This window comes from Cupressus sempervirens, chromosome 2 (assembly GCF_028749045.1).
Source record: "Cupressus sempervirens isolate cs-2001-9-10 chromosome 2, ASM2874904v1, whole genome shotgun sequence".
Classification (NCBI taxonomy): Eukaryota; Viridiplantae; Streptophyta; class Pinopsida; order Cupressales; family Cupressaceae; genus Cupressus; species Cupressus sempervirens.
Genome location: NC_143119.1, coordinates 84,457,282 through 84,745,639, shown reverse-complemented (window position 1 = coordinate 84,745,639; position 288,358 = coordinate 84,457,282). Strand labels below are relative to the sequence as shown.

At 34.9% G+C, this 288,358-nt stretch overlaps 2 protein-coding genes and 1 pseudogene across 2 annotated transcripts; all 3 read right to left on the bottom strand.

Moving 5' to 3' along the window:
* Positions 1 to 102,698: 102,698 nt before the first annotated feature.
* On the bottom strand, positions 102,699 to 104,634 carry LOC149571155 (xyloglucan endotransglucosylase protein 1-like). Its single transcript, XM_089812724.1, has 4 exons — positions 104,276 to 104,634; positions 103,991 to 104,091; positions 103,312 to 103,505; positions 102,699 to 103,165 (listed from the first exon to the last, which is right to left on the bottom strand). Exons 1-4 carry the CDS (start codon positions 104,433 to 104,435, stop codon positions 102,784 to 102,786), a joined length of 837 nt encoding a protein of 278 aa, XP_089668850.1. The 5' UTR covers positions 104,436 to 104,634; the 3' UTR covers positions 102,699 to 102,783.
* Positions 104,635 to 124,332: 19,698 nt separating this feature from the next.
* CRY3 (cryptochrome 3) lies at positions 124,333 to 246,093 on the bottom strand. The gene is made up of 13 exons (XM_089812723.1): positions 245,526 to 246,093; positions 198,797 to 198,936; positions 198,388 to 198,603; positions 197,952 to 198,095; positions 173,346 to 173,423; positions 167,706 to 167,822; positions 167,549 to 167,595; positions 167,134 to 167,210; positions 126,108 to 126,186; positions 125,887 to 125,956; positions 125,598 to 125,721; positions 125,136 to 125,185; positions 124,333 to 125,016 (listed from the first exon to the last, which is right to left on the bottom strand). The coding sequence occupies exons 1-13, from the start codon at positions 245,968 to 245,970 to the stop codon at positions 124,771 to 124,773; spliced, it is 1,833 nt and encodes a 610-aa protein (XP_089668849.1). The 5' UTR covers positions 245,971 to 246,093; the 3' UTR covers positions 124,333 to 124,770.
* LOC149571154 (uncharacterized) lies at positions 137,837 to 139,504 on the bottom strand (annotated as a pseudogene).
* Positions 246,094 to 288,358: the final 42,265 nt, after the last annotated feature.

Genomic DNA, 288,358 nt, shown 5'->3' with positions numbered 1-288,358 from the left:
AATCCATAGATGCTAGAAGAAGAGTGATGAAAGATTTGATGATGAAGGAAATATGAACTTAGGACTAGGAGCAAGTTTGGACTTTGTGTTGACTTGATTTGAATTTGATGGGACTTGATATTGATTTGATTGAATTTGATTGGATTTGATTTGATATTGAATTTGATTTGATATGATATGGATAAGGATTTGATTTGATTTGATAAAAAAACCCTAACCAAGTGAATGTAAGATTTGAATGAAAGTCCAATGTTAATGACAATGCTCCTATGACCAAAGTAGAACATGTGATGAAAAGTTGAATTAGAGGAAGATGAATGAAATTAAGAAGATTGATTATGGAGGAATATGTAAATGGATTGAATTAGAAATTGATTAGAAATGCATGAATTTGACAAGGGGTTCAATTAGAAGAATGATGATGTGGAGGATTGAATTAAGAATGCATTATGAGATTGGTAGAGGAAATTGGATGTGGATGATGATGAAGCATGACTAGGATGAAGATTAGGAAGTAGATTGAATGACGAGGAAATGATTTGGATGAATAGAGATGATGAAGGCATCAAGTAATGATTTGAATGATGAAGACAAGAGATGGATGAGGGTGATGACTTGGATGGAAAGAAGACGTGATGTGGAAGTGATGTGGACAACTTGACTAATAAGACCTAGACCAAGACGTGTTTTTGTTGTTTTTGAAATTTGTTTTGATTTTTGAAGTTTTATGATTTTTTTGGGTTTTTAGGTTTAAGATGCAAAATATATACAATGAAATATGTACAAGGCAAGTGTGTTTCAAACACTCAAGAATGTCAAACACACCAACAATCCTATAGGGTTTTGACTAGGATGTACAAGGATCAACTAGAGGGCATCCTTGATATATGCAAGGTACGTGAGGCCCAAATCTGTAGATGAAAGAAAATACTGCCACATAGTCGGGGGGAGATGGTAACCCAAATCTCCTCCTTCACTTCCCAAAGGTATAAAGTTCTTTGGGGCTTAGCCAAGAGTGACAATATTTTACTTCCAAGAGAGGTGTCTTTCGATTCACCTCCTAATTTTTATACTCTGCTAGAACACTGGATTTGAGGTTGTCCCAAGAGGTGATGAAATCCCCAAGCAAGCCTCCTAAAAAGAAAAACAAGACCACTTATTTCTTGTGCACCCAAAATCACTCGAAGGCGCGAGGGGAGAGAATATGTAAGTGGCCTTGGGGTTCAAAAAGACAAGCGTTCATTCCCAATGAAACTTTAGGTTATGTAATCTACTTGAAGACACACGTGTTTATAACATACAATGTTCTTTCCAACTTGAAATAGTGCCAATGTAAATGAAAATGCAAATTCGTCAACAAGAAAGTAAATCGAGCGCGTGCATAAGCAAAATTGTTGAAAATGAAATTAATTTCTCTTAAGGCATTCAAGATTTTGTGGGTTCGTTTTAAGCACCAATTCTAAATGTTTGCTAGCCTAAGCATACATGTCCGATCCGTTAAGGCATTCAAGATTGAATTTGATTGTTTGAGCATTTAACCATGCATTCAAAGACAAATGTTTAAGCATACAAGTTTATTTCCAAAATAAAATTAAGGCAAAATCTAAAAGAAATATGATTAGTGATAAAATATCCCTGCAAAACAACAAGTTAGGGCAGTGAAAATGTAGGACAAATGCAAAACAACCCTGCAATGAAAAGGTTAGCACAAACTTTGGTCTTTGATAGGAAAAATAGAGATATAAACAACATCAAAATCTCATGAAACTAGAACCATGATGATGGGCTCGGAATCAGCTTTTTGGCAATATTTTGTTTTTTGAAAACGGAGTTCGTATACTCAAGTTATGAGCAAAAAATGAAAGACTACACCTTATGGCTTAGAAAGGCATGTGGACTGCTGATGCAGTGCTGACATCAGTGACCTGCGAGCAAAAAATTGATTCTTAGGTGCATGTCAAGCAATTTTTTTTTTGTTTTTTCTTTTTTTTGACATTAAAAAGAAGAAGAAAGAAATATGATTTATTAAAGAAAGGATAAATACTATGCTGAAAAAAAAGGAAAAAAAAAGGGACCATGACTGTTCTAGTTAGTTTGGCGCTTTTTAAAATGAAAATAATATTAAAGTTATGCTTTGCATTTTTTTAAATTTTTATGCTTTGTGGGTGGAGAGATTGGGTTTTGGTGATGACAGTGGTGGTGTAGGGTTTGAATGACTAGCAGGGAGCCACGTGGAGGAAGAGAGTGTGGAAGAGGGGAGAGCCGCGGCCGTGGCGGTTGCAGAGCCTCAGGTTAAAGGGGAGCGGGGGAGCGTCGATTTTCTTGCGGGAGCAGTGGCGCAAGGGTTTGCAGTGTGGGAGAGGGGTTATGTTGGGTTAGTAGTGTAGCAGGGGATGGAGAAAGGGTTTTTGGAGGTGGTGACAGTGGGTTGAGGTGGAGGTAGACCGAGGGAGGAGCAAAGCTGTGGACGGGGGTTGCAGGAAGTGGTGGGTGGAGATGGCGAGCGATGGGAGCGACACAGGGCAGTCACAAAAGTGGTGGCAGTAGCGGCCGCGAGGAGTGGCAGACACAGTGGGAGGAGTGGGGTTGTGGCCGCAAGCGGAGGCTTCCAAAGGAGGTAGTGGCAGCGTGACCGTGCACGAGTTTCAACATTGGCAGCACGTGGTGGAACAGCGGGCGGTGATAACAAGTGGGGTTGTGCGGGAGTGTCGGGTAGTGGAGGCGGCTCAAACATAGGCCGAAATTGCAGGGGGAGATATGGAAGGGTCGCTACGGGTGAGGGGTTTAGTGGACGAGCGGAGGAGTGTTTTAAACAGGCCGCGACGACGGGATCGACAGTCGGAGTGGGAAGAAAGGGAGGAGCGGGGGCTGCTAGGAGAAGGAGGAGCGGCGGGGGTATGGTGGCAGCTGTGGCAGATGTTGGAGGAACTGTCAGGGAGTTGGGAGAAGGGAAGGGGAATGGGGGCCGCCGCCGCGGTGGCACTGCTCGCCGGAGCCACCTCGAGTGGTGTCGTGGGTGGCACCGTGGCGGTGGCTGCCCTGCGCTAAAATAAAAATAATAGTTGTTAAAAACGATTTTTTTTTTTGGATTTTGATTTTTTTTAAATTTTTTTTTTTTGTATTATTTTATTTTTAGATTATTATTATTATTATTTTTATTATTTTTTAAAAATTTATTTTAGATTTTAGAGTTAAACTAAACTCTCTTTTTTCTTTTTCTTTTTTTTATAGATTATAGATTTTAGATTTTTAAATTAAACTAAACCCCTATTTTTTTTTTTTTGAAAAACAATCTATATAAAAGCAAAGTATTAATAAAATAAAGCAACCCCTTCTTTTTCTTTTTTTAGCTTTTAACCTATTTATCTATGAACAAAGAAGGAGTAAATTTTTTTTTTCTTTTAATTTTTTTCCTAATAACGAATATTTAATGCATATGTACGCTAGTACTTGAAAATAAAGCTATAAGCAAAATATAAAGTGTTTTATGTTAAAAAACTTCCCTTAGGTCCTCCAAATGCAATGATGGGCTTTATGGCTTGATTAGACGCTCCTCATGAAACTTGACCTCCAAATGCAAGTCTTCAACCTACAAGTTTGAACACTCACAAAACACTCAAAAAAACATTAGATCATTAGTTTGAACCCGTGAAGTGGGTCCCACCAAGCGTGCCAAAAATGTGTTGAATAAAAATGTAACCAAGGAATAAATATCAAGCAACTAATGCACATTCCTACATTATCATGCAAAACCTCAAAATATGAAATAAGACATGTAAAGCAACATGAAACAAAAAAGAGAGCATGAAAGCATTCAAAATATCACTATGCAAAACTCATGAAACCATCAAGTGGAGAGATTTCATCACTCATGGGATGTGGTTGCTCACAAATCTAGCAACATAACAATGAGGTAGATAGTGCTTCATGGAAATGAGGAGAGGGATCTCCATTTATAAAAAAATGGATACAACGGACGGTTGAGATTGAATGCAAGATGGAGGGCTAGGATCTCTCAGGATTAATGAGGTGTCCATGAGGTGGAGGCCAAGTAGACTCCAAGTGGATTAGGGTTTTGACCATTCAAAGGGGGCAACATGCTCACACATGTGAGAAACCTTTGATGGTGACATGATCAATAAGGTGTGAGAAGCATGGCTTCTCACACACGTGTGAGACAACTTGATTCTCATGCAAGAGGACAAGTGTGCAAGAGGTGTGAGAAGGATGGCTTCTCACACATGTGAGAGACACCTTGACTCTCATGCAAGAGGACAAGTGTGCAAGAGACATGCAAGACATGAGGGATAAGGAAAGTGTGAACATCTCTCACACATGTGTGAGAACACACTTAGGATTAAGAGGTGATTAGCTAGGATGATTAGGAAAAGAAAGCATGATTAGGAAGTGGGTAGGTTTAACATGATGGGTTAGATAGGATAGTGAGGTTAGGTGAGGGTTAAATGTAGGAGCCATGTGCTCAAATAGGATTAAATGCAATATTTAATTCCTAGTGGGATTAGGAGAGAATTAATTAAGTAAATGACATACTTAATTAAAGTGAAAGGGGTTAGATGCAAGTGGGAATTGGTTAGGATTTAAATAAACCTTAGTTTATTTAAATCAAGGTAAGGAAAACATAATTAAATAAATGTAAAATTTATTTAATTAAGGTAGGAGAATTGAATAAATAATAAATATTTATTTAATTGGTCATGAAATGGGTTTTGGACAAATTTAGGTGTCTACAAAAACTATGGTAACAACTAGTGCTATGTTTACATCTAGCACTTCAACACAACCAACATTTCAATTGAGTGCAGAACATATTCAACAAATCATTAGTGCTATGCCCAATGCTACCACACATGCTAGTATTCCACAATCCACCTCGACAGGTCCAATTATGGGATGCTTAAACATTGGGCAAGTGCCTACTCAACCAATGACAATTCCAACACAACCAATGTACTCATCTTATTTGCAAATGCCAACAAGTATGGTAAAGACATTTGGGCCAATTCCAACAACTGCATATCAATACATTGGCCAAAGTGAAGTACTTCCACCACCTCACACTTCATTTGGAACTTCCTACAATTTAAGAGGTGGATTTATGAACTCCCAACAATCACAAGTGCAACCAAACCAAGATTTAGCCCAACTATTCCAAGAATTGCGAAATTTGGTCCTTAACATGAACAACAAAGGGGTGAAAGATTTCTATTTTGAGGAAGTTTGTCCCTTTCCATTTGATAGATCTATTAGCATGGTACCATTCCCACCAAACTTTGAGATTCCTAAATTTGACAAATATATAGGAGAAACATGTCCTATCACACATCTCAAGGAGTTCTCTGTGTTGTGTCAAAAAGTAGCCTATAATGAATATTATCTTAAGAGGCTCTTCACATGAAGTCTTGGAGGCCTTAATCTAGAATGGCTCATGAACTTACCCAAGAGTTCCATTAATTATTTTAATGACTTAACAAAAAAATTTGTAGCACAATACTTCTACAAAATTGAACACCATGCCTCATTAAGTGATTTGTGCACAAAACAACAAAACAGTGAAACATTTTCCAACTTTCTATAATGTTGGAGGCATCTTGCTAACTGCATGCCTTACAAAATTGAGGATTCCCACCTTGTGGATATATTTATCAAAAACTTGATACTAGAGATGTCTTTTCACATGAAGATGGCTAGTCCTGAAGATTTTGCTACATTAGTCAAGAGGGGCAAGAGCATTGAAAATGGGCTTTTAGACAAAGGTACTATAAAAAATTATAGCTCATCATCCTCAAAAAATGACACATACAACAATAGCAAACCTAAATTTTGGTCCAAGAATAAAGGTGTCACACATGATGGTGTCATTGATGTTAAAAATGTGCAAAACCTTCAAGGAGGAAACAACAACAACTATCGTAACCAAAACAACAATTCAAACAATGACAATCAGCAATCTCGCAATCAAACACAATTTTCCCTCGCAACAACAAGTACAACCATGACTATGATCATAATAGAATGTTCACTAAATTTCATGAACCTTTGGAAGCCATATTTCAAAAACTAGTGAATCACAATTTGATGGTATTTCCTAACACATGACCCTTTGATGAGAACCAACCCAAATCAAAATGGTATAGCGAAAATGAATATTGAAAATACCATCACATCAAAGGAAATGACACAAACAAGTGTATAAAACTAAAAGTCTTCATATAAAATCTTGTCGATGATGGAAAAATTGAGGTAGAAGGAGGACCATCCTCTAAAAATGCTAAGCTAAAGATATTTCAAAAACCATTTCTTGATCACAAAAATGACAATAACAACAATGGAAACAACAATATGAACAATGCAAATCAAGCTTCCACATCAAATGCATTACCTTATGACTATTATACTAACCACATATCAAGGTTTGACTCCTTGTGTGGTAAAATAGAAACCAATGATATATGTGGATTTGACTCCATGTGTGGTTGCATTGAAGAGGTAGACACTCATGTGAATACCCTGGTCCTACAAGTAGCCGATTTTGATGCAACCACTCAATGGGGAAGACTTACTTTGCAAGATTCCACTCCTAATCACACTAATCCATCAATACCACATGCACCTATTGCATCATCCACTTCACAAAGGCCTGCTTCTCACTATGATGTGTTATCCCAGTTAGGTAAGACTGCTACACAAATATCCACTCTTGAGCTCCTAACTACATCACCCATCCACAAAGAAATCTTGGAGAAGGCTCTTTTAGAGTCTCATTTTCTTGAAAACATTAATGCCTCCCAATTCACGGCAATGATTGGAAACCTTGCTGCCCAACAACACCTTGTCTTCATAGATAAAGATTTCCAACATCCTAATCCCCACTATAATTTGTTACTCCACATTGAAGTCCTTATACAAAGACATAAGATTAAAAGAGTCCTAATAGATAATGGATCCAGTTTGAACCTATGTACATTGAAGATGATTCATTTCTTGGGACTTCTAGAAGACCTCCTAGATGTCAATAAAAGGATAACAATTAAAGCCTATGATGAGAGGGAAAGAGAATCAAAAGGAGTTATCATGTTACTACTAGAGGTTGGACCAGTCATCATAAATACTGAATGCCATGTCCTAGACTTGGATTTTCCATATAACATTTTTCTTGGCCAACCCTGGATACACACACTAATGGTTGTCCCATCTACCTATCATCAATGCTTGAAATTCCCCCACCAAGGAAGAGAGGTCACAATTCCAGGAGATCCCACACCTTTTTCCTTTTGTAAAAGATTGGGAGGTGCACCAAATTTTTTTTTTCCAACCAATGAGTTTGCCAAAGTTATACCTAAGTCTCTCACCATAATAGAATCACCTTCCACAACACTGCTAGAGTTAGCCAATGAGGATTCCAATTCCCACAAAGGAAAAGAAAAGGTGGAAGATGCTAAGGTCAATACTATAGGTAAGAAGGTTACTTTTACTAATTTAGGAATGGGAGAGTATAAGTTTGAAAATGCCTTATGTGTTGGACAACTACCACTCTCCCCTCATTCCTTTAGAAAACCTTCACAATTACCACCTCTTGCCAACAAAGAGATTGTGCATATCAAAAAGACCACATTTGAGCATTGGAGTTCACTTAGTGATGAGCATATGGAATCTAATATTCTAGATTGGCTATATTATGATGGAAAAGATGAACCTGTAGAGTTCCCCAAGAATAAGTATGTTAAGGCCCCTCCCATTATCAAAAACATGGGATATCATGGTACTAGCCTTGGACCTAAAGAAGATGGAATGAGACAACCCTTAGAAACTAATAGCTATCCTAAAGGATGCGATTTGGGCTCCATTAAACCTAAGGTATCCTTTGCTAAAAACTATTGTACAGTTGAATCAAATTATGAGACTAACGAGGAGGAATTATTTGAAATACCCTTCCAATATATTTAGGATGACCTAGACACCTATGTTCATGCCATTACCATAGATGAGCTTTCATCCACTGACCTTCCTCTCACCAACCTTGACATGATAGACTGGGACCTTTAGGACACACCACCATCTCTTGATATTTGTAAGTCTAATGAGGCAGTGATGGCACTCATTGGCCTTAAGAATCTCCAAGATTATGAACATGAGATCCAATACAATGAGGAAGCCTACTTTGGTAGCCAAGTTAGCTCTCTTAGTTGCAAAAGTGAAAAAGAAAATAAAAATGGAAAAATAAAAGAAACATCCTCTAGTGAAAACTCTTCTAGGGCACTTTTGGATGAAGAAAAAGATAAAATAAAGGACACATCTTCTGGTGAAAACCTCTTAGAGGTGCCATAAGAGGGAGAAATTGATTTTCCATTCAGATCTTTACCACCATAAAATTCATCTATTTTGAATGAGGACACGATTCCAGTCAACTTGGGTACAGAGGATAATCCACAAATCACCTACATTGCAGCCACCCTAAGTCTTGAAGAGAAAAAGGCAATGAATAAATTCTTGAGAAAGGGTAAGATCAATTTTGCATGGACCTATAGTGATATGCCTTGTTTAGACATAGATTTCATTGTGCATCACTTGATAATAGATCCCAAGATTAAACTAGTGAAGAAAAAGTTGCACAAGATGCCTCCTAAGGTAGCACTTTTAGTCAAAGTAGAACTGTAGAAAATGTTAGAAGCAAAGTTCATCCACCCTATTGACTATCTTGAGTGGGTCTCTAACATTTTTCCTATAGGGAAAGCATCTGGGGGCATCTGTGTTTGTTCAAATTTTTGAGATTTAAACCTTGCATGTCCGAAGGATGATTTTCCACTTCTGGATTTGACTGTTGGACATGAGATGTTGTCTTTGATGGATGGTTTCTTTGGTTATAATCAAATCAAAATTATAGAAGAAGATCAACATAAAATGGCATTTACCACCCCATGGGGAACCTTTTGTTATCAAGTCATGCCTTTTGGCTTGAAAAATGTTGGTGCCACTTATCGATGTGCAATGACTGCCATATTCCATGATCTTCTACATGTCATAATGGAGGACTATGTTGATGACATCCTAGGAAAATCAAAGACATGTGAGTCCCACATTGATGTACTGACCACCATTTTTGAGATATTGGAGAAATATAAAGTGCACCTAAATCCTAAGAAATGTGTTTTTGGGGTCAAATCTGGCAAGTTGTTAGGCTACATTGTATCAAGAAGAGGTATTGAGGTAGATCCTGCTAAAGTAAAAGCCATCATGGACATGCCTCCACCCACCACATTAAAACAACTTCGCAGACTTCAAGGAAAGTTATAGTCTATCAGATGATTTGTGGCCTAACTAGCAGATAAGGTTCATCCACTTCAACATTTGCTTCACAAGAACACTAAGTTTCAGTGGGATTGTCTATGTCAGAAAGCATTTGAACAAATTAAGGCATACTTGGCTAATCCTCCAGTTCTAGGATGACCTTTGATCCTATACATTTCAGCCACTTTAGTTTCCTTAGGTGCTCTTTTGGCACAACTAGATGACAATGGGAATGAGCAAGCTATATACTATCTCAGTCAAACATTAGTTGGTTATGAGTTGAACTACACCGCTATTGAGAGAGCTTGTTTGGTAGTAGTCTTTTGCACATAGAAGCTATGCCATTACATGCTTAATCATACTACACATCTCATCGCCAAGATAGATCCACTCAAATATTTACTATCAAAAGCCTCCCTTACTGGTCAAGCTACAAAGTGGGTTTTGATTTTGAGTGAGTTCGTCATTGTTTATAAAGAACTCAAAGCCATTAAGGGACAAGTAATTGCAGATCAACTTGTTGAAGCTCCTCTTCGAGGAGACTGTCCCATAGTAGAAAATTTTCCAGATTACACCATTATGACTATTACCCACACTACACCATGGAAATTATTTTTTGATGGATCATTCACACAAAAGGGATCGGGGGTAGGAGTTTTTTTTGTGACACCACAAGGAGATCTCATTCCTAAGTCTTATAAGATATCATTCCCTTGCACAAACAATATAGATGAGTATGAAGGATTAGTCACAGGGTTGAGTCAAGCTATTAGATGGAATATCAAAAGCCTTTTTGTCTTTGGAGACTCACAATTGGTCATTAAATAAGTTATAGATGAATACCACACTAAAGATGAGAAATTGTTGCCATACCAAAGGATAGTTGAGGATCTTAAACAAAATTTCATAGAGCTAGTTATTCAGTAGATCCCAAGGGCTCATAACAAAGTAGTAGATGCCATGGCTACTATTGCCTCCATGATAGCCATGCCAGAATATAGTCCTAAATGTGAGTTTCTTGTTGAGAATATTTTTACTCCTACTTATGAGAAACTTGATTCAGAGTTGGTGTGTGAGATTGTTGGTCTTGAGTCTCCCTGGTGCACTGAGATTTTTGCCTATTTATGTGACAAAATCATTCCCATAACCTTCACCCCAAATCAAAGCAAAACCTTCATCCATCACATAGCCTGATATACCATCCTAGGTGACACACTTTTTTGAAAACATTTTTATGGAACCCTCCTTCGATGTCTCAATTTAGATGAAGCTAGAACAACATTAGAAGAGGTCCATCGAGGGATTTTTGGTGCCCACTCTAGTGGCCTTACGTTAGCAAAAAAGATTCTTAGGACAAGTTATTATTGGCCCACTATGGAAACAAATGCATATCATTTTGTGAAGAGATGTGTTCCTTTTCAACAACATGGCAATTTGATACATGCTCCCACCCAAGACCTCCAACCCTCCATCACTCCATGGCCCTTTTCCCACTAGGGATTTGATCTTGTTGGTCAAGTATACCCAAATTCCCCAAATGGCCATGAGTATATTATTGCCACCACTAAATACTTTAAAAAGTGGGTCGAGGCTATTCCATTAACCTACATCATTGGAAAATAGATTTTGAAGTTCATCTTGAACTACACTATTTATTATTTTAGTATACCTCAAGATATTATGACTAATAATGGAACCCCTTTCAAAAATCAAGAAGTTGCCACGTTGTGTAGAAAATTTGGAATCACCCAACATTTTTCCACCAAATACCACCCCCAAGGCAATGGCCAAGCTAAAGCTACTAATAAAACCATTTTGAAAATCCTAAAGAAAATCATTGATGTAGCTAGCCGTGATTGGCACCTCCATCTTGCTCTCACCCTTTGGGCCTATCATACCTTTATCTGTACCTACATAGGAGCCATCCATTTTCCCTTGTTTATGGTTCTAAGGCTGTCTTACCCATCAAAATTGAGCTCCCTTCCCTCAGAATCTCTCTCAAGAATCTGATGTCTGAAGAAGAATATAGAGTTGCTCACTTACAAGAGCTGCAACTCCTTGATGAGAGATGCCTCAATGCCCTAAATCACCTCTACATGTATCAAAATTGCCTACAGCTTCAGTATCATAAGAAAGTCAAGCCACGAGAGTTTGAGGTGGGTGACTTAGTTTTGCAGCATAACATGAGGAATCTCCAAAACCATGAAAAGAAAGGAAAGTTTGAGGCTAATTAGCTAGGTCTGTTTATCATTATAGCCAAATATGGTTCTGGGGCATATCAAATTGCTACTCTAGAGGGAGATCTACTCCCTAAGCCTATAAATATCTAGCATCTCAAGTGGTTCTATGCTTGAGCCTTGTAGTTCCTATACAATGTTTATTTAGTCCCACAGAAATCTTTAAAAAAAAGAAAAATAATAAAAATCCAAAAAAATTCATAAAATGTTCCTGAAAAAGCCTAAAAAGAAGAAAAAGTTCTTTAAAAAACTTATTTTGGTCCATTATCTATAAGGCTTGTTTCCCTTCACTCCATTCCAAAATTCCATTTCCATTTTACAAAGTATTGTCTAGCTTTTTTCTTTTCATGCATCCAATAAAAGACCTCTGGTCTCCGAGGCAATTTTCTATCAAGTGTTTGTTCCAATCCCATCAAACTGAGCTTTTTCACAATAGTGACCACATAGGATTTGAACAAAATCACCATTTGCGATTTAACGATTCAAGAAACTTGTTCTTTTCACAATATTTGCCAAAACAAACAAACAATTTACAATACTTGATGTCACACAAAACAAACTGTCACAAGATGAATCCTTCCTATAAGTGGCATTACAAAATTCACTTCTAGACCTAAGGTTCTTAGCAGGAACTGTGGACTAAATGACCACTTGGTCATGAGGTCTCTTTTTGGTTGATTTCATTTTGTGTGTTAGTGGAAGCCTTTATGGTGCGCTTTGATCTTCCATATTTTGGTTGTACCTGAATGGCTCTCATTGACTACATGTGTTGTTTGTGGTATGATCTATTTGTGAGGCTTTACTACCTATGAGTTAGTTTCATGTTATGTTAATGCATTGCACACTGGGGGCAACAGGTTGGTACACATTCCACCAAAGATCTCTAAAAAGACTTTGGGTGTACCTAGACCTCTCTAGCAAGTATATAACATTTGGTCCATCATAACTATGTAAACTACATCTATTGTTCTAAAGTCTCTAATCTATGCAATAGAGTCATGTTATTTATGCTTCTATAGCATATAATGCATAAAGTCATTTGCAAAATTAATTTAAGGTGTTCTCTTTCATATAAACACAACTAAATCTCTTGATATCATGTAGTATAGGGTGTCATTTAGTCATGCTTGAGACAAGGGTTCTTTTTATTTACCATCCCTCCTATGCTACACTACTTGGTTTCTATGAGTGACAAGTTTTGACAGATCATTATTCATTAGGTTCATTCATTTTACATTTTCATTTTAGGTTGCATTCATTAGTGTCGTTAGGCATTTTGTTCATTTAGTTAGTTTACATCATTAATTCATTTATATACATCCATGTTAACACATGCATCTAGGGGCATATACATCATAAAACATCTCATAAAATGCATCCATACATGTAAAATCAAACAATGCATACATCGCCAACAAACCTGCATCATCCACATGTTAGGCATCATATACATATACATATATGTCATAGAAAACATCACATCACACACATCCTACATCACAAGCATAAGTATCCACATCATAGATATCATATGCATCACATAATCCATATACACATAGGGCCATTGAATCATCTCATGTATATATCAAAAAGTAATGTCTGTACAATCTGTATACAAAATCATGTAGTATCATGTATTACAAATGCATCATCAAAAACTTGATGCATTTGCATATATCTATCAAAAACTAATTGCTGTAAAAAATTAAGCTGCTGGTTGTGAGGGCCCAACCCCCCCTGTATCCCCCCCTTGGGGAGGTCTCTGATGTCCTATGGACTACTTTGATCTGGCTCTATCCCCTAAGATCCTTGAGCTGGCACCTCTCTCAAAATTTGGTTGTCTCTGATTGGCAGACATGACCTCATGATATAATGATCTATAGTACATCACCTCTCATATGACTCGTACCTTTACTCGACTGGTTGAGATATGCTCCTGCATAACTATGATGGCTGCCCCAAGCTGTAGCATCTATCTCGCTATGTCCCTCTACTTGCGGTATCCATCTAGCTGTGCTTGATGGGTAGCCTACTCTACTGATAATGAGGCCACCTCCCCTTGGAGTCTCTCTAGCTCTGCCAGCTCCTCGACATCTACATGGATCTCCATACCTATGAACTCCCCTACATCTACCCATGCCTATAGGGATGCTAGCACCTCTTGTGCACTATCTGCCCTAGCCCTTTGTATCTGTAGCTCTGCATGTATGGCCATCAAGGCTTGTTGTATGCTCTCTGATCAAGCGTACATTGTCTGGGCTACACCCTAGAGGTGGGCTACCTCTATGCGCAGACTGTCCCTCTCGACCCTGACCATGTTTAGGTCCTTTGTCAGTGCCTATCCCTATACTTTTGCTTGCACCTGTGGTAGTGTTTATGGTGCTACCCATGGTGGTGCCTATACTGGCACTAGCCCTATACACCTCCTCGCACTAGCTCTACACTTGTGCGATCCCTATTGTGCCCCTTATGCTAGAGGTGGCATCATAGCTGCTTGTCCCCCATCCCTTGTACCATCTCCATCCCCCTGTGCCTACTCTGTCAGTGGAGGTACCCTAGGCACTGTGAGCCTGACCTGCTAGTGTGCTGCCCACCATTATGTGTATGCCACTATCACGCTTGTGTCCCCATGATCCTGCTCGTGTACCCAGGGCACTAGATGCATCAGTAACCATGAGCTTTGTGCTAACCATAGTGTGGTCCTATGACCCTAGAGTCTGTTGTACTTTTGTGATACAACAGGGTACAAAAACCTGTCTGGAACAACATCTTGCACTCTCTCAAACTACCATCATACCCTTGAAGGCATATAATACATTACCAGGTGAACAAAGTATCCAATGATCCAACACCCAGTCTGTGTAAAATGGAGATACATCTGATCCTTTGACTCATCCTCTCCGCCTGTAGCCAAAGTTGTACCCCACCACTCTACCCCATCATATGGAGTCCAATCAAACATAATAATCTCATTGAGACATTTTTGCCAAAATCCCATAGACTCTGCGGAGGTGTAGTGGATGGGAGGTTGGTATCTGTAGGTGAATGGCTCGTTGGGACATCTCATCTCTTGCCTAGTAATCAGCCATGTGACTCTGATGTGCTCCCATGACCAAATTATCAGTAGCGTCAGTCTAAGTTCAACAGTCTGCTATGTTTGACATGTACACATGTGAAAATTGTGGTATAGCTCTACTAGGATAGTTTGATCCTAGTAGTAGAGCTCCTCGTCATCTTGTAAAAGTGTGCTTAGCACTCGCACCCAACTAATAGGCCAACCATGCCATGCATGGTCTGGTACCACCCTCCCTATCAGTGATGCTAGATATATCACTAGCCTCAATAGTCTCTGCACTAAGGCTCCTCTCTATGATAACCATGATCGCTGGATGGGTAGCCTCTACTACGATCTACCAAAGCACTCCCTTAGGAACAGAGCTGACCCCTCTAGTACATACTTAGGATATGCACCCTAGATCAGAACTTGTAGGATACGCCACACATCTAGCAGTGTGACTTTAGCCTCTCCTTTAGGTAGGTGGAAACTCCCTATGGGTGTGTTCCATCACTTGATGAGCACTAATATCTATGTTGAGTGTGCCCTCAAGTCAGGCGACTCATGCACGTGCTCCAGTCCACATAGTTGCACATGCCTCCAGTCTAAGTCTATAAGTCTCTCTTGTATTGCCATGGTCAACAGATCATGCTCCCTTGACCTAAATACCACCGTGTCCTCTTGTAGCATAGACATGCAGAGAGTCAATCCTTTTCACCCATATCATTCCCAAAAGAGGGCATCTTCCCTTGTCTTCTACCAACTTGTCCCAATCGGTGGAGCCACTAATTGGTGCAAATACCGATATGCAGAGATGCAGATCGGTGCAGACGTCAATCAATGTTGACAATATGTCCTTTGTCATCTTTGGAGATGAAAACTCGAAGATCATTATCTTCACTGTCATTATCCTACCTATGCCATCTATGAAGATGATAGGTTGAACCTTGTCATCTTCATATAGCCCCTTTCCCTTTTTTGGCATCTACACAGATGACAGGATCGATCCTATTGTCTCCACAGTCACTGTGGTTGCCACTTTTTCGTCTATGCAAATGACAGGGTGGAGATTATCGTCTTCACCCCGATCATGTTTTTGCCACATTTATTGCCTAATAAATGCACCTAGCCTAATCTAACCTACCAAATGATGAAGAGGATTAGATAACTTACCAGTGGGCCCATCTTAGCTGACTGTTGGTACTCTCAAATGCGCTCACCAAGCTGCAAATGATCAATGAGGTCCATGTTTGCTCTGGATACTCTACTTTTGAGGTGTGAAAATGACCTTCTTTGAGCCCCTTGGAGGCTTATATAGGCCCCTTAAGGACCCTATTTGAGCCTGTGTCTTTCCTAAGCCATGTCTATCCCTTGTTTGCCTACAAGTCATGCAAAATCTTCATTTCTTCCCTTTTTCTTCTATTTTTCTTCCCTCCAAAGACCTTTTTTGCAAAAATTTCTCAAAATTTATTTTTGCGCCATTTTCACGAGGCGGCAGCTCCTCCTCTATCATCGCTGTAGGACTCTTACCTTTTCTAGGGAAACCTATATTTTTCTTTTCTTTGATATGATGTCATCTTGACATTACATCAAAGAGGTGTAAAATGTAGATGCTTAAAATTATCCCAAAAGACTATATTAATTTATTTAATATTTCCCTTTACATTATAATTGGTTATTTATTAATTAATTATATTTGTCATATTGTTCTACTTATTTAATTAAGTAGGTTTACTTTTATAAGTTACTTAAATTTAATTTAAATACCTCCAACCTTAATGTGTTAAATTTATTTAATACATGATCCTCCATTAATCCCCCTTTTAAATAAATTATATTTGTTCAAATCCCACCATCTCATTAATTCCTCTAAACCTATGATTAAATTAAATCTTGTTTAATTTAATCTTAAACCTAGCCTAAAACCTAGTCTACACCTATCCCTTTCATCCTCCTAAGCCTATCCACCCTTTAATCCCACTTAATTACCTTAATCATCTTGCTAAACCCTTCTTAAGACTAAAAAGTGTGTGCTCACACATGTGTGAGACAACCCCCTCTTGCAAGCTTTGTCCCCCACTCTTCTCTCAAGGTTTGCTCACACATGTGTGAGAAAACTTTGAAATGTTGAACACTTGCATGGTTTTCTTATGTGTCTCCTTGTGGCACTATGTGATGCCACATAGATGCCACCTCACCCAAGGTCTCCCTCAAACCTATAAATAGGACCCTTGTCTCAAGCATTTTCATCTCCCATAATTGCATTGTTATCATGTCATTTTGAGTTTTGAGTTTTCATGCTAGAGCTTTCATAGTGATTTCTAGATTGCGTACTAACTCTTGGTAGCTAGTTTTTAGATTGTAGTTGCATTATTAGTCTAGTTTGCTTATGCATTTGCATCCCCATTTCATTTGCATGTTAGTGTGGCTTGCATATTAGTGTAGTTTCTTTTGTTACATTTCACATCCTCACCTTGAATGCCTTTGAAGATGGCCTTCTCCATAGCCATTATTTGAGGTATTCTCCATTTCATATAGCTTTGGTTTCATACTTTCATTATCACTCACATTTTCACTTCGACATTCAAGATATTTAAACTTTAGTTGTGTTTGAGAGAGCACACCAAACATACCTCCAATATTAACACACCAACACGGCCTTACATTGGTGCCTTTATTGAGTTGTTTCAGGTTGCTTGAGGATTTGGTTTTTTGGCTGCTATTAGTTGCAAAACTCAAGCAAGCATTAGTTAAGTTTCTTTCATTTTGATGAGTATTTGATACATGTTTGATTTAAAACTAATGTTTTCTTGTTGATTCATGCTCCTAACAGGTCACTTCTTCTAGCATACAATTACATTTGAGATGTAGTAAGAAGATGCACACTTAATTGTAATTGTAATTAATTATCTTATTATAATTAATTGGGAAATCCTCAAGGCCGACTCAAGGAATTATTATGAAGATATGGTATAAATGAAATATGTTTTCCTTGATTGTAAAGTGTTGTGATCATTTTATGAAGTGCAAAGTGTGAAAAGAAGTGGAGTGCTCACTGAATGTGTGTTAGCGATCCAAGGGATTATTAAATGTGAGATTTTTGATTTGGTTACAAGATCAGAAGGAGCAGAAGTTTGGTTGACATGACAGACAAAGAGGAAAGAATAACACAATACAATTCTATTATTCTACAAGGAATAATACAAAGATCATTTGGACAATGGGTTCATTAGTCTTTCTCTTAAATTTGTTTGAGTAGTGGGTTTAGCTATCTTCCACAACTATTATTAGGGTTAGAATCTCCTAACAAGGATTTAAAGTCTCCTAATAGGGACTCATATGTACTAAATATATTCTGAAACTCTTAATAGGGTCCATCCTCTAACAAGGAACATTAATATTAGTACATCATCTTGTGGGTACCATCCCCACCAAAGTTTTCCCTTTGATCAAGGGCTTCCCTAGTTAACATATCTAGTGTTATTGTGTATGAGTATCTAGTTGTGGTTTCAATTTATATTACTCATACGGTTAAGTTTGTTTAAGGTTGATAATTGTGATAATAGTTAGATAATTAATTCACCCCCCCTCTGAGCTATATCAGTGGACTATATATTCTAACATAACTAGTATGGTGGCTCTCTATCTCTTGAGGATAAAGATACCCCCACTATTTGTTGAAAAAATCTGCAAAGAAGAGCCTCAGTCACATGGAAAAGGAAGAAAAATTACCTAGAAAAATATGTCCTTAGACTTTGTGAATTTGGGGATCACAAGAGAAACAATAAACTAAAAGGTTGGAGAAATGGATCCAGGTAAGGTGTACCTCCAAACTCCAATTGATCCATCTTTGGTCATCCTTAGTGACAACAACAAAGAGGAAGACATGGAACTCCTCAATAATGTGAGGAACAACCTACTTGATAAATTTAGATCAATAAAATGGACATTCCATTAGATCCTACATCTGAAGGACAACATGTCTATAGTTGAGGAGAAGGTTGGTGAAAACAAGGTGCAAGATGGAGACAACAGTGACAATCTCCCATTGGGTCCCTAATTGACTTGGCCACATTCTACATGCTAGAAACCCAAGTGATGGAGCTAGAAAACAAGGTCAAAGGTATTGAGAACACCCTCCATAGTATAGCTGGACATAGCTATAATATCCTTAGAGCCTCCAATGAATACATCAAGATTCTAATTAATAAGTTGGAGGAAAGTATTGTAATACCCCGCCTAGAGATCCTTGGAACAAGGATGAAATACAAGCCAAGATAAAAAAAATTCAACAAGTATGAGTGCACAAGACAACACCATACATGGATCACATAGATCAAAATGAAATACTAAACCACCATCCTAGCAACCAACAAATCTCCAAACACCACTACTTGAATTGACACATACACAACAGGAAATGGAAACCCAAAATAACAACAACACCTAGAATCTAAGATCTATTAGAGTATGGAAAATTTAGTAAACCCAAAGGGTACTAAAATCACCAAAAAATGATCCCTAAAAACTAGTGGACATTCCCCCTATTTTTTGTGCGAGGACCAATAATAGACAAATTTTCACGCGAAGATGTGCAACATGCCCTATGAAGAAATACCTTTTTGCATGAGGATGTGCACCAAATGGCATGAGAAGGCACTTGTCCCAAATAGCCAAGACCCTAAAACTAGTGTTGGGTTTCATGCAATAAGGTGCCAAAGGCCATGTGAGGAAACTCAATACACCATGCAAGTTCTTGCATTCTTGCATGAGAAAGCATGATTTCACATGAGATCCCAAGATGACATGCTAGAAAACAAAAAGGTAAAATGGTAAGTATAAAAGTTCCTCCACATCGGGGAGTGCTAGATCCACATCTTGAGGCAAGGACACTCAAACATTAACTGAAGGATAGAAAGCTTGAAATGGAATCTAAAAAGTTAACATAGTAGTGAAGGGGAAAGTACAAAAGGTAACATCGCAGTGTGCTAAAACAACATCACAATAAACAAAAATAACATTGCAGTGAATGGTATAACCAAACTAAGTATGTGGTTCCTTCCAACCATAATAGAATCATAAGACCATTGTGGGCCCTATCCATCAACCATGCATAAAATCTCAAGCTATTGAATAGATCCTCGGTACTACCATATAAGCTACAACATAAGCATAAGGAAATCTAACATGCTAGAAGCAAAACATAAGATAATCCTACAAATACAAGTAACATCAACTATCATATGCTAATCATCATAATAAGGAACTTTGATAGTAACTAACATCATCTAACATGATATACAAGCATTCCAATGAAGCATAAATCACAAGAAAGCATACTTTAGAACTTGAAGTACCAAGTGAAAACATCTAGCAAGAGTCGCAATAGAACAATAGACCATCTTTGTACACCGTCCCCAATAGTGGTATAGGTAGCTATGCCTCCCAACTACATGGAACCTGTAGGCCCACTCCCCCCATGTTGATGGAGACAATGATCCAACCACAAACACACATAAAGCACAACATCCATGGCTAACACTCATGCTAGACAGGAAGATGACTAAAACTAAGAACATAAACAATGCATAAACTATAGGTCATAGTGAAACACTCAATGGGCTATGAAGTAGGGGCTGACATCATGAAGATTCACTTGGCATCGACAAGCCCAAGCTAGTTTGTTAGCTACACTCCCCAAAGGAAGGAACACAATCTGGGTGGTAACTCTTCCCAACATAAGGTACACTTCCCAACATTTTAATTATCTTATATTTTATTATCACTCACACATTTTTCTTTAGTTATCACTTGTATTAAACTTCCTCTGCCAACCAATAAGAAATAGTCACCAGGTTGCAAGATAGAAGCCCCTCCATGTGCTACCCTACCCTACCCATGCTCATCCAATGATGAGTGCTCGTACACATGCAAATTTCCAACCCATCCCCAATGATCATAACTTTTAGAAGTATCATAAAAGATCAAGCCTCACAGGTCACCCAAAAAATGTATGCGCATGTACTCGTGTATGGCACACCGCCATCACAAAGATCATAACACAAGGATTGGATGAGAACACAATGCAAAATATCACTTAACCAAAAGAAACTTGGGAAGATGGATTCTACACAAATCCCAAAGGCAATAAAACCATACATCATGAAATCACTCAACTAGCCTCAATCTGGGAGTATGGATTCTACATGAATCCCAATGATGCAATAAGACCAAACATCATGAAGTCACTCAACTGGCCTCAATCTAGGAGTATGGATTGTACACGAATCCTAGTGTCCACGAAACCATAGCAAAGGTCCAAATGAAACAATAACACTAGATATAAAATCACTCAACCAAACATGTACAACATCAAGAGTACAGATATGACACACATCTCAATACAAACATAAAAGTGCAACATTGGTTGAAATGACATCGAAAAAGATGATCCAGGTCTATGACCAAAATCATGCCAAGAAAACCTGAGAGAATAAGGTGGTACATGAAACGAGGTAAGAATCCCAAAAACTAGAAAACTTTGAAATTAAAACCCATTTTGTCTTTGGGCACAAAAACCCTAAAAATCTAATAAAATTTGGGTTTGAACATCGTATGCAAAAATGGCTAGCATAATGGTGCAAAACCCCAAACCCTCATCTTGAAAATAGGGAAAATGTTCATACCTAGCCAACCGGGCAGAACCAACAAATGAAAACAAAGGGGAACACTTTTCTTAGCCTCCTAACAAATAACTACCAAAAATAGAAGCTAAAATAGAGCAGAAACAATAAAACAAGAGAGCCCTACCTCACAGCCAAAAGGGCAAAACAAAAATCTAAACCATAAAATAAAAATCTTACAAAAGTAGCTGAAAATCATGGCAATCCTAGGTCTCCCTGAGTTGGATCCAATGAGACCACCCTTATGACAATCCCATGCTTGTAGCTCCCATAATGAACAAAACAAAGTCAATCCTCATGAAGAGGATCTTTGGTTTTACTCTCAAACTTTCTAATTCAAAAGTGAGAAGCGAGGAATTAAATTACTTTCTCAATACTTATTCACTTTTTGAGTGAATAATTGATTAGGGAAAATAACCAGCCAACCTAGTTAAACCCCAAATCAACTCAAACAAAAATAGGCTATTCCTAGAAATAGGAATTCACCTATGGAAAAACTGCCAAAAATTAAATTCAATAAAAATAAAAGCCCAAAAACCCAAAAATGAAAAAACTTCCTTAACAACTTTTGCAACAATGCGAACCTCTAAATGCACAAACACGCTCACTAGTCAAATCACATAATGCAAATGAGTTTGGATTTAATAATCACTAAAATTTATGATAATTAGTTTTTTATTTAATGTGGTAGCTAAATGTTTCACTTTCCCGCCCAGTTTTGAGTTCCAAATCTAGTGCCCTTTGAATGCTTTTTTTATATCTTGTAAATGCATAATGTAAGAGATGGAATGAGAAGCAATATAGATAATATTCTTTGCCTATGAGTTCCTATTGTGCTCTATTTGTTCTAAAAATATCTAATATGGTATCAGAGCTGATGGTTGGATGTTGATTGTTGAAAGGTAATGGGTGAAATATAATGGTTGAGAGATAACAATTTGAAGCTGGGGAAGATCAAGAGAAAGCTTTAGGTGAACTAGTCATGTTCTTACCCTCCAAAGATAGAAGTTAAACTAGTTGTGTTTAACCTGTAGAGATAGAAGCATCTACAAAAAAAATGTCCAAGCACATACAATCTCTCTCAAGAGAAGAACAGATCAAGGTAACAGTGTCTTACTATTTGTCGGAAAATAAATCTTGTCATTTAACTCAAGAAAAAGGGAAAATAAATTGAAGTAGTCATGGTTTCCACAAGTAATCCTAGCACACAAGGACCAATATTGAATGAAAAAAATAATTCTATATGGGCCATCAAAATGAAGAGTTACTTGAAGAATTTAGACTGTTGGGAGGCTGCAAAAACTAAGTATGAAGAGCCCAATGCAAAAAAACTAGCTCAAATGAAAAATGCACAAAGGAATGCTAATGTAGAGAACAAAAGGAAATATTCAAGAGCTTTGTGGAACATACTTAATGGAGTTGAAGAATCCATCTTTCCCAAAATTTCAATAGAAACTAATGCATATCAAGCATGGGAAATACTTGCAACAACATATCAAGGAGTAGAAAAGGTGAAGAATGCTAAGCTACAGATTTTGAGAAAAAGGTTTGAAAGCTTGCAAATGAAGGATACTAAAACTGTAGATTAGTTTATGTCTCAAGCTATAGATGTAGTAAATAAGCTAAGAGCTTATGGTGAAGATATCACAAATAGAAAAGTTGTGGAGAAAATACTTAGAAGTCTTCCATAGCAATATGACACTTTAGTAACTCCAATTGAAGAATGTAAAGATCTTTCTACTTGGAAAAACAAAAAATTGAACCATAAATTAAAAATCTCATAGAAATAGCCAAAAATCATGCAATCCTAGGTCTCCCTAACTTGGATCCAACGAGACCACCCTTGCGATGATCCCATGCCTGTAGCTTCCACAATGAACAAAATAGTCAATCCTCATGAAGAGGATCTTTGGTTTTACTCTCAAAATTTCTAATTCAGAAGTGAGAAGTGAGGAATTAAATTCCTTTCTCAATGCTTATTCACTTTTTGAGTGAATAATTGATTAGGAAAAATAACTAGCCAACCTAGTTAAACCCCGAATCAACCCAAACAAAAATAGGCTATTCCTAGAAATAGGAATTCATCTATGGAAAAGCTACCATAAAGTAAATTCAATAAAAATTAAATCCTAAAAACTCAAAAATAAAAAAGTTTCCTTAACAACTTTTGAGACGATGCGAACCCCTAAATGCACAGACACACTTACTGGTTAAATCACATAATGCAAATGAGTTTGGATTCAATAATCACTAAAAGGTTTAATTAAAAAATTAAAATAAGGATACGTCAACCATACAAGGATGACATTGGTGAAATATGAATAACTGAATCACTAACTCCGTGTGCCATTGCCAGGGATATAAATCCTACATACTAAAACACATGATCAAGTGTAATTTGTATATAATAATATAGCCGAGGCAATAAATGCATTAAATCACCTAATTTAACCATTTATTCAATTATACTAAAAGAGTCCATTTACATCACTCACGTTCACATATAGCATAATGAAGCAAGAATGAAGTAAATAACCATAGCATTAAATCCATCACATAACATAATCAAGGATATGTCCAAATACCAAATAACCAGATATCATCATAAAACACACTATCATCTCAAAATGGCATCATCATGCACTATGATCAACTGAACAACATAGTAGTCTAACATTTATGACATTCAACCCTCAATACATCTCAAAAGTACACATAACATGAGTAACAAATATCTCTCAGATCAAAATATAACAAGGTAAATATCCGCAACACATAACCAATGAATCCAACATGGACAATTCATTTCTAATAATTTAAGCATTTAATAATAGATGTATAAACAATATAAAAAGACACTTAAAACACATAAGCAAACATAGTCATAAACATGACTAACCACTGCTACAAGAACCTAGTCCAGTGTAGTAGTGTAATAGTACATAGTGTAATCTCTGTACACATCTTAGGGTAATTACGAAACATCAACATGATACTACATTGATCTTGGTAACCACTAGCACAAAAATTAGTGAACCATAAATCACATCATAATCTCATATATTAGTTGTAAGCATAATTAAAGTAACTAATATAGTAACATAAATCAAACCACCTCAGGGTGTAGACCACTCATGGTCCCAATAACAATCCCTTCTCAAGGAGAGATCAACAAGGTAGCATCCGTTAGGATGACTTACAAAAGTCAAATGGGAGAGGCACTATGATTATGAGGGAGAAAGTTATTATTTCTATCACTGAAGATGTTGGAACAATTGCTGACAACAAGGAAGGAATGGGTAGAAGGACCAAGGCTACTACTAAGAAGATGACGATTGGGGCTTCCTCTGAGATCAAACAAATCAAAGCTATCACTAAGAAGATGTATGTGCTTCAAGAACAAGTAGTGGAAATGATGAAAATAATAGGTTAATGCCTTGTTGGCTCCTTGCTCTTTCTATGAATTTTGTGTCGTCTTTTGTCTACTAGTATTTTTTTGTTGGCTCTGTTGTTTATGGGTTGTAGTTTTTTGGGCTATAATGTTTAATCTCTAGAAAAATTTTGTACATGGTTTCAAGGACCCTTCAAAACTTGTTTTCTTTAAAAAAAATTCCTATTTTGGCCGATTACAAGCTTCACCAAACCAATCACTAGATAAAACATAACATCTTAAATCACATTAAAACAAGTGTAGTTTACAATCATTTTAGTCTACAATAATGTTTCATCAATTTGAGTTGCATTAAAGTTCAAGTGTTTTTGTAAACATTTTCTAGTAGATATTTTTCCTAATTTAGTTTGGTCATAGTATAAGTTTGAAACTCATAGTTTTAGTGCCCTAGTTTTCCCCATTGAACTATGAATTTATTAGAAGTTGATAATAATTATTGATATTAAAGTTTATAATTACATTAAAAAGAAAATAAATTTATTTTACTAATATTTCAAATTTGATTATCGTCATGTTAAAAAAAGAAATCATAATATATTAAACTCCATTTAATACAACTAAATTAAACACTATTAAATTTTAATTAAAGTTAAATCATAACTAAACTAAATTTAGATTATATTAATATACAATTTTAAATAATAATAAAAACATTAATAAATTCATTTAATAATAATATAGTTTTTTTTTTTTTTTAATTTAAATTTTAAAAGATTTTTAAAAAAGAAAAAGTTTTAACAGTCCCAAATAGGGACTAGTTGCTTAGGGTAGCCTTAACGATGCCAGTGACAACCATTAAAGTTGTTGTGACAAGCCCAACACTGCTCGCGGTAGCCTCTGGCTATTGTGGCAACTTCTAAGGCCGTCGTCAAGGGGTGGGGTTTGGTGGCCCACCTCCCAATATATATATATTTTCATATAAAAAGCGAGTATTTTTTACTAGTAAAAATTCATTGTTACTGCAATAATAGATTTTATTACTATCATAAATTCATTTTTTTTTTTAAATGACAGATTTCTAAATAATAATATGTTGCAACAATCATTTCCAAGCAATCAAATTTACTCCATCAAAATTTGGGCTTGTTTTTTCAAACCTTAGCTACCAATTAGTTTTCTACATTTGAACTTTTCAATTAAGGGTTTCAATTTCATTTCTCACAAATGTTTTAATAATGAAGAATGATCTTCTCCAAACAAGGGTTTCCAATTCTTCCACCAAATTTATGAATAGTAAAAACAATGTAAATTTTCATAGACCAATCACGGTAGATTTCTATTTCTTGTAGGTGTTAAGAAGACAAAAGTTCTTGAGGAACTTTTAAAAACATGGATTTGTTCAAATCTCTACCTCAATTTGATGCTAATTGAAATCGGTGAATTCTCATGCCCACAAAGTTCCCATCTCCAATAGATCATAGAGAAATTTTCGCCTGCCAATTCTCAAGTTCCTCCTCCAAACCTATGTGTGGAGAAATGAGCTCCAATTCCCAATTAAAGAACTCAAACCCTAGTTACACTTTCTGTTTTCCAAATGACCTCACTTTATTAATTTTCTTTTTATTTTATTTTAATTAAATCTTTCATGCATAGTTTGTGCCTTTTATTAGTTTTTTATAATTCTCACTTGACTTTAGTTTAGCAAGATGCTTTGAGGGAAAAATATTATTTATTTTAATTCCAAATAATATTTAATTCTTGTTATTTAAAAATAACTTCTAAATTTGTAAAGGCTAGATTAAATAATTATTATTTTTCCAACTAGCCAAATTTAATTATTATTAATTCCAAAGATTGACATTTTAACTAAGTGTTTTAATCCAATACTTATATTTAATTAATTCTCATTTAATAAAATAAAATATAGTAATGATTTCTTCCTAAATTTTTCTATTTAAATTATTGATTTAATTAATTCCTTTGGTTGACTAATTACACTCAAAGTCACAAACTAAACCACGTACTCAAAAGAAACTCAAAAACTAGATAAAACATTAAAAAATCATACTCAAGGCCTAAGTCATCGAATTCATGCCACCTTGATGAATTCACAAGGGTAGAGATATCATATACTTGTCCTTTACCAAAAGACAAATTGGCTTAGGGTTGGGTTTTGGACTTGAAAACTATCTTCCCTCTTTTACCATTAAAATATTGCAATAGGGCATGCTCTTCCTAGGAATTCAGGAAAGTCGATCCCTAGTACTTACAACTTGCATAAAAAGTTGAACATGTAGATATGAGTATATATATATAAAATACATGGTCAATGATAGGGAACGATACATCATGTAGATCCTAACTAGAAGGTGACTATGAATCCCTCCCTCAACCACATCAATCATGACAAACATAAAAGTAAAACAAACACATGCACCATATGCATGAAAATATGGGCTAAGTATCCATAGTCAATATAAAACAACATCATAATCGTAACTGTAACCATTATATAAAAGCGTCTAAACATCATCACATGGATAACTATGAATCATAATTTAATACAAGAAATATCCCAAGTATGAAGTAACTCCTTAAATATATAAGCAAATGACAAAGACAATATCAACTCCTCTAGGTAACCAAGTACCACTACATCAAATAACATTACATAAAAACTGGCCTGAAAGTATTCAACAATATAACTGAAAGAAAAAAAGGGTAGGCACTATAGTGCAAATAGTCCATAAGATGCCAATTCTATGGCTTGAAATTTTAGATAAGAAAAGTGCTCATAAGATGTCTTTGCCTTCAAGCAACCATCAAGTTGTTTTTGTACTAGGTCAATCTTCAAGTAAAAATGTTCTCTCAATAAATATAATCTTTGTCTTGTATTCTCCTTACTGACCTCCAACATTTGGATCTTATCCTTTTCTCTAAGTCACTAACTTGAGCATCTGCATTTTTTAGCTTACTAATCACACTTTTCTGCTCATCTTCCTTACTCTTGATTTGCATGGTGAAGGTGTGCAAGTAATTATGTGACAAGGCACATTTATTATATAATTCCTTACCTTCATGAATGCATCTTCTCAACTCTTTAATGTATGTGTCCAAGTTTTCCGAATCATCTTTCACATTATTGCATACTTTGTTGAAAAGATTTGCATCATGTTTAGCTTGGGATTTAATAATAACAACTTCCACCAATGTCTTGAAGTGGTTGTCAAAATCTTCCATTACTTTGTTCACTTTATTTTTTGGATCACTTTCACTAATCTGGATTGGAAGTAAATTATGCCTTTTAATTGTCATCTTTTCAAGAGTTTATTGAGTACTCTTGGTGGCCTTGCTCTTCTCAATTATTATACTAATAGAGTACATAGAAATTAGTCCCAATTTCTCAATATCTATTACCTCTATGCTTATAGAGCTCCTCATATGGCTAAGTCTTCATGCTTCTTTTCTTCTTCTTCTTCTTCTTTCTTTTCCCCTTTTCTTCTTTCCTCTTGTCATCATCTGAACTTGGATAATCAACCAAATTGTCAACAATGGTAGCTTGATCCATAAAAGATCCTCTATCTCATAAGCAATAATAAGAGTAATGCTAATGCTCATTATATTATCATAAATTATAATTTTAGATGTCTCTATGGTTGTACCTTAATAGTCTTTCTAGCCTCTGCATCTTTCATTACTGTATCTGCATTTTTCTCTATTGTGGTAGGACTCTACATTTTTGCTTCTCCTAAAACTTTTTATCCGAATAACTTTAAATGTTGGAATAAAAAATTATGGACAGGAACACAATAACACAAGATTTGTGTGGAAACCCAATGTGGGAGAAAACCATGACAATAAATGTTTTTATACAAACTTTTCTCTTTTACAATATATTGTAGGCTTCAACCTAAAAAAGGCTTCGACCCCTATGTTTATGAGCATTGACTCATTGGAAGCTCCAAGTCCCACACTTTCTAGGCTCCAACTCCCTTTGCTATCTCTATGAGCACCAACCCATTGAATTTGAACTTCTTTTCCACCTTGCTAATGTTGCTTACCCAACCGATGATGGATACTTTTTATTGCAAAATTTTTGATTCTACTATTCACACTTCTCCTTTCTTCAAAATCAACAAATCTTCTTTTCAAAAGGTTTTCAAATCTCTTTACAAATTGACTATATAAATCTATTGTTACCGGGTCATAAATATCTTCCTTGTAATCTTTTATAACTTTGTATACTCTTATATTTTATTCATAATGCACTCTCTTTGGTGGATGATCTTTGAAATATCTTCTTTATACCCTCTAGTATTTCAAATATACATATATTCTTTTTAGTAATCTTTTCTTCACAACACTTACATATCCTTTATTTATTTTTCGCCGCTTACTTCTCCTCTCATACTACTTTCTTCTAATATGTCTACTCATTATGTCTTTATGCTAACTTTCCATCTCCAATATATAACTTAAAATCTTCTTAGAATTATCTCTTTTCACAAATAGTCATGACTTTTCCTTAAGATAAATCATCACTCTTCACTTATAAATCAACCTCCTTTATTTACAGCCATCGTTTATTCCTTTTGTCAAATTCCAAATTATAACTCAGCTAAACTAATTTAATCTACTTTATAAGTCATAATTTCTTTACATAAGAAAAAATCATTGAAGATTATTAATCTCTTATAATTATTTCTCTTGGCACTACTATTGATTATCTCACATCTTCAAACATACAATTGAACAACATCTTAATTCTACAACTCAATGACCACCTTATCTATGACATTATCGACATGTATTGGTTGTTGCATATGTTTGTTCATTGAAGTCTATGATACTCATTAGAGGAACACTATATGGGTTGCTTATAACATCACTAGGAATTTATCACCATTATTTGAAGAAAACACTGCCACTTATCATTAACATCTACACTACTTGTATACTACCATATACAACTTCCACCATTGTACCTCTAACTTTTGGATTGTCTGGTCTATATTAAATTTGTATCATCTTCCTTACACTTTATATATGCAAAATTATATTAGGCTCATATGTTTGGTACCTTCAATCATTCCATATTTGGTGTGTTTTACATGAGTGTGGACCAGTCGATTGTTGAAGTGAAACATATTATTTTATACTAAGCTCTCTTTTAATCACAATTATTATTGCCATATATTTAGTCCCTTGACATCATCGAGTATTTCTTAATTTATTCAAATAATCATGTTAACCTCATGTCCCCTTCTTCGTATACAGTTGATTGTGCATAGTCTATTGCATATACAATGATTTGATGGGTCTGATGTGGAATCCTTTCTTGACATGAAATCCTTAATGCAAATTTGTAATGTGTATATGCACAAACCAATTAAATGTAGTTATTGGTGTTATCATTGTTGACTCCGTCGGTTAACTCACCCATATTTTGAAATTTCTAATAATTAGTTTTGCATTTAATGTGGTAGGTAAATGTTTCACTTTCCCACCCATTTTTGAGTTCCAAATCTGGTGCCTTTTGAATGCTTTATTTTATATCTTGTAAATGCATAATGTAAGAGATGGAATGAGAAGTAATATAGATAATATTCTCTACCTGTGAGTTCCTGTTGTGCTCTATTTTCCTTTGTTCTAAAAATATCTAATATGGGATTAGAGTTGATGGTTGGATGTTGATGGTTGAAAGGTAATGGGTGAAAGATAATGGTTGAGAGATAACAATTGGAAGCTAGGAAAGATCAAGAGAAAGCTTTGGGTGAACTAGTCATGTTCTTACTCTGCAAAGATAGAAGTTAAACTAGTCGTGTTTAACTTATAGAGATAGAAGCACCTGCAACAAAAATGTCCAAGGGCATACAATCTCTCTTAGAAGAAGAGTTGATCAAGGTAATAGTGTGTCTTACTATTTAATGGAAAATAAATCTTGTCATTCAACTCAAGAGAATGGGAAAATAGATTGAAGTAGTCATGGTTTCCACAAGTAATCCTAGCACACAAGGACCAATATTGAATGAAAAAAATTATTCTATATGGGCCATCAAAATGAAGAGTTACTTAAAGAATTTAGACTATTGGGAGGCTGCAAAAACTAAGTATGAAAAGCCTAGTACAAAAGAACTAGCTCAAATGAAAAATGCACAAAGGAATGCTAATGTAGAGAATAAAAGGAAAGATTCAAGAGCTTTGTGGAACATAATTAATGGAGTTGAAGAATCCATCTTTCCCAAAATTTCAGCAAAAAATAATGCATATGAAGCATGGGAAATACTTGCAACAACATATCAAGGAGTAGAAAAGGTGAAGAATGCTAAGCTACAAATTTTGAGAAAAAGGTTTGAAAGCTTGCAAATGAAGGATACTGAAACTATAGATCAGTTTATGTCTCAAGCTATGGATTTAGTAAATCAGCTAAGAGCTTATGGTGAAGATGTCACAAATAGAAAAGTTGTGGAGAAAATCCTTAGAAGTCTTCCAAAACAATATGACACTTTGGTAACTACAATTGAAGAATGTAAAGATCTTTCTACTTATTCCATTGAAGAGTTTCATGGTTAAATGTTGAACCATGAATCTAGAATTCACAAGAGAAATGAATCTTTGGAGATTTCTCTACAAACACAAGTCACAATTAGAAAAGGCAGAGTTAGAGGAAATATAGGCATAGGAAGGAGAGGAAGAAGTTCATTTTAATTTGATAGTGTACATGGTGATAAAAATCAAGAAGAACAATCTTTATCACAATCATAATACCAAAAAGGAAGAGGAAGAGGTGGATTTGATAAATCAAACATACAATGTTATTATTGCAAAAAATATGGGCATTTTGAGACTAAGTGCAGGAAGAAACAAGTAGACTAGAAAAAAGGAAGAGCTAATGTTTCCAACATGGAAGAGGGAACTCATTCAATGTTTCTATCATGCTAAGTAGTAGAAGATAACAACAAAGAAGACACATGGTTATTGGACAACGTTTGCAACAATCACGTGATAGGTAACAAAAATCTTTTTACTAGTTTTGATGAAACAATGAAGACCAAGATAAAATTAGGACATGATCACTTGGTTCATGCTCTAGGAAGAGGTATTGTCACAGTTGTAAATAAGAAGAATCAAAAGAAAGATATCCATAATCTTTATTATGTTGAGAATTTGAAGCATAATCTATTGAGTGTAGGCCAAATGAGTAAGAATGGGTTTGAAGTCAATTTCAAAGTACCTACTTGCATTATCCTAGACAAACCTCCAAGTAAAATGGTCATAGCTAGAGTCCAAATGAAAAGAAATAGATTATATCCTCTAAATTTGAGAAGTGTCAAACAACCTATTGCTTATGCACAATATGTAACAAATTCTTATAAAACTTGGTAATGGCATCTTAGATATGGCCACTTAGCATTTAACAATCTAGACATGTTGTAAAAAAGGCCAATGGTTGTAGATCTGCCAAAAATAGATGTTCATCACAATCCTTGTGAGAGTTGCATAATTTCCAAGCATAAGAGGAATGCCTTTCCAAATGCTATAACTTATAGAGCCCAAGATCTTTTAGAGTTGGTGCATACCAATCTTTGTGGCCCCATGCAAAAAGAGTCTATAGGAGGGAGCTATTATTTCTTGACATTTTATTAATGATTGTAGTCAAATGACATGGGTATATTTCATCAAGAACAAATCAAACACCTTTGAGAGATTTAAACAATTTAAGGCAATGACAGAAAATCAAAGTGGTAGGCACATTAAAGTCTTAAGATCTGATGGAGGAGGTGAATATGATTCCAAAGGATTTGCTACATATTATAGAGAACAAGGAATTCATAGACAATTTACTGCATAGTATACTCCACAACAAAATGGAGTAGTAGAGAGGAAAAACCAAACAATCATGAACATGGCAAGAAGCATGCTGAAAGCTAAAAATTTACCAAATGAATATTGGACTGAGGCAGTTGCATGTTTAATCTACATCTTGAATAGGTCACCTAAAAAAAGTGTGAAGGATAAAACACCTCTAGAAGCATGGAGCAGAGTAAAACCAAATGTAACAAATTTGAGAGTTTTTGGAAGTGTAGCTTATACACATGTTCCTAAGGAGCTAAGGAAAAAGCTTGATGATAGAAGTGAGAAATGTATATTCATCGGATATAGTGATGCACCAAAAGCATACAAATTGTATAACCCAATCACTAAAAAGACAATAGTATCTAGAGATGTCAAATTTCCTGAAGATAAGTCATGCTATGAACAAAATAATGGAAAAACTCAAGGTTAGCCCACTCCACATAGTTTTGAACCAGAAAATGTTGATCAACCAAGAGAAAGATTTCCTAGATTAAAGGTTCCAATAGCAGTAGGAGAAAACTAAGGACAACAAGTACATAGTCCTTCTTCTAGTATTGATTTAGACCCTACACTAGCACAATTAGGAGGCCAAAAGACTAGAACAATTAGAGAAATATATGAATAGCGAGACAAAAATGAACAAATATTATTTGCTTTGATGTCTAGTCAACCTATATGCTTTGAAGAAGCAATTGAGAAGAAAGAGTGGGTAGAAGCAATGAACAATGAAATTTCAACCATAGAGAAGAAAGACACATGGGAGTTAGTAGACTTGCCACAAGAAAAAACAAGAATAGGGGTTAAGTGGGTTTATAAGACAAAGCTTAATGAAAAAGGTCAAATTGAGAAGCACAAGGCAAGGTTGGTAGCCAAAGGTTATGTACAGTAGCCTGGCATAGACTATGAAGAAACATTTGCACCGGTAGCAAGATTAGACACAATTAGAACTATATTAGCAGTAGTAACAAGAAACCAATGGTCAGTTTATCAGTTAGATGTAGAATCAACATTTTTAAATGAAACTTTAAATAAAGAAGTATATGTTGATCAACCACCTAGATTTGAGATCAAAGGACAAGCGAAATTTTTTTATAAACTAAAAAAGGCTTTATATGGATTGAAACAAGCACCAAGGGCTTGGTATAGCAGAATAGATTTTTATCTACTCAACAAAGGGTTCAAGCATAGCAATAATGAGCCAACATTGTACACCAAAACAAACTTGCAAGGTAAAATTTTGATTGTATGTATTTATGTTGATGATTTACTATATATTGATAATTTGCATCTTGAAGAATATAGACTTGACATGGAAAGAGAATTTGAAATGACAAATCTTGGTCACATGAAATACTTTCTTGGTTTAGAGATTGAACAATTAGAACAAGGCACTTGCATTAGTCAAAAGAAGTATGCAAAAGACGTCTTGAAAAACTTCAAAATGAATAATTGCAAGTCAATCAACATGACTATTGTTCCAAGTAAAAAATTGAGCAAAAATGATGAGGGTGCAATAGTGAATTCCACTTTATAGAAGTAATTAGTAGGTAGCCTAATGTACTTGACATGAACAAGGCTAGACATTATGTTTGCAGTTAGCCTTCTCTCTCAGTTCATGGAATCACCAAAGACATCACATTGAAAGGTAGGAAAAAGAATACTAAGGTATATTGTAAGAACAATGCAACATGGTATTTTGTATGCAGGTAATGAAGACAATCAACTAATTGGATTCACAAATAGAGACTTTGCTAGAAGTGTCGATGATAAAAGGAGCACATTAAGTTATGGATTTTGTTTGGGTACAGGTATTGTTTCATGGGCATCCAAGAAGAAATCAATTGTCACCATTTCATGAACAGAAGAAAAGTACATAGCAACCACATCAATAGCTTGCCAAGCAATATGGATGAAAATATTGATAAGTGATCTTGAACCAACATCAAAGAAGGAACAAATCACCATTTTTTGTGACAAAAATTCAGCAATTGCACTTTCTAGAAATCTAGTCTTTTATTAGAAGAGCAAGCACATTGACACTTGATATCATTTCATCAGAGAGCTGGTTAGTAATGGAGAAATCAATCTACAACATTACAAATCAAAGGATCAATTAGCAGACATATTCATGAAGTCATTAGCAAGAGCAAGTTTTGAATTTCAAAAGCAACAATTAGGAATTGTTAGTGTTGAAAATGTATTAATGTAGATAGAGTCAAAATTAAGGGGGTGTGTTAAATGTAATTATTGACTTTACCGTTTGCTGATGTTTACTCTGTCATTTAACCCTTGTGTTAACCCACCCGCATTTTGAAATTTTTGAGAATTAGTTTTGTATTTAATGTGGTAGGTAAATGTTTCACTTTCACGCCCAGTTTTGAGTTCCAAATCTGGCATCCATTGAATGCTTTATTTTATATGTTGTAAATGCATAATTTAAGAGATGGAATGAGAAGCAATACATATAATAGTCTCTTCCTATGAGTTCCTATTGTGCTTTATTTTCCTCTATTCTGAAAATATCTAATAAAACCAACATAGTCATTGTTGCCTTCGGAAGAATTCATTGCATATAGTGTGGCCCATCCTAAACTCTGATAGGGTGAGTTCAAATGTCTCATTTTCCAAATTGTTTATGTTGTAGTTGTTCAAATATTTCCTCAGAATTATGCTTGACTTGTTTATTCCTCAGAATTATGCTTGTCTTGTTTATATTTGTCTTCATTCCATTGGGGGAGTTGTGTTGTACATTCACTAATTTTCTTGTCTTATTGGACTTATTAACTTTATCACACCACTCTGTATGCATAGGTATATGGGCTTCATGTTATATAGTGCTTTGTCTTGTTGTTTCCATAAATTTCCAAAGTCATATATTTCATGTGTGTCTATGATGCTACATATGAATCATTGAGGATGTATTTAATCGACTTTTAACTCATAAATTTTATGTCTATATAGGTTGGCTGATTGGGATTCTCAGTTGTCAATTGTAGTTTGTTCCTTCTAATATTTTGATAAATAATTGTAATTTTCAGATTTCATTTGTCTTGGATGACTCTCTCATTTATTGTAAATACACAATCACTTGGTCATATTTGTAATACTATATAAATTATTGTTGTCCCTATGTCTCACATATGTTTGTAGTTTGTTCCTTCTAATATTTTGATAAATCATTGTAATTTTCAGATTTCACTTGTCTTGGACGACTCTCTCAGTTATTGTAAATACGCAATCACTTGGTCATATTTTTAATACTATATAAATGATTTGTTGTCCCTATGTCTCACATATGTTCTGTAGGTGCTTCTTTCTAATGTTTGATATATACTCTCTTTAATTATTCATGTCCTTCTTATGGTGTGCTGATATGAATTGGTCTCTACTTCTATCTATACACCTTTGTGTTTTTGTCATGGTCAACTCCTTCTATGTTTATCAATCTTATTTATATGGTCTTTATGAGTCTAGCATTTAACTCAATTTTATGCCTTTCTTTGTCCCTTTGACATTGATGATGCTAACATTAGTAATTTTTTACATGCTTATGAAATCCTTTGACATCGATTACAATTCTTCAATCAAGGGGCAAAAGGCACCATAGGAGCAGGAGGAGGAGAAGAGACATCGACCACAATAGAATCAACTGATAAACTTTTAGCAGGGGCATCATTTGCACCTTTAATATTGATGTTAGATGGAGCATCAACAATATTCAAAGAATAAGTACCTTGATGGAGTCAGGAGGAGAGTCACCATTCATTCGAGGAGGGTCCTTGAGAACTGTGTAATGAGTATCAGAAGCACCCTTCCACCAAGAGGAATATTTTTTGGTTTAGCTTTCACAATCCCACAATTAACTGCAATGTATCTAGTTTTGAAATACTTTCTGCACCTAAAAGTAAGATCCTCATAGTCTACATGATGGACCCAAATACCATAATCTAGAAGCTGTAAATATCAAACTATTGTTATTGTAATACCCCTCCTATGCTATCATTGCAAAATTAGTTGTTAAAGTGCTATATGACTCTTCTATGGAAGTGTTAGCTTTTATTTGATATTTAAAATGCAATACTTCAATATGTTGAGTAATTGATTGTGTCAGGTTCTAATAATTTCCTACTTGCAATGATGATGTTTTAATTTCTCTTAGTTAATGAAACTACTCTTATGATGATGCAATATGGTGTGTCTTAGAAAGATGTCTTCACGATGATGAGATATTATGTTAGAATATGATGTTATTTATATTTAGAATTTACTATTATACTTATCTCATACGTGTGTGTGTGTTATATTTATATTTGACATGTTTGATATGGTTGAGGGAGGGAGTCATAGTCACTTGCTACTTGAGATCTACATGACGTACCATTCACTATCATTGTCTTTTTAGCTTAGATATATATGCACATGTACATGCTCATCTTTTACACAAATTTGCAAGTATTAAACATTGACTTACTTAAATTGTCAGGATGAGCATGTCCTATCACAATAACTCAATGGTAAGAATGAGGAGATAATGTTCAGGTCCAATCTTAAAGTGGATTTGGTGATGTGATTTATTTGGTAAATGATTTAATTATATATTTGGGTTAATCATACAATATTGAGAATGATTAATATTATTTGATTAAAGAGAAAATATTAAACTACACGAATATTTAATTATTTAAAAAGTAATTAAATATGTTCTTTAATTTAAAAGACTTAATTTGGAAGTCTAATTTAAAATTTTGGTTAAAGAGAAATCAGAATATGATAATATTTATTTAATCAAATATGTGCTTCAATTTAAAAGATTTAATTTAAAAGTCTAATTTAAAAAATTGGGTAAAAAGAAAATTAAAAGATTAAAAGATTAAAGATTTAATATTTCTTTATTATTAGGCAAGAGCCTACAATGCATCGGTAAATTGCGGGCCTCTCATCAGGGAGGTCTTGGGTTTGAATCTACTTACAATTAACACATAATAATAATTATTCCAAATAATAATAATAAATAACCTAGGCTTCGGTCATTTACCTATCCAAGAAATAAAAATCTTTCTTATTAATATTTAATTAATAATAATTAAATCAGAGTTACATTTAAATAATAAACTTTAATTATTATTATTAATTTCAATAATAAATTATGCTTTAAATAGCGCTTGCACTAATTAATAAAGTGGAAGAAAATAAAATAAAAGAATATTTTAATTAAAAAGTTCTTTAAGTGTGCATGAAATGATTAAACAATTAAAATATTTATATTTTTAATAAAGTTAGTGGCTTTTGAAATATGGGGGAATAGAAACCCTAGTTAGGGTTATGGTTCTTTATTAGAAGGTTTGTAGTTCATTTTGAGGCACACACAAGTTTTGGGGAGCAAAATTTGGAATTGCATAAAAAAAATTCTTAAAAGTTTTGAGGGGTTGGATTTGCATGCGTACATAGACTGACTCAAATTTTAGTTGTGATTTTGAGGTAGGGTTTGAAAACCCATTGTAGAATTTTATATAAAAATCTGTCTACTTCGTGTCTTCTTGAGTGCTTGCATTATACTTATCAATTTATTGTATTGATTTTTGGATAAAGAATTATGTTATAGAATTTGAAAAGGAAAACTTATTAATTAATAAAACTTGAGTGGGGAATTTTGTAGAAAAAAATTTTAAAATATTATAATTGTATTATTTTAAAACCCTTTCTAATATAGGGAAAAATGATTAAAGAAAAATGGAAGAAAACAACAAATTGAACAACTATGGTTTCAACTTTAAATTTTTCATTAGAACCATGTGATTATCATGAATTTTCTAAATAAAGATAAATATTCTTTTTATATCTAAAATAATTTGGTTGCAAAATTTATTGGATAAACAAAAGATCAATTGAGAAGCATGTAGTAACTAAACTTATACATGTATGTGAAAACAAATATACTAAAGATAGAAAACTAAGTATATTATGCTTGCATGATTTGAGATATCAAACACGTATAAAAATATAATTAATTTTCAGATTTATTATTTTTAAAAAGGAAAAAGAAATTTTTTTTAATGATTAATTATTAATTTCAGAAAAAAAATAAAGTTATTTATAAATAAATACTATTTATTTTCTTATAAGTGAATTTTTAATATCAAATACTTTTAAAACTCTTAGTGAGATATAACTTATTATATATCTTTTAATGCAAGTGGAGTTACAAATTAATAAATATATAATTGTGATTTAGTTATATTTTAAGAGAAGTTATAGTGGAGTTCACTATATAATCATCTAGTTATGAATATTAAATATTATGAGAGAAATTATAAATAACTTAATTATAACTATAATTTCAAATTTGACTTATCTCTAATTGCATTATAAATTTAAGGAAAAGTAAATATTAATATTGAACTTAAATAGAAATCAAATTAATATTTTAGAAATGAAATTGATATTAATATTTAATCTAATAGTATACATTTATGTTACTAATTAAGTGATTTATGATTTAACATTATTTAAAGTAATAACATGATAATATTACATGATATTTTATATGCACAAGAAATTTGACATTTAAATACTTATTGATTTAAATAAGTATATTAGCATAACAATTTATATTAACATGTATATTCGTACTATATTTTTAAACGCATCCTTATGACCCAAACTAATTAGGAAAAATTAATGGAATTAAATCATATGGTTGAAAACTATGTGTTTTCATATATATATTTATAGTATTGTGATGTTTATTATTGTAATGGTTGTCTTTGTGAGTTGTTTAGTTGGCCAAGTTAGTATGTGCATCAAAGGCATTTTTGAGATTTCTTTTGTAATTATTTGACTATATGTCATAATGTATTTTATGATATATCTTTTGATGACTAGCATTTATGAGAACTTGTATTTTGAGAACCAATATTATTTGTGGGTTGCCTATTAAGGAACCAAATTTGATTAATATTACTTTTGTGGTATAAGACACAATTGTGGCTTGTGAGTTTTTGGAAGGTAGTCTAGGTGCATGTCTATGGGAGTCAAAGCTCAAAGTGGCTGTTAGGGTAACTCATTCTAAGTCATGTAATAAGTGATAATCTAGTAATTAATATTTGAAAAACACACTAAAAAGATAAGTTAGAGACATTTCTTCGCCCATGCCTTGAGTGCTTGTATAAGCTAAGGATGGAAATGAGATGATACCTGGTGAGAGGTAAGATTGGTTGGTTCTCATCTTCATGAGAGGATATTTTGGTTTCTCATGGGTCATGTTGAGGGTCTGGGGTCTAGAGTGACTAGTCTAGGGTAACTTAACGCTAAAGGGTTTGGAGTCTAATGAGAGACCATTCTAGGGTAACTCATGCAGTTTGACCATGTGATGAAACTTCTTAGTATGTAGCTTGAGTCTCCTCTTGTAGATTTTGTTTTGTCTTTGGTGGTGTAGTTATTGGTGGTCTACTTATTGTTGGATGTATTTAATGTTGGTGTTTACTTTCATTTATGGTGATTGGTGATTCGTGGTTGATGTACTTTTGACATGTGGCATTTTTTGGTTGGTAATATATTTTTATATTATTAAAATATCATTTTTACAATATTACATTTAAGATTTTGAATTATAGCCTTTCTTTGCACATTCAAGCTTCATCTCAAGAAACCATCTTTCTAAACATATTAAAACTTCTATCATCCTCCTAAGTCCTACACCTTGATAAATAAAAACACCTATATAACTTGGCATTTCTTAATTGGTTTTCAACAAAAACATCCAAAATGAGTAGAGTGTCTGCCACCTGTCCTGCTATACTTTTCCCCATTTTCCACTTTCCACTTTGTTGCTTGGCCTTTGCTTCTGATGGGGACAAAACCCAAGACAAAAATGAATGCAATAGGAAAAGGGGAATATTATTATCAGAAGTGATATGTTATTACATCCAGTACAACAAAAATAGACTCCATGACATGCCCTATGGGCTTACAATGTTATCAGATTCTGGAGAAAACCCTTCTCATAGTACCTTCTCCCAAACTCCACAAAAAAAATCCTTTACGATGCCAGAAATGTCCTTAAATAAACCAAATTAGGTTTAGGGTTAAAAAAACATTTTATAATGTGTCATTTGGCATCCACGGCTAAAATAGAAGGTTCTAGAAAACACGTCAAAAGTCAGTTTAAAATTAGAAGAATCCAAAAATGGTAGTCCAACTTTTGGGAGGCATAACTTTTGATCTAGGACTTTGATTGACAAACCATTTACATTTATGGAAAGCTTTCCAAGTGCTCTATAGCCCTATGGACTAGATTTTCTCATCCCCCATTTTTTAGACTTTTACAAGGCCATTTAGTGACTTAAATCTACTTTGAAGTGCTCTTAGGAGGTCTCCAGGCAACTTAAAACTACAATAACTTTCAAACCATAAAGCCTTTTAACCTGATTCTTTTTCTAGAGTGCTTTAAATTACAAGTATAATCATCCATCCAACTTAGACCCTCTAAATCATTATAATTATGGCTCAATTACAAAATAACCTATTTTCTACATTGGCACGTATCCCAAGGTGCTCAAAAACTCTAACCCAAAAAACCAATAGTGAAACTATGAGAATTGGAATATTTATTTGACCTAAATGGGTATTCCAAAATGAAAACACTTAAACATAAATTGTCACTAAGCATATTTTTGGGTGATACAGGATTGTCCTTACACCACTAGATGCTCTTGCATCAGACACCTAGGATAGATTGAAAAGTGACCTTATCACTTTATAGCTGGTAGAGGAAAACCCAAATGGGCAACCTTCATTGTGGATATCCAAGTTGAGTGTTCTGTTGGTCATCCTTTCCACTTCACTAGGTATTCTTTATACTACCTATTTTTGGTACTCCGGCCCACACAACTATCCCAAATTTCTTCAATCTCTTCCTTCGTAGAAGTAGGAATTAGACATGGTTCCAGCATCAATTCCTCATCTGCACCATCATCATGATATTCTATTAAGTCTAAAATATTGAAAATAGGATAAATGTGAATCCCCTCTGGCAACTTCACCTCATATGCATTCCTTGAATCATGTTTCTTCAAAATTTGGAGGGCCCAATTTTCTTCATCTTCAACTTGTTGTATGTACCCACTAGAAATTGTTTCTTTCTCAAATATATCATAACTTGATATCCAACTTGGAACTCCTTATGTCTTCTCTTTTGATTTGCCCTAGCCTTATACTATAGGTTCATCTTTGTAATATGTGCTCGTACCTTGTTATGTTGGTTCTTGACATGTTCGGCAAAGTCTTCTACCTTAGCACTTGTCCTCTCCCCTTGCTCCACCTTACTCAGCTCTAGAATAGTCCTTGGACTACTCCATACACAATTTGGAATGGTGATCTACCAGTACTCCTATTTACAAGATTATTGTAAGCAATTTCTACTTGTGGTAGAATCAAATCCCATCCCTTGGGCTTATCTTCTACTAAACACCTTAGTAAATTAGCTAGACTTATATTCACTACTTATCTTTTTCCATCAGTCTATGGATGATGTGTAGAACTAAACTTCAATTATGTCTTCAACTTCTTCCACAAAGTCCTTGAGAATTACCGAACAAATTTAGTATCTTTGTCAGAAATAATACTTTTTGGGAGACCATGTAGGCTCACCACCTCTTTGAAAAACAAATCTACAATATGCACTGCATCATGAGTCTTGTGGCATGGAATGAAATGTGCCATCTTGGAGAACCTATCAACCACCACAAATACTAAGTCATTACCCCTTTGTGTCCTTGGCAATCCAAGAACAAAATCCATACTTATGTCCTCCCAAGGCTTCGATGGAACAGGAAATGGCTGATAAAGTCCAATATTTTGACTAAATCCTTTGGCTATTTGACATACTTGACAACTCTACACAAACTTCTTCACATCCTGTGATAATTGAGGCCAAAAATAATGTTCTCTAATAATGGCAATTGTCTTATCTTGACCAAAGTGTCCTACCATCCCTCCACTATGTTTCTTCTTGATCAAGTTCTCCCTCATGGAACTCCTTGGAATACACAATTGACTTGAACAACATACCATCCTAAATCATGTAATCTAGCCACCTAGTCCTATCTAGAGTAATAGGTTCTTTACAAGCCTTCCAAGCCTCTGCAAAGTCAGGATCCTCAGGGTACAGATTCTTGAGTTCATCAAACTCAACCACTTCAACTTGCCTTACTATCAATAACAACTTCTCCTACTTAATGCATCTACAACCCTATTAGACCTTCCACTTCTATGTTTCAATACAAATATATAGCTTTACATGAACTCTACCCATTTCAAATGTCTTTGATTCAATTTTCCTTGGCTATTTAGGTACTGCAATGCTTGGTGATCAGTATACAAAACAAATTCTTTTGGAAACAAATAATGCCTCCATTCCTTTAAGGCCTGAACTATTACATAGAACTCCTAATCATAAACAAAATACTTCTTTGCATCATTCAATTTTTCACTGAAATAGGCAATAGGTTTACCTTCTTGGCTCAATATAGCCCTAATAGCACTACCACTAGCATCACAATCCACCTGGAACACTTTGTTAAAATTAGGAAGTGCTAGCACAGGTTGCTTTATGAACTTCTTCTTCAGCAATTCAAAACTTATGGTAGCTCCTATAGTTCACTTGAACTCTTTTCTATTTCCCCTCATTATTTCAGTTAGGGGTGCACATATACTACTGAAATTCCTAATGAAATTCCTATAAAAACTAGCCAGACCATGGAATAATCTCACCTCAGTGGCAGACCTTGGAGTAGGCCATTCCAAGATGACCTTCACCTTCTTTGGGTCCATTTTGAGACCCTCAATTGATACAACAAACCCCAAATAGACTAACTCCCTTTTGACAAAGCTACACTTCTTCAAATTAATCAACAATTTCTTTTCCCTCAACCTTTCAAGGACACTATGAATGTGCAATAAATGTTCATCCAAAGACTTACTAAAAATCAAAATATCATCTAGATAGACAATAACAAATTTTCCCAAAATTTTCTTTAGTACCTCAATCATAAGCCGCATGAAGGTGCATGGCGCATTGGTTAGTCCAAAGGGCATGACTAACCACTCATTTAGACCCTCCTTGATCTTGAATACAATCTTCCACTCATCACCCTCTCATATCCATATCTGGTGATAACCACTCTTGAGATCTATCTTTTTGAAGTATTGAACTCCACTCAAACAATCCATAAGATCATCCATTCTTGGAAAAGGAAACCAATACTTGATGGTTATTCTATTTATAGCCCGAGAGTCTGTACACATTCTCCACTCTCCATCCTTCTTTGGAGCTAGCATTGCAGGCACTACACATGGACTAAGGCTCTCTCAAATCAAACCTTTCCTCAACAACTCCTAAACTTGTCTATTTAGCTCCTTAGTCTCATTAGGATTCATCCTATGAGTAGCCTTGTTAGGAAAACTAGCTCTAGGGACTAAATCTATTTGATGACTGATTTCCCTTACAGGTGACAAACCTTCTAGAACATTATTGGAGATGACATCTCCATACTCACTTAATAGACCTAAAACTTCAAATGGAATTTCATTACTAACTTCCTTATCTTTTCTAAGAATTAAAACATAACACATATGCTGATGTTTCATGCCATCCAAAAAATTTCTTCCATCAACAAGACATATCCTAGCATTACTACATACCTTTTCACCCTCCTTTATCAAGGGCTTCAATTTGTGGTGAACTCCATCTTTTGTTAGAGAGTATGTATTTGCATGACCATCATTTATAGCATGCCTATCAAACTGCCATGACCTTCCCAACAATAAATGCCATACATCCATTGGAATGATGTCACAGAGAGCCTTGTCATGGTAACTCCCCATCTTGAACCTTACCAAATATTGCTCACTAACTAGGACCTTATGATCATCTTGCACCCAAGCAATTCAATAAGGTTGGGGGTGTTTCTCCCTCTTAAGCTTTAGCTTTCAGACCATCTCCTCTAACACCAAGTTTTCAGTGCTTCCACCATCTACAATCACATCACAACATTTACCCTCACACTTGCACCTCATATGAAACAAACTCCTCCTTTGTCTAGGTTCGGTCTCACTGCTTAGTAAGACCCTTTCATTAACTAGAACCTCTCCTCTTTCTACATCCTCTAAATGTGATGATTGTGCATCATCGTCCACATGAGCAACCCTTGCTTGAATATCCATCCTCCTATCTATCCTTCCTTGGCATTAAGGGAATTCGAAGGCTCGATGACCTTCTTCATAACAATCAAAATAGGTACCACAGAAGCCTCCTCTTCCTAAATATTGTCCACATCCTCTACCTCTTCCTCTCTAATCTCCAAATTTTTGCTCACAGGAACAGTTGAAACCCTCGTTCCTCTGATTTCATCTAGTACCCACATCTTTATTTTTATTCTGGTTCTCATTTTGGCCTCCAAATGACCTGCCACCGCCCCTTCCTCCTTGACTGCACCCTCTTTTCCTTTCATTAAACTTTTTGTTTAGCTTCTCCTCAACTTGCAAGGAAAACTAGTATGCCTCTTCAATGCTAGTCATTCTAACCAGACTTAACTCCTCCTAAATGCTAGATCTTAACCCACTAAGGTAATGAACAACCTTCTCCTTGTTTGTTTCTACATGCCCCACCCTAATAAGGACTCGGTAAAACTCTTCTGTGTATTCTTGGATATAGTTTCCTTCTTCCTTTAACCCTTGCATCTTCTTGAATAAATCAAGCTCATAATCAACAGGATGAACTGCTTCTTTAGTTTGTCCACCATGCGATCCCATCTTGTGATTTTCTCCTTTCCTCTTCTATTTCTTTCCAACTAAATCTCTTGCTAACAGATTTTGTCATAGCCTTTCATTTTGGCCTTGGAAAACTTAACCCTATCAGGGTCCCCAATATCCTCATGCTCAAAATATTCCTCCAGCTCATTAATCCAGTCAATCAACTCATCTGAGTTTAGATTTCTTGAAAACTTTCATTGCCTATGGTAACATTCATCCCTGTCATGTCCCCTTTTCAAATAATTAAAAAATAATAATCTTTGCTAAGGCAGGCAGGCCCAAGAAAGTGAAGTTTCGGAAAAAGGGGGTTAATCTTTGGAAACCGTTGGACTAATAAATGAAAATTATTATTAAAATATGTTTCATTAACCTCTCTTGGACATGAGTTATGGTTATGCCCTCTTTTAAGGGGTTTGGAGGCATTTTGGGTGGATTCTAGAACTTGATTTTGCTCATTTTTTGTTATTCTTTAGAGGCTGCCAAACCTGTGGAGAAGGAGACCCAAGAACGGGAGTTTGCAGGTTTCTAGGGAGACCCAAGAACGAGATTTTGTAGGTTTCTAGGAAGGCTAAGGATGGGAGTTTGAAGCCATTCCATGTGCATGCTCATACAGAGTTCGCCTTTGTGCTGAACAGTGCAGATTTGTGGGTTTTCGGGTGTGTTTTTTGTATGAGTTTGGTGTTTTCAGTTGAGTATTTCATACCAGTTTGGGTTGATGTTATATTTCAAACTTTAAGGTGTTAAAATAGAGCTGAATATATGTATTGGGATGTGATTAAACTTTTGAGATAGATTATTAGTGTTTTTGTGGTGTTTCTGGGCATTTTTGTGTTAATTTCGGGAGCCCGATGAGCATAGTTTTTGTCCTACATTTGAGAACTGTTGTGTAAAGGCTATATGGATCTTGAAATGTCATTTTTTAGGCTGTTGTGCTACTGAAATTTCTGTAAAAATTTCCACTTTCAGAATTATTAATAATAGGTGAAGCTATGAAGCTTTTGGCACAATTTCTGGCATACCCAATTTAGGGTTTCTTGAGAAATTTGGTGGATCTTTGTGATATTAGTTGTTTGATCTTGAAAATCTGATTAGAGGTATGAAATATCATATAAAATAAGAAAAGGGACATTTCAGTGGTATCAGAGCCATGATCTTGCCAGCCTGAGGGTTTGTAGAAGTTTTCATGTCAGTTTTGACAACTACCCAGATCTTGCATGTCAGTTTTGACAACTACCCAGATCTTGCATGTCATAATTTATGGTTGCATGTTTCTTCTAATCAGTTGCATGTCAAAATTTATGGTTTCATTCTACTTCTAATCATTTGCATGTTAGTTCTTGGTGAATTTGGTGGTTTTAGAAGTTTGCATGTCAGTTTTGACAACTACCCAGATCTTGCATGTCAATTTTGATAACTACCCAAATCTTGCATGTCAAAATTTATGGTTGCATTCTACTTCTAATAATTTGCATGTTATTTCTTGGTGAATTTGGTGGTTGCATGTTGCTTCTAATCAGCTACATGTCAAAATTTATGGTTGCATCCAACTAAGTGAAAGAGAAAAAGATATTTGCAGCGAGAAAAGAATAAAGAAATTTTGATCAAACCTCCAGTTGAAAGTAAAAGTAGAAAATCCAAGGAAGGGAAAAGTATGGCTGATCCAAATGAGATGGCAAAGAAATTCTTCCAAGACATCCAAAATACTCAGAAGCAAACAGTGGATAGTTTGGCAGAAACTAGAGAGGCTTTGCGAATATTGACAGAAAAACTACAAGGAGTTGCATCTATTAATGAGAAAGGGAGCACTTCAGAGGAGCCAAGAAATCTAAAATCCACACCATCTAAATCAACCAAAACTATTTTCTTGCCTACAGATGAGCCACCAATACCAAATCCAGCCATTAATCCTATGGAAGAGGTTACAGGTAACTTGATTACATTAAGAGCTACTTATAATGGCTTAGATGATGACTTTCGTAGTTTGGTTCCTTTTAGAGAATATGTGGATATGATGAACACTTTGATGCCCAAGAAAGAGTACAGAAGGGAGCATGACATAAGTGGAAGAGAGCTCAAAAATAAAATAAGCAAGTTTATAGCACTTACTTTTGATGGAACAAATAAAATTTCAGCTAGAGCATGGCTACAAAAATTACAGACCTTCTTCACACTTAACCCCATGAAGGAGAGTGATGTTGTTCAAATTGCAAGTCTACACTTGGAAGATGCAGCCTATGATTGGTGGTATCATGGAATGACTACTCAAGGTCATGATCAGGTAACTACATTTGATGATTTTAGTCAAAGAGTGATAGATAGATTTGACCTCGAGGATGATGATTATGAGGATGTTGTTGTGCATGATGGTGAGATACCTGGTGGAGATGAGCAGACATTGAGCATTCATGACTTTTCTGAGAGAGAGTACCAGGCACAGTTAGATGCTTCGTCACATGAGGTTGAGGCTAGTAGTACTTCACATGATTTATCTCACCAGCTGAAGGTGAGTGAAGACAGTATTGTGACTACATTATCTCATCATGACAGGTATGTGGAGTTAGTTGGTGTTGGTCATATTACTCAAGTGAGGATTTTGCTTGAGTTGCCAGTTGATTCTAGTTTACAGATATGGACTTGAGATTGTTATATTGGCATTTGGGGTTCAGTTGACTGTAAATCTTTAACACTTTTTGGTAGCAGTGATTGTTTGGGTGCTATCATGGATTCGATTAGCAGATTGCACGGTGTTGTCTTTTCTTGTGCCATGAGCTTATCCAATGTTGGTATTAGTTTTTATACACCGGTGTTGGGATTTGTTCATATATCCAGTCGACCATACTTGCTGGAATGTGTTGATGATATTTCATATTTGGCAGTGTGTACAGATGAGTCCCAGGATCATATTGGCATTGATGACATCCAGGAGGATGTAGTGGGCAGTTTTGAAGACTTAGTTTCCTTGGGTACAGAGAAGTTGGACAGCAGTGCTAATGTTTTTGATACTCTGTATGTTGATATGAGCTTTAGATTTGATTCACAGGGTATGGATTGTAATACTCTAGAGACTAGTGACTTTGACGATACTCCTTTGGACAGTGCATCAGAGGAGGTTTGTAGGAGATAGTCAAGCCAGTGTCATCATGTGTCTAATCAGTTAAGAGTTAGTGATTGAGACATTGCTATCACTTGCCAGCATTTTGATATTTCTCGTCAGTTGTTAGTAGTTTATGGATGGGGTTCTCCTACTAGTGATGAGCAGGAAGGCAGTTATCTTTCCTTGACAGAGATCCACTCTTTATGGGAGGCTATTCGGATTTTGAGATAGAATTATATGTAGTTGGTAGCTGACAAAGATTATCTTATGGAGTGGGGCAGTACAGCATATGATGCATTGTTTTCCAAGGAAGATGAGGTGAGTGAGCTTACTGAGAAACTTGAGGTGACTTTTGAGATTCTTGAGAGTACACAGTTGGCTTTCAAGGAGTCATAGTTTCATTTGGCTAAGGTGACCATGGAGTTAGAGCAGCTACAGTCTTTACCTGATTCTATATAGTCACAAGCTATGGTGTTTGGTGATCTGAGGATGTCCATGGCTGAGATTTTCAGAGATAGTGGAGATGGGGATGCATCCATCCTTGATACTAACATTGGCATATCAAGTTCATTCCCACTAGAGTCAGGTTCAGTTGAGTTGGGTGTTGTAGTAGATTGTTGTATGCCTGACATGGTGGTGGCCTCTAGTACTGATGGCATAGAGACTAGAGATGTATCAAAGATCATGTGTGATGTTGGTGAGTCGACAGTTGGCATGGTTCCTACTAGTAATACTACTCCCTTGGTGATATCTTCAGAGTTAGTAGTCAATTCCAACATGGTTAATGATCAATTGCAATTAGTTTCATCTGGATTACAGTCTGAGCCACTGACTGAGATTGGTGCATTCTATCGGCATTACACTGTGAGGTACGCTCATCAATTTACCTTTGATGACCATGTTGATGAAAATATGATACAGAGATGTACTTTGGTTCCTAGTGCTTATCATCAGTTATGGAATAGTTTGATGCCTCGGGATGAGAGTTGTGATGGGCACGACATGGCGATAGGTCCTACAGTTGATAGCTTGATAATACATGACTTAGAGCAGGAGTTTTGGAGTGATGCTTCAGCAGGTGTTGTTATTGATTCTACTCCTTTGGCGATGACATCTCCTGACTTAGCTAGTGATCAGTCACAGTGGGTTGTATCACTTGTTCATGGTGAGCTGTTGACTGAGGTTGGTTTTTTTAATCAACATTATATTGCAGGGTATGTACATCAGTTAGCAAATGATCCTTGTGTTGAGGAGTTGATGGCAAGAAAATTTGGTTTGGGTTCCATTTCTTGTTGTTTATCTTGTGATGGCTTTTCACCATCAGGGGTGCATGGGAGTTATGGTTATGAGACAGTGGCCGATGATCTACAGAGTTGTGTTGACTGCAAGAGTTGTACAATTTGTGGATTCTCCATACTTGGTATAGTTTCATTTGAGAGCATTCACCATTGTTGCAGAGTTGGATTGTACATTCTGTATAGGCCAGTGGGATGCGTTGATGGTATTTATTGTGTTGGCAATTTGATTTGTCCACTTTACTTGGGTTCTAATGTTCTAAGAGTTTGTGTCTCGTGGGTTTCTGATTGTGGTAGTGGTGATTTTGGAGTTTGGTTGAGCTGTAATTGTTAGTTTGATTATGGATTCCTCTTGGTCATATTGCAGAGGATATTGCAGGAGCCTATGTTATTTGGCAGTAGTATAGTTCATGACTACATTTGGGACCCAGGTGGATTGATTGGTTTATTGTTCATCCATTGCTTGAGGATAAGCAATGTTTGGGAGGGGAGGACTTGTCATGTCCCCTTTTCAAATAATTAAAAAATAATAATCTTTGCTAAGGCAGGCAGGCCCAAGAAAGTGAAGTTTCAAAAAAAGGGCGTTAATCTTTGGAAACCGTTGGACTAATAAATGAAAATTATTATTAAAATATGTTTCATTAACCTCTCTTTGATGTGAGTTATGGTTATGCCCTCTTTTAAGGGGTTTGGAGGCATTTTGGGTGGATTCCAAAACTTGATTTTTCTCATTCTTTGTTATTCTTCAGAGGCTGCCAAACCTATGGAGAAGGAGACCCAAGAACGGGAGTTTGCAGGTTTCCAGGGAGACCCAAGAATGGGATTTTGTAGGTTTTTAGGAAGGCTAAGGATGGGAGTTTGAAGCCATTCCATGTGCATGCTCATACAGAGTTTGCCTTTGTGCTGAACAGTGCAGATTTGTGGGTTTTCAGGTGTGTTTTTTGTATGAGTTTGGTGTTTTCAGTTGAGTATTTCATACTAGTTTGGGTTGCTGATGTATTTCAGACTTTAAGGTTTTAAAATAGAGCTGAATATATGTATTGGGATGTGATTAAACTTCTGAGATAGATTATTAGTTTTTTTGTGGTGTTTCTGGGCATTTTTGTGTTAATTTTGGGAGCCCGATGAGCATAGTTTTTGTCCTACATTTGAGAACTGTTGTGTAAAGGCTATAAGGATCTGGAAATGTCATTTTTGTAGGCTGTTGTGCTGCTGAAATTTTTGTAAAAATGTCCACTTTCAGAATTATTAATAATAGGTGAAGCTGTGAAGCTTTTGGCACAATTTCTGGCATACCCGATTTGGGGTTTCTTGAGAAATTTGGTGGATCTTTGTGATATTAGTTGTTTGATCTTGAAAATCTGATTAGAGGCATGAAATATCATATAAAATCAGAAAAGGGACATTTCAATCCCTCTACGAATCTCCTCCTTTAATGCCTGGACTTTTCTCTTTAGGGTTCTAACCTCAAGAGTAACAATTCTGGCCTCTCCACCACGCTCCCTTTGTGGAGGCATCTTCTTATATCAAAACCCACAACCACATAGTCCTGGTGCAAACTACCTCACAATCAACGCTCTATCTACACACTCAGGAAAACCAGCTCTGATACCACTTGATGGGTACACAACCCAAGAAAAAAATGAACACAATAAGAAAAAGGCAATATTATTATTAAAATTGATATGCTATTACATCAAGTACAAAAAAATAAACTCCACGACATGCCCTATGGGCTTACAATGTTATCAGATTTTGGAGAAAACCCTTCTCACAGTACCTTCTCCCAAACTCCACAAAAAAGCTACCTTTATAATGCCAAAAAAGTCCTTAAGTAAAAAAAAAATTAGGTTTAGGGTTAGGAATACATTTTAGAAGATTTCATTTTGCATCCACTGCCAAAATAGAAGGTTCTAGAAAACATGTCAAAAGTCGGTGTAAAATTAGAAGTATCTAGAAATGGTAGTCCAACTTTCAGGAGGCATAACTTTTGATCTAGTACTTTGATTGATGAACTATTTACATTTATGGAAATTCTCCAAGCACTCTATAGCCCTATGGACCAAATTTTCTTGTCCCCTATTTTTCAGACCTGTACGAAGCCATTTAGTGCCTCAAATCTGACTTTGAAGTGCTCTTAGGAGGTCTCCAGAGAACTTAAAATTGCAATAACTTTCAAACCGTAAAGCCTTTTGACCTTATTATTTTTCTAGAGTCCTTTAAATTATAAGTATAATCATCCATCCAACTTACACCCTCTAAATTATTATAATTATGGCTTGATTACAAAATAACCTATTTTCTACATTAGCACATATCCCAAGGAGCTCAAAAAATCTAACCCAGAAAGCCATTAGTGGAACTATGAGAGTTGAAATCTTTATTTGACTAAAATGGGTATCTAAAAATGAAAACACTTTAAACAAAAATTGACACTAAGCATATTTTTGGGTGATACAGGATTGCCCTTCTACCACTGGATGCTCCTGCATCAACTTCTCCCTAACCTTTTTTCATCCTTGCACCTATCTACATCCTTCTCCTTGGTCTTCCAAAAACTACCCTCAAAACCTGCCTTTTTTATCCCTGCATTGATCTATATCAAAGCTTTCATTCCACTATCCATCCTCAAAATTTCTTTCATCACTTTTATTCTTCATCGCCCATCAAAATTCAAAGAAAAATGGCCTATTTACTTTCCTCCTCCTTCGTCACTCTTCCACCCTCATTGGGAATTTGACCCTGACCACCCTCCTAATCCTTCTTCCTCCCACACTTCTCTGCTTCCTTGGGTGGGCAATGAAAAAGCCCATAACCTTTTGACCGCTCCACTCTAGAAAGACCCTTATTTCCTCCACCAACTTAGCTCATGCCACCTTTATCTTGGCTTTGTAATCATCCTTTTCCACCCCTTTTGGCCACCATAGAAAACCCACCCTTCCAATTTTCATGCCTTTTTCATAAATTTCATAACATTCACTATAGTCAAAGCCTTTCTCCCACCATGCCCATTGTAATAGGGATTCCATTCCCGTAGTTAAATTTTCCAAAAAAAAAATTCATTACCCACTCCACTTCTTCCATCAGACTTGCTATCTCTAGCCCCCATGCCATTATTATCGCTGTTATATCCACATTTATCATCTAATAATGGTAGGAGTTTTGAAACAACTCCCCAACTGTCTCCTTAACAACTTCTATCACACCCACGTTGGGTATTTGAGTAGCAATTTCAACATCTTGTCCTACACCGATCCAAACAAATCCTTCTATTGTCTATTAGTTTTAAAGGTAAATTTTGCCTCAATTCTTCCTTTTAATTTAGTCACTATCACTTCTATAGATTCACTGTTTAGATTGTTAGAATAGCCTTTCAACCATTACTATATATTGTCTTCAGACATTTTTACACCCAAGGAAATGTCCCACCAACCTTCTACACAAATCAAGCTAACCCTTTTTCTCACATCTTGTCATGATGAAACCATTTATTGCCAATTTTCCATATCTACCCATCAGTTTTTTGACAGTCCTTTATGATGCCAGTCATCTTTCCATCATCCCTAAAAAGCATCGACCAGTCTTTAAAAGAACGCCAATTAATAAATGCAAAAACCCTCTTCATCAATTACTTCCCAATGGCTACAAGTTTCAAAAATTGGCCTTCCATCTTCCATTAAACCTACTGAACATTTTTAGAGAACATCCATATCTCTATTTTCTTCTTTGAAAACATGACAAATTTGAAAATCCTCAAATCTATTTAACTCTTCCATAATAGACACTAGAAAATTTCCTAAGTGCCATGCATGAATTGACTTATTACTCATGGCCTACACAACCACCATCGAATCACCTTCTAAAATATTTTTTTTTCCCTCCACATCATTTTACACATTTTAAAGCTAACAATGTTGCTTGGAAATCTACTTCATTATTTTTCCCTTCCTATAACCTTAACGCTCCATATGCTACAATCTCCCCTAAATTGTTCTTTATAATGCATCTCACTCCTACTTTCTCGGGGTTTTCTTTAGAAGCCCCATCAAAATTCACTTTTAATCGGCCTTCTTTAGGAGCTATTCACTTCGCTTCCTCCCTTTTATTGATTTTAGAATTTGATTTTCCTTTTGCTCCTGCCTTTCCTATTTTAATCCCTGGCCACATTTTTTGAATTTCCCTATCATAGTTTGTAAACACACATTTTGATATATTTTTCCTAAACACTGCAGCATTCATCACTTCTTCAATAGAATGATCAATCTGTTTTAGAAGCTGATCAATTGTCTCTAATCTTTCCTAAAAAAATCCTCCTATTCCTTTCCTTCCATACTTCCCATATAAAAATTGAGGGATGTACTTTCCAAATGCATTCAAATAAGTTTCGTCTTCCTACGCTCAGCCATTGTAAGGAAACTTAGGTGTGGAAATAGCTTCCTACACTAATCTCTTAAGAGAAGTATGGTGCAAATCCTATTAAAATCTTTTACACTTACAGATTCAATATCATGTAAACAACAATATTACAGCAAACCAAGCATAAAGAAAATAGACAAAGAAAGAAACACATAACAAAAAGATTTTTCGGTGGGGAAAAACCTTTCGGTAAAACAACCCCACCCCTCCAAAACCTGCACAATGTATTATCTTCAACACAAGGTTACAATACACTTGCAATGCAAGTTCAACAGTGACAACAGAAGACTCCAGTAGCAAATCACAGTACCAAAAATACACTTTCTTGCATACTACCTCTTCGCAACCCTAAAAAAGCTTATAACATGCAGTTCACTTTTAGGCCTACTCCTAAGGTAACCATATTAGGGTTTTACCATTCTCCGAGAAAATAGGAACCCTAAAAAAAAATTTAGGGCAATGCCCCAAACCCCACTATTAGGGTAGAGTGAACAGTACTCAAAATTATCAATTGCTACATGTCTTCACCTGTCATTGAATCTTCCTGACATAGTTCTTACGTGTCATAGGAATCTGTCATAACCATTTTAGCTATGATCTCCTTATACACAATTCAAGATGTCGACACATCAACATTATTTGCAAGAAATACATTTTACAAAACAAATAATAAGAATATAAATTATACAAGGTTGAGACACCTTATTCCTAACAGCCATGAAATAAGGAAAGCCTTAAGAGATGGGCTCCATTGTGTAGACCACCCCAATTTTCCTTGAAGGCATCTCCAACACTCTACTACTATATCACAATTTAACAATAAATAATCAATACTCTCCTCTTCTTTTCCACACAAATCTTCTTCTTCTATCCCCTATTAGGATTCTACCTTGTATTACTAACCATGCAAAGGTCTCAGCCTTTGGGAGAATTTATTTATTCCAACATAGATCCCCGGCTTCAAAACACTCTTCCTCCTTAGTGTCTCAAATTTCATAACCAAGCTTGACTGAAAACTTACTCGAGCTTGTTGCACACTGGCTAATCCTGTCTTCCTTATTAATTATGCATATCTTTCTTCTAATAAAGATATCCCTTAGGGATTGTTTCTATCCTTCAAAAAGGCCCTCCACTCTCCAATCTTTCCACATCCATTTTTTCCCAAATACTCCTTCAATTTCCTCCATATAATTTCTCACATTCCTACCCCACAGATCACATAATATATGTTTCATATCTCTATCTCTTATTTCCTCATCTAAATATTTGTTTCCATTCTATGAGTCATCCCAAAAATTTTCCCTATTACCATTACCTATGACCCATGAAACATGGTCTATTATGACATGTCTGCATGAAAGAATGAAGTTCCATATTACAGAGCCTCTAATCAAATTTTGAATAGTTAAAATCCTTATATTCTCATTAGAATCCAAATGTTTAGCTTTAAGAATCCTAATCCATATTTTCTTTGCATCATTTTCTATCTGCCACACCAACTTAACCCCTAGAGTTGTATTCATTGTGTTCTAGTCTCTAATTCCTACACCTCCAAACCTCTTGGGTCTACAATTTTTTTCCCATTTAAGTAATGGCCATTTTTTCTCCACTCCTGCCCCCTCCAAAAGAATTTTCTCATCTACCTTTCCACTAAATTAATCACCTTCTTTAGGATTTTCAAACACATCATTGAGAAAATAGGCACTCTTGAAACCACAAATTTTAGGATCAAAAACCTTCCTGCAGAAGTCAACTACTTACATTTCCATCATTCCATCTTTCTCAGACATTTTTCTGCCAATCCCTTCCAAACTTCACTTTTATTTTGGCCTTGAAATAAAGGAATGCCCAAATACTTTCTCGGAAGATTTCCCTACTTTATATTTAGAATTCTTTCAATAGCTCTTCTCCTATAAAGAGGGGTGTTAAAAAAGAAAATTTCAGACTTTGTCCAGTTTATCTTTTGTCTTGACACTTTCCCATAGATTTCCAAAGTTTTTTTCATCATTTTAGCTTCCTGCTCTAAAGCTTCACCCGTAAGAAAAGTGTCATCCACAAACTATAGATGTGAAATTGGGTCCACTCCCCTTGCCACCTTTACCCCTTTCCATAGATTTTTAACCCTTTTTTCTTTAATCAGCCTCCCTAACACTTCTGCCAAAATTATAAATAGGAGAGGAGATAAAGGGTCACCTTGCCTAATCCCATTTTCTAACTCAAAAAAACCTTGAGGACTGCCAGTAACCAGCACTGAGAACCTTACAAAGGTTAAACAACCCTTCACCCAGCTAATCCATTCCTTCTTAAAACCAAATTTTTGTAGAACTTTGAACAAAAAAAACTCTATTTACCTCATCATAAGCTCATTTAATATCCAACTTTACCATCAATTTTATGAGTTTGTTTGTTCTGATCGAGTGGATCATTTCATGAGCAATAATCACCCCTTCAAAAATAGATCTTCCTGGAGCAAATCCACTTTGTTCCTCTAAAATTAAATCATTCAATACCCCTTTAAGCCTATTAGAAACTACCTTTGAGATGATTTAATACACAGTATTACATAAAGAGATTGGTCTAAAATCATCAAAGGATTTACATTCATCCCTTTTTGGAACTAATGCAATAAAGGTATTATCCAATTTTAGAACAAACCCTCCTCTTCTAGATTCCTCCACCATCCAACAAATTTCCTCTTCTATACACTCCCAAATGAGTCTTACAAAACTACCTATAAAGCCATCAGGCCTTGCACTTTTGTCTTTTCCCAAACCTCATAACGCTTTTTTCACTTCATCTTTGGAGACTTCATCATTTAGCCTTGCATTTTGTTCATCTATAATACATCTCTCAATGCATTCAAAAGCTTCTTCATCCAAAGCCTCTGCCTCTTCCTCAACTCTTCCTCTATCTTTGAAAAATTCTACTATCTCTTTCTTTATCAATTTTGGATCATTAATCACGTCACCCTCTCCATTCTTGATTGAATACATTTTATTGTGGTCTCTTCTTATTTTGACTAAGTTATGAAAGAACTTTGCATTCCTATCCCCTTCTTTCAACCATGTTTCTCTAGATTTCTGCCTCTAGAACACCTCTTCTCTTAACAAACTTTCATCATACTCTTTTTTTAGCCCTTTTTTCTTCTTTGAAATCATCCTCATTCATCCCCTCTTGAATTATTCTTTCATTCAAAGTTTTAAGTGTTGCTTCTAGTTCCCCTTTTCTTTTAAATATGTTTTGAAAAGATTCTCTATTCCACACCTTAAGTTTTCCATTTATAAACCAAAGCTTCTTAAAAAATTTAAAGGCCTTGTTCCCTTCCCACTCAGGTGCCTCCTTCCACCAATTTTCTACCATCTCCTTAAATCCATCCACTCTCAGCCACGTAGCTTCAAATTTGAAAGGACATCGATAAGGAGTAAGTTCTTCCTAAATTCTTAGACTAATAGGGAAGTGATTTGATCCATGAATAGGCAGAATTTTAGCATCAACAGACCAATCAACTCTAGTGCAATCTCCCCCTAAAAGGAAACTATCCAATTTTTCAGCAATATTTACAAACCCTTGCCTCCTATTGTTCCATGTAAAATCCCCCTATTTAAAGGGAATATTGATAAGGCCATTTTCTATAACAAAGGTCAAGAAGTCCTTCTATGTAGATGACTTCCATCCCTTACCTCTTTTTTTTTTCTTTTGGGTATAGGATAGCATTGAAATCCCCCCCTAAAATTTATGATTTCATCTTGTAAGATTTCCAGCATTTACGTTAGTGTTTTCCAAAGTTCACTTTCTCTCCACTTTGAGTTGGGCCATAAACATTAAGAACATTGAATTCATAGCCTAATTGTTTTGAAGAAACTTTTAACCACTGCCAATTCCTACCCATCTGCATTATTGTTCCATTTACAGTTTCCTTATTCCATAAGATACACATTCCTCCTGAGGCTCCCTCTACATCCACCCACTCACTTTCCCATCGAAACAACTTTCTCCTTATGCCTTCCATATCATCCAGCTTTATTTTTGTTTCTTGCATTAACACTATATCCAATTTTTCTTGATCCAAGCCCCTCCTGATCAAGCACATTTTCTCAAAGGCTTTGCAACCCTTGACATTCCATGAAAGGATCTTCTTCCCTTATGAGAGTGGTTCTTTCACCTTCATGTTTTCAATTTACTTTGACCTCTGGCACTTCCTACTATCTAGATCAATGCATTGATGGTTCTTCTACCCCTTTTTTGGCTCTCCCCAATATTTACTTTATGTTTTTTACTTTTTGACATGTGGCTTTTGACTTAATTGGATATATTTCATTGAATTTATCTTGATTTGATATGGTAGTTCATTTGGTATCTGTATTTTGACTTGGGGTGTGATGTTGGTATTGGAATGAGTATCTTTTCAACATTGTCATCTTTTCTTTGGTATTTTGATACCCTTGAGGTAGATTTGGTTATTGGGATTCCTTGCCTAGGAATATTTTATGATTTATTATCCATAAATGGATTATTCATTATCTTCCCTGCATGGTGGGATCGGAAGCCTAACTAGGGCACCATGTAGTCAAAAGCTAGTGTCTTCTTACCAATTGGGTTCCCTCATATTGATAGATGTTGGATGTCTATGGATGCACTTGTACTATTATCATTCTTATTCTTATCTCAAATAATTCTATTCAATTGGCATATATTTATATATATACTATCATGTATCTTGTATTATGGTGTACTTCTGTCTAGTTTTCACATACCTTGTGACATTTGCAGTGAATGCATTTTCTTATGAGATAATGCATCTATTATTTCCTTATGATCATGACATTCACTTAAGACATAAACTGATTAATATACACTTCTTAATGTGACTCAACATGAAGGAACCCTTGAGGAATGGAAAATAATATTTGTATTTCTTATGTGTACTTGATGTGTATGTGTATGTGTATGTTACTTCCACATTGTTATATTTTATTGTTTATCTTATAAGCTAGAGTTGTCATTGCACCAAAAGATCGACCTATTAATGCCTGATACAACCACTAGGCTTATAGAACATAGGAGGTGGTTAAACCATGTCACAAATCCTAAAGGGGAAGGCTGGTGGTTAGTCCAAAATTTCCCTCCTCAGCATTACTCGAGGAGATTTGAACCTGTGACCAAGCTCTAATACCACTTGTTACAAGCTAGAGTTGTTGTTGCACCAAAAGATTGACCTATTAATGCCCAATACAACCACTAGGCTTATAGAACATAGGAGGTGGTTAAACCATGTCACAAATCTTGAAGGGGAAGGCTGGTGGTTAGTCCAATAGTTTAAACTTTAAAAAAATTAGTTCAGTAAAAATTGAATTATGTTAGATTATTTCTCTTGGGTTCTTGAGCGAGGTGTTCCATTTGGTATAAGAGCCCAAGTTTCAACATTGGAAACTTTGGGCATATTGTGTGTCATCATTTAACAAGTAGTTAAACTTGCAACAAGATTAAACAACAAGACTTATCAACACAAAATATAAACAAAAAAAATTGGAAAACTAGAACTATGAAAAATAAAACTTGGATTCATAAAACTTGGTGTTTCAAATGTTTTTTTTTACTTTATATTTCATCTTTTTTATCTTAGTAGTGATAGTCGACTTCCAAGAGTAATCCTATTTTAAGGGGAGGAGGATGTAGTACCCCTCATTTGCTATAATTGTAGACTTAGTTGTTAAAGTTCTATATGACTCTTCTATAGATGTGTCATTCCTTATTTGATATTTGAAATGCAATACTTTGATATGTTCAGTAATTGATTATGTCAGGTTGTAAAAATTTCCTACTTGCAATGATGATGCTTTAATTTCTCTTAGTTAGTTAATGAAATTACTTTTATGATGATGTCATATGGTGTGTCTTAGAAAGATTTTTATTATGTACTCACAATAATGATATATTTATGTTAGAATTGTTAGCATGAATGTTGATAATATTTTTTTTGGGGAGTATCTTAAGCACTAGAGAATTGGTTAGCATGATTGACATGTTACATTCATGATTGTGTTTGTCATTGATGTCAACATAATATTGATTCTAGAAACACTGGCAAAGTAGCAGATAAGGAATGAGGTCATATTGACTATATATTGATGATGAGATCAAGCACACTTTTGGATATGTTCTAAAATGTGTCCTGATGTTGTGGACAAGTGTGTGTGCATAGAGTTGAAGATATGTGAGAGTTATTCAAGAATTACAGAGGACATTTTACAAATAGAGTGCCTAAGAAGTCATTTCTAATATTTGGATTGTATCTCTTAACAAGGATATAATTGTGATGAGAGAAGTTAGATAGTGACAATAGACATCCTGATGATGACATTAGCAAATGTGTAAGGTCAAAGGTCGCAAGAGTGAAGAATTGTATTTACTGTGAGCTGACAATATTTTGTAATTAAAAAAAAGGTGTAATGAATTGGAATAACTAAATGATGTTATATTATAATTAATTGGGAAAGCCTCAAGGCCAACTTAGTGAATTATTTTGAGGATATGGTACAAAGGAAAGTAATTTTCCTTATGATGAAGTGTAGTTTCCATTGTATTGAGAAATTGATATGTGAAGTTGGTAAATGTGTGTAAGCACTCTAAGGGATTATTGGATGCAAAGCTAATGATCTAATATTGAGATTAGAAGAGGTTTGGTTTGGTCAAGAGGAAAGATAAGGAGTTTGAGTTATTTCATTTCTATTATTCTGAGTGGGTCCTTCTGCCCTCTACAACTCCTAACATGATTGGAATCTCGTAAGAAGGATTCAAAGTCTCCTTCTCCTAACATAGACTGATATGTACTTAATGTATTTCATTGGCTCCTAATAAAATCCATCCTCCTACAAGGAACTTTTATATTAGTACATCATTTTTTGGGTACCATCCCCACTAGAGTTTTCCCTCTAACATATTTGGTGTTATTGTGTATGTGTATCTTCTTATCATTGTTCGTTATATTGCTTACATGGTTAAGGATTAATAAGGTTTATAAATATTTTAATAGTTGGATAAGTAATTCAGGCCCCCCTCCCCCTACCTCTTAGTTATCTTGGTGGACTTTAATTTCTAACAATTGGTATCAAAGCATCAAGTCCTTGATGGAAAAGATGAACACCTTAGGAGATAAATGGCAGGTCATTTCAAAAAGGATAGTTGTAAATTTGATGGAGTTAACTATGACAACCACAAAGAGAAGATGAAGACTCATTTGCTATGTATGGGTCCAGGATGTTGGTTGATGAAAAAGAATGGAAAGAAGATTGTGGAAGAAAAAAACTTGAGGAATGCAGTGAAGTTGAAAGAGATCTATTTATGTATAATATGCTTTTTAGAGAAGCATTATTATCAACTCTTCCTAAAAACTATCCAGTCAGTTAAATTCCTTAGAGAAATCTCATGAAATTTGGAAAGCTTTAGAATCTACTTTTGAAGGTGATGTTCATGCTAAGAGAATCAGATTACAAAGTTGGATACATTTATTTCAAGATGCTAAGATGATAGAAGATGAATATGTAAGAAGCTATATTAGTAGAATATCAAAAAAATTTACAGGAATTAAGTCTTGTAATGGATCTAAAGATGAAGATGAGATTATATAGAATATCTTGAAAACCTTCACGTAGACAATACAGATGATTGAGCAAGTGAAGCCTTGCACTGAGAAGTTTACCAAAGAGAATCTACTTAGAAGATTGGAAGCAATAGAAGTGAGCTTAAAGCAATCTAGAGATTTTCCAAGAGTGTAAATAGCTTTTAGTGCATTAAGTGTTCACCCTTCCTTGTCAAGAAGTACAAGTACTAGTGGAGACTATGCTAGCAACAACAAATCTAGATTTGAGGAGGATAGAAGAATTGAATAAGGAATTGCCCTCTTTTAAGGAGAGAACCACATGGTAAGAGAATATTTAAATGTTGGACTTGCAAAGAATTTTTTCATTATGCTTCTACGTGTCCTAAAAGAGAGAAAAAAAATATAAGAAAAATTTAAAGTCTAGAAGACTTAGGGATTGTTTGTATGCAAATGAAGATGATGAATCTGATGAAAGAGTTCAAAGTGAAAGTGATGATGAGCTATGATTTCTAGCTATTAAAGAAGAAGTCGAAGAAGAAAAAGCCTTAGTTTCATAGGTTGAAAAGAAAGATGATTGGGTTATAGATAGTAGTTTTTTGCATCATATGACTAGTGACATGAATAAATTTGTAAAGTTTAGTAGTCATGATCGAGGGATTGTCAAAGTTGGTAACAATGCAACTTGTCATATCAAGGGAATAGGATCTATTTTTATTTATTGTTAACATTATTATTTATTGAAAGTGGGATCACATATGGGGAATCCCATCCCCTTGGTAGAACATTACATTTCTATAATCCATTGAGAGACACTAATACCTTAATACAATGATAAACCACACCAAACACCACAACATACCGAGATAATTTTTGAAGTTAGTCAACAATCCCTTATCACTCCATAGCTCCTTCCTTCCTTATCCCTCCAACCATTATCTCTCCATAAAAACTCCTTATCCCTCCAAGGTAATTAACTACCACCCCCTTATATATACAATGTCGACAACAACATAACCCTCCTCAACAATGTGTGAATGAAATTTGTAGGTGTGTGTATGACAGAATAGGTTGGCAATGATTAGTTGGAGGTCGAAACAATAGTTGGCTACACCTCCATGAGACACCATAGGTGGACAAGCCAGTAACAGGTCCACCATATATCAACATCAACTCAAGCATGTTCACAAGGCACTAAACACATACAATGAGGAATGTGGATGAGTAAAGCACATGGGCCTCAACACCCTCGAGAATGCAAGAAATGAGTGCACTGCCAAATTTGAACCAAAGAACTCATACTACCAAGGCTTGTGAAATTACCATCATGTTGTAAGGTCATCCCAAGGGAATAAGATCTATTACTCTTGATGGAAAGACTAACATTGATGATGTCTATTTTTTTGATGGATTAAAGCATAACCTATTGAGTATTGGATAGTTGGTTGATAAAGGATATTGGTTACAATTCAATAAGAAGACATGTATTATCAAGGATAAAGATGGTAAGTTGATTGTTAGTAGTACATGATCCAGAGGTAATGTTTTTCAATTAAATCCTACAAAGATGCTATGTTTTCTTGCAAAGGTGGATCTAACAATTGGTTATGACATAGAAGATTTTTCCATATAAACTTTGATAATATTGTGAAGGCTAGTAGTACATTTACTGTCAAAGATTTACCTAAAATTGTGAATCCTACTAATGTTGTGTGCAAAGAATCTGTTATGGCAAAATAGAAGAAAGTTTCCTTTCCTAGCAAGAAGTTCTCTACCACAACAAAATCAGATATTTTTCATACATATTTGAGTGGTCCTACTAGAACAAGAGGATTCTATGGTGAAAGGTACTTCATGACTTTTGTTTATGATTTTTCTAGGATGATGTGGGTAGCATTCCTTAAAGAAAATTATGAGGCATTTGAAAATTTTAAGTTGTTTAAGAATAGAGTTGAGAATGAATATGGAGTGAAGATTAAGTTTTTAAGATCATATAGAGGTAGAGAGTTTACCTCAAATTAGTTTAACACATTTTGTGAAGTGAATGACATAAAGAGACAGTTATCAACACCTAACACCCTTGAGAAAAATAGGAATGTTGAAAGAAGAAATAGGTCTGTAATAGAAGCATCAAAAACCATGATGATTGAGAATGATGTATCAAAGATATTTGGGAGAGAAGAATTCAATACAAAAATATACACAATGAACAGAGTGTAGATAAAAAAAGGTACAAGCAAGACTCCCTATGAATTGTGGTTTGGACATGCACCCTTAGTGAAGTATTTCTAAATTTTTGGAAGTGTTACATAAAGAGAGATGATGGTATTGGTAATTTTGATGCAAGAAGAGATGATAGTATGTTCCTTGGTTACTCATTGAAGAGAAAAACTTATAGATGTTTTAATCAAAGAACTAAGACTATTGTAGAGTGCACAAATGTAAAAGTGGATGAAAAGTTTGGAGCCAAAGAAATAATGTTAGATTATAATTTTGATGGTGAAGAAGAAGCTAATCCTAAACCTATTACTAAAAATGTTGAATTTTTTTTTCAGACTAAAAATAATTTGCAAATTGATGTTCAAATTGTTGAACAAAGAGAAGAACCAAGATCTAAACCTAGAGTAGAAGTAATCTAGTTGAGACATTAACACCTACACCTAACAAGATTTTGAAAAAGAATCACCTTGTTAGTTAGATTATTAGAAGAAAAGAAAAAGGAGTTATGATAAGAAACATAGTACATGAAGAATTGTATTTGATTTCTTAGGTGGAACCAAAGAGTGTAGATGAGGCATGTAAGGATGATCATTGGATTCAATTAATGAAGGAAGAACTAGATCAGATTGTGAAGAATGAGACATGAGGATTGGGTCCTAGACCTAAAGATAAGAATGTTATAGGAACTAAATGGATTTTCAGAAATAAGATGAATGAACAAGGTGAGGTTGTAATCTAAATAAAGCAAGATTAGTATGCAAAGGATATTCACAACAAGAAGGTATAGACTATGAAGAGACATTTTCCCCTGTTGCCAAAATTGAGGCAGTAAGAATTTTCTTGGATTATGTAGCAAGTAAGAAGTTCAAAGTATATCAGATGGATGTAAAGTCAACATTTTTGAATGGAGAACTTGAAGAAGAATTATACATTGAGAAACCTGAAGGATTTTCTTTGACAAAAGAAAAGGATATGGTATGTAGATTGAAGAAATCATTGTATGATCTAAAGCAAGCACATAGAACCCGGTATGCAAGATCAAACAAGTATTTGACAATGTTGGGATTTGATAAAGGTACGATAGATAGTAATTTGTATTTGAAAGAAATTGAGAATGAATTTTCGATTATTGTGATATTCTTAAACAACATAATATTTGGAGGTAATGATGAAGCAAGTGACAAATTTATTGTTGAAATGAAGAATGAATTTGAGATGAGTATGACTGGTGAGATGAAATATTTCTTAGGTCTGCAGATTGTGTAGAATAGTAATGGTATCTATTATCATAGACTAAGTATTTGAAAGACTTGTTGAAAATATTTGACCTGGAAAGTTGTAAGCATGTTGGTACACCTACGATAATTGATCACAAGTTATCTAGCAAAGATGAGACACCTACAATTGAGCAAAAAAAATTCAAATCCATGATTGAAGGTTTGCAATATCTGGTTCATACCAGACTAGATATAGAAAATGTAGTTGGTATAGTAGCAAGATTTCAAGTAGATCCTATTAGGATTAAACCACAGATAGAAATAATGATTACATGCAAATATAACCAATAATAAAAAATAAGAGAACACACGAGAACACAAGACACCAAGATTTAACATGGTTCACCCAATCCCTCGGCTACGTCCACCAAACAGCAAGTCTAGTATTATTACGATCCAATGATTACAACCTAATTAAAATTTGTAATCCCTTATAGCTCAATATCACCACAAAAACCAATTTTGCATCACCACTTAATGAAAATACCTAGTTCCCTAAGCCCTTTTATACAAGTAATTTTATGTCGCTTTAGGGTTACAACATGTTAACCATATGTCAGCTACAATGTTGGCCACAAGCCAAAAAAAAAATATGTACAGTACTTTCTTGATCAGTCACCACAAACTAACAAATTCTAGAGAAGCACATTATGCAATAGTAAAGAGAATATTTAGATATTTGAAGGGTACACCCAATTTTGGACTGTGGTATGACAAATCAAGTGAGTTAACTTTGTGTGCATATATTGATACGGATTGGGCAGGCAATATAGATAATAGAAAGAGTACAAGTGGTGGAGCATTTTCTTTTGGAGGAAGATTGGTTTCCCTTGTTAAAATTTATAGTGTTATTATGTATGTGTATCTTCTTATGGTTGTTGCTTATATTGCTCACATGGTTAAGGATTAATAAGGTTGACAAATGTTTTAATAGTTGGATAACTGATTCACACCCCCTCCCTCTCAATTTTTTTGGTGGACTTTACTTTCTAACAAGAATATAATGTTATTTATATTTAGAATTTACTATTATACTTACCTCATACTTGTGTGTGTGTGTGTGTGTGTGTGTGTGTGTGTGTGTGTGCGCCTATTTTTATATTTATACTTGGTGTGCCCAATATGGTTGAAGGAGGTAGTCGTAGTCACCTACTAGTCGAGATCTACACGATGTACCACTTCTCACTATTGTATGTTTAAATATATATGCACATGTACATGTTCATCTATTATGTATAAAAATTTTGGTATCACACATTGAATTCCCTGAATTGCAAGGATGAGCATGCCCTATCACAATAACTCAATAATAAGAATGGGGAGATAATGTTCAAGTCCAATCCCAACCATAGCCTAATTACTTGTCCTAAGGAGGACATGTATCTGACTTTCCACCATTTTTAAACCCACAAGTTTATCTTTGCCTTCATTGTTTAATTTTGAGTTTTGGTAATGTTGCTTGTATGTGAATTTGGCTATGTAATTTATTTGGTAAATGATTTAATTATAATATTTGGGTTAATCAAATAATATTGAGAATGATTAAATATTACTTGATTAAAAAGAAAATATTAAAATATTAAAATTTTAATTATTTAAAAACTAATTAAATATGAGCTTTAATTTAGAAGACTTAATTTGGAAGTCTATTTGGAAAATTGGTTACAGAGAAATTAAAATATAATTAAATATGTGTTTGAGTTAAAAGATTTAATTTAAAATTCCAATTTAAGAAGTTGGATAAAAAGAGAATTAAAATATTAAAAGATTAAAGATTTAATATTGTTTTATTAAAAAAATTAATTAATAATAATTAAATTAGAGTTACATTTAAATAATGAGCTTTAATTATTATTATTAATTTAAATAATAAACTACACTTTAAATAGTGCTTGCACTAATTAATAAAGTGGAAAATGTTAAAGATATGATCCATTAATATGTTATGTAACTTGTAATAGCACTTGTGAATATTTTATGTGTTTTCCAAGTTACTATATGAATGAAAATATATGTGATATAAAGAGGCATGCCTCTTGAAGAGACATGTCTCTTTAATATATTAACTTACATTAGTTAAAGTTATAAAATAAGTAATATACCCTCAATATCTCTGCCATAATTATAACATTAATACTCCCTCTTAATGAAGAAGGATAAAAACACATAAATTTTACCATAGGAAATCTTTGATGAGAAGATTTCTAGAATATGATATCATATAAGTATTGGCCTATCAGAATATCAATACATGACATTCACCAATTATTATTTGATATCATATTAGGTAAAATGAGCATTGGCCTATCATAACATCAATCAAATAATATTCACTAAGTACTCTGAGTAATGGCCTATCGGAAATCAACTAAATGATATTCACCAATTATTCAATGTGGTAATAGCCTATGAGAATATCAAGGCAAGATATTCACCAGGTACCTAAAATATATTTATACAAACAACTTGTAGATATTCAAATTAATGACATCTAACACCTAGTTGTTGATTTATAAGATAAAACCTTTCATGATTTATTTCAACATTTATACAAAATGTATATCATGATACAAGTTATTTTAAGGTCATCACCTTTCAATAACTTCTCCAAATACAAGTGACATCATTTGAAAGTCGTCACTTTCTCATGATGTACATAGGGGGCAAGCCCATAAACACATGACAAGGAAAGTTCACATGAAGTTAACATAGATATTGTCATGTTGTGTTATAACATCCACCATGTAACATATCAGAGAATAAGGTTTTCACCTCAAACTTATTTCTCATAGATAAGAATGTATTATAGGGGATTGCACATGACAATTCTTCTTCATGAATAAATATTAGCCTTATGACCTTTGATATCAACTATTCAGACTCCCTTTGAATATGTTATCATCCTTTTAACTGCCTAGCAACAGGTCATGTCATGCTTCCCTAGTTCAAGAGGTATCGTGATAGCATAAGGTCTTCTAACTGAATCATATATTCTATCTGCTCCCTCTCTTTGTCCAAGATTGCCTCTAATGAACTATCAGACTCCCTCTCATAATCTCAATCATCAAGGATATTTTCTTGAAGAGCCTCACATTAGCCAACATAATCATCAAATGATTAATGAATCCTAAATCATAGCTTCTTTGGAGCTACTATCATAAGGTTGAGCTTGTACAATATCTGGTAGCATGCCTAATGTTCCAATCTTCTTTCCTGCAAGGACATCCTTAGAGACAAAGGAAAATATTAAGGTAAATGACTCTTTATAGCACATATAGAAGTACAAATAAGAGAGAGAGATTGCAATGAGTAGATAAGTGTAATACTGAAAGATGAGAAATACTTATCTGGACATGAAGGTCCATAGACATAAAATCAAAAAATATCGTTTTGATTTTATTTTAGAATGAAAAATCTCCCCTCTAAAGTTGGTCCAGTGGGAATGAAACATTTTTTATTATCTCCACCACAATGTAAAATTCTTAATATTTTATCATTTAAACAATTTTCCATCTCATAATATATGATAGACTTCATCTTTGACATTGATGGTAGTAGATGGCCAGAATATACCACGAGTTTATAATCCTCTATGATCACTCGTCCTTGACTATTTTGTTCTCAGATTTGTTCATCTCCTATGTCATAGTTGATAAGAATGCATATCTCCTTAGTATTTTATTTACCTGTTTCCTCTTGTATGTTGTATGCAGTCTTTCAATTTAGCTACATGTGAAAACTATCGATAAATTGTGATAGCTTCAACCTTCCCATGATACCATGTTAAAGATGTGATCCATTAATCTATTATGTAACTTGTAATAGCACTTGTGGATATTTTATGTGTTTTCCAAGTTACTATATGAATGAAAATATATGTGATATAAAAAGGCATGTCTCTTGAAGAGACATGCCTCTTTAATATATTAACTTACATTAGTTATAGTTATAACATAAGTAATATACCCTCAATATATTATAATTATTATATAACAAGATATATATATATGTATGTATGTATGTATGTATGTATGTATGTATGTATGTATATGGAATTATTAACTTATGTTAAGAATATATATAATTTATCCGACATAATTATAACATTAATAGAGGAAAAGAAAATAAAAGAATATTTTAATTAAAAAATTTTAAAGTGTGCATGAAAGGATTAAACAATTAAAATATTTTTAAAAATAACAAAGTTAGTGGCTTTTGAAATATTGAGGAATAGAAATCCTAGTTAGGATTATGGTTCTTTATTAGAGGGTTTGTAGTTCATTTTGAGGGACACACAAGTTTTGGGGAGCAAAATTTGAAATTGAATCAAAAGAGTTGTTAAAAATTTCGGAGGGTTTGGATTTGCATGCATTCACAGATTGTCTCAAATTTTAGCTGTGGTTTTGAGGTAGGGTTTGAAAACCCACTATAGAATTTTATATAAAAATCTGTCTACTTTGTATCTTCTTGGGTGCTTGCGTAATGCTTATTAATTTATTGTATTGATTTTTGGATAAAGAATTATGTTCTAAAATTTGAAAAGGAAAACTTATCAATCAATCAAATTTGATGGGGAAAATTGTAGAAGAAAATAGTAAATTATTATGATTGTATTATTTTTAAGCCCTTTCTAATATAGAAAATATTAAATTATAGAAAATTGGAAGAAAACAATAAATTGAACAGCTAAGGTTTCAACTTTAAATTTGCCATTAGAACCACGTGATTATCATGAATTTTATAAATAAAAATAGATATTCTTCTTATATCTAAAATAATTTGGTTGCAAAATTGATTAGATAAACAAAAGATTAATTGAGAGGAAAGCATTTTGTAACTAATATTATATATGCATGTGAAAACAAATATACTAAAGATAGAAAATTAAGTATATTATGCTTGCATGATTTGAGATATCAAAGACATATGAAAATACTAATTGCATGTTAATTTTATTTTATAAAAATATAATTAATTTTTAGATTTATTTAAAAAGAAAAAGAAAAACTTGTTCTTTTACAATTAATTATTAGTTCCAAAATTATTTATTTGTTTTTTATTTGTTTTAAAAATTAAATAAATAAATACTATTTATTTTCTTATAAGTGGATTTTAAAAATCAAATACTTTTAAAACTCTTAGTGGGATATAACTTATTATATAGTTATTAATGCAAGTGGAGTTACAAAATAATAAATATATAATTGTGATTTAGTTATATATTAAAAGAAGTTGCAGTGGAGTTCACTATATAATCACCTAGTCATGAATATTTAATATTATGAGATTATGTTTTGATACTGTACGATTCCTTTTTGTAATTTTGAACTCCTTATATTTAATATAAAAAAATATTTAATATTATGAGACATATTGTAAATAACTGAATTATAATTATAATTTCAAATTTGAGTTATCTTTAGTTGCATTATGAATTAAAGAAAAAGTAAATATTAATATTGGACTTAAAAAGATGTCAAAATAATTCTTTAGAAATGAAATTGACGTTAATGTTTAATCTAATACTATACATTTACGTTATTAATATTGTTTAAATTAATAGCATGCTAATATTGCATGATATTTTATATTCACAAGAAATTTGACATTTAAATACTTATTGATTTAAATAAGTATATTAGAATAACATTTATATTAACATGTATATTCTTATTGGTGTTTCTGGTGAGATTGTGTGGAAGTTTTCAACATCAACATTTTGGATCATACTCCATGATCCATCATCAAGATGAGAAAGCTAAGAAAAAACATAATGGGTTGCAGACCCAGACTGAATAGAAAGAGAAAGAGAAAGAGAGGGGGCTAAGGAGGATAGCATGCAAGTCAAGGAAGCACAAGATTGAAAAGAAAGGCACCAAAGAGGTCAAAAGAGAGGGAAGAAAAGACCACACAAAAAACTCAAACTATCTAAAAGAACTTAAAAAAGGAATACAAAAAAGGCTAGTTCTAACTAAATAAGATAAATAGTGTATATATATATATATATATATATATATATATATATATATATATATATATATATATATATATATATATATATATATATGAATGTAAAGAAAACTAAGAAGAAATAAAGAACAAGAACATCAAAGAAAAGTAATAGTCAAAAAAGGCAAGATAATGGTTTCTAATTAAAGAACAAAAAACAAGAAGGTTGGGGGGAGGCCCCAAGGGTCAAAAATTGAAAGAGAGCCTAAACAAATTAAACACAATTAACAATAAAAAGTAATAATAACAAAAACTAGAATAATGATAATAATAATGGTTAAAAATAATAAAATAAAATATAAACAAAAACAATAAATAGATTTACTGAATTAAATAATACTAATACTAATATATAAGCATATATGCAAAAAATTGAATGTATGTATATATGAGTTTATATATACATACATCCCTATATATATACACATCTACTAAAACGTATCAAATAAAATAATAAAAATATAACAATACAAAAATAAAAATAATGAAAAAAATGATAATAATGACAATAAAAGTGACAAATTAATGATTAAATAAGGAGGTAAAATGAAAATTAAGGAAAAACAAAGATATAAATAAAAGAATAATTGAAAAAATGCAAAGATTAACTAAATTAAAAAGGATAAAGATAAATATGAGTATATGTATATAAATGTCTATAAGAATATATATGTATATCCACCTATATAAATAAAGGTAAAAAAACTAAAACTCAATAAATAATTAAATAAATAAGTGTGTGTGTGTGTGTGTGTGTGTACACACACACTCTTACTAAAACAAACCAAATAAAATAAAAATATAACAAGACAAAATATAAATAATAATGAGAATAAAAATAAAAATAAAAAGAATAAAATTGAAAACAAAAATAATAAGAATGAAAAAAATGCTAAAATAATGAGATTAAAAAGAATTAGGGAAAACACAAACAAAACAAAAAAGAATAAATGAAAATAATGCAATGATTGACGAAATTAGAAAATAATGATAATGATATATATATATATATATATATATATACAAACCCATACACACCCAAGTATATATATGGGGAAAAATTAATGCCAATGAAATAAAAAGCGAAAAAAACCTGTAAGCATGCAAATGTGCACCTAAACCTACAACTATATCTATATAAAAATAACTATAAATAAACTTACTTCAAAAATCGAAAAAAAGATTTAAAAATAGAAAATAATAATATATAAATAAAAATTGATAATAAAACAAACAATGAAAGTGCAAATAATAATAGTAATAATAATAAAATAAAGGAAAAGCAAAAACATAAAAATCGAAAGGAAGAAGAAGTGAAAAGATTGACTAAATCGAAAAATAATAATTTGATGATATATATGAAGGTATGCATATGTATGTATGTATGTAAATGTGTACACTCACACCTAAACACATGTATACATGTGTGTGTGTGTGTGTGTGTGTGTGTGTGTGTGTGTGTGTGTGTGTGTGTGTGTGTGTATACAACCCTATATATATCCAAGATTAAACCTCAAGAGGTTGGGAGGGAGCGGAGCGGGGGGGGCGCGAGGGCAGGGGTGGGGGTTAGAGAGAGAGGGAGGGTGAGGGGAAGAAACAAGAGAGCAAAGACTAGGGAAAAAAGAGGTGCAAAGACAAAAGGAGAGTTGAGCTGAGAAGAGGGCTGCGAAGGTCAACTAGGTGGATGGTGGGGTCTCTTGATGGAGAATAAAAGTGGATGCCAAGCCAAGATGATGGTCCAACCTTCATCTCGATTGAGATTGGTAGGGTGATTAAATTGAGAATCGCCTCCCTTTCCTTGACATGTTGCTTTCAAGGAAACCTGATGGCTCCCTGGGTCGTCAAGTGTTCTGCAAAACCACCCACATTGATTTGTATCTCCATTCGTCATCCCATCATCACCCTCACCAAAAAGCAAGGGTATTAAGAACCCTCTCTTAAGGGCCCTTTGCATTTGTGATGATGACAGCATTGACAAGGAGTTTTCTCACCTCCGCCATGTCTTCAAACTCAATGGGTATTCTAACAAGCATATATCCAGAGCCTTTCGACAAGCGAGAGCTTTTCACTCATCCGTTAGACCTATCCCTTCTCAAGGAAAGATAACCCCCTCCATCGTCCTCCCTTTTATTGAAGGCATATCCCACAAAATATCCAAAATTCTGATAAAAAGAGGAATTTTTTGTGCCTCCAAACCCCTTTCCACCATTAGAAAGCACTTGCCCCCACTTAAAGACTCTAGAGACACTTTCTCAGAATCTGGAGTCTACAAAGTGTTGTGTTCTTGTGATACGCCTTACATTGGTGAAACAGGCATATCTTTTACGATAAGAATCAAGGAGCATAGTGCTGACATCAAGCATGATAGGGTGATTAAATCTTCCTTAGCCAAGCATTCAACTTCAACCAAATGTAGTGCCTGCCCTCGTTCACATCTTTTTCAGACATTGTTGCTATTATTATCAGACTATGTTGGACTAGTTTTATGTTGACGGATTAGTAGTATTGTTTTGAGACTATCAGACATTATGTTATGGATTTAGTGGTTATATGATGAGATCATTTAGACTTTACATTTCATGTATGCATGATGATCATTATATTGCTTTCAGTTATTGTTGATGATTAGTTAGATGGTTTATTATCTCATGTGTTTTATTATGAATACTTACCCCATACTTGCATGTGTATGGTGTGCGTATTTTTATATTGTATGGCATTTCTGATATGGTTAAGGAAGGGAGTCGTAGTCACCTGCTTAGTCAGGATCTACAGAATGCACCACTTCCTACCATTGTCTATTTAGCTTAGCATTATATATATTGTATGTACATGCATGGTTTTTCTGAAGGTTGTAGGTACTTGGTATCGACTTCCCTGAATTGCCAGGATGAGCGTACCCTATTATACTATCTCAATGATAAGAGAAGGGAGATAAATTCTCAAGTCCAAATCCCAAACCCTTAAGCCAATTGTCCTAGTGAGGTAGGACAAGTATCTGGATATTTTACCTACCGAATGTGTCAAATGACATAATTCCTGATTTTTAACCCTTTAGACTGATTTTGTGTGAATTGCTCTATGATGGGTTTTCATATATTATCTTGGAGGTCTATGGTGAATTTTTTATTAATTAAGTCTTAATAAATAGATTTAATTAATTAATTATTTGAAAAAATTAATATAAAATATCATGATATTTGATATTTTGTTTATAATTAATTAAATGAGAATTAATTGAGGAAAAAGGAATTAAATAAAAGAAAATTAGAAATTAAAATTAATAATAATAATAAAATAATAATAAAGTAATAAATAAATAATAATAAAAGTTATAAAAATTAAAATGAAAGTTATAAATATTTAAATAGAAATTAAATAAAAAGTAAATTGGAGTTATAAGCTTGCATGGGAGTTAACGCACATTTTCATTTCTTATATGTCAACAACACGGGGGTTAGTGCATCAATTAAGCACATGGTGTCTACAACCCTATGACTCATCTAGAAGGTTGGAAAAGACCCATGCTTAGTTGGTGACACCATCTAATTGTTTCTAGAAGCATTCTAGAGGTTTCCTGAGAGCTCTTTATATTCAGGCATTCTTAGAAGCTTAGACATAGCGTTGGAGAGCAATTGGAGCATTGGAGGACTCGAAAACTCTAAAGGAGGGAGGAGCTTGCTCTGTCGATTTTCTGAGGAAGAGTGAATTAGCATCAGAATCCCAATAGATTCTTGTGATTTTACTTATGTTATTTTCGCATCTTGCATTCCCTGTCTTCTTCGTGTCTTCCATATGTCTTCTGAGGATTTTCTTATTTTTATTGTATGCATTCTCAATATGGGTAGTTAAATTTATTTAAAAATCTTATATGCATAGAAAAGAACACGGGGCTAGGGATTAAATTGTAGCCAAGCCATTAGATAAACTATTGAGTAAATTTTGAGATCAAAAGTTTATAAGAAAATTCTGAGAATTGGAATTTATATATTGTGTATATATATGTTTATATTTTTAAATCTGAACACACACACACACACACACAGATATGTGTGTGTGTGTGTGTGTGTGTGTGTGTGTGTGTGTGTGTGTGCTATGATATTTGATTAAACTCTATATATATATATATATATATATATATATATATATATATATATATATATATATATACACACACACACACACATATATATAGATATACATATATACTTATATATATATATATACATACATATGTATATATATACATACATATTTAATTAAAAGTCGAATGACATATATTTCACAGCGAACGAATGTTAAAAAAAATGCATCACGATTTACATTGGAGGGAAGCATTTTTTTTTTAAATGCAATATATAAATAATAATAAGAAAATTTTGGTATGGGTGGGAGGGACTTATTTCCCCGCCCCCGCCGACGGCAATGCCTATGCAGACTGCGGTACCCCAGATTACCTGCGGTCTTCAGTGAACCTGCGCTCGCAGTGTACCTTGCGATCCGCAAGTCATATATATATATATATGTTGTGACCGGCGGTTATTAAACTCACCGTGTGTAATGTGCGGTTATCATATGTTTTATTAATTTGATTTTTTATATAATTTGTTTTGTAAAATAATAATTATATATGTATATGTATTTATAGATATATGTATAAATATATATATATATAGGTATATATATGTATATACATTATCAATAATAAATAATTAATATATTGATAGATGATTGGAATTTAAAGAGTAATTCTTTAATAAAAAATTATTTTATAATGTTGAGCAATATAGGATCAATTTAATCTTTTAATTTGGAAAGAGGAATATGAAAAGAATTTCAATTATTATTTTGAAAATGATGGGGGTCATTATCAGCAAAATGTGTATACAAAAGACATTTAGAACATTTAGAAAATTGAGTCTAACGGTTTTTGGGGAGAAACTTTTATCTGTCAATACAATACATGGGTTAAGTAAAACGTGAAACTTCTCCACTTGATATTTAAATTGGAAAACGTAAACTGAGACCTTTACATTTAAATTCAAGTTTGTAAATTTAGCAAAACCAAAACATGTGTTTGCATTGTGTATTCTTTATGCTATTGTTTTGAGTTTTTGGGTTGACTAGTGTTGACCAGCTATAGGACATCTACCAGAGGCTTAGGGGTTATTCGATTATGATGTCATGATGATGTTTAATCTCGATCTTTATAAACCCAACCATGGTTATGTGATGGAATGCTCTATGTATTGGTTGTAGTTATTGATTGTTATAGTTGAGATTCTTATGTATGAGACACTTGACTTAACCATTTTTGGTCATCAATCAGTTATCCTTGGTTATTTTCTAGTCGCCATGATGGGACTAAAATATGGATTTATTCTTGATGATGTCATGTTGTGACATGCTTGACTCAACCATTTTGGAGTCTTCGATCAGTATGATTGAGATATATTTTGGTTATTGAGAACCAATGGATACTTTTTTATTATCAGTGATACTTTAGTTGCCAATAAAGAGTTGTTGTGATCATGATTTCCTATGGATGCTTGCTCATGGAGATTTGATGCTTTTATGCATATTTGATGATTTTATTATGGATTATCTTTTGTGATTTTGAGATTTATGATTCCATGAGCTTAGGGTAGGATATTTGCATGTAGTGTCGGGAAGTGGCTTGCAATGGGGGCCAGGGCCCTAAGAGGCTGCCAAGGTAACTCATTGTAAGTTGGATTAATAAGTGATAACATTCACACCTAATACTAACTGAATGAACCTAAAAAGATAAGTGTTTTGGTTCTCGCTCATGCCTTGAGTGCTTGTATAGACTAGGATGGGAGTAGTGAGAATGCATGGTTGCGACTTTGCATTCCATAGTATGCCTTGTCAGTATGAGAGGATACTAGTGGCCGCATGAGATCAGTATGGACCCGTGGAGTTTAGCTAACTGCCAGGATAACTTGTACATGATAAATGTGATGACACTTTTCCGCTTGCATAGTAGGTTCCTACATTTCATTGTGTGCCTCTGGGATTAGATGTCGGATTTTGTGTCTAGAACCTTTGAGTTAGTATACTTTTAGGATTCTCGGACTTACAGAGATTTATGCTATGTGGTTTTCGATAGCCTATTTGGGACTTGAGATTATCTCCTCAGCACGGTGGGAGTGGACCACTTAGGTACCACGCAGTCAGGTGGTAGTGTTTTTCCACTCTTATCATTTGAGATTCATTGAGACATCATGGTTGATGCGTCTGTAGTGCCTGCCCCTAGATCGCATTTATGTTATCATTGTCAAATTCTTTTAGGCTGATTTTATGCTTTGATTAGTTTTAGAGATACTAGATTTGTAATATTATGATATTATTTCATGACTTTGATTACAAATGTATCAGTTATTATTGCTTAGTTGATTTCATTCATGTGTTGTTAATGATATGTTGATGATCCTAGTTAGTAAATGTGGTTTCTTTCATAAAAATGTTAACGTGATGTCTTTAATGATGATTATGTTGTATTGATAGAGATGCATTATTATATGTGTGCATTTGATATTAGACTTGTGATTTTTACGATACTTACCCCATACTTGCATGTGTATGGTGCGCGTGTTTATTTTATCTTTCTGTCTGAAGTGTTTGATGTGGTTAAGGGAGGGAGTCGTAGTCACCTACTAGTCGGGATCTACACGATGAACCACTCCCCGCCATTGTCTGTTTAGTTTAGATATATTATATACATGTACATGCTCGTCTTTTATACAGGATGCAGGTACCGGGCATCGACTTCCCTGAATTGCCAGGATGAGCATGCCCTATTACAAATACTCAAATGGTGAGAATGGGAAGATAATGATCAGGTTCAATCCTAGCCATAGCCTAAAATACTTGTCCTGCAAGGAGGACTCGTAACAGACTGTCTACCCTTTTTAAACTCGTGAGTATTTTGTGCGTATGTTGTTTTGTGAGTCTTTGATGAATTTCTATTAATTAAGTCTAATTAATAGATTAAATTAATAATTTAATTTAATGGAGAATTATTATGACTTTTTGAATATTTAATTATATTTAATTAATTGAGAAATTAATTAAATATAAAGAATTGAATTGGAAGATAAAAGCTATAAGATTAAATTTAGAACATGATAATATTTATTTAATTTAATAATAATATATTTAGAGTTCATTTTTAAATAAATGCTAAATATTATTGTTATTTAAGTTCATAAATATTTATCAATTTAAACGTTCAAAAATATATTAAAAAGGAAAAAGATATGAATTTATGGAAAAGATTTAAGTTCACATGAATGAGTTTTAAATATAAGAGATTAATTTAAAAGATAAAATATGTGAACTTGATTAAGATATTTTACTATAGTGCGCATGAGATTAAAGTTATAAATTTATTAAAGTAAAGTAAAGTAAAGTGGAAAGTTAAATAAAGTAATTTAACAATTCACTTAAAGTGCATGAAAGAATAATAAAAGAATATTTTAATTTAAAAAGGAAATTAATTGTGCATGAATGAATTAATTAAATAAGAGAGAATTAAATATTGGAGATAAAAGTTAAAATTTAAATTTAGAACGTGATTGATTATATTTATTTAATTTAATAATAATATAGTTAGAGTGCATTTTTAAATAAATGCTAAATATTATTGTTATTTAAGTTAATAAATATTTTATCAATTAAGTTTCTAAAAATGAAATTAAAAGTGAAAAGATATTTAATTATCATAAAGATTATAGTTCGCATGATTTATGCATGAGTTGAAAATAAAAGAAATTAATTTAAAAGATAAAAACATGTGAACTCGAATAAAGATATTTTAATAATGTGCACATGAGATTTAAAAAGTTATAAATTGATTTAAAATAGAAGTTGAGTGGAAGTTAAATAAAGTAATTTAATAATTCACTTAAAGTGCATGAAGGAATAATAAAAGAATATTTTAATTAAAAGAAAATTAATTGTGCATGAATGAATTAATTAAATAAAGTAATTATTATTTTAGAGTTGTGGAGATAGAAACCCTAAAGGGTAATTAGATTATATATTAGAGGGTTTTGGGGTCATTATTTGGGGGAAGTTTTTCAGACACAGGTTTCAGGGAACACACTTTTGGAAGGGGAACAAAGAAATCTTTGAAAGCTTTGAAGGGTTTGGATTAGCAAAGGTTTCAACAAGTTGTTAGCATCAGATCAAGGTAGGGTTTGTGAACCATTGTAGAAATATTTTCGAATCTCTGTCTTCTTTGTGCTTGTTGAAAATTGATTTCTCAAATTTTGTTGTATGAATCTTGCCACCCTTCGTTCTACATCTTTTGCTTTTCGATTCCATCTGTGAATTCGGATTGAAAAACTATTTAAATAACCTCGTTCTGCAATTGAAAGAAATTGGTAATAAATCGGGATCTGGGCTTTTGAATTAAATTGGAATTTAGAAATTAAAGTTTAGAAAGGGTTTGTTTGTGGAAATGAAAATCTTAGGATTGAAAATTCAAAGGGTTCGATTTATTTTTCCTATTAGACTAAAATCATGGATTAAAAATAGATATATATTTTAAAATGAACTAGAACAAGTATTGTAAAAAAATGATATATATATATGAGATAAAAAGAAAGTTATATAATTATTTTATAAAATATACAAATATTTTAATTATAATAATAACAATAATAAAACGTTTTATGAAATATTATTATAATTTTAAATTTAAAAATAAAAATAAAAATAAAAAAATTATAACCATCCTACCTCTCGAATCGCAGTACCTGCGATGCGCAGAGTACTGCAGATCGCAGTACCTGCGATAGCCTTTATATATAAAAAGAGGCCGCACGGCTAGAATGCCGTCGGCCAATTATAATTTGTTTTATTTTTTGGAATTAGATTGCTATTTATATTAAATTTAATATATGTAAATTATTAATAATTATGAACAAGTTTCATTTTATTAATAAATTTTAATATTAAATCTAATCTTATTTAATAATATTTTATTAGTAATTAAATAAATTATTGGTTCTTAATTAAATTTGTTTTAATTAAGAATGATTAATAATAAAAGCTATTTAACGAAGATGTGAATTTATTTATTTAATTTATAATATTAATTCTAATAAAATTGGAGGGTTTCTTTTACAATTAGTAGAGTGTTAATTTTTTTATAACTTAAATAAATAAATGGGGTAATTTTGTAGAGTTGACTTGTGGAATAAACTGAGAATCTTATACACTTAAACATTCATTTAAATGCAAATTGAAAACGTTATTTTTGACTCTATTATGTCTTTTCAAATCAAACCCAAACTATGAAACTGTGATGTTACTTGTACTATCTATGCTTTTGAATTTTGATGTTGATTAGATGTCGACCAGTCTAGAGAGTACACCAGAGGTCTTTGTGAGATTTATTGTATACTATTTATATGGTTGGTTGTCACGATGTGTTATGTGATTCAAATTGGAGATTATATTTATGAGATTTATCTTGTGGAGCAGTTATGTGTACTCGAATGGGAGAACCATCTTGTTATCAGGTTGCCTATTAAGGAACCGAGTTTGATTTTTATGGGTGTTGTGGTATGGGACACAACTGTGTTTTTATGTGCTTAGGAGAGGTTGTCTAGGTACGTGACTTGGGAGTGGCTTGCATAGGGGTCTGGGACCCAAAGTGGTCAGTGCCAGGGTAACCTAATGCAAGTTATGTAATAAGTGATAATCTAGTAATTAAAATTTATGGGGGGAAAACACACTAAAAAGATAAGATAGAGATATTTGATCTACCCATGCCTTTAGTGCTTGTATAGACTAAGGATGGGAATGAGATGAGTGCCTCGTCTTCTTGAGAGGGCTTTCTAGTTTTTCATATGTGTGATGTTGAGGGTCCGGGGTTCATAGTAATCAGTCCAAGGTAACTCAACGCTTGAGGGTCCGAGATCTATTAAGAGATCAGTCTAGGGTAACTCAAGCAGCCATGTGATGACACTCCCTAGTATGTAGCCTGAGTCTCCTCTGTAGATTTTGTGTATCTCTGGTGGTGTACTTATTGATTGTGTTTATTGTGGTTATTTACTTTCATTGATGATGATTGGTGATTCATGGATGTTGTACTTTTGACATGTGGCTTTTGACTTGAGATGATTTTATCTTTTGTTGACTTTATCTTATGATATTGGTATTTGGTTTATACTTGGTTCATGTATGATGTTTGGTTATGTGGTGTCAGTATTGGATTGAGTGTTCTTACTTTTGGATTATTTTATCTTCTTGAGTAGCATGTGTTACCTTTGAGGTAGTTTTGGTTATTAGGGGTACCTTGCCTAGGAATGTTTTATGGTTGATTAGCCATATGTGGATTGTTCATTATCTTCCCTACACGGTGGGAGTGGAAGCCTGACTAGGTAACCACGCGGTCGGGAGGTAGTGCCTTCTTATCATTTGGGTTCCCCTTCACATTGATAGCTGTTGGATGTTCGTTGCAGAAGATGTACCTTTATCATTCTTATTTCTTATCTCGGAGACTTCTTTTCAGATGATGTATATATATGTTATCATGTATTCTGTTGTACAGTATCTATTTTCACATACCCTGCGACATGTGCAGTGGATGTTATTGATTGGATGTACTTTCATTGTATTGTTTATACTTATGCATTTGCTTATGTGATTTATGTATCTATTATTTCTTTATGATCTTGAGACATTGTACTAGGAACTTAAACTAATTAATTTAAAATTATTAAATGTGACTCAACGTAAAAGAATCCTTGAGGAATTGAAACGGTATCTGTAATTGCAAATGTGTATGTTCTTATTGCTTCCGCATTAATGTTATCTTGATGTTGTTTAAACTTTTTTTTAAAAAAAATAGTTCAGTAAACATTGTAACATGTTAGGTTTAATTCTCTTGGGTTCCCGAGCGGGGCGTTACAGTGTCCTTCATGATGGTGGATATGTATCCTTTCATTGATGATTAGCATATGTTAGATGATGTTATCTTATGCTTATATTTGCATTACTTTCTACATATGATATAGTATATGTTAGGAGTGACATTCCTACTATGTTAATACCGATGATCTCTTCGGTGATTTGGAATGTTACGCACGAAGGGATGGCTAGGGCCCACGATGGTCTAATGATGCTATTAACGATTGGGAGGAACCGTGCACTTAGTTTATTATGTTTGATCTTTATGATGGATGTATATATTCTATGATGATGTATCATGTGTATCATGTGATTATCTTTACTTTGATGTATCATGGATTAGAATAGGATGATGTATCTTATTTCACATATGTATATTCTTTTGAGTTTTTTCATACCCTGTGACATGTACAGTGGATGATTGAGCATTTGAAATATAATGTATGAACATTGGACTTATCATTATTATTTCATGTGGATCTTGTACTAGATGGATTCATTAATGTTAGTAGTTTAGATGTAATTCAACGTTAAGGGATCTTAAACAATGTAATCTGTTATGTATGTTATGTTTAATTTTAGATGGACATCGCTATTGCTTCCGTTATTATGCATAAGTTATATGTGGTATTTACTTTCATGTTTTACAAAAAAAATGCTACCAATCTTAGTGAAATTCTAGGTTAATTCTTTGTATCCCTTGATGGGGTATTACATTTGGTATCAGAGCCCAAGTTTCTACATTGGGAGCTCTAGGTATATTTTGGAACAACTAAAACTTTGAACTATTAAGTGTATTTTTTTTTAAACTTGAAACTAGGTGAACCGAAATAGAACTTGAACTGTTACTTGTATATTTTTCATACTTCAACACTTAGTTTCAAAACTGGAAAATCTTACTTAAACCTAAACATAGTAACTGAACTTAGTCTATTGCAACGTGTGATTGTAATAGTACTTTGTACTATTGCGAGATGGTATCTGGGACTAGGTCTTCTGTTAGAGGTCATGGTAGATGTCGTAGAAGAGGTCGTGGTCATGGCAGAGCTATTAGTGTCCATGAGTCTACCGACAAGGGATTGGCTCATGTAGAGAGAAAGGAAGAGCACACTAGTAGGCAACAGGAAGAGAGCCATAGAGAGGACCAAGCTGAGTTTGAAGAGGTTGGTTTGAGACAGATGATGCAGACTATTCTAGAACGTCTACCTCCTGTTCAAGAATAGCCCAAAGTGCATCAGACTAAACAAGAGCATAGACCCAGGTCTAGGAGTCCTCGGAAGGATCGTCAGAGGTCCATTGTGTCCACTTAGATGAAGGATCTTTCAAGATCCAAGGTCAAGCCTTTCAATGGGCAAGGTTCTGGTTATGTGGCCAAGCAGTGGCTTATTTGCCTCGATGGGATTTTTTCCATGCAAGATTTTGACAGCAATGTTAAGGCAAGATTTGCGATCACAAATTTAGAGAATTTTGGGGCCACTTGGTGGACAATTGAGGAGAAGAAGCTGGGAATCGATATGAGCAGTGTCACGTGGGAACTATTCTTAGAGAGTTTTCGTGAACGATTCCTACCAGAGGAATGGAAATAGAAAAGGGCAGATGAATTTCATAATCTCAAACAGTACACTATGCCAGTGACTGAGTATGAGCTTAAGTTTTATGAGCTTATGTCTTTTTCAGGATTCAGTGAAAATTTAGCTCAGTTGACATAACACTTTATTAGGGGTTTGAACAACCGTATAATTGGAGGTGTCAAGGTATTTGAGCCAAAAACCCTTAAGGATGCGGTACGTCGAGCTATCCTTGTTGAGCAAAGTGTCAACCTTGGTCAAGGAGGTTTTGTAGGAGCGCCAGCAGCTTCAGGATCTAAAGGCAATTACAATTCAGGTGGTAATAAGAAGCCTTCTTTTTCTAAGGGGAAACAGTATCAGCAACAGTCTCAGCAGACACAGCAACAGAAGGGATTGAATTCTCAGACTCAAGGTGGTGGCAAAGGTTCTAATTCCAAGAACAACCGCAATGCTCAATGCAATAAACAAAATCAGCCCAATCAACCAGCTCAGAGTAGGCAGTCTTTTGCTAGCAGGAACAATCGTCAGCAATCAAATATACCACCTATGGGTAGAGGATCTGGCAGGAATATAGAATTTTTTTCATGTGGTCAGATTGGACATTATGCAGCTCAGTGTCCACAACGAGCACCTCAATTTTCAGGAGCTAGGCCTATAGTTTTAGAGCCTACAGTGGGTGATGCAGGTAGAGCCCATAGATTTTTTGCAGCAGTTGATCACCATCTAGAAGATCATCAGGGAATAGTGGTTAAGACCATAGGTACTATTCGAGGTATATCTCTTTTAGTATTGTTTGATTTAGGCAACATGTGGTATCATCGATGACTCTTAGTGTGGACTTGAGGAGTCAGATTCTTCAGGCACTTCCTATGGATTCTTGGTATCAAGAAGTGTGCAGAGAGATTGATTCAGGAAGACCTTTGGAAGGTAGGTTTGCAAGTTACGTTCGAGAATCAGATGGTCTTTTAAGACATTTGGGGAGGATTTATGTGCCATTACTGGATGAGCTTCGCACTTTGATTCTAGCAGAAGCTCATCGTACACCTTACTCAGCACATCCAGGTGTCAAGAAGATGCATGCTAATTTGAGACATTTGTTGTTTTGGTCTGGGATGAAGTGAGATATTGCTGATTTTGTGGCCAAGTGTCTTGAGTGTCAGAGAGTTAAGGTAGAACATCAGCACTCGGCTAGACTTTTGCAACCAAATCTCATTCCTTCTTGGAAGTGGGATATCATCTCCATGGACTTCATAGTAGGATTACCTATGACTGTTCGATGTCATGATGCTATCATAGTCACTGTTGATTGGTTGACTAAGGTGGTGCATTTCTCACCGATCAGGTCTTCCTACACAGCAGCTTTTGTAGCTAATGTCTTCATGCGTGACATTGTGAGATTACATGGTATTCCTAGAAAGATTATTTTTGACAGGGATCCTGAATTCACATCTGCATTTTGGACATCGTTGCAGCATGAGCTTGGAGTGCAGTTAAACTTCAGTTTGGAATATCATCCGGAGACTGATGGTCAGACAGAGAGGGTGAATCGGGTTTTGGAGGATATGTTACAGATGTATGTGATGGATAGGCAGACACATTGGGAGGACTATCTCTACCTAGTGGAGTTTGCTTACAACAGGTATCATAGTTCTATTGGCATGGCACCATTTTAGGCATTATATGGTTATCCTTGTCATACACCATTGAGTTGGGACAGCCTTGAGGATCGCATCATGTTAGGTCCTGAGATGCTTCGTGATATGGAGCAACAGGTAGTGTGTATCTGTGAGCACTTGACTACGGCACATGATAGACAGAAGAAGTATGATGATGCTCATAGGAATGATAAGCAGTTTGCTGTGGGTGATAAGGTTTTCTTGAGAGTGCATCTACGAAAGAGTCTGATCCGATATGGAAAGCGTTCTAAGTTAGCACCTTGCTTTGTGAGACCATTCGAGATTCTAGAGAGGATTGGCCCGGTTGCTTACCGCCTTGCTCTACTGCCCAGCCTAGCTCACATTTATGATGTTTTCCACGTTTCAGTGCTTCGATGGTATATTCTTGATATTGTACATGTTCTTGATTGGAATGTGTTGCAGGTAGAGGACGGGCAGCTGGCTTTGGAGCCGGTTCGTATTCTGGAGCAGCGAGAGTTGAGCCTTAGGGGTCGAACCATCGAGTAGGTAAGGGTCCAATGGGACCCTACTGATGATTCTTCAGCTACATGGGAGGATGCAGCTAAATTGCGGGAGTTATATCCCTACTTGTTTGTAGGCTTCCAGAAGTAAGCCTAACCCAAGGGGGGGTGGATGTAGTGCCTGCCCTCGTTCACATCTTTTTCGGACATTGTTGCTATTATTATTAGACTATGTTGGACTAGTTTTATGTTGATGGATTAGTAGTATTGTTTTGAGACTATCAGACATTATGTTATGGATTTAGTGGTTAGATGATGAGATCATTTAGACTTTACATTTCATGTATGCATGATGATCATTATATTGCTTTCAGTTATTGTTGATGATTAGTTAGATGGTTTATTATCTCATGTGTTTTATTATGGATACTTACCCCATACTTGCATGTGTCTGGTGTGTGTGTTTTCATATTGTATGGCATTTCTGATATGGTTAAGGAAGGGAGTCATAGTCACCTGCTTAGTCGAGATCTACACAATGCACCACTTCATGCCATTGTCTGTTTAGCTTAGCATTATATATATTGTATGTACATGCATGATTTTTTTGCAAGTTGCAGGTACCTGGTATCGACTTCCCTAAATTGCCAGGATGAGCATACCCTATTATACTATCTCAATGATAAGAGAAGGGAGATAAATTCTCAAGTCCAAATCCCAAACCCTTAAGCCAATTGTCCTAGTGAGGTAGGACAAGTATCTGGATATTTTACCTATCGAATGTGTCGGATGACATAATTCATGATTTTTAACCCTTTAGACTGATTTTGTGTGAATTGCTCTGTGATGGGTTTTCATATATTATCTTGAAAGTCTATGGTGAATTTTTTATTAATTAAGTGTTAATAAATAGATTTAATTAATTAATTATTTGAGAAAATTAATATAAAATATCATGATATTTGATATTTTGTTTATAATTAATTAAATGAGAATTAATTGAGGAAAAAGGAATTAAATAAAAGAAAATTAGAAATTAAAATTAATAATAATAATAAAATAATAATAAAGTAATAAATAAATAATAATAATAAAAGTTATAAAAATTAAAATGAAAGTTATAAATATTTAAATAGAAATTAAATAAAAAGTAAATTGGAGTTATAAGCTTGCATGGGAGTTAACGCACCTTTTCATTTCTTATATGTCAACAACACGGGAGTTAGTGCATCAATTAAGCACATGGTGTCTACAACCCTATGACTCATCTAGAAGGTTGGAAAAGACCCATGCTTAGTTGGTGACACCTTCTAGCTGTTTCTAAAAGCATTCTAGAGGTTTCCTGAGAGCTCTTTATATTTAGGCATTCCTAGAAGCTTAGACATAGTGTTGGAGAGAAATTGGAGCATTGGAGGACTTGAGAACTCTGAAGGAGGGAGGAGCTTGCTCTGCGGGTTTTCTGAGGAAGAGTGAATTAGCATCAAAATTCGGGTAGATTCTTGTAATTTTACTTATGCTATTTTCGCATCTTGCATTCCCTGTCTTCTTCGTGTCTTCCATATGTCTTCTGAGGATTTTCTTATTTTTATTGTATGCATTCTCAATATGGGTAGTTAAATTTATTTGAAAATCTTATATGCATAGAAAAGAACACGGGGCTAGGGATTAAATTGTAGCCAAGCCATTAGATAAACTATTGAGTAAATTTTGAGATCAAAAGTTCATAGGAAAATTTTGAGAATTGGAATTTATATATTGTGTGTATATATGTTTATATTTTTAAATCTGAATACATATATATATACAATTTTTTATGTGTGTGTGTGTGTGTGTGTGTGTTGTGATATTTGATTAACCTCTATACACACACACACACACACACACACATACATATGTATATATATACATATATATTTAATTAAAAGTTGAATGACATATATTTCGCAGCGAGTGAATGTTATAAAAAAAATGCATCATGATTTACATTGGAGGGAAGTGTTTTTAAAAAAAATGCAATATAAAAAATAATAATAAGTAAATTTTGGTATGGGTGGGAGGGACTTATCTCCCCACCCCCGCTGACGGCAATGCCTATGCGGTTTGCGGTACCGCAGAGTACCTGCGGTCTGCAGTGTACCTGCGATCGCAGTGTACCCTGCGATCCGCAAGTCATATATATATGTTGTGACTGGTAGTTATTAAACTCACCGTGTGTAATATGCAGTTATCATATGTTTTATTAATTTGATTTTTTTTTATAATTCGTTTTGTAAAATAATAATTATATATGTATATGTATAAATATATATATATAGGTATATATGTATATACATTATTAATAATAAATAATTAATATATTGATAGATGATTGGAATTTAAAGAGTAATTCTTTAATAACAAATTATTTTATAATGTTGAGCAATATAGGATCAATTTAATCTTTTAATTTGGAAAGAGGAATATGAAAAGAATTTCAATTATTATTTTGAAAATGATGGGGGTCATTATCAGCAAAATGTGTATACAAAAGACATTTAGAACATTTAGAAAATTGAGTCTAACGGTTTTTTGGGAGAAACTTTTATCTATCAATACAATACATGGGTTAAGTAAAACGTGAAACTTCTCCACTTGATATTTAAATTGAAAAACGCAAACTGAGACCTTTACATTTAAATTCAAGTTTGTAAATTTCGCAAAACCAAAACATGTGTTTGCATTGTGTATTCTTTATGCTATTGTTTTGAGTTTTTGGGTTGACTAGTGTTGACCAGCTATAGGACGTCTACCAGAGGCTTAGGGGTTATTCGATTATGATGTCATGATGATGTTTAATCTCGATCTTTATAAACCCAACCATGGTTATGTGATGGAATGCTCTATGTATTGGTTGTAATTATTGATTGTTATAGTTGAGATTCTTATGTATGAGACACTTGACTTAACCATTTTTGGTCATCAATCAGTTATCCTTGGTTATTTTCTAGTCGCCATGATGGGACTAAAATATGGATTTATTCTTGATGATGTCATGTTGTGACATGCTTGACTCAACCATTTTGGAGTCTTCGATTAGTATGATTGAGATATATTTTGGTTATTGAGAACCAATGGATACTTTTTGATTATCAGTGATACTTCAGTTGCCAATAGAGAGCTAGTGTGATCATGATTTTCTATGGATGCTTGCTCATGGAGATTTGATGCTTTTATGCATATTTGATGATTTTATTATCGATTATCTTTTGTGATTTTGAGATTTATGATTCCATGAGCTTAGGGTAGGATATCTGCATGTAGTGTCGGAAAGTGGCTTGCAATGGAGGTCGGGGCCCTAAGAGGCTGCCAAGGTAACTCATTGTAAGTTGGATTAATAAGTGATAACATTCACACCTAATACTACTGAATGAACCTAAAAAGATAAGTGTTTTGGTTCTCGCCCATGCCTTGAGTGCTTGTATAGACTAGGATGGGAGTAGTGAGAATGCATGGTTGCGACCTTGCATTCCATAGTATGCCTTGTCAGTATGAGAGGATACTAGTGGCCGCATGAGATCAGTATGGACCCGTGGAGTTTAGCTAACTGCCAGGATAACTTGTACATGATAAATGTGATGACACTTTTCCGCTTGCATAGTAGGTTCCTACATGTCATTGTGTGCCTCTGGGATTAGATGTCGGATTTTGTGTCTAGAACCTTTGAGTTAGTATACTTTTAGGATTCTTGGACTTACAGAGATTTATGCTATGTGGTTTTCGATAGCCTATTTGGGAATTGAGATTATCTCCTCAGCACGGTGGGAGTGGACCACTTAGGTACCACGCAGTTAGGTGGTAGTGTTTTTCCACTCTTATCATTTGAGATTCATTGAGACATCGTGGCTGATGCGTCCTTCATGATGGTGGATATGTATCCTTTCATTGATGATTAGCATATGTTAGATGATGCTATCTTATGCTTATATTTGCATTACTTTCTACATATGATATATTATATGTTAGGAGTGACATTCCTACTATGTTAATACCGATGATCTCTTCGATGATTTGGAATGTTACCACGGAGGGATGGCTAGGGCCCACGATGGTCTAATGATGCTATTAACGGTTGGGAGGAACCGTGCACTTAGTTTATTATGTTTGATCTTTATGATGGATGTATATCTTCTATGATGATGTATCATGTGTATCATGTGATTATCTTTACTTTGATGTATCATGGATTAGAATAGGATGGTGTATCTTATTTCACATGTGTATATTCTTTTGAGTTTTTTCATACCCTGTGACATGTATAGTGGATGATTGAGCATTTGAAATGTAATGTATGAACATTGGACTTATCATTATTATTTCATGTGGATGTTGTACTAGATGGATTCATTAATATTAGTTGTTTAGATGTAATTCAACGTTAAGGGATCTTAAAGAATGTAATCTGTTATGTATGTTATGTTTAATTTCAGATGGACATTGCTATTGCTTCCGTTATTATGCATAAGTTATATGTGGTATTTAATTTCATGTTTAAAAAAAAATGCTATCAATCTTAGTGAAATTCTAGGTTAATTCTTTGGATCCCTTGGCGGGGCATTACACCAAACATCATATTTTTTTGGAAAACACCCAAATCCTCGTTAAAGAGGACAATTATTACAAGAGAAAGATGAAGGAGGTGATTGAAATATTTAATCACCCTACCAATCTCAATTGAGATGAAGGTTGGACCATCAGCCTAGCTTGGCATCCACTTTTATCTTCCATCAAGAGACCCCACCATCCACCTGGTTGATCTTCACAAGCCTCTTCTCAGTTCAACTCTCCTTTTGTCTTTGCACCTCTTTTTTCCCTAGTCTTTGCTCTCTTGTTTCTTCCCCCCACCCTCCCTCCCTCTCCAAACCCCACCCCCCCCCCCCCCCCCCCCCCCACCTCTTGAGGTTTAATCTTGGATATATATAGGGTTGTATATATATACGTATATATGTATGTAAGTGTGAGTGTACACATTTACATACATACATATGTACATAGCTTCATATATATCATCAAATTATTATTTTTCGATTTAGTCAATCTTTTCACTTCTTCTTCCTTTTGGTTTTTATGTTTTTGCTTTTCCTTTATCTTATTATTATTTGCACTTTCATTGTTTGTTTTATTATCAATTTTTATTTATATATTATTATTTTCTATTTTTTAGTCTTTTTTTTAATTTTTGCAGTAAGTTTATTTATAGTTATTTTTATATAGATATAGTTGTAGGTTTAGGTGCACATTTGCATGCTTACGGGTTTTTTTCGCTTTTATTTTCATTGGCATTAATTTTTCCCCATATATATACTTGGGCGTGTATGGGTTTATATATATATATATATATATCATTATCATTATTTTCTAATTTCGTCAATTATTGCATTATTTTTATTTATTCTTTTATTTTTTGTTTGTGTTTTCCCTAATTCTTTTTAATCTCATTATTTTAGCATTTTTTTGTTCGTATTATTTTTATTTTTCAATATTTATTCTTTTAATTTTTATTTTTATTCTCATTATTATATATATTTTGTCTTGTTATATTTTTATTTTATTTGGTTTGTTTTAGTATGTGTGTGTGTGTGTGTGTGTGTGTGTGTGTGTGTGTGTGTGTGTGTGTGTGTGTGTGTGTGTGTGTGTGTGTGTGTGTGTGTGTGTGTGTGTATGTGTGTGTGTGTGTGTACATATATATATAGACATTTATTTATTTAATTATTTATTAAGTTTTTTTTCTATTAGATATAAGAGTTACAAAAATGAGGAGAACCAAAAAGGTCACCACGAGAGAAAACAACGAGGCCAGGCCTCACCACAGAGAATCAAAAACTGTTGTACATTAAGTCAGAAGAATAACATAGGAGTAGAGGAACAATCTAGCCAAGAATATCATAGGGCATATCCACCCATGCTGTCCACCCTAAGGGGCCCTCCATCCAAACAATTCTTTTGTGCTCTTGAATGTGCATCAGCATGAATAATTCCTCGTTTATGGCATGCCCTTTCTCTTTGATCTCCTTGGTCAGCCTATTACAAGCATGCGCAAAAACTTGCAAGTCATCCAAAGTTCTATGCCATTGGTACCCATCATGCAGGAACCTTCTCAATTTCTCCCGCTCAATCAACATGGTAGCCTGAACCTGCAAGTAGATTTTAAAACAAGTGAGTTTTCGAAAAAAACTCTGTAAGACCCCTTTTCTTACCTTGGTACCTTTCCTCGTTCCTACATTTCCAAATCTGCCAAAGAATGTTAGATGACAAAATATTCCAAAATAAATTGGTATCTTTAGGAAGACCATCAATATGCCCAGAAATAATATCAAGAATAGTAACATCAGTAGGATAGACGATGCCAAACATATTCCATAATTCTTTAGCAAAAATACAGTCAAGAAGGATATGTCTACCAATTTCAAGAACTCTACAAAAATTACAAGTATCAAAATTAGAAAGATCTCTCTTAATAGGCAGCTTATCCAAAAAGACTAACCATCTGAAGCATCTAATTTTAGGTTCAACAGAATTCTTCCATAAAATTTCAAAATACTTTTTCCAATCATTAGCATCAAAAGAAGAGTACCAAACGGTATTGACATGATCAATGATATCAGTGTTACAAGCAAGAATTTTATAAATGTTCTTAGCCTTAAGAAGGTTAGTGACAACACCATCGGGCCATTTACACTTTAAATACCTGTGAGAATCAACATTCCAAATAACAGGAAGACCAATAGCAACTCGCACAATCATGTTATAAGTTCTTGTATGAGAGTCTGGGATACCAGAGAGTCTGGGATACCATATTTATTCTTAAGCTCATTCCAAGGCAGAATATGATTTTTCTCATAAAGGTCCATGAATTGCTTAATACCTTTCTTAGCCCAAAGTCTGGAAAAACACCCTTGAGTAAGGACCAAAGGTTTACCATTTAGGTAAAGATTCCACCAAATGGACCTTTCACCATGGAGTTGATTGCTAGAGTGAAACTCTTTGTGAGTGATGAATTTCCTGACATGATCCCAAGCCTTCCAGATAGACCTGAAAACCATGGAGCCTTGGACCATAACAGGAAAGTTGCCAAGCAGGAGATCACAAAAGGGGAGGTTAGTCCAGGATTTAGCTTTCTTAGGAACACCCCTCGCAATGTTGTTTCTAACCAGCACTTTCCAAGGAGAATCACCCTCCATGGACTAAAAAATCCACTTGGCAGACAGGGCTATGCCCTGAGTTCTTAAATCTTTCAGCCCAAGCCCCCCAAGGGTTTTTCAGTGTTGCACCAAGCCCACTTAACAGAATGAATTTTATTATTTCCTTTTCCATCAGACCAAAGAAAGTTTCGAATGGACTTCTGAATTTTAGCAATCTGATAGTTATTAAATAACCAGGCGGAAGAGTAATAAATGGTGTAAGAGGACAACATTTTCTGGCAAACCTGAATTCTACCTGCCAAAGAAAGGGCCCTGTTATGCCATTTTCCAAGCTTCTTATCAATCTTCTCTTTAACCCAGGACCACATGTCTTTGAGGGTAGGCTCCACCGAAAAGGGGATCCCAAGATATCTGGTGATCTTATTAGGACCACCCCATTGAAGGTTGAATTGGGAAAGCCAATCCGGGGGTTGCTCCTCCCACCCTAAGCAGATAGATTTAGCTTGGGAGATCTTAGCCCCAGATATAGTACAGAAGAGACTAACTTTATCCAGCAAAGCATTAAAGTTACTTTCTAATAGCTCAAAGAATAGTGCGGTATCATCTACAAATTGACAATTGATGAGCTCTTCATTATTAGGTAGGTAAATACCTTTGACCTTAGGAGAAATGGAATTATCTCTGAGGATATAGAAGAGAGCCTCTAAGGCAATCACAAAAAGAGAAGGTGCTAGAGGGCACCCCTTTCTAATGGATCTACCAAGAGGAAAAGGAGCAGAGAGAGCACCATTGACTTCAACCTGAGCAGAGGCATCATTAAGAAGCATCTGCACAATTTTACAAAAGAAGGTAGGGAATCTGAAGGCATCTAACATCATGAGAAGAAATCTCCACTCAACCCTGTCATATGCCTTCTCAAAGTCGAGAAGAAGCATGGCAGAGCATTGATGTGAGCATTTAGACCAATCCATGGCTTCCCAGCTAGTTATGAGATTCTCCAGAATGTACCTACCCTTGATGAAACCAGTTTGGGTGGGATTAATAAACTTAGGAAGAATATTGACCAACCTAAGAGCCATGATTTTAGCCAAAATCTTATAAGAAACATTAAGAAGGTGGATATAGGTGGATATAGGTGGATATACATATATATTCTTATAGACATTTATATACATATACTCATATTTATCTTTATCCTTTTTAATTTAGTTAATCTTTGCATTTTTTCAATTATTCTTTTATTTATATCTTTGTTTTTCCTTAATTTTCTTTTTACCTCCTTATTTTATCATTAATTTTTCACTTTTATTGTCATCATTATCAATTTTTTCATGATTTTCTTATTAATTTCATTTTTGTATTGTTATATTTTTATTATTTTATTTGATAGGTTTTAGTAGATGTGTGTGTGTGTGTGTGTGTGTGTGTGTATAGGGATGTATGTATATATAGACTCATATATGCATACATTCAGATTTTTGCATATATGCTTATATATTAGTATTAGTATTATTTAATTCAGTAAATCTATTTCTTGTTTTTGTTTATATTTTATCTTATTATTTTTAACCATTATTATTATCATTATTCTAGTTTTTATTATTATTACCTTTTTATTGTTAATTGTGTTTAATTTGTTTAGACTCTCCTTCAATTTTTGACCCTTGGCCTCTCCCCCCAACCTTCTCGTTTTTTATTCTTTAATTAGAAACCATTATCTTTCCTTTTTTGACTATTACTTTTCTCTAATGTTCTTGTTCTTTATTTCTTCTTAGTTTTCTTTACATTCATATCTTATTTAGTTAGAACTAGCCTTTTTTGTATTCCCTTTTTTAGTTCTTTTAGATAGTTTGAGTTTTTTGTGTGGTCTTTTCTTCCCTCTCTTTTGACCTCTTTGGTGCCTTTCTTTTCAATCTTGTGCTTCCTTGACTTGCGTGCTATCCTCCTTAGCCCCCTCTCTTTCTCTTTTTATTCAGTCTGGGTCTACAACCCATTATGTCTTTTCTTAGTTCTCTCATCCTGATGATGGATCATGGAGTATGATCCGAAACGTTGATGCTGAAAAACCTACACACAATCTCACCAGAAACACCAATAAGAATAGCATGGATTGTGGAAATCTGTTACAATTGATGTATATTCTTGATAAGTAGGAGATAATTTACACAACAAGTCAAATTGTGATAATGCTATCAGGATTTAACTGTGTAATTTTTGAGTCAAGCTCATTGACCCATGTTTCATGAGTAGTGATTCAACATGAATACATCTCTCATGAGAATAAATGGAACACTTAGCACTTATTGAATCTAGGTGATGCTCATAGGGGTGAAGCACCAGGACTTCCTGAGAGTTCACCTATCCCAGTACTACTCCGGCTTGAGTGCGCTTAACTATGGAGTTTCCTCCATGGTTAAACCCAAAGCTTGCAACCTCATTTACTCCATGTATATTCTTACTTTATTTCTAAACATGTCCTTATGACCCAAACTAAATAAGAGAAATTGATGGAATTAAATCATATGACTGAAAACTATGTGTTTTCTTATATTCTATTTATAGTGTTGTGATGTTTATTCTTTTGATAATTTTATTTGTGGGTTGTTTAGTTGGCCAAGTTAGGATGTGCACTAGAGGCATTTTTTAGATTTCTTTTATAATTATTTGATTGGATGTCATGATGCATTTTATGATTCGAATTGAGATTTATTTTATGAGATGTATTTTGATGAGCATTTATGAGAACTTGGGTTTTGAGAACCAATGTTATTTTTTGGGTTGCCTATTAAGGAATCAAATTTGATCAATATTACTTTTGTGGTATGGGACACAAAATTGTGGTTTGTGAGTTTTGGGATGGTAGTCTAGGTGCATTTATATGGGAGTGGCTTGCAATGCGGGTTGGAGCCCAAAGTGTTTGTGAGGGTAACTCATTGTGAGTTATATAATAAGTGATAATCTAGTAAGTAATATTTGGGAAACACATTAAAAAGATAAGTTAAAGATATTGCATCGTTCATACCTTGAGCACTTGTATAGGCTAAGGGTGGAAATGGGATGATAGCTACTGAGAGGTATGACCAGTTGGTCCTTGTCTTCATGAGAGGATATTTTGGTTTTGCATGGGTTACATTGAGGGTCTAGGGTCCAGTGTGACCAGTCTAGGGTAACTCAACGTTTGAGGTTCAAAAGTCTAATGAGAGACCAGTCTAGGGTAACTCAAGTAGTTTGACCATGTGATGACACTACTAATATGTAGCTTGAGTCTCCTTCGTAGATTTGTTTTGCCTCTGGTGGTGTAGTTATTGGTGGTCTACTCATTTTTAGATGTATTTATTGTTGGTGTTTACTTTCATTGATGGTGATTGTTGATTTGTGGTTGATGTACTTTTGACATGTGGCTTTTTACTTAAGGTGGATATCTTTCATTGACTTTATCTTGATCTGATACGGTATTGCATTTGGTATCTAGATTTTGACTTGGTGTGTGATGTTGGTATTGAAATGGGTGACTTTTTGGCGTTGTCATATTTTCTTTGGTAGTTTTATACCCTTGAGGAAGATTTGGCTATTAGGATTCCTTGCTTAGGAATGTTTCATGATTGATTATCCGTATGTGGATTGTTCATTATCTTCCCTGCTTGGTGGGAGTAGAATCTTGACTATGTGACTCTGTGGTCGGGAGGTAGCATCTTATAACCAATTACGTCCCCCTCAGATTGATAGATATTGGATGTACATGGATGCAATTGTACCATTATCATTCTTTTTCTTATCGAGCAGACAATTCTATTTAGATGATGTATATATGTTATCATGTATCTTGTGACATGTGCATTGGATGTATTTTTATTTTATTAGTTGTACTTATGCATTTTATTATGAGATAATGTATCTGTTATTTCCTTCTGTGTACTTGATGTGTATGTGTAGTTTTCACATACCTTGTGACATGTGCATTGGATGTTATTTATTGGATGTATTTTTATTTTATTAGTTGTACTTATGCATTTTATTATGAGATAATCTATCTGTTATTTCCTTATGATCATGAATGTGCACTTAAGACTTAAACTAATTAATATACACTTCTTAACATGGCTGAGCAACATGAAGGAACCCTTGAGGAATGGAAAACTGTATTTTTAATTTATTGTGTGTACTTGATGTGTATGTGTATGTTGCTTCCGCATTGTTATCTTGTATTGTTCAATCTTAAAAATAATATAGTCTAGTAAACATTGAATAATGTTAGATTATTTCTCTAGGGTTCTTGAGTGGGATGTTACAATTATTTACTTAAATTTTTCAGAAAATATATTATGCATACACTATCTTTACATTAGTGTCAATCTATTTTATGAAATAATTCCAATGTTGACTACTATTTAAGTATTCACATATTCTAGTAAACTGAAAAATAATAGAGGTTTAGAAGGAAACATATACATATGTCTTTTAATCAAGCAATATAGTAGACTCAATGGATAGGTATGTTGATGTTAGTGCAATTTGGCTTGATTTTCACAAACAATACATCCATAAGGTTTGAAAAAGTTTTCATTAGAAGGATAGTGTAGAATACATGGTCCCACATAAGATAAAGACTTGCATCATTTGATATTTTTTTAGAGGGTGGAGTTAGCATTACAAAGTAGAATTTCTTTTCTAGATGTGCATAAGCCATCAAAAAATCCATCTATGACATCTCCCACTAGACAACAAGAGATAAGAGCAATAGAGATTTCAAGAGCATGTCCCACTAGGCATTTTTCTCAAGCTTGTGAATTGTCACTAGTCACTCTCACCTCAAAAAATGAAGATGAACATCAATGAGAGAAGGAACAACTTACCCATTTGCTGCAAGAGGACAACAAGCAAACAAGGGTAATCTTTTTTTGTCTTAATTTTATGAAGGCATTCCAATATGTTGGATACCTTTCACGCTTTCTCTTCTAGCTAGTGACCCAAAAACCTATAAAATACCATAAGCTAGTTAGGAAGGGAAGCTACATCAACAAGTTAGTTAATGGTTTTGTTTAACATTATTGCAATGTAACTATATGTACATAGTACTTATTAGAAATTTTATTTTCCAAGAAGTGTTTTTACATATGCTGCATTCGCCTTAACAAAATGCATTTTTTAGTTTCTACTTTTCCTCCAAGTGCATGATTGCATAGTTGTTGTGTCTCTTCTTATTTTTAGGAAACTCTATGTTTGTCGCTCCCTTTTTTTACTATGGTCCTTAATGGATAATGCATTCTAGTCTACGCAACTAGATATTACGAGGTTCTTTCTTAGCAGAATGAGGTCCCATGTGAGTTGCCAAAATGTAGATGGTATCTACTACAACCTTCATCTAGGGAATTCTAAAGGCATTTTTGGTGATAAGAAAGTGCAGAAGTAGCAGATTGAGCAAAATTGAGAAAAATAAAAAATCCAATTTTTAAATATTTTTCTATTGTAAAAAAGTGCATTTTTAAAGTCCCCTAGAGTGGAATTAGAGGTTCAATCTTGTGTGTGTTGAAAGCCCTTTCTTGAAATTGGATCTCTTGAAGGCCTTTCCAATGAGGCATGCCATTACAAAATCCAAGCTACAAGCTAAAAGTTATGACCTTGTGAAGTTGGAGCAATAAAATGCCAAAACAACATAATTTGTTCCAAGTATGCAAAGCTCTTTTTCTTCAAACTCCTCCTCTTTCCAAGTGTGCTCACTTCAAAGAGCACCAAGCATTAAAACATTATGGAGTCTTTTGAAGGTCAGAAGGAAAAGAAAATAGAATAAGACCCACAAGAGTTCCACACATCAATACGAGAAAGTCTCAAAAGCCTCTTAGTAAGGATTCCCCTCTTCAAGTCCTGCTCTGATGACAAATATCCAACTCATGGTCGCATTATTTAAAAGTGGTAGGGTCCACCTTCTTGAAGGAAAAATATTACATTTTTAGTTAGTGGAAAAGCGCAAGGTATATTTGATTCAAAAAGGCACAAAAAATGATGAACTACTTGAGTGGAGTTGATAATTTATTCCCTCATAATGGAGAGGTCATTTGAAAAGGCACAAGTGGTGCCCATGTTGTGTGTGTGAAAGGACAACAATGATGCAAAAATTGGCACACCTAAGGTGATTGTAACAACCACCCCGAGGGGATTTTCCACATGGCACAATTTCATAACCCTTTATGGTTTCATTTTGAGATTTAGTTTTGGGATCTTTTCTATAAAATCCTACGGACACATTGTAATAATGGAGCTTGGTTAGATCTAGAATTTCTATTCTAGAGTATTTTGTTCACTATATAGTAGAGCACTTACAAACTAGTTGTACTTTTAAAAAAAAATCATAGCCTTGCAATTGTTTCCATAATCAATAAAGGACATATGTACTAAACTATGCCCAACCCAATTTTCCTTTTACTACGTGTTTCTTCTATTTTTTAGGTTCTTTGAGGTTCTATGTCAATCATGAATGAGTATAGCTATCATTTGTTTCTTTCAGGCTCTTACAATTCATTATTGATTTAATAAGTTATTAGATCACGTTTGGTTACTTCTAATGCTTGTGGACTAGGGTTATATCATGTCACTTTGAAAAATGACATTCTTGCAAAATAGCTATTTTAGCGGGATAGTAGGAAGATTTCCTACAAGCCTTCACATGTTCTTCTTACTGGAAGATATAAATTTTTTACCTATGTCAACGATCTTTCCATCATGTTCTCTTTCCAACGATGAAGAGTCTGTGGTGTTTTTGGCTTATTTCTAGGACGTTTTGTTCTTATTATTGTTAATGAGAATTCTAAAGGCTTTTGAAATCTCTAATGTATCACCTAAGTTTTTGATTAATTTTTCTACTCCTTTCCTAAACCACAAAAGAGAAGAGTTGGCTTCCATAAAACCATTGAGGTTTCCTTACAAGACACATCCCTTGTCCTTCCTTGCAAAGCTTTTGGATTGTCCTCATCTAGGGAAGAGCGTAGACTTAAGATTTTTAAAAAAATATTGGAACAATCTTAGACTTTTGTTATACTATTAATCTGATTTTATGTACAAATGGTATGCTTTACTAAGTGAGTGTGAGTGTGAATTTCATCTTATATTGTATTCTTTCATTTTATTTAGACTAAAATTTTCATACTTCAAAATAAAACCTAAAATACGTACATCCTAGAAAACTCACATGATTGAAGAGTTCCATGATTATAAGATTGACTTATCAAGAGCATTAACCTATAAAAAAATTAGCTTGTGTCTAAGAGTTTCTCCAAGGTATATTTAAATACCACCAGTCCTTAATAATATTTATAAAAAAACAATAACCATAATAAAGTATTTTACATTTTCTAATTTTAATAATTTTAGTTATATATTTTAAAAGTTATATTTGCATAGAAGTTCAAATCCATGATAGTTAAGGTTGATTGAATAACACATGAGATCAAGTTGTCAAGTTTAAGCCCAAACTCATTCAAATTTTGTTGAGCTCTACACCTAATGCATATAATAAGTTCAATTATAAAGTCATATTGAAAGCATCAAACATCTACCTACTAGCTACCAATATCATTTATATGTATTTATTTTAATTATTGATGTAGGAGCATCTTGCATGGGAAAAAAATTTTTTTTTTTAAATAATAATAATAATAATTTTGGAAGAGAGAGAAAGTGACATAAATTAGAAGAAAAATAAATAAATAAAAAGGGAAAAAGGAGAAAAAGAAAAAAGGGAGAAATTTCTATTTTCAAGGTGCATAGGTGACATAAAATAGAAAAGTAAAAAAAAATGGTTGTCATTCCATTTATCGAGGTGTGTTGGTGGAATTCTAGAAAGTTATGGATATTGTAGAAAGTTGTGGATATTGTAGAAGGTTATGGAATTTGTAGAAGGTTGTGGATATTGTGTAGGAGGAATTCTAGAAGGTTGTGGATTAAGTCATGCATTGGGTGGTAAGTGCCTATTTAAGCAAGGCATATGAGCATTTCTAATCAAGCTTGGAAAGGTGAAAGCTTTGGAAGGAAAGCTTGGGAAGGTGAAGCTCGAGAAGTAGAAGCTTTGGAAGGTGAAAGCTTCAAGGTGTGAAAACTGTGGAAGGTGAAGCTTGGAAAGATGAAAGCTTTGGAAGGAAAGCTTCAAGGTATGAAAGTTGGAAGGTGTGAAGGCTTCAAGGTGCGAAAGAGAAGGAGGAAGTGAGGAGTGAGTTTTCTTGAGTCTGTGGACAGAGCGCCGAATGTGAGGCAGTTACAGAAGGATTGTGGTGGAGTTGTGAGTGTGTAGACAGAGCGCTGAATGTGAGGTAGTTTACACTTGGATCTTGGATAAAGTTGGAGAAGAGCTAGTGACTGCGGTTTAGAAACAAAGAGTTTGCTTGATGGCTTGCGAGCACAAGTTGAGATCTCAAAGGTTTCTACTAGAGTGTGGATCGATCTAGACTAGCTTGGGCTTGGATTGGATCTTGAGGGATCTTGTAGAAATGTGATTGTAATTAATATTGAATTTTCAAGTATAATAAAAATTGTTTGAAGCATTTTTTCATCTCTTGTCATCATATTGTTGCATTTTTGGTTGTGAGTTGGTAGGGTGGTGTGGCCCTTCATCAAGTGGTATCAAAGCGTACCTTCATCAATTATTTTGAAACTTTTGTTGTATACTTTGTCTAGACATTCAATTAAATTTGTTAGTTTTTATATTCATTAAATTACAATCATCTATATAGATTAACTATTAATATTAATAATGAGATTCAATTTATAATATTAAATGAATAAATTTATAAAATGCTTCAAACTAGTTTTTAATACTAAAATGAGCTTATTAAGAAGTCAAATGTAAAAGTTAATTCAAATGTAAAAGTTGAATTTTAATAATGTCTACTTAAAATAGTATAACATAAAATAGAATAGAATAGAATAGAAAACATCTAATGTCTACAAGACTAAAAATAGTCTATGAGATGGAATCTTTTAAAAATATCTTAATTTAATCTTTAATATTAATATGACCCTATTAAGAAACTACTAGTTAATTTTGTTGAATCTATTGTAATTAATTCAAATGTAAAAGTTAGATTTTAATATTGTCCACTTAAAATAACATAACATAGAATAGAATAAAATAGAATAGAAAACTTCTAAAGTCTACAAGACTCTAACTAGTCTATGAGATGGAATCTTTCAAAAATATTTCAATTTAATCTTTAATACTAATATGACTCCATTAAGAAACTACTTGTTAATTCTATTGAATCCATTGTAATAATTCAAATGTAAAAGTTGAATTTTAATAATGTCCATTAAAATAACATAACATAGAATAAAGAACTTCTAATGTCTACAAGATTAAAAATAACCTATGAAATGAAATCTTTTAAAAATATTTCTATTTAATCTCTAATACTAATATGACCCTATTTAGAAACCACTAATTAATTCAAATGTAAAAGTTGAAACTTTAATAATGTTCATATTAAAAGACTTTTAAACTCCTATAAAAACCAAGATGACCTATAAAATAAAGATGTTGAGAATAGCAAAAGCTTAGAAATGGATGCTAAGTTTAGCAATTCACAATATCTAAAATAAGATTATGTTAAAATAAAATAAAAAATAAAACAACTATAAATATTTTTATTGTCAATCTATCTAATTTAAATTAAAAAATAAACGCAAAAATAATTTAGTATGAAAACAGCCACAAGTAGGGCAAATCTTAGGGTGCATTGCACTCATGGGGAAGACCTAGAGGGAATCTGCTAGTATCAGCACAGTAATTGTAAATCATATAATTCTGCTGCACCCATTTCAGCCTTTCTTGTTGGGTGTCCTGGTTCCACCATTTGTGCTCAGAAGCAACACTGCAAGATGGAGGGGATGCATTCTTTTTCAGCTTGCAAACTTCTGCCTTAAACTTGCTGAAACATGCAATGAAGGGAGCACTATTCCAGTCTGTCTTCACAAGCCCTCCCCTTGTTGCCCACTCCTCTCCATTCCAAAGGCTTGAATACACTCTCATTGCCTCTTTCTTTGGATATGCCACACCAACATCTTCATTGTTATGGAACACTCTAATTGGACTTCCATCTACTAAGAATCTGGAACAATACAGATCAATAATGTCATTGTTACACTCTACATATTAGGAACATAGATAAGGATTTCATATGTTTTTATTTCAACTTGGTCTACTTAACTTGCTATCTCATTTATACAGTTGTAGAACTTAACATATATTACTTACACTATTTGTCTTGGACTCCAAAGTACAGAATAGGTGTGAAAGGCTTTTGTAGGGTCGAACCAGAGATAGAATTGTTGCTCACGATTTCCTTGCCCCTGTGTGAAGATGTTGGTGTGTACAATATAGGGATCTCCAGATACATTCCCCAGAAATTCATAGTCTATCTCGTCATGGTTAGGACCTTGTGAAGAAAGCTGCAAAATAGCAATGTGTATAATGAGGAGTAAAATTGTTATTGATTGTTTGAAAGTTAATTGTTTGGTATGTAATAGTGGTTTGTACAAACTCCTAGTTCATGAGAATGAATGGTCTAATTAGTACTCATTGTATCTAGTTAATACTCACATCCTACATGAGTGTTCGTGAGAATAAACAGTCTACTGAACACTCATTTCATCTAAGTGATACCAACATAAAGATTTCCCGAGAAGTCACCTCTTCTAATATTATTTTGACTTAGAACATTTAGCCATAGAATCTCCCCCCAACCAAACCCACTGAAGTTCCTATCCTCTTCCCAAATATTCATAAATACTATGCCAAATAAATCATTTATAAAACTAAAGTGACTATATATATGTTCATATCTAAGAAAGGTATAAATGAACTGTTTGATGATTAAATATGACTGATGCTAAGTACAATAATAATGCCCAATACTATCCAGATAACAACTTACATAATAAGCAGTAACAGTGCCTGCAGAGTTTCCAGGAACCAGTTTGATTTGCATATCAAATTTTCCAAAGAGATACTCTTTTTTGGATTGACAGCCAGCACCTGCACGAACAGACAGAAATACAACACCAGCCATTGAATAACATAGCTTTCCTGGGACATATTCACTGTAAGATAGAAGATTGTATCATACATATTATGGTATAGATTGTAAATACATTCAGAAAATTCTACAAAGACTCTACAGTGCAATAAGAAGCTTAAAACTCAAATCTCTTGATCTTACCAGACGTGTTGTCAAGGAGAAGGTGCAAACTTTTTCCATTGTCAAGTATGTTGGCATGTTCATAACCTCCCCAAGTGATATCAAAATCAGTGGAGAAATTGGCGCTAGCAGAGGCAGAGACAAAGCATAAAAATAAAACGAGAACAAGTGCAAAGGCCATGACTGCACTTCCAAATAAAACTAATATTGATATATACTTGGTTGGCTGTGGCGAGCATAAACTTATAGCTAAGTATGGAGTATGAAGATACCAAATACTAATAATGATATAGACAGCTCAGAGACTTATTTGGTTGGTGGTATTGGAGTTGAAAAGCGGAAGCACTGGAGATCACTACCACTTTCCATTGTAGTGGATTACACCTCAGTTTCATGACACAAGGCGACCCTTTTTAGGGTCGCCTAAACTTATTTAAACGACTTGCCTTGTCAGAACTCATGTACCTGCCATTAAGTCAATTAAAATTTTCATGGATTCCAAAATCTACAAGGGAGTTCAGGAGAGATAGTGTAAATCCTTAAGTCCATTTGGTTCATCGAATTTAAAAAATCGGAATTTTTACAAGATTTGGTTTAGTCAAATCAAGGTTTTGCAAATCTTCATTTCAATTTTTGGGATTTTACTTGAACCTGTTTTTCACTCAAAAGATGCCTGTGAAGACACATGCGTAAGCTTGGAGTTGAATGCAAATTTCAAAAAGTAGTCCAATCTATTGTTTTTACACTCTTTATAAAACATAACCAGGTTTTGATTTTCAATTCCTACTTGCTAGTAGGAAGTTGGAAAACCTAGTTTTGAGGTAAAATTGGAAGTCTGGTATGCTAATTCCATTTTACCAATTTTGAAACAAACACAAAAAAATTTCAAATCCGGATTCTGAAAAAGCCAATTCCTGTCATCTTCCAAAAACCAAACGAACCCTAAATTAACATGACTATCATCAAGTGAGAACAAAATTGTAACAACACTGTATAAGAATATACACGTACTAAAACGAGAAAATGCACTTGTCATATCCCCATTTTAAGATAGAATTTTAATAATTATTAAATAATACAATGTTATTAAATAAATTATAAAGTTATATTAAGACTAATACTAAAATATTAAAATAATAATAATAATAATTTAATCTATATTATTATTAAAATAATATTTAGTATGATATTTTAAATAATTAAAAATAATAATAAAATTTCAATGAGTAAAGAAATAAATAAAATTAAATATAGGAGACAATATTGTAGAAAGAATATTAAATTTCTAAATAGAATCTCATAATAAAGAATAATAAACACAAGTAAATTAATAATAACTAAATCTAATGAAAAGTCAAGAGAGATTTAACAAATAGACATGACTCCTTCACATTAAGATATAAAAGGGAGGAGAGTTTATTTTAGAGAGAGAAAAAAAGGAAAGGGAGAGGAGAGGAGTTCAAAAAGGAAAAATGGAAGAGGAAAGTAATATCATGAAGAAAATAAAGAAGTGACTTTTTGAAAATGTACGAATGACATTGAAAGGATGTGAACCTTTGAAAAGTTAATAATTATGAATGGTTGTGACTCTTCAAAAATATTGTGATTATAAAGTATTGAAATTTTTTCAAAAGATTTTAGTTATGAAGTGTTGTGACTTTTTGAAAGGATTATAACTATGAAGTGTTGTGACTTTTCAAAAGATTTGTATAATGAAAGGTTGTGACTCTTGGAAAAGAAAAATGGTAATAAGGTAAACATTTATTATTTTAAATGTTGTTTAATATTAATTATGATAATAATAAAGTAACATAATTATATAGAAATACCAAATTAATAAGATGAACATTTTCTTTCATTTGACATAATTAAATAAATGAAATAAACATCTAATCGATGTTATTGATTAAGAGATGATAATAACTTGAAAACAATCCCAAAAATTACATTAATCAGTAAGAACTAGGTGGATAAGAGGGTAGGGTTGAGTCCTAAGGCAAGAGGAAAATATACCAACTCTTGGGCTTAGGTTTATCAAGCTATAGGACCCCATCACAATGTTCGAGAACTGAGGTATAGTATAGCATCTAGGCATGGCGAGGGATGGAAAGCACTCATTTGAAAGGCAAGAACCAAGGTCTTATGAAGCCTTTAATGTAGTCTCTTTGTCCAATCCCCTAGTCACCTAGCCTATACGTACAACTGAATAGATTGGGTAGGAATATATACATATATAAAGAATCATTAATAATACAATAATAACCTTTAAATTGATTATTTGAAAAAAAAAAACAGGACAATATTATAAGCCCTTGCAAGTAGGGACATTACACACCCTTAAGTTCTTTTTTTAATATTTAATATATTTTTTGTTTTATGTTTAAAGTGTACTGTTTTAAATATATAATTTGATTATTATGATATATTTATTGGTCTAAGATTCAATCTACCTATCAAGAGTTTGTTTGATATCAATTTATTTATTTTCGGCAAATTATGTTTAATTCTAGTAGATATGATCTCCATAACCATCACATTGTCTAAATATGATCATTGGTGCAATCATATCCACAATTTTTCAAATTAAAAATTTCACATTCCAAAGCCAAAAATCTTGCAAATAAGTTGTTGTTAGAAATGGGTATCAAATTTAGAACGAATCTAATCAAATTACGAATCTCAAAACATTATTGTCAGGCATTTGCGAATCATCAACTAGTACATCAATCATCAATAATTATTCATCATTTGTCAAATAGTACTTTTGAATTTTGTTTTATAGTTTTTGTTTTGATGTTTAGAATGTATGATTTTCTACAATATAATTTGATTTCTTTGATATATTTCTTGGTCCAAGATTAAATAAATTAATCGAATAGACCACATCATTCTATTTACAATTTGTTTGATCTCCTTGTCATTAATCTACTCGTTTTGTGCACTGTCGAAAATGCGAACATTTATCATAGAAAAATCTCCTCAAATGCCATCACATCTCCTAAACATGATCATCGGTACAATCATGCCCATGACTTTACACATCTAAAAACTCATGCATTCAAAAGTATCATCCTAAGCATCATCAAATAATCACCGGTTACAGAGATCACAAAAGTCCAAAAGCAGTTTTGGTGAGTAAAAGTATATCAATTATCAATCAAGACACTCATTGTCAAATCACATTTCCACTACACTTTTGAACATGATAATTTTTTTAGCTTGCATCATTCTTTTAGCAATCAAATAATGATTGACTCACATTCATTGTCACCCTTCATTGACATTGTTGTCATCACTTTATCGCTTTTAGTCTTACTGTTAATATAGATTGCACATATACGGAAGCTCCCTAAATTCATTGCTTTAGTGCAAGCCCCATGATACTACTTAACATTGTAATGTTAAATGATACCTAATTTGCAATCTCTTTTGTATGCTTCTAATCTTCTTTTAGCGCTCATCACCTATTTCTAAGCCCAAACTTGCTCATCTCATAATCCTCTTTCCTGCCAAATAGCTTGTCTAAAATATTAAATTACATATTAATTTGAATTAGTTAAATCTCCTGAGGCACAAAAATAACAAAATGAAAATATTTTTTTTTTTAATATCCATCACCTAGGTTAAATGTTACCTATTTAGCAATCTCTTTTACATGTTTCTACTTATATTTTAATATGTTTGTTACATCCCAATTTTTTACCTAGCTTGAAATATAGCCGTTGAAGTTCACATGACCTGTTTAATTTGATATAATTTGGTGAAATGGTAAGATAGTTAGTCGTTATGATTTCAAGTGAAGATGACGTGTTAGTTGATCGTTAATCGCAAATTCATGAAATTAAAATGAAAGATTAACTGTTATGATTATTTATGATTAAATAATTTAATAATTTAATTACGGAGAAATTCCTTGTAGGGAGCATGTCGAAGGGATGGAAGCATTGCCAAAAAAGAATTAGACAAAGCATCACTATCACTAGGCAGATGGGTAGAGGACCTAGCAATTTGAAATAGGATACACATGTGGAACCGCATAAGTTATTTAAATAATTAATTTAATTAAAATAATTAGATTAAAATATATAAACATATCTCAAAAAAATTTAATATATCTTTCATCAAATTATTTTAATTAATATTTGTAAATGTGTATGATTTGGCACCACTAAAATTAATTAATTTAGTAAAGTGATGTTTATAAGTACATATAAGATTTTAATAATGTTCGACTTTTAATAACATTTCAATTATCATAATTCTCAAATTATAACTTTTCAACTCTATTCTTTCGATTTAATATTCTCTATTTATTTATTTTAACAGTAACAATTGATCGATTTAATTTTTGACAATGGAATTGTATAATTATTTTCAACTATATTTTTCTTTTAAAATCGATTTGAGTGAAATTTGAATGGGTTCTTGTAACTGTAGGAAGCCGTAGAGACAAGCTCCTTCTATAATATAGATTTTCTTAAGTCGAATATGGCATTCCGATTGCTTTTAGCTCCTTGCTAGAAACCATTCTGTCTAAACTAAATCAATATCCATCTTACTATGGATCACAGAGCCAAATTAGTAGATTTCCATCAACACCGGACCTTCTTCAGTTATTTCATGGTAGAGTCACATAAGACTTTTAACCTGAATATTTGGATACTGAAATCGTTCTTTTGCCAACAGTTATGGTCGTAACCTTTATTAGTATCAGCAAGTGATAAAAGACATTGTTAAATGTATAAGCCTGTCGTTATTCATTTGCAAGGTTTGTCATTTCCTTAGCAATAATATGAGAATGATTAATATTTCAAGCATGTCGTCTTTCTTGTAAGTTTATCGTTTTCCTTTTAAAGTTTTTCATCTTCTTTGAAAATTCTGTCGACTACCATATATGATAATACTACAATGATTTATACTCAAGTTTGACGTTTTCTGTCATATATCTAAATATGTAATTTCTCTAAATTATTTAAGAAATTTATCATCTCAGATTAAATCAATTACATGCTGATATAAATTTAAATAACTAAGATTGAGATTTTGAACCTAAAACACCAAGGAATTCACTAGACGAAGATGCCAATATGTGGTGAAGAAGGTGTAAAGTATCATTGTGATCTTTAATTTGAAGCACCAAGGAATCACTGGCTTGACGGCCTAAAATTGGTGATGAGGTTTAGAGAAATCTGCAAAACAAGAATGGTATCAGGATAAATAAATAACATGATAAATATTGCATTAGCTCATGCATGTTCCACTCATGAAGTATGTTGTCAAGAATGTTGTCAATTTTGAGATCTTTAAAGAACATAATCATAGAATGTGAAATGATGGTTGTATGTAATCTTCTTGAATAATTGATTGAGTTGTCTGCTCTGAGAATACCAAATACCTGGGACTCACCCGGTTGTGTAGCCAAGAAGTTGGGTGATGAGGTGTGAGAAAGGAATCATTAGTAATATGAATCAATATCAATTATGACATTTCATTTAATATGAATTAATTAATAGTTCATGTATATTCCTGTTACTATGATCTCTTGCTGCCAAGTCGTATAGTGAATTAATTACCAGGAAGCCCAATGGATGGCAAGATGTCCCCTGTTTATTTCGGGTAGGGAGGGCCTTTCTAGTTAGAGATCGTGTGGGGATAAGATTTGGTCCAAGGTTAGGTGGTTAAGCCCCTAACAATGTTTTACCTCTCCCCAAGATGTCAGTCAAGAGTTAGACAAAGTTAAGCTATGCAGTCAATTGTTTAACAGAAATAGGTAATATCACTTTTATTTATGAGGAGGTAAGATTAAATTGAGTTATTTCATTGTTACCATCATTTTATTCTCATATATATGAATAACGAATATAAATATATTTTCTAATCTTGAGTTACTATCACAGTTTAGTAATCGGAAGGAAAGGAATCTAAAGCCCTAATTAATTGAGTGACAGCTAGAACCCTACATGATACAGCGATATCAGAAGCCCTAATTGAATCTGTAGTAGTGGAAGCCCTAATTTGAATCCGTAGTAGCAGAAGCCCTAATTTGAATCTGTCGTAGCAGAAGCCCTATTTGAATCAGCAGTATTAGAAACCCTATTTGAATCGGTGGTATTGGAAGCTCTATTTATATTAGCAGTATAAAAAGCCCTAAATGAACCGATGGAAAATGATGCCCTAATTGATACAGTGGTATGCGATGCCCTAATTATTAATTTGGTGGTATTTAATTGTAATTATCATTTGATTTTGAGATAGCGATTTTTAGATGATAATCGTCATGTGATATTGTTAAATTAGTATTGTGGACTAACCTGAGTGGTTGCAGAAGCATTCATAGTTTTGATTTCAATTTCAATTTTTCGAGGTGTGTGGTTTTAATTTCTATAGTAATTTCATTTGATAGTGTTTTTAAGTTTTTAGCTAAGCAATTTTGTTTAACTGATTTTAATGGTAAATCTTATTCACATGAACCTGAATGATATAATTGTTTTCCCATAAAACAAAGTAGTAACTATATTCTTTGAGTATGTTGGATGTTAATTTAGACCCGAGAAATTTGGATGTTACATATGGTATCAGAGCGCTAGGTTCAACACTAAAACCTTGGGTCCAGCATTGTTTTTGAAAAACTGAAAATGCAATGTTGAAAAAGATTTATTTTTGCATTACTGGAAATTGCAATCAAAACTGGAAAACACACACTAGAAAATCATTCAGAATAGCCAGGAAGGTTGAAATGATATAAAGTGGAAAAATGTATAAACTATTAAAAAGATAAAAAGGATTGGCATGTTGAGTGGTGGAGATTGGGTTTGTCAACCCACATTTTGAAATCCTTGGCCAAGGTGGAATTAGGCAGATTTGTCAAAACAATTGATCTTTATTGATTGTCCAGACGCTTCAGTTATTTTGTCAAATAACTATTGGGACTTCAACTCACCTGAATACTAAGATGACAGGACCAAAATGATACATATGCCTTATCCCTAGAGGAAGGGCCATTCTTTGTCAAGAATGAAAAGGTTTAAATGGGTCCAAATGCCGAGGCTTGCGCAATCCAAACACAGTGTATATAATTTTGATAAAATGTTATCTAAATCCATCATGATTAGGTTTGTCGACCCAAATTAATGACAAAAATAAATTGTTACCTATTTGAACTTGAACTGAATGAAAACAAAACTGTGAAACATGATCCTTTCTGATGTTGGTTAAACGACAAGATCATTATGTGCTCCAGTAAGGAGTAAACACACTTGCATAATTGGAACTATCAATGCTTGTTTATAGATGTAAACTTGAACGAAATGGGCATGGGAGCCTAAATCATAGAAATGGAAAAGATGAATTTCCAAATATTTGTAGATAAATGATGAGTTACTTGTGAGAATCTTATGTATGATGATCTTGCATAGTATATCATGTTTTTACCCTTTGACACAGTGCTATAATACACATGCATGTTGACTTTACATATTCAGTTGTTGTATATTGCTTTGGAGATGAAGTGTATATTCTATCATGAAATGATTGTTCTAATGAAATGCTTTTGCAATAAGATAGGCAAAGAGGCCGAAGTTACATAAATGGAAAAATCTGGATCTAATAATCTTTTTCAGGTGATCCGTAAGTTTACCAGGATGATCTACCCATTAATAAGTGCCTTATGCCAAGTGGTATGTATAAGTGATTTAAGAACTTGCTGGCTAAAGAAATTCAATTTTGAATATTTATCTTACTTTCAGTCATTGAACCCTCAAAATCTTCTTAAATGAAGATATCAATATGGAATCAAACTAATGATATGGTGAGTGTCTAGATAAATATGACAGGAATATGAAATAGAATCAACTCAACTGATGCTAAGATGACCACCATTATGGTAAAGTGAACTCAGGTGAGTACGTGTTCAATTTTATGTTACCATCTTTTTGGAAACTTTAAAGTAAAAATGGATCATAACTTTCAATTATGATTTTCATTCTGACCCAATAGAGAAAAGAAATGATATCACAATGTTATATATATCTTGTATGTGAAATATTCTTTTAGTGTCTTAATTGTAGAGGTCATCGAGGATGATGAACCACAAGGGGAATGGTACGTTACATTCCAATTTTAAAATACTCCTTTATAATATTCATTGCAATTTCAAGTTCATTGAGGACGATGAACCACAAGGGGAATGGTATGTTACATCCCAATTTTTGACCTAGCTTGAAGTATAGCCGTTGAGGTTCGCATGAAGTCAGTTGGCAATTTAATTTGATATAATCTGGCGAAATGGTAAGATAGTTGGTCGTTATGATTTCAAGTGAAGATGACATGTTAGTTGATCATTAATCGTGAATTCATGGAATTAAGATGAAAGATTAATTATTATAATTATTTATGATTAAATAATTTAATAATTTAATTACGGGAAAATTCCTTGCAAGGAGTATGTCGAAGGGGTGGAAGCATTGTTAGAAAAGAATTAGACAAGGCATCACTATCACTGGGCAAACGGGTAGAGGACGTAGCGATTTGAAATAGGATACACTTGTGGAACCGCATGAGTTATTTAAATAATTAATTTAATTAAAATAATTGGGTTAAAATATATTAAACATATCTCAAAGGATTTTAATATATCTTTCATCATATTATTTTAATTAATATTTCTAAACATGCATATAATATAAAATGATTTGACACCATTAAAATTAAATAATTTAATAAAGTGATATTTATAAGTACATATAAGATTTTAATAATGTTCGAATTTTAATAACATTTCAATTATTATAATTCTCAAATTATAACTTTCCAACTCTATTCTTTTTTATTTAATATTCTTTATTTATTTTTTCAACAATAACACTTTGGCATGGAGATCGATTTAATTTTTGACAATTGAATTGTATAATTATTTTCAACTTTATTTTTCTTTTTAAAATTGATTTTGAGTGAAATTTGAATGGGTTCTTGTAACTGTAGGAAGTCGTAGAGGCAAGCTCCTTCTATAATATAGATTTTCTTAAGTTGAATATGGCATTCTAATTGCTTTTAGCTCCTTGCTGGAAACCATTCCATCTAAATTAAATCAATATCCATCTTACTGGGGATCACAAAGTCGGATTAGCGGATTTGCATCAACGCCAAACCTTCTTTAGTTATTTCATGGTAGAGTCACATAAGACTTTTGACTTGAATATTTGGATACCAAAATCATTATTTTGCCAACAGTTCTGGTCATAACCTTTATTAGTACCAGCATGTGATAAAAGACATTGTTAAATGCATAAGCCTGTCGTTATTCATTTGCAAGGTTTTTCGTTTCCTTAGAAATAATATGAGAATGATTAATGTTTCAAGCATGTCGTCTTTCTTGTAAGCCTGTCATTTTTCTTTTAAAATTTGTGTAAGAATTTGGCTTAGGCCAGAATTCACCCAAGAACTAAAGAACTCAACACAAGCACACAGTAGACCAAAATAGACAGAGTATGATCAGAATGATGATATTCATTCAATAACTTGATTTCAGAGTACACTAGGAGCGCCTGAATATAAAGGCCTCAGGAGAGCTTCTAGAATGCATAGAAGTTAGCATCATGATATGTCATACAACCAGGCACATGTCCACCAGATATGGGTTATCCTCCATTGAGCACGGTATTAAGTGTGATGATGTGAGGATAAGCCTACAATGGTGTAGCACGCAAATCAGTGGCATAGACAACATGTGCTAAATGAGGAGTGCTGATAACTGTGTTGTCAACATGACAACTCAGTGACTGATGCATACTCCTGTGTTGTAGACACCATGTGCATAATTAGAGTTGCATAACTCAATGAGAGTTCACAAACTCCTAAGTGTCTCACCTAAAAATAATAAAATAATGCAAAATAATTAAATAATGCATTAACCTAAGTAAAACTGAAGTAGGTGTAATAAGTAAATACTTATTTACACCAACAGTTTGTCATCTTCTTTGAAAAGTATGTCGACTGCCATATAGATAATATTGCAATGATTTATACTCAAGTCTAACATTTTCTTTCATATATTCGAATATGTAATTTCTCTGAATTATTTAAGAAAGTTATCATCTCAGATAAAATCAATTACATCCTAATATAAATTTAAATAACTGAGATTGAGATTTTGAACCCAGAACACCAAGGAATTCACTAGGAGAAGATGCCAGTATGTGGTGAAGAAGGTGTAAAGTATCATTTTGATCTTTAATCTGAAGCACCAAGGAATCACTGGCTTGATGGCCTGAAATTGGTGATGAGGTGTAGAGAAATCTGCAAAACAAGAATGGCATCAGGATAAATAAATAACATGATAAATAGTGCATTAGCTCATGCATGTTCTACTCATGAAGTATGTTGTCAAGAATGTTATCAATTTTGAGATCTTTAAAGAAAGTAATCATAGAATGTGAAATGATGGTTGTATGTAATCTTCTTGAATAATTGATAGAGTCGTCTCCTCTAAGAATACCGAATACCTAGGACTCACCCGGCTGTGTAGTCAAGAAGATGGGTGATGAGGTGTGAGAAAGGAATCATCAGTATCAGTATCAATTATGACATTTCATTTAATATGAATTAATTAATAGTTCATGTATATTCTTGTTACTATGATCTCCTGTAGCCAAGTCGTATAGTGAGTTAATTATCAGGAAGCCCAGCGGATGGCAAGATGTCGCCTGTCTATTCCGGGTAGGGAGGGCCTTTCTAGTTAGAAATCGTGTGGGGATAAGATTTGGTCTGAGGTTGGGTGGTTAAGCCCCTAACAATGTTTCACCTCTCCCCAAGATGTCAATCGAGAGCCAGACAGAGTTAAGCTATGCAATCAATTGTTTAACAGAAATAGGTAATATCACTTTTATTTATGAGGTAAGATTAAATTGAGTTATTTCATTGCTACCGTCATTTTATTTTCATATACATGAATAAAAAATATAAGTATATTTTCTAATCTTGAGTTAATGTAACAATTAAGTAATCGAAAGGAAAGGAATTTGAAGCCTTAATTAATTGAGTGACAGCTAGAACCCTACATGATACAGCGGTATCAGAAGGCCTGATTTAATCCATGATAGTTGAAGACCTAATTTGAATCTGTGGTAGTGGAAGCCCTAATTTGAATCAGCGGTATTGGAAACCCTATTTGAATCAGTGGTATTGGAAGCCATATTTGTATTAGCAGTATCAAAAGCCCTAAATGAACCGATGGAAAATGATGCCCTAATTGATACAGTGGTATGTGATGCAATAATTATTAATTTGGTGGTATTTAATTATAATTATCATTTGATTTTGAGATAGCGCTTTTTAGATGGTAGTCATCATGTGATATTATTAAATTGGTATTGTGGACTAACCCAGGTGGTTGCAGAAGCATCCGTAGTTTTGATTTTGATTTCAATTTTTCGAGGTATGTGGTTTTAATTTCTGTAGTAATTTTATTTGATGATGTTTTTATGTTTTTAGTTAAGCAATTTTGTTTAACTGATTTTAACAGTAAATCTTATTCACATGAACCTAAATGATATAACTGTCTTCCCATGAAACAAAGTAGTAACTGTATTCTTTGAGTATGTAGGATGTTAATTTAGACCCAAGAAATCTGAGTGTTACAGTGTATCCACAAATATAATTTTCAAGATTCATTTTCCTGTATTTCTTAATATAAACCTAACATTCATGTGTTTGTGCTGCCTCTAAACCTATTTCTATGTTTAGAATTATCCCAAAAGTTTTAGGTCAAAATTACACTAGATATGATAAAGTTAAAGAAAACCTAGATACTATAGTCCAAATTAATTCCAATTAGTGCAAGCTCTTAAGTATTGAAAACTATAATCTAGTATTTCCCTAATTCCATATCAAACAATCATTTCAAATAAAGCCTAACATAAAAGCCAATCTTCATAGTTCTTGATCATTAAGAGACTTGTTGTGTGTACTACTACCATATTAGATTTTCTTTTTGCAAGTATATTATATTTCAATAGTATTCCATTATCCTCTAAGGCCTTCTATTCTCAAAATATTTCTCATAATTTCCTTCAATCGTCGAATACCTTCTCTCATACATATATATATATATATATATATATATATATATATATATATATATATATATATATATATATATATAATTGCATAAAAAATATATATACAAAAATAACAAAATTAAACTAATTCAAATGCAAATGAGATAAACATAATTTTCTTTTTTAATATCATGTAAAATATTGATTTATTTATTTCTGCCATATATGTTATAGTAGGTTGATAATTGCTTAATTGGCATAAGTAGTTTTATTAACTAATTTTAAAACAGATTTTGAAGGGACCCAAAACCCTTTGCAACTTTAGAGTGTAAAGATATTCAACAAAAGCCCCAAGATAAAATGTTACCAAAAGACACTGAGTAGCAACCCAAGACAAAACCAGAGGGGTAGTGCAAAGGACAACACTATTCAAGACCAAATGAACCGACAAGGTAGAAAATTTAACAGAAAGCTCAAACTATCCAATGGGTTTAAAAAACAAGAACTCACAACCTGCATGAAACAAGTAAAAACTAGTATTTTCCTTTGCCTCCATTTTTTTGGGAGTGGAGTGTCATGTCAAAATGAGGAGGGGACTTCCTATGATGTTTCTCAATAACTAGGATCTATCCCTCCTCCACCATAGAAGCCTTATCCTACCAATCTTGAAAAACCAAAGCTCGAGACCCCAAGATAGAAATAGGACAAGGACTAACAACAACAAAACCTGCAAAAGAGTTTTGGACAAAAACAACAATTGGGCTCTTTGTTGGAGAAATGTCATTATCATTTTGTTGGACAGAACCAACAATAGCAATCACAACAACATCATGCTTGACAGTGCTAACAATAGCAATTTTCTTAGCACAACTAAGGCCCACATCCTCTGGCAAAGGAGAAACACGAGACCCAACTTCACCATCTAAAGTAGAGATCCCATCAAGTTTAGTACCCCTAACCTGCAAAGAAGAATCTGAAAATGCATTGACCAACGCAGAGCTAGCTGGAGCAGTAGTAGCAGAACTACCAGGAGCTTTACCAATAGACACAACAGGAACAAGTCTAGCAGAAAAGACACATGCAAAACTATCTCTAGGAAACACAATATTGCCATAGCTAGCAAAAACAACACTAGCAACAACATGGGATCACTCCAACAGTAGACTCCTGCGCAACAATTTGGAAAACATCTTAAAAATAGTGCCATGTTCAGAAGAGGCATCATTCCATCAAGAAGTATTTTTTGTCTTAGCCCTCTCTAATCCGCATTGGCCCCCAAATTACTCATTTTAAAGCACTTCCTATTTACCACATAGGGTAAAAGAATACTTATCACATGTAGTATAGCAAGATATAACAAAGAATGGATACTTTATTCATATACACAATATGCACTTCAATGCTTACAATATGATTATGCTCATTACAATGATTACAATTCTCATCCAAAGTTCCTTCTGGACGGTGTACATATACTTTCTCGAAGGGGTGACTCAACTATCATGCGCCCTTTCGGATACAATTTTACTTGTCGGCTACAACCTAGAATTTATCGACAACATCGTCCCCCCAAAAAAGTAAAGTCGTCTCCGAACAACAATTACAAAATATCTGAGATAGATTAATAAAATGGAATACATTAATTGACTAACTATAACAAGATAGATCTGTTTCCATCACATCACATTCACATTCCTGTTGTGCCTGCACCAAAATGGTCTCCAAAAACACATCACATTTGTAGCCTCTACTAACACAATATTGTCTCCCTAGCCAAGCTGACCTTGATAGCCACCTGTGCCGCCTTCTCTACTTCCAACTCCTAGGTATGTTGAGCCAAGTGTCACTCTATTGCCTCCAACTAGATGGTCTGCTCCTCTTGAGCTCTCTATGCATCCACCAAGACATCCTCAAGTCCAACACCTACTCTGAGTGTCTCAAAGCGTAGCACCCCTCTTGAAAGGCTTGTTGCAATGCTCTCTTCACCTTTGGCAAATAGACACTCCATGCCTACAGCGGCTCCAGGTCTCATCAACTGGTCACACTTCCCATGATTGATAACTGAATTGACCCTCAAACCCACACAAAAGTCCATGGAACACACCATTTTTGTGATTTTCCTCCGATTCCATACTCTTTCTACCAACCACTTATGTTTTCCTCACCACCTGTTTATGTCTTTCCCTTCGATACCATACATTATTCATTGCGAAAAAATTTTATTTGTCGTTTTTTTAATTTTTGGACCTCTAGCACTCTTCTTCTATGTCACCTTGTCTCCATACGGTATCCACTTTGCACTTTTCTTGATGTTGTTTCCTATTTGTTGGAGGGTTGTACGGCACTCCGTACAGTGCACTTCCACCTAAGTTTTGTCATCCCTTACGGACATGTGTTCCCTTCTCAAGCTTGGTCATACAACACTTCCTGTCCCCTCTATAAATGGTCGTACGATGATGTCTCTACTTTTTGTATGCTTCCTCATTATCGTACAACACTTATTTCTACTCTCTGGCAGTCGTACTTTCCTTGGGCCATACGATCACCTCAACTAGACGTACAATAAATTTTAACAGCTCCTTCCAAGGCCGTATGGTCTGCTAAACTATCTATACGATGATCTTTTTACACTCCCCAAATCCTTACGCACGTACGGTACATATATTTTATGTTTCCTAATTGTCCGTACAAAATCTCTAGCCATACTAGTTTGATTTTCTTCATGTCTGTAGGGTCGTACATTGTTTGCTATGTAGGTCGTATGCTTAGTGAATCACTAAGCCATACGATCATCTCCTTTAGACCATAGAATAGTGTCCCCTTGATCATACGCTGCCCTCCTTGCTTGTACAGGTCGTATGATGGTCTATTCCTTCCAATTCATAGTTGTACGGTGTGATCTTCTCTTGCACTCAATACATGTGGTTTATTGAAGTCATAGGGTACTATTATCTCCTGCAGACAAGTCTTTTCACTGTACAGTGCATTATATGGCCTTCAATCTACTCTTTTATTATTGCTCTACTAACATATTACAATTTCACATTCTTTATTATTATTTACATTTACTTTACATATATACATTATTTATCTATTATTTATATTCTCTCTGAGATGTTTGTCTGTGGAGGCGGAGGCACATTATTTCTTTCATGGTAGATTTTCAATTTCAATCCATTCACTGCATCGGCCACTTCCTTCCCGTCAAGTGTCCATAATTTGATTGCTCCATTACTGTTGACTTCGCGGATTTTATACGGTCCTACCCACTTCACTTTGAACTTTCCTCATCTAATCTCGTTCCACCCATTATACTTTAAAACTCACTGGCACGATTGAAATTTATTTAATTTCAAATGCTTGTCATACCTTACCTTTCACCTATTTTCTATAACTTTCATGGCCCATTGTGCCTAGAATGGTTGCTCATCAAGTTTATTTAAGTTATACACTCTCTCCCTCAAGCTTTCCATATCTCCCAATTTGTTCTCGATCGTGATCCTTAAACTTGATACCATGAACTTTGCGATTGCCACTCCTTGTCGTCAATAATTGTATTCTTGATTCTAGAACTTTCACTTTGTACTACTGCAGTTTTTATTAAGCCCTTCCTCTTTGTTATGATGTGTTTTCCTTGTTGCCGACACCTTTCTACTAATTTTGTGGTGCGGTATAACCTTTTCTTTCTGCACGGTCCATTCACTGTGTACCATACGGTGGAATCTTTCATTTTCTTGGGTTTGTACAGTATGTTCTTCCTCTTGTATCGATCATATGATATGTTCTTTCCTTGAGCTTCAGTCATAACCACCTTGCCTTTTTTTGCTTCTCTATATTCCTTCGAACATTCATTTTCCTCCCCTTTATTACCTTCATCGACTCTCAACATATTACAGCTCTGAAAGAGCTCGTAGTCCTCCATTTACCAATGGAGTAGGTCGTTCATTGAGTCCAAGTCATTATCGTTAGACCCTCCTTCCAATCTCAATACTCCCTCTTCATCAAGTTTCATTCTCTTCTTTGCCTCGTCATCTCCTCCACCTTTGCCTTCGAAATCCAACAACGTTGCTTCCCCACCTATCATCTGTGTGTATAGGTCAATTATAAATCTTCGACCTCCGGGTTCCATGGATAGGGTATTTTGTTTCCAATCATGTTTCACTTTTGCTTGCACCAACCAACCCCATCCAAGGATAGTGTCATAGCCTTTTCTTTTTAGTGGAATAACCATGAAATCTAATAGAAATGATTGCGTTCCAATAGTTACCAACTGCGCCATCAGGGTTCCCAACAGCTTGATTCTGTGTTTGATCCGACGTGAGTGACTGAAATATAGGTGGCCGCAATGTAGGTTGTCTGAACTTTTTCCATATATCCTTTGTTAACATGTTTATGCCTAACCCTCCGTCCATGATTGTGTCCATAAGTACGCTTCCTAGGATACCCATCTCTACTACTATCAAATGTCTTCCTGTCGTGAATAGAATTGTGTCTACTGCAGTCGTTCTACTACCATCCTTTCCTATTTCCTTCGTTGCTTTTAGAAGTGGTGTCATATTCAAAATCTTCATCCATAACTAAGGCATTGTAAGGTCATTTAATTTTATAGGAACTTCTATTTGCATCACCTGCCTTATCATGTTTTGTTCAGCCAAGTTCCTCTTCAAGGTCTCAGCAATGTCTTGCTTGCAACTTTCTCGTTTCCATTTGTTTTTCCAACTCCGTTCGTGCTTGCTACAACCTCTTCTTTTCTTCCTCTGCATCAGGGTACTTTGCCTTCTTAACTTGCTCACGCGTAATGGCTAGTGTTTCCTCATCACATGTTTCGACGTTTAACATATTCACCCCCTGTTCAAGCATTTCGAATCTTCATGGTCTCCCAAACCACACCATCTACATAACAGTTGCGTCATCTCCTTCATGGTACAATCTCTAGCGAAGTGCCCCAAGTTGCACGCATGGCATTGTATCATCGGTTGTCCACTCGATTCATACTATATCCGACTTCGGCCTCTATTGTTATTATTGTTATTATTATTATCACCCCTTCCACGTCAGTTATTGTTGTGATATCCTCCTGAGGTCGTGTCGTTATTGTTTGTGCTCGTTCCTGCTCCGGCGGATACTTCCTGTGTTAGTAGCACCTACTGATGTCCCTTTGTCTTCATATTGAACGGGCATTCCTTTGTAGAATGTCCTGCAATCTGGCAGATATCACAATTGTTTTTCGAGCAGGAGCCCTTGTGTGGCCCTCCTCCTTACAGTTCGTACACCACAATTCCCCCTTCACTAAGTCAGCATTCTTCATCCTCGTCAATTACACCATTTGTCGTCCATATTGTTTCATATGTCTTGTAGTGTCTGAACGGATCTGTCGTCCCATCACCATTAAACTTCGACAATTTCTACTTTGGTCCTACCATTACAACTTTCTTCTAAAGTGGTGGTGCTTGTTGCACACCCGCGTTGTTCTAAGTACCCACATTGTTCTACACAACCGCGTTGCTTCAGACAACTGTCCTACTTTCAACAACCACGTTACCTAGTGAGAAAAGATCTTCCTCAAGTGAAGTTGTTTAATTCTCTGCCTGTATCCATTTGTCAGGTGTATCGGGAACGAAGAGTTCACTGCACGCTCGTGCTCCTTTGGCACTTTGAGCCGTGCGAGTTACTTCCCTTCCATTCGGATGCTCTACCTTTGGCATATACAAGTTAAAGAACTCCTCCATTGTCTCTTCCACCAAATTCAATCAATGTCAAGTCTCTTCTAGCAATTCCTTGGTACTACTCGATCTGCTAGGTGAATGCACTCCCTCTGTCTATGCTCCTTCACCCCCTCGGTGTTTGTTGGTAATCTGTTGAAGCTTCTGTCTGTACTCTACTTGTTGTGCTAAAATTAAAACTCTTTGTGTTGTGCATATATCATCCTTATTGTTTATCTTATTCCTATCCTTGTTAAGTAGATTCAACATTAATCTTCATAACATTTCCTTCGTTCTAGGTTCAACTGGCAACAACTCCAAATGTTTATCACACAGGGTAAAAGAATACTTATCGCATGTAGTATAGCAAGATATAACACAAAATGGATACTTTATTCATATACACAATATGCACTTCAATGCTTACAATATGATTATGCTCATTACAATTATTACAATTCTAATCCAAGGTCCCTTCCAGACAGTGTACATATACTTTCCCAAAGGGGTGACTCAACTGTCACGCGCCCTTTTGGATACAATTCTACTCGTCGGCTACAATATAGAATTTACCGAAAACACTTCCTACATTTGAAGGAGGGGCCTTCATAGTCCAAAGTTTGAATTCAAAAACCCTTAGAATGCTCCAACTTAATCTTGTACGACAACCCCTTAGAGATGTCCATCTCTACCAAGATTTGCGTATAACTAGATTGAATAATGTCGAACGACTCATCATCCACCATCAAGAAATCTCCAAGAGCCTTTCCCACCTCTTCCAAAAGGGAGTCAACCCAAAGATGAAGAGGAAGATAGGGGAGCCTCACCCATAATAGAAATCCGTTAAAGATTCCAAAAGAGGGAAAAATCGTGATACAAGGTTTGACCATCAACACAAAACGATCTTCCCAAGTGAAAGAATGATTGCACAAAATCAACTTTCTATCATCAGCATTATCAAATTTAGCAATAAAAAATCCCTTGGCATTAGGGAAGATATGAAATACCAGATATAAAAGGTTCTCAATGAGAAGAGATCCACTTGTGCTAATTGGGAAGACTCAAAAAGCCCTTGAAACAATAGATCACACCATAGTCAAACAAATAAAAGGAGGCAATCTCAATGTCTTTCAAAACAACCTCATCCAAAGAGATTTGGATAGACTATGAAACAAGAAAAAGTCCCTTCACTTTGAAGCCCAAGCCACCACCATTCTCAATCCCACCAGAAAGGGCGGTTGAAGACCCAACCAAGACCTTACTAGTAGACAAGAAGGTCCCAGTAGACAAAGATGCTCCAATAGATGGCAAGGATCCAGTTGACCGTGAAGTTCCAGTGGGTAAAACCCTAGTTGAAGCCAAACCAACAAATAATAAGGATCCAAAACTCGCGAATGACGACCAAAATCCAACAGACAGCAAAACTCCCGCAGATGACAAAACCCTAGCCGAACCTCTATCAGATGGCAACACTCCAACTGAAAGTCACTATGGCCTAGCGGATGGCAAAACCTCCTCCACAGAGGGCAAAACCCTAGCCGAAGCCAGCAACACCCCAACAGACGGAGCAAAACCGTAGCCGAAGCTAACAATGCCCCAGTATTGCAATTAGGAGATTTCCACAATCCATGAATTATGCAGCTATTTTTCTAGGCTAGATTGTGTAGAAAGTATTTAATCACCAAAAAGAGTTGCATAATGCCCTAGTAGACAACGAAGCTCTTGGGGACGGCAAAACCCCATCTATACAAGACAAAACTTCAGGAGAAGACAACAACATCCTAGCAGATGAAAAAACCCTAACTGAAGCTCCAACAGACATCACAGGATCCATAATATATTATTTGTACCTAAACTCAATCTTCTTTCGTAATTGTCGTATGTAGTTGTCTCTCACCTCTCGAGCCTTCTCACATCTTTGACATTTTGGTGTCACTCTTGTGGGACTAAAATTGACTTCACATGTGGTTATTTAATGCTTCCCCAAAACAGCTAAAAATGGTCGCATAAATGGTGTGGACATTGTGAAAACTAAAAGTTGATCCTAAGCATGCAGCATCAAGTTTTTCCGCAAGGGGAATGCTCCTATATCAGTAACAAATGGGCAGTGATAGACCTATTCAAAAGTTTACTACCAAAACGATGTCAGCTAATTGCACAATGCCATGCAGGCAGCCTGAGGCTGCATGCAGACAACTCCAATGTGTAAAACTTAGCTGCATTGCCCTGCAAAGACCAGTTAAATTTTTCTACCATACATAAAGATAAATCTGGCAATTTAAATTCATTAGCAGATTAATAAACATACCCCATTAATGAATAAAATGAATAAGATCTTAAAATACATTAATTGTTGAATTGTTGTGTCCTATTTACTTCATAAACGGATTCATTGAGCTTCAATACAAGAGGCCAAAGCTCTGTGGGTGTATTATCCCAACTGACTTTCATACTGAAAAGAAACTGACTGAAGGTGGTGTGTACAAAAGAACACTCCAGAAGAATCCATTACAACTTTTGAACCATGGCAATTGCTTCAATGCCAAAAGCTATTGGTGCAGGAAGCCCAACCCAATGAATAAAAAAGAGATACCCTATGCAACATATCGTACATGAATTTTAAGGTCCATCCGATCCTCAAGATTGACCGTTACAATTTGATACTTCTCTCCTCTGTCACAAATAATTCATGGTTTGCAAGTGTAAGATAAAAGAAAAATAAACCCAGCAACAAAGATTACTTCAACTATAGACCAGTTTGTCATCTTCTGGTGTCTCGTCTGCTTGACTGTCCAGTTTTCCCAGTCACATGTCTGCTAAAATCATGCCTGTTATTCTCCAAATGTCCTTTTCCATGACCGTAGCTTTTCCCAGAACTAGGAAACTTCAGAGGCACTACTTGTGCAGTGTACGCATTTCCAGGAAAATGGCGCATTGCTTTTGGTAATTTTGCAATCTCTGGTATCCAGTGTGCAACGTACTCACCATCAGGATCATAATTTTGTGCCTTTAAAGAGAAAGCATTTTCTTAGAATAACTAGTTTCATTAAAACTTCATGGGCTACGTAAATGAAAGGAGTATGTTCAAATACTGAATTCAGTGAAAATGAATATATGCTTTTCAACCTGCTTTGGGATGCTAAAATATCTGTCCTCCCTTGGATCATTTCCAACGCCTGTTTCAAAAAAGGGAGTTGTAAGCATTAACATCAGCAGAAGATAATATTCATTCCTCAAGTAGATGGCTGGCATCCTACGAAGAGCTCATGTACACATCACCTCATTAACCTTTTCGCCAAGCTAGAATATGTAATCAAGATTTGCCACAACAACAATTTATTGAATTGCAAAGAGAGCATGTCACCAAGACTAGATATTAGAGACCAATGATAAGTTATTCAGTACTAAGATTATCTAAGTAAACAAAGGGGAACACGGAGAGCAAACATGAGAAAGAACATGTCATATAGAACATCAATAAAGTTTAGTTTGTAATCCTAGTTTTTTCCCCTGCTGTGTGAAGTGGAGACAAAATTACGACATAATGTAAGACCAAGCATCAAATTTCTAACAAAAAAATGATCTTGCCTGCACCATATGTCCAGTTGCCATAATTGGAGCATGGATCATAATCGAGCAGACACGTCTCAAACCACTCTGCTCCCATTCGCCAGTCCAGACCCATATCCCTCACCAGAAATGAACACACAATCTGTTTTTTTAAATGTCAGAATGAAACCTGCTTAAATAAACATGCTATTTCAAATCTTTTTATCAGTTTTTCATTTCTTATATGAGATTATACATTTAAATCTAGTAGAAACAAATGCCTACTCAACGTAAAATATAATGACATTCAACACTAAGTTCTATGTACTTGACGGCCCCTGTTTGACATAAAACCAGTGGCTGCTAGTTCCTTCATACTAGCATCAACAAGTGGGTACCTGAGAGCAGTATAGCGGTCATTAATCAAAGTAATGACAATTCCAATGCTTTTCATTAAAAAAAAAATCTAAAAGATCACAAATACAATACAAACACGAGTTAACAAGATTTCACAATTCTAAAATATAGTAAATGGGAAAGAGTACACACCCAGTAAACCCATCTCGCCAACATTGGAATAAAGTTGAATCCTGACTCCACTTCACTTCCTTGACCTTACGTGGACCCCCTGATATGGTATTTTTCCAATCGTCAGTTTTTTCCATTTTTTAAAGTGATATGAAATTTCAAATGAATACTGACTCTCATTTTTTAACACTCATCTATTCCAACCTATACAGCTTGCAATTAATATTGTTGGCCAAAGGCTCTTGGAACTTGCAATAAATATCGATCTAGAGGACGGAAGGCTTGATTTTCTCTCTCCCACCTCAGTAAAGTTTCCTCTAGGTCGACAATATTGATGCTGCTTGAGAAAATGAGCACGTCAGAAGCATGCATTCTGCAGTATGCAAATTCATGTAATCACGTGTTCTGTGGCATGAATTTTACAGACCATAATTTTTCTATGGATTTATTACGAATGAAAACAACCTCCAAACTGAAGACAACATACTAAACTTCCATTTAGGGCACAGCTATTTCCAAATGAGGAAAAATATTAGGCCAATATAGTAAAATGATGCTGTCTCAAAATTCTTAATAATATGGATTCAAAAGTGGCAGCAAGTTGTGGTTACAATAATTAGTGTATTAGTCTGTTTGAAGGGATAAATTATATCGATAGTCATTTGTATGTCAAGAAGATGAGTGTGAAACGTTCCACGACACAATTACTTGGAGATGTTAGGTTACAAGTACAGCCGCATTATATATAATCGTAGTCACCAGAAATCAAATATATAGTGATGAGGATAAGATCCATGTTCCTATGATGGACTTTCTTGTTTGCTACACACCAAAAATAATGAGTGTTATGGAGTCTTATATCAAATAATTTCCAAATCATGTCATCACTGAGTACAAGTCCTAATCCTATTGTCATGAAAAAAAAAGTCAAACTGGGTTAGGAAACCTATGAAAGCAAAAGCATTCACATAGCAATAAAAGCGGGAAAAAAAAAATGTATTATGTCATGCTTGTGAGGTTTGAAATATCATACAAGCATATCGAGAGTCAAAACAAGCATACACTTTTTGATCTATTTGATGTATCTTACAAGTGCGTTCTTGTTTGAGCATTAAAATCTTATAATTTTGCAATTATATTAAGCCATCAATTTGGGTTTTTCTGATTCATCATATTCAAGGAGGTTCTTCTCAACATTGATCACACAGACAAAATTTGCATTTTTTAGCTTGCTTATTGTACCATCTTAAAAAGTAATCATTCTTTAATTTGGTGCTCATTTTAGCTCTATTTTAGTATGTATAGACTCCCACATTGATTTCACACTCTCCTAACACTCATTGGACCTTCAAATTCATATTATAAGTCTTGTATTGATTCGATTTCTTCACAACTGAGGTTAGCCATCATTTTTAAGTGTGCACCTCTATTTTTCTTCCAATCAAATAATTAATTTCATCACCTATGCCCTGTATCCTTATTTGTGGCCTTTGTGATGTGCCCTGACTTAGGAATGAGTTGTACCTAAAACTCTTGCATCTTTTCAACTATCTCGACACCCTGCCCAAATTTTGGCTCATTCTCCAGGGTACAGAACACCAATGGCATTCTATCCCCAAGAATTGTGGCCCAAATTTGGCCCAGGGCCATATGTGTAATGTCCCCTCTTTAGTTCGACATGGCATTGATCATGGATTTGCCTATTCCAGACTCTCATAGGCAAATGGTGTGGAAAGAGAGTCAATTCTGCGGATCAGATAGTCATATCTTGCTCTTGAAGAAGTGTTAAGAGGTTATATTTTATCATTATGTGATATTGGGGCCCACATGTTATAATTTTAATTTGAGTTGCACTTTTTATTTTATAAAATTACTTTATTATAAAAAGTGCATTATAATGAGAATTTATAAAGGATGTTTCTAGAAGTTCTAGCAACTTCTTAGAAAAGTGAATAAATAGAGGGCTGGGCCTCTCATTTGGACATGCTTGGATTGGAGAACTCTTCTACTTCTTCATTGTGAAGACATTTGTGGACTTTGGATCTGCAAATTATTCGATCTTTGGGAACGAATCACTCCCTTGGATTGGCGACTTTGAGGGTGTGAAATATCACCTGAATTGTTGCATAATTGGAGTTGGTATTCAGCCATCTCATTGGAGCTTATTGAGAATTCGTTGTTAGGGTTTGTTTTTTGTTGGAATAAGGATTTCAGATTTGCCCTATCGTTGGAGAAGCATTTGACAAGAGTTTGAAGACAGAATAACTGCATTTTCAGAATTGGCAAAGCAGGGTTCGGAACCACATAATTGCTCATATCTCCTCAACCCCTTGGAGTTATTTTTTATGGTTTTACAGGGTTACTACCTAACCCTAGGCGCCCATTTTCCTTGCATTTGGGGGTCCCAAAACCCTAATATTATTTTATTTCAGCAGCCGTACAGGTACGGCCTGGTACGGCCCTGCTAGTTTGGGCAGCAGCAGCAAATTGAGGATAGTTTGGGGGTGCGGTTGGAGGTCTTCATCAACGATCTGCAGCAAAACATGGTGTTCTTCCATAGTTCTTCAAACCAGGTTCTTGCATTCTGAAATATATGTCAATTTTTGGGTAAATTTGCTGTCATACAGTCATTGTAATAATCAGACCAGAATTGGTAATAAAATAATTTCAGAATTTATGGCATTGTAATTGAAATATAGTTCAATGGCTTTATATATATTGTAATTCTGTGATTATATTCTGAAAGTATCAAATCTGAAATTACCATATTCTGAATATTGTTACTGTTACACGCCAAGTGTTTGACAAAATTCCTAAGTTCAGTTTGAGGGTTTCTGTGGCCTTTATAGAGAGGGTCATTACAGTGGTATCAGAGCCAAAGTCCTGCCATCCTGTAGGGAATTTGGAACAGCTGAGGAAGTGTTTGACGAAATGTCAAAACACTAAAATCAGAGCATGCGACAGAAGCCTTATAATTTCCGCAATACCAAAGCAAGACAAGATAGGATTTCAGACCTGCAGAGCGAACAGTCTAGCTCATCTATCCAGGTGGACATAGAATCCAGTCATACTGACACAGGGGAGGTATTCTTTGATCAAGACTGCGACTACAATATGGATAGAGGTGGGAATATTGGTCCAGATCAACAAGAGGAGAGATTTTTACAGTTATTAGACACTTTGGCACAGGGACAGCGATTAGCAGAACAGAGAGCACAGGAACAGAACCAGAGAATGGAGCTTATGATGCAGATGATGGCTCGACAAATGGGGATGAACGCTAACATAGGTGGAGGAAATAATCAGAATGGTCACAATCAGAATGGGAATAATCAGGATGAGATACATAATGGAGGCGAACAAATTGGGAACAATTTCGGTCATGCCCCCCAGCAAGCTAGGACAGTGAGTTCGAGGCCTATGATTCCTACGTTCCTTCCTAGAGCTCCAGAGCAGCCGGTACCAGAACCCCAGATCACTGACATACAGGATCAGCTAAGGAGAGACTGGGAAGCAGGAGGTCCAGATTTTACAGCTGCAATCACCTTTAGAGAGTATATGGATGTGCGGATGAAGCATATGCCCCGTGGACAAGACAGGACTCAGAACTATGAGCTACGAAAGAAAGTAGGCAAACTACAGTTACCATATTATGATGGCTCGGGGAAGTCTACAGCAAGAGCTTGGGTTCAAAAGCTTGACACATACTTTCAATTGAACCCTATGTCTGAGGAAGAAGCTATTAAGTATGCAGCAATTCACCTGGATGGGTTAGCACACGAATGGTGGCATCATGGTATGTTCACTATGGGTCATGCACACATTACCTCATATGTGGAGTTTACGGAGAGACTGGTTGAACGTTTTGATAAGAAAGATCCAGAACTCCATTTCAAGGAATTAGCCCAGCTTAAACAGTGGGGCTCATTGGAAACATACATTTCAGAGTTTCAGAAACTTGCAGTGTTAGTAACAGATGTATCTGAACGAAGGCTATTGATTTTATTTATGGATGGGTTAGTTGATCCGTTGAGAGGGTGGATTAAAGCTCTCAACCCTCCCACTTTGCAGGAAGCCATTAAGAAAGCTCGTGACATGGATTCCTCTTCAGCTTCTAAAAATAAATTTCAGGCAAAGAGTTTCCCTTCAAGAAAAGATAAGGACAGGAAACCCTTTCATAGAGAGGCACAGCTACCTAAGGAAGAAAGTAAGAGGCTGGACAAGGAGACACTTAATGACTTGCGTAGGAAGAAGCTATGCTTCTATTGCAAAGGCCCGTACGAGTACGGCCATGACTGTCCTATGAGGCCAAAAGGGAAGGCCAACCGGGCAATGTGGGCTTATTACGAAGGCTCAGATTCAGATGGTTCAGAACATCATGATGAGGATCCTGATGAAGCAGAGGGAGAGCAGGAGATAGACAGTGCAGGGCAAAGGCAGGAAACAGAGCTACATTTACAGGAAGCACGACTGTCTAGTATCCAGAGAGAGGGATCTTTCAGACTTCGGGGAGTCTTGGCTGGACAGAAGGTTATTACATTGTTGGACACAGGTGCCACGCATAATTTCATTGATGCACGATTTGTAGAGAAGCGTGGACTCATTACTGAGGAGTTCGAAGGACTAAGAGTCAAGGTAGCTGATGGATACACTCTTCGTTGTGACAGGATGGTACGAGACTTACCTTTGCGCTTGAACAACTATGAGTTTAAGGCGGATTATCATGTGGTCAACATGGGTGACATGGACATAGTACTTGGGATGCAGTGGCTACATTCATTGAAGGTGGTTACCCTGAGATTAGAGGATATGGAGATACAATTCGAAATAAATGGTAGGATTCATGTGCTAAAGGCTATCCATAATGGAGACATCAGGACTATCTCATTTAGGCGGCTGGAGAGATTAACTAGGCATAATGATATAGAGTGGGCAGCAGTTTGTGCTTTGATACCTACACAGGAGGAGCAACATAAGGCGGACTATCATCCTGATATTCAGAAGTTGAGGATTAAGTACGAAAAGGTATTCAGTGAGATTCCACCAGGCAGGCCACCGGACAGAGGCATTGAGCATATTATTGAGCTGGAGGAAGGTGCTAAACCTATCATGGTCACACCATATCGACATCCAAAGCGACTCAAGGATGAGATCGAAAGGACCATTGAGGAGTTGCTAGCGATGGGGCACATCCGACCCAGTAAGTCACCTTTTGCATCTTCTGTTGTTTTGGTAAAAAAGAAGGATGGAACGCTTCGGATGTGTATTGATTACAGGGCATTAAATAAGAGAACCATTAAGAACAGGTATCCTATTCCTCGCATTGATGAGTTGATAGATGAATTGCATGGGGCTTGTTATTTCACGAAAATTGATTTGAGATCAGGATATCACCAGATCAGAGTCCGTGAACAGGATATTGAGAAAACTGCTTTCAGATGTCATTGTGGGCACTTTGAGTTTGTAGTCATGCCTTTCGGCCTGACCAATGCACCTGCCACTTTCCAGTCCACTATGAACAGAGTTTTCCACCATCAGTTGAGGAAATTCGTGCTGGTGTTTTTTGATGACATTTTGATCTATAGCCGATCATGGCAGGAGCATCTAGAGCATTTGGAGACGGTGTTGAGCATTCTACAGAAGGAGTCCTTGTATGCAAAGGAGTCCAAATGTGACTTAGGGATGACCGAGCTGTTATATTTAGGACACATCATTAGTGCAGAGGGAGTGCGGATGGATCCTGAAAAGATTCGCGCTATTGTTGATTGGCCTCCACCAGAGAACCTTACACAGTTGAGGGGGTTCCTTGGTTTATGTGGTTTTTATCGCAGGTTTGTCAGTGGCTACTCACGACATGCAGCTCCCATGACAGATTTACTGAAAAAAGGGGAATTTGTGTGGACTCAGAAGGCACAGGACTGTTTTATGAGATTTAAGGAGATAATGACTACGTGCCCAGTTCTAGCATTACCTGATTTCACGAAGCCATTTGAGCTTCAATGTGATGCATCTGGAGAGGGAGTAGGTGCTGTACTTATGCAGAATAAGCACCCCATAGCTTATGAGAGCAGGAAGCTCAGAGGCCCTGAGCGTTCATTCAGTATATATGATAAGGAGATGTTGGCCATCATGCATGCTTTGGCCAAATTCAGACAATATCTTGTGGGTAGCAAGTTTTGTATTAAAACTGATCATAACAGTCTGAGGCATTTCTTGGGACAGCAGGACCTGAATGATCGCCAACAAAAGTGGGTAAGTAAGTTGCAGGCATATGATTTTGATATCTCATATGTCAAGGGAACTCAGAATGTTGTTGCAGATGCTCTATCTTGAAGGCCACACCTCACTCTTATGGTTCAGATATCAGAGGATTGGCGACACTTGATTATAGCAGAGTATGCCAGGGATACATGGGCCTCCGATATAGTAGAGGGAACAGTGATTGATACTAGATACACACTTGTAGATGATTTGATCATTTACAAGAACAGGATTTACCTAGTCCCAGGATCGAAGGTTAAGCAACTGATTATGAGAGCACTTCACGACTCACCGACAGCAGGCCATCCCGGGTACTTCAAGACTTACAAGTCGGTTCGAGAGCGGTTCACTTGGAAGGGGCTGAAAGCTGATGTTTTGCAGTATGTTCGAGAGTGTCATGTTTGCCAGCAAAACAAACAAGAACACAGCTATCCGGCAGGGCTCCTACAGCCACTTCCGATTCCCGACAGGAAGTGGGAATGCATCTCCATGGACTTTATCACAGGTTTGCCCAAGGTACAAGGACGAGATTGTATTTATGTGGTTGTAGATAGATTAACGAAATATGCTCATTTCTTTCCTATCACCACTACACATTCAGCAGCTCAGGTGGCAGAGGTTTTCTTTCGGGAGGTTTTCAGATTGCACGGCTTGCCTCAGAACATTGTGAGTGATAGGGATAGCCGTTTCATAAGTCACTTTTGGCAGGAGGTATTCCGGTTATGTGGCACGGAGCTTACACCCAGCACTAGCTATCACCCACAAACCGATGGTCAGACAGAAATTGTGAACAAATGGGTGGAAGGGTATTTAAGGAATTATGTGGCAGCTCAGCAGCGAGCTTGGGTCAGATGGATATATCTCTGCGAGTATTGTTACAATACTACATATCATATGACTATACAGATGACACCCTTCATGGCACTTTACGGTTATGAAGCACCTAGTTTCTTGGATTTGTTGTTGAGCGACAGCCGGGTACCCAGTGCAGGTGAATTATTACAGGAGAGTAAGGATATAGTTGCTACCCTCAAAGACAATATTGCAAGAGCTCAGAACCAGCAGAAGCAGTATGCAGACCAGAAGAGAACTGAGCGTAGTTTTGAGGTAGATGATATGGTTTACCTCATGTTGCAGCCATACAGGCAATCTACTCTTAAGAAGAGTGGTGCAGAGAAACTTAAGCCACGCTATTATGGACCATTCAGGATTATCAGGCGAGTTGGTGAAGTGGCTTATGAGTTGGAGCTTCCCGCAAACAGCAGAGTGCACAATGTGTTTCATGTGTCACGCCTCAAGAAGGCGTTGGGTCAGAATGTGGTGCCTTCTGCAGTATTACCTCCTTTAGACGATGAGGGAAAATTGATTTTAGTACCAGAATCCACCTTGGAGAGCAGAGAAAAGCAGCTTCGTAGAAGGGTGATCAGAGAATACTTGGTTAAGTGGAAAGATTTACCTGTTGAGGATGCTACTTGGGAGGGGGAGGCTATTTTGCAACACCCGACGTTGAGATTGCTTGAGGCCAAGCAATTTCAGGAGGGGCGGACTGTAATGTCCCCTCTTTAGTTCGACATGGCATTGATCATGGATTTGCCTATTCCAGACTCTCATAGGCAAATGGTGTGGAAAGAGAGTCAATTCTGCGGATCAGATAGTCATATCTTGCTCTTGAAGAAGTGTTAAGAGGTTATATTTTATCATTATGTGATATTGGGGCCCACATGTTATAATTTTAATTTGAGTTGCACTTTTTATTTTATAAAATTACTTTATTATAAAAAGTGCATTATAATGAGAATTTATAAAGGATGTTTCTAGAAGTTCTAGCAACTTCTTAGAAAAGTGAATAAATAGAGGGCTAGGCCTCTCATTTGGACATGCTTGGATTGGAGAACTCTTCTACTTCTTCATTGTGAAGACATTTGTGGACTTTGGATCTGCAAATTATTCGATCTTTGGGAACGAATCACTCCCTTGGATTGGCGACTTTGAGGGTGTGAAATATCACCTAAATTGTTGCATAATTGGAGTTGGTATTCAGCCATCTCATTGGAGCTTATTGAGAATTCGTTGTTAGGGTTTGTTTTTGGTTTGAATAAGGATTTCAGATTTGCCCTATCGTTGGAGAAGCATTTGACAAGAGTTTGAAGACAGAATAACTGCATTTTCAGAATTGGCAAAGCAGGGTTCGGAACCACATAATTGCTCATATCTCCTCAACCCCTTGGAGTTATTTTTTATGGTTTTACAGGGTTACTACCTAACCCTAGGCGCCCATTTTCCTTGCATTTGGGGGTCCCAAAACCCTAATATTATTTTATTTCAGCAGCCGTACAGGTACGGCCTGGTACGGCCCTGCTAGTTTGGGCAGCAGCAGCAAATTGAGGATAGTTTGGGGGTGCGGTTGGAGGTCTTCATCAACGATCTGCAGCAAAACATGGTGTTCTTCCATAGTTCTTCAAACCAGGTTCTTGCATTCTGAAATATATGTCAATTTTTGGGTAAATTTGCTGTCATACAGTCATTGTAATAATCAGACCAGAATTGGTAATAAAATAATTTCAGAATTTATGGCATTGTAATTGAAATATAGTTCAATGGCTTTATATATATTGTAATTCTGTGATTATATTCTGAAAGTATCAAATCTGAAATTACCATATTCTGAATATTGTTACTGTTACACGCCAAGTGTTTGACAAAATTCCTAAGTTCAGTTTGAGGGTTTCTGTGGCCTTTATAGAGAGGGTCATTACAATATGTCGAGGTATGAGAAAGATATCTAGGTCCATGATTGGCTTGCTCGAGTTTTAATCACCGAAATGTTGTAAGAGGTATATAAACACCCAATCTCTCCTCAATTTGGTAGCCAGTCATATTTGCAAGCATTCATGATCAAGAATCAATCAAGTAATCGGAATTCAAGATCTCTTCTACAATTGAGCATTCCATTCCTTCAAAGCATTCTTCCTTCCTCATCAATCAGTGTGCCAAACTACAACATCCATCATCCAAGGCTTATCTTTTATGATTTCCTTTGGGTTTTTGTTGGAGTTGAAGTTAATGGATTAACATTTGTGGTCACATCCAAGGAAGCATTACATCATCAAGGCATGGGTAATTTTAATTTACAATTCAGATTTAGCTTCTATCTCATCTTCCCTTATGTAATTTTATCACATTTTTAAAGTTGAATCCAAATCAAGGGTTTGACTCGGGAAAATCCTTTTAGCCAACCTTCTTCCCTGTTTTTTGTTTGCAGGAACAGGTTACGGAGCTGTTGGACAATATAAAGAAAGATTGGAAACTGGTGGGAGATCCCTGGAAAATTTAATCACAATCTTCGGGTACAAAAGGCCATTGACGTTATTTACCGAAATATAGGGCATCCTTCCCATTATGTACCCTGCATAGAGTTCCCAGATTTTAACCACGAGTTAATTTGTATTCTGGTTTCCACTTATGTGCTTTTCATCTCACTGTCAATTTGTATCAGTTTGTTATTTCCAAATTTTCCATAACTTGCCTAATTTATCATCTACATTACACCATTTAATCATTTCCCTTTTTCATCATGAGATATTTAGTGAAGCATCCTTGTCCCGCCTAGTGCTTGAATCTCTTCTCAAGCCTAGTGATGCATTTTCCTTCAAAATGTGCAATTGTGAAAAGGAGAGTGAACTATCCCAAATGGATATTTGCTCTGCTGCTGCTATAATGTTTGATTATATAAATTATATTTTCTTGTAGATTTTTTTTGATCTTATAGAGCTAGACAGAAGTTACAGAAGAATGTTTTTTTTTTGTATTTTTCAGAATAAAGGTATTACAACGAATAAATAACAGTAACTGATAAAATAGAAGTGATAGAAATCATATGCAGCAATATACACTAATCTGGAAATGATTCTAAAACCGTACCAGCAGAGTCTGATTTATTTCAGAATAGTACCAATACAGATATACTTCAAACAAGGTTGCCGACAGCTGAAGATGGGAATTGGCTACAGCCAAACAAGTTCAAATGATAAAGCCCAAGTTGCTGCAATAAAACAAATCCAATCTGCTGCAAATAAACATCCCAGAATTCCTCACGTGAGCTGCTATAAGGAAATGCCAAGCTGAACCAAAGTGGCCACCTTCCCTAAAAATCCATTGTGCAAAGTGTGATTGCAATACTAAAAATCGATCCTCTATCTTGATCAAACTGTATGCATAAGAACCTTTGAATTTGATCTTGTTGAGGGCTACATCCCAACAAATCTGCTCTCAGCACTAGCGTTTGCGTCCTAGATGAGGAATGTGTTGGTAAACAGATTGTCCTTTTAAATAAACTCTCCAAATGCCCAAATCTGAAAGAACAATTAGATGCCAACAGTTGGATAATCTATCATGAGATTGATAGATTTCCTCTGAATTGGAAGGTACAGCTCCCTTATGGAATGATATGCAATGAATTTGTTTTATTACCTAAACTAACTGGGTGCGTTCTTAACCCGAGAACGAAAGAGGAAAACCGAGTCAATCCTAGGCAAGATTTACTCAAGCAAAATTTAGATCCTAAACCAAACCAACTTCGAGAACTTACACATCTTATGACTCCTCGGCATTGGTGATGCAATAATGTTGTTAGTTATGCAAATGCAGCGACATGAAATTAAAAAGAAGATTAAACATCTGAAACTTTGCAACATGAACGGATGAAAGTACTCTGATCTATCACCCATTCACCATTTAGCTGAGAATGCAAGAAAGTGCTTAAGACTGATTATAACATACTCTGATTGGAAGTAATCAAAAAAAATGATGCCTAAATGCTCTGATTCATAACAAAACCTTTCTTGTTTTGAACACAACAAACATAATACTCGGATTACATTTGCTTACAATCTACAGCCAAATCTATTACAAAGAACCAAAATATCCATCTCTAATGCATGAATGAAAATGCAGAAAATTGAATGCTCTCCCCTCTACTCCAGCTCTCCAACTGTATGCAGAAAAAGCAGAACCTATATGCAATGCAATAAAATATCTAAACTAAAATGCCCTCTCTTCTGTTCCAGCTCTCTGACTGTCTGCAGTCAAGAAGAAGACCCCCTTGCCTCCACAAGATCTTGCAATAAATAATTTCTCAAGTGATTGATTGATTCTTCCATGACCATCCAGTTCCTCTACCTCTTCGGTTCTGTAACCATTCAGTTTGTAATTGATTCTTGGGAGAAAACTCCTCCCTTTAACTTCCCCCTTTTTCTAGAATAGAATTACATTTCATTTAACTAAATTTTTCTTCCCAGAATTGCTACCCGTAAAGGCCTACTCCCTCGTTATTAATGGCATTCCACATGTAGAAACATGCTCTTACAATTCATAAAAGGTTTGCCAAAATTACGGGAGGATTCCACTACCCAGCACCCACATTAAGTATTTAGACTGAAATTTGAAAAGAGACTCTCTCCCATGTGGATGCCTTGCATTTAGAAGTGACATTAGGTCTGCCCCATATTGTTTGGAGAATCCACTCCCAACAAAAGACTCTTCAATATGCGATCAGGCATGCCCTCCATGAAAGTAAACAAATGTCCAGCCTCGAGAAGCTCGTGATAATGAATCCACAGGAGCTTTCTAGCAATATAACGATGTAACAACACTGGTACAAGTGCATCCTGGTCTCCTTGCCATAAATGCATAGAGCCTTCATTGTTGGGAAACAGATTCTGGAGATCCATGGGATCAAAATCCCACTTACCAAACATAACCATCATGTCTTTGTGCAAAGACTCAAAGACTCGTTACTACAATGTTGCCCTGAAATGTTCAGCTGTTCGACGATGAGCATAATTTTATTTATTTTTGCATCATCTCAGCATCAGATCGGCTATGAGGTTTCCAAGTACTAGATATAACACTCGAAGAAGGAAACCACTTTTGCGACATCCACCAATAAGTTAACCAAGGGGCATAATATGGAATACGAAGTGCCCATTGCTCTTGTGGTTGCTGATAATAAGCTTCATTAGATAAATTAGCAAGGAAACCAGGCCGCCTGTAATTTACAGCAGGTGCTAGGAGTGTCGCGCCTGCTAATCTGTGAGGAATATATTTGAGGCATCCCCAAATTGAGAATCCTCCCATAGAGACGCCCGTTACATAAAATTTTGGGTCAAGCTGTTCAATATCAAGAGTCACACTTCTGCTAGATCGCTTAGGATCTGGATCACTTTCTCCATACCCAGCTCTGTCAAAAGTTACAATGTACACACCCAGTTCTTCCTGAAGTTCTTGCAAGATTCTTAGAAACATTAATAGAATCATTTATGGATTCCATAAAACCATGCATGAAAATAATCTTGTACTTGGCTCTCTCTTTTGGAACTCCGTGTTCCTTGTAGGCCAAATGTCTACCATCTGGAAGCTGAACACGAGAAGTAGCTACAGGGGGGCCATTGGGGAATCCACAAATATTAGAAGGAGGTGGTTGGATGGATTTGTATGCGCATGCAATGAACCCAACAAATGAAACAAGTAACAGTTTCTTTAATATGCCTCTACCATCCAATGCAATCGAACTGTCTGAAACTTCAGCTTCTTGCTCTTGATCAAGAATTGATGATGCGCAGATTTTGTTGCCTTCAACAAGCGGCATGGCTGAACCTTCCTGCTTGAGGTTATTAGGTTCTGATTTATTATCTTCCTCCACAGAGGATACCTTAAGAGCTGTTTCTAACTTGTCCTCTTCCTCCCGAGTGATCTTCTGAAGAGGGGTCACTGCAGATCTATCTTGTTGACTTCAATTTCCCAGTTATCAGAATATTTCTCTATCCCCTACTCAACGGGAACATTGTCATCTACAGTTTCTTTGTTGTTGTTAATTATATTTCAGCATCCTCTTTACTCAAATTTAACTCATTACATCTCTTATTCTTGAGGTGTAAATGCACTTTCGTCTATCTTTCTATTTGAAGAGTCATGGGTAAATATAGGCGATGAATTCAATTGTTTCTTCTCAAATGAAAATAACAGGCTGTCACATAACTTCCTATTTCTAACTCAGATGAAACTGATTGATAATCACTATCAGGAACCTCGGGAACTTTTTGAGCATCTGAAGAACTGTTCACAACCTTTGCAGTGGCCTCTCCTAATTCGTCAGACATCTTTGCATCCTCTTTTGTGCCAAATATATATATATATATTTTTTTTTTATTTTTATTTTTTTAAAAATTGGAATCTCCATACCAAGATCTCTACGGGCAACCATGAAAGCATCTAACTCCTTCACAATCTCAGCATGATATTCTCAGCATGATATTCTTTGCATGATTAATGAGATATAGATACACGAACTTTTTCAACTTCAAATTCTCTGCTTTAATGTGACAACCGCATTTTGAACATGCTTCACTGAATTCTCTACAATTGGTAGTTCGTAGGAAGTTAGAATTCCCATGATGGCTTCAACAAACTTGCATGCTTCCATTGGTGTCTTGTTATCATAGAGAAGCAAAGATCTTCCATGCTCCATAGTTAAATCTGCTAGAATAGTTGTAGTTTTGATTTTCATATTCAAATTAGGCTTCTCTAAGAAGAGAAGTAGCAAAGGAACCCCTCCAGCTTCAAAGCATCAATTACATTTTGTTGAATCAAGGCCTCTCTTCTATTGTCATCAAGCTGCAATTGTGCAAGCATTTTGACCATTGCCAATTTGGATTCCTCTGTACCTGGAGATCTTCCAAATTTGCAGAGCCCTTAGTAACCAAATGTCTTTCCGGATTGCACATACTGTTGCATGAATCTCTGAAATAAGAAAGATTTGTATATCCTTTATTTGAGAGGATCATCAATAAAACATGATATCCTTGCCGGGCTAGGAGCTATCACCTACCCAACATGACAACACTTAAACCAACCCACCTGGCAAATAAATGAGAGGTCGAGAGAAAGGGAAATCCGACAAGGATGACCTACCTATAATGACTTAGACCTAGACTCAAGACTGACTAAACTGACCAATATTGCCAAAAAAAAATGGGTCACTTGAAGTCAAGCAACAGAATGCTCTTCCAGAGTAATGACATCCAAATAGGTTGACAAAATGACGAAAGATACTCATCTTTTGGTTACCATCTCCGTATATCCCCTTTCCAAGGCAAATCGAACCCTAAAAGAACCCTAAAGTGGATTTCATTTGAACTTTATAATATAACATTATTTCCCCAATCATGGCGTCCAAATAGAAGGAAATCATTACTTTATTAATGACGAATAGCTCCAAGCATCAAATAAGTCCCGACAAGTGATAATCAAATAATAGAGACTGGGCTCTTTCCAACAAGCTATCACACATAGGCAAATCGATCCAAATGGAGCCAGAAAACTCCTTATTACTCCAAAATGGCTAAACACTAAGCCTTATTTAAATTATTAAAACGCTAACTTAGGAGAATATTAAAATATATTAAAATATTTCACAAGTAGCCAAGGAACAACCCAAACACCTCTAAAACATGAAACTAAGTTTGTCACCAGCCTGTGACTGATGCCGGACAACCCGGGCCAACTGGCAGTCTCACCCTCAAATCTAGGGATACTCCTAAAAGATAGGGAACAAACCCAAATCTCCTGAAATTGAGACCAAGGGGTGATCTCCTAGAACCTCAACTCTAGAAACGTCACCACCTCCTAAAAGGTAGGAATCCCCTCCTGCAATCAAGGAACTGCCTCCTAAAATGAAGGAACTACTCTCAACTAATCTACTACTGCCTATAATACCAAATCCGGACGCTGAAAACCCTAACTGAGTCCCTGAGCACCACTGTCAACCTATGAGACTCCATAATAGGCTAACTCTCATGTCACTGCTAGAAAGAGCTAAAGAGGGGACATGACAGAGAGGTGATCTATTTGTTTACATTGCTTCCCTTTTCACCCTATAATTTTGAAGAACTTGACTCGTAACATTTCCAATTCTGATTTGGTATCTAGATCTCCTTTCTATGCATTTCATTGTGACATTTTATGCAATTACTTTTGGCTTTAGTTTTATTTTTGCATTCATTAAACAAAAAGACATTAAAATTACATTTGTTAATAGATTCACTCTTGCATTTACATGTTAAAAAGAAAAAAATCTGAAAATATTTTAGTTTCAACCATTGTCATGTGTATTTATATTAGTTCCTTTTTATGCTTTATTTCATAACACTAGCTTATTTCATTACAAAATGTCTGATTTCTGCATGTTTTCAAGACCATTGCAAATGTGATGGCACCGCCTAATGTTCTGGTATGTGTTTTCCACATGTAGATCCTAATGCATATATATAGAAGTAGAAGAGACATGTTTCTATGTTCAATATTGATTATAGTAAGTTAATTTCCATTAGACATTATTAACAACTATATGTGTGTGTGTGTCTAATTGATGAATAATCAAATGCAACAATATTTAACCAATGACCATTGGGGATTTAACTATAGATCAATTCAATCTGACTGAAGCTACAACATTAACACTCCCTCTTAGCTAGGGAGAATTGTTATAGAATACATTATGCTCTCAAGAATATAGATAGATATCATCTCAATATGATATTCTTGGAGTGATGCAGGATCTTGGAGTGATGCAGGAGTATCCTAGGTTGGCTAGCAATCCTACATGATGGTATGGTTTGACCTTGGAGTTGGGAGACTCGATCAAAGAATGAAGTGTGACTTGGTCGATACTGAGTTGGTTTGGTTCCTGAGTTAACCGAGTGACTCGGTTAATGTTCAACGATGCTTGGGGCACTCGGTAGTTACTGGGAGCTCGGTTTGCACTGGGAGCTCGGCAGTAGTGTTGCCCGAGCAACTCGGTCATTGATGGGGCTTGGTTGCCTCTGAAGGATTCGACACATGCTTGTGCTCGGTTAGTGAAGGAACTTGGTTATGTTTGGTGGAATGCTGGCACTCGGCATGGTTTTCTCTGACACTCGGTTTGGTCTTGGCTCTTGTGGTGCCTAAGTTATTAGTGCGCCGACTTTTGGCATTTAAATTATGTATGGGTATTTAATTTGTGTTGCAACCGACTTGTGGCTTGCATGGGCATTTAATGTAAGGGTTTATTTTAATTTGTAATGGGCTAGGCCAACCTATGACTTAGTTGGGTATAAGGGTGTTTTGTGGAGTCTTAAAAAAATGGAGATTAGTAGATCATCTAGCTTGGAGAAGAGGATGAAGTGTAGGAGCAAATTTTGAGAAGGGCTAGTAGCTGAGGCTTGGTAAACTAGGAAATTGCTTGGTGGGCTTGCGAGCACAAATTGAGATTTCCTTGAGGTTTTCTGCCAGAGTGTGGATCTAGACTGGCTGGGATTAGTGTGGAGTTGGATCTTGCGGGATCTTGCAGAACTGTTTTGCAATTGCTTTTTGGATTTGGCCCTAACCTGGAAGGCCTTACAGCCGAGCATATTGCATGTAAACAGTTGTTTTATGAATAAAGAGTTGCATTGGGTATCAGATCTTGCATTTGTGTATCTTGTTGTTGTGTTTCCACTGTGTGTTTATTTGTAAGGATCCAGATTACCTCCAGTAGGGGTACCCTCGTATTCTCGTTGCATCATAGAGTGACATATTTAAAGATATCAATATATATCCATCAAATCAGATACAATCTAAATAATGCTATATCATCAACACTCCCTCTTAGCAAGGAAGGGTTAAAACAACACAACCATCTCACAAAATGGTGATCTAATTCTGAGAAATCTTATCAATCTCACATTCTTGTGATATGAGCGCTCACATCAACACCAAGATGCCTATCAACGAGAATATCATATCCTAGAAAGAAAGATTTCCAACACACTCTGGGACAATATTTAATGTAATCTATCAGATTACAACCTTGATTTCAAGGACAACAAAGTAGTCTTCATTATGACAAGTATCATGATCTCTGGCACACTCTGGGACATCAACTTAACGTAGTCTATCTTAATACATTACTATCATGATCTCTGACAAATTCCAAGATGTTACATCCCAAATTTTGACCTAATTTGAAATATAGCCATTGAGGTTCACATGTAGTCAGTTGGCAGTTTAATTTTTTATAATCTAGCAAAATGGTAAGATAGTTGTTATGATTTCAAGTGAAGATAACATGCTAGTTGATCGTTAATCACAAATTCATAGAATTGAGAAGATGGTTAACCGTTATGATTAATTATGATTATATAATTCATTATAATAATATAATTTAACTACGGGGAATTTCCTTGCAAGAAACATGTCAAAAGGGGTGATAGCATTGTCAAAAAAGAATTAGGCAGGAGTATCACCATCACTGAGCAAATGGGTTGAGGACCTAGCAATTTGAAATAGGATACATCTGTGGGACCCGCATGAGTTGTTTAGACAAATAATTTAAATAAAATAATTGAGTTAAAATATAAAACATATCTCAAAGAATTTTAATTTATCTTTCATCATATTATTTTAATAAATATTTATAAACGTGCATATAATATAAAAATGATTTGGCACCATTATAATTTAATAATTTAATAACGTGATGTTTATATGTACATATTAGATTATAACAATGTTCAAATTATAATAACATTTAAATTATTATAATTTTTGAATTATAATCTTCCAATTCTATTCTTTCTTTTTAATATTTTTGCTCTCAATCAATTAACACTTGGCATAATTAATTGATTTTATATTTGGCGATTCGAATTGTCATAATCTTTCCAACTTCTTTTCCAACCTTTTTATTTTCTTTTCCCTCTTTATTTCTCTCCTTTTTCAATTCGAATTCATGATGTATTAGAATGGGCAACTAGTCTTCTTGATAACCGATGATAGCCAAAGGGTCACGGCTAACCATTAAAAAGAGTATCATGAATTGATTTGGGGAGAACTTCTTTCTTTTTCTTCTGCATTTTTCTCTATCTTTCTTTCCATCTGCTACGTCTTCTTATCAAGCCGAGTGAGAACGTTCTCAAATATAACCATTCAGAAGTTCTAAAATCTGATTCATTCCTTTCTCCCTTTAATTCCATCAACAATAGGAATTTAGAGAAAAGAATTATACAGTGGGTGATCAAGAATTCCGGCTACGGAAGAAAGAAATCCGAATCTATTTGCAGGTCATGTGTCTTCCTTGCTAAGTCCCAACCAATTTTAGTTGGCTTGCATTACTTTCTTTTTCTGAATTGTATACCAAGAAATCAGTGCTTTGTTTGGTATGTTTACCATTAATATATTTTGTTGCTGCTGCATAAAATAAACAATGGATTGAATAGGAAGTGTATTTTGAATGCATAACTTCCATCCATAGTCGGAATTACATATAGTTCAGGTCATGATTAAATGCAATCATATTTCATAAGGTTCCTTCTTTTGCTGAGCATATGCCCGACTGTAGTCGGCTACAAGAAATTTAATATTTGTGTCTGTATTTCACAATTTCTTCTTTCTTGTTTGCTGTCAATTACATATTGATAGAGCTAAGAATAAATTAAAAATGTTTTTCAAATCCTTTTCTCTCTGATTGAGCATCCATCCATGGTCGGCTAGGCATGTTGAATAGAGATCAATTTATAATACTAGCTATTTGTATTCTAAAATGTATATGAGATCATTCGTCAAGTATCCTTGAGTATATATCATTTATGAATTCATTTGGCAGTTGTATCAAACTTGATTGATTACATAAATCCACATCAATGCACAAGTTTTTATAAATTTTCCAAACATATTCAGAGTATTTGTAACACCGAGGAATTCACTAGCAGAAAAGCCTTGAAATGGTGAAGAGGTGGAGTTGATCTACAAGAACACGGAAGAGAAATCAGTTATGATTAAATTAATTAATTAAACATGCAATCTTTAAAGAACATAATTATGTAATCACAGAGTGTGAAATGTTGGATGTTTGTGATCTTCTTGAATAATTGACAAAGTCATCTGCTCTGAGAATTCCGAACACCTGGGACTCACCCGGCTGTGTAGCCAAAGGAATGGGTGATGAGGTGAGAGAAAGGAATCTGCAATAATATGAATCTATATTAATTATGGAATAACAAGGTTTAACATTTTTAAAAGGAAACATTTAACAGCTCATGCAAAAATCATGTTTAATGTATCTCCTGCTGTCAAGTCGACAGGTGTGTCTAGATGCTAGGATGCTCAGCTGATGACAAGATGACTCCTGTCCATTCCGAGTAGGAAGGCCTTTCTCATTAGAAATTGTGTGGGGATTAAGTTAAGGTTCGAGGTTGTGTGGTTAAGCCCCTGGCAATGTTTCACCTCTCCCCAAGATGTCAGGCGTACGTCAGGCAAAGATAAGTCATACATTCAATTGGTTGTCGAAAACAGGTATTATTACTTTATGATTAATATGCAAGAAGGTAAGAATAATTGAGTTATATCATTGTTACACCTAGATGCAAGAGAAAGATTTATGGATTGTTTTTCATTTATATGAATATCGAATATAATTATATTTTCTAATCTTGAGTTACTGTCACAGTTAAGTAATTGGAAGGAAAGGAATCTGAAGTCCTAATTGATTGAGTGATGACTGGAACCCTAAATGATACAGTGGTATCGGGAGCCCTAGTTGAATCCGTGGTATCAAAAGCCCTAATTAAATCCTTGGTATCGAAAGCCCTAAAAGATTTCAAAGGTAATCAATGCCCTAATGATTACACTGGTGAGTGATGCCCTAATTTTATATAGTGTTATTTAATGATAATCGTCATTTGATTTTGATTTAACAATATTGGATAGAAGCCGTTTCGTGATATTGTTATAGAGGTATTTGTGGACTAACTTGAGTGGTTGCAGAAGCATCCTTAGTTTTGAATTCGACCTCAGTTTCCATGGTATGTGAATTTCAATTTCTGTAGTAATTTCATTTGATGGTGTTTTAAGTTTTTAGTTTAAGCAAATTTTGTTTAATTGTTTTTAACCATCAATCCCTTTCACATGAACGAAACTGATTTAACTGACTTCCTATGAAGATGAAGTGATAACTGTATTTCTTTGAGTATGTTAGTTGTTAACTAAGACCCGAGAAAACTGGTTGTTACACAAGACAACAAGTTAATGTAGTCTATCATGATAATAGATCAAGAAATCAAGAAAAAATGTAGTACCATGATCTCTGACACATTTGGAACAACTTAATGTAGTTTATCATGATACGTTCGTTATCATGATCTGCGGCACATTCCAGGATAGCAACTTAATGTAGTTCATACTGATAATAGGTCAAGCCATTGTTAAGATTGTCACCTGACAATAGCGACCTCTCAACACAAACATCGATGAAAGATCGTCACCTCTCATGATGTTTTCCAACAGAATCATGTAGAAACTCACATGATGTCCACCATGAACCATGTGAAAGGGTGAATCCATCGTAGTTGCTTCTAGAGGGTGGAACAAGGGCTTTTACCTTAAACTTTTCTCTCATAGAGAAGAATGCATTTGAAGGAATTTCACCTCAAACTTTTCTTTCGTAGAGAAGAACTCTTAACAAGGAATTGCACCTCGAAATTCTCCCTATGAACATAGATTTTAGGAAATCAGATCCTCTAGCTGGTCCCTTAGAAGCTCTCTTAGTCCAAGGATGTATGTGATAAGCTGTCAAACTCCCTCTAAATCTCATATCAATCTTCTGACTTTCTGATGACAAGTTGTCACTTCCTCATGATGTACACAAGGGTAGGCCCATCAAAATCATAAAGTCACACACATATTTTTAGACTCCCTCTTAATATAGAAGGATACTCATAACCTCAATTATCAGAGATACTCACTTCAAGAGCCACACTTTATCCAGCCTGATCATCAAAGACTAATGAATTTTAGATCACAACTTCTTTGAAGCTACTATCACAAGCTTGAGTCTACACAATATTTGGTAGCATTTATAAAGTACCAACCTTTTCCTGCAACAATTTCCTCAAACATAAAGGAAAAGATCAAGGCAAAAAAAATTTATACTACATATAGTAATACAATTAAGAGAGAATACAGTGAGTAGATAAATGTAATACTCAAAAATAACAAATACTTATCTACACATGAATGGAACATCTCCCTTTAAAGATGGTTCCAATGGGAATAGAACATTGTTTATAATATCCCCTCCACAGGAGTTCCCACTCTTATATTATCAAACAATTTTGCATCATATTCAATTATGCAAAACTTCTTAATGTTCTTCTTTGCAAAGAATCATCCTTGGGGATCAAAAGAAAGAACAAAAGCATAATAAAGAAAATGACTCTTATATTACAAGCATAGTTAAGAAATTGACTATGATATGCAAATAAAAGTAGTACTCAAAAGTGAATAACCAAGAATGCTTATCTAATGAATCATTAACCATCTTAATGCACCATTCTTCTCTTCCCAATGCTATCCTTCACGATGTGAGTCCTTTATATGTATGTGACAGTTTGATTGGTAGTTTCTTCTAGTATCACAATGCAATTTGTAGTTAGCATTTGATATGAAATTCACACCATTTCACCCTCTTGAGAATCCCCAAATAAATTAGTGTTGCAATCTCAAAGATGCCCCAAAACTCTGTATTATCTAATGACTTTCGTCAACAATCAATTTATGTTGGATGTGTAAGATGGATTTGTCAGACTTCCTCTTAACATCAATCTTTTGAGCTCCTTTCACCTTTGAAGAAGTGTTGGACTCTTGAATCTGATATAAATCCTCCTCTTTCCTACAATAACATGTTAGTGTTTTCAGGATCACTAAAAATAAAAAATGTAATGGCACTGCCTAATGTTGTGGTATGTGTACTACATATTATTGAGTAGTTTGGATTTCGTACTATTGTTAAAGCATTCCTATATATTCTGAAAAACAAAAATATATATATATTCAAAGAGCCAAAAACATTCTCCAACATTGCTACAATGTGAGCCATCAGGGGTCTTTACCGTGGTATCAAAGCTTGCATGATAAGTGTTTGACAAAATGTCAAACCACTAGAATTGAAGTTTGAACCGATTGGGGCTCTTTACAATTTCTCAGTACAAGATTAAGTTATGGTTCATTTGAAGAAAGGAAGATTTCCAGTTGGGACTTATAACAAATTGAAGATGAGGAAGTTTGTATCTTGTAAGATCTTGAAATTTTTTGATTCTGGGGATGCTTATAAAGTGGAGTTACCTGAGGATATGAATATTTCACCCATATTCAACATTGCAAATTGGTATGAGTATCATGAAGTTGAGGGAAGTTCGAATAATGATTCAAATGTGAAATAGCAGTATCCTAAGAAGCAATTGAACCAAATAAAGAAAGTATTGGACAAAAGAGTTGGAAGAAGTATAAAGGTATAAATAATATAGAGTATTTGATCAAGTTGAAGGACAGACCAATTGAAGATTCTTCATGGATTTCTCAAGCTGAGTTGGATCATTTTGATTCTTCTCAAGCATCAAAGTGAGAGACTTACTTTCTTATCAACCCCTAATGTCTGATATAGGAGCATCTTGGGTTCTGAGCAATCTTGCATCAACCAAAAGCATTAAGGAAACCTATTCTAGAATAAAGTTTGTTATGAACCTATGTGGAATGGAATTTTCCTCTTCGCCCATATGGAATGGGTTATTTTTCATTAGTTAGCATTTGTTGCTTGTAGGTGGTACATATAGAAAACCCCAATTAGAGTTGCTTTGAATTATCTCACTCATTGATCTTGAATCAATCAAGGCTCTTGGTTGTAATTGAAAGCCCTAGCTAAAGGCTTGTTCATTTCATTTGTGAAGGAGAAATTGGTTGTGAAATTGTTATTAAGAAACTACAAAAAAATTGCGAACTCATTGAAGCTTGGTGAACACTCGTGTTATTCAAGTGTTAGTATGATTTCCTACTTCTCAATTGATTAGAATTTGTTTGTGTCGAATAGTTGGATGAAAGACGTTGATGTTGAATATTGGTGAAGCCTCTTATGTTCATACAATTTGTGATTTTTTATTACAAGTTGCAATACATAGTTAGTCTAAACTCATTTCAAAATTGAACTTCAATTAACTCATATTCATTAATTTTCATGTCTTAAATGTGTCTAAGTGGTTTGAAAATCATTCGCATATCCTTAGAAGCTAAGTTACCAATGGGTGTAGATGTGGATGGGGATATGAGAATCAGGTGCACAAATGCATGAGATTTTTCGGAGCCTATAATGTCCACAATTGGATCCTCTGATTTTGCGGACTCCTTAAATATCCCAATTCTCAATATCCATTTTCTTGGTGTTAATATTCCACATATATAATTTTTTTCCCCTAAAGTTGCCCTTCATAAAAAATATTATCTCGAGTTAATAATTATATGATATCTAAGTTACTGATTCTTCCTTAGCAACCCTAGATGCGGAAGCTGGTGCGAACGGATGCTTGGTGCATTCGGAAGCCCTATGGATGCCACTTGCAAGCCACCTACAGGATTTTTGTGCTTTCTACTTGATGATGTCGATGTCTTAAGAGGGAAAATATGGGATTAAAGATCTTCTAGTATGGCATACTGTGCAAATAAATCCAAGCAAACTGTGAATTGATTTGTCTATGGTATTGTGGCTGGCCAAACTATTAATACTTCTACAAATTTCCTTCATTGGTTGGGCGTCTAGTTCTCTATGGCAGTCTACAATTTTGGGCAATTATTTACATGTTATCCAATGATACTTACAGCCCAAATGCACATGAGTTGCATATTAATATACTTCTTGGTTCTATTTGTTGTTTGAATTGTATTTGGACGTCTTGGTTCAAGGTGTCATTGCTATTAATAAACAGATTTGTTTTTAATCAGCCATTTTTGGGCATTCGCATAACCCAGATTTCTTATTTGTCTGCAAGTCACCGGTTTTTATATATATTTATAGATATACGCATCCACACCCCCCAAAAAGAAAAAATTCCCACATCTCGCATCCACTTCCAGATCTACATCCCAAATTGGTAATTTAGTATTAAATTAATAATATATATTATATTGCTTATTTATTTTATTGTAATATTATTTTTAATTAAGTAATTAATTAACAAATCCCTTTTTTTTTTAAATTGTAATGTTTATATTATATTTCATATTATGATAATATTAAACATATGTGAATACATAAGTTTTATATTTTAATTGTATCAATATACAATTATATATAATATTTGTACTATTATTACTTCACACTAATATTATTATTATATGTTATTATTGATAGATTATTATTTTAGTATTATTATTTGTATTTATTGTTTATTAAATCTTTCTTTCAAGAGAACGTTAAAGTTTGGGTTCTAAGTAGGACATGACAAGAGCTTTTGGATGCATTTAGGTGATAGATAGATAGATAGATAGATAGATAGATAGAGATAATGCAAGAAATATACAAAATTAAATCATTTGATAGTATGATACTTCATCATTGATCAAGACAAATATTCAATGTCAAGTTAGCAAATATTTAAATAACCCATATCATATATGTCTTTGCTCACGATTCAAATGAAAATCCGAAAATCATTACAATTACAAAATCAAATATAATTATACATTTTTACAACTATAACATGAACATCAAATATTATCATATATTTGATTGTATATTAGTTATATTTAATGATATATTGTAGTCTAAAACAACTTATTTATTTATAATTCTCTAAAAATGCATAAGATGAAATAATAAAACATAATTCCTAGTGACTAAAGGTCAACACTTCATAAGCTCACGAACTTTCCCCAACCCAAGTATATAGATCTAAGAAGGCTCCATCTATATGGGAGGGAAAATAGAGAGGAAATATCACAATCGAAGCATAGTTCAGGTATTTTGAAGTTGGCTTAATTACTAGTACCAATTTATTCATGAGAAAATTAATAAATCTTGATATCAAAGAAGAGATGCTCAACAATTCAAGCTCTAATGGAAGCGCGAATTGGGGGAACTTTGATTTATCGGATTAAAAAATACGACTTTGAAACTCATCAATTAATAAAGAATCCTCTGCCCTGCAATACCAACAAACATTGAGGAGATTACACTTAGCGATTCAATGGGAACCAAGATAAGTCAAAACTAAAAGTTCGATAAGCCCACTAGCATCGCCACAATGCTTTTCAACATTCTAGATATTGAGTTGTCATCACCAAATCCTAATCAGGATATACCATTACAATTCGTGTTTTCCAATCACTGATAATCATTGAGATGTTGAACTATTTGATGCATTTTTTGGGGGGGCTCATGTATGTCCCTTAAGACTTCTGTGATACTCATAGACAAATGTCAAAGCAAAAAACGTTTTTTGTTTCTCCTAGATCTAAATGATACCTTTCATTAATAATGATAGATAGATTTTAATGACGTCCACGAGACTAAAGTAGTCTATGGGACCCATGCAATCGCCCTCCCGAGTCAGGAGCCAAACTAGTCAGTTGCAAAGTTTTGGTTAACTTGTCTCTTCTTCTCTGAATTTTGATAATCAAATCCGCTGTTCTCTTCACTTGATCTTCCTCAAATAAATAGTTGAAGTCCTTGTTCTGCAGAATTTTTGTATAATCAGATCTGATGTCATTGTAAGCCAAGCATTCCATGACAAAGTGTTGCTCTGTCTCCACTGTTCCGATATTGCAGAATAAACATGTTCTGTTTGCCCACTCTTCCTTTGGAACTTGCCATCTACCAGTTTCACATCGCAGCTGATGTGAACTAGTTCTAATTTGTGCCATCAACATTTTTGCTTTCCAGTTAATAGGTGCCCTTATATAGGCCTTTTCATCATGACTAGAAGTGGGATTAAATTCTTTAATGTAATAAGATTTTTTCCTCCCTATGTGTCTTGTCCACAGAATATTGCAAAATTTTTCATTGACAAACTTTTTTATTTCTTTAATGTTATCCGGGCAAGCTTGGATGTTGATATCCCATTTTTGCATCCATTTGTCATTTTGTTTCATCCATGTGCTTTTCCACCTCACAAGTTTTTCCTCTATTACCAACTTGGGCCAACGATGTGTTTCTAGACCTTGGGTTTTCTTTAAATAGCTTAGCATTCGGATCAATGCGACGACTTCTAATGGAAAGGAACCCACCTCCGCCAAAAGGATTTCATACGGAACTGTGGTCTTGACTTTAAGATTGCATGTGATAAAGTGTTTTTGAATTCTTTCTACTTGCCGCCATTTCTGTTTGGACATACTACCGCCCCACACTTCACATCCGTATAGAATAACCAGAGTGACCAGCAAACCAAATAGAGTTTTCATGGTCGTCCAATCCCATAATTCTGCGTTCTTGCACTTGTTTTGTAAAGAGTATAACGCCTTCCAGCCCCCTTGGATCCTTTTCGATTTACAAGTATCCCAGTTGAGTTTGTTATGAAAATCGATGCCCAAGTATTTGTACTCTTCCACAATCTCAAGGGGGCTATTTTCAAACAGAAACTTGTCTTGTATGCCCCTATTCTTCTTTAGTGAGAAGATCATAATTTTGGTTTTGCTAGTGTTAACTTGCATTCCTACATCATGACAAAAAAATTCTAGTGCTTTCAAGTGCTCTTTCAAACCTTTAGCTGTTCTAGCAAGAATTATGAGATCATCTGCATATAAGAGCAATCTTATCACGAAGTGGGCCAGCTGCACCCCCTCACCATTGGTCTTGTTTATCCACTCTTCTAACTTGTCAATATAGAGCCCGAATAGTGTTGGAGAAAGCGGACACCCTTGCTTAACCCCGATGTTGCTGTCAAAATCTTCTGATATCCCTTCTGTCGTTCTGATTTTAGCTTTGACCTGCTCATATAATCTGTAAACCGCTGACCTAAGTTCTTTACGGACATCCAGCTCTACCATTCTATCCCATAGTTTATTACGTGGCACTATGTCGAAAGCTTTTTTAAAGTCCACAAAACAACAAAAAGCCTCGTTCCCCGAAGTGTCCCAAACTTTCTCTATCAAATGCCTGAGAGTGATGTCGTGATCTATAGTAGAGTGTTTCGGTCTAAAGCCTGCTTGCCCTTTTGCACGTTTGCCTTCTGTTTCAGCCCAGTTGCTGATTTTTTGTTCTACCAAACTACCAAATAACTTGCCAAATAGTGGATTGATCATGATGGTTCGGTAATTAGAAGGATTGTTTATATCTCCACTTTTGTGGAGTGGGATCACCACACTTGTAGTCCATTTTACAGGGAAACCTTCTCTATTGACACTATTGAAAATCTTAGTGATTTGTGGTGTGAGGATTTCAACACCCCATTTTAAGTATTCTGCTTGTAACCCATCTATATCTTGCGCTTTACGAGCAGCTAACCTCCTAATGCCTTGAATAATATCATTTTCACTGAATAACTCCCCTATAGTCTCTGTTTCCATGGTACTATGCTCTCTTAGATCACATTCGTAGAGAGTCTTGGCATATTCCATCTATTTGGTTCCTGTTATGTTATTCACTATCTGAGTTTTTCTCTACTGAAGCTCTTTCCAAAATTTTCTGGGGTTGTTTTTACCAAGATTAATCAACTCTATTCTTCTCTTGTTCACATACTCTTCTTTCTTCTTTTTAATCAATTGATCATACTCTTTTCTACTTTCTTTATTCATGTTCTTTTTCCAATTCCTTTTTGCCATTTTGCACTCCTCATCAAACCAAGGATTGGCTGGAAAAGTGTTCTTGGCTTCTTTTGTGGCCCTAGATCTTTTACACTCCTCCAATGCTTTAATGATAGTAAGAACAAGATTATCCTTGTCCATGAAATGCTGTTTTTCAGACTCTAGATGGTTTCCCGGAACCTTAGACAGCCGCAAAAAAGAGTCTTGAAAAGTATCATGGTTTTCTTGTGTCATTAAAACTTTGCCAGTCGAAATCATCTTCGTCTTCAATAAAAGTTTTGGAACAATATGTTGATTTTTAAAGTGAGTAGTCACCCTTATCAAGATGGGGTTATGATCAGATTTTAACTCTATGGGGCAATCTTCTATCTCAAAGTTAATTATTTTCGCGACATAGTCTTGCGAGCATATAACATAATCAACAACACTTTGTCCATTGTGTCTTTTGCATGTGATGCCTCCTGATTTAGGCCACTTTTCCATACCATTGCATATAACCATGTTGTATAGGCAGCATAAGCCTAGTAATTCAACACCAAAATGATTAATCTTTCCCATGCTATCCTGTGAAGATCTTTCCCATTTTTGTGTCCCTTCTTCTTCGAGCCAAACAGGATCTCTGCTTTCATTATAACTCTCCTTAAGATTGAGAGTTTGATTGTTTGTTGTTCTAGCATTGAAATCCCCTATTAACATTATTTCCCCTAAAGAGCTAAAGGCTGTTATGTCTTTTTTTAGCGCAACGAACGGATCTTCTCGATCCAATCTATGTTTTTTATATATTTTTGAGCCTTTTGGAGTGAAGTAACATATAGCCACCCTTGTAGAAATCTGATTCTCTGTTATTTTTATCCAAATATACTGCTTGTTTACATCTTCTTTCTCTAAGCTTACAAATCTGCTCCAAGTTTCTTTTATTAGAACGGTGATGCTTCCATGCCCCTTACCATTATCTATCTTTTCATTCCACAGTGATACCTTCTTATACCCTTCAAAATCTAGAACTCTACATCCATCATGTTCATGAGTCTCGGTAAGCATAATGATGTCATTATCTTTAGCTATCGGCCCTAAGCCAGGTCCTCTTCTCCAAGGATAACCTCTACAGTTCCAGCTAACTATAGTTAAATGTTCCTGGGTGGGCCTGAGTTCCTATTTATTGCGTGTGATTTTGTTGCTGATTTGGGCTTTGCCATCTTGTAGCCACGCCCACTTGCCTTTTCCTCTTGCTGTTTTCACTTTTTCCCATTCCTTCCTCCTTTCTTCTTGCTGAGTTACGGTGAGGTCATCATCAAAATATATGTGTGTGCCTCAAAGAAACTTCCTCTTGCTGAAAATGTTATTTTTATCTCCTATATTCTTCATTGTCACTCTAACATGTCTATCTTTGCCTCCTCTAATCCATTTTCCGATTCTTTGAGCTTATATGGTTGTTCCATGCCAGTCTAATTGGTCTTTAAAAAAGTCTTTAACTAAATCCGTTGTTTTCTCCTGTTCTCCATAGTCTCGTAGCCCTTTGACAACGATATTTGTTGCTTTCTCATTTCTTTCTTTTTCCTCTCTAATCTGTCTCCAAACTTGTTTTTCTATGTTGTCAATAGGAGTGTTTGCTGGCCCCTTTACTATGTTGGCCCGTGATCTAACTTCTTCAATCTGTTCTCTGAGTTGATTCTCTTTTATTTCCATATTGGCCATGGCATCTTGTATATTTTTCATTTGCGAGTTTTTGTCTGATTCTGTAGCCTCTCCTTCTCCCGTAGTACTTGCTGCTGTCCTCTTTTCCCCTACTTCTTTCTTTAACAATATTAATTCATACTCTCCTTTTTCCATATTAAATTGCAATTTTTGAATTTGTTCTCTAAGTGACTTGACCTCCGCTGCCAGCTTCCAGTTATCTTCAGTAACTCTTTTCATTGTGATACTTTCTATTAGGCTCCTCTCCTCAAGTGCCCACACCCTTTCCTTCATAGCTACTAAATCGTTCACAAAAATGTCTGGATACCACGTCATAGGTGTCCTTGTGGGGCTGTAATTATTCGGTAGCCCATCCTCCACTGTGTCTATCACCTGAGAATTATTTGGCTTCCCTTTACCATTAATATCTCTGATATTATCAAACTGCTTAATTGTTTTAGAGATTTCAGTCGGCCTCAGACTTTGTTCTCCCTCCCTTGTGCTGTCTGGGGTTTGTGGAATCGGTTTCGGAAGTAAAGCTGCTAACTTCCCTCTTTTTGCATTTTTTAACTTTCGTATCTTTCTCTGCCTAATTATTCTTTTATATTGTTTGGCATTTACATAGATGTAGTTGCCTCCTGTGAGTGGTCCGCTGGCTTGTGATAAGCTCAAAGTGTTTGTGGATAAATTACCATTTGTCCCTCCAAGATTGAATGAACTCGTGTGTCCGGCTGAGGGTTCTGGAATAATGAGGAAGCTCCCTTGATTCCACTTGATGATGCTGTTGTGCATTAAACTATCCCCGTATGTCAGGACCAAGCCACTATTGCCAGAGATGTCGTGTTTCGTAGCTTCTTCCAGACTAGTTTGCTGTTCTGTTGTTACGAGTGCCCTGACTATCTGATTCTCTGCCACCCTGTTACTATCAGATCCTATGTTATGTAAGGTGGACCCATCAAGTTCTGACTGTTCCTCTCTTATCTTAGGTTGATCAGTCAATGATACTTTTACAAGTATCCTCTCTGCAGATGTATCTGTGATTTCCCCGTTTGTTCCGCCCATGAGGACCATATCATTCCCACTGGTGCCTTGTTTATATTTTTTTAATGGTGTTTTACTGTTGTAAACTTACCAATGCCAGGAGAAGAAACAAAGGGAGCCTAAATAGGTGCAAAATCAGATGCAAGAGAAAGGGAAAAGGCGTACCTGGGATCTGCCTGTCCGCCTATTGGAGGCACATAATGTTGTCTTCAAATGGAACCGAGCTGGAGCCCACTGAAAGAGAGGGACACCATATCAAGCAAAATCATCATCTGGAAGCCCGCCAATATCAAAGCCTTTAGTACTAGATGGTCCCACCGGTTGCTAAGACTACCGACCAAACCCTTAAATCTGCCCCTGCACTGATCCCGTGTCTTGTGGACCCCTCAATCAGAATGCTGGACCCCTCAAATTTGTATGTAGACCTTGTTACGTGACAATTCCAATCCCCACAAAAATAAACAAATCGCCAGCTTGGCTCACACCTCGATCGGGTGTGATTAACGATGCAGCTCTTGGAAGCCGCTAGGGCAAAATCTGTCAAACGGGTCCCACCCAAGTTCGAATCTGGTTACTTACCACTAAATCGATCGAAATGTCTTTAACACACAATTTATGCTGCTTGTCTGCCCAAATGTGTCACAGAAGGAACACTGTTGTATCTGCGAGAAAACAGAGCAAAATGCGAGGCAGAGGAAAACACGAGCAAGGCAAGCGGCAAAAACAACGAACACTTCTCACAACACTTGCAAATAGACTTGTGCTTCGGATGCTCCCCAATGCTTGGAAGTCCACAAGGGATGTAAAAGCTTCTTAGCACCTCCACCTCTGCTTCACCATGCATTTGCCTCTGCCTCTAGCGACTAGACGCATGCATCCACTAACGTAGGTTAGAAGATTGCATCAGCTTTACATAGTTCTTTCATTTGGAGAAGCAAAATTTGGTTTGATCTCACTAAGTCATCAATAGTCTCTCGCATTGGTATCAGTATATCAGATCTCTAAATATCATCTATTTTTGCATTTTATTTCAAAACCATTGTTAGAATTAATTGAAGAGCCTATCATTCATCATTTGAAGGACGCTGAAAGATTCATGAAAGAATAACATAAGTCCCTTTGTGAGTACCAGCATAGCACATCACATAAACTGAGTTGTATCCAACATAAAGTCGTTAGTACACATTTTAAACTTTGGGGTTGCTTCATTTCATTACATTTGTTACATTGTTCAGTATTTGAAGTTTTCTTGTTCAAGAGAAGATTGGATATTTGTATTACAATCTACACAATGGGTGGTCACAAATCTCAAATCAACAACCTTTTTGTAGGTGTTTTTCTGTTGTGTGGTGTGTACTTTGCTAGTATATCAATGCTCAAGAGCAATCCTTCAAGCTATTGTATTCACATTTCATGTGGTTGCAAAATGGCAGCGATTTGGATGAAATTCCAGTGAAATTTTCAGCATTCCTTGCAGTGGTTTGTTTGTAGTTTTCATTTTTGTATAAGTTATTTCAAATGTTGCAATGACTTATTTAAGTTCCAATTGTTGCGAAAGTCAGAGAAATGTCATTGTAGAAAGTTTGTGAGCATTTCAATTTCATTTGGTGGTAACTAGCTTACAAGCTTGTATTGATTTTAAGTAGTGTTTGCAGTTTACGTTCTTATTTATAGTATGATGTTGCTAATGCTACTGAACAGCTGTATCAGATCTCTTTTGTTCCATAAATCTGATTGTTTCAATAAAATCACAATTTGGATGGTTTCCAGTACATTTCAGTGTTAATATGTTGAAGACAGTCATTGTCTGTGGAGATTTGTCGGAAATGATGTAAAGTTGTTTATCATTTTCAGAACTAGTTTTAATGGTAAAAATTGCAATAGGGATCTTTGGGAAAAATTTCAATAGGGCTCTTTGCTAAAAATAATTAATGATAAAAAATTTTAATGTCAGTAAGTCATCCAGCAAACCACAAAATTTGAAAATCATCTGTTTTACTAGGATTGTATGTCACAATGATGATGATGGTACAAAAAATGTGAATTGTGTATAATTTAATAGATAATTGTTCATAATATTAGGCTCTCTTTGGGCAGCATTCTACTGCCTTTCTATTTAGTTCTCTAGAGAAGCATGTTTTTCTATTGAAATTCTAATGTTAAGTGACCATTCGTGTTCAACTCCTCATCCCTTTCAGATATCCAAAGTTCAATCATCGTTAAAAGTAAAACTCAATATTTTTCAATAATAGAATCAAGCCATCATCAGTTAAGCTCACTCCTACCAGTATGATAGTCCATGGTTTCAGAATTTCTTCGAGACCGTTTTTCAAGGGGTGGAAACAGTTTATAATTTATATATCTTAGATATAGAAGCTATGCAATGTCCCCTCTTCCGGATTAAATGTGAATGTTGTAACATGCAACCATTCGTGAAATGTCCCTTTTCTGATTTTTCATGATATTTCCAACCTCTAATCAGATCTTTAAAATCAAACAGCTAATATCCCAAAGATCCACCAAATTCCTCAAGAAACCCCAAATCGGGTATGTTGAAAATAGTGCTAAAAGCTTCACAACTTCACAAATTATTAATGAATCTGAAAATGGAAATTTTTACAGAACTTTCAGCAGCATAACAGCCTACAAATTGACATTTCCAGATCCGTATAGCCTTTACACAACAGCTCAAAAATGTAGGACCAAAACTATGCTCATCGGGCTCCCGAAATAGCACAAAATATGCCCGAAAACACCACAAGAACACTAATAATCTATCTCAGAAGTTTAATCACGTCCCAGTATATATATTCAGATCTATTTTAATAGCTTAAAGTATAAAATACAGCAGCAACCAAAACTGATATGAAATACTCAACCGGAAACACCAAACTCTTACAAAAATACACCCGGAAACTCACAAATCTGCACTGTTCAGCACAAAGGCAAACTCTGTATGAGGATGCACATGGAATGGCTTCAAACTCCCGTCCTTAGCCTTCCTGGAAACCTGCAAACTCCCGTTCTTGGGTCTCCCTGGAAACCTGCAAACTCCCGTTCTTGGGTCTCCTTCTCCACAGGTTTGGCAGCCTCTGAAGAATAACAAAGAATGAGCAAAAATCAAGTTCTGGAATGAGCCCAAAATGCCTCCAAACCCCTTAAAAGAGGGCATAACTGTAACTCACGTCCAAGAGAGGTTAATGAAACTTATTTTAATAATAATTTTCATTTATTAGTCCAACGGTTTCCAAAGATTAACCCCCTTTTTCCGAAACTTCACTTTCTTGGGCCTGCCTGCCTTAGCAAAGATTTTCTTTTTTTAATTATTTGAAAAGGGGACATGACAAGTCCTCCCCTCCCAATCATTGCTTGTCCTCAAGCAATGGCTGAACAATAAACCAATCAATCCACCTGGATCCCAAATGTAGTCATGAACTATACTACTACCAATTAACACAGGCTCCTGCAATATCCTCTGCAATATGACCAAGAGGATTCCATAATCGAATTGACAATTATAGCTCAACCAAACTCCGAAATCACCACTACCACAATCAAAAAACCATGAGGCACAAACTCTTAGAACATCAGAACCCAAGTAAAGTGGACAAATCAAACTACCAACACAGTAAATACCATCAACGCATCCCACTGGCCTATATGGAATGTACAATCCAACTCTGCAACAATGGTGAACCCTCTCGAATGAAACTGTACCAAGTATGGAGAATCCACACACTGTACAACTCCTGCAGTCAACACAACTCTGCAAATCATCGGCCACTATCTCATAACCATAACTCCCATACACTGCTGATGGTGAAAAGACATTACAAGATAAAGAGTAAGAAATGGAATCCAAACCAAATTTCTCTGCCATCAACTCCTCAGCACAAGGATCAAATGCTAACTGATGTAAATACCCTGCAATATAATGTTGATAAAAAAAACCAACCTCAGTCAACAGCTCACCATGAAGAAGTGATACAACCCACTGTGACTGATCACCAGCTAAGTCAAGAGATGTCATAGCCAAAGGAGTAGAATTAATAAAAACACCTACTAAAGCATCACTCCAAAACTCCTGCTCTAAGTCATGTATTATCAACCTGTCAATTGCAGGACCTATCACCGTGTCATGCCCATCACAACTCTCATCCCGAGACATCAAACTATCCCATAACTGATGATAAGCACTAGGAACCAAAGTACATCTCTGTATCATCATCTCATCAACATGGTCATCAAAGGTAGATAGATGAGCATACCTCATAGTGTAATGCCGATAGAATGCACCAATCTCAGTCAGTGGCTCAGACTGCAATCCAGATGTAACTAACTGCAATCGATCATTAACCAAGTTGGAACTGACTACTACCTCTGAAGACATTGTGAAGGGAGTAGTATTACTAGTAGGAACCATGCCAACTATCAGCTCACCAACGTCACACATGGTCTTTGATACAACATCTCTAGTCTTCGTGCCATTAGTACTAGAGGTCACCACCATGTCAGGCACACCACAAAAATCTGCTACAGCACCCAACTCAATTGAACCTGCCTCTAGTGGGAATGAACCTGATATGCCAATGTTAGTATCAAGGATGGATGCATCCCCATCTCCACTGTCTCTAACAATCTCGACCATGGACATCCTCGGATCACCAAACACCACAGCTTGTGACTGTATAGAATTAGGTAAAGACTGTAGTCGCTCTAACTCCATGGTCACCTTAGCCAAATGAAACTGTGACTCCTTGAGAGCCAACTGTGTACTCTCAAAAATCTCAGAAGTCACCTCAAGCTGCTCAGTAAGCTCACTCACCTCATCTTCCTTGGCCAACAATGCATCATATGCTGTACTGCCCCACTCCATAAGATAATCTCTGTCGGCTACCAACTGCATATAATTTTGTCTCAAAATCCGAATAGCCTCCCATAAAGAGTGGATCTCTGTCAAGGAAAGATAACTTCCTCCCTGCTCATCACTAGTAGGAGAACCCCATCCATAAACTGCTAACAACTGACGAGCAGCATCGAAATGTTGGCAAGTGATAGCAATGTCTTGGTCACTAACTCTCAACTGATTAGACACATGATGGCACTGGCTTGACTGTCTCCTACAAACCTCCTCTGATGCACTGTTTGAAGGAGTGTCCTCAAAGTTACTAGTCTCTAGAGTATTACCATCCATATCTTGTGAATCAAATCTAAAGCTCATATCAACATACGGAGTATCAAAAACATTAGCATTGCTGTCCAACTCCTCTGTACCCAAGGAAACTAAGTCTTCAAAACTGCCCACTGCATCCTCCTAGATGTCATCAATGCCAATATGATCCTGGGACTCATCTATACACACTGCCAAATATGAAATATCATCAACACATTCCAGCAAGTATGGTCGACTGGATATATGAACAAAGCCCAACATTGGTGTATAAAAACTAATACCAACATCAAACAAGATACTGGCACAAGAAAAGACAACACTGTGTAATCTGCTAATCAAATCCATGATAGCACCCAAACAAACACTGCTACCAAAAAGTGTTAAAGATCTCCAATCAACTGAATCCCAAATGCCAATATAACAATCTCGAGTCCATATCTGTAAACTAGAATCAACTGGTAACTCAAGAAAACTCCTCACCTGAGTAATATGACCAATACCAACTAACTCCACATACCTGTCATGATGAGATAATGAAGTCACACTACTATCTTTGTTCACCTTCAGCTGGCTGGACAAATCATGTGAAGTACTACCAGCCTCAACCTCATGTGATGAAGCATCTAGCTGTGTCTGGTACTCTTTCTTAGCAAAGTCATGAATGCTCAATGTCTGCTCATCTCTACCAGGTATCTCACCATCCTGCACAACAACATCCTCATAATCATCATCTGAACCCACTACACTGTAGTCACTGCCTGTTGTAACTATACCATCCTGAATACCTGTGGCATCACCCTTTGACGACCTGTAAACAATTGTCTCAATTTGAGTATCAAGTTGACCGTTACTATCAATCTGTGTAATATCCTTTCCCACCACCTCCTGTGGAAGAGTAGAATCTGAGACCTCTACCTGGCTATCAGCTAGTTTCTCAAACTCCTCATGCAAGTTCTTGGGAATTGTGTCATCTGTCCTGTGAGAAAGTCTGCCAAATAGAAATCCAGTCAACTTATCCACCTTAGCTGGGTCAGATAACATGTCATTCATTATACGGTGGTGCTCAACCAACTGTTTAGACATGTCATGGCTTATTTTCATAAGTTTATCTCGAATGTCTAAATAACCATCCTTTCTACTATTTTGACTCTGGCTATCAATTGTCCAAGATCGTTCCCTCTGAGACTCTGTACTATACCTGTCCATTCTGGATAAAGTAGAGTGTAACCCCAATAGGATATAACTTCTTCAAACACCAAGAACTAACATGCAAATGATTAGAAGTAGCATGCAACCATAGATTTGGACATGCAACTGATTAGAAGCAACATGCAACCACCAAATTATGACATGCAAGATCTGGGTAGTTGTCAAAACTGACATGCAAGATCTGGGTACTTGTCAAAACTGAAATGCAAACTTCTACAACCACCAAATTCACCAAGATCTAACATGAAAATGATTAGAAGTAGAATGTAACCATAAATTTTAACATGTATCTGATTAGAAGAAACATGCAACCATAAATTATGACATGCAAAATCTGGGTAGTTGTCAAAACTGACATGCAAGATCTGGGTAGTTGTCAAAACTGACCTGCAACTTCTACAAACCCTCAGGCTGGCAAGATCATGGCTCTGATACCACTGAAATGTCCCTTTTCTGATTTTTCATGATATTTCCAACCTCTAATCAGATCTTTAAAATCAAACAGCTAATATCCCAAAGATCCACCAAATTCCTCAAGAAACCCCAAATCGGGTATGTTGAAAATAGTGCTAAAAGCTTCACAACTTCACAAATTATTAATGAATCTGAAAATGGAAATTTTTACAGAACTTTCAGCAGCATAACAGCCTACAAATTGACATTTCCAGATCCGTATAGCCTTTACACAACAGCTCAAAAATGTAGGACCAAAACTATGCTCATCGGGCTCCCGAAATAGCACAAAATATGCCCGGAAACACCACAAGAACACTAATAATCTATCTCAGAAGTTTAATCACGTCCCAATATATATATTCAGATCTATTTTAATAGCTTAAAGTATAAAATACAGCAGCAACCAAAACTGATATGAAATACTCAACCGGAAACACCAAACTCTTACAAAAATACACCCGAAAACTCACAAATCTGCACTGTTCAGCACAAAGGCAAACTCTGTATGAGGATGCACATGGAATGGCTTCAAACTCCCGTCCTTAGCCTTCCTGGAAACCTGCAAACTCCCGTTCTTGGGTCTCCTTCTCCACAGGTTTGGCAGCCTCTGAAGAATAACAAAGAATGAGCAAAAATCAAGTTCTGGAATGAGCCCAAAATGCCTCCAAACCCCTTAAAAGAGGGCATAACTGTAACTCACGTCCAAGAGAGGTTAATGAAACTTATTTTAATAATAATTTTCATTTATTAGTCCAACGGTTTCCAAAGATTAACCCCCTTTTTCCGAAACTTCACTTTCTTGGGCCTGCCTGCCTTAGCAAAGATTTTCTTTTTTTAATTATTTGAAAAGGGGACATGACAATTCGTCAGTATAGTACAGAAAAATTGTATGTGAAACACATTAAAATATTGGATTAAGTAAATATTATTTTAAATACTACCCATACTACCCTTCCTAATCCTTCAGAAGAGATCCTTCTCAAACCACCTAATCCTTAAATGGTGAGAATTGTATCTCGGTTAGGTAATTCTCATATAAAGAACATCTTCCTTAGGCCTCTTTGGAATCTCTGGTAACACTACTTGGTAGAGATCCCACCTCTAACCAAGACTCTTATCTCTAACATATGCATATGTTTGACCATTACAATATATATTGTCTCTAAGAGATTCTCTACAAATCTCTCTCTAGGTTCCAATTCGAAATCCCGACATTCAATCAAGAATGTCCTCTAATCTTTGAGTTCTCTTAAAAGAAACTCGACATTCTAATGAATGCCCTCCACCAAGTTCTAACTCGATCTCTATGAGAACTATAAAGTTCTCATCTCAATCCTTGATCTTGATGATTTTATCTCCCAAATGATTCATATTTATTTATGAAATAAACATATCAAATGAACATGCCTCTGGTTCCATTTAGTTTTTTCATTTTATAATCCTTCATAGAATATACATTACTTCAATTCCCATCATTCAATATATATTAGTTTAGTTACTTTACTTTACTTTCTCTACTCTGATTTACTTCAGATCTCTAGGCATAATTGTTTTTTAATCCTCCCATATTTTATTTATCATACATGTCCTTTTCAAAGAGTTGCAAACCTTCATAATCACAAACCTTTTGAAAAGTAACAACCCTTCATAATCACAATCCTTTGGAAAAGTCATAACACTTTATAATCAAAATCGTTTGAAAAGTCACAACACTTCATAATCACAATACTACCAAAAAGAAAGTCACAACCTTTCATAATCAAAATCTTTTTGAAAAGTCACAACTCTTCATAGTCAAAATATTTTTGAAGAGTCACAACCATTCATAATTACAACTCTTTCAAAGAGTCACATCCTTTCATCATTCAAAATATTTTTTTAAAAAGTCACTTGTTTTCTTCTCATTCCTCTTCTAATAATCCTTCTTTAACTCTTCTCTTCTTCTCCTCTTCCGTCCTCTTTAAAATGAACTCTCCTCTCTTTTATACCTTAATGTTAAAGAGTCATGTCTTTTTATTATATCTCTTGACTTTTCATTAGATTTAGTTAATTTATATTATATTATTTATTTACTTATCTATTTATATTTATTATTAAACTTTATTTAGAAACATAACATATTTTCTACAATTTTCTCTTGTGTTTAATTTAGTTTATTTATCTATTCATTGTAAATTTATTATTATTTAATTAATTTAAATATTATTTTATTGATAATACATTATATATGTAATTTTTATTTCTTATTTCTATACTTGAATATGATTTTATTATCATTATTTATTTAATCATTATTAAAATTATATCTTAAAATGGGGACATGACAAACTGTATCCATAATAGTGTACTCATATGGCAAGAATGTGTTATAAGCTCAATAGACATCACAAATATTTGCCTACCTCATGTCTAGATATATCATATTGCTACAACAAGAATATAATTATTTATTTCTCAATTTGCCCAATATTTAGTACAAAATGTCTTGTATGATTTGTATTCATATTGATGTCACAAAGAAAAATCTATTAAAGCCCTAGCTTTGCTTCCAAAAATGTATCTATGAATATTCACCCAAAAGTGAAAATAATTATGAGCTTAAGAGGCTTCTAATGAATGGCTCATTAGGCACAACACTTGGTGAAGGTTTTGTAAATGGGGTTGCAAGCAAAGTGGGTTTAAACAGGGAGGAAACTCTATAGTTAAGTACGCTCAAGCTGGAGTAGTACTGGGATGGGCGACATCCCAATGTTTCACCTCTGTGAGCATCACCTAGATCCAATGAGTGCTATGTGTTCCATTTATTCTCATGAGAAATGGATTCGTGTGAATCCCTACTCATGAGACATGGGTCAATGAGTTTGACTCAAAAACTACACAGTTAAATCCTAATAGCAATATCACAATTTGACTTGCTATGGAAAATATCTCCTATTTATCAAATTATTAATATCGGACAAGAAATTCTTGTTTGAACAACCATGTCATACATATATTTGAAAATGAGACACCCTTAAAGAGGTATTAAATGTCATTGTTGGGAGTGATGTGCACCAAGTTTTTGGTTGTGACAATTCAGATATTCAAATTCTAATTTAGTGCTTTAACCACCAGGTTTTCTATTAACAAAATATCACCTTGAACATATAAAATGTACAATAGGATTAGCCTGCAATGTCCGTGCTTCAAAAACTAGGTCCAAGTTTGTTATAGGTCCCTGAATATTTCTTATATTTTTATGTATTCTTGTAATCAAACTTCTATAGCTAGCTTTCCTATCTAAATTTGCATAATGACTATACTCAAGACACTTTACAAATGCCGCCACTAAAGCAGTTACAATGTAACTTGCAAATAAAGACCCGAAGTGTCAAAAGGTTACAATTCGTGATTAACCATTCTTTAAAAATTAAAAATCCCATAGACCCAGTAATTTTGAGATAAACAAGGTAAAAAGAATTTGGGCAATGGCCATTGAGAAGCAAATTAAAAATTTAAGAAGGAAGAGACTGATTTTTAATTGTGTAATTGTGAAACTTACAAAAATTATCTTTCTCAAAATGCCCTAAAACTCAAGGCAAGGATTTTTCAACTTACCCAAATGAAAAATTGAGTTTCCATATTTGATTGATATGAATCTAAAATAATCTCTCCACAGCAATTCAAACAAAATCCTGCCTTGACAATTCCAAAACAGAAAATGTGAGAACCAAGTGCTTGTGTTTGAAACGTGTCTGTTGTTTAAAAATTTAAATACAACTTTAAAAAAAATTATACGCATTCTCAAGTTGATGCTTCTTGTAGCTCCACATAAAGAAAAAGTTAGTGATATTCATATGTTGAATTGTAAAAATAGCTATGCCGAGACCATTAGAAATTCATCATAGTTTTATTCCGTATCACTCTAATATAAATCACAAGATGAAAATTCCAGCAAAGTTTACATCATAGATTTCAGATGGAACAACTAAATTTAAAACTGAAAAGTAGGGGAGTGAAAACACTATATAACCAATAAGTTGAAGCATTTGCAACTCTTTCCCTCTCATAACGCTTAACCTGTTGACGTCAGACAACCTCACAAAATAAGGAACGTGAAGCATCTTGAGTATCTAAATAATAAGTAAACCAATTGATATTCAAGGATCCTTACATGGTTCATATATTACCTCTTCATTGATATAACGTGGTGATAGGCATCCAAATGCAAGCCATGGTGAGAACTTTGTTGAGTAGTTTGGACCTAGCATGCCATTTCTTGTATCCTTATACAAATGCAGCATGTCCTAAAACACAAGAAAATTGAGACTACTCGATTATTTGTGCAGCTTCATTTTGTTTAATTTGGAAATGAACAAGGAGTGTTTGTTCCTCTAAATGCTACAAATTAAGAAACATATAACTCTAAATATTTTTAAGTTATAAAAACTGCAATGGTTTCTACATATGTATCAAAGCATAACTTATATAGCATATTTGCAGTGGATTGAAGGAATATTATCGTGAACATCCCAATCACTATATATTATAGAAGACATACGATGCACTGCAACACTTGCAACATCAATGTTAGATACTGAACTCTATGCATATTATAGTGGAATATTGACAACTCTCTTCATTTTACCATAATGAAGACTGCAAATAAACTCTTCCTACAAGGACTCTATAAAGGTGAAACTCAAGCATCAACAATGACATGTGCCTAGAGTAAAAGTCTTGTACAAACACATAGTCAAGATTTAATTTATTATAGTTAATGTTTTTCAAAAGAATGCATACTTTTATGCTTGATGCCACAAGTCAGATGTTATCTTTGTTAAGATTATAGTTACAGTCGGATTGATTTAATCATAAGATACAATGTTAATATATATATCATATATATAATATTATAATTATACTACATATATATAATATTATAAATATATTATATTATATATATAATACTATATATATATATATATATATACATATGCTATATTATGATTTATATTATTAATATATATTAACTAATAATGATTAATCATAGAGACATGTCTCCTACTCTTATATTTATAAGAGATTGGGATCTGCATTTGGAAAACACCTATAACAATGGCAGTTTAATTACATTAGCAGAAACCGATCCATGTTACATCTCTCATAGTATCTCTCTAATAATCAAGATAAATCATGGTCTAGATTAGGCAGTGATTATGGAAGTCAGTTAAACCAAATCACAGAATCGGGGGGATAATAAAAAAACAAGGAAAGCATCACAAGTGCATTCAATCAACAGGAAATGACATTTAACTGGAGGAAACAGAAGGTACAATATCACAAAAGTGAATTGTGCTGCGGAGATGAGGGTCCCAATGTGATGCATGTATGTTATCTCAAACAAATCAATATTGTGAAGATTTAAGAAGGGTATGCCCAATATGCTATTAATGTCAGTCTCTATCCAATGTAATTAATCACAGGTATACTAGACCTGTACACTATTCAAGTTCGGATCAACACAAAACAAAAATTAAAAAATGGAAGAGAAGCAGGCCGAAAAACGCAGAACCAACAGGGAGAATATCCAAGCAACATACAGAATATTATAAAGTCATTGAAACTGACAATAACGAATATAAACAATGATCTATAAGAAACGAGTTGGCAGCCATGTCAGATAAAGTATTGACACTATCATTCAATCTCAGCAGCACGCCTGAAATGTATGGTTATCATCGATTACTCATAACATTTGAGGTTATGTTGAAAACAAAGTGACGCCTAAGGGGGGAAGGAGACAACACTGGAAATAATATAGTGACAGGGATAATATTCATAATGCAGTGGCAGTAAGATATCAAGCCAATAAATGGAAGAACGATAGTTGATTCGTGTGTGGGAATCTTCTAGTCACCGCTATAAGAATGCCAAATCAGAAAAGGATATATAAAAATCAACAAATAAAGACATAAATAACCAGCACAGCAAGTTGAACCCCATCACAAGGAAAATGAGAGTTTCGCAATTTAGTTGGGAAACTACTCAACACAGCAAGGGTGGAATAATAGTCAGGAAAGGACACCAAAAACACTGCACTTAACAATCACAATATTAGTAATTAAATATATTTGGCAAGCTACTAAGACTCTAGTGTAGTGCTATTATTACGATTAAAAGAAGGATAATAAAATAAATAAATAAAAGAGTAAAGAGATGGTAAAGGAAACATACCATATATAAGAGTGGAACAATTTCCAGCTGTAGATTGAACAAACAAGCAGTGGCCTCTTAGGTACTAAATGATAACAGAGATGGAAGATTTAATATCTTATTTTCACTCTAATCTAAAGGTACCCAAGTCGAGCAGTAGAAATTATGAAAAGCTTCATGATAGTTTGTATACTGATAAAGATCTCAAGTTGCAAAATCCATAGTGGGTAGGCATACCAAGTTCATCTTAAGTATATATATCAGACACATCATATATTCCTAAAACAACAGAGAGTCCAAAATTACATATAAATAAAAGAATATCTGAAATGATAAAATTCATTATAGCACTTGATTCATATTATATCATATAGCTCCTATATCCATCCTTCACTCCAAATTTGCAAAGCTCATTTCCTTATTTTATTACTATTCCAATTCCAACATGGAAAAGAAAATACCAGGAAGACTATTTGTATGGGTCACATAATACCATTCCTTCGTAACACTACAGTAAACAGGAATTTGAGGAGGTTGGCATAGATATTCGCAAGTAATTTAAGTACAAAGTTCGGACCTACAAGAAAGAGGTAACATGTGGCATAAAGGTAGGCCACATCAGTAAGCTCAGTTGAAAAATGTCTCCAAACAAATCCGCATAAATAGTCGCTTTTGTAATGATGTATTACATGAAAAATATATTGATAAAATCGCTAAGTATGGAGATATCTAGGAAGGAAGAGTTTACACAGAAAGACTAAAAGTTTTTTCAATCTATTCGCACATCTACAATATAACCAATATTCATGGGATGGTTCTAAATGAAGAATCTTATATACTGTTCAGTGGGCAATGTGACTATTATTAGAATTGCTACGCATGGAATGAAGTTTATTACTTCTCAATTTCAGTGGAAATTAGGGATCCCAGTCTTTGGTTAAGATATATAAGAGCAAGATAAAATACATTCAAATAAGAAGGATGAGAGGATTAGCATAAGTTGTATAATAGTTCTATGGATAAATATACAAAGTGAGAGCTTCATAGTTGAGAGCGAAGAGAGACTAAGGTTCTAATAAGTAAGAAAGAATAAGAAGTTTCATGATCCAGTGTTTTAAGCAATTTTTTGATAGTTACTAAAACAAACGATGGTTGACTCAATATGCTGGAAACTAATGGAGAAGGAGTGATGCATAAAAGGAGTGGGAATTTTACATAGTGTGGGGGTGGATAATCACCTTAACCAATGTTTCATTCCCCATGAGAGGCATTCATTAATATCAAAGATGTTAATGTACAAATAAGTATTTACGATTCTTAAGTATTACATTTATCTATTCATTCTATCATCTGCAGTTTCATGTGTTATATGAGTTATTTTTCCTTGATCTTTTCCTTTACATCTAAAGTTGATCTTGTAGGAAAAAAAGAATGGCACATTAGGCAGCTTATCATAGTAGCTTCAAAGAAGTTGTGATCAGGTTGGATAAAGTAAGGCTCGTGAAGCAAATATCTTTGATTTTGAGTATCCTTCTACATTAAGAGGGAGTATGACACTCTTTCAAAGGCAACGCAAGAGCTTAGAAGATTGATACTCAAGAGGGAATCTAGAAATACATGTGTGTGACTACACGATTTTGATGGGCCTACTCTTGAGTGTGTCATTAGGAAGATTGATATCAAATTCAAATTGAGTCTAACACGAATTCTTGGGGGAATAAAGTCTCTAAGGGAGTAGCTACCGAACCTAACTTCCCAGGATCATTGTTCAGAGAGAGAATTTTGAGGTGCAATCCTTTGTGAATGATATCTTCTATATGAGGAGAAGTTCTAAGTGAAATCTATTGTAATTTGTTCTTCTCTACGAGAGAATTGAGGTGAAAGCCCTTATACCACCCTTGGACTTGGTTCATGATGGTTACTACTTTGCATATGATATGTAATGAAGGTGACAATCTTTCATTGACATATATAAACAGAAGGTAATCATTGTAAGATGACAATTTTATAAATGGTAAACCTGTTATCATGACAAACTTCATTAAATTGTTGTCCCAGAGTGCTCAAAGTCATGATAACGAATGTATCATAACAGACTTCAATAAGTTGTTGTCACAAAAAGATCAAATTTTTGCAATGGTATGTTATGAAAGGTGACGATCTTTCATGTGTGAGGTCACTATTGTAAGGTGGCGACCTTATCAATAGTTGATCTATCTCCTAACACCAAAATGTGTTTGAGCAAGTGTTATCTTGGTTCTTCGGGCCAGATTTTGCCGAACACCTTGATAACCACCTTATGATAGTTATTCGGGCTGGATTTTGCCGGACACCTTGATAATCAACTCATCATGGTTCTTCAGGCTGGATTTTGCCGAACACCTTGATAATCAACTCATCATGGTTCTTCAGGCTGGATTTTGCTGAACACCTTGATAATCAACTCATCATGGTTCTTCGAGCTAGATTTTGCCGGACACCATGAAAATCAATTGTTATGGTTCTTCGGGCCGAACCTTTTCAAACAACATAACTTAAATCTGTCATAGACCACACTTAAAGTGGTGTTCAAATCTTGTATTATAATTGCTTCAATTATGATTTTGCTAAAGAGGGAGTGTTGAGAAATTCAGCCTTATAGTGAATTGAATATCATACTAAGATGATATCCCTTCATATACTTAAGAATATAATGTGTTCTACAAATCCTCCCTAGCTAAGAGGGAGTGTTAAGATTATAGCTACAGTCAGATTGATTTAATCATAAGATACAATGTTAATATATATATCATATATTTAATATTATTATACTACATATATATAATATTATAAATATATATTTTATATATATATATATATATATATATATATATATATATATATATATATATATATATATATATATATATATATATATATATATATATATTTTACATATATATTATATATAATAAATATGTTATATTATGATTTATATTATTAATATATATTAACTAATAATGATTAATCATAGAGACATGTCTCTTCATGAGACATGTCCCCTACTCTTATATTTATAAGAGATTGGGATCTGCATTTGGAAAACACCTATAAGAATGGCAGTGTAATTACATTTGCAGAAACCGATCCATGTTATTCAACAATCTTTTCTAGCTATTAGCCATTAAATGTTCTACACTTAGACTGTGTAAAGAGCATAATAGAATATAGTGTGAACTTTTTTGGTGAGTACATTTATTTTTCAAATCAAGGAAATTGTTGTGGAATAAATAAATCCATGCAACAAGCAACATATGGAAGATTTTGTGCCACTGATTGAGATTGTAATCAAAAACCTGTTACATCCACCAGTGAACCCTTAATTTGTATATGCAAGAATGAATTGAAAATTGAGAAATAAAAAACCTAATTGTAAATAGTCGATTCAAGGAAATTATCTGTTCATGCGGGGAAAGCATCAATTAGGGAAATTAAAAGCTAAGTTTTGGAGAGACTAAATAAATACTGGTCTAGAGAACTACCATAAATAACCACAACTAATGGAAAATGGAAATAGAAAATGGTACACAGACATGCAAGCATTCAATTTCACAGTTTTAAGTGACTGCTCTTGCCTTTTCCCAAAAATATTCATGCAATCTTGCCAAAGCTGCACTTTCTCCTCCAATAAAATGCATGACACCAAGGGAGCTCTGCGTCAAGAAAAATAGGGTTCAGATTTCATTAACATATGACTATAGAGAATAGAACAAGTTTTTAATACCCATACTCAAAATTGGCACCCAGATGCCAAAAGAAATTCATTAATATTTTTTAATGCAAAATACATTCTAAAGCAAGAGAAGATACTCCCTCACAAGAAAAAGCAATGGATTGTCCGTGAAAAAGCAAGATAGTTCAAGGAAATGCGAAGAACTTCTCTGTGCCTTCTGTTATTTTGTTTTGACAGGTTTGAGCATTTCTAAACAAATTGGGAAAAGTTATTAAGAAAAAACTAAAAACCTGCATATTTAAGGGCTAACCGTTATCAAAGAAATACAGTTCTGTAGTATCAATCACTAACCTCTTCAAAAACAAGTAAGATCACAAATTAATAATTTGTGAAACAATGGTGACAATTCAAGAACAGAGTCCTTGTGAAAGGTCAGAAATTCTTTAAGGTAGGTTAAACTCTGTAACTGGTAGCCCTATGTCTTGATATAATCACAACTATTGCAAAAATGGTCACTCTTAGCAGAGAATGAAGACCATGATTAGCAGAGCATGACGACCATGACTATTATACAAGGATAATAGATAAGAGTGATATTAATTACATTCCAACATGTTAATTTTTATCCATAAATTATTTTTTTTGCAGTTAACTTTTTTTCTAGAGTTGTTCAGACTACATAAAAAGTTTCCTTTGACAGACATGAAAACAAATGACAATTCAGGAGCAACAACACTAAGGAATAGTGGACAGTCTATGATGGTGTTTTGGGCACAGTTCATAGATGGATGGATAACAAAATATAAACCTATCCATAGTGGACAGATGATGTCACTTGAAGAAATAGAATGACTAGACCTTACCAATCCAATGTGACTCAGATGTAAGATCTAACAATGTCTATGCTAATCATGATTCTCAACCAGAGCAAAATGAGGCTCATGTTACTTTAGCTTCATCTGGTGTTGTTGCTGCAAGGCTACAAGACTCACAATGCCTGCAAGGCTGACAAGCTACAGGTGACTGTTACAGTAAAATGCATGACAAGGTAGAGAATGTATAACAGTGATCAAGAGTCAGTCATCAAAACACAGCAATCTACAGGTGTATGGTCTATAAGGGACAGTCTATGACGACTGTAGTGGTAATAGACAGCTTAGAGTAATCAGCAGCCAGAAAACTGACCAAGTGTGACAGTGAACAGTCTAGGAAAGACCATGCTAAACCCACAACGAGAAGATGTCAAAATCTTGTCAGATCCAAGTGAGTGTGACTCACCGAAAGAAAACCATAGGCACTGTAAAATGGTTGACTGTGAAGAAAGCAAGATCATAGGACAAGGTGATTGATTAAGGCTCATTAAGAGGTTTTGAAGACGCACATAAGGAAGAACCATATCCTATGCCTCAAAGAGACCTAATTCTTTTACTCATCAAAATAAGTCCTATATGCATTCTATTGGAAATTCTGATTCAAGACACTCACAAGCAGTTGAGGAGCAGATATAGCAGCAGCTTTAACCTTTGTAAGCATCTAGCAGAGTGGAGGCTACTGATTTGAGTCTTTTTAGGAGCATGTGAAGAATTCAAGGATTCGTCCCCTGAACGCCCTCTTGGAGCATTCTAAGCATCCAAGGGAGTTGACCTTATATCAAAGCATTTGTCCTATATTCTCTCATATTGTTGGATAAACCAAGAGGAATGCCTTGTAAAAGACTATGACGTATTATCTAAGGTATCAGGCTCTTCTTGGTAATACTGGAACCCAGTGTGGTTTGTCCAGAATCCGGGTCTGGATGCAATACTCTATGGATTCAAACAGGGTCAGGACCATAGCTTGTGGGTTCGCTGCCAAACTCAGGGAAAATGCAGTAGGAGTGGTGGGCATTTTTAAAAATTTGAGCCACGAATTTGAGATAAATGCAGAATCTAAAACTGCAGAATTTCTTTCAACAGTATGCCAAAAGACTTTGAAGTATTAACAATGCAGCAGCCTTGGGTATGCAATGGAGAAGGGGGATGATCTGTCAGACCATGTTGGTTTGGTATGCAAATGGAGAAGGAACTCAGAGCTATGTTCCATGACATTTCTGGGATGCGGACAGGTGGACAACAAGGGATGCATTTTCGAGATGTTTCCTAGAGGGCCATTTTAGGGGATGATGGTGTACAAATATGTGTGTTTGTGTGTGTGTTACAAGATTTGTGTGACCCCCCTGCCACTTGAAGCAGGTGCATACAGATGCAGATGTGGAGGTGGGATGCAAGTAGATGCTCACAAGCTTCACATTTTCTCCATGTGGGTGCTTCCAAATGCACGCACATCCACTCACACTTGGGCACATCTGGATGGCCAGCACCCAATTATCTCTTAAAAACTTCTAATAAGTGAAATCTTGACTTATAGCATGTGCTAAAAAATAGAGTTAAAACATATCGTTTTGTTTGTTACTTTGCTCTCTTCTCATTTGGTCTCCATTTTGGCATTTCGAAGGGCATGTGATTATTTTCAAAGAGATTGTTCGTGCAATGTCAGATAGCTTTGCAAAGGAGATCTAAGCATCTAAGGCAAGCATTTGACCCTATTCTTGAGTCTTTTGATTAATTTCATTTAGATTTTGATGAAATTTTTCAAGTTTTTTTTTTTTTTTTTGAGAAATAAAGAATCAAGTCTAGCTCTCTATTCTAATGTTATCGTATCTTTTTTGCACTTGTATGCTTGTATTTCTTAGTTTTTTCTCTAATTTAAATTATTTAATTTCTTATAATAATAAAAAATCAGATTGCAAGAATGGTGATTAGTGAAAGTACAGTGGGTGTGGAAGTAACCAATAAATTCAAAATTGATATAGCATCTCCTTTATGGAGACATACCACAAGAATTTCACAAGTTCCAAGAGGTGGGGCATAAATATGGAAGTGTAATAATTGTAATATTAAACCAAAAAATAGCTCATATTCTCAAGTGGAATTTCCCTTTATGGCCCTGCCGGTGAAGGGATGAGAATGTGCTAAGGCCTATATAAGGAGTTGTCTCTCACCCAAATAGTAGGATTTGTAAAAGAATAAAAAGAGGCTGATAAATTGGTTTTAAGATCAAAACAAAGTGCTTATGCTGGTGGAACCAAAAAATAATTACCCATTAATTCAATTGCAGCTCCAAACATCCATTCTTGCCTACACTAAAAGTGGAAGATGAAGATGAAGTACAAGTTACCAACCACAAAGGAGGCCCATTGGACAAAGCATTTAAAGTGGAGGCAAGAGACGTTATTGGACAGAAAATTGCATGTTGTCAGTACGTCAACTTGGTGAGATCGCCACATTGGTAGGAAACGGTATCGGTAATCAATAGTTCACTGACTGGTTTCACAAATTCTAGGTTTGCAAAGGTGTATACCAGCTTGTTGCAAAGAGAGAAGAATGCTACAGACACCTCCCTCGACCAATTCTTGGATTGAATCTTGTATTTCTATTATTTCTGATGGATGTAATGATACTAGAAGTCGTCCATTAATTAATGTTTGTGGGTAATAAGAATGTGGTCTAGGTAATTACCGACAATGCAAAAAATTGTCGGGGTGCAAGTGCTTTGGTTGAGGGCCGATAGGAGAAAAAATTTTGGACACCGAGTATTGAACACTCCCTCAACTTAGTGATGGAACAAATTGGCACTCAAATAGAGTGGCTGAAACAAATATACGTAGAGGGCCATGAGATCCAAACGTTTGTGAAGAACCACCAAATGTCACAATCAATATTCAGATCTTTCTCAAGATTGGAGTTGTTGAAGATAGTTACTAATTTTTATTTATTTATTTAATTTTATTTATGCCGTGTTCATTTAGCAATTTGTATATAAATTTTCTTAATATTTATTATTTTTTAAAGTGTTTTTACATATTGATATTGTTATTAACTTAAATTGTTGAGACCCAACTTGCATCTTGTACTATTGTTATGAGATGAATTTTCAAGGTGAGAGAGGCATCAAATCAAATGGTTATTTGCAACCAATGGAGTGTATGGAAGGCTTAACATTTAAAGAGGGTCCAAAAGGTCAAGACATTGGTCTTGGATGACAATTGGTGGGCTTGTGAGAAAGATGTACTGGAATTTGCTGAGTCAATCATGACTACTCTCCGATTTGCTAATACATATGTACCTTGTTTGAGGGATGTCTACGATGGCATTGATACAATGGTAGAGAAAGTGAAATTGGCAATATAAAAACACAAGGATGACCCCATAGGATGTGAAACTTTATCCAATAAAGTGGAATCATGCAAGATCCACAGCTGAATCAGCAAAAGAGGGTCAAATTGGCTCTAGATTTGAACTTGGTTGAGTCAAACCAAGACTGGGCTAACTCGTGAAGTCAGCTAGACTCAGCTAAGTCACTGAGTCCAAGTTGGCTGTAACGGAAAATTATATAAAGTGGAAAAATAAATAAACCTATTTACTTTATTTTTTGGGTTTATAGCTTTCTCTAAAACACAAAAAAGAGCATTCTTTCTTTTGCAAACAATAAATAGAGGGAAAATGGGATTGGAGAAAAATATTGGGATTTTAGAGACCAAACCAATAGATTGACTGGCTCTCAAATATTGATTGCAAATTGTTTATGCAAGTTTGTAGCTTGCATTCATGCCTTGAGATGAGTTTAAAAAAGCATTTGGAGGAGGCCTTTGCAAATTTAAAGTGCATTTCTTCATTTTTGGAGCAAATTTGAAGAGGTTACATTTTTTTTGTTGTTTTCTAATTTTTTTACATTTTTTCATTTTGTTTCTTTTTATTTTATTGGAAAAGTGAAAAACCTTAGTTTTGTTTTTTCTTTATTTATTTCAATTTAATTACAATGCATATAATTTAGATGCTTATTTTTACATTTATGATATACTGCAGCAGCATAATAATGTCTGAGCCTAGGAGTAGTGCACCTAGTGGTAACCCAAATGCAAACCAGATGCCAAAGAGATCAGGCTTGGAAACATGTCATCTCCAAACCAAAAAAGTAGTTATAAGTTGGCATTGCAAAGTTACAATATAGTGGAGAAGGTATTACCCAATTAAAATATCACCTTGCAGAAATGCCTTGGACATGATGCCAAACCATGCAAAAAAGCACCCCAAGATGTTATTTGTGACATGCAAGCTCATTTAAAGGAATTTGAAGAGAAACAAAATTAAAACAAAAGCATATGCAACAAATGGAAAATTTTGGTGGAGAGGTCTCTTCAACTCCTCAACCACCATTACCTCCATCTGCAAGTAGTGGTACTACTAGTGTGAGATTGAGCCTCAAACCTGTAAGAAGAATTCCACATTAGATTCCCTTTTTGTTCCACACATGACTTTGAGTTCCCAAACATTGCTTGAGAGCATGGGTTGGAATAAGATGCAAGAGGTTGCAAAAATGGCAATTGGAGACTTTTGGTTCTACAACAACTTTCCATTTCATGCATGTACTCATTTTAATTTTTATGACTTGATTTTTGTTGCTTTCAACTTTCCAAAGTATGCCACAAAGATTATTTTGACTTTTAAAGTTAAAAGTTAAACTTAACAATTTACTTACTCTATTTTACTTAGAGTCTCCTTGTTGGCAAATTATGGTAGATGATGTTACTGTTTGTGGTTTGGGAGTCAAAGCCCCTAATAGTGAGGAGCTAAAAGGTCCTATTTTGACTTGAAAGGTAGCTGATGTCAAAGGCACAATTGTTGAACACCATGACATATGGAGGAAGGGTTGCACCATCATGACTAACAATTCGACTAACAAAAGAAGTAAAACACTGCTGAATTTTCTTGTATCATCATATGGTAATTGTAGAAATTTTACTTCTTTGTAAACTATATTCAAGAACCAATATTGGTTTAGTGGTTAATTTTTCAAATTTTGATTGTACTAAATAGCTTTTTCCTTTCTCAAGTAGCACAGAGTTTTTTAAATCAGTTAATGCTTCACTAAAAATGAAAAATTATTGAGTATCGAACTCAAATCATCCTTTACCCTATCACATTGTTTCTTTTACTTCCACTCTTGATTTGTGGGTTGAAATCAAATGAATTTGAGGTGTTTATGACCAAATTGTTCTGATCCTAACTCTGATTTGATTCACTATTTCATCCTTATTTGTCAAAATGTTATTTCATTTGTATTTTCCTTCATTTTACTTCCCCTCTATGTGAATTAGAAGCCAACAACATGTTCTAACACCTCTATTCCATGGCCAAAATCAAGCTAGTGTTAAGATTTTGATCTTGTTGAGGGTGGAATTTTGGGGTGTCATAGGATTTGGAATCCTAAGAGAGCAGAGGATTCCACCATCCCTCTGGGATTTTGTTACATCCCAATTTTTGAACCAATTTAAAATGTTCATATAGTCTTCGAGGTTCACGTGAAGCCAGTTTAAAGTTGAAATTTGTTATAATCATGCGAAATGGTAAGATGGTTAGTCACTATAATTTCATATGAAGATAACATGCTAGTTAACCGTTATGATGATATTTTAAAGCTATTTCAGATAGTTGGTTATTTATCATGAATTCATGGGAATTGAAAAGGTGTTTAGCCGTTATGATCATTTATGATTAATAACTTGTTATGGCAATATGATTTAACTGTGGAGAATTTCTTTGTAGGAAGCACGTCAAAAGGGTGGGAGCATTGTCAGAAAAGAATGGGGCACAGGGGCACCACCATCACTAGGCAAATAGGTATGAATCTTGAATCACCATGGCTAAGGGTAAACAACTAGGCAAGCAAGAGTGTACGTTGGACAATACTATGAGCTATTTGGACATTCAATAAAACATTAAATGTTTAAACATAATCAAACTTCGTACCTTTAATGGTTTATGTTGACATTCTCATGACTTCAAATTAATACATACATATATATATATGTGCACATAAGTATAAAAGTATGGTGCCACCATAGCATTAAATTACACAAGCTCATATCTATTAATATGTGTATACCTTGAGAAGATATGAAGATAAAATAATTTTCCAAGTATACACATATTTAGATATGTGTACCCTAAAAAGTATAACCTTGGACAAAATAATTATAATTTGATGCCACCACTCGAAATAATATATATGTGTGTGTGTGTGTGCGCGCGCAAATATATATATAATTTTATAAATTATTCTTTTGTTTAGAAAACTTTCAAATTCTTTCCTCATAGTTATGTCTCTATAAGAGACGAGGAGTACACTTGGCATCTCATTTTATCGGTGAACCAAGAAGCCAACTTTCTTTTTATAACTGCTGCAAGAGCCGCAACTTCTTCCAAGCCTTTATATTTTTCTGTATGTCTTCTTGCGGGATAAGTCTGAGAACCAACCCCAAGTTCAAGCTCTACCTCTGTTCCCTCATCTTTCTTCTCTTCCTTATTTCTGCGATTGGATTGAAGACGAATCCGAGTAATTGATTTTTATCGAAAGATCTTCGATTTTGAGCTCTGCATTTTGAAACACAAACTTCAAGAGCCGGTTGTACAAAGTCAAGCACAAAAGCTCCATATCTTTCTTGATCAGGTTATGTGATCAGCTTTCCCAAATCTTATTTGGTATATGTTATGCATTCGATAGTACAGATGCAAGGATAGTGTCAACGATTTCTAAGTATTAATGTTTTACTGTGATATCGAATACTACATCGATGAAGCTAACTCACCATGTTAAGTCTGAACCAATTACATATGTTATGCTAAGATACCTCTTTGTTTCAATGGGTTTTCCAAATTCAAGTTTTAATTCTCTAAAGTTCCTTAAGTGAAGTTCTCGAGTCTTAAGAATTGTATTGTGATAGTACTGATTTTATATTATTTTTCCCATCAACTGAGTTTTAGAAAAACAGCTGATATACTATGAGATTAGACACCCAGCTGGTTGGCTAAGAAAGAAGGTGAAGAGGTGAGAGAAAGTTTTGCAAGAACAAGAAACCAAAATCAGATTTGATATGATAAATCTATTATTTTATTACTTTTAAAGAACCATTTAATAGCTCATGTTGTCCAATTCATATACTCTATTGTCAAGTCGAGTGATGGAATTAAGTACCAGGATGCTCAGTGGCTAGACAAGGTGTTCCATGTCTATCCCGGGTAGGGAGGGCCTTTCTAGTTAGAGAAATTGTGGGAATAAGTTTAAAGTTCATGGTTGGGAGGTTAAGCCCTTGACAATGTTTCCCCTCTCCACAATATGTCAAGACATGCATCAAACAAAGATAAGTCAAGCATTCAAACATTTATTGGTAGCAAGTAATTTACTTTTATGATGTTTATTCAAGTAGAAGATAAGATGAATTGATTTATATTATCGTTTCAGTTATTTCCTTAAATAAAAGCAACTCTTATTGTCAATGTAATTGTCAACCATTTAGATCGGTTGATCTTCCAGTGGGACATGGAATATATCTATATGCAAGAGATAGGTTTATCTGATGGATTGTTATTTCAGTCTTCCATTTATTTCAATAATGAATATGAGTGTATTTTCCTAACTGAATGTTATTGCCATAGTTAGCAATGGAAGGAGAAGAGATGATACAATGGTAATTGATGCCATAATTGATACAGTGGTATGTGATACCCTAAATGATACAATGGTAATTGATGCCCTAATTGATACAGTGGTATGTGATGCCCCAAAATGATACAATGGTAATTAATGCCTAATTGATACAATGGTATGTGATGCCCTAAATGATAAAGTGGTATAGCTAATTGTTCCTAAGTGGTATTTATGGATTAACTTGAGTTTTTGTAGAAACATCCCTAGACGGATTTCGGTGTTGAATCCTACGATATGTAGATTTTAAAATTATTGTTAAATTCATTGATGGTGTCTTCAATTGTTAGTTATGAATTTTTTGTTTAACTGATTGTAACCAATAATCTCATTCACATGAACATAACTAATATAACTGTCTCCTTTGAATATGAAGTAATAACTATATTTCTTTGAGATACTAGTTGTTAGTTAAGACTCGAGAAAAGTGGATGTTACATATGGTATCAGAGCTCTAGGTTCGACACTGAACCTTGGGCCCAACATTGTTTTAGAGGAATTGATAATGTAATGTTGAATGAGATTTATGTCACATAACTAAACATTTTACAATGTAAGCCAGAAAAAAAATCGCAATGGGGAATCATCCAGGATAGCCGGGAAGGGTTAATATGATGGTGTAGTCCTTATGAAATGGACAGATGAATAAATTTGCAAAATCAATCGGAACTAAAGAAAAATGACATGATTGGCAAGTTGAGCGGTGGTGATTGGGTTGTTCACTTGCCCAACTAAATGCTTGGCCAAGGTAGATTAAAGGCATACTTGCCTAAATGGATCACTAAGAGGTTGGTGGTGCCAATTGGCAAGGAGAAGGTTGGAGGAAGTGTATCCTTAATCTTGTCTGTTGCTGAGTGGACACTCTAACACCAAAATGCTCGGATGGCAAGACCAAAATGGTACATGTGTTTGTCCCAAGAGGGAGGGTCATTCTCAGTAGAGAATGAGAAGATTAAATTAGGTCCAAATGTCGAGGCTTACACGATACAAACCTATTGCTATAACTTTGATGCGATGTTATCTAAACCTTGATGGTGACAAGATATTTCTTTTCAGTTGCATGTTTCCAGCATTAAACTTTATGTAATTACATTCTTGTTCGTATGAAATGGTAATAATATATTGTTATCTATTTTGGATTTGAATTGAAGGAAAAATAAAATTGTGAACCATGATTTTGAGAACTCCTTTAATTTAACAATGATAATATCAAGTAAGCACACTTGCATAACTAAAACTATCAATTCTTATTTATAGATGTAACTTTTTTTTGGCTTAAGTTTTTCCTTGAAACATTACACTGACAAGATGGGCATGAAAGCCTAGGTCACACAAATGGAAAAGATAAACTTCCAAATATTTACAGGCGAATGATGAGCATGCTCAGATGAGCTACTCGATAAGAACCCTGTGTAAATTTGTTTCAAATACTTATAATCAATCCATGACTCAAGCATGGGTTGAGCTAAGAAATTTCATCATGAAAGGTAGAGTTCCATGGAAATGTAAGAGTTTCGTGGACTCAGAGTCTAAGCCATAGTCGAAATAAGGTAGATAAAACATACAAGCATCAACCTGCACCCCGTCTCAGGAATTGCATGTGAGTATGTAGTCCAAGTGCTAGGAGATCGGGATACATATAGTGTGGTACCATGTTAAACATAACCTCTATGATTTTGATTGGATGTATGATGACCTTTCACAGTATATCATGTTTTTACCTTTTTGACACATTGTTATACATATATAATACACATGCGATATTGACTTTATATGGCAATAAAATAATAGGACATACTGAGTTGTTTTATATTGTTTTAGAGATGAAGTATATTTCTATCATGAGATGATTATTCTGATGAAATGTTATGGCGATAAGATGGGCATGAAGGCCGAGGTTATGTAAATAGAAAACATGGATCTATTAACCTTTTTCAGGTGATCTGTAAGTTTATAAGGATGATCTACTCATTATTGAGTACCATATGCCAGATGGTATGTATGAGTGATTTAAATTATGTGATCAATTTATGATCTAGAACATGTTAGATGAGGAATTACAAAATCTAAATACTTATCTTACTCTCAGTTATTGAACATTGAAAATTCTCTTATATGAAGATATCAATATGAGAATTGAACTAACGATATGGTGAATGTCTACATGAATAAGACAGGAATATGAAAGAGAATATCCTAAAACATGATCAAATCAAGTGATGTTGATATGACCACAAGTACAATAAAGAAAACTTAGGTGAATGTGTGTTTCATTTTTTATTTTATGATATCATGCAGGCATTTTTCTGGAAGCATTGAGGTAAAGGAATAATAGACCTTGAATTTTGATCATGACTTAGATTTTGATTCAATTTGAAAAGAAATGATATCATGATGCTATATATACATCTTGTAGTTGAAATATTCTTTTAGTGTCTAAAATTGCAGAGATCATTGAGGACGATGAAACACAAAGGGGAATGGTAATTTATATCCCAATTTTTTGGCCCAATTTTAATTGCTCCTTTATAATATTCATTACAATATCAAGTTCATCAAAGACGATGAAACACAAGGGGAATGGTATGTTACATACCAATTTTTGACCAAATTTAAAATGTTCATATAGCCGTTGAGGTTCACGTGAAGCCAGTTGTTAGTTGAAATTTGTTATAATCATGCAAAATGGTAAGATGGTTAGTCGTTATAATTTCATATGAAGATAACATGCTATGATGCCACCACTCGAAATTATATATATGTGTGTGTGTGTGTGTGTGTGTGTGTGTGTTTGTGTGTGCGTGTGTGCAAATATACATATGTATAATTTTATAGCTTATTCTTTTGTTTAGAAAACTTTCAAATTCTTTCCTCATATTTATAAGTTTCTATAAGAGACGAGGAGTACACTTGGCATCTCTTTTTATCAGTGAACCAAGAAGCCAACTTTCTTTTCATAACTGCTACAAGAGCCACGGCTTCTTCCCAGCCTTCATATTTTTCCGTTTGTCTTCTTGCGGGATAAGTCTGAGAACCAACCCCGCTCTACCTCTATTCCCTCATCTTTTTTCTCATCCTTATTTCTGCGATTGGATTGAGACGAATCCGAGTCATTGATTTTTATCGAAAGATCTTTGATTTTGAGCTCTGCATTCTAAAACACAAACTTCAAGAGCCAGTTGTATGGAGTCAAGCACAAAAGCTCCATATCTTTCCTGATCAGGTTATGTGGTCAGTTTTCCCAAATCTTATTTGGTATATGTTATGCATTCGATAGTACAAATGCAAGGATAGTGTCAATGATTTCTAAGTATTAATGTTTTACTGTGATATCAAATAGTACATTCGATGAAGCTAACTCACTATGTTAAGTCTGAACCAATTACATATGTTATGCTAAGAGACCTCTTTGTTTCAGTGGGTTTTCCAGATTCAAGTTTTAATTCTCTAAAGTTTCTTAAGTGAAGTTCTCGAGTCTTAAGAACTATATTGTGACAGTACTTAACTTATATTATCTTTCCCATCAACTAAGTTTCAGCACAAGAGTTGATATACTCTAAGATTGGACACCCATGACTCACCTGGCTGGTTGGCCAAGAAAGAGGGGGAAGAGGTGAGAGAAAGTTCTGCAAGAACAAGAAACCAAAATCAGATTTGATATGATAAATCTATTATTTTATTACTTTTAAATAACCATTTAATAGCTCATGTTGTCCAATTCATATACTTTGTTGTTAAGTCGAGTGGTGGAATTAAGTACCAGGATGCTTAGTGGCTGGACAAGATGTTCCATGTCTATTCCGAGTCGGGAGAGCCTTTCTAGTTAGAGAAAGTGTGGAGATAAGTTTAAGGTCTGCAGTTGGAAGGTTATGCCCCTAACAAAGTTTCTCCTCTCCACAAGATGTCAAGACATGCATCAGACAAAGATAAGTCAAGCATTCAAACATTTATTGGTAACTAGTAATTTACTTTTATGATGTTTATTCAAGTAGAAGATAAGATGGATTGATTTATATCATCATTTCAGTTATTTCCTTAAATAAAAGCAACTCTTATTGTCAATGTAATTGTCAACCGGTTAGATCAGTTGATCTTCCAAAGGGGCATGGAATATATCTATATGCAAGAGATAGGTTTATCTAATGGATTGTTATTTTAGTCTTCCATATATTTGAATAATGAATATGAGCATATTTCCTAACTAAATGTTATTACCATAGTTAGCAATGGAAGGAGAAGAATGCCCTAATTGATACAGTGGTATGTGATGCTCTAAATGATAAAGTGGTATAGCTAATTGTTCCTAAGCGGTATTTACGAATTAACCTAGGTTTTTGGAGAAGCATCCCTATATGGATTTCAGTGTTGAATCCTATGGTATGTAGATTTTAAATTTATTGTTAAATTCATTGATGGTGTCTTCAATTGTTAGCTATGAAATTTCCATTTAACTGATTGTAACTAGTAATCTCATTCACATGAACATAACTGATATAACTGTCTCCTATGAATATGAAGTAATAACTGCATTTCTTTGATATACTAGTTGTTAGTTAAGACCCGGGAAAAGTGGATGTTACAGATTTTTACCATATACTTCTTCATGCCCATCCTAAAAACACGTCCTCTTTCTTCATTGTTCATTGGTCTTGGTCCAAATTTTAGGGTGTCCACCATTTGATTTAGGAGTTCATCATTTGCTAAGGGCGGAATTTTAGACCCTCTTAGGATTAAGAATCCAAAGTAGAGGGTGGAATCCACCCTCTCCTTGGGATGATTCTCCATTTTTTATTCCTTTCTTCCGTCAAATTTAGAATAATTTGTATCCCAACTCTTGGCTCAAATTGGGCTATCCAAAAAATCTTTCAACTTAATTATTCTTCCTCTCGATTTAGATCTAATTTTCTTACTTACCCAAGACCTCATGGTACTAATGTAAAGCAAAGATTTGACATTAATTGGGATTAAGAATCCCAAGGAGGAAGCCAATTCCACCATTTCCCTAGGATTGCATTTTAGTCATCCTAAAATTTTCATGTAGTTGTTCAATGTCAACTTAGCCTTTTGACCATGAAACTCCCATTTTGGTGGCTCTATAAGGGGGTGGAAATTTGGGCTTGGTTGGGATTAAAATCCTAACATAGCAGCGGAATCCACTCCTCTAGGATTCTCCCGTACCTATTTATCATTAACTCTTTGTCTCCAAAATTCCACTTCGCCCTCAAGAATTTGGTTCCCATTGTCATGATTGTTACCTTAGATCTTCATTTCAACTACAGCTTAAGCCTTCCTTTCTCTTGGTGATCTGACTGGAGAGGAGGAAGTTCTACCTTTGTTGGGATTGGAAATCACAAGAGGGCAGTAGATTCCCCCATACTCAAGGATTTTTATTACCTTTTCATCACTGTGTGTTTAGATTTCAAGCTTATCAATCCATGCCTTTTGATTTGCTACTTTTTCTGAATCCTGATCTCAAACCATGCCTTGCTTTGCTCATACTTGAGGGGGGGAATTTTTATGGTTGTTGGAATTGAAAATCCAGGTAGGGGGCAGATTCTGCCCTTGCCTTAGTATTTTTTCATTGCTTCACAACTTTACCTTCTTTTCATCTTCGCTTTCCTTTGCACCATCTCACACATTCTCATCTCCATTTTACACTTAGATCAGGTTTCAAGGTAACTCTCATGTTCATTTCAATCTAAATTGGGAAATTTGAGGTCTGATTTCTCATGTATTTTGCATGTTAAGATATGGAAGCGTCAGTCAAAATTCAACGATAGACCCGGCAACCACGGCAACTGTATGTGTGTGCATGTATGTATATCAGTTCACATGGTGAACTGATATACATATACACACAGACAAACATTATTCTTGCCATCAGTGAAATCATCCTTGTAATTAATCTTATTGTCCATATCATGCTAAATTTGAAATCGGAACAATCTCTCTTGAATCAAGCATTATTACATTGCTAAGTCGATCAAGCATTGATCAAGTTTTTGGTCCTTTTTTTTATACAGATCGGTGACTATTTGTTTATCTAATAACACCTAATTACAATCGGTGTTTGTATATGTTTATTTGGGAAACTATAAACACCCAATCTGGATGAGTTTTTTTTGGAAATAACAAAACATTGTCTCTCTTCAGATTGAAGAGACATGTTCACCCTTGTTATGACCATTGGTGGGCGTATATAAATGAATGAAGTCAAGAGATAAGAACCATCGAAATCAATAAAAAGTTCTAACTCTGCAGATCATACTTCAGATCATACCAGTAATAAAATCGTTAAGACATCTCTCAAATCTGAATATTTATTTGGTGCAAATACATTTTGAATTGCATTCATCTGCAAACAAAATACAACAGATTAGTAATCTGGAAATAAGTAATATCACACTCTGATACAAGTTTACCAGTAATTTACATGGTATCAAAGCCAAGTTAAGAAGATCCAAATTAAACTTGAAAAATCAGACTACCTACCTTAATAAGTAAAGTCACACTTCCATTCTTCAAAATGACAAATGGAATCAGATTTGAGGATCGCCTTGAAGGTGCCAATAACTTTGTAGCATGGAAGTTGAGAATCATGATGATATTAGAAGGAAACAAAGTAGATTCATATGTAAAAAACAAAAGGACAGAACCTAAGGATGAGCCAGAAAAATCCCAATGGATTGAAAATAACAAGAAAGCTATGAAATTGATAGTGGGTTCTGTTAGAGACCACATAGTACATGTACTGGCAAAACAAACAACTGAATACCTCATGTTCAAATCTCTAGAGAGCACGTTTGAGATAAACAATACCGGCAGAACCCTTGCACTCAAAACACAATTGAATCACGTACGTATGAACAAAGGAGAATTTGTGATGCCTTCTTCATGAGAATAACAGAATTGAGGGATCAATTGTAAACCATTGGGTATGACATAGTTAGCAAAAAATTATCCCCAATAGCCTTAGGAGGCCTACCAAACTCATGGGAATCATTCAAACAAGGCATAAGTGCAAGGTCAAAACTCCCTAAGTTAGACCGTCTAAGATTTGACTGCCTACAAGAAGAAGCTAGACAGTTAGCAATAGGAAACAAACAAAAATCTACAAATGAAGACATTGATGTTCTCAATACCAACCATTTAAGAAAAGGAAGAAAGATTATAATGGAAAAGGTTCATCCAGACAAAGAAAAGATGTTTCACAAGTTCAATGTTTTAGATGTGCTCAATATGGTCACTATGTTGTTAAATGCCTTGGCTAAACTAAGAAACAAGCATCCTATTCTGAAGTTAGAGAAACAAATACAAAAGAAGATTCTGAGAAGTTCCCATTCTAATCAGCACTATCAACTCATGTATCAAATAAATTCAGTACTTGGGAGATTGATAGTGGGTCATCTAGGCATATCACCAGATTCCTAAAACATTTAGATGCTATGGTGGAAGAGACTGAGGAAGAGGTAACTATTGAAATGGTTTTGCACATCTTGTAAGAGGAGTGAGAACCTAGAACATCAAATTAGAATCAAGCATCACTATCCAACTTCAAGATGTACTATTTGTACCTGGAATCAAAAAAAATCTTCTATCAATATCTGCCCTGGAAGATAATGGATACAAAGTCACATTCATGGATGGGAAAGTTCTGGCATGGCCAAAGAACACTACTATTAAGAAAGCCTAAACTATAGGTGAAAGACAAGGATACCTATAAAAACTTTACACTGAGACTAAACAGCACTCATTCATGAAACTTACGACTCCAACGAGATCCGACATAGAAGATTAGGGCATATACACTTTTATTCCCTAACCTCCATGGAAATAGACTCTTCTCCTGAGATTCAAAGGAAGTATCCCGAAGAAGTCTCAAATGAAAACCAACCTGATTCCAAGAATCAAAGGGAGCACCAAAAGGAAAATCAAAACATCAACAAAAGGAAACAATCGCATTGGGTTGGAAGTGTGACTGATCAAAAAAATACTTCAAGATGTTGCTTCAATGTTGGATCAGCCATGAATTCTTGGTTAAGCAAGAAATAGTCTTCAGTAGCATAGAGTTCTACATATGCAGTATGGCTCGAAAAGTTGATTGCGGGACTATTTGGTGAACCCTAGAAGCCAAAAACTATCTATTGTGACAATCAAAGTTGTATCAAGCTCTCAATGAATCATGTGTTCCATGATCGATCCAAGCATATAGAGATTCCTTATTACTATGTGACGAATATGGTTGAAAGGAATTGTCGAGGCCTAAAATTTGCACCCTACTAAACTCACAGAAATGAACTGGAAATTTCAATTAAATTGAATCACTCATAGGTGGTGGGCTTTTCCTATTGAATTGAGTAAATCTTTGGATTATGGGTCGGCTCCTTATGATATGACCTAAGCTTTTACTACTGAAAACAACTAAACTTGAGGGGAAATGGGAAAGAGATGCAAAAAAAAAAACTTTTAAAAATTTGAAACCTAAGCTAATAGGTGATACACCAAAACTTGTGAATATTGAACATACAACTGATAATAACTAGTAAGATCCTCCTTGTAAACAAAAAGTTTCAACCTTATACAGGTTTGCACAAATGTTTCACAATAATGTCGTAATAATGAGAGTTAAGGAAAAGAAATACATTCACATAACTATCTCAAAGTAGAAGACACGAACTATAACCCGCAAACAAAGTACACCCTGCACCTAGGTGAGAGATGAGACAAAATAACAAGGAATCCTAAGATTCACTTCCTACTTCATCAATCAAATATTCACACAAAGGAACAAAAAGAAAGAAGGCTAGCTTTCAAAAGGATTCTCCACAAATGATCTAGTCAATATGTATTCAAAATCCAAAAATTGAGGTACAGAAAGATATCAAAACATACACTAAAGACATAAAATGTCACAAAAAAAAAATTGCATAATCAGAACTGAGAAACTAAGAGTCCCAAAAGACTAAGTACAAACCACTTGTGGTCGAATCCATGAAAAAATCCTCCAAAAATGGAGTCATAACCACCAAAAATGACAACTCGCTGCCTCATTAACTCCACTAAGTCATTATGAAACTCATGACTTGTGTCAAACTGCCCATAGAATGCTCCAACTGGCAATAAAGACCTCCAAACTGCCTTGGCAAAGTCAAATTCAACCTTCAATTGCCCCCTAGAGATACTCCTCATGACTCCAATTGATTTTGCCACTTGGTTGAAAATAATGACTCATTTACCTCTTCATTAAGACTTTATCAAACTAGAAGACCCCTTCTTCCTTTTTAATCGATCTCCATGTGTCATCGAATATGAGTCATTTAATCTTTACTTCTAGTTTGAAAATAGAATATCAACTTTGCATAAAAAATTAATATTTACTTGATTGATTTATAAACTATCAATATAAGTAAATATTAATTTAAATAAAAAGATGCAAAGTTAACAAAAAAAACATACGTTAAAATCCCTAAGCTTCATAGGCATTTGATCGGCTAAAGCATATGTTTTATTGACAAAAACAAAGGCAAAAAAGAAGACACACCACTAGGCCAGGAAATGGCAATGTGGCTGCTTATACTCCAAGTATTATGAAGACAACCGTAAGACAAAAACATCTTTGCATTTGTTACTCGCACTTTTTGGAAGAAGAAAGTATGAGCCATTGAGGGTTTCTTGAAAAAAAAACTATGGTTCTTCAGCCGCCATTGCTTCGTTGCACTTCATGTTGAGATTTGGAAATAATCCAATTGTTCGGGATACCATTAATGAGTTATTTTGGTCTTCTCTATTTCTCTTTCTCACCGTTTTGATAATCTAGAGCTTCTTTTCGAAAGCGTAGGGTTCTTTGTTGATGTCATGCCTCAACCTGAAGGATGCAATGCTATTTTTCATGGGTCCAAACTCAAAACATGCAAATACATCTCAAATTTAGCATCCTGCATGAGTATTCTGTAGGTGCATATCTTATTTTTGCAAAAGCTTGAGTTTCGTATTTGAAATTTGAAGAGGAAAACTGTTACTAATTTCATCATTCATTCTGTAACTTTGTGATTTCTAGGTGTTCTTTGATTGTGGCCGGCTGTTGTTGTAGAGGAAAACTAAAGATTTTTCCAAATTTATTCAATCCTCCTATAGATTTGAAATGATAAAAGAAGAGATGTAGGCTATTTCATTTTTTCCCTTCTAGGTTTTCAAAATACATACATCTGGCCATGACTGGGGTGCATGTTTTTGTTGCAGATTTGAAATGAAAGCTACAAATTTCTTTTGTTGTACAATTTCTTAATCTTGATTTTTTACATGATGCATCTGGCTGCCATTTTTCAAAAACCTGGAGTTTTCTAACTTCGTCTTTCTTACTCTTTATCTATTGTTTTGATGGCTGCTATTGTGTCAGTTGCGGTTTCATACACGGCTGGGGGTTTTCTTTGATAGACTGAAGCCACTCTTGAACTCATGTCACGATTCTTTTCTTTTCCTGATGTATGGCTGTGCCTTTTTGTTGAGGTTTTGTGGCTTGTCTTGCTCTTTGGTCACCATGACTCCTGGAGATTTTCGACTTTTTCATGGAGATTAACATGCTTATTTGATAGCATTTTTTGCCATACTATAGAGTTTTTTCTGCTGCCATGCCTGGGTTATGTTTGAAGCAAAATATATCCATGACTGGGATTTTCTTTCCTAGAGAGTTGCTGTTAAGTTTCTTTGAAGCAGACGTGACCTTACTTTTGCCATTGCTAACACCAAAACTGATTTTTTTTTGGGTATCTTTTCTCTTCCAGTCTCACTATTTTGAGCTTTTCCTGTAAAAATTTCTCTGGTTTGGCACTGATAGTAATAAATTTCTTGATCTTGTGGAAAACCCCCATTGAGCATCTGACAGTCTTGAATATTTAGCATGGATTTAAGTCTAATTTTTCTCCAGTTTCATCAATATTTGAAAAACTTTAGCATAGAATCTTATGGGTTGTAGTGCTGCTACAGCAGCATCCATAACAAAATCTGCTATTTCTCTGTCATTTAAGAGGCTTATCTTTTCTTGTAGTGTTGAAATGAATCTTGAATTGCATTAAAACAATGTTTTATTAAGTATCTACAGCTGTAGCATTCATTTCTGATGTAATTTATCTCTTCCAGTATTGCATTACATTTTTCCAGACAAACTGTATGAAGCTTTATTGGTGGTGGCAAATGATCACTGACACCAAATATTCACTGCACCAACAACCCTGTTGATCTTTGCTCATGAATGATTTATCCTTATCTCTGTCATTTCTTATAGCACATCGCCTTGTTATCATTATCTTTCGGCATGATTTATATTATTGTGCAATCCTTCCCTTAGTTGATAATTTGCTTTGCTTCACGACAACACTACATTGTTACAGGTATTTGTATTTGCTTTCTATACAATTGATTGGCCATTTTCTTGCTCATATTGTAGCTTTGCACTAGCCTGTCCATACTGTATGTCCAAGCTGAAAGCAGTCCTTCAATTCATCTTCAAAGACATGACATAATATCTGACCTGTCAACTTGCAACATCCTTCCTGTAGCATATTGCTTGTCCTATAGCTTCTTGATGCTCCTGTAACTGTAACTTGACACTCATCCTTTCTTCATATCATTGATTATACATCTTCTTGTTCATGTTGTAGCTTTGTGTTGACAATTTTCATACTTTCATCCTGAAGCTTCTGAATGTTGTTGCACTCTTTCACTCTATTGTATTCTGAAGCAAAAGCAAAAGGTTTTATAAACAAATATGTCCCTTTATACTTTCATTATTCTTGTTCTGATCAGCTCCGCAGGTCCTGTCTCTAATGAGTACATCGGGCTCAATAACCCTCATAGGAGCCTACAGTTATATCTGCGTACTTATTAAATACAGGACATTGCACAGTAAACAAACGTGTTAGTAACAAAACATTCTTTGGCATGATTGCTTGCCTCTACTGTTGGTAGATGTTCGTATTTTATAGAAGTGCGCGGCATGACAGTAGCATAGATTTTTTTTTGTATGAGGTGAGATGCTCCATCATTGCTTCAATTCACTGGATCTAACACTTACTCTAACGTATGCAGAACTTAAAGACTTAGAGGAAGCATGGTTCAGGGCAGCGAAGAGAGAAGATTGGACAAATGCAAATCGACCAATAATTACAGGCAATGACTGGTGCCCTATGACCCTCTTTACTCTGTGCTCTTTCTTTTATGCTATGCATTTTTATAGAGTAGGAACTCTCATGGTCAAATGCGTTAGAGGATTTACTTTCAGCATTCATTTCTTTTCAGTTTTATAAATATCACTTGTATCTATCATGATGGAAAATACAAGGACATTTTTTCTCTACTCTTTCATTCTGAATGAAGTATGATTTAGTAGTTGAAACATGAGCTAAATGCAATAAAAATGCGTACTTTCCTTTGATCATTGTTTAGCACTGAATTTTAACATGTGTTAAAATTAAGTAACAAGAATGCAATCCAATTGGAGTATATTAGTACAAGTGATCAAACAGCAGACATTTTCACTAAATCTGTCTCCAGAGTTAAAGTGGAGCACTTCAGAAAGGAACTCGGTATGGTTGAAATGTATTTTATTGAGACTAAGCCTCAAAATTATTTTATTTGTACTAATATGTATTGAAATGTAATTTATTGAGACTAAGTCTCAAAATTGTTTTATTTGTACTAATATGTATTTATATTTTTTTTTAAGATGTTTAATGTGTTAACTCTTTTTTCATGTCTAACTCTATGACTTTATGGGCACCCTGTGTACATTATTGAAAGGTGAGGATCTTTTTGATAATGTGCACTTGTATTCAACATTGTAAGCTAATGAAATTACAATGTTCACTATCATGATGAATATCATGCTGACTTGATATTCATGGAAATGTCTTCATAGTAAACATCTCTTGGACTTATTGATAGATATTATGCTAACTTGAAATCAGTTGTGTATCAATATGTTCTTTATGAGATAATCATGGTGGATATTATGTAACATGATATCTAAGGACATGCCATGATATGTTATGGTAGACATCATGTGACGTGATGTCAGTGCACATACCATAACAAGGATATGCATATGTCATATGACTTGATGTTCTGTATACTCCTTGATATCATGGGTTAGGTGGTATCTAAACTAGATCACACCTAGTTATCTTCACTAGCTAAGAGGGAGTGTTAAGATATGGTAGAGTCGGTCAAAATTCAAGGATAGACCTGGAAACTGTATGTGTGTGCATGTATGTATATCAGTTCACCATGTGAACTGATATACATACATACATAGAGACATAAACATTATTCTTGCCATCAGCAAAATCATCCTTGTAATTAACCTTATTATCCATATCATGCTAAGTCTGAAATCTGAACAATCTCTCTTGAATCGAGCATTGTTATTTTGCTAAATCAATCAAGCATTGATCAAGTTTGTGGTCCTTGCTTTATATAGATCAGTGACTATTTGTTTATCTAATAGCACCTTATTAAGATCGGTGTTTACATATGTTTATTTGGTAAAATATAAACACTTGATTAGGATTGGGGTTTTTGGAAATAACAAATCATTGTCTCTTCAGATTGAATTGACATGTCCGCCCTTGTTATGGCCATTGGTGGGTGTATATAAAAGTCAAGAGATAAGAACCGTCTAAATCAATAAATAGTTGCAGATCATAGTTCAGAACTTCAGATCATACCAGTAATAAAAGCATTAACACATCTCTCAAATCTAAATATTTATTTTTTGCATATATACATTCTGAATTGCATTCATCTGCAAACATGTAAACAAAATACAACAGATTGGTAATCTGGAAATAAGTAATATCACCCTCTGATATAAGTTTACCAGTAATTAAATTGCAATTTCTCTCCATCTTATTATCAATTTTCTCCTAAGAATTTGACCCTCATACTATGCCAAATTTTCCCTCTATCACCTTAAAACCTCCACACCTAGGCAGATTTTGAAGGTAGGCTAAGATTGGGACTTATGAGAGAAGGAAATCAAGGTAGTGCTGGGATTTTGAATCCCAAGGGGCGGGCAGATTCTGCCTTGCCCTTTGTAATTTTACCTTCCATGCATTGCCCAAACTCACTCAAAATTATCCTCTCTTCAAGCCTTCTCCATGATCATGGAAATAGATTTGTGATAGGCTGTAGTTTTGTCTCCAATCTCACTTCTCCTAGTCTCTGATCTAAATGTTGATATCACACTTTTTCATCCTTCACTCACTCTCGCACCTTATTCAAAACTGATCGACCCTATGTCCTATGCTCTCTCTCCAAAAATTCCCACCACCTATGACAACTACTACAGCCAAAAGAAAAAGAGGGGGTCCCCATTTGCAATGGGGTGATGGTGTGAAAACCTCACAACAAGACCTCGTGAAAGGAGGTGTAAATTGGAGAAGAAATCACACAAAAGAGATCAAAGACAGAGTGTGGATTTGCCAATCAAATGTTGGAGCTTAATCCAATTCGGCTATAGTCCAATGGAGTGGGGGCTAACTAAAGTATCTCAGCAGATGTTAAAAAAAATTAGGAGACCTTTACAACTTAGTTACCCGGGTTCGCTGATTTGTCCCCGAAACCACATATGGGTTCAAACCAGTTTGAAATACTGGTCTGTTTCTACCCAAATTCGAGCAAGGTTTTGTTTGGGTGGTTAGAACCTACAGGTTGGAAATTCGAACCCAAGCGAATTTGATGTGCCTAGATCAAATTTGCATCGAACCTGGGCGAATTTCCGGCGACAAACAGCTTTTAAGTCGTTTTTTATAACATATTTGATATTGTTTTGAGTTCCGAAGCCCTACAAAGTGAATGTAAATAGGTTATTTTGGCTTCAAACATCATTTGTGGTATGCAAATAGGTGATTTTGTGAGCAAATAGGTGATTGAGCAAAAGTATGTGCAAGGAGTTGGAAGATTGGATTTTGAGCTATATTAGAAACAAAATCAGATATTTATAAAGTTTTATATAAGTTTCTGCTTCCAGGCTTCATAAATGTGTGTGTGTGTGTATTTTTATTTATTTATTTATTATAATTTTTACATATTTTTGTACGAACGAACCCAAACAAATCCAAATTTTGCTGTCCTGGCGAACCAGTTCTTCGAACCCATATTTTGAATCGAACTCGAACCGATAACCAAGCTTTACAAACAAGTAGTCCCATATAACTTTTAGTTCTTTTACGGTGAACAAATAAAATGAAAGTCAGAACTAGATAGTTTATATTTTTGACCAAACATAGATGTAAAAGTCCCTGAGATAGTGGGATCCAGCAGCTGACAGATTATAGGCTACTAATATTGAGCTTCTATTTCACAAAGAAAGAAATTTTATTCCTATGTCTGTACTTTTTCAATTCAGAGGACCTATTCGTAGAGTGAGATAAAAACTCAAATCCCTTACTCTGGCCCATATTTATTTATAATGCACATAGGAATCAGAATTGGGAAGAGTTATTGCGATGAGTTATGCTTCTCTGGTTTGACAGACCCTTCTCCTCCACTGTTAGCTCGTCTCTGGAAACTACAGCACTGTTTAGAGACTACTTCTGATGCCACCTATCATGGTTAATTATTATTTATTTTAGACACTCCTAGTTCATTATTTTTTGCAGTACTTGAGAGTTGAAATGGTCCAGTAATATTTGCAAAACAACTTTTTGGTCTAAATATTAACATATTACTAATGCTTGAGTTGACAAGTTTTTAAAGTTAAATAGATCTTATCATTATTACTTTTATTTTCTATTAGCTTCTTTAATTCCTGCATACAATTTCCATATACAACTTTATCAACATTAACTTGCCTTTCTATTTTGATCTGTAAAATAATAAGTCCTACAATCTTGAGTAAGAGTAAAGTGGACGTCAAAAATTATGTTACCTTATCTTTAATACTCAATCCAAGCTCGCCAAGGGTAGGGATCTTTCCCCACTCATCAATTTCATTCAGACCATTCTTGGGAAGAGGTCCAAGTAACGCTGGCATCTTATAGGAAGTTCGGACTTTGCATTTTGCTTCTACTGCCTGAGAAAGTTAACTTGTCAAAGTCTAGAATGTGTGTGTTTGTAAATATTCTTCTAAACAGGAAAGCTGCCAAAAGCATTGGTTCCATACTTTTTTGTCCATTCTCCCAAAGCGATGACAAGAATCCATGTGTAAGAATCATTAAAAATAAAAAATCTTCTCATAATTAATACATTGACCACTTGCATCTCCAAATAAATAATAGTGCTTCTCAATATTGGCATCATGCAAGTCAATAAGTTCTATTTATTGAAGGAAGTCCTCACGATAACAAAGGGTACATATAACTCACCTTACGGAATTGTGTATACATATCAGGTATATGCTCTATCTTGAATGGCAAATCTGCTAAATGATACAGTGTACTCCCCCAAACTAATTGCAATGTTGGACTTGTAGCCTTCAAACTAGTAGATCTACTCAAAGATAGAGTAATTTTTTCCAAACCCTTTGTTACATGATTTTCAACCGTTACTTCTTCAATGCATGTTTCCTTTTGAGCATAAACCTGGACAAGTTTTATTTTCTGTCAGGAATTAGAAGTTCATGTGTTTTATGTTATGCAAATGCTTTATGTGGAAAAACCCTATTTACATTATATGTACTACTTCTGAAGAAAGAGCAGAACAGAGAACTAACTAATAAATGCAGCAGGTACTTTGAATTTAGTTTCATGAAATGAAAGCAACCAGCTACTTAACTGTATGAGCTCCAAAAGATTGAACAATAGTTGGAAGCACTTCTTCTGGCTTTCCATATCTAATGAGTAGATTGGAACCTCTTTTCAGCAGGTTCCTCTTCAAATCAACCAGACTCTCTAGTAAAAACTCAGCTCGCAATTCTGCATAGACCAAATCAGTGAAAGCTTTCTCACTAGAAGTAACTATTTTCTTAAGTAAATAATGTAAAGCAGAAATAGTAAAGACACAACAGTAAGATTGTATATTTTAATTTTATCAAAAAGTCTAGCCAAAGCATGTAAACTGTAGCTTCAGTATTCACGAATAAAGAAGAAATCATAGCAGTATGCAAATTATGCAAATTCAATCATGATTATCCATGTGAGATACACTGAGATGATTTAAACCACCTACTGGATGCCAGAAGAAAACATGAATAATTGAGATTGCCAAACTGAGTGAACAGTGTGAAAATGGTATGGATGCCAATAGCTTTTGAGAAAAATATAAGGATTTGAGTTCAATGTCACTGAGACAGTAGAGGTATACCAGAAACACAAGCTAGCAGAATATTCAACAAAGACCATGTGAAATGGTAGATTTTCAAGCAATCGTAATGAACCACAGTTAAAACTTAGAACCACACGATCATGGATCCTGCTTTAAAACAATATCAGCCTTGGGTTTTGCAGAAAAACACATGGTTGGTTCCCTAAAAAAAGAACCAACTAAAGTGAGCTATTAACTTAGATAAGGAAATAGTTGAAGAACAACTATTTGAGAGACAGAAATCCAAAATGAATCCAACCCAAGAAATTTCTTCAACAATTTGGGGAACAAGTACAAGAAGAAAACAAAAACAAAGGAGTGGATATGCTCTTTCAGCGACCATCTACAAAATAAATTTAAGTTGAGCAACAATTTGACAACTAGAGCTTTTCATAAAAAAGCACAAAGCATATAATATATGGGCAATGAAGATTTTTAAAATAAAAATCAACATTTGTAAACAATGGAAGCATTTGTTGAAGAAACAGATGGTTTCTATCTCAATGCTGAGCTACTCTAGAAATTGGACAAAATTGTATGTCAAAGAAGGAAATTCCAAAATACTTTCTCATAAGGGAGGCATATTCCTTAAAAATTAGGCCTCCTTGGTGTTGGAAGAATCATGGCACAATTAAAAATTCATGATGCAAATAATTTTGTTCAAACAAGCCTACAATTATGGAAGAAGTGTTTTATATGCCTTTTCCAGTACTTAGTAGACCATGGGAGAATATCTTTTCCAGCTTTGGGAAATTTGCCACATCAAAGCATAACGAAAATAACTTGTAAATTATAAATAGATTTAGCAAGACATGGTTTCATTTCACATAAGAAGATAATAAAAGGGAAGGAAACAACTGAAAAATTATTTACTAATGTTTGGATACATTTTGGTTCCCTACGTTTATTGAACGTGAAGCTCAAATGATTGAAATATGGACTCCTTGTCATCTCAAAAAAGGTTGGAGATAATACTTCTAGGCATGAACTACATTCACGAAGATATAGTCAATATTCAATTAAGATAGCTTGCATTGTGTAATGTCCTAGTTTTGGTCACTTCAGCATTTTAATGAGCTTTGGCTTTCTCAGGGGTTGTCAATCATGTTAAGGTTTGATCAGAGATGATATGATATATCTCTGTTGTAACTTGAAATAGCACTTACTTAATTTTTGGGTGCTTCAAGTTACTCTATCAATGAATATATATATGATATATAGAGGCATGTCTCCTGTAGAGACATGTCTCTTGTTTATATCTTAACTCACATTAGTTATTGCTTTAACATATATCACAAATAATATTTGCTCAACGTATGATCATGATTATGATAATAATTATATAAATAATATATATAGTATACATGCATACATACATACATATACACACATATAGAGAGAGAGAGAGACAGATAATATATAAATATATATACATATATATATGTGTGTGTGTGTGCATTATATATTTCATATATATAATATCATATTTATAAATATATATACACACACAATAATTTATTATCAATAATAATAATGCTCCATGATAATAATAGTAAAGGATAGATATCAAATGTTTAAGGTCGATAAGCCATTCAAACATTTGATTTCATTGACCAGAATCATCCGATCAAAGCTACAACCATTAACATTCCATGTTAGCTATGGAGGATGATTTATATCCAAATAAACAACACGGTGTACTACTATTACCTCACAATAACATCATGAGTATGGTATGCCCAAGAATATCAACCATATGATATTCACCATACTCATATCTTTTCTTAGTATGTGTGGTGACATCACATCTCATGATATCTACTAGAGAAGCTAAATGGTCATGATGTCTTCCCATAGTATCTGCCCATGGTTGATATCTGCTTATGGTTAATTAGCTAAGTTACCATATTCACTCATGCTAGGGCAAATTCAAAAGTCGGTTCTGCCGAAAGTCTAGTGCGGCACAAATTTGCTGTAATTTTGTAGCAGACATGAAAAATTTGTAGTAGAGTTTGTCAAAGGGACCCAGGTCAAATATGCATCAACTTTGGGAGACTTTCGTTTCTGGCCAATGCGCCCAAGAAGACTTTCGTGTGACATCAACGAATTTCATCCGACTTTATCTAGACATCATGTTTTAAAAGTTTTTTTTATTTGCCGTGTCAGCCCTAAAACGGTGGACCACGGAAAATCACGAGAAAACCACGAGCAAATTGGCGAAAGTATCAACACAAAAATGTTAGAGCTAGAACATTAGTGCACGTGGGAAAGAATTGGATTATCTCAACCGAAACATTTAGGCGGAAGTATTCGTTGTTAACCGTTTGCTGGAGTATGCTTTCTGAATATCTCATTACCTTGTACAGGTGCCATAGTGTCACTTGCCTCTATGTGAAACAAATTTACATGATGCTTTAGTCACTTACGCAAGTTTCATAAATCCTTAGACATATCTTACTACCCTCTATTCGATCTTCACCATTTACAAATTAATGGTACCCTTATTCTACCTTGGTCGCACAAACATTGTTCACTTTCACTTGAAAAAGCAGTTGTGCAAGTACAGCTTCAAGAGTATTCATTGTTAACTGTTTGCTGGAGTATTAAGTTTTATTTATTCATCGCATATCCTACACACTCACACAAGCCAAAGTTGAAACAACAAGAGTTCAAGCACGACACAATAGGGGAAATAGGAAGTTGGAGTATATCCTCTTAAGGTATTTACTATTTCATTAATCTATAGCTACAGAACATTTATCCTTGGGTGAATTCTCTGGTCTGAAACACTTATAGATCACCTAAAGTTTATTAAATCTCCAACATAAACATGAACTCTAACCACTAGATCAAAATTACGAGATCCTCATCTAATGTAAATATTATGCATTCAATTCTAGATTATCATCTATTCTATGATGCACGATGGTCTATTGTAACTATTTAATTAGTTTCAAGCTTTATATGATTTAATTCCACTGTAGAATCACCACTAGTCATTAGTTAGACCTCATCAAATTGAACGTTTCATTTTTGTTTTGACTTTTGCTTGTTCATAACTTCTTTGTAGATTCACAAAATGGCTGCAAGTGCTTCTCCTATTGGAAACTCCCGCTTCAAAATAGACCGATGCTCTCCACTATGGAAATATGTGGAAATGGTTCAACAAATGCTAGGTGGAGGAGGTTATCTATGGATTCGCAGCCATTGCAAAGAGGAATTTAGTAGTTCTTACAATAGAGTGAAAACACATTTGCACTTTATTCCTCAGAAAGGCATTAAATGTTGTACAGGGAAGCAAAAAGTTGATGAAGTGGCACCTAAAAGCTTCCTTCCAAACCACATTGTGAACAAATACATTCAAGAACAAAAGCAAGCAAATAAAGCTGCTCGGAGGGCAAATTCTTCTCATCTATTGCAAAGTGGTAGGCCTTCAAAAAAGGAAAAATATCATCTATGTCTTCAACTTCCATTACCAATGAACCACCCGTAGAGGGCCATCTATTCTTGCATTCTCCTCAATAGAAGATTGTAAGTAAGAGCCCAATGGGAGTCTTGGAAACATTATTTCAAAATGAAGCTAGAGACATTGTTGATCAAGTCATTGCTAGATGTGTTTATGCAAATGGATTGTCATTTAATGTTGTTCGCTCACCATATTGGCAATACATGGTGAGAGCAATTAATGAGGCTCCAAAGGGGTTCAAGGGCCCTGGTTATGAGAAGATACGCACCACTTTATTGGATGAGGAGGTGCTTCATGTAGAGGCTGCCATGCTGCCCATCAAGGATTATGGACCAAAATAGGAGTGACAATAGTATCGGATGGATGGAAAGATGCAAGGAACTGTCCGTTGGTAAATGTTATTGCAGTGTCTAGAAAAGCTACAATGTTTATGAAAGTTGTGGATTGTGAAGGAGAGGTAAAGGATGGTCCTTTCACTACAAACATTCTCATCCAAGCTATTGAGCAAGTTGGCCCTCAGAATGTTGTCTAAGTAATAACCGACAATGTGAGGAATTGTAGGGTTGCCGGCTTATTGCTTGAGGAGCAGTATGAGCACATTTTTCGAACACCTTGTGTTGTGCACTCACTCAACCTAATGCTGCAAAAAATTGGCACTAAGTTTGAGTGGATAAAAAAATGTATGAAGAGGCACAAGAGATCCAAATGTTTGTCACAAACCACCATATGACGCAAGTCATATTTAGACAATTCTCGAAATTGGAGCTCTTGAAGGTAAGTTCAATTGTTTAAATGTTAAACATGTTTTAGAAATCTAGTCACTTTAGAAAACTTTATATTTTTCAAATGTTTAATCTATTATTGTTTTGATTTTAAAATAGGTTGTCGAGACCCGCTTTGCCTCCAACACTATTGTTTTGAGACATCTTGTCAAGGTTAAAGAGGCATTGTCTAGAATGGTAACCAATGCTAATTGGAGCATATGAAAGCAATCTAATAGTGCCAAGGCAGCTGCCATAAGGGGATTGATACTAGCTGAATCTTGGTGGGATCGTGTGGAGTACCTTCCAAAGATCACCGAGCCAATATTGGGGATGATCTGATACACTGGCATGGATAGGCCTTTCTTGGGTGAGGTATATGATGGCATTGACTCCATGATTGAGGACATTAGAAATATCATAAATGAGAGAGAGCAAGATCCTGATGAAATGTTCTTCAACCAGCTACAAGTAATCATGGTAGAGAGATGGAACAAAATGACTACCCATTTGCATCTACTGGCCTTTGCATTGAGCCCCAAGTTCTATAGGCAATCGGTCCTCAAGGGGAGTACCACTAGAGTTACCCCGTACAGAGATCCTGAAGTTGCTCAAGGGTACAAGGTAACCCTTCGAAGACAATTTCTTGAGCACCTACAACTTGCAATGAGGTTTGAATTTATGAGCTTCATGAGCATCGATGATTGTGGTCTTGACGCTCTTGAAGACAAGAACAATGTTGATGCTCATAAATGGTGGTACTTCTATGGACAAATGTACTAACACTTGCAGCCCATTGCCATCAAAATTTTATCATAGGTAAATTCTTTAATCTTAAGATTCTAATTTCTAGTTTTTTGGTGGTAAATATTCAAAACTCTAATTTCTAATTTCTTATTGGTAAATTTGCAAATCTTGATAGGTTGCTAATTCATCATCATTTGAGAGGAATTGGAGCACATACTCCTTCATCCACTCAATAAAAAGCAACCGACCAAACTCAAAGAAGGCAGATAACTTGGCATTTGCGTATTCAAATTTGATGCTCACAACTCACAAAGAGAATACCTACAAAGGGGGGAGGCAAAACAATGGCATGTTGAACCAAAGGCTGCGGAGTTGAGAGTCCACTTTGATGCACTTGCAATTGAAGATGGTGATCCTGAGATACATAGTGATGATGGAGTTGATCCTAACGCTGCGGTTGAGACTGCTAATGCTATTGGCACTAATTGTGCTTCTAATCAACAACTACCTACTAATGATGAATTCTTTGATGATTTTTAATGATACATTAGTATTTGATCACATATGAGTCTATGACTGATTACTAATTAGTAATGCTGACATTGTTGTTTAAAGTTTTTGAACTGAAATGTTCATATAGAGGTGTATTTAGACATTTTGTAGTGTCATTCAAACAAAAATTAAAATCATTAATTTATGTGGTGGTGTATTTTGCTAATTTGCTTTATTAGCATAGTGGTGTATGAACTTATTTGCTGCAACATATTTTTACATACGTACATACATACATACATACATACATACATACATACATACATACATATATATATATATATATATATATATATATCTTGTTGGACAAACCCAAAACGAACCCAAACCCAGCCCAAAAAAAATTTGAGCAAATTTCAAACCCGAATGCCAAACCCACATCCGAACCAAAATCTAAACCGGCAACTTAGTTAATTAGTAACCATAACAATTTATCTCTTGATCAAATCAATCCAAATGAAGCTACAACATTAGCAAATCGTGTTAGAGGAGATGTTGATGTTGACGATGATGATGAGCTCACATGATATAAACTATAGAGGACTCTTATACCGCTATCCAAAGTGAATGCTGACATTTGGTGTATTCTCCAAATTTATTGGAGAGAGCATTTATAGCAAGCGATCCATTTGACAACATTTTTCATTAACATCACCAGTATCACTCTAGTGAAATCAAATTTTGATTCCTTTTTTTTACAGTTTCTTCAATTTGGGTGTATTATTGGCTTTAATTTTATCATTTTTATAAGTTTGTTAACTTTATTAAAATGATTTGTTAGATACTATAGAATAATATCTCGTCGGAACCAACCAACATAGAACACCTCAACTAATAGCAATCTTCCACTATGAATAAGGGACCAAGCAAAAACATCTACAGAATGAAAGAAATAGACACCCTCATGACTATAACAATTTTTCAGTCACACCTGGAATTGTACGGCACCCTATTTTGGTTCTATTTTGGTTTCATATCCTTTGAATCACTGTTGTTCACCCTCCAAATAATAAAATAAGACCAATTTAAAGTCTATAAATAACATTCAGTCATACCCAGCATGAATGGTGCTTGATTATAAAGGCGGAAAGGTTCTAGTAATTACTGGAAGGCAGTTGTACTTGTTATTGTTATCAACTAAAATTACACCCTTGTTAAGTTTAACAAAACTCAATGTGTGAAGGAAACATTGAAACACTCCTCAGTTGTGGGTCACTTGAAAATGGAGTGAATCTCCAGATTAGGTTGGCTCCTAGCTTCTAAACTACTGAAATTTCTAGGAAAAGAGATAGAGAAACTCGAAATTAATTGACTAAAAACTCAAAGAACATAAATCCTAAAATTGCTTTCACTACAGTGGATGCTAACTTTCATGAAAATGAGAACCTAAAAATAGCATTAAGTATTGTGCAAAAATAATCCCAAAATCACAACTTGTTATGAACCACTTATACATAAATATTTAATTAATTGGTTGTAAATGACAAAAAACTGAAAAGGAAACGACTTTCACAAGACAAATTTTTGAACATTCAAACAAATAACACAATTAACAACCTGTATAATAATCACTTACAAAAAAGAGACAATACATGAGACAAAGGTCTGAACAGGAAGGTCTAACAACACTTCGAAATTCCACCCTATCAATCACTTGATGTAACTAAACTGTAATAACAAGTAGGACAAGACTTGATAATCTGCAAATAATAGGCCTTCAAATATATTCACATCAAATTCTAAGTTACAGAAAAATGATGCCAAAAAAGACAAAGGATCAGAAAAATCACTAAGTCACCTTCCCTCAATAATCAAAACTAAATACAATAACGAATGAAAACTCACAAAGCACAGATCCACAACAACTTGGGTCGGATCCATGAAAATAGCCAGTAAAAAGGGACTAGAACCTTCCAAAATGAAGTCAAACCACTCAAAACACTCCACCAAGTCATAAAGACACCTATGACTCACTCGAAACTGCCCAAAAACACTCTAGCTAGCAATAAAAACCCCTTAACTATCATAACAGAGTCAAATTCGACCAACAAGTTCCTATATTCCCTCCATATGACTCAAACTGATTCATAACTCCTAAGTCAAACATAATATCCCCATAACCCCCAAGACTCAGCATTATGATACATGTTGTATTTGACTCTTTTCCTTTATTTGCATTTTGAAATAACAAATATATTAAATGATTTATAAACACCATTTAATATCTTGTTTTACAATGTTTACTCAATGCAAAATGTAAAGTGTTAGAAAAATTAACACCTAACTCCAAGCATCTTCTAAATCTCCCCCCCATGGCATACTTGGAAAAGAAATAAAGAAAACTCATAAAATCTATCGGACTTCAAATTTTATTAAATTTGATTTGAGGCAATATACATGTATATTGCTGACTCAACTTAGAATTCATTTCATTCTCACATTTTGGACTTCTAGAAAGCTTGAGAAGTAGGGTTTGAGCATTTAGTTCATACTTCCGTTGCACCTCCATGGCCAAATCTGGATTGTTTTTATTGCTGGAAGTTGGCATTTCTTAACCATTTTATCCACATTAGCAATTTCTCTGCCATTTTCTAAGAATTCTTGAACTTTCATGCATCCACAATGAGGGTTTGCTTGATTTTTCATCTTTGTCATTTTCTAAGTCTACTATGGAGAACATTGGATGCATCTTTTGAACTTGCAAGTACAACTTTTCTAACTGCAGTTATACTAGTTTTGCTGAAGATTAGCCAAACATTCTACAATATTTTTCTATTAATGATTTGGGACGCTTTTCTTGCATCATTTATGATACAATTGGAGCTTTCATGGACGCCATTATAAGGTTTGATGCATTCTCCTACATACTCACGTGAAGGTAAGATTTTCTTGTTCATATCATAACCCTAGACATTGCATTTTGAGCTTTCTGGAAAGGGTTCCTGCATGTTGCTTTTCACGTTTTCCTTTTCTCTTGACTGAAAGTTATGCCTCTCTAACCATTCTCGCCACTAGGGTTTTACAGAAACTTGATGCCATTATTCATGTTTGAGTAAAGGTTACAGTGTGTATACATAGCCACACCACGATTTTGAACAAATTTCAATGTTCTAGCCGCCATGAAGATGGAGTTGCTTGGAGACTTTTACATCCTGCAATATGGTGTAGCATTTCCCTAACACTGTAACTCCACTTCTCTTTTGTTTTATTTATTTGCATGACAACACACGACTCTTGGATTTTGTTATGCTTTCAGATTTCCTTTTTTCCCCCAATTCTTTTCAGCTTGTTGGGTTTCATTCATTTTATTGCACTTTATGTGAGAGTTGTATGCAGGAGAATACATGTTTTACCTATACTTACTCAACTTTGGACATTACAGCCACGTCACTTTAAGATGATGAGAATAGACTTTTGAGGGTTTGTTGTCACGGCTTCCCACAGTTCTAGGGTATTTGCTCTTGATAACTATTCTTCTTGAGCTTTGTTGGATAACAACTTGCCTAGATTTTTACTAACTTATGTTATATGGTAGCATCAATTGTAGGGTTTCTTCTTCCATAGAAGCCACCATTGATGGTACTGGATTTTTTCTCCTTGTGCATTCTTCGAGGCCACTGCTTGAAGATTTCTAGAATGTCATGGCTTCAATAATGACTTTGCTTGTACTTACGTTGTCAATGATTTGGACAATGACATTAGGTTTTTGTAATTGTCATTATCACAGCTTGAAACATTATTTGCATAATGGAAAGGAAGGTTAAAATATTGTCATTAATTCTCTTTTCTTTACCTCCATTTCTCCTTGATACAAAATGCATCTCCAAACTCCCTTCTGCAATTAACATTGCCTTAGATCTTTTGCTTGGCAAATCTGGAACTTCTGAGGTAATTTTTCCATTGCATTATCGTTGAGAACGCTACATGTAGTTTGGTTATATAGAGGGAATTTCACAAGTTTTTTCCCTCTTTATTTCTGTTGGAAACATATTCTGTAGCAAATCCCTTCCTGTTGAGGGTATAATGATTTTTCCTGGAAAATTCATTAGCATGTTGTGAGGTTTTCACACCACCACCCCAAAAAATTTTGGGGACCCCCTTTTTCGAGCAAGCCTTGGCAATTTTTGCAGATTTTTTGGAATTTTTCGATTGCCTTAGCGAAATTTGGAGTGGTCCAGAGGTTTTTTCTGAATTGACAATTTTACATCTTGGTCTCTAGAAGGGATTTGGTTTGTTTTCACCTAGTGCAAAACTAGATTTTTCAGAACATGTAATTTTGTCCTTAGGCCTAGCAGGATTCAACAACATTTTTTCTGATGGTTAAAATAATATCTGGCAGGACAAATTTGCAAATTTTGGACTTAGATATTTTTTGAGAATTTAATGTAATTGTGTAAGCTTGAGCATTTTCAAAATGAATTTGTAGGCTTGGTTGTTTTGGAAATTTTGAAAAAAATTCATTGAAAAGAAATTTTCATAATGAAATTGAATCTAGAGTTTGAATTTCGATTGCCAAAAAAGGATTTATTTTGTTAAAAAATTGAAATTGGATTAAACTGCAAAATCTCATTAATTTGGTTGAAACTTTGCCTAGAAGATTTTAGAAATGTTAAAGGAAATTGGTGTTTACTGTATAGGTAAAATAAATGAATGCATATAGACAATGAAACAGAACAGCAAAATTATATTTGCATATGCCAAACAGTACATTATGCTTCATAAGATTAATGATAGAAGATGATTTATAATGATCTCAGACGAGATATAAATACTATCTGCCGAACCTTCCCGAAGGAGTCCGTCGGCCACAAACATTATCTCCGCTACAAACTATTTACCCATCGGCTACAAAATACAAAACACCGACGATAATCATTTTGTCGGCTACAGAATACAAAACACCGACGACAATCATTCCGTCGGCTACAAAAACACCGCTGGGACCATCCAGTCAGCTGACACCATCCCCCCAAAAAGAAAAGTCGTCTCCTAACGATCAGCTCCTCCCGAGCTCTCTACGCATCCACCAAGATAGCCTCACAACCAACACCTACTCCCAGTGCCTCTGTACACAGATACTCCATGCCTGTAGCAGTTTCAAGTCTTCTCAATTGGTCACACTTCACGACTGATATCCGCAACGACTAGGGGTCCAAGGGGCAACACCCCCGGTGGGGTCGAGGGCCGCCAAGACCAAATTAGTACTCTGAAACCCACACAAAACTGCACGGAACACACTATTTCTGTCATTTTCTGTCGATTCTACACTCTTTCTGACAGCCACTAATGTTTCCCCTTCCCTTTGGCATCATCTGCTACTCATTCCAAACAATTTGAATCTGTCATTGTTTTTTTTTTTTTTTTTTTAAATTTTATTTTTAGCTCCTCCATACACCTTCCCAGCACTTCGAATCTCCAGCTCAAACACGCACTCCCAGGCCCGCAGAGCAACTCCCACAGACAGTTGCACACGAAGCAACTCCCGCGGACTGCAACTTAAGGTAGCGAAGGCGAAGGCAAACACCAAATACGCCGATCCAATTCTGCCAATGATCGATTCAGATTAAATTGAAAGTCGATGAAAGGCGTATTCCTCGCTTGGTCACAAGTCACGTGTTCGAATTCTGATTTCCCCCATCCATATCACCTCAAACCTCTTAATACCTTCAATACTAACGGCATAAACCATGGCAGAATCCAGCACCCCTGCGATCTTAAAAAAATGGAATTCCAAATGCTGAGATTTACAAGTTCTTGTCGCACTACCGTAGGATGAATTTGCAAGTCTTTCAGGAACAAATCTTCGAAAGAAGAGGCACAATTTGCCTTTCAATCAACGCTGCCAAAGGCCAAATCGAATCGGCGTTCAAAATCCCTTGCGGATTCGTTGAGCATATAACACAGTCTTACATAGGTTCCGCGGACAAAACACCCGCGGACATGTTATAAAACACGGAAAAAACAACCCCCACGGATTAGTTCCCGCGGACTACCTGCTGGAGGTTTGAGACAAGCCACGGGGAAAAGCTTCCGCAAACAAGAGAGTTGGCCGCGGGGCAATCTCCCGCGGAGATGTGCCCGCGGGCCATCTCCCGCGGAGAGTTGCCCGCGGAACAATCCCCCGTGGAGATGTGCCCGTGGGCCATCTCCCGCGAAGAGTTGCCTGCAGGGCATTCTCCCGCGGCCTACTCAACTACCTTTTTTCTTTCTTTCTTTTTTTCATTTTTTTTTTTTTTCAATTTTTTTTTCTTTTTAAATATTTTTACAAAAAAGGAAAACAACACCTCAATTCTGCCTACAAGGGAGTTAGCTGGCCATTCTGCGACTGCGACGGAGTCTTTCTGGCACCATATATTTGCAATTTAAATCTGTTAACTACCAGAGGCACCTCTTGCTTGTCCAATGTCTCCAATTTTATCGATCCATTGTTGCCGACCTTCCGGATCTAATATGGTCCAACCCATCTGACCTTAAACTTTTTCAATTTGACTTCATTCCGACCGTCGTACTTGAGTACCAATTGCCCTGGCGGAAACTTATTGAGTTTGAGATGTTTGTCATGCTAGGCCTTACATCTGTTCTGTCACCTCCGTTGCCCACTATGCCTCGGTCGTCGCACATCTAGCTTATTTCCTTGCTGTCGGCACCCTTCAACCAATTTTATGGTGCGATGCATTCTTTTCTTCTTGTGTGGTCCGTTCACCTTGTACCGGACGATGGAATTTTTCTTTTTTTTGGGTCTGTATTGTATGTCCTTCCCTTCTTCAGCCGTAACCTCCTTTGCGTCATCTGCTTCTCTGCATTCCTCCGGACACTCATTTTCCTCCTTTTTCTCACCTTTGTCGACCTTTAGCATATTACAACTCGAAAAGAGTTCGCAGTCTTCTATTTGCCAATGGTAAAAGCCATTCACCGAGTCTAGGTCGTCGTCATTCGATCCTCCATCTAGTCTCAATATTCTTTCTTCGTCCGGTTCCATTCTCCTCTTTCCTTCGTCGTCATTTCTTTTGTTGTCACTGTCGCCTTCACCTTATGAGTCTGACGATGTTGCCTCCTCACCTACCATTTGTGTGTGCAGGTCAATTATGAATCTTTTGCCTCCATGCTCCATTGATAGGGTATTTTGTTTCCAATCATGTTTTACTTTTTCTTGCACCAACCAATTCCATCCCAAAATAGCATCATATCCTTTTCTTTTCAATGGAATGACTACGAAATCCAATAAAAATGGTTGCGTACCAATGGATACCGGTTGAGCCCTCAAGGTTCCTAACGGTTTGATCCCGTGCTGGTCCGCCGTGAGCAACTGGAATGTAGGTGGCCACAACGTCGGCTTTCCCAACATCTTCGAAGTATCCTCCGGCAACACATTCACGCCGGACCCTCAGTCAACAATTGTGTCTGTCAGAACGTTTCCCAAAATCCCCATCTCGACGACCGCCGGATGCCGTCCGGATGTGAGTGCCAGGAGCATTGGATCTGTTGCCATCACTTTCCTACTATCCCTTCCTGTGTCCTCCATTGCTTTCGAAAACGGTGTATGATTCAGAATGGTCGTCCGTAACTGGGGCATTGTGAGAAGGAGGTCACTTATCTTGACCAGTATCTCCGTTTGTAAGATCTGTCGTACAATGTTTTGTTCTACGAAGTTCTTTGCCAAGGTGTCGGTGATGTCTTTCAACTGAGATGTCCCTACCGACGATGCCTATCCAATTTTCACCTGCATTTCCCCCAATTTTCTTTTTTCCTCCGCTTGTCTCCGTGTAATTGCCAAAACCTCCTCTACATCCGTGCCGGCAGTGATCAAGTTTACTTCAGACTTTGGACACCTGGAATCTTCATGATCGTCGGGTCCGCACCATCTGCATAATAATTTCAATATGTTCGCCGTTGGACACTTCCGCGCAAAATGACCCCACAAATTACATGCTCGACATTGAACAATCGGCCGTTCGTTTGCATCATACTGGGTTCGACTTCGGCTCCCATTATTATTGTTATTGTTCACATTGTTGTTATTTTTCCCTCTGTTATTATTCTTGTACCCTCCGGATGTGGCACCTGCGTTATTCATATTTCCGCTACTGCCCGACGAGGAAGCCTCCTGTGTAAGAAGCACCTGCGGAGATCCTCTTGTCTTCATGTTAAAGGGGCACACTTTTGTCGAATGGCCCATGATCTGACAAATGTCACAAAATTGGTTCTTTGGACACGATCCTTTAGTATGACCGTCGATCTTACACTCCATGCACCACAGCTCACTACCTTTTGGCTCCTTCTACATGTTTTTAAACTCCTTCATCATGCGGATCATGTCCTTCTGTAAAGCGCGAACTTTCTTGCTACTACCTTCATTGTCACTACTATCTTCTCTGGCAGGCTCGTCATCATCAGAATCAGATGAGCTAGTGTTCTTCTTCTTCTTTGTTTTCTACTCACTTTTGAAGTCCAATGCTCTGTTATAAGCTTCCGTGTATGACGACGGTGGCACAATTTTCATTTTCCTCCGCAACTTCGAGCGTAGGCCTTCCACGAACCATCTTTTCTGAAGTCCGTATGCCGGCTTACTTTCCATTTTGTTTATCAAGTCTTTTAATTTCCTAGCGTAAACGCGGACGGTTTCGTTCTTCCCCTGCTTATTATTGAAAATCTCTGCTACAATTTCATTATCATCCTGCAACAGTTTAAATTCTGCCAGAAACTCCTTTTTAATGTTATCCCAACTGTTTAGCTTTTGTGGATCTGTATCAATGAACCAATCAATTGCTACGCTTCGTAGGGTGGCCAAAAATTGCCTCATCCAGTCGTCTTCATCAGTTATCCCATTTGCCTTCCAGATCGTTTCACATGTTTTGCAATGTCAAATGGGATCGGCCGTACCATCGCCATTGAACTTCGGTAGTTTCTCTTTCGATCCCGCCATCACAATTGGTTTCTGTAAACAGGCGTTGCTCAGTCCTACAACATTGGCGCTCTTCACTCCTACACCGATTGTTTGCACTCCCACACCGACAGTCTGTACTCCCACACCGGCAAACTGGTCTCCCACACCGACGGTCTGCACTTCCACACTAGCGGACTGGTTTGCCACACCGGCGGTCTGCACTCCCACACCGGCAGACTGCTGTCCCACACTAGCCGACTGCACTCCCACACCGGCGGACTGCTCTCCCACACCGGCAGACTGCACTCCCACATCGGCGGACTCAACAACTGCGAACCTTGGTGAAGAAGGGTGTTCTAAAGTTGTCCCCTGCGGAAGTATATCCCGGACGAAGAGTTCACTCCACGCTCTTGCTCTGTCGGCACTCTGAGCCGTGCGAGTCGATGCTCTTCCGTCTGGATTCTCTTCCCTCGACGAACACAAATTCAAAAACTCCTCCCGTGCTTCTTCCACCAATTCCACCCGCTGCCGAGTCTCCTCCAACAATTCTTCGACCCTCCAATTTCTATCGGCAATCTTTTGAAATCTTCGTCAACGTTCGGCTTGTTGTGCCAGAATTAAATTCTCTTGCGCAGTACGGATTCCATCTTTTCCCTTGACCTTATTCCGATCCTTGTTAAGCTGATTTGGCATTAATCTTCATTCTTCCCACCTTCCAGGTTCATAAGGCAACGGCGCCAAATGTTTACCGTACAGGTAAAATAAATGAACGCATACAGACAATGGAACAGAACAGCAGAATTATATTTGCATATGCCAAACAGTACATTATGCTTCATAAGATTAATGATAGAAGATGATTTACAATGATCTCAAACGGGATATAAATACTATCCGTTGAACCTTCCCGAAGGAGTCCGTCGGCCACAAACATTATGTCCGCTACAAACTATTTACCCGTCGGCTACAAAATACAAAACACCAACGACAATCATTCTGTCGGCTACAGAATACAAAACACCGACGACAATCATTCCGTCGGCTACAGAAACATCGCCAGGACCATCCAGTCAACTGACAATTGGTAATTTGGAATTGAAAATTGATTTTGGCTTGCTAGATTCAATTTTAATGATATTTTAATTGCCAAAATGTTGTTAAATGAAAATTTTGACATCTCCTAAGCTTACCTTGTTTTTATTTTGCAATTTTGGATCAAACTGGCAATTAAAAGGGCCAATTTCGCTATAGGGATTAGATATTTTCATGTTTTATTTAAAACTGGGCCATCTTTGGGGGTTTAACTTGAATTTTGTTTCCCTCCAGGCAAGTCAGCCCACTCTAGAGTTCAACAGGAGAATATAAGAAGGGGCTTCCCCCCTCTTATTTCCTCATTCATTTCCACTCCTCTTGTTTGGTTGAGCGATTTTTACTCCAGCTAGGCTATTTTCTCCTTGGCAGCGATTTTTGAGGGTCTGATTTTCCATTTTTGAGTAGCGATTTCTTCTTTGGAGATGGGCGATTTGTGCCCTAAGGCGAATTTGGAGGTGCAAATCTGTTTTTTTGGCAAGTGTGGGTGATTTTAGAAGGTCAAAATTCTGATTTGGAGCAGACTTTTTTGCCCTAGGGCAGCGATTTTCCTTCAAGTTGGACGATTTTGGCAAAGAGGTCGAAATTTGAAGAAGGAAGCAAATTTTTGTGTCATGTCCCCATTCTGGAGGCAATTCGATTTAATTAATTTAATTAATTAGGTTGTCTAAAATAATGAATATTTTATGAGGATGACTAATTAATTATTTTAATTAAATAAATAAGTGGTATTAAGTTAATTATTTATAAAGTTATCAAATAAATAAATATTAAAAGGTAACTTTATATCTAATTAAATTTAATAAAGTGACTTGAATTATAAAATATTTTATAAAGTCACTTAATCGATAAAATAAAATAATGTTCTAGAAGTTTTTGGAGAAAGTGGAGAAAAAAAAAGAATAAATAGGCACCCCGGGCTTCATTCTGATCATCCAAATTTGTTGTTGTTGCTGTTTGTTGTTGATGGTTGTGGAGCCTAGGGTTTTTGCAGTTGTCTTTGGCCATTGAGAACGAAAACTCTCAATTGGTACGCAATTTTGAGGATGTAAAATATCACTTGAATTATTGCAGCTGGGAGAAAGTTACTTCAGACTTTCTATTTGAGCTTCATTGGTTAAAACTTAGTGGCCTTTGGCCAAGTTTTTGTATGGTTTGATTTGGAGCATTATTGGAGACAATTTGTAATCGAATATTGGAGACAATTTGTAATCGAAATCTTCATTCTTGGAGGTTGATTTGCATTGTGCATACACAGATTCAGATTTCAGCCCATCCAGATTCTCATGGCAATGTATTGAGTCCAACGATTTCATACATTGAAGCACTTATGTGCATCGATTCTCTTCTTTCATTGGGGTACACCATTTGTGGAAGCCTTGTGTTGGTCTGTGGTAATTGGAAAGTGCATTTGGAGGCATTTCGGTGCCCTGTTATCAGATTACAGTCACAGTTGCTGCAGACAAGGATACCACGTTTTTGTTCATAGAGGTTCCTAGACCCATCGACTTCATGCTCTAAAAGTGGCGCTTGGTTCACAAAGAAGTGGAGATCATTTTAGGTGCTTGTGTTGGCACTTGGAGGCAACCAACAATTTATTAAAAATTATCTTCTCCAAAACAGGGGCAGCAGCTCGAGAGGCACAACTTGGGCACTTTAGGAGGTTATTTTCTGTGCAGTTGTATTGCAATTCATCTATTCTCTAAGGCGACTTCATAGACCAAGTTTTATGTGTATTTTCATAGTTGCATTTCACTGTAGGGTGCTGTTGTAACTGTCATTTCATATCAGACCTATCATTCCATGAATAGATACATCATTCATTGTTGCATTTCTCACAATGGTATCAGCAATCCATGGCTTTAGTTGTATTTAATCATGCATGTGATTAGCGTACTGCTGTAGGGGAGTATTGAAGTTAGATTTTAGTATTGCATTAGTTTTCATTGGCAGCTGAAGGTGCATATTACTTTACCAGCAATCATCATATTTTGATATCTTTGTAAATGCCAAGAGTCTTGACTAACTTAGTATGAATATTGTATTGGATACTACTTCTCAATCAAGGAGATACAATTGCTGGTCATTAATAGTTGTCTTTGAGCATTATTATATCATTTATTATCAGCCAGTTAGTTTGCATACCAACTGTTTGTTAAAATACCAGTTAGCTGTAGGTGATCATTTTTCATGATTAGAACTCATATATGCATTCAATATTGCCAAAATTAATTGCACATTCATTTTAAGTCATTGTTTAGACAATTTAGAGTCTTTGTAAGCATTCTCCTTGATGCAAATCCAAACAAGAGTCATTGCAGCAATCTGAAAAGTTATATCAGTCATATGACCCTTTGCTTGCAAAGTGTTTGACGAAATGTCAAACAACTGAAGTATAAAGAATTTTGGTGATTGAAAAAGTTATAACTTGTTGGGGTTATTACATTTTGCAAGCAATTCATTTGCTAGGGCATCACATTATGGAAGAGGATTGAAATTTTTGAGATCAGATCTGAATTTGAAGAGGCCCAATTGTTGGTATAAGGCAGATTTAAGGTAAGATTCTCATTCATTTTTAGGGGTGAAGATTGGTTTTAAAGGCGGATTTTATTCCTTGTTCTTGCTTAGTCCGTTTCTCTTATCTTCTTCTTGCACTTTTCATCCACCACTTCATCATTTCCATTGATAGGCTAAAGTTGGGAGATATAAGTGTAAATTTCATGATAGGACACTTGGACAGGCAGAAATAAGCTAAATCACCCTAGGATTGAAGTTGGGAGATATAAGTGTAGTCCATCCTAATGTAACAAAGAGGCAAAAATAAGTGGTAATCCCACCCCTAGGATTGAAATTTGGAGATTGATAAGTGTAGAGATAGGATTTGGAGAGGTGAAAATAAGCTAGATTCCATCGATAGAAAAAAGGTTGGAGATTGATAAGAGTAGTCCATATCATTTAGAACAAAGAAGCATAAATAAGTGTTTGGGATGGTGGATGTTAGGGCAAGCAAGAACCCAAAGGGAAAGAATACCAAAAAAGGCAAGGAAGACAATGCCTAAGACCACCTTCTTCTCGTAAGTAAGGCAAATAAGTGATACCAATATCGGCACAGTGAACATGGTACAATTGAAGGAAGGACAATCCCCCATGGCGAAAAAAATCTACAAGAGCGGAATTGTACACATGGTGACTTTCCCTCCTACCTTACCTTATCCGGAATTGGTAATGGGGTGTGCATCCCGATTTGATATTGTGACCAAGTCCATCATTTTTTATAAAGGGAAGAGAGTGTTGGCTAACATCAGCGGACAAGTGGTCGAAGAAGTATTCAATATTGCCCAACATAAAGACATGACAGTGGTAATGATGGACCAAGCAGCCAAGTTCTTTCAGGATAATCAGGAGGCCTACTTCACTCATCTAAAACATAATTGGTTACACGAAGGCAAGAAGGGAATAACCAAATTGTCAAAGCTCACCCGGTCAGATTTCAAATCAAAGTATGGCGACCTTATTGTGCTTCTCAGCCGGATCATGAGCATGGCTCAAGGTATGCAATTCGAGAACTGGATGTACTACTTTATTGATAAAATTGAAAATGGAAAGAGAAAATTTGATTGGGCTAGAATTATAATTGAAAATTTAGAGTTGCAACAAGGACAAAGCAAAACCAAAAGCAATTCTACATGGGATCCTATCTTTTATATATGATTGCGAGACTATATGAAAATCCTGGACTTAAGGCCTTAGGAGTGATTGGCAATGGGTTGGGGCAATGTTTGGTGCATAAGTGCTATCCATAGCTTCATTTGCACAACAACAAAGATTATAAAATGTTTTATGATGCCTTTCCCATGAAGACGGTAAGAATATTACAAGGGACACCTGTTAGGAGGCTCTCATCGAAAGCGGAAGCAAAAGTTAAGAAGTATGGGAGTTGGTTCATCCAATTTCCACAATTCACATATATTAGAGTGGCAGGAAGTACAATTTGTCCCAAGAGACTTCCAAGGTACCCACCCAACAAGATAGTTTTGATGGAGTTGGCTAGGCAACTTAAGCATTATGACAAGATGATAAAACTTAAAGGTGAGATAGGGATTACCTTCTAATTTGGAATAGGCAATGATAATTGCCCCAATCCTGTTGCCTTTGCAGCTACGAAGAAGGAGTTAGAATGGTATCATCTACGAGGGTATAGAGTAAGACAAGGATTCGATCCTAATGGTCTTATCAAGGCATCTCACGAAAACACATTCAAACGTATTCCTACTATAGAAGATTTTTGGGCCAATGCACAGGATGACTTTCATGTGAGGAAGCTAGCTTTCTCAAAATTGTCATTGGGCATGATGAGGGCAATCAGATGGAGAGGCCTTGATATTCTTAATCAATTGGAAGATGATGAAAATGTGCTAAGAGAAGATTATGATACAATCGATGGAATAGAGTTGGGTCCAGTGGATTGGGATGATCATCAAGATCCTTTCTTAGAAGCAGTTACAAGGACAATTGATCTACACACTGAGTCATGGTGCAATGAAAAGTTGAGGCAATTACAAGGTCAAAAGGTAAGCCTTACTTATGAGAAGATGAAATTGGAGGAAGAAGGTCTAGCGGAGTCAATCAGACAGAAAGGTGGGGGCAGTAGCCAGCAACAAACAGCAGTTAAGAGCAAGAAGAGAAATTTGGAGGTTGAGAAAAGTAAAGAACATCAGGAGCCTCCGGCAAAGAGATAGAATGCAGCGCCATCAAGGGAGAGCATAATTGAGGCTAGAAGCCAAGAGGTTAATACAAGTGGACAAGGGGTTGCAGAAGAGGTGAGCTCTGATTCATAATCAAGTGGTTGCAATGACAGTACCGAATACTCTCCTCTCTCGGAGAACCAACATGGTGATGATATAACAGTCACTAGTAAACAATAGGATAGGCCAATTGATATGAGGTCGTTGGTGATGTTTTGCTAGTTGAACCGAATCCATAGGGGAGATGCACTACAAGAGGCGAGGTGGTGACTATCAAAACAATTGAAGATATTCAAGGTTTAGTGGAAAAGAAAGATAGCAAGAAATAGAGACAAATTGCAAAAACGGTGACAAAGGTAATCAGGAGCGATGATGAGGGTCACCGAAAAATTCAAATTTCTATACCAAAGGTTAGCAAGGCAATGGAAGAGATTGTAGCCCAGGAGTACGAGGTAGTAGAGCATAACTTGGGAAGAATCACAAATGACATGGAATGTAAAGAGATCCAGGAAAGCATGGTTTCAATTAGAGAAAGGTTGAGGAAGGCAAACAAGAGGATTGTAAAGTTGGAGGCCAAAAATAAGTATTGGAGAGATTGCCAGCCTATCCAATAGTTGCATCAAGCAACCCTTCCGCAAGACAATGAGAGCAACATAGAAGAGATATCGGCTCAGCTGCACAAAATCAAAGATTGGATCAATGATATAATTCAAGATGGGCAAAATTCCTTGCCGTCCTTTATCTCGACATTCAGGTCATTGGTGGCTATTAAAGACAAATTCACAACATTTAAAGGGAAGTGGAAGGATTTTCTTCCAATCAAGGACTTAGCCATTCCTAGGCTACGGGCATTTATTGGGCTACCAAAGGGATATTTGGAAAGAACCAAATTGGTGGATGAAGGAGGAATGAGCATGATGGAGTCTTGGTATGTTGCCTTTACCATCAGATCGAGGATACTTGAAGAGATATGGAATGAGATTGCACAGCATAGCCTAGGCATTGACACCTCCATTTCAACCATGTTGGGCAATGTTGAGGTTGCACTTGATTTTGAAGATAGCAAAGAGGAGAATGTTAGTGAGACAGAGTTCAAATCGAGATTGGATGAGTTGGGGAAGGTTGTCATTAAGAAGAAACATTTGAGCACCCTTGTCTCCCTCATTGCTTTTATCGGATATGCGAAAGAATATGAGAAAGATCATGAGAAGACACTGCAAGCAGCGAGCAACATGATGAATTCGGCTGAGCTCAAGATGAAGCACACATCTTGCCCTCCCATGAAGGAAGTCAACGACAGGCTAGCAAAGTTCATTGCCTTGTCTAAGAAGATGAGAGAAAAGGGTAGAATTATATTAGAAGACCATTTGATGTAAGCCCAAGTGGCAAATTCCCCTTTCTTCTTGGGTAGGATAGGTGTCTGATTTTGATTGACTACCATTTTGGTGCCTTCTCATTGGTTGCCACTTTTCCTTTTTTTCATTGGTCCATTGACGAGTTGGCATCTTCTCATTGGCCGATGGGGTGGCAACCTTAATTAGGGTTTTTGGGATTTGATTTGGATTGTTGATTTTGCCTCTTAATCTCTACCATTGGTTGTAATTTTAGCCCCTATATAAGGCCATTTGCTCTCATTTGTAAAGGGTTGAAGAAAATTGCTGCTTAAGATAATACCAAAATTGCTTCTCTTATCATTGTTATGACTCGTATGGTGATTAGGGACACTTGGTGTTATTGCATGGTTTCTACTTCGAATAGTTAGAGTTAAATTTCATTGAAGTTGTTAAGGTAGATTTTATTTCAAGAAAGTTGTTAAGAGTAAGAGTAGATGGCTAGTTGTATGGTGATATTAGTGGATTTTTGATAGGGATCCATAAACTAGGCCACTAGCATCCTAGCGGCTTGTTAGGAAGCCTTGCATGGTAATCTAGTCTTTTTTCCCTTAAATCATTGCATCTATGGAAGTAGAGCCGTTGGAAAGCTTTCATCCGATTTGATCCCCGTCCATTTGCTAATCTTTCCATTCATAGGAGTAGAGGTAAAGCAGAAAGTAGTTCAGTAGTTAGAGTTCATTCAAGAAGGAGAGTTAGAAAATTTGAGCATTGGTAGACATACCCTTCATCATCACCATCAACACTATTTGGTGCTAGTATACATTGCAAAGCTAGATTTCATCATCTTCACAATAAAAGTTCGACATCCTTGAAAAAACAACGTAAGCCTGCCTACATGATTAACCAACAAATCACATTAATATAACTGAGTTAGTATCCACAGGTGTAAGGAACCTTGGGGTTTTTCTCATGTTCTTCATGAGTATTTACTTTTCAAGAGAGGGTTGAGTGTTTGATATTCCATATCAAGTATTCAATTCCTATATGTTATGTAGTGGCACAAAACTGACATCAACACATGTGCTTGCATTTCTGCATTCTCGCATTAATTTTGAGACCACTTATTACCTTTTTGGCTGTTACAAAAGTCTTACCCAAACTTGTTAATTTTCTGCCATTTGGAGACCACTGTTTCCTTACTAATTCATAGCTGAAAGTTATATCATAGATTCTGAAGAAGTCTGAAGTGTTTACTATTTCAATGCTCTTCACAAATTCATGATTAGGATATACATACATTTTCTCCTCTTGATAGTACGTTAAACTAATAACAATGCTTGTGGCAAAAGCATTAGTGTTATTAGCATGTTCTTGCTACTGTAGGCTGAAAAGTATGCTATTCTGATAATCTGAAATCATTTGAGTAATTTCACATTATATCTCCATAATGCTGCCCTGGGTCATTGATCTAAGGCATCTCTGAAATTTACTTTGGTGCTTGCCTGCTGAAGATGAAACGACATTGTTGTATCCACACTTCACTTCCTGCTATTGAATGATTATAAAGGAAAGCTCTTTTATTTCTCTTGTCTCTATTTGAAGCATGCAGTAGAACTTATTACTTTATGCACTGGTAATGCTTTCCTTGAAAATTACTCTGCATTGATCTATGTTCTTGGCACAAACTTTGTCACTCTCAAAGGTGATTATTGACAAATCTATTTAATCATCACCTGTTGAATACCTTGGTTTCATATATCGTGGTTAAATTCTTTCTTGTTTGGAATGTTGTTATTGATTCAATCTGATTACTTTATCTCTGTCTGTTAATTACTCCCTTATTGCTGCATTTTGACTATTGATTAACTGTAAGGTTTCAAGTTGATGATAGTTTGTCATGTCCCTTAAATAGTTAGTTACTTTTGATCTGCATATCCAACATAAAGTTTTCTAATAAAAATGGCATGTCCCTTTGATACTATGCACTTTCCTTGCTTTATCCTAGTTACTTTTGGTCTGCATATCCGACATAATAAAAGTTTTCAAATCAAAAATGGCATGTCTCTTTGATACTATGCACTTTCCTTGCTTTAGCTGATATCCGTTGATCAATGATACGATGGGTTCAAACCCTTGTGGGAGCCACATATTACGTCCACGTGACATTGATCTTTTTACTACACATGACACAAACAGTTAAAATAATAAAACAAGGTTTAGGATTTTGGATGTAGATGCATATGCGGGACAAGGGTGTGAGTTTGTTGGCCATTGCTTAGATCGTTTCGATCTAACTCATTGTTTGCAAGTGCATGACTTGGAGTGGGGACATGGAAAGGCAGGACAGCAGGAGCAAGTGCGTGGACAACCAGCAATAGACCAGTCATTCCAGGCAATGGCTGGCACCTATGAACCCCTTTGCTTTCATGCTCTTTCTTTCTGCATTTGTATTTATGTTCAAAATCAAGCTTTGATTTATTTTTCTTTTACTGGTCAGTTTCACAGCCTGTGTGGAACATTATGGACATTTAATGAATAAAATTACATTTTCAGAAAAAGTTTATGGTACTTGATTTACTTCATGAGATATTGTTCTATTTTTATCATAAAATGCAATTTATAGGCATAAATGATTAAGTGTTTGCATAATGTTATACTTTGAACATAAACACTAGATAATCAATCATTTTCAACAGCATGGCTCTTTCTATTTGAGCTGATAGGTCAAGTAGATAGCAGTTATCTGTACAGATCTTTAGTTTATTTCAGCACTGGAAAATAACCAACCAGATTGCAAATACTCCTAAACCACTCCAAAGTGATCATCGGCAGTAACCACACCAATGGACATCTCATAGATGCACTCCAAACTCATCATTTGCTTCAAACTTGATATTGCAGGTATAAAAAAAGGTAACAGTAGTAGACCCCTTCATTGAAACACCTCCAAACTAGATTTGAACCCCTCCTAGGCATAAAAATATGCCTCGATCATACCCAGCAGCAATAAACTCACAGAGCTGTTGGACAAAACTGCAGGTAGTGTACTGGTTTTTTTTTAATCATGCACAAACAATAACTTGGACAATGGAAATAGGAACAACTTAGTAGAAGATTTCAATAAACATCAAATCACCATTCAATGATTGCAAAGGTCTGGGCACCAATAATGATGGGATAAAAACCAAAAGAAAACCTAGCGCTTCAGTTTTAGGACTTCACACCAACCTCTAAGAAACTTTGTGCAATAGTATAGCCCCTTGTGGAATTTCATATGACTTACAAATCAGTATCTTCTCAAATACAGTTGCCCTGCCATGATAATTCCTCCATACAAATCACAAATTCTTTTTGAAACATTCAAGTCCACTTGTAAGCAACATAAGAGTGGTGCAGCCTACTTCTGTAATGCTATACGGACAGCCCTAAAAGCCCTCTAAAAGAAGCTTAAAACAAACACCAAAATCTCACAGAATATTAGCAAATTTCTATCCTTTCAATATCAGATAATTTTTATGTCTTACATTTCTACATGGGAACTGGTCAATTTGATTCCTACAGATGGGTCATACACCTGGATTAATAGAAGAATGGATCTTAGCTATATAGCAGTGGCTAGGCAAATTTCCAATAATTAACTAAATTCATCAAACCTATTGGATTCAACAATTCTTCCCACTGGTGGATTGGATCATTTTTTGATCCCAATGTACATTTACGAAAAATAGATTACCTTCCAAGTGTCCCTTCAAATTAAAAAATATAAGCTTCGGGGAAGAACCCTCATGAATCTAGGGATATCATGGTATAGTGTGCATGTATGTAAAGGTTCTAAGATGTTCAATTGTAGCTAAAAAACAGCTCATTTGAAAGGATTCCTCAAGGTTCAAACAATGGACCCAAATTTCTTTTAAGAACATTTTTATAAAACCAGTAAAATCGGAGGTAGAACTGGAAGCCCTGAATGAACAGACATTGGCCCAAGGCGTTAATATGGAAGCTTTTCTGCTAGAGAAAACACTTTTGGCCTTCCAAGTAGATATTCTAGCTAGGGGAGAGGTATAATGAGGCAAAATCAGAGAAACCTAGCAGAAAGAAGTTTACAAGACCCCAAGTTCTTTTACAATTTTGAAGGCTGGAAAAATCTTAATGAAATTCCCTCTATCATCTCTAGGGGTGGAAGAACCTAATCTGATCCTAAACATATTAGATCAAAAGACGCTAGGTTGTTTAAAGATTTTTTGGGCAACATGGAGGCTTCTGACTTGAGAAATCACATGGCTCTACTAAGAAATATATTTGCCTACCTACGAAAAATCTTAACAAATCACTCATGAAGCTTTATGCTAAGGAAGAGATCCAGTTGGCCCTGTCTTAGTTGAGACCCAATATAGCTCCGAGTCCAAACAGATTCCTCACAACTTTCTACCAAAAGTTTTAGAAGGGTTGTAAGAAACAATGTGTGTCTAGCAACTGAGAAATGGAGAAAATCCTGAAAAGTGTTAAAAAAAATTCAATGGTTCTTTTACAGCATCAATTCCAAAGAAGATTGCCCCTCTTCCTTTGGGTATTTTTGTAATGTTCCTTTCTGTAAATGCCCTAGTTTTTGTCCTAAATCACAAGCTCCAAGTAGAACAAGATGTAGAATAGAATTAGTGACATCATGTACCTCGCTGAGATCCTGCAACATGTTAGGAAATCATTGAAACATAATCTTCAAATTATATCTTCGTTATGAACTGAGAGAGGAGAGTGAATCAATAGAAGTGTTAAAATTCCGATCCTTAACTAATTAAATTTTTTGATGAACTTAAAACTCTTAAACTGAATTACGAAAGGAATGCAATCACACAATAAAATAGATGCACAAGAAATACGTAGCCTCCCAGGGTGGGGAAAACCACAGTGAGAAATGCTACTACGATCTACTATCTTAATCCAACCTCACAAATCAAAGTATTTACAAAGTTTCAGGACACCAACCTGAAGAAATCACCAAATTCATTATCAGAGCACTGAATATTTCAAATTCACTGCATAACAATCTGAGCACCAACCTAGCATTCTTAAGGCACCAACCATAAGAATGTTAAAAATCAAGTGAACTGTTGCTGTTCTCAGATCTGAAATATACTTAACAGCATTGAAAAAGAAGTATGAGCAACTTGTTACAAATTATACAATCTCCAGATTGCTTGAATAACTTTGTACTTGATAAACTTAATGATCTGTAAAAAAAGTGTTAAACAAAATCAGAGAACTGGTATCCCCCTTCTGATTTCCAGATAACACTGACTTAAGACAATAATAATATAATATCTCACTGTATAAAAATGACTGATCTGAATTACTCTTCAAACATTGTCTCTAAAAATTCACTTTCAATACTTGTATTTTTATGTGATGTCCTTTTCTATAAATGCCCTAGTTTTTGCTCTTGATTGTCATTCCTGTTGATACAAATTTTATGACTACTTCAACATGCAGAATCGAATACTTAGAATTCAAAATGAAGTGCCAAATTTCCAACTCTCTTGAACAAGGAAGCTCATAGCTAAACAACCTATATGGATTGTGTGATCAAATGAGACAACACCAAGGTTCCCTCTAATTGTGGACTTTCAATCAATTATAATAATGTGATATGCAGGTGTCACAAAGGGACTTACAGCGTTCATCCAATGGACTTCAACTTCAACTACTATGAATGTCTTCATGACTCTAGTAGACTTAGGTTTGCTATTGACTTCCACCAAGCTAGTGCAATCTCCTAAGGTGAATGTAAGATTTTCAAACTATTATCATTACATCAATCAAAACAATCAATGAATGCATATCAATGTGCAAGCAATAATCGAAGTAAAGCTCATTAAAGGAAAACTTACAATCAGCAAGCTCCTAGTGATATGGACTAAGCAAGTCTCAAGAAGACTGACTCAAAATTGTTTTCATTCAACTAAACTACTTCTACTCAGCATAAAATGAAATCCTACTCTAAGTGAGGAAATGTAGAAACCATGCAACACACCAAAACAATACAAGTAATCCACCACGAAGACCAACAAAAAAAAATCGGTAGCATTATAGCAACAATTTCAGAAAGTCTCTCCTCTTACAAATGATTTAAGTTGGCCTTCTATAGAAGACCCAAGTACAATGAGTGGCCAAGATTAAACCAAGATCAATGGCTACAACTACAACTAACAAATATTAAATGCTGACCCAATTACATTAAAGCCCCACCATGTGGACCAATAAGAAAATTACAGTTTTTAAAAGCCAACAAGAAAATGAGTTAGGTATGAACCTCTAGATAAAGGGCACCAATTAATGGGCCAATGATAAAATGCCACATGGACTTACAAAAAATCTTCCTTTGGAAAATAATTCCACTTGACTTTTCCCTTTTAGAAAATTCAATGAATCTAGCCATAATATTATTGATCTCTTCTATGGAAACACTTGGTATGATGTGACCATTGAATATGAATGGGTGCCACCTTAGCATGCTTATTTAATAGACTTGACCAATCCCTTGGTGATGAGAAAATATCTTTTGATACTCAAAATTATCAAGTCCTCAATTATGATGGCTCATTTTCCAAATTGCTTCATCGTCAAGCAAGATTTCGTCCTTTCAAGCTCTTCGCCTCAAACCTTTCGCATTGACATGTTTACAAACTTACTTGTACTTAAAATCTTGATGTCTTCTTGATTTTCTGACCTTGATCTTGCACTTGCATAAGCAATGTAGCTAGATAAATTCAATTGAAATTGAGTTTGTGAAGGGAATTCAAGTTTCTAACAAAAAAATTATATTTCACTTGTAGAATTGATCATGATGTTGCACTTGCTTTCTGAGATTCATTTTGATGTCTTGGGTTGGCTAAAAGTTTTGAAAGTCACTAAAACTACTACTTGCAAAATGATTACTTTAGGCAACATCTCATGAGATTTCTTTCTCCTCTGAATAATAGGAAGGCTCCCTTCTTACCGCAAGTGACTTCAACAAAGACCTAAATGAAATTTAAAAAGGGTAGTTCTTGATTCCTCCTTTTTTAGGAATAATAAATACACAACTCTCCAATTTGACAAAAGGTATCGGTAGGTACGATAATACCAGTGGCTTGGGGTTGACATAAGAACAACACCAAGGACATTCAATCTACTTTTATATTTGGTGCAATAAATACAAAAACGCAAAGTCTCATGTGCTTATCCCGAATTAGGATTCAATAATCAGAATAACTAGTAAGGCACAAAGTCTTTTACTGGATACTCTACAACTTAATAAAAAACTTATAACTGAAGCCCAAAGTCTTCAATTCTAAGTAATTGCAGCCATCATTAACTATAACAATTCTTTGTTTCGAAGAACGAAGTCTTCAAACACCCAAATCAAATGTTCAAGAGATTTATACAAAAGAAACAATAAGCTGAATTAAAGATAGATCAACCAATGCAACATTAGAATACACCAATTTAATCTCAAAATTCACAACACAAAGTTTAAGAACTCTTTCTTCTTTTATTCAATTCAGAAATTCAGCACCAAAAAACACAAAGTTTTCAAGTCACAAGAAATCTTAGCATAGTCTTCTTGCACAAAAAAAAAAGATGAATATTTACAATGAGCTCACTCCTTTGTATAGGTGAGGAGTAGAGAAAAAGGTGGAGAAATAAAGGGAACGCCTTAACTTTTCCCCCTTGATGGTGAGTTTTGGGAGAGTTGTGACCTCTGATGTAGAAGCTCCATCTTTCTCTTTACCTTCGATTTCTGATCTTAACCCAATCAAACCAGCAGGATCAAAGCTCTTTCATGGCTTGATTTTAATGCAATTCAAGCCTCTCCTCTTCACCTAGACGTTGGTATTAGCTAGGATAGGTTGAAATTTATCCCAAATAGACATGTTTCCTTTTAAGTATTAAGAAGATGGCAAGATGGGCAAGCTTTCTACATGATATTTCCAATATCAGATTCTAAAACATAAACATCATCTTCAACTCAATCAAGAATCTATCCCAAGTTGAAGAATACAATTTGTTTCACAATTAGCCTACAATAGTCCAGCCTTCTAATTTCAACCTTAGACGGTAGGTCAATCCAGATGTCCTCGAGGCAATGAATGTGCACAATTGCCTTCTTATTTTATCATTCATGCCTCTATAATCAAAATGGCTCCTAGACATGAACTTGAGAGTTATCTCTTGAAGCTCCAACTCCGTGCATTTTGCCTTAGGCACGGTGTTTAAGACGTATCCCCCATTGAGTAGTGGGTTTTGTGATGAGATTTCCACTTCAAACCTATGCCAAGTGGATTGGTATGCTTGGACAGCCATGAGCTACCTTGCCAATTCCATCGAGATGATCTTGTTGGTAGGATAGTGTGGGAGCATGTAGGGTTCACCTGGAAGTAGGGGACCCTCATGTATGTGGAGTTGGAAAACTGTGGGAATAAGCAACCATACTTGTTCGCTTTGCACCAAGCCTCCTCTGACACTCGCTTGTTTGGAAGCTCTTTAACAAAGAGGCACATGGATTACCCAAAGAAGGCATCTTGCACTCGCCTATGTTGTGGTCAGCTTTCCATGAAAGTCGATTGCTCATAGTAATCCCAAATTGGTAGCAAGGATCTATCACCATTAGTTGAGAGGCCACAAAAAGATCCCAGAGATGCTGCAATGTGGACTAAGTAAGAATTCATATGGAAAGTGAGGGTTTTGGAGACTTGAAATAACTACTCACGAAGGGTATCGTTGATCAATTCTCCACAGAGGATCTTTTGTTTAGATCTCATAAGTTAGAATTGGATTAAGTTTATTAGCTACAAGTTGATCAAAAAGGTGAATGGTGATATTACAAGTTGAAGGTTCATAAAAACACAAGTAGAGAACCAAATTGGCAAGCAATGAAGACCAATGATGCTCCATATGGCGGCGTAGTTCCCAAGATCTGGGAATTTGGCCAGAAAAGTGCAAGATACATGTTGATGTCAATTTTTATACCACATAACATAATAGTAATTGAATATCTGATACAGAGTATCAAACACACAAATCCTTTCTTGAAAAGTTAATACTCATGGGACATGAGAATAACTCCAATGTTCCTTACACCTATGGATACTAACTCAGCATACTGATGTGATTTGTTGGTAATCACATAGGCGGCCTTACATTGTTTGTTTGAGGATGACTTGGACTTTGATGGAATGATGGTTATGGTGATTCGGTGTGAATGCTAGATGATGTTGGTGGAGAAGGTGATGGTGATGGAGGGTGAATGGTCTTATGACTTGTGCCTTTCTAACTTTCTTCTTCAAAATTCTAACTCCTAAACTACTTGTTATTCTACTCCTACTCCTATGAATGGAAGATTAGCAAATGGACTGAGATCAAATCTAATGAAAGTTAACCAGCGGCTCCACCTCCATAGATGCAATGATTCAAAGGAAAATAAACTAGTTTACCATGCAAGGCTTCCCAACAAGCCGCTAGGATGCTAGTGGCCTAGTATTGATCCCTATCAAACATCTACTAATGCTACCATGCAACTATTCATCTACTTTACTCTTACTTAACAACTTGAAATGCAATCAACTTTAACAACTTGAAAAGAAATTTTACTCTAACTATTTGGAAGTAGAAACCATGCAACAATACCAAAAACTCTTAATCACAATGCAAGTCACAACAATGAGAAAGAAAAGCGACTTTTTGGCATTATCTTTACAACAATTTTCTCCGACCATTACAAATGAGATCAAATGGCCTTATATAGAGGCCAAAATGTACAACCGATGGTAGAGATAAAGAGGCAAAACCGACAATCCAGATTGAATCTTAGAAACCCTAATCAGGGTTGTCACCCCATCAACCAATGAGAAGATGCCACCTCAACAATGGACCAATGAAAAAAGTGGAAAAGTAGCAACCAATGAGAAGGCACCAAAATGGTGGCCGATCAAAATTAGACACTTGTCCTACCCTAGAAGAAAGAGAAATTGCCACTTGGGCTTACATCAAATGATCTTCTAATATAAATCTCCCTTTTTCTTTCGTTCTTTTAGCTAAGGCAATGAACCTAGCTAGCCTTTCGTTGACTTCCTCCATGGGAGGGCAAGGTGTATGCTTTATCTTGAGCTCAGCTGATTTCATCATCTGCTTGCTGCTTGTAATGTCTTCTCATGGTCCTTCTCATACTCTTTTGCAAATCCGATAAAGGCATTGAGGGAGGAAAGGGTGCCCAAATGTTTCTTCTTGATAGCAACCTCTCCTAACTCATCCAATCTTGATCCAAGTCTTGTCTCTTCAATGTCCGCTTCTCTGATGTCTTCAAAATCAAGTGCCACCCCAACGTCGCTCATCATGGTTGAAATGGAGGTGTCGACGCCTAGGCTGTGATGTGCAACTACCTTCTGTATCTTCTCAAGTGTTCTCAATCTAGTAGTCGAGGCAACAAACCGAGACTCAACCGTACTCAATCCCCTCTTTCATCAACCATCTCGGCCCTTTCAAAATATGTCTCTGGTAGCCCAATGAACACCTGTCACCTGGGAATAGCTAGATCTTTGACTGGAAGGAAATCCTTCCACTCCTCTTCAAATATTCTGAATTTGTTTCTAATGGTCACTAATGACCAGAAAGTCGAGATAAAGAAAGGCAAGAAATTTCGCCCATCTTGGATTGTATCATGGATCCAATCCCTGACTTCATGTAGCTAAGCTGATATCTCTTCTAGGTTGCTCCCGTTGTCTTAAGAAAGGGCTACTTGGTGCAACTGTTGGATAGGCTAGCAATCTCTCCAATATTTGTTCTCGGCCTCCAACTTTATGATCCTTTCATTTGCCTTCCTCAACCTTTCTCGAATTGAAGCTATACCTTCCTGGATCTCCTCACATTCTATGTCATATGTGTTTCTTCCCAAATGATGCTCCACTATCTCATATTCTTGGGCCGCAATCTCATCTAATGCCTTGTTGACTGTTGGTATAGCAATCTGTACCTTTCAGTGACCATCATTGTTGCTCCTGATTACCTTTGCCACCGTTTTTGCCATTTGTTTTTGGTTCTCACTATCACCCTCTTCTATTAGTCCTTGGATGTCTTCAATTGTTCGGGCAGTTACTACCTCACCTCTTGGCATAAGCATTTGCCTTAACCATAGTGATGCGATGCATCTCCCCAAATCTAGATTTGGTTTGACTAACAGAGCATCACCAACAACCTCGGGTGCTTGACTTATTGCCTCAATATCAATCAGCCCATCTCCTTCTTTGCTAGTAACTACCATGTCATCTCCACGTTGATTTTCTGAGAGAGGAGAGTACTCGGTGCTATTACTGTAACCACTTGACTCTGAACCAGAGCTTACTTCTACCACGGTCCTTTGTTCACTTGTGTTATCTTCTTGGCCTCTAGCCTCAATTATACTTTCCCTTGACGGTGTTGTGTGTCGTCTCTTTGTTGGAGGTTCCTGATGTTCTTTGCCTTTTTCAACCTCCAAAGCTCTCTTCTTGCTTCCAACTATTTCTTATTGCCAGCTACTTCCTTCACCCTTCTATCTGACTGATTCTGTTGGACCCTTTTTTGGCTTCATCTTCTCATAAGTAAGGGGAATCCTTTGATTTTGTAGCTTCCTTAACTTTTCATTGTACCATGCTTGTAACTGCCTCCAAGGAAGGATCCTGATGATCATCCCAATCTACTAGATTCAACTTTGTCCCTTCTACTGTATCATAATCTTCTCTCAACAAATTTTCATCATCTTCCAGTTGATCGAGAATATCATGGCCTCTCCATCTAATATCTCTCATCATGTTCACCGACAATCTTGAGAAAGCTAACTTTCTCACATGAAAGTCATTTTTGGCATTGGCCCAAAAGTCTTCTATAGTAGGAACATATTTAAATGCATTTCCATGAGATACCTTGATAAGACCATTAGAATCAAATCCTTGCCTTGCTCTGTACCATCAGAGATGATACCATTCCAAATCCTCCTCCGCAGCTGCAAAGGCAACACAATTGGGGCAATTATCATTGCCGATTTAGAATGAGAAGGTAATCCCTTTCTTACCTTCAAGTTTCATTATTTTGTCATAATGCTCAAGTTGCCTAGCCAATTCCATCAAAACTACCTTGTCAAGTGGGTATCTTGGAAGCCTCTTGGGACAAATTGTGCTTCCTGCTACTCTAATGTATGTGAATTGCGAAATTTGGATGAACCAACTCCCATGCTTCTTTATCTTTGCTTTTGCTTCCGATGAGAGTCTCTTAGCAGGTGTCCCTTGTAATACCCTTATTGTCTTCATGGCGAAGGCATCACAAAACATCTTATAGTCCTTGTTGTGCAAATGAAGCTGTGGATAGCATTCATGCACCAAATATTGCCCCGGCCCATTGCCAACTTCCATTAAGGCCTTAAGTCCCGGACTTTTATACAATCTAGCAATTAGGTAAAACAAATAGGATCCCATGTAGAATTGTTTTTGGTTTTGTACAATTCTAAGTTGCAACTCTAGATTTTCGTTTATGATCCTAGCCCAATCAAATCTTCTTTTCCCTTTTTCAATTTCATCAATAAAGAAGTACATCCAGTTTTCGAATTGCATACCTTGAGCTAGGCCCATGATCCGACTGAGAAGCACAATGAGATCGCCATATTCTAATTTGAAATCTGCCACTATGAGCCTTCATGATCTGTTTACCCCTTTCTTTCCCTCATGTAGCCAATCTTGTTTTAGATTTGTGAAATAAGCTTCCTGGTTATCCTAAAATAATTTGGCTGCCTGATCCATCATCACCAATGTCATGCTCTTGTACTAGGGAATGCTAAATGCTTCTTCGATCGTTTGTCCACCAATGTTGGCCAACACCCTCTTCCCTTCATCAAAAATGATGGATTTACTAATCAAATCAAACTTGGATGCGCACTCCATAACCAACTCCGGACAAGGCAAGGTGGGAGGAAAAGTTGTTGCATGTACAATTTCACTTTTGTATATCTTCTTTGCCATGGGCGATTGTCCTTCCTTTAGTCTGTCCTTTACCTGTATCATATTTACTATATCGACATTGGTATCAATTATTAGCCTCATTTTCGAGAAGAAAGTTGTTTTGGGCATCATATCCTCTTTGTCTTTCTTAGTATTTGTTCCCTTAAGGTTCTTGCTTGCACTAACATCTACCATCCTAAATACTTATTTCTGCCCCTTCGTTCTAAGTGATATGGACTACCCTTATCGATCTTCAACCTTCTTTCTATCGATGAATTCTACACTTATTTCTGCCTCGCCAAGTCCTATCACTACACTTATCAATCTCCAAACTTCAACCTAGGATGGGACTAACACTTATTTTTGCCTCTCTGTGCCTTAGGATGGACTACACTTATATCTCTCAACTTCATTCCTAAGGTGGTCTAGCTTATTTCTGCCTCTTCAAATGTCCTATCATGGATTCTACCCTTATCAATCTCCAATCTTCAACCTAGAATGGGATGATGAAGTGGTGGATGATGAATGCAAGAAGAACCAAGAGAAACAAAACTAGACAAAAACAAAAGAGCGAAATCCGCTTAAGGACCCCTTTCAACTCTAAATGAATTGAATTTACCTTTACCGATGGCTAGGTCTTCTTTTGAATTTTGTATCAGACCTAAGAATTTCAAGCCCCTTGCAAATATTGGTTCCCTAGCTGAAGAAATCAGAATTTTGTCCACTTGAAATTGCCTATGCATGTGCCAAAAAATTCAAACTTTATCACTTGTTTTCTTCACCAACAAAATCGTCTAATCTCTAGGAGAAAAATCGCAGCCTCTCTAGAAAATCAGAATTTTGTCTTCCACAAATTTCGGCTCCACAAAAATCGCCTTAGGGCAAGAAATTTTGATTTGCCAAAAGAAGTTGCCTAGGGCAAAAATGCAGCCTTCATGGAAAAAATCAAATTGCCAACAATGGAAATCCACCTTTGCAAGAATGCCAAAATCTTTAAAAAAAATCGCCTTCCTTAAGAAAAATCGTTGCCTTCCTCGAAATTCGCCCAAGCATGGAAGAGGAGGATGGAATGAATGAGGAGGTAAGGGGGAGGAGATCCCTCTTATACCCAATTCAATTGCCTTCTCTAGCTGGCCAACTTGCACCTAGGAGGGGAAAAAATTATTAATTAATGCAAAATTCTGGCCCAGATTAAATGATAAGCTAAAAAATAATTTTGCCACAATGAAATTTGCATTTTTAAATTGCCGATTAGACCAAAATTGCAAAAATAAAATAAATAAAGCCTTGGAGATGCTAAACTTTTTCATTTAATGACGATTTAGTAATTAAAAATTGGATTTGGCAAGCTAAAATTGATTTTTTCAATTTTAAATTACTAATTTCTTTAAATATTTTAAAATCTTCAAGGTAGATTTAATCCATTTAATGTCAATTTTTGCAATTTAATCTAAATCGATTTTACTATGCAATTTTAATTTTTTAACAGAAATAAATCATTTCTCTAAAATCCAAAATCGATTTTGCAATTTGATTTCACCATCACAAAAAAAAAGAAAAATTTCACCGAAAAAATTCAAGATTTTCCAAAACACCCAAATCTAACAAAAATTTCATTTTTTAAAATTACTCAAGTTTATACAATTATATCCAAATTTTCAAAAAAAAAATCGTCTAAGTACAAAATTTACAATTTTATCCTGCCAAGTGTTATTCTTTGAAATTTGTTCGCCCTAAGAATGAAATTGGTCGTTCTGGAAAATCAAGTTGAAACCGGGTGAAAATAAATCTAACCCTCTCCCTTCTAGCCTAAAGGTGTCCAAGACATAAAATTTTCTAAATCTAAAATTTCTAGATAACGTCAAAAAAAAATTTGCCAAAGCGATCAAAAAAAGGGGGTCCCCAAAAATTTTGGGGTGATGATGTGAAAACTTCACAACAATACATCATGACAAAATTATATTGAAACCCCTTATATGGACGCAATGAGATGGAAAAACATGGAGTTGATCAATTTATGAGAGGAAAAGGGGGGTAGAATTTTTCACTTCTTGGAAATTTTATTCCTAAAACCCCAAAATCTTTGTCATCTCCCCAAACCAAATTTCAATATGGAAAAGGTTAGAAATAAGCTAAGTTGTCGATGTTGATGTTGATGCGACAATCAGATGCACAAATTTTTTTTTAGGATTTCAGATGCGTCTATATATCTCTATGTATTTTTTAAAATACATATATATATAATTTATATATGCAAAGAAATACAAGAAATATGCAAAAATAAACCATTCCATAGTAGGACACTTCACCATTGATAGTTCAACTTCAACCTTCACAAACACAAAGTGACAAATATACAAATTGAAATAACTAATTAGTAAATTACTCAAGTTCGAGATTCCAATGCAATTTGAATTACAAAATCAAAACTTAGTTAATGATTCAATGTAAGTCAATCAAGACTTGAGACTCAAGATTCATGAATCAAATTTAGTCATTCAAAATCATAAGGATTCTCACAAAAATCCACATTCTCATCATCTCCTACTATTGCAAGACTTGCAAGTTCAAGATCATTTGAGCCAAAAATTATTCCACTTGTGCTAGATGCACGTGCCATGGTGCTATCAATATCATCATCTGTGATTGTAGTTAGATCTTGAAATGTTGCATCCAAATTTGCACACTCAGGGGCTACATCCCAAAGCTTGGTTGACCCTTCCTTGTATCCATCCTCCTTACATGACAAAAGGCACAAGTTGGCATGAATATAAACTAAGTCTTCAGCTTTCTTTGAGCCCAACCGATTGCGCTTCACTTAATGGATATAGGAGTATGTAGTCCAATTCCGTTCAGCAGAAGAAGAACTTGCGACCTAGATAGTGTTCATAAAATTAAACATATAAATGAAAAACAAATTAAAGAATGTTAAACGCTAAATTGTAGAATACAATTGGTAAACATAAAACAAAAATAAACTTACTTGTAAGAGGATCTTGATTGCAAGAGATTGTAGATGCTTGTATGGTTGACCGTACATGTACCCCCATGTGATAGCTCTCATGCCATTTTGGTCCTTTATCGCATAGGGAGTAAGTTTTGATCCCAAAGCAAATAAGCCAAATTCCTTTTTGTGTGTTTCATCATCTAGAAAGAGTCTTGCAAATGCATTGTAGCACCCATTGGTAACTTCTTCATCCGCATGTGATGCAACTCTATCTGGCATAGCAAGGAATTTCTTCGCTATAGTACCTTGGAGATAAGGCATATGCAAGGAGGTGCAATGGGGTAGTCCTCTTCTCCCAACAATGGCGAATGATTGCTTCCACCTTATTGCATAAGACTTCACATTTAATGGGGTCTTTCTCATGTGTTTGTTGGGAAGCTTTACCTTTTCTACCATGGTGTCCATGCCATCATACAAATCCCCCAAGCAAGATGTATCTGTATCAGCATCAGCAAAGTAGAGCATAGTCATGATAGGCTCAATGAAATCCAATTCAAATTGCACATGAGCTCACCAACTATCATCCAAGACCAAAATATTAACCTTTTCAGTTCTCTTTGAATTCAAGCCTTCCATATACCCCATTGGGTAGAAATAACCATTTGGGTGTAGTATCCCCCTTTCCACAATGAAGTTGATAATAAATGATCACTTAAAACTAACAAATTAAATATATTAATATAAATATAAATCTAATTTAAGCTAGATGTTAAGATATCAAAATGAAATTTACATACAATGGTATAATGATTAATCTATGTTTAAATATAAGATATAAAACTAATAATCTAAGTTATTGGTTTGAGTTCGGGTCAAGTTCAAGTTCGAAGACCCAATTTGCTGGTAGGACAAAATCTTGAAATGGGGTGTGGGCTCGTTTGGGTTCATTCATACAAAAACAAGTGAAAATTTATATATACATATATTAAGATTAGAATGCTACAAAGTATCATAAGTATCATAAAAACAACAAAAACACTATAAACTTGTAATCTTAGCATCATATCTATTTTCAACACCAAATTCTTAAAATTATATTGAGTTTAAGTATCATTGTTTAGACTTTCAACAATTAGAACTTTATGCTAAGTTTCAATCATCTAATGGATTATCTAAATCTTCATCTTCTTCTTCTTCATTAAAGGCATTAGTTGGTTCACAAACATTGTCAATGTTATTGGGATCAACTACACTAATAACATTACTGCTTTCCAAGTTGCCCAACGCTTATTACTTTTTCATTGTACAAAGAGCTTGTTTATTTGTAATTAACATCCTATTTGAAAAATATTATATAAGTAGCTTGCAACTCGCTTCACCTATTGAAGATGTTATTGTTGGAAATATAGATGAAGTAACTGAGAGGGGAGGGGTGAATCAGTTGCCACAAAAATCAATTCCAAAATCCCTTAGATGTCTTTACATACTGTTGATACTCAGTAAACAGTGCAAGGAAAAACTGTAACTCGGTAAGTTAACTAGTTACTGCTCATCTACCATTCAAAGTTATTAATATGCATGCAAAGATTAACTAAATGAACACAAGAGACACCAGATTTAACGTGGAAACCCAATATAGGAAAAACCACCAAGTAACTAGTCACCAATTTTCACTCTTTTGAAGTGAGCCCTATTAGGAGCCAACCCTATTAAAGGTTACAATACACACTGTTAGGTGTGACCTTGTTAGAGGATTTAATCACCCTGTTAGGAGTGGCCTGGTTAGAGGTCTTTAGAACAATTCAACTGAACTGTCACCTTGTTAGAGGATTTACAAAATGGCTGTTAAACCAACTCTATAAAGAGATTTTGAATTCACTGTTACAATGATAAGAAAGCAACAATGAAATGACCTGAATGATATACAACTTATCTCTTGCTGATTACAAATCTATGTTTTGTTCTTCTGAATCCTTACCGATTGAATACGACTTTGCAGCACCTCCAGGATATTTAATCCTTCATCAGAATTCACTCTTCCATTCACTTTTTCACACACACTCACTATTCCACAACTTGAATATCTATATATATACCTTTCAGATTTATCAAGTTGGCTCAAATATAAGTTACAATAACTAAAAAAAATGTCAGTCGGCTACATTAATTCCATGAAACAATAAAATCCTTTGCTGGCCGACTTAGCTCGATAATCTAGTGTTAACCAAGTGAAGCTCGGTAAACACTACTTCAGAATGTTTTCTAGTGTTAACCAAGTGAAGCTCAGTAAACACTGCTTCAGAATGTTTTCTAGTGTTAACCAAGTGAAGTTCGGTAAACACTACAAAATCTTGCAAAAGTCCTTTGGAGACCGAGTGAACTCGGTGAGCACTGACTTTCCTTTGCTGTCCTAGTGAACTCGATGGAAGTTAACTTCCCGCCATATTTCCTTCGATGACCGAGTGAGCTCGATAGACACTAGCTTTCCTTTGCTAACTGAGTGAACTCGGTAGAAGCTAACTTTCCTTTGCTGACCGAGTGAGCTCGATAGAAGCTAACTTTCCTTTGCTGACCGAGTGAGCTCGATAAAAGCTAACTTTCCTTTGCTAGCCTTGTGAGCTCGGTAGAAGCTAACTGATGACTGATATGACATTTGTGTAACATCAAAGACAACATTCAATTAACAATTGTATCCAACAGTTATTTAATGTTTCAAATATGATTTATCACTATACAGAGCTTCCAATTATTCAGACAGTGGTCATTATCAGCAATTGGATATAAAAATTTCACTAGAAGATATCTTGAGGGCTAGTTTAATTTGATGTTATAAATATTTGAACTTTGACAAATTTTGTTTTTTAATGCTAAAAATCTTTATTCAAATTCTGTAACAATTTTTTACTGCACTAAATTATAGAATATCCCCAATGGAACTATACCTAATTCGCACTCAATCTACCTAGGTCTGCCCTAGTTCGACCTAGATTTTGTTGTGAGATTCTCACACCATCACCCCAAACTTTAGGGACCCACTTTTTTTAATCACCTTGGCAATTTTTTTGAGTTGTCCAAAAAATTTTGGTTTGATTTTTTTGGAAACTTTAAGTCTTTGACACCTTCAGGCCAAAGGGGAGAGGGTTAGATCTATTTTCACCCATTTAAACTTGATTTTCCAAAACAACCAATTTCATCCTTCGGCAGGACAAAATTTTAAAAAGCAACACTTGGCAAGATAATATTGTAAATTTTGTACTTAGACAATTTCTTTTGAAAAATTGGATATAACTATGTAAATTTGAATAATTTTCGAAAGGGAAATTTTGTTAGACTTGAGTTTTGGAAAATCTTAAATTTTTCTTTGGTGAAAAAATTAATTTTGTAGAAATAAGGCCAAATTGCAAAATTGATTTTAGACTCTATAAGTAATTTTATTTTTGTCAAAAAAAAAATTAAATGGCATAGCGAAATCGATTTGGATAAAAATTGCAAAAATTGTCTTTAATAGATTAAAATTGCCTTGAAAACTTTTTGCCTTTAATGAAATTGGTAATTTAATATTTTTAAAATGGCTTTTGGTTAGCCAAAATCCAATTTTAATGACGTATTAATTATTAAATCCTCATCAAATGGAAATATTTAAAACCCCCAAGGCATTGTTTAATTTCTTTTTGCAATTTGAAGCTAATTGGCAATTTTCATTTTGGCAAAGTTAATTTTGTGTCTAACATTTAATTAGGGGCCATATCTTGTGCACTAATTAATTTATTTTTGCTCCAGGGTCCCAGTCAGCCAGCTTGGAGGGAGTAGGAAAGTTGGGTATAATAGGAGGCCTCTCTCCCATTTTCTCCTCACTTCTCATTTTTTCTTCTCCATGGTGTGAGCGATTTTGCAAGAGCGGATCTTCTTCTTGTTTTGGCGATTTTGCAGAGCAGATTTTCTCCTTCCTTGGCGATTTTCCTCTTAGGGCAAAATTTTCATTGTTAGAAGATTTTGAGAGAGCAAATCCCTCCTCCATTGTTTGGCGATTTCTGCTAGGGCAGACTAATTTCTCCCACATATGGCAATATTTTGTTAAGAGAGGGCACCTTCTTGCTTGGACGAATTAGCTTGAGGGCAGAATTTTACATTCTTGCCATTTTCTTGAAGGCAGATCTGATTTTTGTGCCATAGGCGGTTTATGATGAAGGTCTGATTTTCTCCATTTGGGACTGTACTTTTTATATCAGACTTAGGCGATTTTGGTTGGGAGAGGAGATACATGAGGAAAGTCTGATTTTTGTGGACAAATGGTGAATAGTTTTAAATGTTTAAAATTTTGATTTGCAAGAGGATTTGAAATTCCCAAGGCCTGATCCTAAATCGAAAAGAGTCAAGATCCGGCTATTGGTAGAGGTGACTTTTAATCATTTAGAGTTGAAAGGGGTCCTTAAGCTAACTTCCTTCTTTCGTTCTAGTCTAAGGATTGTCTCCCTTGGTTCTGCTTGTCTATTGTCCACCACTTTACCATCCCGTAATAGGGCGACAAGATGGAGGATGTTAGTACGTGCAAGAATCCTAAGGGGAGAAACACTAAGAAAGATAGAGGATATGATGCCCAAAACACCTTTCTTCTCGAAAATGAAGCGAATAACCGACACCAATATCGGTACAATAGACATGATACCGATAAAGGACAGACTAAAAGAAGGACAATCCCCCTTGGCAAAGAAGATATACAGAAGTGGAATTGTGCATGCAACAGCTTTTCCTCCTACACTGCCCTGTCCGGAATTGGTTATGGAATGTGCATCCCAATTTAATCTAATCAGTAAATCCATCATCTTTGGCGAAGAGAAGAGGATATCAATGAGACAAGACTTGGATCGAGATTGGATGAGCTAGGAAAGGTTGCCATCAAGAAGAAACATTTGAACACCCTTTCCTCCCTAAATGCTTTCAGCGGATTCGCAAAGGAGTATGAGAAAGATCATGAGAAAACACTACAAGCAGCAAGCAACATGGTGAAATCAGTTGAACTCAAGAGGAAGTATACACCTTCTCCTCCCATGGAAGAAATCAATGAAAGACTAGCTAGGTTCATTGCCTTAGCTAAAAGAATGAAAGACAAGGGGTGAGTCATATTAGAAGATTATTTAATGTAAGCCCAAGTGGCAATTACTCTTTCTTCTAGAATGGGACAAGTGTCTATTTTTGATTGGCCGTCATTTTGGTGCCTTCTCATTGGTTGCCACTTTTACACTTTTTTCATTGGTCCATTGACGAGGTGGCATCTTCTCATTGGCCGATGGGGTGGCAACCCTAATTAGGGTTTCTAGGATTCAATCTGGATCATTGGTTTTGTTTTTGATCTCTACCATCAGTTGTAATTTTGGCATCTATAAAAGGCCATTTACTCTCATTTGTAAGGGTCGGAGAAAATTGTTGCATAAGATAATGCCAAAATCGCTTTTTTTCTCATTGTTGTGACTTGCATGGTGATTAAGAGCCTTTGGTATTATTGCATGGTTTCTACTTCCAAATAGTTAGGGTAACATTTGTGAGGGAGTTATGTTGGAGGATTGTTGCCAAGATACTATCGAAATTGTTCTCTATTCATTGTTGTGACTTGCATGGTGGATATACATGATCATTTTGGTGTATTGCATGGTTCTTCTCATCTCTCAAATTAAAGTAGGATTTCATTTCATGTTGTTAGAGTAGAAGTAGATGGCTAATTGTATGGTGATGTTAGTGAATGTTTGATAGGGATCAATACTAGACCATTAGCATCCTAACGGCTTGTTGGGAAGCCTTGTGTGGCAAACTAGTTTATTTTTCCTTTGAATCATTGCATCTGTGAAGGTGGGGCCGCTAGTTAGCTTTCATTAGATTCGATCCCCGTCCATTTGCTAACCTTCCCATTCATAGGAGTAGGAGTAGAATAGTGAGTAGTTGAAGGAATGGGAGTAGAATAGCAAGTAGTTGGGTAGTCGAATTTCACTCTAAGAAAGTTAGGAAGGTAGAAATCATTAGAACCATTATCGCCTCCTCCTCACGCAATCAATATCAGCTAGCGCTACATCCTCCACCATCACTATCATATCATCTCCATCACCTGGCACTCATACAGAATCACCACCATCTCACCAAAAACCCAAGTCATCCTCGAATGAATAGCGTAAGGTCGCCTACATGATTACCAACAAATCACATCGATAAAACTGAGCAAGTATCCACAAGTGTAAGGAATATTGGAGTTATTCTCATATCCCATGAGCAATAACTTTTCAAAAGAGGAATTGTGTGTTTGATACTCTGTATCGGATATCCAATTACTAATATGTTATGTAAGTGATACAAAACTTGCATCGACAGGTTCGACCTGGAGGAACCGACCTGCTTGGGTTTAAACCCAAGTGGAACCAGGACCAAGACCAAGAACTGGTTCGAAATTCGCCTGGTTCGAAGGGCCCAAGGGAGAACTGGGTAACTAAGCTTAAAAGATCACTTAATTGGGTCAAAAATAGTATTTACACTATATAGTTTAATATATCATGTGCAAATATTATTCAAAAAGCAATATTTAACTTAGGTGTTTTGAAATAAAGCATTAACTCAAAAAATAAAGTAAACTATATAGTTAATAAAGTCACTTAGGTGAAATTTAAAAAGCAACTCAACATGAAAATATAACATAGAGTGCTATGTAGTCACTTAAGTGATAATGTAACTTTAAAACATAAAACAAAGTCAATTTATGTTATATTTTTCAAAAACTGAGTGTCAACATTAAAATATAACAAGATATTTTAAATATGCAATTGCATCTAGAGAGTCCACCTTTTGGGCACCTAAATGATCATATCTTTTGACTACCAAGTCCAATTAAACCCTAAGATATATCAAATCAAAGGGGAAACCGAAAGCAAGAGATTGAACAAAACAAAAAGACCAAAAGCAAATAAACACACACTCAAAAATGCGAAAAAGGACATTGAAGGCTTCACAAATCAAGCATAAGCTTAATAAAATGAAAAACAAAAAAGACTTTACGAAAGCCTTCAATAAAAATTCATTATACAAATTGAGATCAATTGATTGATCAATTTAAGCCAATTAAATAATGAACTATCTCAAAGAATGAGAAACTAGGTTGAAAAAGTTTCATATTGTTACCTACAATTTGTGGTGACAAAATGTTGGACAACAAATTATTTAATTTTATTGTGAATTATTCATTTTTTATTAAAATAAATTCAATTTAGATGCATAATCATGTATGTTAAACATTGAAAATTGACAACCTTCAAGTAGAGGACATTACACCGTATTTGTCTGTCAAGTACAGTGGTCAAACTCTAGAAGATTGAGATGGATCCATCAGGTTTTCAGCTGTTATTTTTGTGGAGCTTTAATGATCCTTTAGTGTTTTGTGTTATACTGAAGTTTTTGTCTTAAAAAGCTTGATGCTGTTTTGAGATTCAAGAGGTTGCTTTATGGATATAGATAATGGAGGACTCGTGTTTCCCATCAAATTGACATTATGACCAGTTATTTTCCAGTTATGCCATCTTCGTTCTTCCCTCCAATTACAATTTGAAGGGAGATAGAACGACATATTTGCACATTGTCACAACCTACCCTATTGAGCTCCTTGAATCACTTGTTGTGGATGTTCCTTGACATTCACAAAGTTTGGATACTATCCCCACAAAGCACAAACAAGTTGCATCCTCCAGGTTCCTGTAAAGCAGACCCAATTAAATATGTACATTAGGATCCACATTGAGCCTACGTAGTGTATCAACATGCTTTTCCACTTTTCCCTTCTTAGAACCAGTGTAAATTTAGTCTACAAGTATAAATATATGTTTACCTTTTAGAAATTATGTAGATTGTACAATTTTCTCTAATGTCTTCTCTCTCCCTCTCTCCCCAATTCTCCCACGCTAAAACTTGTATACATTTGATTTACAATAAATGTGCATTTATTTTTTAGAATCTATGTAGATTGTATATTTTTCTCTAATGCTGTATACTTTGACCACAATCCTGCCATAATTTCTTACCCTTACAAGCAGCTTAGGCTCTAGGGCAAGGAATTAGAGTCCATTCTTTAACTACTGTGAGAATTATGTTCTTTTGGAGACAGGCTAGATAGAGATCGCATTTAAAGGCCTCCCTGGTTTACCATCCTCTTTTTTGCCCATTAAAAAAACAAGGTCAGTGTTCGTGACAATTTGAGAGTTAGCACATTCGATTGCTGTCATCTATGTTGAAAAGTATAGGGACTAATGACATGAATCTGTTATCATAATAGCAGGGACAAAATTTTGGAAATGCAACTTCCTAAATGATGAGAGCTGTGGATCATGTTCATAATTACAAAGCACCTTCTATAAGATCATTGCAATGCAGTAAAATATAGCTTCTTAATTGAGAGGAGTTGAGTGTGGGATTAATACCCGTGGCTATCCATCAAACTGTACAGTAAAATATATAAGATATGCGGTATAGTTAGAACGAAACATAATTTTGGCAGTCAATTTCGTGAACCCACTTAGTGATGCACTGGAATATGGATCCATTCGATAGCAGAAGAAAACCTAAAATGGTTTCCTATCATGTTTTATCCATTAACTTTTGCAACTTCCGAAAAAATATTTAAATATATATGTATTGCCATCATAATTTACCTCCAGTTTTAGGAAAGCCAAAGTAATATGTGGTTCCAAATATACGAGGATCGATGCAGTAAACAGGTAACACGGTCTCTGATGACTGCCAAGCTCGGTACAGGGCCTCGTTATCCATAATTCTCAAGTCATTTCTGAACCAGACAATTGCAGTGCCCGAACCATTCCGCTCAATTGTATTTAGACTCTGTCTTCTCAGTGCCTCTTCTGCAACAGTCAATTGCTCTTGAGAAAGCAAGGTCTCTTGCATCCTGGAAGCTAAAGAGCTCTGGCCCTTCTCCATTGCACAGGAGAAAATTGAGGGGGAAAGACGAAGGCTTCTGGTTTGCTTCGAAATTGTATGATTGACAATGTGATATCTAAAGTGGGTTTCTGGGTAGTTGAATATGGAGTAGGATTTGGATGTGGTAGGAGGGAATTTCCGCATTGCCAAGAGGAATGGCATTTTACTGCAAAATCCATGATCATGGGGAATAAATGTGATTTGTTCACTCAGAGATTGGGCTGACTAAAATTAGTGAGAGAGAGTTTACGTGGTTGATTGGAGGCCTCCAGATATAGACGTTGCCATGAGTTCCACATCCGTTTGCTTCCTTTTTTAAATTTCTGATGGGAAAAGAGAGGGAAATGAGGATAGTGTTTTGGTGTGTACCTACTTTCACTTGGGTCATATGTATCAACCAAAGCGGCAAGGTTATGAAAATCAGAAGTTTAAAAAATGACTTATGGGGAAGTCCTTGGTAGAGGCAGTTGTCTTATATTGGATCAGGGTGTTACACTAATGGCAAAGATTAATAATAATAATAATAAAATTAAGGAATAAGAATATTCATGTGACACAAGGTCGAGGTAATTCAAGGAGAAAACCTCGAGCTATCCTTGCTTAAGAGTTATATATGGAAGCTCGCTCAAACAAGCAACAAAAAACACGAGCTTCTATGTAGCAATTCAATAGGTATAATAATTTAACTTCGCATATAAAACAACAACATACTCAACTGTGAAGCGTTCTAGATTGTGGCCTTATATAGAATGAGAATTACAATTTCAAAGTCCAAGCTCACATCTTCTCTCTCCTATTCTTAGGTCTATCTATCAATATTGTCTCTCCTGCATCTAACCAAGATTCTTATATAGCTAGCTAAGCCACAAGTCGGCTAGTCAAGCATTTAATCGCATTATAGGTCTAGTATTGGAAGAGTAAACCAAAACCCAAGCAAAAAGGCAACATAAGACTGTGCACAAGTTTAAAGATAGGTCCACACGAGAGTTAGGAGTTGGCTCTCAACTGCGCAAAACGCTACATCAACATAAAACACTGCGCTAACAAGAACAACATGCCTCACTAGATGAAAACTGTAAGAAATAGAGACTACAAAGTACGACATAGAACTCGAAGAATATGAAACATAAGATGACACGTACTTAGGACAAGGATCTAGGATAGGTCCTTAACATGATATCAACTGCACACAACCTGAAACCAAAAGCAATAATGACTACTTCACGAACAACATACTGCTACAGAAAACAAGAAATATATTTTATTGATGCAAGATTGCTCATTAACCCAAGATGCTCTTGCATCAAACACCTGGGGTAAGAAGAGAATTGATGTCCACATCATGACTCGAGTGTGTTCTAACCTTAATCATAAAGATCCAGTTCAACTTGCGATATCCATGATCAGTCTTCAATTGGTTTTCATTTCCATTGAATAAGGTATTCCATGTAATCCTTTCCTCTGGTGCTTCAACCTATTCTAGTATTCAAAATCTGTTCAATTCCCTCTTCTTTCTTCTTTGGATAATTTGGATTATCAGCTAACTCGTTGCCAGGCTCATGGTACTCAAAGATATCAAAAATGTTGAATATGGGTGAAATATCCATATCTTCTGGCAATTCTACTTCAAAAGCATTTCCACTGTCAAATTTTCTCAGAATTTTACAAGGCCAAACTTCTTCATCTTCAATTTGTTGTACGTCCCAACTAAAAATCTATTTTTCTTCAAATGAACCATTAATTGATCACCTTCATTGAAAGATTATGTCTTCTCCACTAATCAACTTGTTATTTATAATCTTGATTTATGTTTTACATAGTATCTCTTACATCATCATGCAAATCCTTTATGAAACTCATAAAATCTTCAGCATCAACACTACTCTTTTCTTCCTTACTCAAGTTTCTTAGTAATCTAGTTCCTCTAGGATGCAATCCATTTATGATCTCAAAAGTTGTCTTCTTAGTACTTCTATTCACATAGTTATTGTATGCAAGTTCTGCTTGTGTAAAGACCAAGTCCCAATTTGTAGGCTTACTTCCAACCAAACATCTCAACAAGTTACCCAAACTTTTGTTCACAACTTCGGTTTGTCCATCAATTTGAGGGTGAAATGCAAAACTAAATTTAAGCTCAGTATTCAACTTCTTCAAAAATTAATTCCAGAAGCATCCGGTGAACTTAGTATTTGTGTCTAAAACAGTTGCCTTTGGCAATCCATGCAACCTCACTACTTTTTTGAAAAATAGTTGTGTATTGCATCAGGTGTTTTCTTGCAAGGTATGAAATGTGTCATTTTAGAAAATTTGTCCACTACCACAAAGATAGAATCAAAACCTCTCTAAGTTATAGGCAATCCAAGTATAAAATCAATGCTTATATCTTCCCAAGGTCTACTAGGAATAAGCAAAGGAGAATATAATCCCAAATTCTGACTAGTTCCTTTAGCTACTTGACAGACTCCACAACTTCTCACAAATTTATGAACATTCTTATACATTTGGGGCCAATAGTATATTTCAACAATCAAATTCAGTGTCTTATCAATTCAAAAATCTCCAGCAAGTCCACCAATATGCCTCTCTTTGATGATGTTACTACTCATAGATCCTCGAGGTATGCAAAATTGAATTTCTTAGACCAACATGTCATCCTGAATGAAATGGTCAATCTACTTATCTTGTTTAGCTATCAAATCATCAAAACTAAGTACTTCAACCTTCATTTATGTTAGCAAACTCCTTCTACTCAAAGAATCAACAACTTTATTTGATTGTCCACTTCTATGTTTCAACACAAAGGTGAAGTTCTACAAAATTCTACCCACTTCATATGTCTTTGATTTAGTTTGTTTTGACTTCCAATGTACTACAAGGCTTTATGATATGTAAGCAAGATGAATTCCTTAGGCATCAAATAATGTCTCCACTTCTTCAAACCTTCATTCATTAATCTCATGAAAGTGCTAGGTGCATTAGTCAAAACAAAAGGCATAACCAACCATTCATACAAGCCCTCATTAGTCTTAAAAGGCCCTCATTAGTCTTAAAAGCATATTTCCATTCATCTCCTTCTCTAATTCTAATATGATGATATCCACTTTCCAAATCAATTTTGGTAAAGTATCTAGCTCCACTCAAACAATACATGATGTCATCAATCATGCACAAAGGAAGCATGTACTTTACTTTGATCTTGTTTATAGCTCTAGAATTAGTGCAAATTATCCATTCTTCTTAGGTGCCAACACAACAGGTACTGCACAATGACTCAAACTTTCTCTAATCAAGCCTCTCTCAAGCAATCTTGCATTTGTCTATTCAATTCAGCATTATCTGTAGGGGTTAGTCTATGTGGTTCTTTATTTGGTAAGCTAGCTCCAAGCATCAAAATCCATACAGTGACTAATACTTATCATAGAAGGAAATCCATCAGGTACATCTTTAAAAATATCATCTAACAAAGCTTTTTTCTTGGGCGCATGCTCAAGTTCATCTTGTTTTTCAGGTCTTCCAAGGAATCAAGGCAACACATATATTCTATTCCTTCACATCTTTAACAAATTGACTTCCATCCCCTAAACAAACACTTACTAAAAAATATGTTTCTCAATCAAAGGCAACAAAATTTTCTTCTTTCCATTTGCCCAAATACTATATTGATTCAATCTATCATCATGCAATGCTTGTCTATCATATTGTCAAGGTCTTCCCAACAAAATGTGACAACAATCCATAGGCATAATATCACACAAGACTTCGTCACAATAATTCCCAATCTTAAATTTTACAAGGCATTGTTCACTTACCAACAATTTATGCTCATCCTAAATCCAAGCAACATGATAAAGTTTCAGATGTCTCAACCTCTACAACTTTAGCTTGTTTACCATTTCCTCAGAAGCCAATTTGTCTAAACTACCATTGTCAATGATCACTTTGCAACATTTTCCATCAATTTTACATCTAGTTTTAAACAAACTTATCCTCAAAATAGGTCCTTCGTTTGATCTATCATTCCACGAGACCCTTCTTATCAATAGTTCTCACCATTTTTAGGTTCATTAGGTGTTTCAACAACTCTATGCAAGACAAAACATTTATGCCACTTCCTCCATCCTTTTTACTAGAATTAGAACACTCAAAAACTCTATGTCCTTCACCACATTTATAACAAGTACCTTTACCAATATATTCCATCCCTCTTACCATTATTATTCCTAGAGTAACCATTATAGCTAACTCTAGAGTAATTACCTCTTTTACCAGCATTGTCATCTTTCTAATCAGATTTTCCTTTCAATTGCACTTCATATCTGCCAATTTATTCATAGGTTCTACCTCTATTTCTTTGAAATTTGCCACCTCTTCCTCTCTATATTAGATCATGTTTCTTTGCCAATCTTTCTTTAGCCTTCATAGCATAGCAATATGCTTCTTCCACATTGTCCATCTTAACATAGTTGATCTTATCTTGAATTGATGTTCGCAAACCATTCAGGTATCTAGCTACTTTCTCAACTTTATCATCCACATGTCCATATCTTATATCCAACTTGTATAATTTTGTAGTATATTCCTTCACACTCATGTCCCTTTGTCTCAAATTTTGCATTTTCCTCAACAAGTTAACTTGGTAATCCGTAGGAAGAAACTTCTTCTTCATCTTTCCACTCATTTTCATCCATGTTTTGATCTTTTCTTTTCCTCTCTTTATCTTTTAGTTTTCAAATGATCCCACTAGAGTGAAGCGCGACCCTTTAACATTGTGACTATTATTTTAACCTTCTTATTATCAAGAGTGGCTTCATACTTGATATGGAGAGACCTTATCACTTGCCCTAACTCACTTCTAGGACTACTCAAGGATTAGACTCTGACCTTCCTAGGGTTCTCATTAGACTCCACTCAAGGAGATGTTTCTAACACAACACTCCTTCCAAAGGTTCCCACTATCAATCTACTTCCCACTTTGCACTCACTCCAAGTCACCGCATCAACACTAGCATCTCCAAGGACCTCAACCTTAGTATGGTAGGTTGCAAGGCTCCAGCCTAGGTTCATCTGACAAATCTTGGTACCTTCTAGATCATAGCTTGCCATATTTTCTTATTGATATCCTCAAAACCCTTGTTTAGGGATAGTAGCCCTTGAGCCCTAATTAAGCCTCCTTATAGACGTCTTTCTCAATTAACTCGCAAATTTCCTTAACAAGGCCCCAAACCAATCTATGTTCCTAATACTCTTTTAAGATTATTTGAAGATTATCTAGGTCTTGGACCCTCAAGGTGTTTGTACAATGGCTTCCTATAAAGGTTCCTATTTATAAGGGTTTTAAGTTTACCCTTGTTGTATGATCTTTCATAGCTTCGAGAGGTGTTCAATTGACCTCCAAATTCCCTCAACTCCTAGTCATATGGATTTCTCTCAATGCACTACACATTCCAATTCTTGATTGGCATAAATCAATTAGATTCCTCCTTCATTTGAACTTTGCAAACAATAAGTCTTCCAGCCAGGCACACCAAGTCTTGCCTAGGCTTGATGGTAAAAATAGAAAATCATGACAAAATGAATCCAAAACACATATTTACAATGTCTTTTTTATGCTCTAGCCTATTCCAAAGGGTTGTAATGGTTCACCCAATGGAACTCAATCTAGAGCCATTTTTGCACAGCCTACTCTAACAAAACCAATGAACAAACTTATAAAAAATGAATTTATTTCTTCTATCAAAACAAGTCTTGGAATTCTCAAATCTTGCACTAAGTTAACTATCAATATACACATTCCAAAAATGTCGCAAAGCTTCTCAAATCAATTCATTGAAACAGAGATGATCGAGTTGCAAGATGACTACGATAAAATTGCTCAAATAGTTTGCATCGTTCAATCTCCAAATTTTGTACAAGGGCATTCCAACCCTTCATCTAGTTGTTCCAATTTATAGAGTCTTCATTGCCCATTTTCTATTCACATTGAATTATCTTCAAAACAATGCCCTACCATAGGAGTTGAGAAGATAAAGATGTCTCATGTACCGTACTCATCAGTAGTTAGAAGTTTTATGTTCTCCATGGTATGCACCAGACCATGCATTGCACAAGCAATGGGAGTTTTCAGTCAATACTTGGTGAATCCTAGTATTGATCATTGTACAACTGTGAAGTGGAACCTTGGAAATCTAAGAGGCACTTAAAATGTTTTTATCTATTGTAATGGGAGTAGTCTTCAAGTAGATGGGTTTACAGATGTAGATTTTGGGGGAGACAGAGATAACATAACGTCTATTACAGGTTATGTTTTCTCTTTACATGAATATGTTGTTAGTTGGGTTTCTAAGTTTTAGGTAGTAGTGGCATTGTCAACAATTGAAATATAGTGTATGGAAACAACACATGCTAGCAAAGAGGCAATTTGGCTTCAGGGGCTTTTTGGGTGAGTTCCAAGTAAAACAAGACAAAATGGTTTTACATTATGATAGTAAAATATCTATTCACTTAGTACATAATTCAACCTTTCATTCTAGAACAAAGCATATTGATATTCAATATCATTTTGTTCATGAAGTGGTGGAAATATGACATATATCTTTGGCCAAAAATCACAATGATTTTAACTCTACATATATTATGATGAAGGCTATAGGTAGAGAGAAGTTTATTCGGTGCAAAACTTCAATTACCTGATAATAGGCAGCAATGGCAATGGCCTCTTGATAGATAATTTCACAATTTTGTGATTTGACTTCAAGTGGGAGAATGTTGGAATGTGAAGTCGGCATATTTATCATCTAGTTGTGGTTGAGTCATCAAATGGGGTTGAGTCATCATATATGCTCATGCACCATTAGGATGCTTCCATAAGGATTTTTTAATATATTCTTGGAGTACTAATTAACCCTTGCTCCCCAGTATTATCTATTTTCAACATCCTCGCCCACAAGTTAGATATTATCAAGATCACCTCATTTGTAAATGAGTCTAAATCTTGACCAACCTACCTAGAGTAAATTCCTTCTTAACCTATAACATCACCCCATTGAACCAAATATTATCTTCTTTATGTGGACGTGCCTCCTCCCACACAGACTACATTTAGAAAATGTAACACACCGCCAAGGAACCCAAAAAAAATTAACCTAAAGTTTCACTAAGTTTGCCAAACATTTTTTTTATTTTAAAGATGATAATTATAAACAACAACAAACAATACATCAGAAGCAATAACAATAAGAGATAAAATAGTGGAAGCAATAACTCATATACATTCAACCATCAAAAATGGATTACATCTCCTAAAGGGTCTCATGATGTTGAGTCACATTTAATTTTATTAATATTAAATCTAACACATAACCAAAATCCACATCGTGGAATAATCACAAGTACGAATCCAATAAATAATATACAATTACAGGATGCCACTTGGCAATAATCAGAATGCATAATTATCCACTGTACAAGTCACATGGTATGAAAGGTTTAAAGAATATACATCATAAAAATAGATTAAATCATCTCATAAGATCTCTGATAAACAACTATAGTACAACAGAATATAACCATCCAACATAAATATAAGATCAGAAAGAAATGATCAACTACACAAGTACATCCAACAATGACATCCAATGGTCGGATCTCAATGGTATAAGAAAATGCACTACCACTTGACCTTGTGGAACTTAAATGGCCCACTCCCACCGTGCTAAGGAGATAAACTCAAGTCCCATATATAGATATCAAAACACAAGTCATAACCAACATCTAGGTTCAAGGAATCACCTGAAAGCAAACTATCTCAAAGGGCACCAAGACAAAAGTATCATCTAATCCCAGAGGCAACAAGACACATAGGAAATCTACTATGTAAGTGGGAAAGTGTCATCGCATGAGCCAACTCTAAGGTTACCCTGACAACCTCTATGGACTCTAGCCACCTAGTGTCTCTATGCGGCATCAATATCCTTTCGTACAGACAAGGCATACTAACGAGTCAACTCTAAGGTTATCCTGGTGGTCTCTCAGAACTCTGGCCCCCAGTGAATTTATGTGGCACCGATATCTTATTAATTCATTTTAAATCCCTTTAATGAAATGCTATCACTAAAACAACCTACAATGGGTTACCTAGGCAGCCATTTAGGCCTCCGGTCTCCATTGCAAGTCACTTCCCAATATGACATACATATAACCTACCCTATGCTTAGTAAAAGCAGAAGGTCTTATACAACCATAAATCACACCAATTCTTAAACATGCAACTGGAAAGTACTAAAATATCAAATATTTCACCAATACAATCATCCTAACGTGACTGATCCAAAATCAAGTACACATATACCAACCCATGACATCACACGACATCACCAAAAACAAAACACAATAATCACCTCAGTCCTAAATAAGCAACTAGAAAGCAATCCAAGGATAACTGATCGAAGACTCAAAAGTTATACTAGAAAAGTTAGATCATTCACCTCAGTTCTACACAAGAAACTGGAAAGCACAACAAATCATCTGATCAAACTCATCATAGAGCACACATGACACATCACCATGGTCAAGTATAAAATATCATAACCATAACAACATCTTAGAACAAAACCCCCAAGCCTCTAATAAACATCATGATTGGTCAAAGCTAAGTCAACCCCAAAACCTATAACATTAAACCACATGTCATAAAGAGTGCATACAAAAGTAACTTTCGTAACTCATTAGGTTTTGAAAACAAAAAATTTTAACCTTCACTATTAGTTTTCAAGTTTTTATTCTTGTTTATAAGTATTATAGTTGATAGGTTTTCGATTAAAATCCAAGGTTCACATTTTTCGTTTCCAAAGTTTCAAGACTACTAAGGTTCTCAAACAATCAAAAGATGATTGATCAATTCCCAAAAGAATAGAAATTACTTTTGTATAAAATAAAATTCGTCAAGTAAAAATCCAAGTTAACTAAAATAATCATTTTCCAAATCTTGTACTTCATTTATCGAGATATGTTTTGAATAATAATTTATTCTCATAATAATTTAATAGAATTTATTAATAATTATTAAAGATTATATATAAAAATAATCATATTAATTAATATTAAAACAAACTATATTATAAAACTTAATTTAATATAGTATATTTATAAAACATTATTTTAAAACATTTCAATTATAAAACTTTAATAATATATAATAATTATAAAAATAAAACAAAACAAAATTTTAAAAAGACAAAGCGTACTTATACCTTTTAGGCTCGTCAGCCTGCTGCTTTTGGGTAGTGTTACTACTTAGACAACCTTGGCTGCCGCAACGACTATGATCGCTACTTAGTTGTTGCCGACAACCCTAGCTGCCTTTGTACCTGGCGACCAGGGAGAAATGGGAAGGGGGACGAGGGATGTTGTTGCCTCTGTTCCCAAGTTAATATTATTATTTTTTAAATAAAACAAAACTTCCAACCCCCATCCCAATAAAAATTGCCTAAATCCATACTTTTTAGGTATATTAAAATACATGTTTAAATGTATAAAATTATCACAGTAACTTTATTTTATTGTGGTAATTTTATAATAAATAAATATTTTAAAATAAATTTAGCATAAAAGATCTGATAGAGGAAACACGATTAACCAATCGAATATTGCATTTTTAATTTTGATTTCCTTTCCAAACCATATCCCAAATTTTAATCAGTTAAGAACACATACTTAAAATTTTTACAAGACGAGGGTTTCAAATTTTCCAATCCAATTACAAATCTCTCTAGAGACGAAACCAATAGATTCATAACAAGGGTTTCAATTTAATTAATTCGTTCATAGATATATTCAAGAACACAGAAGAGTAAATTTCAACACAAGGGTTTCAACCAAATTTAAAATTTGAAAACAAATATATCTAGACACGAAGAAGACAAGAATTCAGAGAATGGAAAACTACTGTGCAAATAACCCACAAGATACTACTTGAATCTAATACTAATATGACAAATGCACGGAGCACACAAATAATCCCCTTTCTTCTGAAAACCTCCTTCTCGAAAATTGCTCCTCCAAATCCTAGTAATCGAGAAATGAACTCTAAATCTCTAATAAAGAGTTCTCCCCCAATTTAGGGCTTTGATCATGCAATCACGCAAAAACCATTTATCCTTAATTACTTTTATTATTTTAATTTTCATGTACAACCTTTTTGCAATATTTTAAATTAAAATATCTTTATTAAATCAATTCCTTTCTTTAATATTCAGTTTTAATTTCCATGTATGTCAAAGTTAGAACTTTAATAAAATCTTTTAAGTTTAATTCTTTTATTTAATTAATTTTTCAATTAATTAAATATTGAATTTTCTATATAAAACTTTCATTAAATTATCTTTTAATTTGATTTAATTATAACAAAAAATCATCACAAACCCACAAGAATAAATATTAACGCTCATCGTAAAGAATTGAACATTGATTCAAACTCTAGGGTCAAAATCACGAATTCACGTCACTTGACAAATTTGGAAGTGTAAACAACTCAGGTACTTGTCCTGCTTTCTAGGACAATTGGCTAAGGGTTAGGTTTTAAACTCAAGAATTATCTCCCCACTTTTACCATTGAGATACTGCGATAGTGTATGCTCATCTTGACAATTCAGGGAAGTTGATACCTGATTCCACATATATATTCTAAACTAAACCGGCAATGATGGGAGTGGTGCATCGTGTAGATCCCGACTAGCAGGTGACTACGACTCCTCTCTTAACCACAACATGAATGTCAATCATAAAGTAAAACAGACAGGTACACCATACACATGCAAGTATGGGGTAAGTAACCATAAAAACTGCATATAAATCATTCATCTAACTAACATCATGAAATAACTGAAATCACTATATGCATATGCATGTATCATCATTGAAAGCATAAACATAAATACATGAAATAGCTAAGTAACGCCTCACATATAAACTGAGTATGAAATACATTTAATCTAATCCGGTAACCAAGTACCGATAATCATAAACATAAACATAAAATAGGCCTAAAAGAATCTAACAATACAATAAGAAAAGTCAACTAAGGGTAGACATTACAAAAAACCTAATGGTGAGCCAAATATCTATTGTCTATAAGAGTTGTGGAGTTGTTTTCGATGTGCTCTTTAACGACTTCTTTGGTAAAAATATTTGGAATCTTTTTGATCTTTCATTAAATGGCAACTTCAATTTGATTCATGTGATATAATGTTGAGAAGTATAAATATAATAGTATTTTCGGTCTACTCTTTTTGTTTCAATACTTGCACATATTTGAAAGCATAGGACTGATAATTTATTCACTAGAGAGGTTAGATACCTTACCAAGTCTCTACAAAGACTCATTTACTATAATATTTCCTCATAGGTAAAAACTAATTTATGAAGCTTAAAGAGGAGATATTCCTTTAGTTGTTGCAAGAGGGAAAGGTAAAAATCTATAAGTAGGATGTAGCTTATGGATACCCAATAAATCAAGCCCTAAACTCCCATAGATGAATTTGATATCAATAATCACAATAAGAGAGTTACTTGAACATATCAAAGAGAATATGTGAAAAGAGAGACACTCTGGAAAGGTTTCCCCTCTACCATCAGGAACCAGTGCACATACTCAATCTAGTAACCCACATGCTCATTCCTTCTCAGATCCTTCTGCTATTACCACATGCCTTGGCACTGCCACCTCATGTTTTGGTGTTGCCATCGTAGTCCCACATCCTCATATTGCTACTTTAGGTCTTGGTGTTGCTATCTCAGTTTTATAGCCTGCCATCAGTGGTCCTTTTGCCACCTCAATTGTCCCTTCTACTAATTCCCATTTTCATAGAGGATCCAAAATCTGGATTATTTAATCTACTGGTTGTCGACAACCTTCCACCGATAATAAAGGGTGCCTTTTGTTTTCTAAGTAATTGTTGACAGTGGTTTTGTGATGTAATATGCTATAAGTTGTATTATCTTCTTTTTTACCCCCCATGGATATGTGTCAATAGCCAAACTCTCTAAACAATGAAATTGATGGATGTTTATATATTATAATCAATATAAAAAGTAGTTTATTTTTATTTAAGTAATTATTCATTTACTAAATTTATTATTGATTATAATCATTTTAAATTATTATTTTGTTAATATTTAAATTTTGATATGTTTTGAATTTTCATCTAAATTTTTATGTTTCATTTTTTTAATTTAGATTTAAGATTAAATTTTATTGTATTTTTTTGTTTTTAAATTACAAATAATAATTAAAAATATGTTTTTCTCTTGTACTTCATCAACATATATAGGAAATTGATGTAAATAACATAACAATAGCTTGTAATGATGAATCAAAAAGAAATAAAAAAAATTGTTGGTTAAATTGTTCATAGGATCCTTGGAGCAAGGTACTATAGCCAACCATGTCAAGCATAATTTTTAATTATGAGAAACATCGGAATGCCATTGCATGGTACCAACTATGGAGATGTCTTTATAGCTATAGATAGCTCTAGATCCTTTCAAAAAATGTGGAATTAATTTTGTGAGCCCTATTGATCCACCATCAAGAGGGAGCCAATACATTTTAGCTTAAACAAAACTATTACCAAATGGGCAAATGCAAAAGGACTACTAGTGGCAAGATAAAATATGGCATCAAATTTCCTCTACAAGCACATTCTTCAAAGATTTGATGCACCAAGAGAAATAAAATATGATCATGGACCATAGTTTATGTTAGCCATTATTCAAATATTCATGCAAAAATATCAAACAACATAGAAGATTCATTCCATATCATCCACAAGATCAAAATGCCAAAATGAAGTAGCTAATGGGGAGTTGGAAACAATTACCACAAAGACTGTTTCATTGAGAAAGACATGGTGCTTTGATATATTACTTGAACCAAGATTATTTGTCTTATTAAAATTTTAATTATTACATTTTTAACATTTATTTTAATTTATAAAACTATGTGTGCGCGCGTATGGACCTCTCTCTCGCTCCCTTCCCCCCCCGGCCCCACCTCTCGCCCTCCCCCCCCCCCTCTCTCTCTCTCTCTCTCTCGTCTATATTTTTAATTTCTCCCTCCCCACCCTCTATCTCTCTTATTTGCCTATCACTCTACCTATATTTTTCTCTCTCCCTATATCTCTAGACATGCTCCCCTCTCTCTATCCATCCATTCACCTTCCTCTACCTCTCCCTCTTCCTAGACCTCTATATCTATCTCTTTGTCTCTCCATGATTCTTCTCCCATGTCCACATTCTCTCCATCTATTCAACCTATCTCTCTCTCTCTCTATCATTATCTCTATATTCATCATTTTGTCTCTGCATGTCCCATCTCTTTCTTTATCTCTACCTTTTCCGCTGTCCACATCCCTTTTTCTCTATCTCTATGTCTATTATTATCTCTATCTTCCTCTCTATCTTTATTTTCTTCTTTCCCTTGTTATCTCTATATTTCTCTCTTTCATTATTTCTTCTACATACCCATTACGTGCCATAATGCAATTACTACTTTTATTTCATATTTATGACCATTTCCCATCACAATGTTTCAATTTAAACTTCTTGTTATTTGTTTAATTGCAGCGATATTAAATAATAATAATAAAACATCAACTAGTCTGTAATGAGCAAAGACAAAAATATAGCTAAACAAACACAATTTTTTATTCATATTGAGTGATATCAACCTCATCACCTTATAGGTACTTATAACATGACTGAATCATTAGACCATACCTCCTTCAACACAACAACAAATTTATTTATTTTTTAAATAAAAAATAAAAAATTCAGAAGCGCCATAATTCGTAATAAAAAAACCAACTAAAAGAAACAAAAGAGACTGCACTGCTAAATTCCTAGACAAAAACTAAAACAAGAAATAAAAAACCAAAATCGCGCACGATGCCCGCTGCGCTCCAAAATCAAAAAATTAAAAAAATTAAAAAATAAGCAATATTCATTCTGATCCGACTATTTCAAGTCGACCGAATCTCCAAATTAATAATTCTCCGTTCAAAAAACACGTGGCGATGCATCCCTTTCTACAGCAGAAGATCTGATAAAGCAATAAAGAATATACTCTTCCATTTTAATACAATTCCCACCGGCCAGCTGCCCGCTGCCCCTTGACCTGCCCTCTGCCCAAAAGCTCACATGGACAACTCGGAATGATTTTGACCACCGACCGCTCATACTTTTACGGTACACGACTACCATCAAAGCAGCTGCCACGTGGATCCCAAAACGTGTTACATGGCAGTCCCGTCACATCACACGCTTCAAATCTGACACGTACGACCTCGCCGGCCTGCTCATAACGAGACACAACCCGTACGATTTTCACCACGTGGCAGAATCTAATTTCTCACCGTCCAGCCTGGCTTATAAATTGTGGTGAAAAGAAACAGACTTTATTCCGCCACGGAACACTCGTTCTTTTTAATTTATACAAACTACTTTTGATTTCACGTCGAGAGGCGGCAAATTTATATGAACTTTCTGTGTGGGCCCCCGGTCTAAGATTCTGGCAAGAGACGGCAATCATGGGTCGCTGGGGTCACGATGATTTTATTTTTCCCATCTTTAATTTTGAATAAAGGTGGCCGGGGTCCGCGGGAATCCGAGGCAGCTTTTGTCTGTCAATAAACAGATTACCGAGAAGCGTGTCACGTGTGGGGCCCAAGACGGAGAGGCGTCACTGTCACATCAAAGAAAACATTTTTTTTTTAATTTTTTTCTAAAAACATATAAATAATTGCCTCTGATATTTTTCTGTTTAATCGTACTGTGCCTCATTTTTAGAATGAGACGCTTCGTCTTCCTCCGTTTGTCTTCTTCCGTCAATTGCCGATTTCCCGATTCGCGAAAGTCAAGGGACGGCAAGGCCTGTCAGTGTTGTTGTTTGTCTTGAAGGGAAAAATAAAAATAAAAATATTTTTGCATTGTAACTAAGATATGCCTGTCAACGATCTAACTATGAGTATGGTGATTGCATAGCTTTGTTGTTAACAACTTGTGATATGAGATATGCGGCACATGGTTTGGAGTCTTCGGGAAATCGTATCGGTATGCTCGCCCTGTGGACAAATCTCAAATGGGGGACCATCTTTCTCATAAATTTTATTAGGGTGTGATTTTTAGGGGACCATCTTCTTCATAAAGTTTATTAGGATGTAATTTTGAATTTGGGTATTGGGGGAGGGGAGAGGACTTGTATTTGAACACTCTAACTTTGAGCTTATCAAAATCTTGTATGGAAATTTTAAATCATTCTTAATTTTTTACCACAACAACTTACTTGGGTGAGTCATCTACTTATAACTAAGGTTTCAAGTCCACATCATCAATTATGATGCCACATCAACATGTTTTTTTTGTCAAGTTATCCAAAACAACCCAAATAAAAAGTTAGACCAATAGTTGTGCATAGAGAGTACCATACTTGGAGAGCTAATGTGAAAGAACATCATTGATTACTTTTTACAATTAAGAGTACGTTTTATTCAATTTTGGGTAGTCACCATTGCACTAACAACTTTAAAGTCACAACTATTGGTGCAATGTTGTCAAAAAAATTGGACATCAAGTCAATAAGTCTAGATACCGACAGAGCAACTCTTATCACAACCATTGGAACTGGTTCGAATATTGGGTCCTCTCCCCTAGGGAAGATGACATAGTAGCCACCCACACTTCAATGACCGCTACTTTTATCGTTATAGATCCTCCCCAATAACCACTCATAAAAATACATTAAAGATTTTCTGGAACTTGATTGTGTCAAAAAAAAAATTAGCATCAACGTTTTAGATCACACACAGTGATCCATCATCAAGATGAGGAGTGCAAGAGAATAGAGAAATAAATAAACTTGTATATATATATATATATATATATATATATATAATTCCATTGTATATATATGGCTAAATTCATGGTTATGTATTTAATAACCATCATCATCGTTTTGGTTATTGGTTCTTGCTTCTTTTTCAGTTTGGTTTGTTTGTCCTCTGTGTCTCCGCAACTAATAGTCTTTTTGTTCATTTTTTTAATGGTTTTCATTTCTTGAATTCCTTTTTAGTTTAATCTATTTCTTTCTTCTTCTTTACCTTGTGTTCCCCCTCTCGATCTGTGTGCTAACCCACCTGCCCCTATCCTCCCCCTCTGCCCGCCCCCCTCTCTTTTTCCTCTCTTCCTCCTTTATATCTCTATGCTCCCTCCAATCTGCTACTTTATTTCTCTATTCTCTTACACTCCTCATCCTAATGATGAATCACTGTGTGTGATTCGAAATGTTGATGCTAATTTTTTTTTGACATAATCAAGTTCCAGAAAATCTTTGGTGTATTACTAATGGATTGTGGAAATCAAATGACACCACTCATAAAAAGCCAAAAAATGTTAGCACATGAAAGACTAATAATCGATCACACATGTACTAGTAGTTGATTATTTTCTAGCTTTCTTAGTTGTTGATTGGTCCATTTGGGCAAAAAGTAATTTTTTTGGTGAGCGGGTATTAGGGGGTGAACATACGGGTTTCAAGTGAATGTTTAAAATGACACCTTTTAACCACCTCACACTCTACAAGTTCTACTAAGCTCCATAAATGTGGAAAAGCTTAAAGGTTAGCTTTAAGCTCTTCACTCGTATACAAAGGTTCACCAAAATAAATTGGCAAATTTCAATGTACAGATTAAGAGTTTTAGGTGTCTGAAGTTACTAAGTCATCTCCCCTGTATATAAAGCTTTTATAACAATGGACTTGTCTATTATGTTTTTGTTTTTTAGTATTGATAAAATATAAAAGAATATGAATAAAGAGGTAACAAAACATTATTATAGGATAGCACTCAATTTTGGTCTAGTAACCTATGTGCTTTTGTCTTGAGATAATCAAATTAAATTAATACTAGATTTGATTATGCATAATAATCTACTTTGCATAATTGCAGTCATCATTTAATCATTAAATTGATTATATCCTAAAGTTTGATCACCTTATGTTATGTCTTATTTAACTAAAAGAACATTTCCTCTTCAATTAAATAATTAAAATACTCCTTTTGATGTGAACACATAAATTCTAATTTCTAAAGTCAAATAAAAAAAATTTACTCAACTCAAAACACACACTTTTTGGAAACTTCTGAACTGAGAGCACGTGGATCACAAATGAAAACATTTCCATTGTTGCTCATCTTCGCATCTCATTAGTGTTAGAATAATGAATAACTAGCTGCACATGTGGCAACTCAAGTTTGAGTTGTTGGCAACAAGACTTTAGTTTAATTGTAGTTGTGTCACAGAGTTGTAGTTTGAACAAATGACTAACTGTAGATCTTTATCTTAGATCCAATTATCTGTTTAGAGTAGTCCACTTGTCCATTACTCTTGTTGTGGTGTCAAATCCTCTTAGTGTGTTGTCAACTCTTAAGAGTTTGATGTCAATCTCCTTTGCAATATTTTAGGTATGTAGGTTGTTCATTCAACTGTATAAATATGCTTCCATTATTCAATAATATAAAGTTTCTAGTTCTTCTTCTCCTGTCTATTTTCTTCTTGAGTATTGCTTCTATATTTTCCAATATGGTATCAAAGCTAAGTCTGAGATTCATTTTGTGGTGTTTTCAAAATTCTTTAGAGTGCTGAAGATGTTGTGTGTGTGTGTGTGTGTGTGAAAGGAGTTGTTGCAAGTAATATCAGCTAGTGTGTTGATCAAATTGGTGTTATTGGGAGAAGTAATCATTGTGGCAATACTCTCAAGCTTAAGAAATTTTTCGGTACAAAATTTCTTGTTAGTTTTCTCTTTTTTTTTGTGATTTCCAATCCTATAGATTCTTATATCTAACTAAATCAAATAAGTTAGATGGCACAAATTATGTTAATTGGAAGGTCAAGATGCAAACTCTGATAAAGGGGCATCATGTTTGGGCCATTGTAAATGACAAAGAGGCCAAGCCTACATCACCTACAACAACACCAGTTGTTGTCCAAGATTGGGAGAAAGAGAATTAAAAGATTATGTTGCGTATGTTAGTAAAAGACTCAGTTATCCCTTACATAAAATACATTACTACCTCTAGTGGTACATGGTCAGCTTTGAAAGGTTTGTGTGAGATTACAAACTCAAATAGAATTTTGTTTTTAAAGAGCTAATTATTGTCTATCAAACTGGAAGTAAATGAAAGTGTCAGAATTTTTTTATCGAGAGTTAACGAATTGAGGGATAAGTTAGCCAATGTTGGTGAACAAGTATCTAGTAACAATTACTTTATTGAAAAATAGAGACACAATACTCAAGAAGAAAATAGACAACAGAAGAAGAACTAGAAACTTTATATTGTTGAATAATGGAAGCCTATTAATACAACTAAATGAAAAACCTACATACCTATAATATTGCAAAGGAGTTTGAAAACACACTAAGAGGATTTGACACCACAACAAGAGTAATGGACAAGTGGACTACTCTAGACAACTAACTAGATCTAAGATAGAGATCTAAAGGATTTGAACAATACACAATACAAATCTACAAAGCCCTCAAATACCTGCATGTAAAAACCTGTCATAGAGAAGAAGAAAAAGACAAGAAGAGGCGAGGACTTTATCTGAAAATATGAAAATTGTATTCTTGGAAATGAAAAAGATGTAAGATAATTACAAATGATCTATCCTTATAATAGGCGATTGAAACCCGAAAGGGTAACCTAAAAGGTAAATGTTATTTAATAATTATTAATTAATTATTAAATAAGAATGCAAAAGGTGCATAAAGGGAAATCTTAAGGAGGGAGAAAAGGTAATTTAATTAATGAAATGAAATTAACCTTTTTCTCTAAGACCCCCTCTTAAGATGTAAGATAATTACAAATTATATATCCTTATAATAGGAGATCGAAACCCGAAAGGGTAACCTAAAAGGTAAATGCTATTTAATAATTATTAAACAAGAATGTGAAAGGTGCATAAAGGGAAATCTAAAGAAGGGAGAAAAGGTAATTTAATTAATGAAATTAAATTAGCCTTTTTCTCTAACACCACCGCGCCCCCCCCCCCACCCCTTGCAATAGTGTAGCTACAATAATATAGAAATAGCAAGGAAACTACAATACAATGCTAAAAGCAAACTTGGGTCCCATAACATGGCTTGATGAGGTACCCAATCATAATCAAATCTCTATGAAACAAAGAAATAGAAAACCCAGTGGGAGAAACTCTACTCCAAAAAGATATAGAAGAGAATGCATAAATGAAACATCTCAAGAGAATCTCTAAAGACCATAAGTACAATGAAAGCCTCCATAATATAAGCTCGAGACTCCATAACTCCCCCTTCCCCCCCTAAAAATGGCAAAACTCCTGTGTCAATGAACATACCGATGTGGCTCCAATCTAAAGAAAACAAAGGCAATGGACAAGGATGATAAAACCCATATATTAAGGTGCATCTGGAAGTCCTAGCCGATGCTCAAAGAAGAAAGAATGAGAATCCTGAAATAGAATCTCCAATGAAGGTGGAATAATAGGTGTCATGAATCTGTCATCTGAGAGGAGATGTGCGTCCTCTGATATATCCTCAACAACTGAAGTAGGTGGCTTGATGACTAGAGTTGCATTAGTATGAAGAGTAATCCTGTGCAAGAGATAGAATTTGAATAGGAGGTGGAGGTGTAGAAGTCACAACACTGGTCTCAAGAACAACACATAAGTTCAAGTGACTTGACTTCGCCTTAGTAGACTCTCATGGCAAAAGATAGTGAGTCTCTGATAGTGGAGATGGTGGACCAAAATGTGAGAAGAAATATAGGCAAGATGCATGATCAACAGTCCCTATAGCAATAATATTGCATGTCTCACTATCTTTGATGTGCACTGAACCCTGTTGAAACTCAACTACCTTCCTTGTCCCACTGTGTGTAATTTGATAAATAGAGAGAGGGTTAGAGGACAAAGATGGAACACAAAGTACATTATGAAATATACCATCAGCAATGTCAATAAAACCTTTTCCACATACAATCATAACAATATCATTCCCCATCAAAATGTGTGGAATAGGAGAAGCCTCGAAAGAAAAGAACAAATTCTGAGAAGATGCCATATGGTGTGAAGCACCTGAATCCAATAACCATCTAGAAGAAAAAGATAAGAAAAGGAAAGGGTTTACTTTGAAAATATGCAAATTGTATTCTCATAAATGAAAAAGATGTAAGATAATTACAAATGATCTATCCTTATAGAAGGAGATCAAGTAACCTAACAGGTAGAAGCTATTTAATAATTACTAATTAATTATTAAATAAGAATTCAAAAGGTGCATAAAGGGAAATCTTAAGAAGGGAGAAAAGGTAATTTAATTAATGAAATTAAATTAACCTTTTTCTCTAACAAGATCTATAGTTAGTTATTTGTTCAAACTACAATTCTGTGACACAACTACAATTAAACTAAAGTCTTTTTGCCAACAAATCAAACTTGATTTGCTACATGTGTAGTTGATTATTCATTATTCTAATACTCCCCTTAAGGAATAACCAAATTTTGTTTGACCCCTAACATCTCTCTAAATATTTCAAACTTTTTGTGATTATTGTGGAAAACTAGGCCATTATGCATATGAATGTTACAAAAAGAAAAATAACGAGTCCAAAAACAACAAATATGAGGGTATTTTTGTGAATGGTGAGGATACCAAAAATGATAACCTTCATGATTTAAAGTTTTTTGTTTCTAACTACACTCGTTCAGCTAAATCAAGTGATTGTAATGATTGGTTTATAGATTCAGGGACATCAATCCACATGTCATGTCATAGAAATTCGTTCAAGAAATTTTAAGAGAAAAATGATGGTGGAAAGATCTATTTAGGAGATAATAGGTCACGTGATGTAAAAGGATGTGGTGATATAAGTGTACAACTACCTAATAGTCATGCAAAGAAACTTTCTAATGTTATGTGTGTCCCATAAATTAAGAAGAATTTGATTTCAATTTTAGCAATTGTTGATCAAGGTCTAAAAGTTGAATTCTTAAAGATGGGTTGTCAAGTTAAAGATATGGAAAATCACAATAATGTGATTGTTGAAGGAATTGGGATGGAAGGTTTGTATAAACTTGATGTCAAAATAGAAAGTCATCATGCAATTACCACTACATGTGTATCTACTAAAGAGGCATGGTCATTTAAATTTAGAAGATCTGATTTTTCTACAAAGAAAAGAGATGGTGCAAGGTCTTCCAATATTCAAGGATGAACAAATCAATTGTGATGGATGTGGATTAGGAAAACAACATAAAAATGAATTTCCAATAAGAACCAATGTAAAGGAAAGAACTATTCTTGAATTAGTGTATTCAGATGTGTGTGGTCCTATGCAAACTCAATCGCTTGGAGGAGCATCTTATTTTCTTATATTTGTTGATGATTTCACTAGATACACTTGGGTGTATTTCTTAAGGAACAAGAGTGAAATTTTTTAATGTTCTAAAGAATTCAAAACAATGATAGAAAAACAAACAACTCACAATGTTAAGATTCTAAGATTAGATCAAGTGGGGGAGCATACTTCAGATTATCTTGTGAACTATTGTAAAGATAATGGAATTATTAAGCAATATGTAGTTGCCCAGAGTCCTTAGCAAAATGGTGCAACTAAAAGAAAATATAGAAGAATTGTCGAATGTGCTAGGAGTATGCTAAAAGAAAAGAATCTCCCTAATAATGTGTAGGTTGAAGCAATTAATACAACTATCTATTTGTTAAATATAAGACCTACCAAGTATCTTGCAAATAAAACTCCTTATTAAGCTCTTCTTAGAGTTAAGCCAGTTGTTAGTCATTTGAGAATTTTTGGAAGTAAGTCATATTGTCATATTCCAAAAGAGAATAGAAGGAAACTTGATGCAAAGTCATTCAAATGCATATTTGTTCGTTATTGTATTGATCACAAGGCCTATGGGATGTATAATCCTACTTCTCATAAGGTGTTTTCTAGTAGAGATGTTATATTTCATGAATTTGCAGATGATGTTCAAGATGAAGAAAAGGTGGACAAAACCATTTCATTGAAATTAACTATTACTATATCACTACTAGGTACTTGTTCACCAACATCAACTAACAATAGTTCATCCAACTTTTTCAAGTCTATAAAAAAGAGACCTCTACCTTAGTTGAAAGAATCTTAGTCTTTTTCTTAATGTTATCTTGTCATTTTGATTCCTGCACTCTTAGCTTTGTTTAATCAATCTTGTTTATTGCATTTGCATGTTATCCTAACAAACGTGGCTTAATCTAAATGGTTGTAATCAATCATGTTTCTTATTCTCTTTCATCGTAGTTTAGAATCTCATCTACATAGTGACATTCTCAAGGGTTTTGCATGTTCACTACATCATCTCTATTTAAGTCTTATGTTTCATAATGCACCTTGTATTAGTCTCACTACTTAATTTGAGAGCACAATTAATAGCATAGAGTATTGCATGCTATGAATAGGAGGTTGTAAGTCAATTTTTAAAGATTTTGCATAGTTTAATCTTTCAATATAATGTCTTATAGAAGTATCTATGGTTTAATCTAGCTCTCCACCTTTTATTGACACATTTGTAGCGCCCAATGTGGGGTCAAAACTAGTTTCCAGCTCTGCATTTTCATATTTGAATATCTAGTTTTTACACACTAGTATGGATTCTTGTATGATAAAACTCAAAATTGTAAGTGATAATTCAGCTTTTTGCATATCATCATTTAGATTAAGCATTTGATTGTACAACAAAAGAGGTCCACACATTTTATCACATGCCTTAGAGAGTTTCATTACTCCTAATATGACCTTTCATCGAACAATACTAGCTTTCATCATACGATACTAACTTTCATCATGCCTTGCAAGTTAAGAGTTTCATTGTACAAGCTTTGTCTTTGTCTCTACTTTATCATATGAAAAGCATAGTGCTTATAGGGGTCAAAATGAAAATTAAATTAAATTTGCTTTTTGATTCAACTTTATCTAGCCTTTTACTACTATTTTGAAGTGTTAACCTATTTTTATGCAGTATGGTATATAAATATATTTTTTGTCTAAACCTTGCATTCATGGTACACTTGCCAAAGACTTGCTTCAAAATTTTAACTACAAGTTCTAACGTTTCAAAGATAAAACAAAATGGAAACTACCAATGATATTGTTTTGTAGATTGCCTAGATCGTCTTGAAGCAAATACCATATTTTGCTTAGTTGTTTTTAGGAACCTAGTCTTATCCTAGGGTGAACATGCAATATTAAGCACATTGTCTTGGGAATGAACTATGTCTCAAGTGTTCTTGGAGTGAAGTGGCTTGATAGGAGAGTATGCTCTTCTCATTTTTAGGAGAACTAGAAATCTCAACTCTTGTCATGGATCTCATTTTTTTTAACCCTTAGAGGGCATGTGGGTCAAGAAACAAATATCTTGAGATTGACTCGAGTGATAACACACTAATGCCAACTATTCCAACTCACTATAATCAATATGCTTCCTTGAGTCCAAAGATTTGGAAGATACGCGAGATTCATCCATGTTCTCCTTGATGTAACTGAGCCATGGACATGTTGCTTGTTGTGTAGAGCAACACCACTCCCAATCTTGCTTGGGAGAATAGACATTTTTAGATGTCGATGGGGTCAAGAGGTCTTAATCTTGTTTATGAGACCACGCATGGGTTGGTGATGAACAAAAGCCCTTACTAGACCCTACTAGGTATAGCTCAAAGTTTACCTATATTAGGTGTAAAATACAAAATTTCTCAGATTTGGCACATTTTAGCTTGCCCTATTCAGAAACCAAGTCTTTCTAAGGCTCTATTAGGTAGAAAATTAGTCCTTGAATGGTTCTTCTCTTCTTATTTGCACAGGCTTGCAAGTCCTATCTCTATTATTTGTTCTTACATTTCTAGATCATATTTACACATCTCTCTTCCTTACACTTCATTCTCTTCATACATTTAGATTCAATAAAAATTGTCTAACCCTACAAGGTCAAGATCCCATGCTTGTACCTTATCTCCCATAGTGGTACGTACCAAATTTACTTTGTAGGAAAGGATCACTCTTGATTCTCTTGTGTATCATTGTAGTGCATTACCAATGTATTCTAAGATTTGGTGAGTGATCTACCATAGCATTGCTAGCCATTTCTTATGATAAAGGGAAAATATTGATTTTCCTTGGTCTACATTTCTTATCTCATTGTCATTTCTCACTTCAAGTTTGCATATTTAGCAAAGGATCATTAACCCATTCAATATTTGGGACTATCCTATTATATTGGGACATCTTCCTTCTAATTGTGTAAATTTTAAAAGAACTAATCTACCTCTTTTTTTTCCTTCCGTTTTCTTGTACACTAATATAGGTGTTTACAGTTTAGGGTAGTACAACACCTAAGTTCTTGTAAGAAAGGAAAAATCTCTAATTCATCAAGATTTCAAAATATCATCCTATAACACTCACTAGATAGGGCTTAAAAAATATTGTTTGATCGTAGATATAAAACATCAATGTCTACATTCATAGAGATATATGTAGGCATTTTTATTATACTTATCATGCCTTTGAACTTATACAAATAAATAAATTGATCAAAGGGCTTCATTGAGGCACAAGATAGAAAGTCAGTCAAGTTCCCTATACTACCATGACAAGATCCAATATTTATTTCTTGAACCAATTATTGTAAGCACAAATATTTACGCCGAGAGGTGTTCTATACAATCACAGCACAAATACCTAGCACGAGAATATGCCAAAAAAGATTCTTTGTCAATAAAAAAGAATTGGGAGCGGTTACAAACTTCCAAATTAAATATTAAAAAAGAATTCTTGAAATAATAGCTGGCCGAAATAATAGGAAGCCAAATGAAGACCGAAATAATAGGGCCCGAAAAAGTAGGGCCCGAAAAAGTAGGACTCGAAAAAATAGGGCTCGAAAAAATAGGTGCGAAATAATTTTAATATGATTTTTTTTTGTTAAATATAATTTTGCATGCACATTCATGCTTATTTTTTGCGGGGAGTAGGGAAATTTGAAACAAATTTGTGGAATGTGAAGAGACGTCTGTTGGGGGATATGAGGAGCCTCTCAGAAGTTATAAAACCAAGGCTCCTCATTTCATTTTCATTTTATGTTTTTGCAGGAAGGAAGAGGTGGAGGTTATTGGAGGATTACATTGGAGTTTTTGAATAGGAGTAGATTGAAGTTTTGGAGTAACATTTTTGCAAGTGAGATTTCTATTTTTTATTTACATTTTCATTTAGATTTAGATGTAGATGTAAATTGAAATTCAAAATTAGTTATAATATTCTACTTTGATTTAGATTTCAATTTTAATTAATTTCATTTAGATTTAGAATTCTATTCATAACTATTTAGGCTTGCATTTAACAGTTTAGTCTTGCATGTTTGATTTAGATTTAGATTTGTATTCAAAATCTATTTGATTTATATATTTTATAATACTTTTCATTTACATATTTTAAAAGTGCATGTTTCAAATTAGTTTTATATTTGCATGTTTTAGATTTAAATGTTTCACAATAGTTTTACATTTGCATGTTTCTAAGTATTTATATTTTCATGTTTCAAAGCATAATTTTATCATTAATTTGGATGAGAATGCCACCATATCAATACAATTTATATTTTATTAAAGTTAATGATTTATTTAAAGTAGATAAATCATATATTTAGTATATATTTTATCATTATTGAACTATAAAATAAAATAAAATTCTCAAAATAATAGCTAACCAAAATAATATTAAGCTGAATGGATGCCGAAATAATAGGACCTGAAAAAATAAGGCCAAAAAAATAGAACCCAAGAAAATACGGCTGAAATAACTTAATTAAAATTTTAAATATAAAACATTTTCTTTTTGTTAAATATATATTTTCATGCACATTCATGCTTATTTTTTGTGAGGAGTGGGCGAATTTGAAACAAATTCGTGGAATGTCAAAAGACATCTATTGGGGGATATGAGGGTTCTCTCATAAATTATAAAACAAAGTCTCCTCGTTTCATTTTCATTTTATGTTTTTGCAGGGAGGAACAGATGGAGATTATTGGAGCAATTAGAGTATTTGAATAGGAGAAGATTAAAGTTCCATATAGTTTAGCCTTGTATGTTTGATTTAGATTTAGGATTCAAAAACTATTTGATTTAGATATTTGATAATACATTTCTTTTGCAGATTTTTAATGTGCATGTTTCAATTTAGTTTTACATTTCCATGTTTTACATTAGTTTTAGATTTGCATATTTCAAAATACTTTTGGTTTCCATCTTTTAGATTTGTATGTTTCATAATAGTTTTATATTTGCATGTTTCAAAATATTTATATTTTTAATATTTCATAATTAAATTTAATCGTTGATGTCGACAAGAAGGTCACCTTATCAATAAAATTTGTATTTTATTAAAGTTAGTGATTAACTTAAAATAAACGAATCATATATTTAGTTTATATTTTGTCATTATTTAATTAGATTATATATGTGTTTTATTTAAATATTTTCATACTATATATAGATTTTTATTAATATTTATGTCTGTAATGTTTGAAAAGTGGAAGACAATGCCACCATATTTCAGACATTACAATCTAAATATTTCATTTGAAATAATTTTGATTTTTATTTATGTTATTTTGAACATTATTCATTTGAAAGAATTTATGTTAACTATTAATACTTTTTCATTATGATTATTTCCATATGTTGATTTTTGTTTATAAGTTTGCAGGTTACTATTTGAGTTATGGATACCTCGAATAGAGAATCAAACAGTATTGGATACTAGAGCCTAACTACTTCAACGATCTCAAATGATTTCTTCAAGATTGAGTTTGAGAAATGCCTACAAATAATTAAAGAGGCGCACACAACTATAATTAAAGTTGTAGAGAAGCAATATTTCCAATTGACTATGTTGAGGAAATGGAAGAAATGCATAAAAATTTCTGTGTGACACATCTACAAAAGTGGATGGGTTTCCCTCAATGATGAATGAAGTATTTCACAATCATTGTTCAAATAAAGGTCACAAAAGAATCCTAATCATTGAAGAATGTGACATGTATTTAGACCATCACAGATATATTTTTTGTATATAGTTCATTCTTGTCTCCGGTTTCAAATTTTTACTTCTAATTAGTTGTATTGGCAATTTTATTTCCCCATTGTTCAATGTAACTTTCATGGAGAAGAGAACAAGACAAAATAAGTTTATTGTTGTACGAAAAATTTCTTCAATGGATGTGGCTACTAAATATATTAATTAAGAAAGAAAATCATAAGTCTACATAGATTCCTTAATGATAGGGAGATTTATTCATTACAATTCTTAATCATTGCAATAAAAATTGCATTAGCATTATTAAAAATTCAACAATATATAATGTTCTCACATCATCATGCAGAAATAATTTTCATAAAATTGACTCTTATATATTCTTTCACACTTTTAACATCATTTGAATTGTTGTGTTGGGACTTATAACTTCCCTTTCATGAATTAATTTTTCCACTATTCGAGTCATTTGTATAACATATATCCCAAATTTGACCATAGTTGTACTCCAAATACTCCAACACTACACCTAAATCTAAACTTCCCTTAACCATGTCCCTTATTTTAGTGTAACATTTAACCACTTATTAACCCTAACCATAACACCGAGTGTCATATAGATGAAATTATAAACCTTGGATCCTAACTTTAACTCTTACTCTATATATGATTGTACTAATCATTTAGTAAATTATATACCTTAGCCTAACCCTATATGTACAAGTAATTAGAAATAATATTATATTTTTTATAAGTGATAATATGCATATACACACACCCAGAGAGAGAGAGAGAGAGAGAGAGAGAGAGAGAGAGAGAGAGAGAGAGAGAGAGAGAGAGAGAGAGAGAGAGAGCATACCTGTAGAAAAGAAGGAGCTCATATTATGTTTCTTATAGAGGCATATTTTATGTAGAGAGAGAGAAAAAGAGATTATGAGGTGTATCTAGAGAGTAGACACATAGAGAGAGAGAGAGAGAGAGAGAGAGAGAGAGAGAGAGAGAGAGAGAGAGAGAGAGAGAGAGAGAGAGATTAGGGGGCATTACTAGAGACTACAGAGAGATAGGGTATATTTAGATAGTGGCCCGGAGAGATACTAATGGGTGTAGTTAGAGAGAGAGAGGGAGAGAGAGAGAGAGGGGAGAGAGAGGGGGGGGGAGGGATTACATTATTAAAAAGCTTGATAACTTATATCACAATAGCACTAATCATGGGCACTATAATAGAACAAACCCATATTAAAATTTAACCTGTCAGTTAGACTATAGAGAGATAGGGTATATTTAGATAGTGGCCCGGAGAGATACTAATGGGTGTAGTTAGAGAGAGAGAGGGAGAGAGAGAGAGAGGAGAGAGAGGGGGGGGGAGGGATTACATTATTAAAAAGCTTGATAACTTATATCACAATAGCACTAATCATGGGCACTATAATAGAACAAACCCATATTAAAATTTAACCATTCAGTTATCCTAACACCAAGGTAAAGTGTAATAATAGCACTAACATCAGCTATAATATGATTAGTAACCCAAAAATTATCTTAATCGCAATAATAACATAAACCCTAACTCTAACTCTAACTCTAACTAGATAATTCTAATTTTAACCCTAAGCCTGACCCTAACCCTAACTCTAACTCTAACTCTATCTCTAACTTTAATTCTCCCCCTAACCCTAACCTTAATCCTTTATAATCCTAAATCTCATGCTAATTCTAACCCTAACCCTAATTCTAGCCCTAACCCTAAGCCTTACTATAACTCTAATCCTAACTCTAATTCTAACTCTAATGCTAATTCTAACCCTAATTTTAACCCGTATTCTAACTCTAACCCTAACTCTAACTCCAACTCTATCTCTAACCCTAACCCTACCCCTACCCCTAATTCTAACCCTAACTCTAACTCTAACTCTAACCCTAACTATAATTATAACTCTAACTCTAATTGTAACCCTAACACTAACCCTAACTCTAACCCTAACTCTAACCCTAATCCTACCCATAATCCTAATCCTAACACTATATATAATGCTAATCCTAACCCTAACACTATATGTAACTCTAACTCTAATCTTAACCCTAATTCTAATTATAAACCCAATCCTAATTCTAACCCTAACTCTAACTCTAAACCTAAATCTAACCCTAACTCCAGCCCTAACCCTAAACCTAACCCTAACCCCAACTCTATCTCCAACTTTAACTCTAACTTGATCCCTAACTCTAACTCTAATTCTAACCCTAACCCTGACCCTAGCCTCAATTCTAGCCCCAATTCTAACCCTAACCCTAACACTAACACTAACACTAAAACTAACACTAATTATAACCCTAACCCTAATGCTAACCCTAACTCTAACCATAACCCTTATGCTAACCATAATCCTAGCCCTAATTCTAACCCTACCTCTAACTCCAACTCTTGTTCTAATTCTAATTCTAACTCTAACTCTAGCTCAAATCCTACCTCTAAATCTAACCCTAACCCTAACCCTAATTATAACCCTAACTTTATTTGTAACCCTAATTCTAGCCCTAACCCTAATTGTTACCCTTACCTAACTCTAGCTCTAACTCAATCTGTAACCCTAATTATATTTGTAACCCTAATTCTAACTCTAACACTAATAGCAACACTAATTCTACCCCTAATCCTAACCCAAACCTATATAACCCTAACTATAACCCTAATTCTAACCCTAACCCCAATTCTAGCTCTAACCCTAACCTAATTCTAACCCTAACTATAACTCTGTTCCTAACTCTAACCCTAACTATTACTCTAAATTTAATTCTTACCCTAACCCTAACCCTAACCCTAATTCTAACCCTAACACTATATATAACACTAACTCTAACACTAACCCTAATTATAATCCTACTCCTAACCCTAACTCTTACCTTAACCCTAAATCTAATCATGTAGCTTTAACCCTAATCCTAATCTAACCCTAACCACAACTCTATCTCTAACTTTAACTCTAACTCTAACTTGAACCCTAACTCTAACTCTAATTCTAATTCTAACTCTTATACTAACACTAACACTAACGCTACCTCTAATTTTAACTCTAACTCTAATTGTAACCCTAACCCTAATGCTAATCCTAACCATAACCCTAACACTAACCCTAACCCTAACCCTAATGCTAACCCTAACCATAACCCTAACACTAACCCTAACCCTAACTCTAACACTGATTATAATCCTAACCTTAATTCTAACCCTAAATATAACCCTAACTCTAACTCTAATTCTAACTCCAACCCTTATTCTAACTCTAATTCTAACTCTATCTCTAACCCTAACCCTAACTCTTATTCTAACCCTAACTATATTTGTAACCCTAATTCTAACCCTCACCCTAATTCTTACCCTTACCCTAACCCTAACTCTATCTCTAATCCTAACTATATTTCTAACCCTAATTCTAACCCTAACCCTAATCCCAACTCTAGCTCTAATTTTAAACTTAACCCTAACCCTAACTCTAACTCTAACCCTGACTGTAACTCTAACCCTAACCCTAACTCTAGCTCTAATTGTAAACCTAACCCTAATAAGAAACCTAACTCTAATTCAAACCATATCCCTTACCCTAATTTTCATCCTAATGCTAACCCTAACTCTAACTCTAACCCTAACCCTAACCTTAACACTAACCCTAACTTAATTCTAACCTTAACCCTAACCTTAACTCTAACTCTAACTCTAACCCTCACCTTAACACTAACCTTAACCATAAACATTAAGTTGTCCCTAACTCTAACCCTAAATCTAACTCTACCATAATTGGACTCTAACCATAACCCTAACCCTAACTTTAATCTTGGCTCAAATTTTTTCCCTAACCATAACTCTAGAACCTTAACCCTTACTCAAGCCCTAACCTTAACCCTAACCCTAACCCTAGCCCTACTATAACCCTAACCATAAGTCTAACCCTAACCTTAACCATGAGTATAACTCTAACCTTAAACTTAACCATAAACATATCTCTATCCCCAACTCTAACCCTAAATCTAACTCTACCATAATTAGACTCTAACCCTAACCCTAATCCTAACTCTAATCCTAACTAAAACCCTAACTCTAATCCTAAATCTAACCTTAACCCTGACTCAAACCCTAACCCTATCCCTACAATAACCCTAACTCGAGCCCTATAATAACCCTAACCCTAACCATAACCATAACTCTAACCCTAACCTCAACCATGAGCATAACTCTAACCCTAAATCCAACTCTACCATAATCAGACTCTAACCCTAACCCTAACCCTTACTTTAATCCTAACTCAAACCCTAACCTTGACTCTAACCTTAACCCTGACTCAAACCCTAACCCTAGCCTTACTATAACACTAAACCTAACCATAACCATAACTCTAACCCTAACCTTAACTATGACCATAACTCTAGCCCTAACCTTAATCATAAACATAACTCTAATGTGAACCTTAACCATAACCATAACTCTAACCCCAACCTTAACCATAAACATAACTCTAACAATAACCATAACCATAACTCTAACAATAACCATAACCATAACTCTAACCCTAACATTAACCATAACTCAAACCCTAACCCTAACTCTAGCCCTAACCCTAATGCTAACCCTAACCCTTATTCTATCCCTAAGGTTAACATTAACTGTAATGATAACTTTGTCCCTAACCATATATCTATGTTTGACTATAACATTTTACATTACAATATGCCAAAAAGAAAATTACTTTTTAAAAAACCATAATCGTACCCCTAACTCTAACCCTAAATATAACCCTAACTGTACAAATCTAACTTTACTATAATTAGACTCTAATCCTAACCCTAATCCTTAGTTTAACCTTCACTAAAACCATAACCTAACCCTAACTCTAACCTTAACCCTGACTCAAAACTCTAACTCTAACCTTAACCTTTACTTTAATCTAGACGAAAACCATAGCCCTAACGCTAACCCTAACCTTAACCCCAACTCAAACCCTTACCCTAACCTTAACCCTGATGCAACTCTATACACAACCCTAACTCTAAATATAAACCTAACCTTAACCATCACCCTAAAACTAACCCTTTCTCTACCCCTTTCTCTAACTCTAACCGTAAATCTAATTTTAACCCTAACCCTAATCCTAATTATAACCCTAATTTCAACTCTAACTCTACCCCTTATTCGAGCTCCAATTCTAACTCTACCTCTAACTCAAACCCTAACTCTAATTCTAATCCTAACCCTAACTATATTTGTAACCTAAACCCTTATTCTTATCCTCGCCCTTACCTTAAACCTAACCCTAACTCTAATTCTAACCCTAACTATATTTGTAACCCAAATTCTAACCCTAATCCTAACATTAACTCTAACTCTAATTCTAAACCTAACCCTAACTATAACCCTAACAAGATTCGTAATCCTAAAAAGAACCCTATCCCTAACCCTAATGCTAATCTTGACTCTAATTGTAACTCTATTCCTGACCATAACTCTAACCCTATCCATAACTCAAACCCTAACAATAGCCCCAACCCTAACACTAACCCTAACCCTAACTATAGCTCTACTCTTCAATATAACATTTTACGTAACAATATGCTTAAAATAAAACTGCACTAAAGTGATGCAAATAAACACCATATATATAATTAAAAAATAAAATATTCAAGAATAATTTTATAGTAAGTTTACACTATTACATTTTTATAGTAAGTTTATACAATTGTATTTAAAAAGAAATAAATAATTCAGCACTAACCTTTAAAAAATTTAAAAAATACTTTTCCTATTGCACCGCGATTGCCACTAGCTTATATATACCTCTATATATATTATGCCGAGAGTAATTGTTCTCGAGGCGCCTATTTTCATTTTCATAAATCCCAACTGTGATTAAAATAACCTTGGGATTAAATGAAAATAGGCGCCTCGAGAACGATTACTCTCAGCGTAATATATATAGAGGTATATATAAGCTAGTTTATAAGGAGTCAAATTATAGGTTCAAAATCACATGTCCGCATTAAAATTCATAAGGTAGACACAAGGACTACAATGGTGTAGTATACAATTAGAATATTTCTATGTGAAATTCATTGTTTGGGTCTAAGTAAGGTTAATATAACTTCTAATCCATGTATATCTAGATGTAACCTTCTCATTTTATTTTTCATATTCCAATGTTTATGACAATAAACTTAGTCAAGATCACAATTGTTGTCTTAATCCTTGACCTTTTACAAACAAATAATCCCATGCTAAATGAAATGTACCTCTATCTACTCATTGTCTATTGATTCATTTAAAATATTAAAATGTGTAACCAAATTGTTGTGTTAAAGGATAAAACCCTGAATCATTTATATACCTAAAGATCATCATATAACACCCACTAAACAAGGATTGCAAAATATTATCTAATCATAAAGAGGATAGCATCAATATTTGTATCTATTAGGATATATGCAAGCATCTATATTATGTTTTTTCATACCTTTGAACTCATACAAACTTATAAATTTATCAAAGGACTTGATTATGGCATAAGGTAGAAAGCTAATCAAGTTCCCTGTCACAACATAGCAAGTTCAAAATTTGTTTTTTAACATCAATTCTCTTAGGAATGTATTTTTAAAAGAACCAAACAATTAGTTCAACATCACATAACAAGTTCAAAATTATAAAGTAGATATAAAGGATACAAATTGGTTCAACATGCAATTGGGACAACTCTATATGAAATTCAATGTTTGCTTCTAAACTAAGGTGAACACAACTTTTTATATGTGTGTGTATAGATATACTCTTCACATTCATTACATTTTCCCACATTTTAATCCAATATTTGTGATGATAAACTTGGTCAAGCCATTAAGTGTGGCCTCTTGAATTCTAAAATAAAACTTAATCTCGTGTTGAAATTAGCTTACCTTTGTATATTCATTGGATATTGACTTATGTGTAAATTATTCAAATGTGTGCCTAGGTCAATTTATGAAAGGACAATCCATTATTCATTCAAGACACTACAAGATCATCTTCTAATGTAGGAACCTAAACTGGGAATCGACTCCAAAATCCCATAAATTACATTGGATAACAAACAATAGGCATTGTTTCATCCCAATTGAGGAGAGTTGAGGATGATGTAGTTTATCATAATTCTTAGTGACTTTTTCTTGGATGTGGTTTATTTTTATTCTTAGTGATTTGATTTGGATGCGAGTAGAGAGCAACAATGCACGAACTAGGCTTAATAGTAAAAAGTTAATCATGATTAACGTGGAACAATAACATGGATTTGAGGACCAAGTATGATAAGGGAGAGGACTCAATAGTGGAGTGGGGTCCAATAGTGGATCACCCTATGGTGAACATATCTTCCAATCTTCCAACACATTTTTACTATATATTGTAATTAATTGATCTATTTGTAAATATAAAAAAATCTAAATGTTGATAAAAAATACACCAATACTTGAACACATGAAAACTTATACAATGTTATAGAAAAAAAAAATGAATTCATTAATGAGTGAAATAAATAACTTTTTGTCTCAAACAAAATATCATAGCTATCTAATATATGTATGTCACTCAAAACATAATATGCTCACTTAAATAAACATTGATATCTTAGTGTAGACATACTATTCTTATGTGTACAACTATTGGGGTAGCAATGTATATGCTTAAAGTAAACCATATCAATAATATGTATGATCACAAATATAAAAGGTGAATACCAATAAATGCCTTGTATTTTCTCATGAAATGTGTGGGATTGTCAAAAAAAATTAGTGTCCAACTAATGGTCCCTATGTGTTGGATATAGGTTGTATTTTATACAATAATGTGTTATTTTTATAACAACAAATAATCTTTTTTATGTTGAAGTATTTGTCCTTTTGTGCTATATATAAAAGTTATATATAACAAATATTTATGATTAATAATAACTATTTGGTCCATTTAAGTTGCATATATATTACATTTCAAATAGTTATACAATATTTTATTAACAACAAATGATAATTTTAAATTCAATTAGTAGAGATTTTTAGATTAACCTTTGGTCAAATGTCCAAAAAGTCATTTTTTAGACACATTTCACTAGGTGCACTATTTTAACAAGTTGCGTGATGAGTCACACCTTCAAACCTTAGTTGTAGGTAGTTCAATGTCCATTTTACATTTCAAAAAAAAAAAAAAACAAAGGTCTTACAACTTCCCATGTAGCGGCTACATGTTGACAAAGTTAGACCTCACCACTACTGGTCCCTCTCCCCTATATAGAATTAGCAAGTTGATGTAGAGAGGAACCTACCACTAAAATAGAAGCTCAAAATGGTAGGATTAATTCACTAAGTGTCATAGTACTTCAAGTGTCCTAGGTTCAAAAATAATAGTCAAACTAGTCCGAGGAGCTTTGAAAAAGTCTCTAGTCCAACTCTTAAGGAAAATTACAGTGACTATAGTGCTAGACACCCTAGTCATAAAGAAAGATGATACTAGGCACCCTAGTCCTGCTCATGATTAGTGCAAATTTGCATTTGTCTATGTCCTTTATATGCTTTTGTACCTTAAATTTGGACCTATAACTTGTCTCTAGACTTGTACCTACACAAAGATAAATTTGTGTTTGTGTTGTATAGGATATTCAATGCTTATTCAGGCCCTAGGTCTCAAATAAATCTAATTACAATGATGACATGATAGTAAAATCTCATACTTGAAGTAAATGCTTGAATTGAAATGATTACACCCTTGATTTACGATGCAATGCTCTTAGGATTAGTCCTCCAAATGTTGATGTAATAACATGAATCATCATCATCAAGTCTACCATAAATTCATAATTGAAGATCCCTTGATGTAAATTCCATGTTGCTTGGATTGTGTTTTCTCTTATGAAATACTTGCTCTTGAGAGGATTTTGTAGGTATGTTGTTTATGTGAGATATATTGTATTATAAAAAAACAATGCACAACAATAAGAAACCATACACCATAACACAATGATGTGTTGCCTAGGCTTGTAAGGAAACTCAGGTGCGGAAACAACTTCCTACACTAATCCCTTAAGGAAAGTATTGTGTGAATTCCTATTAAATCCTTACAATTTCAGATTCGATATTATGTAAACAATAATATTGTAGTCAACCATGAATACAAAAAATAGATAGAGAAAGAAAACACAAACACAAAGATATGTTGATGGGGAAAAACCTTTCGGTAAAACAACCCCACCCCTCCAAAACCTGTACAATGTATTATCTTCAACACAAAGGTTACAACACACTTGCAATACAAGTTCTTTTAGGACACATAAAATAAATCCAATCACAACAAAACACTGTCAACAATGCACTTTTTTCACTCTCAACTATCTACAACCTTAAAGTCACTTATATCATGCACTTTTCATTTTAGGGCAACTTCCAAAGAAGAACCATATTAGGGTTTTACGATTCTCCAAAAAAGTAGGAACCCAAAAAAATGTTATGGGGCGATGCCCTGAACCCCGCGCACTAGATGGAGACTCGAGTGTACAATACCCAATGATCAATTGCCACATGTCTTCATGTCTTCACCCATCATCATATCTTCCAAAGATAACTCCTACGCGTCATAGGAATCCGTCATAATTGTTTCAGTCATGATATCCTTACACACTATTCAAGATGTTGACACATGCACGTGGAGTGACACATCAACATGCCAACTAGACATGTACACTCACACTTAATTACATTATTTGCAAAAAATACATTTACAAAACAAATAATAAGAATAGGAATTATCCAAGGTTGAGACAACTTATTCCTAACATTCCCTAGGGAAACCCTTGATCAGATAGAAAACCATGATGGGGATGACACCTACAAGATAATGTACTAATATATAAGTTCCTTGTGAAAGGATGCAACTCTGTTAGGAGTCAAATGCAATGAATTTAGTACATCATTCCCTGTTAGAGGACACATTCCTATTTAGGAGACCTTGAACCCTTGCTAGAGGCTGATAGGAAACAAATAGACCCACTGCCTAAATGCTCCAGCAAGTGTGAAAGATAAACCTTCATATCCAAAATAATGAACTATTTGATTTGCAACTTTCCAAAAAAACTCCTTTGAAGCTCACCTCAACCGTTCAACATTACCACTTCTCTACTCTGATCATCCATCATATAAGCTCGCGTCAACATCAACTGAGAGCATACATGATGATACCCAATTAAGGAAAACATCTTTCCTTTATACCCTTTACAAATAACTAATTAGGTCATCATGTTAGAGCTTTCTCAATATACATTTAATTGATAGATTCATGCCAAGGCATACACACCTTCATAAGCATCATTACAAATATTACATAAGGTTCCCACATGTTACAACAATGATATTATATTTTACAATGATAAAATATATGTTTCCTCAATATTATTAGTTGTCAGTGAAGTATACTACACATTACACGACATTGACATTTCTAGAATAGTCCAAATACTTCATATTCTCGAACAAATGCACACAAACAAATCTTTTATCATATCCCAAGCTCGCTAACATTAATTCCTTCTCCTCAATAAGATATCGCAAAAATACTATCAACTATCTCTGTCATCATTCCTTGTACACTGGTCTCCTACAAGTCTTCACCAAACAAGCCTTGACTCAACCAAAACTCAAAATAAGAGTCAATGAACATAGACATGATGTTTATACTCATTTTTCTACACAAATCTAAGGGCCTGTTTGGTAACTGAAATTAGAATGGAATTGGCATTCAAAATTCTAAAAAAATTATAATCTATTGTTTGGGTCTGCACAATTGGAATTGAAATTGGAAAAAAGTAGAATTTGGTATCCCCATTTGACGCCCAAAACAAGAATTCTAAATTCCTCAAAATACTTTTATTTCGAATTCTTGTTTTAATTCCCATTTTCGATTTCAACTAAAGTAAAATTTAATTGGGTTTGACATCTAGATGCCCATTTGGGGGCACCTATTTTTGCACTTTTATTTGAAATTTAATTTTTTTAAATGGGGGGAAAATTTTCCACTATTACTTGCTCATATGTTTGGATTAAAAATAAAATAACAAGTACCACACATATCTAAATTCTTTTGTCTTTCTTTTAACTTTTTCTTGAAATTTTATTTTGCAATAAACATTGATATTTTTGGCATGTGCAAAGTTGGAAGCATCATGAATAGGACCTTGAAAAAAAGGAGATACGGATCACCTTTCTCACTGTAACTTTTATACTCATTTTTTGAACCATATATTTGTATTTTAAACCAAACAGGCTTGGAATAACAAATTCCAAATATCAAATATTTTTAAGTTTGAACCAAACAGTCCCAAAACAAATTCTAGAAAATGTAATGTAGGTATCAAGTTCCAGAATCTCAAATCAAAGATTTCAAAATTCAATTCCTAAATCATATTCCACCAACCAAATGGACCCTAAGCTCGCATATAAGATGTTGTCACCAACTTCATTATAATGATAAACAAACCACAATATACAAAATGATAAGCAAACATATTGTGTCATCAATGACAAAACTAGTCATCAATACAACATCAAAGCAACTCATCCAAGTCCCAACAAAGGCCTCAATTTCTAACAAATTTTACATCAAGACCTACTTAAAATGATTATATTGCAATTACAAGGATGTATATGGGGATCTTAAGGCTTTAACATTATTTACCCTTAAATTAGTCAAAAATGATGCATCTATATTTCACACATAATATATTATTAGTGAATTAGTTTAGCATTTTTTGACTCAAATTTTAGAGATAGAAAGATAATAGGGCCTAGTTATTAGATCCAAAATACATATTGGTGTGAGAAAAAATAATGTGGTACCTAGTTGCATTGATCTTAATAATGAGATAAGACCCATGTAACCATAGAGTGATATAAGATAAATGACACACTTATAATTAGGGCCCAACACGGAGAGAATAAAGATTTAAAATTTAACAAGACTTGTATGTTTGATTTAAACATTGATTTAAGTACAAACATGGTCTCCGAAAGATGTTTAGAGGAGAGGAAAAGTAACATGAGATTCAAACATGTGACCAAGTAGTAGTAATGATTATCGTTGCACCAAAAGATTGAGTTGGCAATGTTCGATACAACCACTAGACTTGAAAACACAAGAACTTGTTAAAACCATAATATAAATCATGCAAGAGATGCCAACACATTACAAACACAAATATATACATAAGTTGTATAAAATATTATCTAATGATATAAAAGTTAACTTCAACATTTTCATTCATAAAGATACATGTAGACTACACATGTATTATAATTGACATGTCCTTAGAAATTATAGAAACAAACAAATTGATTGAGGGCTAGACTAAGGGGCACTAGGTGGAAAGCCACTCAAGCTCCCTAAAGTACCAACATCACTTTTTAGCACCTCCCGACCCTTGATTATAGTAAGCAACTATTTATTTTTCAAAACCAAACAAGATGTGTTCAAATTCAAGATCATGGAGTAGGTATAAAGCTACAAATTCATAGATTGGAATTTGGAGTGGTGTGTATGAAAAAATTAGACCAAACAAAAAAGATACTTTCACACTTTATTAAAAGTTAATAAATATATAGTGATATTTATTTATTTATTTATATATATGACTCAGCTACATTATCTAATTATCTAGGAAGTTGAGTCAATCTTTATCAAAAATATGTGAATTTTATATTGGAGAAAAGTTGAGAGGAGGGCAGAGAATTGCATGTTTGACACGAATGTAGAAGTGTACAATTTTTCCTTCACTCAATCTCGGAAATTGCCATGCAAAATCTTCACTTTATAAAGAAAATGATAAAATAAAAAAGGCTATAAAAATCCAAACAGTTATTATTTGGTTGTCAACAACAGCGGCGGCCAAGGCAAAGCTGAGGGTAGGTATAGTCAATGCCGAGTTGGATTCCACTAACCGTGGTTGAGTTAGTTGCCTCCGATCTGAACACATTACGACCAATTCCTTAGCTGGCTCGTAGCAGCCCTCACATGGCAAGCTGTCTCTGTTTATCACCAACTTCGAGAAAAGCTCCCACATTTATGAACGTGCGATTTTCCCCTCACATCAACCTCATGTTGAAAGGACACTCTTGTTCCCAACTCCCTAGACTTAGGTATTTCATTCTTATTTATTTGTTTTTGTTTGTTTTGAATTTATCTTTGACCATTTGTCTTAAACCTATGGATTTATATCTTTTGAAGTTACCTGTTTCATTCTTATTTAATTGTTTTTGTTTGGTTGTTTTGAATTTACCTTTGATCATTTGTCTTAAACCTATGGATTTAGATCTTTTGAAGATGCAACCAATGGGGATCCTTGGAAGATTAGTGACTTCTCCTATCAAAGATCATATTATTCACATCTTTCAATTAGAAGATACTATATAATATATGATGTGATGTGGAAGTCATGGCTAAATGAGTATTGTATATGGTGTTATGTTTTATGACACAATTTTAGTAAATTAAAAATAAAGAATGTAATTATGTTTAAAGTGAAAAGAAAAAAGGAAAGCAATATAATTTAAGTTTTGTCATTAATTTGTTGTATTGGGAATATATGATAGTAGATATATTGTAATTTGCTATCATTCTTTTGGATCATTGTCAATATGAAGATCTTATGTATTTGTTTTCCTTTCTAAAAGATAATCATTGTTTTTATATTGTTGTGTTGCACTTTATATTGAGAATGCACGTCTTTAATTCCCCTCCCTCCAAACCCCAAATTGAAACCTTTATACTTAGAATTATGGTGAATTTATTTAAGCATGCCAATTTAACTGCTCTTCTCATGAATTTATTTTTTTGGTTTGACTTTTTGTGTATGTGCAATCAATTTATGGAGCATCAACATTTCAAATTATAAACATTATCCATTTCTTATTATTTATCCTTGATTTAAGCGTGCATTTTTAAAAACCTTTGAGTCCATCAACAATTATACTAGTTTTGTGATTCATTCATAAAGGTTTTAGTCATGTAGGAGTGTTGAAATTTTCTTTTAATCAAGTTGTAAAAGCTTTAAGTCTTTTTTTATTGCGTCTACGTTGCTATATAAGGTATACAAGTGTAGAAAGTGCTTGCAACTTATTATAATAGTTTGTACTTGGAGGGACTTGGTCTCAAAAATTCATCTTTGGATCCATTTCAAATTAAGTTCCTTATTGTAGACCCCCCCTCTTTATTTGGTGTCCCTTTGAATATGGTATCCCCATATTATTCTAGTGAATATTAACATGAAGCTTTTATTGAATTTGAGGCACACTGATAAAGTAGAAAGCTCCAATTAGTTTCAGAATTTAGGAACTTATTGTTCGAGTAGCAATACAATAAATATAATATCTAAAATGCTTCCACAAATTACTCAACATACATAATACCAAAATATGATTCATAAAAAATTTATGAGAATGTACAATGAGCTCCTTGTATATGTAGGATAAGAAGGAAGAAGGGAGGTGGAAGTGAAACACTAACCCACCCTCCAAGAAGTGTTACATGTGTAGAACACTTAGGATAACTGTGAGAGTATGCATTATAGGATATGAGGCAAGACAACAAAACCAAAAAGTGAACTTAAGCTTGTGAGAGTGAATATTTTGGGTTGACAACGTGATTGTGACAAATGAAAATGGGTGTAAGAGGCAATCATTAGGAGGAGGATCAAACTAGGAGACTTGCACCTAAAAGACTTTCATGCATTAGATGGAATATAATCCATTGAGCTCAAGAAGTCTCAAGTGTTGAGTGGATGTTGTAAGAATTTGCCTAGAGCAATGAATGCAATGTCAAGATCTAGACACACAAAGGATAAAACAAGAGAGATGAGGGATGATCAAATGAGAATCTCAATAATGATCAAATGATAATGGATGAATACGTCATAGAAGTGCATGTGTATATTGGCAATCAAGATGACTAGGAGTCATGCAAAGAGGTAAGCATAACAACTAAGCACATGTGCACCAAGAGTGGATTATCCTCCATTGTGCATGAAAGTGCATGCAATAATGAGAGGATAAGAATATAAAGGTGTATCTCAAAAAGAGATGTAGTTGACAACATATGCTCAAATAAAATGCAAACTACTATGTTGTCTACATGATAACTCATGTGAATATGCAAACTCTTAGGTGTCTACATAACAACTAAATATGAAAATGCATCAACCTATGTAAACTTAAGTAAAGTATAAATAATAAATAATTATTTACACCAACATATGCAAATGATTTTTTATTTCGTTTGAGTTGAAGGTTGAGTATGTAAAAGAGAAGTGTAAGAATGCAAGATGTGTTACGATTTAAAGAG

Excerpts from the sequence above, each read along its gene's own strand:
- CRY3 (XM_089812723.1), bottom strand. The coding sequence starts at position 245,970 with ATGCCATTCCTCTTGGCAATGCGGAAATTCCCTCCTACCACATCCAAA. Across the intron at positions 167,211-167,548 it reads GCAAATGCTTCAACTTATTG|GATTTTGTTTGAATTGCTGT; the intron begins GTTATATAGTGT and ends TTGTCAAGGCAG. Across the intron at positions 126,187-167,133 it reads AAACTCAATTTTTCATTTGG|GGGGTCCACGTAAGGTCAAG; the intron begins GTAAGTTGAAAA and ends ATACCATATCAG.
- LOC149571155 (XM_089812724.1), bottom strand. The coding sequence starts at position 104,435 with ATGGCCTTTGCACTTGTTCTCGTTTTATTTTTATGCTTTGTCTCTGCC. Across the intron at positions 103,506-103,990 it reads GCACTGTTACTGCTTATTAT|CTTTCTTCACAAGGTCCTAA; the intron begins GTAAGTTGTTAT and ends GCTATTTTGCAG. Across the intron at positions 103,166-103,311 it reads TGGAGTCCAAGACAAATAGT|ATTCTTAGTAGATGGAAGTC; the intron begins GTAAGTAATATA and ends GTATTGTTCCAG.